The 246,868-nt window shown below is 43.5% G+C and overlaps 3 protein-coding genes and 1 long non-coding RNA gene across 16 annotated transcripts; 1 reads left to right on the top strand and 3 right to left on the bottom strand.

The window, feature by feature from the left end:
- Positions 1–36,169: 36,169 nt before the first annotated feature.
- On the bottom strand, positions 36,170–39,805 carry LOC149747633 (uncharacterized). The gene is made up of 2 exons (XR_016387634.1): positions 39,413–39,805; positions 36,170–37,914 (listed from the first exon to the last, which is right to left on the bottom strand). It is a non-coding gene; the product is annotated as an uncharacterized LOC149747633 (long non-coding RNA).
- Positions 39,806–101,905: 62,100 nt separating this feature from the next.
- ARK2N (arkadia (RNF111) N-terminal like PKA signaling regulator 2N) lies at positions 101,906–179,446 on the bottom strand. Of its 9 annotated transcripts, none has more exons than XM_089895129.1 (6): positions 179,187–179,446; positions 178,746–178,992; positions 142,795–143,579; positions 122,778–122,960; positions 111,466–111,592; positions 101,906–102,473 (listed from the first exon to the last, which is right to left on the bottom strand). In XM_089895129.1, the coding sequence occupies exons 3-6, from the start codon at positions 143,507–143,509 to the stop codon at positions 102,284–102,286; spliced, it is 1,215 nt and encodes a 404-aa protein (XP_089751255.1). In that variant the 5' UTR covers positions 143,510–143,579; positions 178,746–178,992; positions 179,187–179,446; the 3' UTR covers positions 101,906–102,283. The 9 variants fall into 9 exon arrangements, with proteins under 9 accessions (XP_089751255.1, XP_089751256.1, XP_030616365.1 ...); XM_089895130.1 differs by having other exon boundaries at positions 179,199–179,446; XM_089895132.1 differs by lacking the exons at positions 178,746–178,992; positions 179,187–179,446 and adding exons at positions 107,678–107,745; positions 175,547–175,686 and having other exon boundaries at positions 102,387–102,473.
- An 11,348-nt stretch (positions 179,447–190,794) lies between these two features.
- HAUS1 (HAUS augmin like complex subunit 1) lies at positions 190,795–225,192 on the bottom strand. Of its 5 annotated transcripts, none has more exons than XR_016387632.1 (9): positions 224,772–224,870; positions 223,808–223,982; positions 214,474–214,609; positions 212,964–213,098; positions 212,000–212,123; positions 211,539–211,604; positions 210,676–210,747; positions 210,174–210,263; positions 190,795–209,174 (listed from the first exon to the last, which is right to left on the bottom strand). XR_016387632.1 is itself a non-coding variant. In XM_022561806.3 (9 exons), exons 1-9 carry the CDS (start codon positions 224,799–224,801, stop codon positions 209,124–209,126), a joined length of 837 nt encoding a protein of 278 aa, XP_022417514.1. In that variant the 5' UTR covers positions 224,802–224,870; the 3' UTR covers positions 190,795–209,123. The 5 variants fall into 5 exon arrangements, 4 of the variants coding, with proteins under 4 accessions (XP_022417514.1, XP_089751254.1, XP_089751251.1 ...); XM_022561806.3 differs by having other exon boundaries at positions 210,174–210,221; XM_089895128.1 differs by lacking the exon at positions 190,795–209,174 and having other exon boundaries at positions 209,183–210,263.
- Positions 225,193–227,411: 2,219 nt separating this feature from the next.
- On the top strand, positions 227,412–236,077 carry ATP5F1A (ATP synthase F1 subunit alpha). Its single transcript, XM_022561807.3, has 12 exons — positions 227,412–227,550; positions 229,057–229,135; positions 230,410–230,579; positions 232,390–232,563; positions 232,651–232,817; positions 233,017–233,165; positions 233,488–233,639; positions 233,748–233,972; positions 234,482–234,589; positions 234,698–234,842; positions 235,577–235,727; positions 235,867–236,077. Exons 1-12 carry the CDS (start codon positions 227,491–227,493, stop codon positions 235,946–235,948), a joined length of 1,662 nt encoding a protein of 553 aa, XP_022417515.1. The 5' UTR covers positions 227,412–227,490; the 3' UTR covers positions 235,949–236,077.
- The last annotated feature ends 10,791 nt before the right edge of the window (positions 236,078–246,868 follow it).

Here is a 246,868-nt window from a genome sequence, read left to right as displayed (position 1 = left end):
AAGACCGTGGGTTTAGGCTGGGTTCGAGTCCCAGCACATGGGTTCAAGTCCCAATCTGAGGTGCATGGTGTCACCTCTACTTGACATATGGTTAGTTTCAGCTGTTTATCCACCTGAGCAGTGCTAGGGGAAGGGGATGGGGAGGGAAGTTAGACACCCGGCAGCAAAGTCACCTCAGAGCTTGCCCCCAGGTTCCCTGAAGCCTTTCCAGTCTGGGTGGTGATTTAGAGAAAGAGGTGCAAAAGGCCACAATTTTCACCCTACCGCTCCCACAGAACGTGTTCAGAGGGACAAATGTTCTACAGGCTGTGCCCCAGGAGTCTGACTGCTAGGCCTGGCGCCGACCCCAACTGCTCTGTGGCCTTCTGCAGACACCCAGCCTCAGTTTTCTCATCTGTAGTATGGGCAAAGGGAGAAGCTATTGTGTGGTACTGTGTAGACTAGAGCTAGGTGGCCCAAGGGAATGTGTGGAGTCCTTATCTCACTTTCAAACACCGCACCCTCAAACTTGCTCCCTCAATACTAATTAATAAATGGCTGGGGGCCCCTTGGAGCATTAATGAAGTCTGCACTGGGATCTGGGAAAGCAGTTAGCTAAAATGAAACCCCAAGGCCATCTTCCACTGGCCTCATCTCTCAACTACTGAGAGACCCACCACCCTCTTCCCAAAAGCCTCTTGAACCCACTCTGCCTCTCCATTCCCGTGCCACCTCCCTAATGCAGCTCACCATCACCTACTAGCTGTCCTCCTGCCCCAGATCTTCCTCACAGAGGCCTGATCATGCCAAGTCGCACCTTCTTGTACCTTTTGCCCTAGACATGGTGTCCTGAACGTCACAACCTAAATATACCATTCATTGTGTGTCTAGCATATAGCAAGTTCCAATAAATACCTGTTGAAGGGAGGGAGGGAGGGAAAGAGAGAGGGAAGGAAAGAGGGAAGGAGGGAGGGAGGGATGACATTAACTATAAGTCAAATTTCCAGTCTCAGTTTTATGCAACATTCTTCTTTTCATTAAAAGTTATCTACTAAAGATGTAATAAAATGTGATACAGTCTATATCTTCTTAAGATCGTCCCTATAAATGTATTCACAGTTTAAAATAATCCATTGTCAGATCACATGCTGACTTGAACTTCGGATGCAATGGCCACACTTGAACTTCTCTTAGTGCATATCCAGTGTCCTGCTGCCTCCTCCCAGTAGCCTAGATGCTCGTAGGGGCAGGAGTAGGTTGCGCATCTTTGAGTCTCTCCCAATCCCTGCACTTAAAAGATTCTTAACTGGTGCTTGCTGAATTACTTCAGATGAACTGGATTGAAGCCTCAAAAGAAATTCCTTTTCAAGTCACAGGGCCATGATTTTGCAACATTCCACAAATTCTGGTCTAATATTCCAGTGCACAGGTGAGGTCCCCCAAATGGGAAGCTTCAAAAGACGCCCCCCCACCAAGGGGCTGCATCTACTGTTTCCTTCATGCCTGTGCTCCTCCTCTTCACCTGCCAGGAACAAAGTTCAATACTGGGCAGGCTGGGCCTGACTGTGGCCTCTACCACGTCCTGACCACGCTGTCCTGGGTATGCTCTGAGCCACCCTGAACCTCAGTATCCTTGTCGCTACAGTCGGCATGCTAATGCTTGCCTCACAGAGATTCTGACAGAGAAGGTACCCAGCTAATATCAGTTCCACCCCTATTGTATGTTCATTTTAGAAAGGACAAAGTGGATAGGAAGCACAGGTGACAGCTTTGCTGTTTGAAGCCAGGGGCCTAACAGCAGTACATACAGGAGCCTGTAGTCCCCTCAGCCACAGGTGAGGGCGATACTCAGAGTGACCATGGCTGTGACAGACTGTGCCCGTCCCTCCAAAGCACTCCACGTGCTGCGTCTCACTTAATCCCCGTACAGCCCTAGGAGAGATTACCACCCCATTTTACAGATAAGGAAACAGAAGCAAAAGGAAATGAAATTACTTGCCCCAAACCACACTCTCATTGAGCGCAGAGTCTAAGCCTGTTTGCTTGTTAGCCCTGCACCCCAGGAACTAGAGTGTAGTAGGTGATCCATACACAGCCGTACGATGTAGCAGAATCACTGGTTGCCGTGATGGATTTCGGGATGTCCAAAATGTATTCATTCTACTCCATGTGCTGCTCCTATCCCAAAATATTGCCCCCACCTTGCCTCTCATGGGGTCTGAAATTCTGTGTGCTCTGGACCTCACATAAAACTGCAGGGAACCAAGAGTCATCTGACAAATGTAGAACTCCCCAGAGCACTTCAACTCACGCAGCAACTAACATTGCAGTTAATACTGCAGCTAATTAATAGTCACAAGATGCTAAGGAAATGGAACTCAGGACACATAATATTTGGGGAAAAGGAAAGGAACTGTCTAGAGCCAATATATAGATGAGACCAGTGGGAGCAGAACAGAATGGGGCCGCGGCAGCCTGGAAGGAGCTCGAAGACTCTGAGGGCAGGGAGAAATGGGAAGATACGAGAGGTGAGTGGGGGTCGGAGGGGAGGGGAGGCAGGGGGCTTCCACCAGGTCCCGGAAGAGACTCAGACGAACAGATGCAGATAAACCCAGCCTGGGGAGGTTTGCAAGAAGAAACTCCAAATCCCCCAGGCAAACGAGGTCTTTAACTTTCTCTGGTTCTTCACTTGTGTTGGAAGAGTCCTGGGGTCCTGGCTGGGGCCCAGAGACATGAAGAGGCAGCTAGGAGGAAAGCAGAGGAGGCAGGAGGGAGCCCAGGTCCCCAGTGCCAGCATGCGGGCCCACCGTCAATCAAATTATCACCCCCTGTCTGGGACATGCAGGTCCAGCAGGGGCAGAAGCCCTGTGGTGTGCCCGGGAGCTCCTGGAAAGGATCTCCAGGGATGCCAAGGTCAGGCTGTAGGGTCCCCTGTTCTCTCCCTTGTTCAGCCAGAGCACCTCTGCTTTGTGTACCTTATTTACTAGGTCTCCAGGTAAGATTTTATTTGGGAAAGAAAATAGCTGGAGGAAGATTCCATTGCTTTGTTTCTTTGTTTGTTTAAAAACCAAAGAATTAGAGCAAAAGAAAAGGCATAAAACTTCCTTTTCCTGTCTGGGAAAGGAAATTCTGACACATGGTAAAACCTGGAAGAAACTTGAAGACATTAAGTGAAAGAAGCCAGTCACAAAAAGACGAATACTGTATGATTCCACTTATGCGGGGTTCCTCGGTAGACAGACTCATAGAGACAGAAAGTAGAACAGAGGTAGCTAGGGCTGGGGGAGAAGGGGCTGGGAATTACTGTTTATTGGGAACAGTTTCGGTTTGGGAAGATGAAAAACTTCTGGAGACAGATGTGGTGATGGTTGCACAGCAACATGAATACTTAATGCCACTGAACTGTGCACTTAAAATGGTTAAGATGGTAAATTTTATATTATGTGTATTTTGCCACAATAAAAATTAATTAGCTAATTAATTAATTAAAATACAACATTTTTTTTTCTTTTTTTGCGGTACGCGGGCCTCTCACCGCTGTGGCCTCTCCCGTTGCGGAGCACAGGCTCCGGACGCGCAGGCTCAGCGGCCATGGCTCACGGGCGCAGCCGCTCCGTGGCATGTGTGATCCTCCCAGACCGGGGCACGAACCTGTGTCCCCTGCATCGGCAGGCAGACTCTCAACCACTGTGCCACCAGGGAAGCCCTAAAATACGACAATTTTTTAAAAGCTGCCTGGCTGGTGCACAAGCTGCCTGGGCCCCAGTTTTCTTGTTCGTGAGAAGGGCTCCATCCGGGGACACTTGGTGGGGAGGGGAGGAGGGGGACCAGGATGGCAAGAGTGCCCCAGCCTGGCCACGCTCACGCGGAGGGGAGAAAAGCACACCAGGAGTAATTAGAAACATGAGGGGCCTGAGTTTGCCATGGGAAACGCAGCATGGGCACCACACATCCCTTTTGTGGGAGCAACTGCCCGTCTGCTTCAGGAAAGCAGGAGCTGCCAGGGGCGCTCAAGGCCACAGGGCTGGGGGCTGAGGCCGCTCTGGGCCCAGCTTCCCACATGCGCGATGCAGATAACAGCTCCTCCTACGGCCCGGATCCCGAGGAGGGTCGAGTCCGGGGAACAACCCAGAGGGCTGGGTACACAGGTGGCTGCTTGGGCAGTCACTGCAGGCGGTCCTGGAGCCCCTGAGCCACTGCAGCAGTGGTTTATTAAACCCTCCGTGCCCCGGGCACTGTGCTCTCTTTTGTCACGTCACTGTCAGCTGAGTCATCAACAGAAAGAAACAACACTGCTATGACAAGCTCTGTGGCATGCAACCAGTTCGGCCCGTCCTCCCAGCCATGACAGGATGGGCCGCTGGGGAGTCAGGAGGCCTGGACAGAGCCCTCCACTGGCCACTCCCCACGGTCCCTCAGCCCCCCTGGGCCTCACGTTCCTCACCTGCCTAGTGGGCCAGCCGTCTTCACAGGTGCTTGTCAGGATGAAAGTAATAATGGAAGCTTAGAAAGCTCCGTTGAAGCTCTGCGGAAATGTGAGCTGTTATTATCCCCAGGCTCTGGCTGGCTTCCCCATCCCCCAAGACTGAGCACGAGCCACACCAGACCCAGAGCCTTGGCATCAAGCTCATGGCCCCGGAGGCCCCTAGAGGAGACCACAGCCTTGCAGGGCCCAAGGGAGTGGCAGAGGGCTCTTCTGCTCAGTCTAGTGTTTGTGATGAGAAGGCATATCCTCCTACACACACACACACACACACACACACAGGAGAGCCGGTGGTGCAGTTGGGAGGCTATGGGAAAAGAAGGGAGAGGTGGAGGGTGCAGAGGTGAGAAATCTCCTTTTCTCTGTGCCCCAAGGCTTCCTGGACACCACGCAGTCCTTACATAACAGCACTGCAGTGTGGTTAGAATAAAGGAAACACACAGATTTTGTCCCTTTCAGGTTTTAACAAGTATGGATAAAACAGCTCAGCCAGAGGCAGCAGAGCCCTTGGTTCCTATAGCCAGAGCAAGAGATGGCTTGCTCCCCAGCCCTGTCTCCCCTCCACCAAGTCCTAACAGGAGACCCCTAACCCCTCAAGCCGGCCCCTCCCAAGGCTCTGTCTTCCTGTTGCCATGGTGACATGGGCTAGTTCAATAGCTGGTGGCCCTCTCCTCCAGGACAAAACAAGCTAGAATGTGGAATGAGTGAGCGCGAGCTCACACAAGTGGCCCACACAGGGATGGTGGAGATGACAACGATACTCTCGATGTCAAAGAGCATGCTTTCTAGTATAGTGTCCTGTGCACTATTTTTCTGGGTCCCCACATGGGCTTCTGGGAGGGACAGTGGCAGGCTTATGGCTCCCAGCACTGAGGCATGAAGAAATGAAGTGACTTGCCTAGGGATACACAGCAAGTGAGTAGTGGGGTCAGCATTAAACTTAGCTCCCCATTCTCCAGCCAGGCTCCCTCCAGAAAACTATGCTGTCACCCTGATCAGCGTGCTCTGAAGGACCCCATGCAAGACCTGGTGGGTTCTAGAGTACCCCTGGACATGGCAGACAGTCCAGCCCACCAGCACTGCCCCCATGGCGCACTCCTGTGTAGACACTCCCTTGTTCTGCCCTAAAAAAACTCTATCTATTCCCCAGGACACCTCCTGACATGGCCTGTCCAGGGCTCTGTATCCAGTTCTCAGAAATGACATGTGGCCAAGTCCAGCTCACTGTGAGTAGGTATTTAATAAACAGCTATTGGCTGAATGGATATGAGTAAACAAACATGAGGACATGGAGATTCAAAGAGGTTCAGTGACTTGCCCAAGGTCATTCGGCTGGTGAACGGCAGAGCTGGGGTTTGAACCCAAGCATTCTCTCTCCAGACTGTACTAGACTCTCAGCAGAGGCTGACTGCTTCTTTATTCATAGCCAGGCCTTGGTCCATGATTAGCGCTTCATGACCCCTGTGTGCCTGAAAAGACTCAGCTCCGTGGAGTTGCCCTGAAGGGAACAGGACTGCAGACCCAAGTCACCTCAGAAGAAGGTCAGCTGTCTTCTCCTGGACAGCCGAAGGCACCAGGGACAAAGCTCGCGCCAAACTGTGACTAAGGTGACCCGGGTCCCCCTGGCCCCCAAGGAAGCTGGGGACACTCATGGGCTTCTCCCTGCTCCTCTATCCCATGACTAGGTCCTGTCACAAAAGTCTCACTTTCCCACCCAGTGGCCCTGGGGTTTAGGTGGTGATTTGGGCAGGATATGGGGGAGAAAGGAGGCAGATTGGGGAGAGTGAATGATCTAACCAACATTATCTATTCTCTGTTCAGGACCTCATGCCCCAAATCAGTCTCAGCCAACACCAGACAGGCATAACCTACATCTCCAGGGATGAACCCTCAGTGAACTTCCAATAAACTTCAACTGGGAAGGATTTCTTTGCACCAGCACAAGGGTGTGTAGAGGTCCAGGGGAGAAGACAAGGCCTGGCACAGTGGTTCTCCACCATTTGTGTGCATCCGAATTACCATGTAGATTCTCGTTCAGTAGCTCTGGGGAGGGGGCCCAGGAACCTGCATGTTCAACGTGCTCCCCTGGTGAGATCACTGCTGAGGGGACCACAATTGGAGACTTGCTGGCCGCAAGTTCTCAACCCGGGCATCAAAATCAAGCAGGGAGTTGGTTAAAATATACAGATGCCTGCCCTGCCCAGACCAGCTGCAATAGATACCAAGAGAGCCCAGCAGTCTGCTTTGTTTAAAGCACTGAAGACAAGCTGATGCTCAAGAAGGCTTGAGAAGTCTACCTCTAATCTGCTATTCAGTGGAGCTGGGGTCTGGTAATGACTGAAGCACAAAGTCACAGGCTGCTGGTGGGGGAAAAACCAAGCCCAGTTGGGTAGAGTGTGCTGCCAAAGGTTGTACAAACACATCTTGCTCCATGCTGGAAGGTTTATGCAATGTAAGTTTTAAGGCCCACATTTTCATTGAAATTGCCGAATTATGGGTCCAGTAGACCCATCTGTCATTCAAGAACCAAGTCTACCCTGCCTCAGAAAGGATCAGCATAAGGCTTTGGCTCAGGTGCATGGAACAGAGAGCCACTTTTCTTCCAAGCAGGAGCCCACTTCCTTTCCAGGTCCTACTCTGGACAAGTTGTTCCCCACCACCCAAGCTGAACATTAATACAATCCTCCAATTTGAGCTCAGATCCTGAAAATCCCCGAACTGCTGAATTTTAAAGCAGATGGAGACGTCAGGGGTCATCTGGCCTACCGTACATCTGGAGAGGGTTGAATCAGTTGAATAGGAAGCTAAATCCCAAAAGGTCCTTGGAAAATCCCCAAAACTCGGCATCTGTAAGGAGAGATTCTTCATCCCCCAGCAGGGCAGCCTGGAAGGAGTCTTTCATCCACCCAACCCCAGTGTCTTCCTGTTGTGTTTGCTTTATAAGGCCCACAGTGTTGTTTTGCTTGGTGATTTATTTCCTTTTTCTTGGAAATTAAGTATATGATGAATTTCCTCTTGGTGTGAATCCCAGAAGCCCAACAGGAGGACTGGGCCCTAAGCCAGTTCCAGCAAATCCATTCTCTCCAGCAGGACACAGAAAGCCTTCTGCTAGACTTGCATTTTCACTCTCCAAGACGGCTTTGTTTGCTCTTGTTTCCCTAGCCCTTAGCACAGCGCCTGACAGATAGTGGACAATCCATGTGTGTGTAAGTAAATGAATACATGAGTGAATGAATGAATTTGACCTAATCTCAGGACAAGGAAAGGTAGAGAACGGTCTCAAGGCAGAGGTGCACTTTAGCCCTTGCGGAAAGAAATACCGTCCTCCCAGTCTAGAAGCTTTTCAGAAATCTGACGCTTCTTCTCAGTCAGGACTCCAGGGTTTAATAACCATTGTGCTGTCAACATATCATTGATATCAATGATATCACTGTGCTATCAAGTTCTCCCCCAGAAGGCATTGCTGGGTAGTCCATTTACTCAGAACGTAAGGAAACCAGGGAGCGACTCTCCATCACCCTCACCAAGCTCTCAGGGGCTTCCCATAAAATGAACTACAGCGTCTGAGGGGCACTTGGGAAGAACCAGATGTCCTCCGGGCTGGGCTGGGCCTGGGGAGCAAGGAGGTGGCAACACTGTCAGTTGTTCCCAGCTCATCCCCGCTAATCTTCCAGAGGGCTTAAGTCTTTGTCACAAGAGTTATCTCTTAGTTAGACCCCAGTGTGTACTGATCCCCCTTTGTTTGGTCACAAGGTATGACATTTCCTTTGCAAATAATTTTGACTTCCTTCAGGGCGACCCCCTTGCTTTATACCTCTTTGGCCATTGTTTCTATCCCTTGCCCACACCCTGCACTCTCAGGACAATCTAGCCACGGAGTTAGACCTCCCCATTACTGAATGAGGTTGTGGAAGCCCAGGGTGAAGTGAGATGTCCGAGGTCACAAAAGAGAAGTTATCCAGACAGATTTTAAGCTTGGAGCCCTGCATATCAAGGGCACACATCCTTGTGAAGAGACAACTACATGTGTTCACTTAGCATAGAAAAGTCTCCTCCAGAGACTTCTGGAGACAGACGTCGGTCATCCCAAAACAGAACTCCTGGACCCTTGACCCTACGTGACCCTGAGTCAGGGGTACGGGGTGGGTAACACAGACAGGAGACGGGTTCTGGAAGAGTCCACATTGGAGCCTCAAGGCCTAGGCTCAGCCCACCTGTTATCCAAGCCCCTTCCGCTCTCACCCAGGTCTGGTTGCAAAGAGAAATTCCCCTCCCTCTCCTCTGACGAGAAGGCAGGAAACTGCCTGGAGAGAACATGGCAGGAGAAGCAGGGGAAGGTGATAAAGCAGGAGTACCTGGAAGAACTAGAGACTTGCAGGGCATTAGAAGCAAGGGGAGCCCCAGAGACCCTCAACCCAACCACTTTTCTCTTGTCAGAGACAGAAACAGACCCCCAAGAGCCTGGGAGGGATGTAGCAGGGACCAGAGAGCCCAGCTCTCCCGAATCCTGGACCAGCGCTCTTTCTCACCTCCTGAAGCACCCCGAACGCCCAGGACACCAATGAGCCTCCTGAGTCTCCAGCCTGCAGCCCAATGAGGAGGTGCAAAGAGGGATCCACTGGCCTTTGTTCTTCTGGTGTTTCTATGCTCTGGGGACCCCCCAGCCAGCTCAGGTTGTCAGAGGCAGCCAAGTGCAACCTTTTGAAACCACCAAAGGAGACTCCATGGTACCTCCAGCCTCTCCTTTGGCCTGTTCTGAAGAAAACAAAATCCAATTGTAAACCAATCCTAAAATCTAGGCACCTAGCAGTAGATGGAGGAGGACATCTTACAATGAGGGGTGGAGATGACCTGAAATCACAGGCCTGGGTGGTCACCTCACCTATGTGTGAGGGGGCATCCCCGAGGGCCCTCTAGGGACCCCAAAAAGTGAGCTTCCCTGAGGTCGCGTTAGAGTGTGTATTCTATGTCCTCACAGCTTTTTCTCTGAAGCTTTGCTAGACCACGCCAAAACACACTTTCAGTAATCCTTGAGGATTTTTGACCAAACAAACTTCTGGTTGGGGAAGAAGTTCATGGGTACAGGGTGGAGAGCACAAGAAGGTCCTGGAAGATCTCTTGTCTTAGGGAAGCAGTTCACGGAGAAGAGCCTGGGCTTCAGGCCCTCTGAGAGGTGAGTCTAGAGGTCACCCTCTCACTGGCGGCCTCAGCTACTTCATGTGACCTCTTCAACTCCGCCCAGAAAGTCCAAGGAGACACAAGACACAGAGGCATGCTCCCTGCCCTCAAGGTCAGCTCACTGCGGCAATGAAAGGCATAACTCCTTGACCCCCCCCCAAAGAGGGCTGGGCTTCAACTTGACCACCTGGTCTCCCCACATGAATCAGGGATCCAGAGAGCAAAGGTGAACCCTGATTCATGGGTGCCTCAAGTCGGGGAGCAGCTAAGGCGCTGAGAGAAGCCAGGCAAAAGTACCACTTCAGGGCTGGCACGGTTCCCGTGAAAACTTTGCAAAGAGACAATCTGGCTGGGGGACTGCAGTGTGTTCCTTTCAATCTTTTTAACACCTAGAAAAGAGCCACCTTTTCTGCTAGGATAGAAGACTTGGCCTTTGCTTCCTCTGTGGCCAAAGGAGATAGAAGAATTAAGTGTTCATCTTCGGGGCCACATTCAAAGCCCAGAGGATGAGGGATTTTCTTGGCTGACAGCACAGCAAAGCCACATCTATTTAAACCCTTCTGATGTAGAATGTTTTGTAATTCCTATTTATTTGGTCAACGAATACTTATTGAGCACTAGCTCTATGTCAGCCCTGGGCCAGGCACTGGGGATACAGTGAACAATTGGGCAAAAAGCCCAGGTCCTCGTGAACCCCATCCTGGGTGCAGGAGAGGCCGACCTCGGTTTAACTCTGTGCTCTTTCTGCAGGTGTGGAAAGATCTCTGTGGGCTCTGCGTAAGAGCCCTGGGGTCTGGCTTGCCCTTTGCTACTTATCTCATCCTGTGATTTTCCCCTTCGAGACTCAACCTCCACCTCTGTGAAACGCAGGAGCTGGGCAAAAACCTCTCTGAAGTCCTTTGGGCTCTGATGTGCTGAGCTTCGGTAATTTAAGGAAAAGGACCAGAGGGGGACTATCGGAAAGAAGAACTTGTCAAGCACTTCGAACACACCGACTTACGTACCATTGAACTTGGTGTGGTTATCACAGATCCCTCTTATTTGTTCACCGAAGCAAGTTCCCAAAGTTTCATTGGCCAAGGCCACGTGACCCTGTGTCTGTAAGTCGCAAAGCTTTGAGGCTCTCCCTGGTTCACGTGAGTGAGGCGTGGCTGTACCACCACTACTTGGGCTGCTTCTGGGCTGCGTTCAGTGTTTTCAAGAACAGGACACGAGTCACAAGGAAGAGACAGAGGACGGAGCCGCAGGCAGTCCTAGTGAGTGGGCCAAGCCCCTGGAGCCAGAGCAACCCTCCACTCGCACCAGCCCCCACCCACTCCTGGAAGGCAAGCTTCGTGGGAAAATTCTCTTATTCCTTTTAGGAGCGCCCTAAGGGACTCGCCCAACTGGCTCTAAGTTAAGAAAACCCAGGCCTAAAAAATTGTGGGTAGAAACCCACAAATTTTGTGAAATTTTTTCACAAAAACTTGATGGGAAAACCTGGCCTCCTCAAGAATCCATCCCAAGGGCTTACAGGGTGCACTGCACAGCCTGGTGGAGAAAAGAATGGCCTTGGAGGCAAAGCCACTGCCCCCTGACCCCCCTGTCACCTTGGACCGAGAGCCTGGGGCCTCCCCTCCACACCCCCATTTCCAAGCGGGGAGAGGGTGGGAGCAGGGCCGAGGGCAGGCCAACCACAGCTGAACTTGAGCGGCATTTTGTTCGCACACTGTAAACCCCTTTGAAATCCTTCGGGGCCATAAATGAGCTATTATCTTCAATGCTGCCCTATTTCTTAATTTCTTTAAGTGGGGAAACGGGGCATGAAGTAGATAATAGGATCGTGGAAATTTGAGCTAAAAAGGATCTTCAAGAGCATCTCACCCAACCCCCTCATTCACCGGTGCACAAGACTGAGGTCTGGGGAAGGTCAGAAATTGGTTCCCCCACGAGCCAGCTGGGGCGGAGGACAGCGGCCTCCAAAGCCTCCCAGCTCGCACCTGCAGAGGCTCAGGCCTGGCACCCAGGCCGCCGCTCTACCGTGGGGCATCAGCGAGTGACGTGGATCTCAGGCGAGTCTCTGTCCTCTTCCTGCCCTGTTCCCATCCGCTGCTCACTGCGCAGCCGGCCAGGGTCCAACGTTCTCTAGTTACAGAGACCTTCCTTCAAACGAAATGTCTGGGGGAGCCCACTTTGAAAGCTGATGGGAAGTCTCCTGCTGCGGGGCCGAAGCCCAGCCCCTGAGCTCCTCCACAGCCCTCCTCTACAGCTCCACAGACCCCAGGGGTCCCCAAGCGCAGCTTGAACACCCCAAGGCCGGACAGCATTCAGCTCCCTCCCAGCCTGAGCGCTCCCATGCCTGACCCTGCCTGGCCCCACCCCATGCGGAATTCCACACCCCCCCTCGTGTGTCTGGGAGAGGCAGCCCAGCGGGCAAGACGGTCTTCTCCCACCACACCCCCGCCTCCTGTCCCCCAGGGGAGCCCTGACAACTGTCCTAACGCAGGGACCTTTCGCCTGCTGCTGCCTGGCACTTTGGTCCCAAAAGAGAGAAGAGGAAGGCCAGGCTGGAAAGCAGGGATTGTCATGGAAATGTCTTCGAGAAAAGGACGCAAGCCACCTGGTCTCAAGAGTTTGTAAACAAGTTGTTTGGAACTCCACCTGTATTTTCCCAAGGAACCCTGGGCTCCCACCGAAGCAGGAAGACCATTTTTCCAGTTGGGCCTGACCACCAACCTAGTCCACTGTCTGTAGAACAGCCTCTGTTCCTCCAGGGCTAGTCATAAACACACGATCCCTCCTCCTCCCATTCTTGCAGCAGTGAAGACTGCCCACAGCCTCAGCATCCACGGTGGAGAGCGCGGCCCATGGAGGAGAGAAGGATGGCTCTGATGAACCATGTTGGTGGGAGGGAGGAAGGCTCTATGTGGACGAGTGAGGTGGAAGCCCCTCAGTGGAGCCAGCACATGGATTCATGACGTATCTTGTGACATTCTGGACCTAGAGTGCCCTCATCAACTGAAATACTAAACATGGTGACTATGGTGGAGGCCATGAGTTATCCCCAATATCCAACTTCCTCTCTTTCCGTAACAACAGAGCCCCTCATTCTTAGCTGGCCCACGTCTGTCTGGAATAAAGACACTTCCCCAGTTTCCCTTGAGGCTAAGTGTGACTACGTGACTAAAATCTGTCCAATAGGATTTAAATGGAAATGGCGTGTGCAACTTCTAGGAAGTGTCTTAATTTGGGAAGCATCCCCATCCCTTCCTCCTTAGTATTTGCTGGAATGCAGACACAAAGGCTGGAGCTTTAGCAGCTGTCTTGGGCTATGAGTGACTTTGGGAATGGAAGTCAAGAATGGCAGAGGAATTAGTAAGAACCTGGGTCCCTGACACTATGGGGCACCACACCAGCCCTGGATTATTCCTGCCAGACTTCTTCTAGACAAGTGAGAGAAATAAACTGTATATACTAAACCAAATAGAATGCTAACTAATACAATGGCCCTTCCACTGGAGTCCATCTGGTCTCTCTGGCCTCAGTTCTCACATACCCTTTGCTCTCTTTGTTCCAACCACACCAGATTGCTCTCTATTTCTAGGACAGGCCGTGAGCTCTGGCTTCCAAGACGCTATTCCCTCTGCTGAGAATTCTTCTCCCACTCTCTGCCTGGCTAACTCCTCTTCATAGACCACCTCCTCAGCAGGACTCCACTGACCCTGGAGCCGACTGAAATCCTAGCCATGCCTTCTCAGAGCTCCCTGCACCACACCCCCTTGTAGTGTTTCTCATTTTGTGAACTCCTTACACATGATCCATCCCCTCCTCAGGCAGGGTGCAGCCTGCCTGGTCCACTCTGCGTTACCCAGCCTGGCGTAGGGCTCAGATTACAAAGCAGGAGTGCAGATGGTTGGGCTGAAATAATTCGCTCAATTCTAGCTTCGTGACAGCTATTCACATGTAAGCCCTGCGAAGTGGGTACTACCACCTCCATGCTACAAGGAGGGTTACTGAGGCCCAGGAAGGGGAGGTGCCTCTCTCAAGCATCAACTCAGCTCAGTGGCAGTGGTAGAACCTGGGTGCAGTCCTCCTGACACAGCAGTGTGTGTGAAGGGCTGGGGGAGATGGGTCTCTGCAGGGACAAGATCTAAGCGTGTGACTATCAGGATGCTCTCATCTCATTGTGGCTTTTCTTTAAGTCAAAGAATATCTCTTTGCATATGTGCTCCGAGCAGACCCTCTCTAGACACTGGGGCTACAATGACAACAGGGTGGGGGTCATCCCACACACAGGTTTCTCCCTCAGTGTGAGAATAAAAAGGATGGAGGACTTCCCTCATGGCGCAGTGGCTAAGAATCCACCTGCCAAAGCAGGGGACACGGGTTCGATCCCTGATCTGGGAAAATCCCACATGCCATGAAGCAACTAAGCCCGTGTGCCACAACTACTGAGCCTGTGTGCCACAGCTACTGAATCGTGCGCGCCTAGAGCCCGTGCTCCGCAGCAAGAGAAGCCACCACAATGAGAAGCCCACGCACTGCAACAAAGAGTAACCCCCGCTCGCCGCAACTAGAGAAAGCCCGCACACAGCAACGAAGACCCAATGCAGCCAAAAATAAATAAATAAATAAAATTAATTTAAAAGGAAAAAGAAAAGGGATGGAAAAAGAAGCTGGTTGGTGTGGGCATAAGAATAGGAGGAATGGACAGTCTTGGGTGTTTGGAGTATGTCATCAAGAGCCAGAGGCTATGAGCTTTGCGGACATGTGTTAGCTCATCCCAGGAGACCAGGTGGCAGTCACTCCTCTTTCTGCAGCCACCACACCTGAAAGCCAGAGCCAGGGGGAAGGAAGGTCACAGGCGAAGGCTGAGGACACCCAGGGCCCCCATCACTTCCTGTAGGGGAGAAACAAATGGGTTCCCTTTAGGATGCGCTGAAGCCTCATTTTACTGAACTCACAGTTCTAGAAGGCAGCTCTGAGCAGATCCTGGGAGCCTCTTCCCTATGGCTGTGTGTGCTTTGTGCATTCCTGCCTCTGCAGTCTTTTACCCATTCACTTGCACATTCTCAGTCCTCCTCCCCATGTACCTGGACCCTCAAACCCTGGAGACCTTCCCTGAATCCTTGCAGCCCTCATAGGCTGTCCCGCTCCCTGGGCCTACATGTCTCATCCTTGTTGTGGATTGAGTTGTGTCCCGCAAAAAAATACGTTGAAGTCCCAACCCCCTGCACCTTATTTGGAAATATGGTCTTTGCAGATGTGACCCAGTTAAGATGAGGTCATCCTGGATTAGTGTGGGTCCTAATCCAATGACTGATGTCCTTATAAAAAGGCCACGTAGAGACAGAGAGACACACAGGAAGAGCACCATGTGATGACAGAGGCAGAGATTGGAGTGATGGGTCTGCAAGGCAAGGATTGCAAGCAACCGCCGGAAGCTGGAAAGGAAAGATCCTTCCCCAGAGCCTTCAGAGGAAGCACGGCCCTGCCAACACCTTGATTTCAGTCTCTCAGCCTCCAGAACTGTGAGGCAATAAATCTCTATTGTTTCAAGCCCCCCACTTATGTGTCACGACCGCCTTAGGAAACCAATACAATCCTTATTATGGGTGATGTCCTGTCTCCCTAACTGGATGGTGACTCCCAAATGTCGGGAGGGGTCTTGCTCCTCTCTGTACCCCAGACATCGAGTGAGAAGTGAGTGGAGAGGGTCCTGAGAGCCTCCCAGCCTCCCCCGGCCCCACCCTGGCCAGCCCCACAGAGGGCTCCTTCAGAATCAGCTGAGATTCTGGACAGGAGATCGGGAAGCCTCATTCCATCCCACCACCTCCTCCAGCACAACCCACCAAAATGAGGTTGCTCCTGCTATTCTGCCCCCAACACCCCATTCTGATCATGCCTGGTCCTTGTCACACTTCATGATTATTTGTGGGTCATTTGTTTATTCCCAGTCGCCTCCACTAGACCATAAAGCTCCATGAAGGCAGGGACATACGGGTTCTGTTCAACACAATACACATGTGCATGTGTGACGTCTAGTGCAGCACTTGCTACTATATCAAAGGTGAGCATTAGAGTCATTGTCTCTGGGGAGGGGCCTGGGGGCAAAGGCGAGGTCGCGGAGAAGGTGTTCAGCGATGAGTCTTCCATGCTGCTTACACTTTCCCATGTAAGTGTACACATGCGCATCTTTCCTCTTTTTTTTTTTTTTTTTTGCGGTACGCGGGCCTCTCACTGTTGTGACCTCTCCCGTTGCGGAGCACAGGCTCCGGACGCGCAGGCTCAGCAGCCATGGCTCACAGGCCCAGCCACTCCGCGGCATGTGGGATCTTCCCGGACCGGGGCACAAACCCGCGTCCCCTGCATCGGCAGGCGAACTCTCAACCACTGCGCCACCAGGGAAGCCCCGCGTCTTTCCTCTTTAATGGCAAAACCACCAGCTTGTATTTAGCTTGTATTTAAAATTCACAAATCCGTATTTTTATAGATGTAGATTCCTATTTCAGAAAGTTAGCTCTGCCTTGAGGTCTGGGAATATGGATCTTTGCAAGCTCCCCAGGTAACCCTAATGACAGATAAGAGAGCTACTCAGAGTCAACACTGCAGCTCAAAGGCAAAGAATGTTGCCTTTCCAACGGGCTCCATCTGACTCTGAAGGAACCCTCTAATCTTTGGGGGTCTCAGTTTTCCCTGAGTGTAAAACCTCGGACACCTGCACCATGACTGGATGTGACCAAGGTGTAGAACAGAGGCAGGGAGTCAGAGGGCGGAGAGCTGACACAGTGAGAAGAGCAGATGGCAATGCCATTGAGTGTGGCAATGCCTGGGGTGCGGCAGAGCCCTGGAAGGGGTTGCTGAGGCCCCGGGTGCCCTCTCAACCCTCAACTTCCCGTGTCTCGGATTTGATTCATGGGAGTCCTTGGTGGAATCTGAATATACACACATGTGCACGCATGTGCACACACCTTCATACACAGAATGTGCACGCACCAATACACACATATGCCCACACATGCACACAAAGACACGTGCATGCACATCCACGCACACACCTGTCCTCAGAGATGGTCCCCAGAATATGGACAGACCCACCGTGCTTCCACCTCTTTCCACCCCCAACCATGGCCCTGCCACGAGCCCTGAAGCTTCCGGGCAAAGATATCAGACAAAGGGAGGAGAACGCGGGAGAGGAGAGTCCTTGAACCTCTTTGGTCATTAATTAGTATATGGTTTGATCAAGTCAGTTCCCCTCTCTGGGCCTCAGTTTCCTCATGTGTAGAGCCACAGCAAGACGTGCACTGAGAAGGGTTTGGAACACCATGCCGGGTGCCACACCCACCAGTCAGCACCCCTGCCGAGGGATGAGGGTGGGGGAGGCAGCCATCTGGCCCCAGAGCTCAGAGAACCACTGGGCCCAGGGGTGGAACACAGACATACAGAGGTCAGTGTAGCAGAGTAGTCATAGCTCAGACTCTGGGGTCCCCTGCCTGGGTCTGAATCCTGGCTCCACCCCTACCAGCTGTGTTACCTTGGGTGACCTCTCTTTGCCTCAGCTTCCCCATCTGTAAAATGGGGGTAATGACAGTCTCTACCTCCCAGGTGTGAGGACTGTGCTGCTAGGGTGCCTGGTAAAGAGCAGGTACCAGCAGTGTGGGCACCCTGTCCTGATCAGGAGGCAGGAAGAAGCCAGCCCCACCCACAACAAGGGAGGCAAGATTCACCCCATTACATCCTCTGGGTTCCCTCTCTCACTGCCCTCAAGTTTCGGGCTCTGGTAAGCATGGCACTGACAACAGGGTTCTTCCTGAGTGTGGACATAAAGTGAGCACCTCCTGCCTCTCCCCCACCCCCGCCCCAACATTACTGGCCCCCTTACCCTGTGCTATTTTGCACCCTAGCCCCTGTCACCTCCTACATGCTGTTTACCTGCTTACGTATTTGCTGTCTGCCGTCGTCCCCCACAAGAATGTAAGCTCCCTAAATCCAGAGGAGGGGTCCTGACTGTCTTGTTCACTGTTGTGTCCTCAGTGCCTGGAACATACCTGGAACAGGGTGGGCCATTCAATCAACATTTGTGGGATGAGTGAATGAATAAACAAACAAATGAAAGGAAGGAAGATAACGCAATTTTTTTCAACTTCGGCACAGATTCTGGGGTCCCCTGCCTGGGTCTGAATCCTGGCTCAACAGTTCCTGGCACAGAGTAGGGTCTTAATAAATATTTAGGTAATAGATAAAGGAGAGAATGAGAGAGGAATGGTAAAGATTTGGACCTGCATTGAGCCAACCTCATCCTGGCCTAGAGCCAAGGGCCATGAAAACGCTGCCAAGGACCAGCCCATGGCCTTGGCTCAGCAGGCGCCATCACCTGGCCATGCCTCCACCAACACAGAGGTCCTTCTGTGTCATCCTCGTCACGTCCTTATCATCCATGGCAGCCAGATACCCCCATGCGGTGGGGCTGTACTGGGCATTTAGGTACAGGGGTCCTGCAGGAAGAGGGGGGCCATGCAAGGCTTTGGATCATGTGTACAAAGCTGGGCTTAGGGAAGGTCTTGAGGGGACAGCTGAGTACACAGGGTGGGGTTGGGGAGGAGAGAGGGAGGGGGGAGCCCAGGCAGGCACCGAATGCAAGGGCGGCAGAGGCCCTAGGAAGGGACATCTCAGGGTACTGGGAGACTGCAGCTGCTGGAGTGGGAGGAGGAGGGGTCAGCATTCCAGAAGGGTCACCTGTGTGTCTAGAAGATTGGTGGTAGGGCTTCCCTGGTGGCGCAGTGGTTGAGAGTCCGCCTGCCGATTCAGGGGACACGGGTTCGTTCCCCGGTCCGGGAAGATTCCACATGCCGTGGAGTGGCTGGGCCCGTGAGCCATGGCCGCTGAGCCTGCGCATCCGGAGCCTGTGCTCCGCAATGGGAGAGGCCACAACAGTGAGAGGCCCGCGTACCGCAAAAAAAAAAAAAAGATTGGTGGTCCTCGGATAGGCATAGGAAGAGGGCTTGGACAGCTGGTTTGGGGAGAGAGGGAAGGTTAAGGAAGTTAGTATTTTTTCTAGAATATTAACTCTAGGGCACGTGTGTCCTTTGCAAAGCTTTTTAGACAGCAAGTTTCCCTAAGGTCCTCACCAGCCCCTGAAGAGTGAAGCAGAAAGGATGCTCTTCCCCTTGGACCAGCAAGGAGCCCAAGGCCCCCAGAGAGCTTAACAAAGCTCAGAGAGGTCCCAGGATTCCTATCTCCAGATTCGCTGCTTTCTGGTCCTCCGGGATGTGTCTTTCCTCCTGAGTCCTTGGATGTGACGGGTCGTGAAATGTTAAAAACAAGATAAAGGGGGGATGTTTGTGGTGAGAAAGAAACCGAGATCTCATGAATCACAAACTTGGCACTGAAGTTTGCCTTTGAGGGTTTTACAGACTTAGCTGTGGCCCCCAAAGCTTTGTGAATGGGAAGCATTAAAAAGAATGCTAAATTTCAATTCTAAGAGGCCATCAATTGCACAGTGCACCATCACTTTATGAACCCCCAAAAGATTTTTAAAAGGCAATTAAACTGGGTCGCACGGGTATCTAGAAAAATCACATCCCAATTTCAGAGACGGGAAATGTACAAATGCACATTAGAGCTTACTGACTGATTGCAGTGGTGTGTTCGGTGAGACCCTGAAGCATCAGGCAAACGCCCTGGAAATAGCATAACCAATTATTGAGATGCTTGTAAAGGTTTCTCCTGTTTGGCCTCTAAGATATAAGCAGACCCTGTATTGTCAATAGCACTGTTGGATTTGGACACCTACACTCCCTCATCAGCCCTTCCTGTCCTGTGCTTTGTGTGTGAGAACCTCATCTTTTCAGCCTGAGTGAACAGAACCTCGCATCTGAATGGCCCCGCATAGTCTACAAACTTATGTGGGTTAATCTCCACCCTAACCTTGGGAGCCGGTCCCATTTGCCTTGGGACTGACATCAGAGACCAAGTCCCATCCCTGACCCTGCGAAGCTCCCTCCACATCGCAGCTGCTCCCTTAAGAGGTCGTCCCTGGCCCCTGAAGGTGCCTCTGCTAACACGCCTGAGCCTCCCTGGCCTCCCACAGACTGGACAGGAGGACTGCACTGGGAAGAAATGACATGATTCATAACTGGGAGCAGAAGGAAGAGAAGAGAAAGAAAGTGGGAAACATGGAGCTTTGCGGCCCCTGCCCTCCTGGTCCAGGAGTGGGGGGTGGGGGGTGGGGCATGGGTCTCCACCCTGGCTGAGTGCCCTTGGCCACGTACCCTCCTCTCTCTGGGTATCTGTTTTTGCAAAATGGGGCTGGTTGAAAGGGGTGGATATCTCTGGGGTCCCTTCCAGCCCTGCCTTTCCAGGCTTCCAGTAAACACCCTGAGAGCTGGGTCTTGGTGGACAAGGTCCAGCCAAGCCCCCAGGGTCTGTGGGCCCTCGACATGGGATATCCATGTCTGGTTGCTGCCTCTGGAGAGCAAACCTCCTTTCCCTCACCCTCCCTCATGGAGGACCTGAGGTAGGAGCCTGGGGCGGTAGGCACCACCCTGGCCTGAGGGGCCAGAGTCCTGGGTCTCTGCCTGCCAGCAGCTCGTGTCTCCTTGGCCGGTCACTTCTGCTCTGATTCTCAGAGTCCTCCCCCTACCTCCACCCACCATCTGGGGAGGGATGGGGTGATACCCCTTGCACATGGCAGCAGGGAAGAGGGCAGGGAGCAAACTAGCATTCACGGAGTGCCCACCCCTTGCCAGGTGCTGTGCTAACGCTGTCCGTACCCCACATAATCCTCACAAAAACAACCTCTCCGGAGAGGACTAAGCCTCACGCGCTCCTGGCAGCCTGACCTGGAGCCTATGCTCTTGACCCCCAGGCCACCCCGCTGCTGTGGCAGCTTCCATTCCTGCTCCAGACATTGCACCAGTGCTGCCTGTGGACTCTTGCTGAATCTCGCCCACAGCAAGGGGTGGGTCATGATTACATCCCCATTTCTCAGATGAGAAAACAAAGTTCCAAGAGGTTACATACCTTGCCTGAGGACACACAGCTTCTGTTGAGGGTCTGTACACCACACCCTGGCTGGGCACTCACAGTTATGATCTCCTCCTTAGCTCACACATTCTACTGTATTCTTGTGGACAAGATGGAAAATGCAACCTAGTCACCAGGACAATGAGGAGAATTTGTAAATAAATGAATGAGCACATCCTATCAACACAGGTCAGTGGTTTGACACCAACCTGGACAGTGGCTTCTCACTTCCTGCCTTGGTGTCTGGTCCTTGCCTGTTAGGTGAAGCCTTGGCGGGCATGTTAGCCCCATGTACCACAACACTAAACTGAGAGGAGTGGACACAGACAGTCTCTTTTTAATTTCCATAGGCAAGGAGTTTGCTTGTGAGACCATAAGTTTCTCATAGGACAGTCTTTAAATAGGATCAATGTAAGGCTTCACCTGTGGGTACTAAGAACCAACTGAGGCAGAGGTGATGAGCTATCTCCCAATATCTGTTTTCTCCTTCTATGGTAATAGAACCCTCAAATTTGGCTGGGCACATGGCCTTCCAGAATAAAAACTACATTTCCCAGCCTCCTTTGCAGCCACGTGTGGTCATGAGACCAAGTTCTGGCCAATGGGATACAAGTGGAGGTGCCAGGCAGCAATATATCATGCTCTTCCTGCCCTTTCTCTTCTTCCTCCATCCTGCTGCTTAGAAAGTGGACATGGGGTGAACTGTCCTGGACACGCAGAAAAGGGCCATACCCCAGGGAGGGTGGAGCAAGAAGAAAAGAGATGCCTGTGTCCCTGACATCAGCACCTGCCCAGGACCACTAACTCCAGGCTGATTGAGATAGTTGGTATCCCCTTTAAGCCACCTTTATTTTGAGTCTCTGGCACCAGAGCCAAACTAAACCCTACCCAATAAACCGACTCCACTAGGTGAAGACATACGTGTCTCCAAACAGATGTTATCAGATGCAAGAGTTCAGGTCTGCATGAATTAAGCTCAATAATAGGGTGACATGTCCTCAAAACATCTGATGCAAACTTAGGCTACGTTAACGGAAGCAGATTTTTCAACGAAGGGAGGGCATCTGATGGAGTCCATACTGGCTTCCTTCTCACTTTATGGACTTTGACCAGCTGGAGTTCGTCAAAGTCAGCATCTGGATGGAACCAAAGGCACTGGAGGAACCAGGGACGCTTGGCCTGAAGGATTCTCAAAAGTGCCTAGCAGAGCCCTGCAAAGGCTGCCAAGAGGAGAGTCAGTGGTGGGAAGGAAAGGCCAAGGCCTGGGAGGCAGAGGACATAGGCTGGCCTCCTGGCACAGGCCGAGGAAATGCAAGGAAAGGCAAGGGGCAAGGTCGCTGCCCATGGGCCACTCACTTCCATCAAGGCCAGTCAGGGGCCATGTGTGTGAGTCAGGCCCTCCTGCCCCACAACCATGTCCCCCACCGACCTGCAGTGACAGGGTCCGCCAGGCCACGAGTGGAGAAAGATCTGTTGCATTGGGCCCAGGGGCCCCAAGGAATGTAGCCCCCATCAGGGAGGAAAACTGCTCAGGAGCGGGGACACCTCTTTAACCCCTCGAGTTCTCATGGACCCTGTCCCCACACACCCCGTAGATTCACTGTCTGCCGAGGGATGCAAAGTCTGGTGTGTGCAGCCCTGCCCCCGGGGTAGGAATACCGCCTTGGGTCATAGAAGGGACCAGGTATCCCAGCTGCACTGAAACCCCAGCCTCAGTTTCTAGGCCATGAAATTTAAAACCACCTCTTACCTTGCCTCGGTTTTCTCATCTCTCAATGGGGTAATAAAAGGTAACCCAAAGATCAACATAAGGAGACAGAGAGATGGTGCCTGTAAGCCCCAGCATGACGATCATGAGCTGATGCTTCTCTCCTGCCCAGCAGGAGGGGCTCACAGCTGAGGCATGACAGTGTTGGGGGCTCCATGGGAGGAAGGAGACAGCCTTTGCCGATATTACCATTCTGCTCAAGACCCAACGTCTTAGCTTTCCACTCAGGGCCTATTTTTTGCCAGCCCTTCTCCTGTGTCTTTCTCTTCAGACACCCAGGGAAGGGAAGCCACGCCTGGAGGAGGGGGAAACTGGAGGGGCCACTTAGCCTGTCCACAGACCAAGGCCTCCCAAGGCAGGACTGTACCAGGCAGGTCTCCTCCGAGAAAACGCCAGACTTGGGGAAGTCAAAAGCCCCACCCCCCAGAGGTGGTGACTCTGTAGGACTGGAAAAATCCGTGTTTTAACAAAGTTCCAGATGATTCTTACTTGGTGTAGACTCTAGAGTTTGAAGGCTCCTTGGCCAGGTGATGCCCCAGATCTCTCTCGCAGCACGGATGGTGTGCATCCCGCCAGGCTCCATGGGTCTACAGACCCGCCCACCTGCCGGGACATCCCTCTCCAGCATGTGGCCGGATCGGACAGCTCCCGGGCCTCTGGGCTCAGCGCTGCTGGTGCCTTCCGTGATTTATGGCTGAGACTCCCACACACACTCCAGGAACAGGAGAACCCAGCACACTATTCACAAATTAAATTCAGCCCTCCTCTCCTCCCAGGTAGTGGGCCCATCTGATGATAGAAGAGCTTATAATCCGCTGTCGTCAAATTAATCTCAATGTCAGAGAAATAATAGCAGCCGTAAATAAGACTGAGTATGCCCGGCTCGCCAGCTTGTTAGGGCACTTTATAAAACAGGGCAGCGCCATTCATACCGCACCGTCTGTTTAATTCCGCCAGCCACACGCGCAGAGGCTGAGCACCGGCTGAGGAGTCTCCCAGGTGTCAGGACCAGCACCCAGGGTGGCGGGTGGAAACCCCAGCCGAGCAGGGCTGCTGGCCGTTTCCTGGCCCCACTGCTTCTTCTTCCACCTCTGCCCAAACTGTCCTCATAACCGCTGCCAGGGTTCTCAGGGTTGAGGGGCCACCAGCCGTGCTCAGCCCTCCCCGCGCCCCTCTTGTGGCCTCCCACCTGGGTGCCCCCCGCTTTCTCACCTCTTACTGACAGGGACCTCAGCCTTCAACACCAGCTCTAGGCCCACCTCCTCCACAAAGCCCGCCAGGCCACATAGCCTCCCAAAGGAGCTGGGCAATGTTTGTCTCATCCATCACCAGGCAGCTATAGCAGAGACCACGGTAAATCAGGGGTACCCCCCTCAGTAGCCCACACAGGCCACTGCCACTCCCAGCCCGCAACAAGGGCTCATGGAGACAGTGGAGCCCTGAGGACGGTGACAACTGGGGGCCACAGGCTCTGCTGGGGCACGTGGCCATGCACAAGCCCAGTGGCGTCATCCTGGCTCAAGACTTGTTGGAATATTAATTGTGTGAATCCAGTGATGGTGACCACCTCATGGGGTTCAGGAGACATGTCAGTGGAAAGAAGGGGAAGCGGACATTTAAGTTGTATCTCCAGAGATAACGTGTGTGGGTATCACAGTGTCGCTGTGTATACTCACGTGTGTGAGTAGCAAGTGGCTGTGTGCATCTGTTGTCACCTGTGCATGTGACTGTGTAATGTTCTGTGTGTACAGATATTTATGAGTGTCGATGAGTGGACTGCTGACGTCACGCAGGTGTGTGGCCTGTGTGCGAGTGTGTAAGTGTGTATGACTCGGGGACTGTGTACAGATGGGCATACGTCAGGCTGAGCATCCAGGTGCACTATTATGGGCACGTCACGTGCTAGATGGGTCATGTGCAGTGTGTCAAACGCAGCTGTGGGTTCAGGGGAACAGGGGCTCACAGGTGGGTAGGGAGAAAGCCCAACCCGAGGAACCTGGGCAAGATCATAAATATAAGAAGGTGGGAGGAAATCCTGAGCAGAGTGGGGTACAAGTCCCTCCAGTGGCCAGGAGTTCCCTCCAGGGCCACCTCGGCTCCCCGGCTGCTGGCAGAGCTTCCCCGGCTAGTCTGCAAGGGTGGCACTGGGAGTGAGTGACCGGCTCCCCACCGACCTTCTGATCTTAGAGAATTCTCTGGAGTAGGTAAGGATGGCACTCCTGGGAGGAAGACTGCGCTGGAGGGGGTGGGTACTCTGAGACAAGCAGTCACCTAATGATGAACCATCTTTTGCAGCCTTTTTCTCAGTCTCCATTTCCCCTCAGTATAAGGAGTGGCTTTTTAGCCAGTCTTGAGCTAGATGACCTGGCTCCCAGGCCGGCATTTGCCAAACTGTGCTCCATGTTCAAGACATATTTCTAGGAGTCACACACACACACACACACACACACACACACACACACACACAGAGTTCTGTGTTCAGGTAGTTTGGGTAAATCCTACTGAAGCAGAACCAAAAGGGGTTTCTTTATTACAGGACTTATCAGAACCTTTAATAAGCTAATAGACATAAGACAGGGGTATAGTGTGTAGCATTTTTTCAAATTCTTGGAATACATAACGCTTTTGCACAAACAGCTTTTAACAGCTCAAGGGGTCCCAGCATTTGGTTGGACAGTGTGTTGGGAAATGCTGCCCCAGACCCCCTGCTTCAAGGGTCAGCTCAATCCCCACATTTTCCAGGTCTCCCAGATACCACATTACCCTCCCCTTCCCCTCCTCTGAACTGCTCCATCTCAGCAGTAGACCATGATAACATTATTATTATTAATGCCCCATTATTATTATTCTGGGGGGTCTGTCAGGATTCCAGCTTGTTTTCTAGACCTTCAAAGGCATCGCCCAGGTCTCACCCTCAGCCCTTATTTCATACCGGACATACCAGAGCTCCACGTAGACTGTGTGCACTTCATTTTTGACAAAGGCCAATCAGCCACCAGCAATGCTGATTAGCGGGCAACGCTGATATGTTGACAATTAGGAGTGACAAGGGCCCAGCTGCCCCCCCACAGGACATTAGCTTCCTCCCACGGACCCTCTGCAGTACTCTGCTCCTCAACCCGCCCTACGCCTGGCAGTCCCTGTGCCCTGCAGCCCCTCTGCCTGCAACACCCTGCCCCCGCCTCTCCTCCTGGTCAGCCCCACGCACCTTTTAAGACTCAGCTCAGCCTGAGCTTCTCCTGAGAGAGCACACAGCATGTACCTTGAACCATACTTTCTTGATTGTTCAAGTGTGTTTCCCATGGGACGACACCCCAGGGCAGTTAAAGTGCTTAGGACAGCGCCTGGCACAGGGCAAGTGCTATGTGAGCATTTGCTGATGCTCATGTTGTTGTTATTTCCTCATGCCTCCAGTGCCTGGCAGGGCACCTGGTCGAATGCCGACACAAGGTACACATCTGTGTGGTCAGCTGAACAAATCCGAGATCAAATCTGAGCCTCATTATAACCCTGTTGCAGCGGTTACTAGGATTGTCCCAATTTTACAGATGAGAACACCGAGGCTCAGAGAAGTTTTTCCCCTATCCTTTGTTCCCCTTACCAAATTCAAAGTGCCTCCTAGGAGCAGTCAGGGGATCATGTACGTGGCAACTACCTAGCAGGTAGCCACGTATAACAATAAGCGTAGCCCCGTGCTCTGTGCCAGGTGTCATGGTGGGTGCTTTCTATCCACCATCTCATTTGACTCTCACTCAGTCTGGCAGGTAAGAATGGTACCCAATTCTGCAGGGAGAAGAACCAGTGCCTGAGAGGGTTGCCCGCTTCAGAGGAGTTCACAAACCCTCAGCTCCTCCCAGGCAGCATCCCACTCTGTGTGGCCATCCCAAGGGGTGGCACGTTGACCCATGGGAGCACTCAGGCAGTCCAGCAAGGCAGAGGGGTGGGAGGAGGCAGGGGATTACAGGGGAAATGGCTGGGGCTGAGGGATAGCAGGGAAGAAGGGGACTAGCGGGGGTGGGATGACAATGAAATGAGAGGGCCCAATGCTCCAGAAAAGAAAAAGAAAAATCAGACAAGGTAACAGCCACAGGACTCTGAACATTCACCTCTTGGATCAGATCTGGGCCTGTGTGGGAGAGGGGCAAGGGGGCAGGCAGACCTGATAGCTCCCCCAGTCAGCAAGCTGCAGATCACTCCCTCCGTGGGGGGCAGCTCCAGTTCTGTCTTCTCCAGGAGGCCCTTCTGACTTACCAGCCCTCAGTGACTTCCCATCCCGGGCACCAATCCTGGCCAGCTGCTCCAGGCTGGGCCACGCTTTCCAGCCAGCATGACCATCGGCCTGGCCCTCAGCGTAGCCCAGTCTGCATTCTCCGCCCCACTCCAGGGGTGCTCGGGGGTCTCCCCAGCTAGGCTGTGGGCCAGACGCTATCTGTGCCTCGGTTGTTCACAGCCCAAAGTAGATTCTCAGTAACTGCTTAGCCAGTGAAGCTGAAACATGCCAGTTCTTGTCTGTTCCCTTTGCACTCCCTTTGGACCCCTTAGACTGTTCCAGGTCCAAACAAACAGGGATGTGTGTTCAGAGGGGATGGGGTGAGTGAGGAGCTGAGAATGACCATCTTTTGCTAAGCACTTCCCAGAGGTTCGTGTGCTTGTACCTTAAATGCATCATAACTCTCTTTCACCCTCACCTCCCCATGACACTAGTATTAATAGCGATTATCTCCATTTTTTTCTGATGAAGAGACTGAGGCTCAGAGAGGTCCAAAGTCACCCAAAGTAGGTGGCAAGACCAGGCTTGAACCCTCCCTGAGGCCAAAACCTGTGCTTTCCTTGCTACCACTTAATCTCCCCCACCGTCCTGGAGGGGTCCCAGCAAGCACAGCTTGGCCCTGCCTGGGAACAGGCCTCAAGGTCAAGGGGGCCCTGAGTTTCTGTTGGGGGTAATGAAAAAGTTTTGGAAGTAGAGAGTGGTAATGGTGGCACAACATGACGGATGTACTCAATGTCACTGAAGTGTACACTATAAAATGGTTAAAATGGCAAATTTTATGCTATGTATATTTTATCACTGTAAAAAAAAAAAAAAAAAAAGAGTCCTTACAGTACCATGGACAGCCCTCTGCTGAGTGCCCCCCACAGGAAGGCCCTCCTCCCACGCCAGTTCATGGGGTTGTCTCGTCTGCTGCCCTCTGCTCTCAGACCGTGGCTTCCAGTCCTGGCCTTGGCTCTGCAGACTAGGAATATATGTGAATCGGCCACCATGTTGAAATGCCACCCTTCTCCCTCTGCCCAGTTAAACCCCATGCTGTCTTCAGCCTTGCCCAGTCCTGTCCCCCACAAAATGCCCCTTGACCATCCTGCTGGAGTTACTGGAGCTTGGGCCACCTCCAGCTGGCCTAGAGTCAAGACCTGAGAAGAGCGCTGGCCCTCGGGGCCAAGCGGCCCCGGTCGCAGTCCTGACCAGGCCCCTTGGGAGCTGGCTTAGCTACTCCAGCCTCTGGACAGGCTTGGGTTCCCACTTCTGCAAAGAGAAAGCCTTGGATTACCCAGGAGCGCCCCTCACACTCTTCCCCAGGAGGGCCCAAATGTCAGAGGGGTGTGAAACGACCCCAGCCCCCCAGTCGTAGGGGTACGGACTGGCCTGGAGTGTGTGAATGAAATATGTCATTAAAGCCCTATGTTTTCACTCAAAAGTCCATGCAAAATTTGTAACTGGTGGCATAAGAGTTCCTTGCTTAGTTTAATATAAAAATCTCCTTTTTTCCAAATTTAGTAAGAAAACTGAAAACCACGATGTGTTTATTCTATGGTGTGGCAAGGCCCTTTTTTTGACCCAAGTCAAGGGTTCTGCCCTTTGTCTGTTGCACACCTGTCCAGCCTCCCATCTAGTCTGGTAGGCAAGCCAGGCCAGGCCCACCCACCCAGGCGAACACAAGGCAGGCACCGGCACAGACTTAGTAAGTACCCAAGAGATGGGTGCTTCCTGCTGAGAAATGAGGCTCAGTGATGAAACAGTGCGTCTCTAACTTCCTCCTCCTACACTCTAACCTTCTCACTCCTTTCCTCCACCTCTCTCCTACGGGAAGCTTGGGCTGGTGGGGACCCTTCAGGATGGGATGGGGATGGGCTGGGCAAACACTGTCCCACGTTCATGTCTGGGTTCCTCCTCGGCCTACGTCATCACACTCCCAGCTCACCTGCTCAGGTGGGGGCTGATGGCTGTTGCTCTCTTTACGCCCACGTGGCCTCTCTTCCCCTCACGCCTCCTGCAGCCCCATTCCTCCTGGTGGGGAGAAGGCTGCATTCCTCAGGTGCCAGAGGGCCCAAGCTCCCTCTCGGGGCCTCTTACTACCTCCCTTCCCCTCCCCCTCCAACTCCGGCTGTGGCTCTGTGGCCACCCTGCTTCCTGGCACCACTGCCTGGGAGCCTCAGTTTCTCCTCGCCCAAAAGCAGTCAGGCAGGAGCCGCCTCCAAGGCCCAGCTTCCCTGTGGACCAGCTGACTGAACTCCTCTTCATGCCTGACTCCCTCCTATGCCCCGAGGGACATGAGTCCACCAAAGGTGAAGCCAAGGTTGGGCCTACTCACCCTGGTGTCCGAGAGGGGCTCTGGCCACCACCAACACCAGGGCCAAAGCCCCGTGCAGCTACCTCTTCTGGCTCCCTCCCTCAGTACCAAGTGAGGCACACATACCGCTGGGCCAGGGGTGACCAGCAGTTCAGGGAGCCTCGAAGGAGGGAACCGGCCCATGGACCCAGGTCTTTCCATCACCGCCTCACCATCCCCAGAATTGGACCCCTCAGCGCTGGTCGGCAGGGCCGTGTTGGCGGAGCAGTAGGCCTGCCCAGGCCAGCTGCCCTTCCAGGGAGTGCCAGGGAGACTGAGGGCCCCGCGGGAAGGGCCACCCCTTGGCTTAGGGAAGCCCGGTGCCCCCAGCCCTGGGTGGCTGGACGCATTCACCCATGAGCACCCTCAGAGTAAGTGTTCTAGGAGGCAGCACGATGGTGCTGGGGGCAGGCAGCATGGTGGGGCCCCTGAGCAATGGGGAGGGGGTGGCCTGGAAGCCCTGGCAGACGCGGGGAGGAGCGCTGGGGCCGAGCAAACAGGCTGTGGGGGGAGGGGGAGCCTTGAGCGGGCCTCCACCCCCTTCTCTCCCACTCGCAGCCCCACAGAAGGAGCAGCAGCTGTTCCAAAGCTTCCTGCCCTTCCTTGAGACAGGTGTTGGCTGAATCCTCACTTCCTCCCAGCCTCAGAGAGCTCCTCCACCCCCCTCCACCCGCAGGCTGGTGCTGAGTCAGCAGCCACCACTTCCTCTCCTCCACCCCACTGCATCCCCACCCCCAGGAGGAGCAGCTGAGCCCTTCCACGTGGGTGACTTCCTGGAGGGCCGACTCCCCTGCTGCCCTGAAGTGGCACACCTCAGGGGGAGGTTTAAAGGAAAGGACGGCAAGAGGGAGCAATGATGCCCCAGGGAAGTTCTTGCTCAGAGGCCAAACCAGAGTGGCAGCAGCAGGAAGCAGGAGGGACCCCAGGCTCAGGACTCCCAGGGGGAGCGCTCACCGCGTGGCAGAGCCGCCAGGAGTCACTGCTGCCCCCCCCCACCCCCGTCCCTCCGAGGGCAGGGCGGCCGGTGGAAGAGCAGGTGCCTATGTACTGAGCACCAAAGTGTATGGCTGCTGCCCAGTGAAAAGGCCAAAAGACAATGGAAATGTAAGTTATTCTCATCAAGAGGAAATCACAGTTTTCTAGAGCAGGAAGGGGCAATGAGGGGCAATTATCTCCTTTGACAGATAGGAGGTACAGACCCAGAGCAGGGGTGTTATTGGCAGAGCAGCCTCAAAGCAGGGCTGCGCCCACCGTCCTGCACAGCCTGTCTGAGCACTACCTCCTGAATAATGGGCCATTATTGTTACTGTTTTCTCTGGCTGGCTTTTTACTTCTTTTCATGTGTATTACTTCACGTGACAAGTCCTGTAAGGCAGAAACAATGGACCCATCGTCCCCATTTGACCGATGGGGTAACTGAGACCCCATGAAGGAAGCTGACTTGCTTAAGATCACAGTGGAGGTTTGTAGCAGAACAAAGACCAGAACCCAGATCTCAGGAGGATTTATCCAAATCTTCCTTCCCCACACCCACCTTCCTGCCCTTCCTTCCCCCTCTTTGGGCCCATTGATGGAAGGGGCTGATGGTGAGCAGAGAGGCCTGGAAGCTGTCAGATTCCACTAACCCCCTACCCTCCAGTGGCCAAACAGCAGCCCGCGGGAGGTCACAGGTAGGCCAGCAGGAGTGGCCCGTGACCCACGGCCGTTGGGTGCCTCATAAACCACCAAGCCCGAATGCAGAGCCACCATTCAAGTGGAATATGGTGAAGCCATTCAAAGTGACGCTGGTGAACACAGCTTAGCAAAACATGAAAAGGCTTTCGATATGTTAAATTTGAAAAACTGGAGAACGCAGAAGTGCCTATCACTGTTTACAGCTCTACAAAAAAGACATATATGAGCATGAACAAAAATGTGGAAGGCCTTTCATTAAAGTGATCACAGAGGGGTGGGCTCCTAAGAGACTTTTCTCCTTTCGGTCTATTTTCTAAACTTTCCAAAATGTGATTCTACTACTTGATGATATAACATAGAATCTGCGAAGGCATCACAATGACCTAAGGAAGCTTGGGAAACGTGCTCATGACTTGGGAGCCAAAGTCCTCAAAGGGCGACACCTGGTTATTTAGGTGGCGATCAGAGCAGAGTGTCCCCCAGTTAAGCTGGCCAGGCCTCCTTCGAGCCAGTCTGCAGGCTGAAGGACTCACCATGGGGTTCCAGCCTCTGCTCTTTTCCTACCCAGGGGTCTCTCTGGTCCACTATGCACCTTCCCTGGCTCTCAGCCTCCCCTTCCAGGAGGAGAGCTCGAGGTTGGGGACTTGACCTGCCTCACAGCATGGCTGTCCGCGAGCTGGACAGAGGCCTCTCCCAATGCAGACAAACTGATGCCCCCAGACATGGAGGAAAAGCAGGGATTCCTTTCCAATGCTTGTCTTGGTTTCAAGAGGGCTCCTAACAGTGTACAAGCCATGGAGGCAGTGCAGGGAACCACAGCCGGCCAGCTAGTCACCTGGCATCCACTTCTGGCTCAGCCATTTCCTAGCTGGGGGCGGGCAGGGATGGACTTTCCCCACCATTGGCCTCAGTTGCCTCCTCTGGCCCCCAATTACCTCCTCCCAGGCTGTGTTGGGGAGGAAATAAGATAACAGAAGAGAAAGAGCTTTGAGTTAGGGAAAAGCCACTCTCTGCAGACAGGGCGAATGCTGAAGTCGGAGCCCGGGCCCCCCCTCTCACGCCCCGCCCTCGCCCCCAGCTGCCAAACCCCTGCCCCATCCTTCTCCCCGACTCTGCTATCCTCCTCACGTGGGGAGGGCCGACCTTTTCTGCAAACCTGTGGAGGCAGTGATCCTGCCACCAGCCGGCCTTGGGGTTCTCTCTTCTCAAGAAGGGTGAAGTTTGATAAAAGTTGTTCAAACTGAGATATGCGGGCACAGCTCCCCGAGGGGGTCAGTGTCGGCAGAGAGGTTGCTGAAAGTGTGACCTGCATAACTAAAGATGCATCTGCATAGCCAAGTAAGGCACGGAGGGAGAGTTTTTTGAGGGTGTGTCATGTAAATACGATACATTTTTATCATCAAAATTAATTTTCTACTCCATCCGGGTACTAGAAGTCTCAAATCCCAGGACATTGTCGTGGTCCCCTTCCCTCTGCCACTTTCTACACCTCAAATTCTATTTATCCGCACGCTGAACTAACCTATCCCCCAAATTGACTGTTCCTCCCATCTTCCCTGTTTGTCTTCAGGGTCTTACATTTTCCCAGGCACCCCCAGACCTCCCGCCCCTGAGCCCCTCCCCATTGACTCAGTTCTGCTCACCTCCTCCTATGGGAAGGCCCCTCTTGCAAGCCCTCCTCCCCCGGAGCACTGGTTTGGGCTTCCAACAGCCCTGGATGGCCACCACGGCCTCCTCCCCGGCTCAGCCCCCTGGGCTCACCCCCTGTCATCGGTTGCCAGAATAAGAAGTTGTTGAAGCACCACTCTCCCCAGACAGCCCCCAGGGGCTAAAGGAGCAAGTCCAAACTCTGCCGGAGCTTCCAAAGGTCTTCAGAAACTGACTTCAAAATATCTTCCAGCCTTTTCTCCCTTATTCTCCCAACCTCATGCTGCTTATCCCCTGGAGTTGTGCTCTCAGGAGAACCATTCAAAGACAGGACAATGGTCCCAGTGCCTCCCGAAGATGTGCAAGGCAACAGGTCTGCACACATACCCCGAGACACACCCAGACACACACACACACACACACACACACACCCCTCCTCATAAGCACTCTCCGTTCTTGGCAAATCAGCAGAGCCACTTGTCCTTGGCCAAAGTCTCACTCCATTCGGTCCCCACCTGGAGCTCTCACTTCTCTTCCTCCTGTATACATACCAACCTTTGAGGCACATCTCAACCCCACTTCCTCAGCAAGTCATCCCTGACTTTATTTGATCCCTTGGCCAGTAAATTCCTACAGGTGTGGGGGATGGGGGAAGCCACCTAGCATGCCCGAGGCACCTGCTCTGTGCCAGGTGCCTTTGAAAAGTCTGCACACCACACACCCTATCAGGTAGGTATAATGATAGTCATTGTTTAGATGATGCTCAGAGCAGTGGCCTAAGTTCACCCTTCCCAGTCAAGACTGGAGTAGGACTCAACCACTGGACTGCTCCAAGCTCTTCCCACCTCAAGTCAGGATGTTCTTGCCATCCGTTTGGGTGCTGTGGCACAGAACATCTCAGCGTCTGGTTCCCTAAGCATTCATCTTCCAGCCTCAGCATAAGCCTCAGGAGGGCAGGCACCCAGGTCCTACACTGCTTCACTTGGCCCCAAGTAGGAATTCAATGAACACTCATTAACTAATGAACAAACAAGTGAGTCAGTGAATGAATGAATGACTGAATACATGAAAATACAGGCATTGCAAGTGGTTCGGCTGTGGGGTTCTGAATGTTTGCTTTTAGTTTTTAAATCATCCAGAAAATCTGAACCTCTCTAAGGTAAGTTTCCCCTCTGATTCTCTTAGAAATATATTGGTTCATCTGTGGCCAAACCATACCATACTAATAAAAACTAATTCACTTTCATATTATGTTAAGCCAGGAATTTTTAAAGAGCTATTTAGATTCAAAGAGAAACCAAGGCACAAGTGTCTTGCACATTTGAGCAACCGTGGTCAGCTAGGACTGAGACATCCAAAGTCACTCCCTGAGTTGGAGTCAAGGGCCTGTGTCTCCTGGCCAGGAAAGGGGTTTCACATTGCACTTGGATCCAGCACAGGGCTGTTGCTTCCCTAGCCCAGAAAAGCATTAAGGTTTCCAATGGACACAGCAGGCTGCTTATTTAAAGATGGGAAGGACATAGTGGGTAGGGCAGGAAGTGAGCAAACTACGAAAGGAAGAGAGGTGAGAGGTGGGCCAGTCCCTGTTATCAGCGTATTAGGGCATGGAGACTCTTGGTGGTCTTTTCCCCTAACCTTGAGTGATTAATAGTATTTGCTGATTTACGAGAACTATTATTCAAGTCAGCTCCTCAATTAGGCGGACCTCATCTGATGCTAGTTTCAGGAAAGAAGTTCTCTTATTCAAAAGGAAAAGCCATAAACAAGAACTATGTCCCATCTTGTTACAAAGTTCAGTGTAGGATCTGTGGAGCAGAAGGCTTTTCCAAAATCTTTTAGAGTTAAACTTTATTAAAACAGGTACACATCTGTTGGCTGAGAGAGTAGATATAAAGTACAATGGCTTTGTAATGACTGGATCATCCAGTCAGAGGAAAAGGCTCCTTCAGATAAATGTTTATTCTGACAATCTGGATGAAAACATAGTATGCATTTGATAAATTGCTAAAACATGACTTCCCATTAACCCACTAACTTTCTTTGTTATTACTAGGTTACTAAACCATCCTCAAAACGTATTGACCAAATAATTCCAACATACATAACATTCACTTAAAGAAATAAAATCTTAGAGTTGCTTAATAGCAATCTAATGAACTACTGCTCTCTAGGACAGAAATGACGGCAATCATCTGAGTTGGGGTAGTTTTCCTTATTGTTGAGGTTGGCTGGAAGATGGTTTATTTTGCTTTCTCAAACTAGGAACAAAATTAAACATTTCATGAAAACCAAAATAAAATGAGAAGGAGAGGAGAAGAAGGAGAGGGAGAAACAAAATCCTTGAAGACCTGCATATCCCTTCTTATAAAAACTACAGCATGAGCCTCTGCTGGGAACTTTCATGTGTGTCCATGTGTCACAGTAAATCAGCTCAGCTTTCCCTTCTGGGCTGGAGAGAGCATGAGAACAAAGGGCCAGAGCAGAAAGGGCAGCCATGGGGGGAGAGGAGAGCCGCACCAAGCCACAAAGAAGGCTAGGAAGCGCTGTGGTCAGGCAGGGGTGCGCCTGCCCGGGAAAGGGACGCTGGCAGGGGGCAGAGGCGGGCCAGGAGACAGCCCACAGGAGCGAGGAGGACGCACGTTGGCCCAAGGAAGAGCGGCTCCGGAACGATGACCCTTTGAAGGAACCATGAATTTCTTTAATCAACTAATTTCCGCGGTGACTAAAACGCCTCATTTGTCAAGGCTTGTTCTGGGCTGAAATTGAAGAGGTGTAATTGACAAATGCTTGAATTTGGGTTCCACTCTGGGGAAAAAATACCTCTCCACTGGCTCCTCAAATATAATTATGGGAAAAAGACATATCTTAAGGGCTCTTCTTCCAATTCAATTTGGGGTAAGGTCATGATTTCCTTCCTGATCCCCCCAACACACTCTGACAATGGCAGATCTGGCTTTCTTTCTCAAGAGGGGCGCTACGGCCACAGATGAGGCAGCTGTCAGGAAACTAGGCTGTAATCAGCTTTAAATGGCTCACAGCCTGCAGAGGGCACAGACCCTCTTATTCCTACAGTGACAGGTCAGGCTGCTGGCCCTGGGATGAATGTGGGAGTGGTCTGAGTTGCTTTCTGTTTCAAACATCTTCCTCATGCAGGATCTCAACGCAAAACTTACATCACAGGTCCCAACAATTTAAATATGCACATAGAAGAGGGTACTTTAAAATTCCAGATCATGGCTTCAACTGCATGTAACATGTCACCCCCAACATGACTTATAAGGACAGTAAATCAATAAAACAGTAAAAAGAAAAGTTAAAACACAACTGAAAATGGGTTTTTCAGGCGAGTCTGAAATGCTACAAGATTGCTAGTTAAGAACAGTATCCCTTTTCTCAACCTAAGTGTTACAGCCCCATCTTTTCACCAGCATCATAAACTGAGTGCCCATGTAACTTGGAAACTGAGATGAAATGTGGAGGCTATTGGGTGGGTACACAGGTAGCCAAAGATAGGAGTTCCTTCTATGCAGTAGAGCTATTTTGGTGTGACAGGACAACTGACCCACCCCCCTCATTGCCCCAGATATCTACCTTAGAAAGATATGGACTAGATGAGATTAAAGTCACCATATCTGTACCACAAAACAAAACAAAACAAAAGTTAAAAAAAAAAAAAAAAAAAACCAGAAGGCATTCACTCAAATCTTACAATGGGAGGTGGGAGTGGTGGGTGGGTGGGTGAGGGTGGGGATAGAAAAGCAAGGGGGAAAATCTACAGCAGGATACAACAATAAATGGGAAAACAGCAAGAGAAAAAGCACACTAGGTTAATATAGGAAACTAGTTCTTTATTGAGAGATTGTATATTAGTATTAGTGGATTCTGTGTGTAACAATGTCGTCATGCACACGATACAAAAAAAAAAGGCTGGGCCCACCATGCTTCGGAAGGGCAACAGAACAAAAGCAGCGTACAACGAGCAGATGGCCCGGCTACACGAGCACAGTGCGTTTCAGCAGGGTAACATCTCTACCCGAGCGCTGTACATTGTCAACTGGGGGATGGAAAAAAATACAGATCATGCTTTAGTTTTAGTACAAGAAAAGGTGAAAAAGATACACAACCGAAAGGATATTTGATACAGAAAAAATTACCCACAAAATAAGAACAGGAAGTAATTCAGCACAGCAGAACACGCTATCCCTGTTTAATGGAAAACCATTTTGCTGGGGATCCTTTTTCTTTTCTTTTCTTTTTTCTCTTCTCTTTCTTTTCAGATTGCCAAATGGCAATCTGGGGAGGCCACTTGGGACTTTATTTTGGAAGGGCCCTTGAAGTAGGGGCCTTATTCTTTATTGCTGCTGTTTTGTTTCAGTTTTCAAGCAGGTCTGGCCAGCGAGGCAGCAGAAGGGAGCCGGCTGTTAAAGGGGCAGCTCTGAGGGCCAGGGCGGATGTCCAAAGATGCTCTTGACATTGTACAATTAAACAATTAAGACACCATGGCTATGGCTCCCCATTAAGTCAAGGACCTTGCTACACCAAATTTTCAGAGTAGCAGCAACTGTCATTTCATCAAAAATTTTCATATCTATATTTATTATTTTTTGCCTCTGACTAAATGTAATCTCTTCACTTATGCCTGGGTGCTACCAGGAAGCCAGCTGATGGCCACCCAGATAAGTGGGATATGGGGTGCTACAGCCTCCAAGCCAAGGCAAAAGGAATCCACTTAACAGGGATTTACAGTGCAATGTACTCGGCTAAACAAGATGAGATACAAAAATGGTTATTTCTCTACATCTATTCTGAAATGGCCTACATCCTATACTACTACAATGGAAACTAAAAGGAACAGATTTAAGCTGGCAAGCTATCTAATAGTTTTACAAGAAGATTGTGGTTTAGGACCTTGTTGAGTTAAGCATTAGTATCCTCTATCGGAAGGTCATGAATTCTTATCACATTGTGCTAAATTTTACTCACAGCCCAATTAACCCTCAGCCCTTGAATTTCCTATGGGCGTGTTTGCCATGAAAGTAAACTTTGACTGACTGGCAGAATTTGTTTTCTTGGGTGTTTTTTTTTGGGGGGGGGGCATGTATTAAAAATAAAATTTAAAGGCAGCTGAGCAATTTGAATTTCAAAACATGGAATCAGCATCCTGCAATGGTATTTAGAGATTGGTGGTATTAATGAGGATGATAATGACTTAATCAGGATAATTATACTTTCAGGCTCAACATCCTTCTTAATCATTTTTGAATTTCTGCCTAGTGTAATGTTCCACACCCGTTTTAAGAGGAAATGCCAAGTAATAAGATATAATTGTGTATTGGGGGAGGGGTTGGCATTTCAAGGGAGATCTCACCCAGCCCCCCCATTCCTATTCTTCACACACTCACTCCACCACCGCCCCCCACTGCTAGGCTGGCCTGAGATAGGGGATACTGCCGCTTAAATAGCAATGCCTTCCTCAGATGGAGACAGGAGATGGTTAAGAGGGGTGTCACAATACAGCTAAATGCGGAGGCAGAAGGGTCACAGCGCACACAGCAGCGAGTTGACCATTCACTGAGCTACACAATGAAGAAAAAAAAAGATTTGATAAATGCAGAATGTCATCATTCTATCATCACACGAAAAAACTGTGGTTCAAACAGGCCTAAGGGGGCCAACCTTGCCTTTTAGGTTCTGGGGACAGGCTGGGTCTGGGGACAGCTGGGCTGAAAGAAGGAGGGCTGGGCTTTCATTCTCCTGCCCAGTCGGGCCCCTGGGGCGCACTAAAGCGCCGGCTTGCGACGCCACCCCCCACTCTGACTTGGTGGAGCAGCCGGGCCGCAAAGGGAAGACATCATTCTGAGCTTGAGGGAGGGGGAGTGGGGGAGAGCCTCAGCCAGCAGGGATTTTAGCAGACGTGGAGTGGGAGAGGATAGCAGAAACATTTCCAAGAAGAGAAATGTGAGTCCAGAGGCAGAGTACAAAAAGAAAAAATAATAATAATGAATCTAAATGCATCTCGGATTTGCTTTGGGAGGTGGGAGTTTCTGATTAAAAGAAAATGGAAGAAATGTGAAGAGGAGAAGAGGGGAAAATCAAGCTATTGTTGTAGCAGAATGTAAGGGAAAGGGGATGTGGGGCAGGGGACCGTGCAAACACACCCCATATATCACAGTTAAAAACAAAGCCGGCGCCGGCCTGCTGCTTTGTCAACGCCTGCCCAGGGCAAAGGCCTGGCTTGGGGGCAGCGTCCCACCTCATCCTCACACACAGCGCAACAGCCAAGGGCCGGCACCCCGCTTCGGCCCGGCCCAGGGGTGCACAGCAGTGCACATCTGACTCTCCGAGGCGCGCACACACTTGCACACACTCGCACACACACACACACACACACACACAAGCATCTTGAACCCATAAATGCAACTGTCATACAAAGACCATGGGGTGGGAGGGGTAGCACAAGGGCGATACACAAAAAGGGTTAAAGGGGAGGAAGAGATGGGACGGGAAATCGTGCAAGTGCCCACGAGAATGCGGGGGCTGGGGCATGGCATAGGGCAGATGGGAGATGCAGATGCCAGGTCCCAGCTAACCAGCCATCGGTATCAACGACCAAATGATGGAGAAACACAAACAAAAATGACACGAAACACACACACACCTCAAAAAAAAAAAATCACAGGAAGCCAAGTACGCTTACACACACAAACACACGCGCGCGCGCACACACGCAGTCCTGTATCTCTCTCCGTCCTTCGATCACACAGGGCTAGGTATTGGGGGAAGGGGCTATGATTTGGGGGAACCGCGTCCGCCGCAAAGAATAAATAGTGGGGCTGGGGAGGGAGGGAGGGATGGACTCAAATCGCCAAATCCTAACTTCACTGCAAAAGCTCCCACGAGGGCAGCCACCTCCACACTGGGGGTCCCCCCAAAAGGGAGAGGGGAGAAGCCACCGCTCGCCCCGCGTCCTTGCGGGTGTGCCCTGAGCCCTCCGCCGCCCTCGGCGCCCGCCCCCACCCCGGTGCCCGCGGCGATCCACGCTCCGAAGCGGACCCCGAAAGGAAAAAGCGATACCTCTGTTTCGCACAGAGCCAAACACTGGAAGCACGAAATAGCCGACGTGGACCAGGACCATCCTGGCTCCTCGCGCGGCGGCGGCGGCGGCGGCGGCTGCGCGCGGGCCCTTTGTGGCGCGGCTCCGGGGCGCGGGCGCGGGCGGCGGCGGGGCTGCGGGAGCCGCCGGGGCGGGAGGCGGAGCGCGGGGCGCGGGCGGCGGTGGGGCGGCGGCTGGCGGGGAGACAGATGGCCCATGGAAAGGCTCCCTTCCCGGCCCCTCTCGACATTCAAAGGCGCTGGGGCCGCAGCTGCCGCCACACAAAGGCGCGCGCAGCCAATGGGAGCGGAGCGCAGCGCGGCGCGGCCTCGCCGGAACCGCGGGGGACAGCGGGGACCGCGGGAGCGCGGGTGGCGGGGGGGTGGCGGGGGGGGGGGCGGGAGGGGTGACGGCTGAGAGGGAGCGGGCGACCAATCGCGGTGGCCCGTGGCCGGGCGCGGGAAGGGGGTCAGCCCTGCGGGGCGCGTGGAGCCCCGCGCGGGTCCCTGGTCGCCCGCAGGCCGGAACGCGCGCGCGTGGAGCGCCCAGCACACAGACACGGGCGGTGTGCACACGGACCGTGCACACACCGAGAGCGACGTGCACCCAGACATGTGAAGGTGCCTTCGTGCGTCAGGAGAGACAGGCTCGAGCGCTCCAAGTGCACACGACCCGGAGGTCCTTGCACAGCGCTCCCGGGTCACTCGGGGACGTGCGCATGGAGGCTGGCCCACGTGCAGAGCCCGACTGCGGGCACAAGTGGAGCTGGAAAGAGAGCAAGCGCGGCACACGGGACCCAGCCACTGCCACACAGACCTGCACACACCGAAAGCCTTGTTAACCAAACACGTGCCAAGAACGCATTCCCAGAGACACACAGAGAGGACACACAATGCAGATATGTACGCTCCCAGGCTCCTTGCCTTCGCACCGCTTTGTTGCTTCTGCAGAGCACAAAGCTCACAACATTTATTTGCCAAATTGAAAACCGCTCGTACACTGAGGTGTGTGCACACGTTCTATAGAGGCACGCTCACCCAGAAAACCATTCGACCACCATACTCCCCACTCGGACACAGGCACAACCAGCCATGTGCACAGACACGCCCACTTCCACAGCCCAGAGGCACATATATGACATCAGGGCTAGGAGGCTCCTCAGATTCACACGTGGAGGCACAGCCACAGTGTCTGGCGTGGCCTGTGACTGGCCTGCCAAGCACAAGCAAGACAGAAGCAAAGAGCCTTCACCCCACAGCCTAGTTGTCAGTTGGACTGCTAAGACCCAGTTCCTACGCACTTAGCCCACCTGCTGTGGAAATCCCAGCGCAACCCGCAGACCAGGCTCACAGTCCTCAGCAAGACCAGAGTCTGCTTGGCATCCGCATGCAGAAAGACAGAGGACATTTCCTACACCGAGACTTGTCTTCAGTGGCTCCTTTATTTAATGAGTCTGAGAAAACTAGATGGTAAAATTGCAGTATGTGGAGCTGGAAAAAACCTAATCAACCAAACCTGCCTCCATTTTTGAGATAAGGAAAAGAAGGCCCATTCAGTGAATACACCTTGCGTTGTGTTTGAGGCCCCAACGCTTGCAGCCCAGAGGGGCCTCAGAAATGGAAGACATGGGTATCAGCATAGGGTGCTGGGAAAGGGGACAGCTAGGAGAAGCACCTAGCTGAGTAGGCGGGAGGTAGCGAGGGCAGTAGGAGTTGATTCCAGAAAAGTGACTTTTAAGTGCAACTTGAATGAAGAACGGGAGGAGTGAGGTCAGGGGAAGAAGACAGCAAAGGGAACACAGCAGATTGGCTTTGCCAAGACACCTACCACATTCCCAGTGAGCACAACAGGGCAGGATCCCAGTGCACGCATATCCCTCAGACCTCTTCTCCACCCCGAACACCTCTGCTGCCCTCAGAGAACTCAAGAATGAAGGCAACTGGAGGAACACACCAACAGTTCCAGGCCCCTCTTTTGACAATCCTGTCAACCCACTCCTGCCCAGCTCTTTCCTTTCTTCATTATCTATCGAATAAACATAATGCCACCACTAATGAAAAAATTTTTTAATGAAAAGAACTTAAGAAACACCTAACTACTAGAGTTTTTTCCTGTTCTGTTTCAGGCTTTGCCAGTACGTTTATATATGGGTTTTGTCATCATAACCTGCATATTTTTTACCCTGCTTTTTAAACTTAACGTTTTATCAGAAACGTTTTCCCATCCTTCTACATAATTATCTTCCTAATTTTCATTTTAAATGTTTTCGTAGGGCTTCCCTGGTAGCACAGTGGTTGAGAGTCCGCCTGCCGATGCAGGGGACACGGGTTCGTGCCCCAGTCCAGGAAGATCCCACATGCCGTGGAGCGGGTGGGCCCGTGAGCCATGGCCGCTGAGCCTGCGCGTCCGGAGCCTGTGCTCCGCAACGGGAGAGGCCGCAACAGTGAGAGGTCCGCGTACCGCAAAAAAAAAAAAAAAAAAATGTTTTCATAGTATTCCAGCAAGTGAATGTACTGTGAAATTACTTACTCATACTCTGTTCTTGGGCACTTAATTTGCTCCCAGTTTTCCATTACTGCAAATCATACAATGAACTTTCTCATGCCTCTAGCTTGTTGCTTTTGTTGAACTATAACTTCGAATAAACCTCTAGGATTGGCTGGCATTCTTAAATAGACAAGTATGGGAAACTTTATGTCGCCTGCCACACATTTTAAAAGCTTTATAAAACTCATTGTCAATGCCACCAGCAATATATAGTGTGCCAATTCCTCTGCAACCAGGCTAGCTTTGGGTGGGCATTCTTTTTTTATCAACATTTATCTAATTAATTATTTTTTAAATTTTATTTATTTTTGGCTGCGTCGGGTCTTAGTTGTGACATGCAGGATCTTCATTGTAACACGCAGGATCTTTCCTTGCAGAGCGCAGCCTTCTCTGTCTCTCTAGTTGTGGAGTGCAGGTTTTCTCTCTCTAGTTGATGTGCGTGGGCTTAGTTGCCCTGCGGCGTGTGGGATCTTAGTTCCCTGACCAGGGATTGAACCTGTGTCCCCTGCATTGGAAGGCGGATTCTCTACCACTGGACCGCCAGGGAAGTCCCTGGGTGGACATTCTTTTTTTCTTTTTTTTGAATTTTATTTTATTTATTTTTTATACAGCAGGTCCTTATTAGTTATCTATTTTATACATATTAGCGTATATATGTCAATCCCCATCTCCCTGGGTGGGCATTCTTTAGCTTACTTTATACCAGAGTAGCTCACAAAGGCTATGACTGCCCAATCTGACCTTGACAGCAGAGTAGTTTGGGTACACACTCCAAAATCAGATTGCCTGGCTTCACATTCTGGCTCTGCCAATTACTAGCTTGGATGAGTTATTTAACTTCTCCAGGCCTTAGTTTCAATAGCTGTAAAATGAGCATGAATATAGCAACCTTCCTCATAGGACTGATGTGAGGACCAAGTAAGTTAATGCTTGTAGAGAACATAGAATGGTGCCTAGCTCTTCAGCCCTAGTTCTTTCCCCTTTACTTGTCCATCTCTCCTTGCCCACTACCTCTTGCCCTCCCGTTGTTATTTATGAGTGCCTAGTTAATGTGTTCAGTGGACATTGTACCATAACATGGAACATCCATCAGACGAAAGCAATCATCAAGGAACAGACCATCACTATAACTAGGGAAATCCACCTACTAACCATACCCTTCATACCTGCATATTCACACATCAGAGAAACATAACAGGCAGATGCCGACATTCACCAATATACCAACATTCCCTCACAGGCCTACGCCTCCTGCTAAGAAGGAATCACTGTGAGTCAGGAAGACAAGCTTCATTTGTATGAAACCTACCATCTCTCAGCCTCAATGCACCCATCTGTCTAATATGGGTAATAATAACCTGCATTAAAGGTTTACTGTGAGGATCATATGAGAAGATAGGTATGGATTCTGTAAATAATACAGAGAATTCTAGAAGCATAGATAAAGTAGTATCTCCAAGAATGAAACTTGATTATTGTCTTGCCCATCTCCTTGTTACACAGATGAGGAAACTGAGGCTCAGAAGTGGGCTTATGAACAAGGTCAGAACAATTCAAGGCTGAGTTACAACCAGAATCCATTTTTCCCAGCATACAGCCTAGTACTGTCCTACTTCCCATTTTCTTCCCATTATGCTGGGATGACTGTTTTCACTCCCCCTTCCATTACATAAAGTCCACAGAAATACAATAAAGCAGGTTCCTAAGAATAGAAAGATTTATAGAAATATTTCATTCATCGTGGTTTTTCTTTCTATGTTCTTCCCACCCACTGCCAAAATCAATACCTAGAGCATGTTTGCAGGCTTAGCATGTAAGACTCAAGAAGAAACATTAAAAATGAAAGGTGAAGGTCAGTCTATAATTCCTGATCCAAAATGGAGACACTTGACTCTATAAAGTAGAAATAGCACTGTCACTTTGAACCTTGACCCACACTTTGATTCCTCACTCTCTTGTTTCCACTCTGGCCACCTGCAGAAAGGGTTCTATAGAGCATCATGTTTCTGGAGCCCAGAAGCATCTGTTTCAAGAACTGCTCCTTTGAAGCCCAATATCAGATCTGGGTTATGACCACCACTGCCGTTTAGTCAACAGATGAAAACAAATCCACCTCTTCAGTCACGTAGACATCAGAAATGTTCCAAGACTGATGACCAGATTCCTGCTCTTCTCCAGGTTGTGTTGGCAACAGGTAGACACAGCTTTCAAAATCTGTGCACAACAGCAGTGCCTCAATCAATGCACCCCCATGATTGGTGTCACAACAGCTCCTGTGCTCAACAAGGCAGAGGGGCTTAACCAGGCATGACGGTGAGTCAGATGGAAGTCAGGGTGGGCTTGAGTACTCAAGGAATCCTTCAGGATAGAGCAGGGAAGGAGAGGACCCTAAAGGCTGGGTCCATTTCCAACAGGCTGAGAAAACTGGGGAGGCATTGAGTCAAGGAGGCAAAACAGGAACAAAAGCCAGAAGTAAATGCAGAAGAAGGAGCTGGAGATGGGGGAAGGGGAGGGAAAGAGAAGGGGAGAAAAAGGAGGAGGAGGAGAGGGGGAGGGAAGGAAGAAGAAGAAGAGAGGGAGGGGAAGGAAAGGGAAAGGAACAGCAGCAGCAGGAGAAGCTTGGGATGAGTGAGGCCATAGGAGACGGCTCAGGGCCTGGCTGAATGGAAATAGGGCGGCAGGACTAGCGGGGACTGAACCTGTCACTCCTGTGCTCCTTGCGTACTCACTAAGTGCCAAGAGCAGTCTCAGCCCTCACACAGGTGGAGCCAACAGGAAACACAGCCAGGTACCCAGGGTCCACAACCCCCCCTCTCCATTGTAATAGGGAAATTTTCTGAGCGCCTGGCTGTCCAGGTTAAATGCTGAAGATCCCAGACCACCTGGCAGGGAGGTGGGGTCCTGTGACTCTACCTGGGGAAAGGGATAGAAGCAGGGATAGCTTTCTTAGAAAACAGAGCTGATTTTGAGGATGCTAGGAAACCATTAAAATAAATAAATAAATAACTGATAAATAGAAAGAATCAAGCATCTATCCTACCTTTTCTTCTATGAACTCCATTTCAGGATAATGAAAAATTGGATGAGGCAAGCTTCTCTTTATAGAAGTATTGACTAATAAATGAAGAAGTGATATAATGAGAGTACCATCTTAATGAAACAATAGTTCTAAACAATGACCATCAACAGCTGTTAAAATCACCAAAAGAGAGACATGGGACATGATTTGCCTCCTGATAAAAGAACAGACCACCACTCATAAAGTAGTCCTTCCAGAAAATGGAACCTGAGCCTAACCAAACCTCTAGGTCTAATTTCCAATTGATATGAAGCACCGGAAACAGAGAAACATATTAAAAGATACTATAAGTGTGCACTTAGCAAAATCCAGATCATGGAAACTTTATGGGACAAACATTGTGTTCAAAAAAAATTATAAAGGGAAAAAAGGAGATGGAGGGGGTCCTATAGAGGCATAAGGGATATATCAACCAAATGCAACATTTAGACTTTCATGAGATGTGATGAACAAATAAGCTATAAAAATAATTGGGGAAATGCAAACACTAGATACTAATGATATTAGGGAATTATTGGGTTTTTAGATGGAATAATGGTATTGTGGTTGTGTTTACACAACGAATCCTTATTTTCAGATGCTCTACAGATATATTAAATGATATATCCCAGGGAGAGGGGTATAGATGAAACTAGATTGGCATTGAGTTGATAATTGTTGGAATTAGATGAAGGATACATAAGGGTTCATTATATTATTCTCTCTACTTTTGTTTATGTGATGGTTAATTTTATGTGACATCTTGACTGGGCTAAGGGATGTCCAGATAGCTGGACATTATTTCTGGATGTATCTGTGAGGGTGTCTCTGGAAGAGATTAGCATTTGAATGGGTACACTGAGTAAAGGAGATCACCCTCACCAATGTAGGTGGGCATCACCCAATCCCCAGAGGGCCTCCATAGAACAAGAAGACAGATGAAGGGCGAATTTGCTCTCTGCTTAGCTGGGACATTCATCTTCTCCTGTCCTGGGACATCAGACATCGTGCTCCTGTTTCTCCGGCCTGTGGACTCAGGCTGGGAGCCACACCACTGGCTCCCCTGGTCCTCAGGCCTTGGGGTTTGGACAGGAACTACATCCACTGGCTTTCCTGGGCCTCCAGCTTGCGGACAGCAGACTCTGGGACTTTTCAGTCTCCATGATGTGTGAGCCAATCCCTTATTGAAAAATCTCCTTCTATATATCTACATCCTATTTGTTCCGTTTCTCTGGAGAACCCTGACTAATACAGTTTATACTTGAATTTTTTTTAAGTAAGAAATACACAAAAAGACAGCAGGCACACATCCTTCACTCTGCAGGCACACAAACAGATGTTTCTTCAGGTTGGGCAAAGTAGAAAGCGGTGCTTCTTCCTCATATGCCTCACGGCCCTAGGCCAGGAGCTCGGGCTGAATTGCAGTTCACACACCTATGGCAGCTGTGGACAGTTTACGTACTTCACAACCATCGTACGAGAGAGAAATAAACTCCTGTCTTGTTTAAACCACTGTTTCTCTGGGTTGTGTTCACATCCAAACCTAATTCTTGCTGAAGGTAGAAGTGATTCATACAAGAGGCATCGAAAATACTGCAGGGGTTCTGATGAGGAGAGAGGTATCTAGTCAGGTGGATGGGCTAGCTATTGCTACGATAATATTACATGATAAATACTTATAAAATTGCAGTGGCGGACAACAATAAGCATTTATTCTCACATACGTGCGGGCTGGCTGGGGATGGGCCTCACTGGCCAGCTCTGCCTTTGCGACGAGGCAGCTGCGGTGATGCTGCTAGTCTGTGGGTTGCTGGGAGCTTCTGCTCCACGTGTGTCTCATCCTGCCTCAGCCAGCCAGGACCTGGTCTTCTGCTGCAGTGGCAGAGGCAAACACAAAGCCTCTTAAGGTATACCAGCTATGAGAGCAGCTTACATGGAGGCCAGAGAAGCCAAGACACTGGGTTAGTTAAGGAAACAGCCAGAGGGTTTATTTGATGGGAATAAAATCACGGAGTGGTGGAGGGGGTGTGTGTGTGTGCACATCTGGTGAAGAAATTAGGAGTTTATTTGGTAGGCAGTGGGGAACACTGGAGGTTTCTGAGCAGAGGTGTGAGCTAATCAGGAAGAGTAATCTGTGCACAAAATGAAGAGGTGTGGGTAGACTGGGACTGGGAAATCAGTTAGGGAGATAAATCATGGGGTGGGGTCGAAAGTCAGACTTCAGAATGGCACATTGATCCAGAAGTGTAAAGGAGGAACAGGGGACACGCCTGAAATTTTTAACCAGGAAAAAGAATGTTCTATAGGCACTCCCTCCTTTATGAGGATGTAAGATTCCAAAGGTGGTTCCCAAGCCCAATTGTTCCTAAATCCAAAGTGATGCCATTCAAGGAATCTCATATACTCATCTCTGAAAAGTTCTGCTTTACTCTCATTCCCTTTGTAATTATCTGATTCTAACTCTTACTAACTGTTCCACATTTTCTCCAGGTTTGCTCTTATTTGCATGAGGCAGTCATATATATTCATAAATCAACTCAAATGTAAGGACGACCACAGCAAACATGCCTCAGATTGAGGACTACAATGGTGCTGCAGAGTGCTAGGTGCCCCCATTGTCTGTGTGACTATGTTCTGACCAGTGAGATATAAGCAGAAGTTCATGTATGATTTCCAGAAAGTGTTAAGGCGAGGAGGTGTGCCTTTCTCCTCTCCTTTATTATTTGCACTAACTGGAAGATGATGTAAGGGCAGGAGCTGGAGCAGCCATGTAAGACCATAAAGTGGAAAGTACATAGTGAATCTCATGCAGATGGTGTAGAAGTAAGTTTGAAAGAGGCTGGACACTAGATGCTTTCATAAAACCAGTCCCAGATGGCCTCTCTGTGACTTCTTTAAAATAGGAAAGAATTAAATTTCTATATCATTGAAGCCATTGTTATTTTGCAACTTTCCCTCACTTTCTCCCACTTGCAGCCAGGTGTAAAATCACCACGTGACCAGTGATTCCTGTCTACATGGGTACAGACAGAGGTGAGATGTTTCTCCTGGGATGCAAGAATCTGTTCAGGCTTCTGGACACGTGTAAGCTCTAAGTTGCTAAGTAGAGGCACTACTTCCATGCATGTCAAGATGCAGAGAAGAAGGGAAGGAAATATCCAACGTAGTCAATGAACGTTAGGGCAGATGGAACAAATTGAGTGTGAGGGGATGAAAGAGTTAGCCTGACCTTGAGGCAACGGGGGTGTTAGGACTTTTCTTAGTTCCTTGGTTTCCTCATTCTCCCTCCGCAGTGTCCACCTTGGTTGGTGGGGTGGGCGAAGGGTGGAGATCCATGTAGGGGGTGGAGGCCAGTCCCTAGAGTCGCCATCCATAGGGGCTGCCTCTTACACTTCAGTGTGAGTAAGAATCATATGGAGATGTCTTACAAGGTAGATACCCAGGTCCCAGTCCCTGAGATTCTCAGGAGGCCCCAGGGCCAGGCCCAGGAAACTGCATTTTAGCCAGCCCTACCCGCCTTCCCTGGTGAATCTCCTGCAGATGGTGAGGGGGCATGTGGGAAAAATCCATATGCGACACGTAGACCACCCTCCCCCGAGGGCTGGCCTGCGCTGTGTCTGTTTTGCTCTCCTCCGTGCGCCCAGCAACAAGCGCTCTGCTGGCACTAGGGGCAGCTCCATGCTGTTGACAATGGGGAACCACGAAGTGATCTTGGGCAAGAGAGTGACTTTAAAATCACTTCCACTTCTCCTGACTCTGCCTCTCTGAGCCTGCTTCGGGGGAACAAAAGAAATGTTTAATCCAACCGGAATTGAGGATTTTCTTTTTTAAAAGAATCAGACTCTCAGGCCAACATTTTGATCTTCAACCTACTTTCTGACTTTGCAGCCGTTGTGTGATCGGCCCACGAGGAACTCTGGTTGGAATGAGGTGATCCAGCCTTTGAGAGACTGGAAGCAGGCCTGCGGAGGCGAGGCGGAGCTTGGGGCCTGAGGCCTCCCACTTGCACAGCCTGCCTTCTCTGTCCTCACAACTTCTCACACTCGCTCCTCTTCCCTCCCTGCAAAGGATGGGGTGGCTCAGCTTGTCCTCATTTCATGGCTGAGGACACAGGCTCCCAGAGGCCAGGTCGCTTTATCCAGGTCAAGGGCGCAGTATTCACACCCAGGTGTGCCGCCTACCCCTGGCGCTCCCCTCCACCATGGGATTCTGCTCTAGTTGTCATCATGTCACTCTTGGTCCCAACCCCAAGAAGCCAGGCTGGCCCTACACCTCATTAGAGGTATTGGCCTCACTTTTCAGAGGGACTTGAGAAGCCCAGAATTCCCACCCATCCCCTCAACACTTCTCCCCACATCTGGCACAGAGCCTTAAAATGCCACCGTCCCTCATTGCTTTGGCTTAAGGCATCATCCCTGCTGAAAACCTTTCCTGCCTTGGAAAAAAGCAGTAAATGTTCAAATAAATATATGCACCAGCCCCCTCTGACCTTCAGCCTTCTAGAAGTTGAGTCTTCCCACGGCTCAGGAAGCACTGCTCAACCCTCCTCAGCATATCTACCATGGGAGCTGAATTTCCCTCCAGAGGCTTTGCCTCCCTGTCTCCTCTCCTAGGGCTCCTGTCCCTGCTTCTCTAGGTAGTCATACCCTCAGATTCCAAAGATGGACTTTCCTTTTGGCCTGGCAGAGAGGTGGATTTCGAGGCCTTGGAGGCTGATCCTGGGGATGTGGAAGGCGGAGGGAAAGGTTTAGGGCAGGGGCCCAGCCTCTACCCCCTAACTGGGCCTGGAGGGAGGTGGGAAGAGGTCAGAGGCCAGCCAGACCTCCCGGGGCTGTCCTCCTGCAAGGCAGTTGTGGTCCAGGCTTCGCCCCACATGTGTTCAGGTTGCATCATTAGGGCTAAATTGATGGTTGATTACCAATAATAACTGCTCCAAAGCAAAGCCAGATGGGGAGTGTTCAAATTGAATGAACAAGGAAATGAGCTGCCATCTGCAGGGAGAAGGGCTTCGTGGGGGGCCTGGGATCAGGAACTCTCAGAACCAGAAGGGATGGTCTACAAAGTCCAATCCATCCACCAACTCAGAAGGAGACTCCTCATTGTAGCATCACCCACGAGCGGTCACTCAGCCTTTGCAAGAATACTTCTAGTGACAAGAGACTCCCACTTCACATTTCTGTCCTTCTGGGTCCCATCTTCACATCTGTACATCGAGGGGTTCATTCAGATGCTCTGCAGAGTCCCTGCCTCCTCCAGCGCTCTCTGGCCCTCAGATTCTTAACCCCTTTTGGGTTTCTGACCCAAAGGACTTGCCCTTATGCCAGCTTATAGCAGTCGTGGCTGAAGGGAGAATCTGCAGTGTGGAGCCAGGGTCTGCAGCATATTCATCCTAGATGCTTCCGACTGACCGTGAGACACCTGGACACTACCCGAGGCGACAGCACAAGGGACCCTCAGCCATTTCCTGGCAGGTCACAATCTGGCAGCCACACAATGTTCAGGGCAGCAGATGTAGGGGCTTTGGTGGGTGATTGTTTAGCCAGCAGAGCCTTGGCTGTGTTTGGTTTTTATTGCAAACCTCCTCACTCCACCACATAACCTCACTCCCTATGGTCTTACTCCCTACCCAGCCTCACACGTCTCATTTCATTACCTGCCCCCAACGAAGGCACTTGAATTTTCCCTTCCTGGTCCATCTCTGCCAGGATAACCTCCTAGATAAACACCTCCCACAGCTGGCCCTCCCCTGCCCCCAGCATGAGGCTAAGCCCACCTTGGGTTATTATTTTGCATGTGTTCTTGAATCCCTTCCCTGCCCTTCTTCCTCCAGGCCTAGGCCTCTCTGTATCATTTTTATTTCTCTACGTAAATCAGTGCCTGGCACATAGTAGGCACTCAATAAATATTGAATGAATAAATTGCTAGTTTATCTTCAGTCACCATGAGGCATAGCTTTTGTTACAAACTCACAGTTTGTGTCCCCCTAAAATTCATATGTGGAAACCCAACTCCCCCACTTGGTGTGATGGTACTAGGAAGTGGAGCCTTTAAAATGTAATTATGATTAGATGAGGTCATGAAGATGGGGCCCTTGTGAATGGGATTTGTGCCCTTTAGAAGAGTTGCTAGAGAGCTTGCTTTTGCTCTCTACCACCATGAGGATACAAGGAGAAGATGACAGTGTGCAACCTGGAAGAAGGCCTCACCAGAACTTGACTATGCCGGCATCCTGACCTCAGACTTCTAGCTTCTAGGACTCTGAGGAATAAATTTCTGTTGTTTACAAGCCACCTGGTCTATGGTACTATGTTATAGCAGACCAAATTGACTAAGTTTTTTTCCAGGCACCAGAAGAATCTAAGACCAGAAACATAGTCTGTGAGTGTTAATGGTCAGGCTTCTTTTAACAGTAATGAGCAGAAAACCTTGTTTAATGGAGGCTCAAACCATGAGTTCATTTATTGTTTTTGTTTGTTTTTTAAATAAACTTATGTATTTATTTGTGGCTGAGTTTTGTCTTCATTGCTGCCTGCAGGCTTTCTCTAGTTGCGGTGAACGGGGGCTACTCTTAGTTGCAGTGCACGGGCTTCTCATTGCAGTGGCTTCTCTTGTCGCGGAGCACGGGCTCTAGGCTTGCGGGCTCAGTAGCTGTGGCTAGGAGGCTCTAGAGCGCAGGTTCAATAGTTGTGGCACACAGGCTTAGTTGCTCCGCGGCATGTGGGATCTTCCCGGACCAGGGCTCGAACCCATGTCCCCTGGATTGGCAGGCAGGTTCTTAACCACTGTGCCACCAGGAAAGTCCCCATTTATTGCTGACTTGGCAAGTCCCCTGGTGGGAGTAAATATGGTATCAGGATGGGTTCAGAGGCTCAACAATGTAATCAAGTTCCCATACTCTTTCTACCTGTGAGTCCACTAACCACAGTGTACAAGATTTACTTTTCTGGGTTCATTGCCTCATGGTTGTAAAATGGCTGCCTAGCTCAGGCATCATATCCTCACATGATAGAGTTCAAAACAAGAAGGAAAGGAAGGGGAGAAAGGCTTCATCTCTGGGTAACTCTTTTTTATCAAAAAGGAAAATTTTTCTCAGAAATTATACCACACACTACACCATCCCCTAGCCTAGCCCAGACACATACCTCATTGGCCAGAACTGGGTGGCATACCCACCCCTGGAAGTCAAGACACAGGGGAATGGGATTGCATTGACCCCTCATGATCCACCCTTGGCATGACCCCAGCCGTACCAATGAATATTCTGTTAGGCAGGAAGAGAGGCTGCAGCTGTTGGGTGGGCAACAACAGTGTCCCATGAATTACACTGCAGACTCCAGAGCAAGAGCTGCCAATATATGGGAGGCTATCATCACCAGGAAGGAGTTATCCTAACAAGCAAGAGTCGGCCCCAGTTCTGAACAGAAGGAGCCTGGACCCCCAAAATGATCAGGCTTCAGAAGGCAAGCATTTGAATGAAGACCGGAAAGAGCAATGTCAGTGTCTTTCCAGTGTGCGGTCCATCCTCTCTGCCATCCACAGCATCCAGCCATGTGGACCTGAAGGCAACTGTGCTGCCCACCCACGCTATTGGGTTGGGTTGTCTTTGGCCACGCCTGGCTGGACTCTACCCCACTCACAAAAGTAGTCACCAATGGCCAGGGCCTCCCTCCCTCCCAGCTCTCTGTGAAGGAGCTGCTGGTCTGTGGGGCTCTGAGAGGCCTGGACAGGTTGGGGCTCTGTCTCTAGGGAACTTGTCTCCGCCTCCCAGCTGCAGCAATTTGAGAAGCAGCCCATGGGGACCTGACCTAACTGCCAGGTGACAGACAGATGAAGTCAGCAGGACTGAGGCTTCTAAAAGGATCTGATCACTTGGTAGGATAATTAGAACATAGTGAGAGAGAAGGCAAAAAAAGCAGATTGAACACATACCCTGAAATTCACTCCCTTCCAAAATTCACTAAAACTAATAAAAAGATTTGTTTAAAGACATAAACCTACAAGGACAGGGAAGACAGAAAAAGAGATTTCAGCAAAAAATTTGAGAGGCTGGAAAGCAAATGGACAAATGGTAACTGGAATGGGCAGGCCTAAGGGAGCTGAATACGAAACAAATGGGGAAAAAACTGAGAAAGGATCCAATTCCACTGAAGAATTCTCAAAGGGCTCAAGAGCTGACCTCAGTGGTACCCTTGGAATTGGGAATAAGGGACTGACAAAAATTAGGAGATTTGAGAAGTGGCCAAATTCCCCAGGTCCCCTTCCCCACTCTACAGGGCTGGGGATCCACCCCCTTCTCCATCGTAACAGGGGGTCTGGATGTTTATTCTCTGAAGAAGATAAAGCAGAGTCTTTATCTCTGCTTTAGGGGAGTTAATTAATGTTCCCACACCTCCTCCCCCTCAAGTTCTCCTCCCCAAATCAGCATCCACAACACTGGCAGCAGACCATTACCCTCCAGACAGGAGATCAGAAGAGAAGTCTCCGGGCATCCAAGAGGAAAGATCTTCCCCCAACAAAGGGCTAACCAAGATCACCCTACAGTGAAGCTCAAAGTCAAAGAGCCCCATCCACCGCTCAGAGTTTCCAATCAGTATTTTGGTTCCTCCCTGCCCACCACTGCACTTAATCGTAAGCAGGCAACCAAAGGTTACTGAACTTGCCATTAAAACCTCCAGTAAGGAATATAGAGACCAAACAAACTGGAGGCAGCAGAAAGTAAGCAGGAAGAAGAAAAAAAGATTTTTAAAGATCATTAATATCCCCAGAGAAATAAGAGAAGATGCTGCATACCAAGAACAGAATGCTATTTTTTAAAGAATATTTAGAGAACAAAAAATGAGTTCTTGGAAATCAAAAACACGAGAGCAGACACGTGAAACTCAATAGAAAGTTTGGAAGATCAACTTGAGGAAATCTCCCAGAAAGGAGAACAGAGACACAAAAATACCCTGGAACTCCAGCGTCAGTATAATAGTGGAGGGAGAGAGAGAAAGAGATGGAGACAAAGAGACAGAGAACACAGAGAAAATAGAGATAATGAAATCATTCTCAAAATAATTCAAGAGTATTTTCCTGTCCAGAAGAACATGAGTTACAGAGCTATTGTAAAAGTGGGTCCTTCAGGGTCTTCACCTCTGACCTGTGCCAGGCTTCAAGGAGAATTTCACAGCATTTCTCAGTAAGTGGTAAGGAATAGTCTTTACTGGGGAAAGAGAAAGCCACAAGCCCAGGGTCTGTAAGGAGAGACAGGAAGACAAGGGGTGGCAATCCCTGAATCTCCCATTATTTCACAGGGAGGTTTGTTGGGGCCATGGTGCTGCTTGGATGCAGTGTGGGTCTGGTTCCAGTGGAGGGACCCCACCATCCTCACTGTGGGTCTCCCTTGACAAGACTGCTTTCCTAAAGTTGCCTACAAAAGGGAGACCCAAAGTGGAAAAGCTTTTAGGGAAAGGTTTTTTAAAAAAGGGTGATGGAAAGGGTAGTGAGGTGTGTGATCAGCTTGTGGATATTCTTCTGAGTGGTTGGTGGTGAGGTAACCAGGAGTCAACATCATCAACCTTCTGGTTCCATCTTGTCTGGGGTTTATGTGCTTGTGGTCAACACATAGTTAACTTCTTCTACCTGGTGGGGGTTTCAGTATCTACAAAACAGATCAAAGGACGTGGATCAGCATATTAGCTATAGCCTTTGAGGAGGAACTAAAGGTCTTTGACTTTGTCTAATGGCTAAACTATTATTATTTTGTCTTGCCTGACTTTTCCTTTGTTTCTGCATTTTCTCACCTCTCTGATTAAATTTATTCTTTGGAACTTGGGGAAGGCTTAGGATGCTAAAGTTTTTCTACAGACAAGAAGCAGGTGGAAGGCATGGGAGTGGAGTGTGGGTTTCTGTCCCAGGAAGGTCCCTAGGGTCCTGTGTATTTACAGCTATGCTTAGACATAGCTCCTCCTATGAGGAGATAGGGATCCTGGAGCCAAGGTGGCTTACGTCTAGGCAACCCAGAGTAAGTTCCAGGGTCTTTTAAATCATTCTGCACCATGAAGATTGAATAGCCCACTGAGCTGCCAGCATAAGCTGAAAACAGTCCCACTCTAATGCACGACAATAGGAATTTTCAGAACACTGCGGATAAGGAGAAAGTCCAGCAAACTTCCAAGAAGAAAAGCACTGGTCACATAGGAGGGGTCAGTGATCTCAAAGGATTTGAACCTCCCAGCATCCAAACTGGCAGAGAAGACAATGAAGCAAGCCCTTCAACATTCTAAAGGAACATGATTTCCACCCCAGAATTCTATAACTAGACAAATTATTAAGCAGGTGGGAGAGTGACATTTTTCAGCCATGCAGTCTCCAGAAAGCACCACTCCAAACTCTTTCTCAAGAAGCTACTAGAACTTGTTCACCACTAAAACCAAGAAAGAGGGACACAGGAAACAGAAGATCCAACCAAAAGCCAAAGGAATTTCCTGGAGGATAGTGGAGGGAGGCCCTGGAGAGCAGTCAGTCCAGACTGGAGCAGTAGTTATCAAACCCTTTGCTGCTATACCACATAGTTCCCCTGACGATGTGCTTTATGAAAGCAAGGGAGTAAACCAAAGAAGAGAAAGCTGTGAGATGCAGGACATATAAGCACACCCCCCCCCCAACTCAAGAGGAAAGCAAAGGAAATTTTAAGGATGACGGCAAAAGAGAGTCCCAGATGACAACTGGATGACAGGCCTAGAGGACAGCAAGTCTAGCCTGCAGAAAAATGAAAGTCTCCAGGAGGGATAACTCCAGGAAAAAAAAAAAAATGGAAATGATAGATTACCTCCTACGATTGGCCTTATGGAAAAGTGTACATTGGAGGAATATGCAAGGGGTATAAAAAATGTTAAGCAAATAAAAGCAACAAAGCAATTATTAATTTTGGGGGAAAACAAAAGCAAAAAAATAAGAAAGAAACAATAACAGGCATTATAACGCTCAGCTGTGAATAATTTTTACATAGGCATAATAACAGAGTCTCTGAATGTTGTTTCAAGAAAAAATGTAAAATAACCATATTGGGAGGATGGAGAAGGGAAGGAGAGAGGATACTGCTGCAAGAGCACTAACCCTCATCTGTCATGATAAGAAATCAGTTGCATATAGTCAGAAGCAACTGCATAGCAGAGGGAGATCAGCTCAGTGCTTTGTGACCACCTAGAGGAGTGGGATAGGGAGGGTGGGAGGGAGGGAGACGCAAGAGGGAGGAGATATGGGGATATATGTATATGTATAGCTGATTCACTTTGTTATAAAGCAGAAACTAACACACCATTGTAAAGCAATTATACTCCAATAAAGATGTTAAAAAAAAAACAGAAATCAGTTGCATAAATATTTACAAATGTTATATCCTTTTGTTGAATTGAACCTTGTATCATTATATAATGCCCTTCTTTGTCTCTTATTACAATCTTTGTTTTAAAGTTGATTTTGTCTGACATAAGTATAGCTACCTCAGCTTTCTTTCATTTTCCATTTGTATGGAATATTTTTTCCATCCTTTTATGTTCAGTCTGTGTGTGTCTTTATAGCTAAAGTGAGTCTCTTGAGGCATCATATAGGTAGGACTTGTTTTTCATCTACTCTATGTCTTTTGATCAGAGAATTTAATCCATTCACATTTAAAGTAGTTATTGAGGGACTTCCCTGGTGGTGCAGTGGTTAAGAATCCGCCTGCCAATGTAGGGGACACGGGTTCAAGCCCTGATCCGGGAAGATCCCACATGCCGCGGAGCAACTAAGCCTGTGCGCCACAACTACTGAGCCTGTGCTCTAGAGCCCATGAGCCATAACTACTGAGCCCGCATGCCACAACTACTGAAGCCCATGCTCTGCAACAAGAGAAGCCACCGCAATGAGAAGCCCGCACACCACAAAGAAGAGTTATCTCCCGCTTGCCGCAACTAGAGAAAGCCCACACACAGCAATGAAGACCCAATACAGCCAAATAAATAAATAATTTTTTTAAAAAATAAAGTAGTTATTGATAGGTATGTGCTTATTGCCATTTTGTTCATTCTTTTCTGGTTGTTTTTACAAACAAATTGGACTTACAAACGCACTCTCAGAACAGAACTCATTCCTATGTAGGGGACTTACTGTACATGGGCAGAAGATATAAATAGACATTTTTACAAAGAAGACATACAGATGACCAACAGGTACACAAAAATATGCTCAACTTCACTAATCACTGGGAAATGCAAATCAAAACCACAACGAGATATCACCTCACACCTGTTCGAATGGCTATTCTCAAAAAAGACAAAAAAATAACACGCGTTGATGAAGTTGTAAAGAAAAGGGAATCCTCGTGCACTGTTGATGGGAATGTAAACTGGTACAGCCACTATGGAAAACAGTATAGGGAATTCCCTGGGGGTCCAGTGGTTAGGATTCAGAGCTTTCACTGCGGTGGTCCAGGTTCAATCCCTGGTTGGGGAACTAAGATCCCGCAAGCTGTGCATCACGGCCAAAAAAATAAAAAAGAAAATGGTATAGAGGTTCCTCAAAAAATTAAAAATAGAACTATCATATGATCCAGCAATTCCACTCCTGGGTACTCATCCAAAGAAAACAAGAACGCTAGCAAAAGATACATGCACCTCATGTTCATTGAGCATTATTCACAATAGCCAAGATATGGAAATGACCTAAATGTTCATTGATAGATGAATTGATAAAGAAGATGTGGTGTGTGTACACACACACACACACACACACACACACACACACACAAAATGGAATACTACTCAGCCATAAAAAAGAATGAAATCTTGCCATTTGCAAGATTCCACATGGGTGGACCTTGAGGGCATTATGCTAAGTGAAATAAGCCAAGACAGAGAAAGACAAATACCATATGATCTCACTTATATGTAGAATCTAAAAACAAAAACAAAACAAAACAAAAAGCCAAGCTCATAGATATAGAGAACAGATTGGTGGTTGCCAGAGGCGGGGAGTGGAGGGTGGGCAAAATGAGTGAACGGGGTCAAAAGGTACCAACTTCCAATTATAAAATAAATAAGTCAAGGGGCTGTAATGTTCAGAATGGTGACTATAGTTAATAACATTGCATTGTACATTTGAAAGCTATTAAGACAGTAGATCTTAAAGGTACTCATCACAAGAAAAAAAAAGGAATCAATTGATAATGCCTTAATGTGACTTCACCACTCTTCCCATCCAGGGGTGGAGCAATCTGCACCGTGGATCTGACCAGCCTTGGGAGTTGTTTTGACCAATAGAATATGGTAGAAGTGGCATTGAGTGAGTTCCACAGCCTAAGCCTAAAGAAGTCCTGCAGCTCTGCCTGTGCCCTCTGGCAACACTGACTGGAACACCTCACAGGAGTCTGGTTTATCCTACAGGAGGATGAGAGATCACAGGGAGGGAACTGAGGCACCCAGCCAGCTACCGGGCATGTGAGTGAGGCTGTCTTAGACCTTCTATCCTGACGAGCGCCCAGCTGAATGCAGCTGCAGGAGGGAACCTAGGTGAGACCAGCAGACCACCAGCCAACCCACAGAATCATGAGAAATAAAGAACCATTATTGTTTTACACCATGCAGTTTTAGGATGGTCTATTTCACAGCAATAGATAACTCTTACATCAAGCCAGTTACCACTAAGGGCAACTGGAGCTCAACCCTGCTGGGGAGCCTGGGAGACAGTATGGAACATGCCTCAGAGTCATCTCAATCGAGGGAAGGGGTAGATGGGATATTTATTTGCCAGCTTCCCATCTGTCATCGGTTGAAAGCTGCTTCCAAGGGCACGAACTCTCCAGCACTTTCCTTTGCCCTGCAAACAGGCCAAGCATGTTCCCTGTGGCCAGAGATCTGTCCGCTGTGGCACTAAGCAGTCTTCAGTGTGTGGGGGGGTCTGGGAAGGGCACTGACAGAGCTCGCTACAGCGTGTAAACCAGCGTGCTTTTCAGAAACTTCTTTTCTGTTTGATCGACTAGAGTCTATGCCTGTTGCCCGCATCCTGGGCCCCTGACTGATGAGTGTGTGCCTCTAGTCCAGTCCTTCCCGCTGCCAGCTGACCTGCTCCCTCTCTATTCCACAGTCCAAATTCTGGAGGCAGCCAAGTGGATCAACTCTGCACACCTCCATCACCCCAAACGAGCAGAACTCTTCCCTCCTCGTGGTCACCAAGTGGCCTGAACATGGGCTGCCTGCAATCAGGGGCCTACCTAGACCAGCCAGGGGTCAGTTACTTCTTTGAGCAGGGCCACTGAGTGTGTGCAGACACCATGACTGATCTGCTGCAACAAGGTGGGAGAGGCATTTGTGTCTGAATTCCTGTCCCTGTCCAATCTCACCGTGGGAACTTGGCCCATTGTTTCCTGATTCAGAACCTCTGGGGCATGGAGCCCTCTGTCCACTATAGGACAGAAGTAAGGAGTTTCTGGTACCCAAAATACTCACCCCATCCCTCAGTCTCCCTAAGGAGACCCCAGCCCCCTGATGCCACCTAGAAGTGAGATGCACGCCTGCACTCCAAGTTGGAAACTAAAATGCATTTTCTCACATAAACCACACTATAAATGGTGACCAAGTTCAGTTAACACTGCACTGTTAATAATAAACTTTAGGAACATTATGAATTAAATAGAAATTTGTGGACTGGCCTGAAAAACCAACCACCATTTATAACTTGGTTTCTATGGGAAAATGCATTCTGAGTTCCAAACAACTGGCTCACACAGAGATTTCTGGAACACAGCCTCGTCACAACGTTGGGAACTGTAGGTGGCTTCTCAGTATACCCAGTTAACATGGTCACTGTGGGTAGTTAATAGTGGGCTCTTGCTCCAGGCTCAGAGAGCCCTGAAGAAAGGTGTGGGATACTCTGGGCAACCTTGTGGGGCAGCTCATCCCTTCCTTCTGGAAGCTGATGGGGACCACAGATCTGATGGGGAGAGCACAGGACACCTAGTCTGGCACGCTGCCCAGGGTAACACTCCTGACAGCCTTTGCTTATATGCTCGCAAGAGCAAGGAGCTCATTGCTTCACAGAGATTTTATAGGGCCAACTGTCACTGCTCAACAATTCTTTCCTATATTGAGCTGAAATCTGCCCTCCACTTCCTCCCACCCTGATTCCACCCCTGCAATTTCTACTCATCCTTCAAACCTTGCTTGAGTTTTAACTTCTCTATGAAACCTTCCCTAACCCCACCCACCTCCATGTTAGAGTAATACTAGCTGCTGTAACAAATAAACCTCAAACGTTTCAGAATATATCTCTACTTATCAAAAAGTGGGTGTCTTAGCTCAGGCTGCTATAACAAAATACCATAGATTGGCAGCTTAAACAACAAACATTTCTCTCTCACAGTTCTGGAGGTTAGTTCGTGGAAGTCCAATGATCTAGTGCTGGCAGATTTGGTGGCTGCTGAGAACCTGCTTCCTGGTTCATACACAGCTGTCTTCCCACTGTCTGCTCATATGGTAGAGAGAGATTGCCTCTCTGATGCCTCTTCTAGTAAGGGCACTAATCCCACTTGTGAGGGTTCCAACCTCACAACCTAATTAACTTCCAAAGGCCCCATCTTCACATACTATCACATTGGAGATTAGGGCTTCAACATATGAACTTGGGGGGGGCAGGTGGAGGCATAGACATTCAATCCATAGCAGTGGGTGTTCCTGGCTGGCAGGCAGGCAGAATTTCCCATTTGGTGATTTAGGGTCCCAGGCTCCTACCAACCTGCCAACTTCCCCTCAGTAGGTGGGAAGGAAAGCAGGGAGAAGGCACACCTGCTTTCTAACTTCACTTCTTGCCTTGGAAGTGAGCCATCATTTCTACTCAGTGCCATTGGCAAGAGTTCATCACATGGCTCCACCCAGATGAAGGCAGTGTCCTCCATAGCTAGACAGGCATTTCTAGTGAGAAATGCAGACCAAGGAAGCAGATCTGCAAAGTTTTGATGGACATCAGCTTGTCTTTTACCTAGTACACACACACACACACACACACACACACACACACACACTCTCACACACACAATGCAAGTCATCTCCTGGCAGGTAGATTCCTGGCCAATCTGCAGGTATTAAGCTGTACGCTGAGCTTGGTCTTACTGAGGCAAAAGTCCAGGCCAATCCCCCTGCTCTAAATTGATCCATGTGTCCCAAGGGTCACAGGATAACAGGAGGGGAAAAAACTTAATGCTCCAGGAAACACTTGCTCTAGTTGGAGGCACAATGGGAACAAAAGACTAGAGCTGGATCTACCTGCAAATGCACAAGTTTGAGAGAGGCCCTGAGAATTCCTTGTCCCTAAAATATTCCCTATTGGCAGAACATCAGCAATTCCACCATTAGAGCAGCGAGGCTGAGGCTTAAGGCACTGCACATGGATAATGGGCAAACTGTAATAACCTTTCCCATTTACTGAGCACTTACTATGTGCCAGCATTGTTCTGAGAGCTTGATGCTATTAACTCAGTTAACCCTCTTCCACCTTATGACTGAGTTCTATTATGCTGTACTTTACAGAGAGGGATGCTGAGGCACTGAGGTTAAGTCACTTGCCCAAGGTCACAGAACCAGGTCGTGGTAGAGCTAGGCTACATCCCAAACCCTGGTGTAGAGCCAGGAGTTAATCACTGGGCCATACTGCCCAGCTGGACAACAGGAGGCCCTCAGTCCTTGGCACTTCTTTCTTTGTAGAGCCATCCCAGCCCCTTATATTCAGGGGGAAGGCAGAGAGGGGAAGGAGCATGAAGACTCAAGCTCCTGACTCCACCGGGGTGCCCCCCTTCAGGGCGGGGAGAGAGCAGCATTCATGTGGATCAGGGGCTCTGAGCCCTCCTCACCCCAGTCCCCTGCCGAGGCTCCCCAGTCAGCCACCTGTCGCCTAAGCATCTCTGAGCAGCTGTGCCTGAAGGCCCCTCTGGCCCCTCGCAGTGAAGAGGCCCTGAGGCAGGGGAGGGGAGGCCAACCAGCCCTAATGGGCTTTTCTGTTGGGCTTGCAGCAAATCCTCCAGCCCAAGTTCACCAGGAGGTCGAGAGGTACTCCTTCCACCCCCATTGCCCCACCCCTAATCCCCACAGCCTGGATGAGACCCACAGCTCCCATGGCGGAGAGACCAGAGAGTGTGGGTCCCACTGTCCCAGGATGGGAGGTACCCTAAGCCACAGCCTGAGGATCAGAGATGGAGACCCCCAGGGGAGCTGCCTCCCAGAAAGGACTCCTCACACAGGTGGTAGTGGAGAAGCTCAGAACACTTGGATTCCAAACTCCTCTGTCAATGACTGAAAAACAGCTTAGAAGGCACACTAGCATTTGGGGGTCTCGTTTTTCTCATCTACTAAATGGGCTTCCTTCCCTCAGTCTAAGTCTCCTGGGATTTCACACGATGTCAGATTCTTACTGACCTGGCGGCCCCACAACACCCACCCTTAAACCCTTTGTCACTGTAGCAAAAGAGCAGAGATTTTTGTGCATGACATTCTGCAGCCAAGAAAAACACTCCATATTATGCAGAAACGGATACTGTATATTGTTGAATGAAAATGACAGGTTACAAGGCAGTAGGTTCATATGATCCAAGTTTCATTAATCTAGATATGACATATAAACAAATATAAAACTTGGAGATAACTACATACAGATATATAGATATATAAACTTGGAGAGATATATATACCATAATGCTAACAGGGTGGAATAATTATCGGGAAGTTTTAATTTTCTCTTTTGTGCTTTTCAGCTTTTTAAAGTGAATTTTCTACAGGTGTTCGTTACCAGATTGAAAAAAAAAATTCAGGTACCTAAAACTTTAATTTTGCCGTGTTCACTCCCCTGCTCCCCAAAACACCAAAGGCTCCTTCCAGTCCACATAATTAAGTTAGTGAGAGACCTTCCTTGCTGGAAGCATCTGAGACTGTGATATTTAACTCTTTGGGATCCACCCACCTCTTAGAGAATCAGATGGAAGTTATGGGCCTCTCTCCACAAAAATACACATAGATGCAAACCTTATGTGATTTGGCAGGAGATTCTTGGACTCCATGAAGTCTGTCCGTGAACTTCAGGTTAAAAGCTTCTGACCTGAGACTTCCCTGGTGGCTCAGTGGTTAAGAATCCGCCTGCCAATGCAGGACACACGAGTTCAATCTCTGGTCTGGGAAGATCCCACATGCCGCGGAGCAACTAAGCCCACGCGCCGCAACTACTGGGCCTGCGTGCTCCAACTACTGAAGCCTGCGTGCCTAGAGCCCGTGCTCCGCAGCAAGAGAAGCTACCACAATGAGAAGCCCATGCACCGCAATGAAGAGTAGCCCCCGCTCGCCGCAACTAGAGAAAGCTGGCGCGTAGCAACAAAGACCCAATGCAGCCAAATTAATTAATTAATTATTTTTTTTAAAAAGCTTCTGATCCAAGTAAATTTCAAGCCAGGAGACAGAAAGCAGCTTACTGAATGTTGCCAGCAGGCTAGTGGCATTCAGATTCCTTTAAGGTTGTCTACAGTCTGACCCCCACTAACCTTCCCAGGTTTATCTCCCATTTTTGGCCTCCACTCAGCACACTTGGCCTTCTCCAGGCTTTTCTCAGCCATTGCTCTCCACCCTTCTGTTCAATGCCCTTTCTGCTCCCTACCTTCCAAATCCTCTTCATCAGTATCAAGGTTGGCTTCAGCTGCATGTAAGTGACCCCCATCCTCCCCCAATAAGAGTGGCTCAAACACTCAAGGGTATATTCTATCTGGGTAAAGTCTAGAGGTGAGCGATCCAGGGCTGGTAGGGTAATTCCATAAAGTTGTCAGGAAGCCAGGCTCCTTCTGCCTTTTTTGATCTGCCATCCTCAGTGTGCACAATCAATACGCAATGTTGCCTCAGGGACCAAGACATCTATCTGAAAGCAGAAAGAAGGAAGGCAGGAAGAACAATAAAGGCACACCTCCCTCAAGTTTTCCTTGAGAAGATTTCCCAGAAGTCCCAGGCACCACAGCGGCTGTATCTCACTGATAGAAGCTAGGCTCCTGGCCACGTCTAACCACAAGGGAGGCTGAGAAGTGTAGTCTTTCCCACTGGGCACTGCGCTAGGGTTCTGTCACTAGGGAAGAAGGGTGGGATGGATATGGGCCAGGCAGTCTTCAGCCTCTGCCGTGTCATGTATAAAGCACGCTTCATTTGTGCAGCCTTGCCCACCCACTCCAACTGCCAGTGGTCTCAGCTTCCTGTGCGACCTTCTAGTCTGTGTCTAAGCCTTTTATTTTCCAATTCCCATCTCCAGCTATTATTTAAATATTTTATTGCTACCAAATTTGGAGGACTTGATACATTGTAAACACTATTTACATTTGTAACATGAATGCAATGCTTTTTTTATCTAAAATCTATGTTCCAATTTTGTAAATTGCCCCAGTGCTCTTTTTTTTTAAACATCTTTATTGGAGTATAATTGCTTTACATTAATGTGTTAGTTTCTGTTTTATAACAAAGTGAATCAGCTATACGTATACATATATCCCCATATCTCCTCCCTCTTGCGTCTCCCTCCCACCCTCCCTATCCCACCCCTCTAGGTGGTCACAAAGCACGGAGCTGATCTCCCTGTGCTATGTGGCTGCTTCCCACTAGCTATCTATTTTACGTTTGGTAGTGTATATATGTCCATGCCACTCTCTCACTTTGTCCCAGCTTACCCTTCCCACTCCTCGTGTCCTCAAGTCCATTCTCTACATCTACATCTTTATTCCTGTCCTGCCCCTAGGTTCTTCAGAACCTTTTTTTTTTTTAGAGTCCATATATATGTGTTAGCACATGGTATTTGTTTCTCTCTTTCTGACTTACTTCACTCTGTATGACAGACTCTAAGTCCATCCACCTCACTACAAATAACTCAATTTTGTTTCTTTTTATGGCTAATATTCCATTGTATATATGTGTCACATCTTTATCCATTCATCTGTTGATGGACACTTAGGTTGCTTCCATGTCCTGGCTATTGTAAATAGAGCTGCCATGAACATTGTGGTACATGACTCTTTTTTTTTCTTTTTTAACATCTTTATTGGATATAATTGCTTTACAATGGTGTGTTAGTTTCTGCTGTATAACAAAGTGAATCAGTTATAGATATACATATGTTCCCATATCTCTTTCCTCTTGCATCTCCCTCCCTCCCACCCTCCCTATCCCACTCCTCTAGGTGGTCACAAAGCACCGAGCTGATCTCCCTGTGCTATGCAGCTGCTTCCCACTAGCTATCTATTTTACGTTTGGTAGTGTATATACGTCCATGCCACTCTCTCACTGTGTCACAGCTTACCCTTCCCCCTTCCCATATCCTCAAGTCCATGCTCTAGTAGGTCTGTGTCTTTATTCCCGTCTTTCCCCTATGTTCTTCATGACCCTTTTTTTTTCTTATATTCCATATATATGTGTTAGCATACGGTATTTGTTTTTCTCTTTCTGACTTACTTCACTCTGTATGACAGACTCTAGGTCCATCCACCTCACTACAAATAACTCAATTTCGTTTCTTTTTATGGCTGAGTAATATTCCATTGTATATATGTGCTACATCTTCTTTATCCATTCATCTGTTGATGGACACTTAGGTTGCTTCCATGTCCTGGCTATTGTAAACAGAGCTGCAATGAACATTTTGGTACATGACTCTTTTTGAATTATGGGTTTCTCAGGGTATATGCCCAGTAGTGGGATTGCTGGGTCATATGGTAGTTCTGTTTGTAGTTTTTTAAGGAACCTCCATACTGTTCTCCATAGTGGCTGTATCAACTTACATTCCCACCAACAGTGCAAGAGGGTTCCCTTTCCTCCACACCCTCTCCAGCATTTATTGTTCGTAGATTTGTTGATAATGGCCATTCTGACTGGTGTGACGTGATACCTCATTGTAGTTTTGATTTGCATTTCTCTAATGATTAGTGATGTTGAGCATCCTTTCCTGTGTTTGTTGGCAATCTGTATAGCTTCTTTGGAGAAATGTCTATTTAGGTCTTCTGCCCATTTTTGGACTGGGTTGTTTGTTTTTTGATATTGAGCTGCATGAGCTGTTTGTAAACTTTGGAGATTAATCCTTTGTCAGTTGCTTCATTTGCAAATATTTTCTCCCATGCTGAGGGTTGTCTTTTCATCTTGTTTATGTTTTTCTTTGTTGTGCAAAAACTTTTAAGTTTCATTAGGTTCCATTCATTTATTTTTGTTTTTATTTCCATTTCTCTAGGAGGTGGGTCAAAAAGGATCTTGCTGTGATTTATGTCATAAAGTGTTCTGCCTATGTTTTCCTTTAAGAGTTTTATAGTGTCTGGCCTTACATTTAGGTATTTAATCCATTTTGAGTTTATTTTTGTGTGTGGTATTAGGAAGTGTTCTAATTTCATTCTTTTACATGTATCTGTCCAGTTTTCCCAGCACCACTTATTGAAGAGGCTGATTTTTCTCCATTGTATATTCTTGCCTCCTTTATCAAAAATAAGTTTACCCTATGTGCGTGGGTATATCCCTGGGCTTTCTATCCTGTTCCATTGATCTATGTTTCTGTTTTTGTGCCAGTACCATACTGTCTTTATTACTGTAGCTTCGTAGTATAGTCTGAAGTCCAGGAGCATGATTCCTCCAGCTCCGTTTTTCTTTCTCAAGATTGCTTTGGCTATTCAGGGTCTTTTGTGTTTCCATACAAATTGTGAAATTTTTTGTTCCAGTTCTGTGAAAAATGTCATTGGTAGTTTGATAGGGATTGCATTGAATCTGTAGATTGCTTTGGGTAGTATAGTCATTTTCACAATGTTGATTCTTCCAATCCAAGAACATTGTATATCTCTCCATCTATTTGTATCATCTTTAATTTCTTTCATCAGCATCTTATAGTTTTCTGCATACAGGTCTTTTGTCTCCTTAGGTAGGTTTATTCCCAGGTATTTTATTCTTTTTGTTGCAGTAGTAAATGGGAGTGTTTCCTTAATTTCTCTTTCAGATTTTTCATCATTAGTGTATAGGAATGCAAGAGATTTCTGCACATTAATTTTGTATCCTGCTACTTTACCAAATTCATTAATTAGCTCTAGTAGCTTTCTGGTAGCATCTTTAGGATTCTCTATGTATAGTATCATGTCATCTGCAAACAGTGACAGCTTTACTTCTTTTCCGATTTGGATTTCTTTTATCTCTTTTTCTTCTCTGATTGCTGTAGCTAAAACTTCCAAAACTATGTTGAATAATAGTGGTGAGAGTGGACAGTCTTGTCTTGTTCCTGATCTTAGAGGAAATGGTTTCAGTTTTTCGCTATTGAGAATGATGTTGCCTGTGGGTTTGTCATATATGTCCTTTATTATGTTGAGGTAAGTTCCCTCTATGCCTACTTTCTGGAGGGTTTGTATCATAAATGCGTGTTGAATTTTGTCAAAAGCTTTTCCTGCATCTATTGGGATTATTATATGGTTTTTATCCTTCAATTTGTTAATATGGTATATCACATTGATTGATTTGCATATATTGAAGAATCCTTGCATTCCTGGAATAAACCCCACTTGATCATGGTGTATGACCTTTTAATGTGCTGTTGGATTCTGTTTGCTATTATTTTGTTGAGGATTTTTGCATCTATGTTCATCAGTGATATTGGCCTGTAGCTTTCTTTCTTTGTGACATCTTTGTCTGATTTTGGTATCAGGGTGATGGTGGCCTTGTAGAATGAGTTTGGGAGTGTTCCTCCCTCTGCTATATTTTGAAAGAGTTTGAGAAGGATAGGTGTTAGCTCTTCTCTAAATGTTTGATAGAATTCCCCTGTGAAGCCAACGAGTCCTGGGCTTTTGTTTGTTGGAGGATTTTTAATCACAGTCTCACTTTTAGTGCTTGTGACTGGTCTATTTATATTTTCTATTTCTTCCTGGTTCAGTCTAAGAATTTGTCCATTTCTTCCAGGTTGTCCATTTTATTGGCCTGTAGTTGCTTGTAGTAGTCTCTCATGATCCTTTGTATTCCCGCAGTGTCAGTTGTTACTTCTCCTTTTTCATTTCTAATTCTATTGATTTGAGTCTTCTCTCTTTTTTTCTTGATGAGTCTGGCTCATCAAGAAAATTGATAAAATGGTTTATCAATTTTGTTTATCTTCTCAAAGAACCAACTTTTAGTTTCATTGATCTTTGCTATTATTTCCTCCATCTCTTTTTCACTTATTTCTGATCTGATCTGTATGATTTCTTTCCTTCTGCTAACTTTTTTTGTTCTTCTTTTTCTAATTGCCTTAGGTGTAAGGTCAGGTTGTTTATTTGAGATGTTTCTTGATTCTTGAGGTAGGATTGTATTGCTATAAACTTCCCTCTTTGAACTGCTTTTGCTGCTTCCCATAGGTTTTGGGTAATCGTGTTTTTATTGCCATTTGTTTCTAGGTATTTTTTGATTTCCTCTTTGATTTCTTCAGTGATCTCTTGGTTATTTAGTAGTGTATTGGTTAGCCTCCATGTGTTCGTATTTTTTACAGATTTTTTCCTGTAACTGATATCTAGTCTAATAGTGTTGTGGTTGGAAGAGATACTTGATATGATTTCAATTTTCTTAAATTTACCAAGGCTTGAGTTGTGACTCAAGATATGGTCTATCCTGGAGAATGTTCCATGAGCACTTGAGAAGAAAGTGCATTCTGTTGTTTTTGGATGCAATGTCCTATAAATATCCATTAAGTCCATCTTGTTTAATGTATCATTTAAAGCTTGTGTTTCCTTATTTATTTTCATTTTGGATGATCTGTCCATTGGTGAAAGTGGGGTGTTAAAGTCCCCTACTATGATTGTGTTACTGTCAATTTCCCCTTTTATGGCTGTTAGCATTTGCCTTATGTATTGAGGTGCTCCTATGTTGGGTGCATAAATATTTACAATTGTTATGTCTTCTTCTTGGATCGATCCTTTGATCATTATGTAGTGTTCTTCTTTGTCTCTTGTAATGGACTTTATTTTAAAGTCTATTTTCTCTGATATGAGAATTGCTACTCCAGCTTTCTTTTGATTTCCATTTGCATGAAATATCTTTTTCCATCCCCTCACTTTCAGTCTGTATGTGTCCCTAGATCTGAAGTGGGTCTCTTGTAGACAGCATATCTACAGGTCTTGTTTTTGTATCCATTCAGCCAGTCTATGTCTTTTGGTTGGAGCATTTAATCCATTTACATTTAAGGTAGCTATCGATATGTATGTTCATATTACCATTTTCTTAATTGATTTGGGTTTGTTATTGTGGGTTTTTTCCTTCTCTTGTGTTTCCTGCCTAGAGAAGTTCCTTTAGCATTTGTTGTAAAGCTGGTTTGGTGGTGCTGAATTCTCTTAGCTTTTGCTTGTCTGTAAAGGTTTAAATTTCTCTGTTGAATCTATATGAGATCCTTGCTGGGTAGAGTAATCTTGGTTGTAGGTTTTTCCCTTTCATCACTTTAAATATGTCCTGCCACTCCCTTCTGGCTTGCAGAGTTTCTGCTGAAACATCAGCTGTTAACCTTATGGGGATTCCCTTGTATGTTATTGGTTGTTTTTCCCTTGCTGCTTTTAATATTTTTTCTTTGTATTTAATTTTTGATAGTTTGATTAATATGTGTCTTGGTGTGTTTCTCCTTGGATTTATCTTGTATGGGACTCCCTGTGCTTCCTGGACTCAGTTGACGGTTTCCTTTCCCATATTAGGGAAGTTTTCAACTATAATCTCTTCAAACATTTTTTCAGTCCCTTTCTTTTTCTCTTCTTCTTCTGGGACCTCTATAATTCGAATGTTGGTGCATTTAATGTTGTCCAAGAGGTCTCTGAGACTGTCCTCAAGTCTTTTCATTCTTTTTTCTTCATTCTGCTCTGCGGTAGTTATTTCCACTATTTTATCTTCCAGGTCACTTATCCATTCTTCTCCCTCAGTTATTCTGCTGTTGATTCTTTCTAGAGAATTTTTAATTTTATTTATTGTGTTGTTCATCAAAATAAATGATGCTCTTTAGTTGCTCTTTTGTTCTTCTAGGTCCTTGCTAAACGTTTCTTGTATTTTCTCCATTCTATTTCCAAGATTGTGGATCATCTTTACTATCATTACTCTGAATTCTTTTTCAGGTAGGCTGCCTAGTTCCTCTTCATTTGTTTGGTCTGGTGGGTTTTTTCCTTGCTCCTTCATCTGCTGTGTGTTTCTCTGTCTTCTCATTTTGCTTAACTTACTGTTTTTGGGGTCTCCTTTTCATAGGCTGCAAGTTCGTAGTTCCCATTGTTTTTGGTGTCTGCCCCCAGTTGCTAAGATTGGTTCAGTGGGCTGTGTAGGCTTCCTGGTGGAGGGGACTGGTGCCTGTGTTCTGGAGGATGAGGCTGGATCTTGTCTTTCTGGTGGGCAGAACTGCGTCCGGTGTGTTTTGGGGTGTCTGTGACCTTATTATGATTTTACGCAGCCTTTCTGCTAATGAGTGGGGTTGTGTTCCTATCTTGCTAGTTGTTTGGCATAGCATGTCTAGAACTGTAGCTTGCTGGTTGTTGAGTGGAGCTGGGTCCTAGCGTTGAGATGGGGATCTCTGGGAGAGCTTTCGCCTTTTGATATTATGTGGACCCAGGAGGTCTCTGGTGGACCAATGTCCTGAACTCGGCTCTCCCACCTCAGAGGCACAGGCCGACACCAGCCAAAGCACCAAGACCCTGTCAGCCACACGGCTCAGAAGAAAAGGGAGAAAAAAAAAAAAGAAAGAAAAAAATAATAAAATAAAGTTATTAAAATAAAAAATATATTATTAAAAATTTAAAAATTCATAAACAAAGAAGAGAGCAACCAAACCAATAAACAAATCCACCAATGATAACAAGCGTTAAAAACTATACTAAAGGGCTTCCCTGGTGGCACAGCGGTTGAGAGTCCACCTGCTGATGCAGGGGACACAGGTTTGTGCCCCAGTCTGGGAGGATCCCATGTGCCACAGAGCGGCTGGGCCCGTGAGCCATGGCCGCTGAGCCTGTGCGTCCGGAGCCTGTGCTCCGCAACGGGAGAGGCCACAACAGTGAGAGGCCCATGTACCGCAGGAAAAAAAAAAAAAAACTATACTAAAAAAAAAAGGACAGACAGAGACCTAGGACAAATGGTAAAAGCAAAGCTATAGAGACAAAATCACACAAAGAAGCATACACATACACACTCACAAAAAGAGAAAAAGGAGGGCTTCCCTGGTGGCGCAGTGGTTGAGAATCTGCCTGCTAATGCAGGGGACACGGGTTTGAGCCCTGGTCTGGGAGGATCCCACATGCCGCGGAGCAACTAGGCCCATGAGCCACAACTACTGAGCCTGCACGTCTGGAGCCCGTGCTCTGCACAAAGAGAGGCCGCAATAGTGAGAGTCCCGCACACTGCGATGAAGAGTGGCCCCCGCTTGCCACAACTAGAGAAAGCCCTTGCACAGAAACGAAGACCCAACACAGCCATAAATTAATTAATAAACTCCTACCCCCAACATCTTCTTTTAAAAAAAAAAAGAGAAAAAGGAAAAATATTTATATATCTGAGACAGTCATAGCTGTTTTTAGGATTCGAGACAGATTCAGGGAACAATGCAAAGATGGTGTGCTCCATCCAAGACAATCTCCCCTTTGTCCTGAAGCCATCTGTAGAGAATTACTCCACCCTGGTAACTGATAGCCCTCTGGTGGTCGCCTTGGCATCGGTGTCGTTGCTCTTCCTCTTCTTGGTGCTGGTGTCCTTTGCGGTGCAGCTGGGCAGGCCCCAGTGTTCTTTACACCACTACAAAAAAGTTTAGCAAGAGATTAAGACATTTATGGTTCTTTCTGTCTGTAGATTGAGGGACAAACCACTGTGTTCAAAAATTACATGGATTACTTTTCTTCTTTCAGTGTGTTTATTTATTTGAAATACAGTTGGATTCATTTACTTCCATTTGAACTCAGTTTTACAGCTCCCTCCATTCTGGTTGATTTAATACTAGGTTTTTTTTTTTAAATATATAGAATATTAACATAATTCCCAAAGTCAAACGACATAAAAGGTACACTCAGCGAGGCATCACTCTCCTAAACTTCCCTCTGGCCTCCCTCCCCCCCCACCCCTTTGTAGATAACCAATTTCAGTAGTTTATCTTTCCTTTGTGTCTTTTGAAAAAAAATAAGCAGATATCGTTATGTTTTCTTTTGCCTCCTTTCTTACATAAAAGGTAGTATACTGTATGCTCTTTTTTGCATTTTGCTTTTGTCACTTAGTGCATCCTGAAAATCACTTCATATCAGTTCAAAGAGATCTTCCTCACTCATTTCACAGTTGCGTGGATGTGGATCCACTGGATGGATGTTTCCCAGTTTATTCAACCAATCTCTCGTGCTTTGACAGCTAGGTACTTTCCTGTATTTTGCATCACAAATCATGCTGCTGTGAACCACGTGTACTTATGTATTTCCATGTGGTTGAGGTGTATGTTCAGGGTCAGCTCCCGCAGTTTGGTTACTGGGTAGAGGGTAAAAGTGTACGTAGTTTTCTTCAGTGTGACAAATTCTCCTTCATGGGGTCTTACATCCTGCAATCCCACCAGCAATGTCTAAGACCACCTATTTCCCCACAGCCTCGCCAACAGAACAGATTATCAAAAGACTGGATTTTTGCCTATCTGATGAATGATAAATGATATCCATATCTCGGTGTAGTTTTAATTCGCCTTTCTCTTCATACTTTCACTTGTTTAAGGGCTATTGTTATATCATTTTGTGTGTTGTGTGTGTGAATTGTCTGTTATATCTTTGGCACATTTTTCTACAAAGAAAAATCTTCAAGAATTCTTTTAAGATTAAAACAAAATTTTAATATTTTTTTCTTTCTGTTTTTATTCTTTATATATTAGGGATATCTCATTTTATTATTGCTGTGTAGCATCTACCTCCTCTGTGCCAGGCACCATACTAGGGACTAGGAATCCTACACCTGGATGGTCATAGTTTAGAATGAGAGAAGAATTTGACACAATGTCCTAAAAGTTATAATAGAGACATGAAAAGGGTAGGAGGAACTTCTGTGCCTGATGGAATCCAGGAAGGCTTCACAGAGGAGGTGAACTTTAGAAAACTATCAAAATTCCAAAACGTAGAAGGGCAAACAGACACAAGTGGGGAAAGACTGGGGGAGAGGAAGGCATGGCCCAGGCTCCAGGGCCCTTTCCAGCACCTTCTTACCCCCTAGGCTTGGAGGGTGAGCTCAGACCCCTCCCACCTAGCCCTCTTCCTGGGCCATCCCAGAGTCCTTCCATGAGTCATAGTTCTGCCAGCTGCCACAGCTACTCTCGTGTACCCAAGATGGTTACACTGGTAGTGGGGAGGAGGGTGGAATTTTGTTCTTTACCTCTTTAGACCCAACTGCTCAGCTGTTTCAGGCACAATTGGGCTTGCTGCCTTGTTTGTGGGCCTGAAGACGTGTGTGTGTGTGTGTGTGTGTGTGTGTGTGTGTGTGTGTGGAGGGGGGGCATATGCCCAAGAACATCCACGAGGAGTGTAATCTATTACCGAGAGGTCATGTTTCCTCCACATGCCTACAACCTGTGGGTTTGTAGCTAAAATTAGGACTCGCCTTCCCTCTGCCACCTGAGACTCCCGCCATCCCAAGCTGGGGAGGTTCACATTCCTGTCTCCCCCGCCTCTCCACCCAGGAAAGGGAGGGGACTCATGGATTCGCTGGGCAGGGAGGGACAGTCTATCAGAGGCTTGACCTGAAATGGTCAGGGAAGGCTTGCAGGCAGACATGGGGTCTGAACTAGACTGTGAAAGTCAAGTGGGATTTAGAGAAGCTGGAGAGGCAGTGGGGAGTGTGAACAACCCGAGGAAAAGACATGGATCCAGCGCTCAGCACAGACTGCACAGTAAGGAAGGTCCGTGGGAGCTGTGGAGATGGAAGGTGAGACAGACACCAGCAGGTGCAAGCTGCTTATGCTGGGAGGGCAGGTGCACTGCGGTTATAAACTGACCTGAGATGTGGAGGGGCTTGAACACAATAGAAATCCATTTCTCCCTCTGTCTCTCATCTCCTCTTGGTCCCACTGCCTTTTCCCTCTGTCTCCTCTGCATAGGGCACCTTTCTAGCCGATTTCGTATTTTTTACACATGTACCTTCTTGTTTGGGCCCCATATAGTTTTAGTGAATGCAAATGGGTTGTGTTACGGATCTCCCTCTCTGACTTCTTTCTCTCGGCTCTGTTTTAAGCTCCTCCATTTGGCTGTCTGTACATCAAATCTGTTACTTGTGACTGCTGCGTGCAGGGAGGCGTCACACACATCTGAGGATAGAACAGGGAGCCTGGTGGCCAGCACACAGGACCTGTGAGCGCCCAGCGGTGGGGTGGGCGCGGTAAGTTATCTGAAAGGGCGCAGCCCGGAGGCCCTTGGACATTAGATTTGTCTCATCTCCAGGAGGGTGCAGCTCCTTAGCCGCATTACCAAATGGCTGCTGTGGCTGCCATGTGTCCCAGTCCATCTAATTAAGCTTGGATTAATTTCAGAGGTGTTGGCCTTCTGACCCCAGAGTGTGGGGCAGAGAAGGCCTGGCGCTGGGTCCATGTCCAAGCATCCAGGAGGGCCTCACAGGCCAGGAGCTGCCTGGCAGGGTGGGTATTGAAGAAGGCCATGCCTCAGTCCCTACTGCCCACCTGCCAAGGGCCCAACAGGAGTAGAAAACAGAGTACTGATCAAGTGCTGACTCTGCCCTGACTGGCTTCAGGAGGGGAGGGCGCCGAGTGGGCCTCATGGCTGAGGAGACCTTCCCTTGTAGAACTCGCTTCCTCAGCCCTAGGGGCCCCCAGAGGCACCACGGGGAGGGTGCCAATCCCCCAGTCCCTCCCCAGTCTGAGCACTTGAGTGAGAGCATTTGGAGAAAGGGTTCTGCTGCCATTTGAAAATCACTCCAAGGCATCGCCTGGTCTTAGATGAACTGCATCTGGTCCTTGACACCTTCATGAAATGAGTTTAAGCCCCTCTCCTCCTGAGCGGGCACTTTGGTAGTGTGCAGACCTGAGCACCTGGGGGGTCAGGGCTGCCAGACAAGAGGGAAAAGGGGAGAAGGGGACGCCTGTGAAGAACTGCCTCCTTCACCGTTCCCACCGCCCCTCACCCCACAGCCCAAGTCCCTCCTCTGGTTCCAGTCTTCCCACCTGTTCCAGCTGACAAGGGAAGACTGTCTGTGGGCTCTCCCCACTCCTGGGACAGCCCCCAGCTGCCCACAGAAGGGATGGGAATGGATGACACAGAGACTCATTCCCCCAAACCCGTCTCCCCAGCTTCAGACAAAAGAGGGTGGTCCCAGCAGAGCTGGAAGGAGATTCAAGCTGGACTGGATTTCAGGATGAGCCTCTGGCCTCTGGCGTTCATCTTGCCTCCTGCCTCCTCAATATGAAGGAGCGAGGAAAGCCCGCCACTTACACCTTTCTCTTCACCTGTGGCTGATGTCAACGAAGGAAATTTACGTTAGCGTGGCTAACATTTTTGAGCGGTTCGTGTCTAATTCTTTAGGTGCTAAGTGCATTATGTGCATTATCACATTTAAGGTAAGGTGCTTCGATTGCTTCCATTGTTTAGATAAGTAGGCAGATTCCAAGGTCAAGCGACTTGCCAGGGTCAAATGGCTTGCGAGGAGGTGGGTCAGCCGTTCACCCCAGGTGGCCTGGCTTTCAGCTCTACTCCATGCTCCTCTAGGGGCGGGTGGCTCCATTCAGTGGTGAGCAGGTCTGCCCCCCCCCCCCCCAGAGGCTCCCATTTACTCCCATGAGCCGCTCAGGCCATGGTTCTCATGCGGAAAGTGGGTGGGTATCAGATTTGCCTGAGAACTTTTCCAAAATGTCCCTGTCCTCTCCCTTCTCCGGCTTGTATCAGGATAGGCTTGCGTGAGGTGCACAGCACATAAGTGGCAAAAGCTCCGCCATTGATTCCAGTGCTTTCCCTGCCGGTCCCCAGGCCTGCCACCCGGGGACCTGTGCCCATCAGGCCCCTGGGAGAAGCAGCCTCAATCCCATCTCATGTTTTGAAGGAGCCCCAAGGCTGCTGCGGCTTCTTGCACCTTTCCCATGGACCAGAGGTTCTGCCCATTTCCAAGCCGGGCAGAAGTGTGCAGATGTGACCACATAATCACACACACCCAGCACCAAGAAGCATGGGGCAGGGGGTGCAGAGATAGAGGATTCAGCCTGCAGAGATTTAACTTCTGGCCCCCATGCCTAGCCCAGCGCTCCCCTCACCTCACCAAGCCCAGCCCATAGCATGGACTGGAGTTATTCCACCTACTTGTGCGTAAATGTGAACGTTTCCGTAATTAAAAATTGGGTTTTATTCCGAACGGTTTGCAGTAAGGATCAGATGAAATACTGGATGTCATGTGCTTTGCCTGTGCAGGCGTGAGGCCTGACAGCCGGATTATCTGGCTCATCTCTTAATTCTCCCTGGAAGAGCGTCTGGTGGAAGCTCAGGGCAACAGCGCTTACTGGGAGGAAAGACACGGAGGCCCAACGAGAGTCACAAAGTCATGCATCTGTGGGGCAGGGACAGAGGGGCCTGAAGCTTACACAGGGTGGTTATTTTGTTTGTTTGTACGTTTGTTTTGGTTGAAGGGGGGGCTCTGTAAGAAAAAGAATACAAAATAACAAAAACACAATTAAAATGAGTACAAACCTGAAAATTTATCTAGAATGAGGCAAAAAGCATACTAAATTACAAATATTAAAAAGCCGGGGCTTCCCTGGTGGCACAGTGGTTGAGGGTCCGTCTGCCGATGCAGGGGACGCGGGTTCGTGCCCCAGTCTGGGAAGATCTCACATGCCACGGAGCAGCTGGGCCCGTGAGCTATGGCCACTAGGCCTGCGCGTCCAGAGCCTGTGCTCCTCGACGGGAGAGGCCACAGCAGTGAGAGGCCCGTGTACCGGAAAAAAAAAAAAAAAAAAAGCCAAGAGGGGACTTCCCTGGCGGTCCAGTGGTTAAGACTCCGTGCTTCCACTGCAGGGGACATGGGTTCGATCCCTGGTTGGGGAACTAAGATCCTGCATGCCACATGGTGCAGCCAAAAAAGAAAAAGGGGAAAAAAGCCAAGAAGTACCACAAACATCACAAAATCCAGAAAAATAACATAACATTTTAATTAATTTCCAGCCCAATCTACCTCTATTGTACTTCTTCTTCTTTTTTTTTTTTTTTTTTTATTTATTTGGCTGCGCCGGGTCTTAGTTGCGGCACACGGGATCTTTAGTTGCAGCATGTATGCAGGATCTGGTTCCCTGACCAGGGATCGAACCCGGGCCCCCTGCATTGGGAGCGAAGAGTCTTAACCACTGGACCACCAGGAAAGTCCCTCTACTGTATTTCTATCTTTTTTTGGCTGTATACTCTTTGAATACCTCTTCCTGAGACAATTCTGTAACTGTTTTGTTCTCCACAGAGAAAATGGAAAGATAGCCTAGTCTTTCCTCTAACGTGGCTGATCCAAACTTGTATTTTGATTATGGATAGTTTAGAAAATGTTCACATTCACAAATTATTATGGGTATTGGCATGTAAATGTTTGGGATTGTTGCTAAATTTGGGGAAAACCTCTATCAGTTTCTTTTGTATGTAAACTATAGGAATTCAGGGCATTTCAAGTTTTCTTGTTCAAATCAGCCAAAAAATTAAACACTAAAAATCTGATAAATTCTATTTCATGTGATTCCTATTTTGAAAAAGAGTGTGTATTATATTAAAAAAAATCATTATTCCTGAAACTTGTTAAAGATGGTCAGGAAGACTTTATTCAAGGGGGGCTGGCTACTACAATGGGGTTTGTAGAAGGGAGAGAGATCAGGCTCAACTCTGAATACAGCAAGGAAAGTGGGATTTATAGCCAAGGAACAGGGTGTTGGTCAGTGGATGGAAAATTACTAAGTGGAAGCATCAGGGGGAGGGGTTTCTTGCAGAAGGCAGGACAGGGTGATCAGACATCAGTGGGGGATGCTGGAGGACGAGGGTGATCAGATAAGGAGGGGCGGATTCTGGCTAAACTGACTGATGTAGTAGGATTCTTGTTAAAACTGGGCAATGCAGAGACAAACACAGAAGCCCAATAGTGAGGGCCCAGTTGATAAGGGAATTCAGAGGAGCCTGACTAGGGTTTGGTCAAGGAGAGAATCTTTATCAATTCTAGGATTGCACTTCCATTTTGAATAGGAATTGATAAGAACAAAAGTTTTTGATTTTATGCATTTGAAGATCAGAAGAATGTTCCCCAGACTAGCTTCCGGCTTCATCATTTCAAAGTTTATTCTCCTACAGTGCCCACGTGTTCACAGCCCAGCCTCAGGGGGACACACTTAGTGTGATACAATCTCTGGCCCTGCACCTTTCACAGTGAGCCACAGGAATGTTCCCAGTAGCCATTTCTACACCAGCATGACCAGCAATGAGCTAACGACAGTCAGTCCTCCATATTCTCAGGCTCCACATCCTCAAATTCAACCAACTGCTGATCAAAATATTTGAAAAAAATTTCCAGAAAGTTCCAAAAAGCAAAACTTGAATTTGCCACACACCCAGCAACTATTTAAATATATTTTATTTACAACTATTTACATAGCATTTAAATTGTATTAGGTATTATAAGTGATCTGGAGATGATTTAAAATATATAGGAGGATGTTTGTAGGTTATATGCAATTACTACACCATTTTATGTAAGAGATTTGAGCATCCCCACGGATACAGAGGGATGACTGTATACATGAAGTGACTGCAAGCCCTTCTTCCACCACATTCTGATTTACTTGCCACATGTTTGTTGAGTGCCTGCTGTGCACTCCACCCTGGTCAAAGTGCTGAAAAGGACCCTTAGTGCAACTGCAAGGCAAGCAAAGACTGCCTCTAAGTATCACTAGAATTTCGATTCTCACCACCCCAACTCCTGAGACTCAGAACATCTCACCTAGATTTGCAGGGACCATCTAATAGGACATTTTATCCCCACGTTATCTTCTAGTGTGTCCTGCACTCAGCTCTCAAAGGACCTAATTGCATCAGGCACATAGCACAGTGTCTGGCATACAGATAGGGCTTAATAAATGATACTCGACTGAATGAATGAATCAGCAAATGAGTATCACTCCCTTAAGGACTCCATAAGGCTTCCTACTGTGATAATGCTTTTCTGTGAGTTTTGCAGTTTCAGATACTGTATTCTGTCCTCTCATCCCCACAAATAGGCTGTTATCTGTCCAATTATCAGTCCTAGTTTGGCCCAGCAAATAGTCATTTGCTGACCTTGTCATTGCCATTGTAGTGACCATCAAACCTAAACAGTCTACCTGACTTTCAAGGCCTTCTACAATCAACCCCCCCCTAAATATTTATCTAGACTCTTCCCTCTTACCCCCTCCCTAGTTTACTGTTTCAGCAAAGAAAGTAGCCTCGGAATTCCCTGGCAGTCCAACGGTTATGACTCCGTGCTACCAAAATGAGGGGTACAGGTTTGATCGCTGGTTGGGGAACTAAGATCTCACATGCTGCACGGTGCGGCCAAAAAATTAAGAAAAAGTAGCCTCACACATGTAAGAGACACATTTACTTTACTTTAACATGACGTTGACTGTATTTTAAACAGGTCGATTGTAGAAAAGTTGGGAAAACCAAAACGAACCAAAGCACAGTACAAACATTAATGTTCATTTTCTTGCCATCTCTTTTCAACGAACACACGCTTAACTTTCCGCTTTCAGCGAAGTGGAGAGCACAGCATTTTGCAACACGCTCTCTTCTCTCGGTGATAACACATTGCCTTCTGCCTCCATGTCTTCACCTATAGATACACAAATCTGAGAGGTGAAAGGGACCAGAGCAGGGCAAGGGGTCTTCGTTAACATGCAGAGAAGAGAGTGCCTAAGAACCAGCTTCTGCATTTAAATACCCCTGATGAGTGGGAACCTCTCCCTCCCAAGGCAGCCTGTCCACTGGGGGGCGCTTCTTCGACAGTGCTTTCATTCCTGGTGAGCAGAGAAGGGCCTCTGGAAGGCTCTGTGTTCTAGTTCTGCTCTCTGGAACACTACAGGAGAGCCTACACGTTCCTCCTGTTAGCCTGTCCACTCTTCAAAGACTGATACAGCATGAACCCTTTTCTAGGTTCAACAATCCTGAACTCCCTTCATCTTAGGTATCCCCTGAATTCCCATTCTCACCATCATTCTTCTCAGTCATACTATTAAACTATGCCATTCAGGGAAAATTACAGGTATCTTTTAGGTACATCTTCCTGATCTTCTATAATTTCCAGATTCTCTACCATGAGCTTATATTATCTCACTGGAAAAAAACATTTAACATAAAATATGATTTCTCTGCTGTTCTGTTATTATTTTTTGCTCCTAATTAGCTGAATCCTGAAGTGTCACAATGACTCTACTGTGTCCTCCCTCCCACCACGTGTTCCGCTGGCTGTTCAGTGGCTGGACCAGAGTCCCGTGGCTGCTGCCAGGGACAGAGCTCCAGGTTGACAGCCATCCACTGGTCCAGCTCTTGGGGCAAAACTGTTCATACTGTTACAGACCTCACCTCACTCTGCTTCACCTTGCTCACATGCCTCTCTCATGTCCACACGGACAGCAAGGGAAGCTTCGCTCAGTGCTTGCCAAGATAACCTTTGCTTTTCCTAACATGCTAACAATAAATATGTTGAATGATTGAAAAAAATCCTTTGGTAATGGGGATTTGGGTTTGACATGATTTAATGAATTAATTCTGGAATGAGTATGGTTCTCTGTAAAGTGCTCCCAGACCATCTGTTTAATAATTCTAGAATGCTGTTGAGTGACATTAAGCTTATGTCCCAGGAACCATATTATTCTCCTTTTGAAAATCAGGACATTTTGCTCCCTCTGGCTGGTTAGTCCTTCTTCTCTTCTCTAACCCATCCTACAAGTCCTGTCTCTTCAGGCCAATCAGGATCATTCAGTGGCTTCACCCTTTCCTGAACTCCTGTAATGACTCATAACCAGAAGGAAGCAGCAGCAATAGCAATAGCTACCACTTATTAGAGCTTGTTCCGTGCCATACACTTGGCTAAAAGACTTTACATCCTTTATCATGTGTATCAATTAATCACTGTATCATACTTTTGAATACATATAAACTTTTAATCACCTGAATAACAGGTGCTATTATCACCCCCATTTAGCAGATGAGGAAACTGAGATTTAGAGAAGTTTAGGTTCCTGTGTTGCTCAGTGTCCCTTAGCTGGTGAACAAGCTCAGGTTTGTCTGGGTCCAAAGTCTGAGCTCTCACTTCCTATCCCCCAGGTATTAGCACCTGTGTTACACAATTTAGCCCTTCACGTTGTACCATTCTCTTATTGTTTTCTGGAACTTTGGTCTTAATATTTCTGGCACCTCCTGGGCAGCACCTAACATGGCCTTAGGCACAGTCAGTGGGTCCTTAGCAGCCAACTGGTCTTTCTTGAACACTGCCCCTGGTTCTGTCCCTTGCTGGGAGCTGGCAGCATCCGTCACCTCCATGGCCAGCCGCTGGGAGAAGCTGCCTTGGAGGGGGCTGGGCAGGGAGGCACCAAGGGCCCAGCTGTCTCCACCTCTCACTTCAGGATGAAGAAGGGACCACATCACAGAAACCAGAGGGATGTGCCCAGCCCCCTAAGACCCTAGGAGGATGACACTCTCAAGTTTCCACCTTCTGTTCTCTCCCACTGAGCCTCTAAGGGCCTGAGGCCTCAGCTGACAATTCTGATAATCTAATTCTCAACAAGGCCTTCCTGGCCAGTAATTGAATCCTGTGTTTTCCTCCCAACCCAATCAGGGGGCCTTACCCGCACATCTGCTCAGCAAAACACTGGGCCAGTCTTGGTGGGACAGGCAGAGGCGTGCAGACCCTCCTCAGACTCCAGGTGCTTCTGTTCCAGGTGCCACAGGTGCAGGCCTGACAACAGGACTGAGTGGCACATCTGGGACGCTGTCCTTTGCAGGACAGTCACTGTGCTTAGGAGGGCTTCAAGGACACAAGCCCTGGAGTGTGTCTGTGGAGGAGGATGGACTGAAGGCAGGATTCTGATAGGGAGGAGAGGGAGGCATGGGCCAAGGCCTGGGGGTGGGAACATGCATGACACATTCAGAGACAAGAAGTCAACCCGCCTGGACGGGCCTTCACGGCCTTCAGCCAAGGAATGACTCTAAGATGCCCAAACCGTTATCAGGAAGTATGTGTGTGGTGGGGTGCAGAGGCGGGGCGCCACGGTGTCAAAAGCCCGCTCTGACCATGCCTATCTCCAGCCCTCCGTCTACAGAACAAAGAGGAAACCTACTGGTAGGGCTAGGTGTAGGGGGTTCCCCAACTCTGGACACAGACCACCCAGTTCGTCGAGCCCAGAAATGGGCCATTTCCTCAACTCCAAGTCCTGCCTATTTCACCATCTTGACAGGTCTTCTATCATCCCTCTGGCAGGCGGGCCACCGTCACATATGACCTGTGTGGTGGCGACGGGCCCCCTCCTTGACTACTCTCCTCCAGGCATGTTGTTCTCTAGCACATTCTCCACACACATCTCCACACGCCTCCCCTGCACTGACACTCTCCAGTGGCTTCCCAGGGCCTTCAGGTCAAGAGCATGGTGATAACGCCTTCTGCGGCTTTGTTCCCCCATCTCTCCAGTGTCACGTCTTGTCACACTAAGCTCCCAAGATATGGGGTCGCTGTGAGGATTAAGCACATACAAGAAACCTCACTTCTTACTGTTGGGATGACTTGCCTGAGGTCACACTAGCCAGTAAGTGTGCAGTGTGATTCACACCCAGATGGCTTGTCTCCAGAGCCCAGCTTCTTCAAACTAGATTACGGTCCCTTTGGAAACTTCTATGGGCACCAGGAACCCCCATCAGCCCTCCATCCCAAGTTTACACACAAGCCCCCACTGCATTTAAGGCTTCTGCCTACATGGCACCTCCTCCAGGAAGCTTTCTCAGATGCCCCACCCCATAGGTTTGGCTGGGGGCAGTGGTTGCCCTACTTTGCTACACATTGGAATCACCTGGGAATCTTTTTTCAAACTACTGATGCCTGACTCCCACTCCCAGATGTGATCAGATTGGTTCTGGGTGCCCCCAAGATGACTCTAAGGTGCGGCAGTCGCTCTCGGATTGCATCTCGGATATGCATCAGCATTGGCAGGAGGGCTTATTAAACAGACAGCCAGGCCCGCCCCCAGTTCCTGATTCCATGTACCTGGGTTAAGACCTGAGAGCGTGCATTTCTAACAAGTTCCTGAGCTCTGCTGCTGCCCCGGGATCATGCTTGGAGAGGCCCTAAGCTAAGGAGTCCTCCAGATACCCACGTGTTCCCAGAGTGCTCAGTGATCATCACCACCTCTGCACCCATCGCATCTGTTGTCATCGTCTGTGTGCTTCTTGGCCACCTTGGCCAGGCCAGGAGCTTTCTACTCCATTATCTTCAGTGACAGGTGTCAACACTTGTTAAATCAATGAACCCACGACACACCGGGCAAGCTTTGACTGGCACTCTGCAGCCATCCTTGCTTCTGAGTGGGAAAGGAGCTGTTATTATAACCAGTGCTGTCTTTTACTGAGCACAGAGGGGTGGAGTAAGTCATTCAGGCCACAGACGGAGAAAAGGGCAGAGCTGGTATCACACGTGGCAGCCCCAGGCCCACACTTTCAACGGCTGTACCGAGGGGTCCTTTCCTAGGTGACCCCTAATCTCCCCACCCCCCGCTGTCCCCACTCCCCCATCTTAGATTCCCAGTGAGTTTCGGAGTATAGGTCTCCATCTATTGGTAGGTGTCAGCGGTATTTTTCAAATGATCTAATCCAGGACAGAACTGAACAAACTAGATCAGAATGCACCCAGGTAGTAAGAGTAAGTATTGTTTAGCAAAATACACGTGCGCGCAGACCTATACTGGGTCGTGAGGTAAAATGCATGTCTTACTGTGGATCATGGTCCAAAAAGTCTGCAAATCCCTTTCTTAGAGGCAGAGTCTCCATCAAATCTCCATCTGCGGCTCTCAGCCCGAGAAGAGCTAGGCCGGCCCCTGCTGGGCACTGCCAGTATTGCACCAGGAGCCTCCACCGCCGTGAGCTTGGGGGTGGCCTGGCCCTGACTTGGTGAGTAGGTGTGGAAAGCAGCGCCAATTGCCTCATGGGAGTTCAAAATACAAAAAAAAATTTTCAATAAAAATTGTAATGAAATGTTATCAGTTCCACAGTGTCTTCCCTGTGCTCTGACTGCTCTCATCTCCCCAGGGAGAGCGGAAGCTCTTGGGGGCACGCTGGGACCTTGCGTCCCACCCGAGACACTGGTGAGGTGCGGCGCTCCACTCCCACGTGCTGACTGATCGGCCAGTACTGAAGAAGGAAGTTGTCTAGGGTCACCAAACACTTAGCTAATAATTCTGAGCACCCAGGCAAGAAATGGGTTGCAAAAGCAGAGGGAGACGTGGCATCTAGAACATATTAAGTAGCTACTATGAGGCAGGTATTCATAGATCCTATTTCATCAAGTCTTTGTTCCTCCCTTATTATCCTCACTTTACAGATGAGAACACCGGGGCTTAAGATCACGAGGCTGAAGAGGAACAAGTTCCAGAAGCTGGGCCTGCTGAATTCTAGGCCAGCACACCTGGAGACAGAGGAGGAAGTCGAGGTAATTGGGCCCTTTTCCCAGCCGGGCCTCTTCTTCGCCTCTAGCTTTGCTCCCAGCTTCTCCCTGCACTGTCGCTGGAGGAGCTGATACCTTACAAGGTGACACAATAGTCTTGAAGCATGGGGCTTTCCTGGTTTAGAGTGAGTCACTGTCGTGGGTTTGGGCATAAATTTTAGAGGTCCCCAAAGGCTCTAAGACTGAATTTGCAGTCTTACAGAAAACACATTTTCACAGTTTTAAGCCATAACCATTTTCTGCTGGAGGATGAATCTGCCTAAGAGAAGCATTCTTGTCTACTGTGCACCAGGATGATTTGGGCTACGCCTGTTTGGGAGCTCAGGAGGGCTGAGTATACGGGCGGAGAAGGATTTGGAGATGAGGGCAATTTGCAGGAGACAGATGAGGAGCAGGGAAGGCAAGAGGAGGAGTAAGGCGTTTACCAAATGGCACAGGTGTGGGCACCGCAAGAACCCAGACGCAGCCACACGCCCAAATGCTTGGTGTGGGGTGATTTCTGCAGAATGAGAGAAGGAGTTCATGTTCAAGCTTAAATCCACAGCAGAACAGGGCGTGCACGTACAGACACAGGAACCAAGAGACAGAGGTGACCCCCAAAACCTAAAACCCAAGTCCGTAAACATCTTGAAGGGAACTTGGGATTTCCACAGGCATTCCACAGAGGACGGGCTCAGCTGACATCCTGGGGGGACCTGAGTATCCTCAATAGCCTTGTGCTCACCTCTGAAAACTACCAGGCAAGGAAACAAACTCCCCAAGGAGACTGTTTTTTTTTGGCTGCACCATGCAGCGTACGGGATCTTAGTTCCCTAGCAGGGATCAAACCTGTGCCCCCTGCAGTGGAAGCGCGGAGTCCTAACCACTGGACTGCCAGGGAATTCCCCAAGGAGACTCCTTCGGGAGAGCAGAGCAATACAAATCGCAATGCACTAAACGACCGTATATCATCAATCAACAAGTAGTTATTCATAGCCTGTTACCCCACTACCTCTCCCCTGCAGATGGCCCTTTCCAAATCCCTACTTGTTCTTTACCATCAGCATCTACAGGGTGTTTGTCTTTCCAATATCTTCTTAAGCTCTTCCTCCACTCTATAGCTCCTTGTAGCTCATCCCAACACCCCTTCCTTTTTGTTCATCTCAAAGCTCCTGGAAAGAGTCTGTCCTTGTCTTCACTAACTGCCTTCCAGTCCTCCTTTCCTGACTCCAAACTGACTTCTGCCCCCATATTGCTGATGAAACTACATTAGTAAATGTCCTTGCTGCTAAACTAAATGGACGATTATCAGTTCCTATCTCTCCTGCCCCTCTGTAGCACTGACCTGCTGGCCCTTCTGGCTCTAGGAAACTCTGGCTTTCACAGCACTGCTCTCTCCTGGTTTTCTTCCTACCACAGCTCCTTTGCAATCTTCTCAGAACAGTTTCTTAACCTCAGCACTATTGACATTTGGGGTTGGACAATTCTTTGTTATGGAGATCTGACCTATGCATTGCAGGATGTTTAGCAGCATCCCTGACCTCTACTCACTAGATGCCAGTAGTAGCATCGATCTCCCATCCCCGACCTCGACATTGCAGACAACTAAAAATGACCTCAGGCATTGTCAAATGGCCCCTGGATGAGAACCACTGCCCTAGAAGGGTGCCTTTCTTCCACTGGCCTCTTTTTTTTTTTTGGAGGAGGGGAGGGGTGGCTGTGGTTTTTATCTGCCACCTTATGCTAATATGTAAGTCTACACCTCCAAAAGTCATATGGCCGCTGCCTGATGCCTATTTCCACTGGATGTCTCTACAGCATGTCAAGTTCAGAGTGAACTCAGCCTCTTCCTCCCTGTCTTAGTTTAGATTCTCCCAGAAGCAGAGCCTGAGACAAGCACTCAGGTGCAGGCAGTTTAATTAGGAGGTGGTCTCATGAAACAGGAGGGAGGAATGGAGGAGGGACAGCAAAGGAGGAAAAGCCAGTATCAAAGGTCCAACATCAAAGTCACTGCTGTGAGCAGTGGGGGCTCAGTTCCACTGGGCTCTCCTAAGAAGCATGCAGAATGCCTCCCAGAATTGTCTAACCACCACCACAAAAAATGTGAGGCTGGGCATTTATCCCCCAGCTAGGGCAGGTGAGGCAGGAGCATCCACCCACTGGCTCCCATCCTCCATGACAGAGGGTTGTTCCAGCGCCATTAGCTCCCCCAACTTCTGGCCTGTGTTTGTGCTATGCAAGCCAAACAGACCCCTGTGGCTTTGAAGAAGGCTCTAGAATAGATATCAGAATGGTGCGCACATGTGCTTAAATTCGGGGTGCTGTCAGCATGAGTCTAAGCTCACAAAGAACTATCACGGCTGCAGCTAAAATCAGAGACTGATGAAGGGGATGCAAGGCAGGGCACCCCAAATAGTCTATTCAATCTGCCCTCTGCACCACTCGGATCCACTTATGCCCCCACATTAAGTCTATTCAGTCACTGAGGCCTCAAGGTAGTGGCCAGCCATAATTGTTCCAATGAAAATGCTTTGTACAGGAGAGTTAGCGGGACAAGTTACAACCCAACTCACAGCTGCAGCAGGTCTAGAGGCTGACACTGCTGATCATGGTCTTCCTTCTCCGCTACCTATTCCAGATTTTCCTCATTGTCAGCTGGTCTAGGTTGCTTGCCTGATGGGGTGACTCAGATCTACATCCCTGAGAGGGCTGAGACCTCAATGGACTTGGCCTTGTCAGGCCATAGTTGTTGCAAGGGCCTGTTCTTCTGATGTCACCAGGCATGGAAGCCCTGAGTTCTAGACATATTCCTGAGTGAATCTCCTGAGTTCCAGACATCCTCTCACCTGGTACAAGTGGACCACTGAGAGTGATGGGGAGAGGGACCAATTCTACATCCACCTTTGATTTCTGGACCTGTGTATTCTAGCAACTGGGGACACAGTGCCATAGATCAGCTCTATTCTGGATGACAGCACCTAACCCTAGTGTCATCCTTGAGCTGGGACAATAGCTGAGGTTTTTTGTTGTTGTTGTTGTTTTTATGGAAAACATTAAAAATTTCATTGAAAATTAGCAATAAAGATTTCTTAATGTTAAAAAACACAATTTTCCCCAATAAACTGCTACTTTAATGTGTAACTTTATACCAAAATTGAAGTTTTATGCATAAACTAAATGAGGTTTTTAATTGATGTAAATGTGTTTCAGTGCAGGGTCAATAGATGTCTTCATCTTAGAGATGGTTCCTTTCTCCACTGTTGTAATTAGTGAGGGTTGGTCACCTTCCAAGCTGAATCTTATCTGACATGAAATCTGTACAAACTACTTTCCAAGTTTAACCACAAGGTAGCAAGTTAGCTCTTTCTAGATGTATTTATCTTACTGCACAATGACTTGCATTTTATGGCTTCTAAATGAGGCATTTGTGACCAGGAAATCCAGCTCAGCGACAAGGGAGACAAACTCTTATACCTATCCCTGCTGGTGTTAGGGAGAGTCAAGGTTTATTACACGGGGCTGACATGTCAGAGACTCAGGGCAAACGCAGAGAATCTTCTCAAGCCCTAAGTCTGGATCCACTAATGAATGGGCTGCAGCCTGGTGAGTTGTCGTAACTCCTCACATCTCTTCTTCATGACCTTGTCGCCATCTGTAAAATACAGCCTTTCCCACTGATAGAGAAGTTCCAAAGACACCATAAGATCCTTGGCATCTGGGTGCTCAGGATGTACACAGCATCATGATTTCCTTCCTCAACTGGTTATGAAAAAGGACAGCCTCCAAAACATTAGCTGAGTTTTTTACAAACCATTCCATCATCCTGTTAGGTCCACGGCTTCCAGCGATTTGGTATATACCAGACCTGTGGATTCTGTGATCACATACCCGTTGTCACACTTCCTTTGCTGTCAGATGCGCCTCTTAGTCAGATGTGATGTTATGAGGCAGCATATGTAAATAAATCAGGTACTTTGTGAACCCTCAGATGAACGCTAGAATAGGTATCAATCCCAGGAAGGTGGATTCGCTGCTCTTTCCGAGGTGGAAGGGGCCAAATGTAATGAACTGTCATCAGGTAGCTGGCTGGTCAAGGACTCAGGGCCTGTCTCTGTGCTGACAGACCAGTCAGCAATGGCAGTGACCAGAGCCACCTTGAGAGGGAGCTCACACTGTTGGGCCCATGCCTAGCCTCCATGCCTCACCATGGCTACCCTATTCGTGGGCTCGTCGTGCAAGCCCCGGATGGCTGAGGTCAAGGCTGACCTCCACAGGGCATCATGCTGTTCAGCGCCTCCTCTGTGCTGGGTGCTCTCTGACAAGCATTAGCAGAAACATAATAAAGACCCACACGCTTTGTGCCCACTCCCACAGGATCACTCACATGCCGCTTCCCCAGACCTCCTTGTCTCTCTTCTCTTTTTCCTTTCAGGTCTGACCGACCAACCAAGCCCTTTGTCACTGCTCAAAATACATATCCTTATGGAATACAGACTTCTCCCTCTAGACCACACTGATGGACAGGTATACTTCTAGAAGTTCTGCCCACTGGGAGAGGTTCCATTAACCACTGTCCTTCAGGGCTACCCTGACTGGGGCTTTCGTGAAACCAGCAGCCTGTTTTTGGCTAACACCAACACATTGAACCAGGCCTGGGATCTTTCTTCCTCTAGCAGCTGGTCACAAGAAAATGCTTGGTGTGAACTGTGGGAGAGTCATCTATACAACAGGGGGGTTGCCTTGGAGGTCTGAGGGAGAAGCCTGTGCAGCTAGCCTATTTGTGCAGCTTACTTGTGCCCCTTGGCCTTTTGCCCAGCCCTACATGTACAACTTTCATCTTAGACTGGACTGTCATTGGGCCTGCCTGGATTCATAATGTGAATGGTACAAAACCCAGCTCATGATGGGCAGTTGATGTTTTGGTCACTTGGTGTTGCATGGTCAGGGCCCAAGAGCAAGCTGGGAGCTGCTTTACAAATGGTGAATAGCTCGCTGCTGCAGAAGGCATAGCCTTGCTCCAAAGCCTGTAGGATTCATAACACACCCCTCCTATTGGGGCTTGCCAGAGACTCCACACTGTACTCTAATCCACCAGGAATGCTTCTAGCACCACTGGATTTGCTGTATCATAATGGTCCAAGCAGCAACGCAGCTTGCATTGTAGCCTGGGTTTGCTGCAGAGCCCTTCCTTGCTCTAAGTCGCTCAATGAATGGGCGGGAACGGTACTTCCAAATATGGTATGTATTGTGTCCCAAAGCCAAAGAGGTCCACCAAGTGCTACGTCTCCTTCTTAAGGCAGAGAGTACAAAGTGCAATAACCTGTCCTCGTCTTAGAGGTCTATGACATGGGACACCCAAAAACCTCTGCTACATTCTCCACACCTGATCCCTTTTCTGCATTTCCTACTCAGTGGATGTAATAACCTGGGAGCCTCTCTTCCTGACTCCTCCTTCCTCACTCACATGCTGAGTACCCCCAACACTCCATAACCAAGTCCTCCAGAGTCAATCTCTTAAATTGATTTTTTCATCCTGACCTCTCCCCCCTTTTCTCCTTCCCACCACCTGATACAGCCTTGTTCTCTTATCTGTTCAATTCCTGCAGAAGCTTCCTAATCATATTCCCCACTTCCAACTCCATTCTCCTCTAATTCACTCCCCATTTTACTGCCAGGAGGAGGTGCTCTTATTCCTCCCCTCCATACAATACTTTAGTGTTTCCGTCATTCCAGAGGTACACCTCCACTGCATGTATGTGTTTAGAAGTTCATTTTCCGCCTCAAAGTGCAGGCTTTTAGAGAGTAATATACATGTTCTATTAGTGGAGACCAACAGCTAGAGCATCTGTGAGATGTTAGTGAGGCATTCAAGGCCCTTTGCCTCATGGCTCCCAACTATATCTCCAGCTTACTCCCCACCATTCACCCCCTTTCCCCCAAAATGCAGTTCCTCTATGAGCCATGCTTTCTTTCTCACTTCCATGCTTTGCCTGAGCTTCGGAACAGCACCCACCCACACCCTCCACCTTCTACCTCCTCTGACCTCATAGTTCCTACCCATCCTGCAAACTTAGCTCACCATCACCTTCTGCAGGAGCTCTTCCTCCGTTTGCTCACTCCACCCCAAAGCTGGCTCAGGGAGCCTTCTTTTTGTTCCCACTGCATTGAGCTCTGTCTCAGCACTTGTCAGGCTTTGTGACAATGGTTTGTTACACCAAAGTTACTTGAGGGGGAAGACTGACTTCCAGTCACCTTTATGTCCCTGGAGTCTGGCCCAGTGCCTAGCACATAGCAAGTATTTAGTATTTGCTGAACCAGTGAAATCTGCATCGTACACAGGCAGCAAACTGGCAGCCTGCAGGCTAAATCAGGCCTGCAGACAAGTTTTATTTGGCCCACACAGTCCCTGGCTGAGCTAGATCAAATAGGATTGATTTAGGTTACAGGGCTGGTGAGACTGATGACACGAAATTGGCCTCTATTCTCTTCAGTTGACTGTCTAGCCAACCAGAGAGATGTACTCAGGCAATACACGAGACCAAGGATGGGAAGTGATCGCAGCTCCCTGAGGCATCCTCTGTCCCTTACAACAGAGATGCACCTGGAGCTTGGTAGTCTCAGCAGCCTCTACAAAATAAGGGTCAGTTCACTGGGCCAGCCCGGGCTCGCCGCTTTTTATCCCGTTCCTGAAGGACTGAAGGGAGTACTCCTGTACCAACAGTTCTATGCAAGCTGTATACTCAGGAGGTCCGACCGTGGCCACAGAAGAGTGTCTACGAATCAGAAATTTCACATATACGTTTTTAAAATCCAGATGTCTTTTCTTGAAAAATCCACAGATCTGGCAACATCAAGCCTGTATTCTCTCATGACAAGTCACAGCTCTCCCCTTTGGACAAAGCATATGCGCTCTCCAGTGGGCCACAGTCCCCCACTTGTCTGGCCCAATGTGTTAACTTCCATTACAGCCTTGCTTCCACAGTCAGTTGGGTCTCAAACTTCTAAAGTGCTTTGAATCATCCTATACTATTCTATTACCTTATTTGATTGCCCCACGCCACCACAGTGGTAGGCCCGCAAGTGGCAGGCCCTTCAGAAATGAAGAAGTTGAGATCCAGAGAGGAGGATGACCTTGGTAGGTCACACAGCTTCTCAGCAGTTAAGGCAGACCTTGGGACATTTTATTTTTCACCACCCCATGCCAGTTATCACATAAACAAACTGTTGATTGCTTTCTCTGAAGTATTTCACTTCTGAAAAAAATGCTGTGGGGGTTTAACTTTGCTGCTGTAAGACTGTTAGTAGCCTACAGACAAGTTTAATTTGGTCTACACGCTTCCCGGCTGAGCTAGCCAAACAATGTTGACTGGTGCAAAGCTGGCGAGACTGATGGCGTCGACTGATGGCCCCCATTCATTTACTCCTTATGACAATCCCATAAAGCGGGTACTCTCATCCCCATTTTATGAGTTAGGAACTAGAGGCACAGACAGGTTAGGTGAATGCAAGACTGACTCTCTGACAGTATACACTACTTTGGTTCTATCAGTTGTTAAAATAATGCCACATTTCAATCGCAGTTGGCAAAGAGCCCCTTCCCGGAGCTGCCTGGAGTGCCCTTCCCACCGCCCTGGTCGCTCCCCAGGATCTGCAGTCTAGCAATGAGAGGGTAAATCCCATACCTGCCACAGGAGGTTGTGCCAGCCCTACTTCCAGTGCTAATTCTGATTGGTTGGTGCCTGTGCTGAAGGTTTTGCATATTTCACCGCTGAGTGAAAGGTTCACATTTCTAATGGTATACAGTTTTAATGTCACAACAAACGAATGTACTCTGCCAAGAGCCCAAAGAGCTAATCAGTAGAATCCAGCCGTCTACTTTGGGAAGTGGAAAATGACCAACTGGATGAAAGAGGAGAGGTACTACCCAGCACTGCATAAAACTAAGGTCCTAACGTGTTTTCTGCCTCAGCACCCCTGAAGGACACCACAAACTCTCAACAGTGACACCGACTCTCCGGGGCTGGCAACCGAGAGAGCGTGTGTGAGTAGTTAAAGCAGAATCTCCCAGGCAGCAGGGGCGTAGCTAGCGAGACGCTGCCCCCACTCTAACCCCACGTGACTCACTGCCCAAACGGTGCAGTCAGGGCCACTCTAGCAGGATGTCAGCTATCAGGAATGGTCTCTCAGGGTGGCTGTAAACTTTCTGGGCAAAAACCAGGGGCAGGTCCCAGGAGCTCACAGGAAATGGTCCTGACCTTGCCTTGAGGGCAATCACTTACATTTCAGTGGGGAAGGGCTGGTTTCTTTCTGAAAAATCTTCACCCTCAGCAAGCCACACCTCTCTCCACAGAGGGTAGATCCCCTCCTAAAATTGCATCTCAGGGTCAGGGCAGGCCACACCCAGTGAGAAAGTTGGTCATGCCTGGCTTCAATTACTGTCATGTTGGTCTCCTGAGTCCCTTTTCAAAGCTGGGTTGAAACTTCCTCATTATGCCCCAACTATCTAAATCCATTTTCTGCAGTGTGCCTGCACCCATTCATGCCAAGGTCTTAGCAGCTTAAAGCATGGTACCCTCAGGTAATTGGGAATTTTTTTTAGTAACAGCTTTAGTTAGATGTAATTCACATACCATAAAATTCACCCTTTTAAAATGTGTAATTCAGAGTGCTGCGCCATCACCACTATGGAATTTCAGAATATTTTCTTCACTCCCCCAAGAAGAAACCTCTTACCCATTAGCAATCACTCCCTCCTTTCATCTCCCCCCAGCCCCTGGCAATCATTATTCTTTGTTCCTATAGATTTGTTTATTCTGGACATTTTCTATAAACGAAAGAATATGTGGTGGGGTCTTTTGTAACTGGCTTTTTTCCTATGTTTTCAAGGTTCATCCATGCTGTAGCATAAAGCGTCATCAGCTGATAGACATCTGGGTTGTTGCCTCCTTTTGGTATTATGAATAATGCTGCTATAAACATTTGTGTACAAGTTTTTGTGTGGACATATGTTTTCATTTCTTTTGGGCGTATACCTAGGGATAGAATGGCTGAGTCACATGGAAACTCTATGTTTAACCATTTGAGAAACAAATTGTTTTCTGAAGCGGCTGGACCATTCCCATCAGCAATGTCTGAAGCTTCTGATTTCTCTACTTTCTTACCAACAGTGGCTGTTATTTGACTTTTTGATTCTAGTTATCCCGGTAGGTGTGAAGTGATATCTCATTGTGGTTTGGATTTGCATTTCCCTGATGACTAATGATGTTGAGCATCTTCTCATGTGTTATTGACCAGCTGTATATCTTCCTTGGAGACACGTCTATTCAGATTTTTTTAATTGGGCTTTTTGTCTTTTATTATTGAATTGAAAGAGCTTTTATATATTCTAGATGCAAGTCTCTTATCAGATATAGGATTTACAAATATTTTGTCCCAATTCCACAGGCTGTCATTTTACTTTCTTGATGGTATCCTTTGAAGCACAAAATTAATTTTGTTGAAGCCCAATTTATCAAATTTATTTTTTGTTGTTGCTTATGGTGACATATCCAAAAAGTACTGAGGGCATCTAAAAGGAATCAGCTTCAGATCTTACTCATTTCCACTAATATCATCTGGAACGTCATAAAGAGCTTTTATTCCTTCTGCTTGAGACAGAGAACAATTTTTATTATGAAATATTTAAGATATACATAAAGGTACAAATAATAACATACATCTGTGTCCCCACTACCCAGCTTAAGAAATTTTGCCAGTGAAGTTGAAGTCCCCGTGACCCCTCCTTACCTCCCTCTCCAGAGGCAACCATTAGTCTGAATTTGGTGTTTATTGTTCTCATGCATTTCTTTATACTCTTATTATGTGTGTATCAATTTTTTACCAATATGTAGTATTGTTTTGTCTTTTTGAACTTCATATAAATGGCATCATGTAGTGCAGATTCTGCAACTTGCTTTTTTTCCACTCCAGTGCTGAGGTTTATCCATGTTGATATAACTAATATAAGTGTATAAATATTGCTCTAGTTCATTAATTTTCACAGTGGCTACACCTTCTATAAACACAATGTTTATCCATCCTATAGATGAACATCCATGTTGAAATAGCCAAAAACTGGGGAAAAATGACACTAAACATTTCTGAGCATGTAAACCAGTTTCTCTAGAACCGGGGCTTTCCATATCTTTTTACTGTAACCCACAGTAAAAATAAATAAAATACATTTTATATCTTGACCCTACGTACACATACATGTTTGTGTGTAGATGTTTATCAGTATATAACAAAAGTATCATGTAACAATATTGTCTCCTGTTATTTCTATGTTGTTAATATTTCCTTAAATAAACAAAAGATGGTTTACAGACACTGAACTGATTTCATGACTTCCCTACCTAGGCTACCACAACAATTTAAAAGTTGCTCACGGGTATCATCCCAGATAGTGTAACTACTGGGTCATGGGTGTCTTAGTCAGCTCCGGCTGCCACAACAAAATACTACAGAGTAGGTGGCTTAAACAACAGGCTTTTTTTTTTTTTCCTCACAGTTCTGGAGGCTGCAAGTCCAAGATCAGGGTGCCAGCATGGTCTGATTTGGATGAGAGCCCTCTTTCTGGCTAGCAGACAGCTGCCTTCTTACTGTGTCTTACATGTCTCCTCTTCTTCTAATAAGAGCGCTAATCCCATCATGGGGGCTCTGCCCTTAGGATCTCATATAAACTTAATTACCTCCCAAGGGCCTTACCTCCAAATAACATCACACTGGGGAGTAGAGTTTCAATATATGAATGGGAGGGAGGGGAAACCCAAACCTTCAGTCCATAGCTTGAGGTATGCACATATTCAGCTTACTAGACAATTCCACTGTTTTCCAAAATAATTGTAGCAAATTATGCTCATACAAGAAGACAAGTGAATTGCCAATGTCCTGCCTCCTTACTGGATTTAAATGTATTCTTATCTGATTCTGCCTATGTGAAATGGTGTCCTGTAATGTAAGTTTGTATTTCCATAATTAGTAGTGAGCCTGAGCATCTTTTTTATGTTTACTGACCATCCACATTTTCCTGTTCCATAAACTATGAGACAGGGAATCTATATATGGGAAAAGTTTCCAAGGCCATTCCTGAGCTTGAGTTGAGAGGCATATGCAGGTGTGTGGTTCTGATGTTTAAATCTGTGACCACTTGCCCAAGAAAAAAGGGAACCAATCAAACATTACCTTCTCAGGAAGACTTCTTCCAATTCTTCTCAGGCCAGAACAAAGTAGAATCAGCAGCAACAACAATGAAGGAAAAACCAGGTGGAAAAAAGAGGCTTTGTTTTTCTTAAAGCTAAAAAGTCCTAATTTGGACCACAGAAAAAATCTACTCTTGCTAAGTCGAGCTATGTAAATCTGGATATGTTATTCTTCTGTTATCAGTCTTCCAATCTGCAAAATCAGGATAACAATCTGTACCACTTCTTACCCCCATGTGAAAATTCTGAAATACATATTCTTTTAAAACTTTGAAAGTAAAGAATTTGTAGAAATTCAAGGTTTTGTGGGCGTTAGTCATCCAACGCCTTCCCAAACTTAAGTGAGATGACAGAACTGTAGTCCTTTAAACAGCTTTCTGGAGTAAGCCACTCTCCTCAATTCCTGCCTTAAAAGCGACGGCTCTGCAGAACAATGAATTATTCCCTAAAATAACACAGTCCTGTCTTTCAGTCTCAGAAAATAAATCTTAGAAATTCTCCATTTTAAGGCGTAGAAATCAAATCCCTTAGCGGTCAGACAGTCTTTCTCTGGAGTCTCCTGCTCTCTGGTACAGGCTTTTTAAACATCAGTCCCTCTACCCTCTGGTCTGATTTCCCTCCTGTTGCAGGTGCCAAGATCCATCCTAAAGTCACACTTGCTTGCTTTAGACTCAAGCACAAGAGTGAGGGCTCAATGGTGCACAACACTTCACCCTCCCACTCGTAGGACAGAGCAGCCACGGAAAGGAAACAGAAATGACTCCTTCGAGGTGTCAATTATCAAAGCACAAACGAAAAAACTGGTACCAAATAGTTTCCTTTACCAAAGAGTAAGAAGTTAGATCAACAGAATTTACAACCAAGAGGCGTTCCCACCCTGAAGGCCAGGATCTATGAGCAGATCACACAAGCTGCGGCCACCACCTTCTTTCTGAGGGCTGACTTCACTGCCAGCACTCGCTCTCATCCTTTACTAACATCCACCTACCAAATGAGATCTCAAGGCTTGGCAGAAAGGAAAGAAAGAAATGGTGAATCCTCATCACACAAAGGGATCCTTGCCTAAAGCCATCTCCATCTAGAAGGCATGCTACCCGCAAAGTAGCGCAATGGCAGTTGAATTGAGCCAGCAGTGTTACAACCTCTGTTGGGCTAATGGATGCTCTTGCCACATCACTATCATGTTCATGACCATCACCTGCATCTTTTTCTGAGCGCATTGCTCCTTCCAATATTTGACACTGCCTTCTTTTGCTCCAGGCATATTCTCCCAGCCAAAGCTCCACTGTATAGCCCAGGAACTTCTCTAATTCTGTAAATCACTGCTCTCAAACACGGAGTCAAGAAAGTAAAGAAAATCATACCTACCAGTGACCTAGCAGGATCACTCCATAGATCAGCAAAATGGTTAAAACAAAACCTAAACCTAGAAGAAATTCACCTTACTTCAATTGCAAAATTGGAGCTGAAGAGATGTTTATGTATTTTGTAAAGATTTATGTAATTTTTCTGTTTGGACTAAAGTTATAAATAGCTGTCATCTACTGTGAAAAACATACAAACAAGGGAAGGCAAGGCCAAAAGCCAGCAAAGAATAGAAAGAGGAAGCCAGAATGAGATTAAGTACTAGCCACAGATTATTTTACTTACTCATGCTTTGTCTATTCTTCAAAAGCAGCGTCCAAGGGCAAAAGCGTTCAAAAACAAGACCCTAAGCAAAAAATTTTCTTCTAGAGCCCAAGAAAAGAAGTTTCTCATAGGCACTAACATGTCTAGGTCTCAGATACAAAGTAGTATAAAAGAACCATTTCCCAAAACTAAAAACACTTCCTAACTGTTAACAGTGTACTTCCTAACTGTTAACAGATCTTTTTCCAGTGCAGGTAGGACTAAAAATTTGATGAACATAAAGGAATCCAGGAGTGATTATTTTAATAAACACAGGCTTTACTCTGTCTGGTTCCTCATTCTCCTTTACATGAAGTAAGTTACAAAAGTCATGAGATGTTAACGCAGTAAGTAGTTCCTTTCATTTTGATAACCAAATAAAAACCCTGAAAATAGAACCAAATTAGGAGGAAAGTTCTTTGGGCTATTTTTGAAACACCCTGTATTTGCTTCAACCACGAGCAAAGTGCACACAGTCACAGCATCTTACCCTGGCACGTTGGTCTCTGGGAAGTAACTGTCAGCTGAGTTTTGTTCCCAGGAGCAAAGGGGCCTAGCACTAGGGAGCCTTTCGCCAGCTTTGAAATCTCACTGGTTCTAACTGGAAAGGGAAGTGGGGGCTACAGGAAAGCTAATGCAAAACTATTTTTATCTAAATCTAACACACCAAAGGCCACCTGCAAAACATTCTAGGAGTAGGATACAGCTGTTGCTTGGAAAAAATCAGGCAACTTTAACAATAAGATCTGATAACAAAATATAATTCACTTTCACATCCAAAAGCTAACTTGGGAGCTGCTCCAGGCACCATCTAATTAACTGAAGCAGATGGAAAAAAAAAATCCTCAGAAATTATCTTTGTTTAAATACACTCTATTTTATTTTGTCTTAAAATAGTTTAACCTTTATGCTACAGACTTATTTCAAAAAACAGAAAATCTTATCTTGCACCAAAAAATATATATATAACACTCTGTTTTATTATTTTTTTTCTCCAAAGACCATTAAATACTAAATGGAAACAAAAACTAAATAATGAAAAGAAGAACCAAATTTTGTTTTAAAAACTAGAGTCACACATTTTAAAACATTAATTCTAAGCAATGATTTGTCGTCACTGCATCAAGTCCACGCTCACACTCCAGCAACAGCAGATCTGTTAACCACCAAGTGCATTGGTTCCTAGCCATACAATGGCTAACATTTCATTTTCACGGTAAGAGGAGCAAAAGGCTTCAATGACCTTTGTACTCTTTAAACAACAAAAATATTTCCTAGTTATCCAGTGATTTTTTTTTTAAGATCACTACCCTTTAAAACTTGTTAAAAGAATAAGAAGTACGTAGTGTTTTAAATAAAATGAAAAAATACAACAGCATTGGACTAAAATACGTGATTATTTTAAACAAACAGTGCACAATCTGAGGAAGTTTGGTTAGGGCGCAATCATTTTTATATATACATGGAAGTCGCATCATACACATACTGAAAAACAGGGATGGAGGGGAGCTCTTTGCCTTTAAAAAAAAAAAACCTTTAAACTGAAAGACAATACTGTGTCCCCAGCTTTTTCAAAAACCTTGTGACACAGTATAAAAAGCAGGCAACAAATTCATTTTTAAATTGCCTATGGTGCTAATCTGCTAAAAGTAACAATGAACAATTGACTAAATTAGCAAATCAGATGGTTCATATTCACAATTGATAATAATAAAAGCAGAATTTATGTGATGCTCAATTGTTACGAATAATGGAGTCCATTCAGTCCGGCCCCTTCCATCAAAATGAAGAGACAACTACTGGCGAGCAATAGCTACGTATCAATATTGCTGTACTGATGCAATAGCTAAGTTACCGCTCTGTGGTTTCCAATTGGGGGAAGGGGGGCACTTAACCAAGTTAGTGCCAAAAACCAATCTGCGACCCAAGTATACCATTTTAGTGGAGATATTACTTTGAAGAGACGGTGAAGCATAAAGTGTCTATGGTACCAAATGCAAAACTTTGGTTAAAAAAGACCCCCTTAAAAGAAATTTTAAATGTCAGAATTTTAAATTTACCACAGAATTTTTTTTTTTTTTTTTTGCGGTACGTGGGCCTCTCACTGTTACCACAGAATTTTATCATTAATACCTTGCCAGAAACTACATCCCTACTCTCCTGGATCTGGCAATGAAAGAAGAGTTGAAACATAGTCTCTCTATAGTTAGTTAGTAGGTGGAAAAGTCCCAACCTAGTAGGGAGAAAAGCTATCTCTACCATCCCTTCCCCTCCCCGCTTTTTGCATATTAATTTTTGTTCTGGTGCATCAAGCCAGATAGGGTGCTGGAAAAGGGACAGGTGAGGGCAAAGTGTAACCCAATATAAAAGCAAAAGGCCAGAAAAGAGCTTGGTTACAACTCCGCTCTCCACTCCCAACCCACAGTGCACACAGCACACCCAAAGAATTCTCGTTAGAGGGTGACTGTTAGGGACTAAAGAAAATATGCCCTGGGAAATCCCCTGCTATACGGAATTGGACAAAACATACTGCTAACGTAAGAACAGGTAATGCAAAAATGTTCTTTAAAATGGGGCTCTGCCCTGATAGTGGGGGGAAAATAAGCTGCAAAAACTTCAAGTCATAGAATCCACTCTATTCTTTCCCCAATGATTTTCCTGGAAAATATAGACCAGAAATTGTACATTTCTGCTCTGTCTAGCATTTTAATTCAAGTCAAAAACAACGTGTAACAGTAAAATTCAATAAATTAATTCTAAAGTAAAATGTGAAGGTCCAAAGATACACCAGTAGTGAATCTGCAGAAGGTCCTATTTCGCTCTGGCCTCTGGGTCTTTGGTTTTTGTCTAGAATTGTGGCCACATGAGAGACTTGAGACATGAGGTGCTAAAACTGGAGATTCAAGATCTCTTTAAAAGCCTGATCTATTAAAAGTAGAATGATAGGAAAATAAAAAGTTGATGAAGAACAGAGGCCAGATCAAGTGCGATGTTATCAGAGAAGGTGAAAGAACACATGCTTAAATACACTCCCATGGAAGAGGTGTATGGACGAACTAAAGCAGCAGGAAGAAGGGTAAAGAAATAAGCGAGTCTTTACACACACAGGAGACAAGGCCAGGCAGCTGGAGCCAGGCAGCCGGACGCACGCACATGCGGTGGGTGTCCTGTTCTCCGCAGCAGCCCCACAGCACCACCACAGCGCCTTAGGCAGAACAGGCACTTGGTATAAATGTGTGTCCGCTGAGTGGAAACTGAAAATGGTAGTTCTCATGCTCGTATGATAAGGAAGAGCCACCAAGGCATTTGGGAAGGGAGGCAAAGGGCTAGAGCCCCATTATATGGTAAAAATGGAAACAAAAGCAAACAAAAAAGCAGACAAAAACTGTGGAAAAACAAAAGGTGAGGTCTTCTAAGCCAGCATTACTTCACTCCTCCCTGTGCACAGTACATAGTGTTCTAATTCTAGGTATTGCTTGTAACATAATTCACTAGTAACTACAATGTTATAGTAAAAAACGTAGTAACCAATGCCACAAAGCTCCAACACCGGCATTTCCTGAATTCCCTGATGCTCCTACTACCCTTTGTTATTCCTGTTAGATACTATAAAACCTACAGGGCCATTCATGTGTTTTGCATCTGGTTTCTTATGATGTATTTTGAATTTTCCACTTTTAGAAGGTAGAGGAGAAAAATACTCAAATATAGCAACAGGTCAACTTCAGCTCAAGTATCAAACAGTTGTCATTACATCCTTTACAGAGAGACCAGCTACAGAAGAAGGCACTGCCCTCTCAGATTTTTCAAGTGCCCAAAGCCTTAGAAGTCACACAACTTTTCATATTCTACCTAAGTAACAGGTTCTATGTTTCTCCCATTATTTGAACAAACCAGGGGGAGAAAAGGGATCTCTCAATACTCTCCTCAGATGCCCAAACCTCATGGTGGGGTATCTATCTGAAATGCCTCTGCCTCACAAGGAGATATTTTCCAGGGTTATGAATTATTGCAACAAGGATCAACTAAGTCACCTTAGCAGTATTTATAAACACAAAGGGTCATGTCAATTATTTGTGTTGTGGGAATTCAGCCAGGAGCAAAGTCAGGAAAGAAGGCAGAAGACTTAAGCTAAAAGAAAAGTAACACTTCTGTCTTCTATTTTTAAGGACAGGTTTTCAATGCACATGCCCTACTAGGTGCCAAAAAGGAACTGACTAATATGTGTGCAAATGCCCTAAGGTAGGAGTGCCAATGGGTGGGCTGACAGTGGTCAAGTCTACATATTAATTTTATTACACAGAAAAATAAATACAAGATTCAAAAACTGAAATCCATTTCACCTGGTAATTAAAATATCATTCTAAAAGGAAGGCAGTTTCCTAAGATTGAAAGTCACCAAGTAAAATGAAGTTGTCTAATAAAATTCATCATTCTCAGATTCCTACTGAGGGAAAGAAGAAATTCTTTTCTCTGTGATAAGTTACTTTCCTAAGTGACTTCTTTTAATTTAAAAAAAAAAAAAAAAGGGAAGGGGGCAATTTTCCATGAGTTTCAATTATACAAATGCCACAAACAGCTTCTGAAGCTGAAGCTATGACAATGAACTTCCATGTCACAAAGAGGAGGAGGAGTAAGTGGAAGGGAACAGTGCAGAGGAAACACAGTGACATTGCATTACAGTAGGTATTTACGTCTGCTATCCTCATCCAATGTAAGGTCAACAACTTCTGCAGGTGACGCCCAAGTCTGCTGGGGAGTCACAGCAGTCCATGACTGTGTTTGCCGGGTGCTGACATACTGCGTGCCAGAGCCGTGCTTCCATGAAGAAACACTCTGAATCACACCTCCTCGAGGATGAACACACCTGAAATTGAAATGAAGAGCAAAAGCATGGTTAATCCTACAGAAGGCAAAATGGCTTCAGTTGTACTGACCAATACTTTTACTAAGATAAACCTACTATGCAAGTTCATCAAACCCATAACCAATATCCCTCCCCCTTTTCCTCCTTCCCTCCATGTCTGTCTGTCTCCCCACCTCTCTCAGTTTAGCCTTAAAAATGCCAAGATTTTTGTCTCAGCCACAAAGTCCTGAGTTACATCTAGATCTGTACTGAAAATGGATAAGATGATGCTTCTCTGAATTCATTTAAGCCCCTGGGGTCTTCAGGATAGGGCAGCATATAAATCCTGAGCAAAATTAAGATGCCCAGACAATCTTAGTCTGAGCTAATGAAACAGTAAGAAATACAAGTGAAACTTGTTCTTAAAATAAGTTCTGTGCCATATTTGTTAATAGTACTTACAAAAACAGAAGTAGTAATACCCCTTTTACAGATTAGATGTCTAAACATCTTTAAGTACTAGGTCATGAGTTAAAGATCAATTTCCCTCAACCTGAAGGTAACAAGAGAAACACCTGGCTAGTTCATCACAACCACTTATGCTTCAGTGAAAATAACAAGGCTGAAGTACTCAGTTTAGATTCTCTAAAAGTATCTTATAAGAGGGACAGAACTGCCTTGCTGACAAATCTCATGAGTTCACTGTTCGGGAGAGAACTGTTTCAGAAATACCTACATATTGAATTCCACATTCCAGTCAAATGACAGAACTGTGAACCTCCAGGATGAACCACTGAGTAAGTTTTGATTCATATGAGAGGAAGGCAGGCAGCTCAAGCTATCACTGCTCCTGAGGTCCACACATGTAAATTATAGACCTGTCTCCCTGCAGCATATGTGAGAGGTGACAAGTGGCATGATTCTAATCACACAAACTACTACAATGGATCGTGAGCAGCTGTTCTGACAACATGTATACGATGAGTGATGCTGAATCACTTAAGAACTCCAGCTTCGACCCCACGCTACCTGAACCTATAGGTTCAAAAGAAAACATTAGAGTAACAACAGACAAGGTTTAGCTGCAGAACTGCCCTTAAGGACCCTTAGGCTTATGGAAAGAGGCCCTGCTCCTACAAAGGCTAGCCTGAAAATGACTCCCTTACCAAGAGAGGTGCCGAAAAACAGATCCCTTGAGGCCAGAGTAGGGGTAGACTGCAGATTTGTTACAGTACCAGAGGGCCATCATCTTTTCAGAAATGGGCTAAGAGTAGCTACTAACCCAGAGGCGGCCATATTTTCAAAGATTAGCTAGTAAAAAGCATTAAAATAAGATACACAGGGACTTCCCCGGTGGTGCAGTGGATAAGAATCTGCCTGCCAATGCAAGGGACACGGGTTCGATCCCTGGTCCAGGAAGGTCCCACATGCCACGGAGCAACTAAGCCAGTGCACCACAACTACTGAGCCTGCACTCTAGAGCCTGTGTGCCACGATTACTGCGATGAGAAGCCTGTGCACCACAACGAAGAGTAGCCCCCGCTCGCCTCAACTAAAGAAAGCCCGAGCGCAGCAACAAAGACCCAACGCAGCCAAAAATAAATAAAATTAAACCTTTAAAAAAAAAAGAAAAACAAGTCCAAAGTCTAATCCAAATCTGTCCACCCCTTAAATACACTCAGATTAAATGACCGAGTAGTCACGGAAAAACGTCAGCCAAAGGAGTCCATCCAACATTTTATTTTTTTTATTTTTATTTTTTTTGTGGTACGCGGGCCTCTCACTGTTGTGGCCTCTCCCGTTGCGGAGCACAGGCTCCGGACGCACAGGCTCAGCGGCCATGGCTCACGGGCCTAGCCGCTCTGCGGCAAGTGGGATCTTCCCAGACCGGGGCACGAACCCGTGTCCCCTGCATCGGCAGGCGGACTCTCAACCACTGCGCCACCAGGGAAGCCCCATCCAACATTTTAAAGGAACGGTTCTGATGACTGATGACAACAGAATACTAAGATTATTAAGCAGTTTCTCCTCATCTGACACGCCCGACAGACCTATGAGGTAGATGTGGAAGTTCTTATCCATACTCTGACAGGGAAACTGAGGGTTAAAGAGGTTACATGACTTGCCCAGGGTCATACTGTTTGAAAGTATAGGCAAAGGAACTTCAGGCCAAGTCTGATTTCTGGTCCAATGCTTTCCACATCATGTTGTTGCTTTACAAATGTGTGTATTAAATTCAGTAAGGCAAAACAAGGCAAGAGTCAGCAGAGTGCAAAGACAGGCCCAGGCCACCAATTTAAAAATATAAAGCTCTTCAACAGTTCAAAAGCTCATCTGTCAAGTAGTAATTGAAGTAAAGTTGGTTAGAAACTTAGAAAAATCAGGGAATGAATGACTACCAAAAAAAGTCAATGTAATCATTGACAGAATTCCTAGAAATAACTCTGAAATAAAAGCAGTATTTAGTCCCAATTGTTACTCTGCACTGCTCCTTAAGTAATCATACAATGTAACATCAGGACATCAGGTAGTGGCTTTAAAAGGGATCTAATCCAATCTTCCCATTTTACAGAAGAGAAAACCAAAACCAAAAGACAACTGCCCAGGGTCTTAAGAAAGTAAAGCATGGAACCAGAACAAAATCAGGTCTCCACTGGGGAGTTTATTTCCAACTCTATCTTTCTCAGACTGCTTCCGAAGTACTTACTGTACACTATGTTTGATTGTAAGGGGAACTGCCTAGCCCCTGGGGGTAATACAATAAAGAGCAAAGCAGATTCTAGAAGGTGTCCAGAGTAGGAGAGTAAGAGGTTTAGAGATGGTATTTACTAATGAGGAATGGTTGAAAGAGGTTATAAATAGTTCCAGTTACTGGAAACCAAATTGGGCTACTTTAAGCAAAAAAGAAAATTTACTGGAAAAGCATCTTTACTTGAGTACCTCAAAGAACCTAATGATGCTGGAACAACTTGGCCTCACTCATTTGACTCAAGCCCCAATCCTTAGTTTGTTTCTCTTCAAAATTTTAGATTCTCTGGAGAATGTGATGATCCTATCTTTGGTCAAAAGCTTTCCTGTCTCCTATTAACTGCAACTGGAAGGGCAATTGCCAAAGAAGTGAGAATCATCATGGAAGGCAGCTCCTTCACCAGTACAGAGATCTTGAGAGCAGAATAACAACCATGAATCAGTTTCTAGAAGGCAACTTTTGGATGATCATTACTACACAACAATTACAGCCACTACAAAATAGAAAATCTGCCTTTTAAACATTCAAGCAGTTGCTGGGGCATCTGTCAGGAATGTTAATAAGATTCTGAATACAGGCAAAGCTATCCTGTTAGAAGTCAGGATAGTGGTTACAGAGGGCGAGGTAGAGCCAAGAGGACTTCTGTTTCTTAATCTGAGAGCTGGTTACTTGGGTATGGGTACAAAAGCTAAAGCATACACTTATTACTTTTCTGTGTGTGTTATAAGCCAATAAAACATTCAAAATTTTTTTTATGATTTAATGACTTCAGCCACCTTGAATAAAATGGTAGCTAGGAGATGGATGAGGACAGAACAAGGCTTTTAACACATTTTTTTTTAAGTACAGGGGAAAAAAGGTTGAGCCCTATTTTATAAGATGGTATAACTTATACCAGATGCAGAGGGGGAAAAAATTTCAGGAGGAAATGCGACTACAACAATTGTTACAAGCCCTACAGAGATGCCCTCTAAAGAAGGATGTGAGAGGCTCAAAATTTTGTTAAGGCAACTAACAAAGCACAGTTTCATGTATTATCACATATCCTTTTTCTATTATGAAAGATATGGGGTGGGAACATACTCAGCTGTTTTATAATTGGCCCAATCAGATTCTAGTACAGACACAAGCTTTTTTCTCACAAAGCATTTAATCTGCATATGACTGGCAATAGGTGTGCACAACTAGAGTCCCATTTTGAGTATTATAACCAAGAAAAACTGCTTAGGCCTCACTTCCATAGACCGCCCCCCCAATCCACTATTTATAAACAATAAGTTTTGATAGAATAATTTCCTGCTCTTCATATACTAAAACCAAAAAAAGGAGACTTCAGAGTAGAAAGGAAGAAAAACACAAAAAGAGGGCAGGCTCTGATCAGCTGTTGATACAGTTAACCTACTATTCTAAGAAAACAACATTAAAAATTAATCATTTTTGCTCTCATTTACAGATTCTGAAGGTGACCTCTTAGATAACATTCCTACTTATCTTTCCTAACTGAAGGTAGAGTGAATCCTTGTAGCTTCAGGAAAATGCTAATCTGCCTCCCTTGCTTTTTTTAGGGTTAATGTTAGCAATTGGTTCTAAGCAGCAATCAGTCTTAAACGCTAAAGACTCCCCACAGCAATTCTTCTGCAGAGGGGTGAACCAACATTAACCAATGGACCACAGGACCATGTGAAAGGAGGTAAGGGTCTGATTATTCATAAAAGCTTCAGAGAACAGGTACTGAAAGAACTGTTTCAGCACAGTTCCATAACATAAAGATATATGCATTCATCTTCCTAGGGCAATTACCAATGAAGCTTGCAGAAGAAAAGAAGGAAAATGGAACAAGGATAAAGAAAAATATTAGCAACAGGGTCATAAGTTAAAACTTATGGCAAAATTAAGCGGGCACAGAAGAACTAGAGATGATGGAAAAGTCTCCATCTCACTGGCAAAGAGCATCTTGTGAAACGGACTGTCCAAAAATTAACACCTAGAAATGACATCTAGGTAATGACAGGAGTTCATCACAGCAATCCAAGGCAGCCATAAAAGATGCATTCAACCATTAGTTAGGCAGGCATGCCTTCTAGTCTATGACTAGAAGAAACACAGAAGCTAAGTGAACATATCAAAATCTAAAAGAAAAGAGCAGGGGAAGATGTTAGCATGCAAGAAAAGAAAAACAACTGTTTAACAAAAAAAAAAAAAGAAAAGAAAAAAGAGGCACATCACAACTAGAATTACTGATATAAAGGTCAACAAACCGGAATGCTTCCAATATGGAAAAATGGCACCCAAACTCAAGTAAGAGCAACCACAGTCCCAAAGAGAACAACTCAAGAACCAAGTCTGAGTTTTTTTAAGCTCCCAGAAAGCCCACAAGGTAGAATACCAAAAGGAAAAATAAGAACAGGACAACTAAATCCAAACAAAACATCTATGCATGCAAATCGAATTAGAACAAAAAGATGTGGATCAAAACCTAAAACCTTCTTCCAAGCGATAACCCTGCCAGAAGCCCATCAATACTTCATAACTGCAACCCTAGACCTGTAAAAGAAATAAATTCCAGATGAGATACAGGCAGCTAAAGGGGAAATTCTGAAGCAACCAACAAGAAAGGCTCTCCCCCCCACCTGCTTCTCAGCTTTTTTTTTTTTTTTTATTCTTTGGGTCTTTGCTGCTGTGCGCGGGCCCTCTAGCTGCAGTGAGCAGGGGCTACTCTTTGTTGCGGTGCACTTCTCATTGCAGTGGCCTCTCTTGTTGCGGAGCACGGGCTCTAGGCATGCAGGTCTCAGTAGCTGTGGCACACAGGCTCAATAGTTGTGGCACACGGGCTTAGTTGCTCCGCAGCACGCGGGATCTTCCCAGACCAGGGCTCGAACCCGTGTCCCCTGCATTGGCAGGCGGATTCCCAACCACTGCGCCACCAGGGAAGTCCCACTTCTCAGCTTTTTAATCTCAATGTTTGAAAGATTATCATGCTTCTTCTAAAGAAACTGCTGAAAAATCTTTCAGAAAGATACAGCAGAGTCAGTGAGATCCTACTCAGTCCTAGACCCAAGGGCCAAAATAAAAGATCCCCTCAAAATGATATAAGAGTCCATTCAAAGTACTCCAACAGAATTTGTCAACTCTACATTCCATTTTATGGACAGTTATTAACCACCACTGAGATTTCAAGATAGATCTGTCACCTCCAAGATATGATTTCTCCAGGATTCAAATTAAAGGATCAGAATTTAAAAAACCAAAAAAACACATCTTTATGCTTCAGAACCTGTATGAAAAAGTCCCTGAAAGTAATGCTATAGCATGTTATTTAAAATGTACCCAAAGTCACTTGACTTAGTTAAGAGTGAAACAAAGATGTTTATAGGGTAAAATGACAATCTGGATAAAAGACTTTAACAAGTTCAGAGAAGGGTGTACTAGAGATAATCTGTGTGCATGTGTGTGTGCTGGAGGTGAGAGAAACTTGGAATTTAAATTTCCAAGTTTTAATAGAAATATAGTAATTTCAACTCCAGATAACAAAAATATTTGTAGAAAAAGAAGCTCAAGATATCATTACGGAAGGAAAGTTTAACAAAGAATCTGAAAAGAAGGGTAGCTCACTCTGTAACATTTCTAGGCACAAGGAGACAATAAAGAAGGGAGAGTCAGTAGGAGTTAATAGAGAACTGGACCATATCACTGATATGTCTCAGAACAGAGTAAGAGATTAGACAAGACAGCACAGGTTATAACCTATTCTTTCCTACTTGAGTAGGAACACATGAGTAACACTGAATTAAAATTTGAAAAGTAAGTCAAGAGGAAGTTGGTAACTGAATAATGTGCTCCTGGCACAACTGACGATAATTTACCTACATCAATCTATCAGTCAATATGCAGAATAAGTTTTATAGTACACAGTCTGAAATGAAAAATACTGTAATATTCTACAAAGATCTTCCCATGGGGCTTAAAAATATAATAATGTCTTCTATACTTATATAATGCTGAAATAAAATAATGACTAACATATACTGAAGTAAAGGAAGAAAACAAGAGTTCTATCTTCTTCATCTCATGGATAAGTCAGCTTGAAGGAAACAGATGGGGAAATGAAAGAGAACTTCATAGGAAAAAGTTTTTGACTAAGGCAGAAAAAAGGAGAAAAAAGAATGAGGTAAAGGAAAGATTAAAGAATGAAAATTCTTTCCCACCAGAATAGGGGAAATAACCGTTTAGAAAGAAAAAAGGAAGCAGCTATACAGGCATACTTAGAGCATAAATATAGGATAGAGGATGAAGTGCTGGGACAATACTAGTTCTGACAGAGAATTAGCCACTTCTGGGGAGATGGCATGTTAAATTATGACTTAAATCTACATACTTAAAGTCCCAATTGTTTAACTAAAAAATGCTTTCAGAAAGTATAATCAGTTCTCATTAGAAGAAGGATCCTCAATTTATGTGCATGTCTATTTTGCCCCCACTCTCCACTCCTAAATTCACCTTTTAAATAAGTAACAGAAGAATGCTGGTGAATGTTTTATTACCTTCCTAACCAAAGATTAAAATCAGATCTAAAAATAAGGTAAGATACTATGTTATATACCTACTTGAGGAAATCACAACTTAACTCTTGTGGCATAGGAGAAAATTTCTACATAGAATACAGATTTTTCCAAAGACTAGATTTTGTTGTGTATGTATGTGTGTGTGTTAAATGTTCCTCAGGTATACCTCTGAGAGGGCTGCAACTAATTCTTAGGACTGTATCTTAAAGCAAGAGTCAGTAAAGTTTTCCTGCAAAGAGCTAGACAGTAAATATCTTTGGCTCGGCAGGCCCTAGGGTGTCTGATGAAACGTCTCAATTCTGCCACTGGAGTGCAAAACAGCCATAGACAATATGTAAGTGAACAAACATGGCTCTATTCCAACAAAACTTTATTTATGGATAAATAAATTCTATTTGAATTTCATACAATTTTCATGTCACAAAACATGTCTTCTTTCGATTTTTTTCCCCCATTTAAAAATGTAAAAACCATTCTTAGCTTGAGGTCCATATAAAAACAGGCAGCAGGCCAGATCTGGCCCATGGGCTGTAATCTGCTCACCACTACCTTAAAGAATGACAAAACTTATAAAATTATTTCCATAATACTGTACACTAATTTGATGTCTTGTGGCTTTTTTTTTTTAATTCCTAAGAAACAAGATTCCCTAAATCACACAAACATCACTAGAAATACACTATCAGGAACTGACCAAAGTAACTTGCAACCTTTCATGAAAGATAAGGAGAGGTGCTCTACCAGGACATGGAAGCAACCTAAGTGTCCATCGACAGATGAATGGATAAAGAGGATGTGACACATATATACAATGGAATATTACTCAGCCATAAAAAGAAACGAAATTGAGTTATTTGTAGTGAGGTGGATGGACCTAGAGTCTGTCACACAGAGTGAAGTAAGTCAGAAAGAGAAAAACAAATACCGTATGCTAACACATATATATGGAATCTAAAACAGAAAATAGTTCTGTAGAACCTAGGGGCAGAAAGGAATAAAGACGCAGACGTAGAGAATGGACCTGAGGACACAGGGAGGGGGAAGGGTAAGCTGGGAAGAAGTGAGAGTGGCATGGACATATATACACTACCAAATGTAAAATAGCTAGCTAGTGGGAAGCAGCCGCATAGCACAGGGAGATCAGCTCATGCTTTGTGACCACCTAGATGGGTGGGATAGGGAGGGTGGGAGGGAGACGCAAGAGGGAGGGGATATGGGGATATATGTATACATATAGCTGATTCACTTTGTTATACAGCAGAAACTAACACAATAACGTAAAGCAATTATACTCCAATAAAGATGTTAAAAAAAAAAAGAGGTGCTCTAGGAAGAGGTATGATGTCAAATACAGATATCTCAATTATTTGCTTCCAATATATTTCAAGATAAAGTGAAAGGCAAGAAAATATGGATTGGGGGTGGGGGGGAGTACGGTGATACTTATGCCATACCAGAAAACTCAGTCAAGTCACCTAGACATTTGTTAAAAATAAGAGACAAACATTAGTTCTGTTTCACATACATGTGTGACCGAGACGTTCTTGATATAAGACAATATGCAACACATTCTGAAGCTCATACGTGTCTATAATCAAAATGTATTTCTTAAGCCACAGGAATTTGAGAAATAGCCCCACCATTCATGCCAGCCATGCCATGGCATGCCATACCATTTTCTTCTCTCCAATTAATATCCTACCTTGCATGTTCCTGAACTCCCACAATCTCCACTTCACTATCTGAAGAAGCAATATTAATTTCTTCATTGAGTGGTGCATTGCCAGCAGGTGTTTTGTCACTTGCTAGGAATCCTGGATCCAAATGACCTGAGAGAGAAAGGGAAAAAAATAAGCACTACATTTTGACTCCTTATAAGCAGCAGAAACAACTCACTGACAGATTTCTCCTCCCAGTTTAATCACTGAAACAGAATCCCCTCATGAAAGCTTGCCTCAGCGAAATTGTTACCCATGTCAAGGAAACTGGGCAGTGTTCTGTTAAAAAAAAAAATTATTAAACGGAATACATGCACATTGTTAAATGAATGCTGAAAACAACATGGACGTATATAAAAGTAAGAACTTCAAGTCTCTCACTTTCTACTCGCATCCCTTAGGAGAAAAAACTTTGGAGTACTCTGACAAATATGTATATCTAACTATAGGTATATATAAACTGTAATTATACTCTACTTCATTCTATAATGCTTTTTGCATTCAAATCTAGTCTGCTTTTAAATGACCTGCATATGACAGGTTTGTCACCACTTAGAGGTCAATGGGGTTCTCTACTGCTTATCATTTTAATAGAACAAAATTCTAAACCAGAAAAGCTCAAAAGGGGACTTCCCTGGTGGCACAGTGGTTAGGAATCCGCCTGCCAATGCAGGGGATATGGGTTCGAGCCCTGGTCCAGGAAGATCCCACATGCTGCGGAGCAACTAAGCCCATGCGCCACAACTGCTGAGCCTGCGCTCTGGAGCCCGCAAGCCACAACTACTGAGCCCGTGTGCCACAACTACTGAAGCCCGCGTACCTAGAGCCCGTGCTCCGCAACAAGAGAAGCTACTGCAATAAGAAGCCCGTGCACTGCAACGAAGAGTAGCCCCCACTCGCCACAACTAGAGAAAAGCCCACGCGCAGCAACGAAGACCCAATGCAGCAAGCAAGCAAGCAAGCAAGTTCAACGGCACAAATGGAGTAAATAATAGAATCATTAATATCATATTTATACTGGGATGCCTTATGAAAGATTTAACAATCTTATCTCAATTTTAAACAATTTTAACAATTTTCTCCTAAGGAATGTAGATTTGACAAAATCGGACCCAAGGGAGTTCCCTGGCAGTCCAATGGTTAGGACTCCAAGCTTTCACTGCTGAGGGTGTGGGTTCAATCCCCGGTTGGGGCCAAAAAAAAAAAAAGGGTTAAAATTCAACCTATGTACTCAGCTCTTGAATGTTCTGACTTAAAAGGATGAATTTTAGAATATCTAGGAGTTAACATGGAATAAATAGAGTCGCAACAGGTACAAATTTTCATTTACTCTTTAAAGGGTATTTTTAATTGAATATATTGTCATCTGATACAAAATTATTTCTCCCTACTTAAAAAAAAATCCTTTGTGACACATCATAAAAGCTAAACCAATATAAATAAGATTTTATGTACACAGCTTTCTCTTCCCCCTCTCACCTCACTCACTTCAGTGCTTCAAGGTCATTAAGACACCTTGTACTTTCATACTCCTGCCAACTTCTAGTATAACCCTTTTGGAAAATCATGGACAATCCCAAAGCAAAAGGCTTACAATTTTTACACTCTGACCCTATAATCCCATCTCTGAGAATTTAGCCTAACAGCAAAAACTTTAAATAAGCAAAGTGTCATGATGTCAAACGATAGTCACTGGAGTGCTATGTAGAAATTTGGGAAAAGTGTATGTACAGCATACAAAGTTACATATAACAAGATAAAAATATGTATGGGCTAGTTAAAAGCTATGAAAAGTAATCAAATTTGAATATGATTGTGGGTCTCTTTTTACAATTCTCTAATATTATTTTTACTCTTTTTCTTCCATTGAAAATGATGCACATATGAGAAAACAGAAGATTAAAAAGGCTTCTAGATACAACTGGTGATTGAGATTGTATTACAGTCTGCATAGGCTTGTTAACCTTCTGTATTAAAAAATAATCTAGATAGGATTCTACGTGGTGTGGGCAGTGGTACTGAACCCTACAAGCATACAAAAGGTGGCATCCACCAGACAAAACCCAGTTTTGTTAAAGCTAGGGTGGTTACTTAAGTGCAATTGGTTAAGTCTGGATTTGGTATACCTAGATTCTTGCTCTGACCCCAATACTTTGCTTGCGGCCAAGTCTTTTATCCAATTTCTACTTAAATGTTGTAGTTAAGACTGTCGTCATGAACATGGCTCCTACGGCACTGCTACGGAGGAATACAAATTGAGTCTCCCTTTTTCCCAAACCTTCAACTTGCCCATATTCAGTATTTTGAGCAGCCTTGCTTTGCGCAGCTATAACAGTCTACTTTATCTATTTGTTTCTAAAATAAATATTTGTTTATGATATGCTGTGCACTGTGCTCAGTGCCAGGAATACTACAGGGAATAAACAAGGGAGGCAGTTTCCACCCTCAACGAGCTTACAATATAGTCAGGGATAATAAAAAGCAGTCCATTGCATTATGGCTTGAAAACTAGTCTGATAAGGAGGTAAATAATAATGCCCTGGATGCACAGAGAAAAGGAATGTTTCCTGGACTTGAGGATAATCAAGGACACTGAGCTCTCGGGGAAGAGTAGGCACAGGTGAAGGGAAGTACCATAAGGAACACTGTGTGCCCTTGAGGGTATAAAAGTTTGGTGAGATTTGGGATAATGGTAGTAAAAAAAAAAAAGTAATGAGAAATGAGCTGGCAAAGTCAGCAGAGGTCAGATCACAGGTAAGGAGTCTGGACTTGACCTTAAGAAGTAGGAAGCCAATGAAGGATTTCAGCAGAGGAATGACATGATCTGATTTTGTATTTTGAAATTTTTCCTTTTGGAGTATGGAAATGGAACCAGTAGCAGGGCAAGAAATACTAGAGGCAAGGAGACCAGTTAGACTGCTATAGTTTCCTGGGTGAGAAACAACTATGGCTGAACTAGGAAAGAAACAAAAGGAGAAATATTGTGTTTCTCTAAGTACAAAGGGTGAGTAATGTTGGGAATCAGGCAAAGTAAAAACGATGCCTAGGTTTCTGATTTAGGTAACTGGATACAGTGCCATTCAGTGCACCAATGAACATGTGAGGGTGGTTGCTTAGGGTGATAATGTGCTTTTGAGATGTCCAATAGGCAGTTGAAGGTACTACTGTTCTAAAGCTCAGGTCAGAGGTCTAGAGAGGAAATAACAGATTTGATAAGTCCTCCCAGCAGGTGGGGAGATAAAGGTCATCCAGAGGAGTGAAGGGGGCTTAGAAGAGAACCTTGATAAACACCAATAATTAAGGGACGGGCACAGGAAGAGGAGCTCACCAAGGTTCAGCAAGAGACAGAGAAAGAAAACCTGAAGATATGAAGCCAGGGCACCATAAAAAGAGCATTTCTAGGAAGAAGTGCTTAACAATGCCTAATACAGAGGCCCAGTAAGAGGAGGAACTAAGTAGAGGCCACTAGAATTGGTGATAAGGATGACCATACATGACCTTGGCCAGGGGAACCTCAGAGGAATGATGGGGCTGAAGCTAATGTAGCAAAGCAAGTCGAAGAAGAATGGAAGGGAAGGAAAAGCAGACACATTTTAAGAAGTCTGGCTATGGAGGAAAAGGCAATAGACGGTACTGAGAGGAATATGGGTTTGAGGGAGGGGTATGCGTATGTACATGTAGTATTTTTACTGGCCATATTTAGAAAAAAAGGCAGAGAATAGCTTTGATGGCAGAAAGCTGAGGTAATCTTGATCTGTAAAGAATGCAGAAAGGGGCTTCCCTAGTGGTGCAGTGGTTGGGAGTCCGCCTGTCGATGCAGGGGACACGGGTTCGTGCCCCGGTCTGGGAAGATCCCACATGCCACGGAGCGGCTGGGCCCGTGAGCCATGGCCGCTGAGCCTGTGCGTCCAGAGACTGTGCTCCGCAACGGGAGAGGCCACAACAGTGAGAGGCTCACGTACCGCAAAAAGAAAGAAAAAAGAATGCAGAAAGACCATCTGCAGAGCACAGGTGTGGGTAGGGCAGCAGAGGTGGCTTAGAAAAGTGAAGTAGCCACTGTGAAGAAAGAATGCTGCCTAAGGAAAGGGGGAAGGGGCTGGGCAGCACTGAGAGCCAGGATGAGATTGCAGATTAGGAAGTTAATATGACCCACAACTTTCCAACTACATGAAAAATCATCTCCAGTGTGGATAAAGGCTGTGAGTGTGCATCCAGATATCAGACTTGGCCAGCTGGGTACAACAGGAAAGCCAACTATACGAGGAGCTGAGGATATCGGTAAAGGAGAGTTGGGCTTAACATATGCTAGATAGGGAAAGAAATGCAGCTGGGGGAGGTGAAAAAGGACTGGGTGATAGGTTCAATGAGGTAGAGGAATAGTGCAGTGGAAGTAACAGTATGAGTCCAAAAATGCCGCCAGTGCGAAATGAGAAAGCATCAGGAAGAGGTAGGAGGAAAACCAATGGTTATGAGAAGTAAAACGTACTTCCACCCTCCTCGCCACTCATAAAATATACAACCCTCTGGGACCATCCATTTGTCTGTCTTGCCCCCTACTCAGCTGTTATTCTCCTTTGCCCAGCCACCTATTACTCCCCTTCCTACAACTCTTCCACTCCACTGCCCTCTGGAGTGCTAGCTCTATGGAAAACGGCACTGAACCTTCTCTTCACCTCCTTGTGGAAACCTGACTTTCCTGAAAATGCTGCCTCCCCTGCAGGCCTCTGACTCCTACACCTCAGGCTGGGGATCAGGATCACTTACAAACTACTGTCCTCCATCCTCAAGTACCAACACCAGCAGTCCTTATCTTCCAAGTTTTCCTTTCACTCTAGAGGTTTCACTCAATGTGAAACATTATTGGCACTTAGTTTCTTTCTTTCTTCCCCCTCTCTCCTTCCCCTCTCCACTTTAAGTCCTGCTATCACTATTACTCATTACTGTATGAATGCTCATTATTTTTATGGACAGCCACCCACAAGCTCTCCATGCCTACTCACTAAGAAGCAAAGAGTAGAGAGCCCCAAGAGATACTTAAAACCCCCTGTGGGGTTTTCACAGACTCACAGCAAGGGGCTCAGCCCTAACCATACTAAAAATAAAGAAGCTAATTGAATTAAACCAAACTGAAAAGGCAAATTGTAAGAAGTCATGGTTGCTATAACCTAACTCTTCTTCCTTGATTACTCAATGCTTTTAAACAACAGAAATTAAGAAAACACAACAAGAACATGACAGAATTAGTTAATTCTTAGTAGCTCTGTGTCCAGCTCTATTTCCACAGTTCTAATTTATAATTCCAATTTGTGGAATGTTCTGTGAAATGTCACAGTCATCAATATTTCCAAATAATGAGTCTTCATTGATTAGGCCCCTCATCCTGACCCTATCACCTACATAGCCTCAATTCAGATCAGGAAATATCATCACTCTGCCTTTTTCTTTTTTAAAGAGAGACGAAATGAAAAATTACTATGCTAACTTTTGCTCATAGTTTTATATCTTAAGAAAAGCAGGGGCTTCCATGGTGGTGCAGTGGTTAAGAATTTGCCTGCCAATGCAGGGGACACGGGTTCGAGCCCTGGTCCAGGAAGATCCCACATGCCTCGGAGCAACTAAGCCTGTGCACCACAACTACTGAGCCTGTGCTCTAGAGCCCGCGAGCCACAACTACTGAGCCCGCGTGCCACAACTAGTGAAGCCCACGTGCCTAGAGCCTGTGGTCTGCAATAAGAGAAGCCACTGCAATGAGAAGCCTGTGCACCACAATGAAGAGTAGCCCCTGCCCGCGCGCAGCAACGAAGACCCAACACAGCCAAAAAATAAATAATAATAAATAAATATTTTTTAAAAATCTTTAAAAAAAAGCAAGTTAACTATCACCAAAATTTAAGATTCTTCTAACTTTATTCATCCATTATGTATTCAGAAACTAATAATTTACATATTGCTTTTACATTATCAGATCAATCCAAACCATTTTGGCGGTGCACTTATGGCCATAAAATTTATAATCCAAACTTGCTGGCATTTAGTATTGTTAAAGAACCTGTATGATGCTCTAAAACTGATCACTTAAAATCAGGGTCTGCTCTTGTAGCCATTATCTTTATTGCTTGGTCTAAAAGTCAGTACAAGATAAAACAGGGGAGGTGGGCAGGGCGGGGGGTGAGGTGGAGTGGGAGGGTACAAACAAATTTCCTGGTGAGTGTTAACAACTCTAGACTAATGGTGTGAGTGTTCTACCACATTTCCTCTCAGAGCCATTAAATAAAATGTGCCACTCAGGTAACAAGTCAGCTGGGATCCACACCAAAATCTGTGGGATCCCATGCTCTGTAAGAGACACCATGGCATTCTCCAACAGCCAGGAATGCATCCCCTCCTCTATTTCAGAGCCAGGACAATTAGTCCTTTTCTCTCAATGTAACCCTCTTCAGCAAGTCACACATTCTTTTGGAAGCTCTAGTGCAGAGCCCAACACTCTTCTGGCCTTTGGGCCATACGCACACTGCACCAGCCCCCCTTGACCTCAAAGGAATCCAATAGCAAAGCAGTGCCTAAAGCATACACAAAAGTGAGTCAAAGATGTTATAAGGTTCTTCAAATACTGTCAGTGGTAGTAATCTACTCCTATTCTAGAACAAGAATAAGCTCTGTAGAAAAAGTGTAAATACCACAATTACCATATATTAAACTGAAAATAAAGCAGAGGATTTATATTTAGTTATTGTGGCAGCTGGCTGTCTCTGTGTAGGTCTTTCCCTGTGTAGCTCTTTGGAAAGATAACTGCTTTCACTCTATAAGAAAATTCTAAATTTTTGTCCTCCCACTACAGATCTTTTCAACACATAAATAAATCAGAAAGTAGAAAAGGTAGTAATTAAATTATCACGGCAAACATTTTCTTTTTAAATCATATATCTACTAAGAACTAGTCCTAAGACTATTTGAAGTATATAAAATTATTACATACTGGATGACAGTGGCATGCTAGGTATAAAAAAGATTACTATCTTAAATCACTACTCATTTAGCTTTAAAGCAAACAAATTATTACCGTGTGTTAAATCTTTTCAACAAAAATATTAAAAACTTTAAAAAGTGGGAGAAAAGGAGATCAGAAATCTAAAATCTTACAGTCCACATGTACCAGCTGAACAAGAGGAAACTTGATCTCCTTCACAAGACTTGATACAATGATTTTAAAGTGCTAACAATAGAGGGCTTCCCTGGTGGCGCAGTGGTTAAGAATCTGCCTGCCAATGCAGGGGACACAGGTTCGAGCCCTGATCCAGGAAGATCTCACATGCCGCGGAGCAACTAAGCCCGTGCACCACAACTACGAAGTCTGCGCTCTAGAGCCTCCAAGCCACCACTACTGAGCCCCCATGCCACAACTACTGAAACCTGCGCACCTAGAGCCCGTGCTCCGCAGCAAGAGAAGCCACCACAATGAGAAGCCCACGCACAGCAACGAAGAGTAGCCCCCACTCACTGCAACTAGGGAAAGCCTGCGCGCAGCAACGTAGACCTAACACAGCCATAAGTAAATAAACAAACATATTAAAAAATAATAGTGCTAACAATAGAAACATGGTCATTCTGGCCTGATCATAAAAAGCCCTACTCTAAGAACAGGAAACCCAAGATTTTTTTCTCTTCACTACAACTAAGCTTGTATTATGGACAAATCAAGATTACCAGACCTATTTTAAGGATGGGGAAAATGCTCATAGTCTACCTTCTTAATAAGAAGGCTGATGGAAAAAATGAGATCATTTGTTTAGAATTTTTAATTTCCGGGGGCATAAATACATAAATAAATTTAGTGTAATAATTATAAGCCTTCCACACCAAGAGTACTTCAGACTTCTGCTTCTTTTAGCCTCATCTACATTTATGTTTACAGTGAGCTGTTATTAGCAATAAGCAAAAATCAAGCTATTTTCAGATATACTGGTACAGTTTCCTAAACATGTCCGATGCAAAAGTTATTAAAAACAGATTCCCAGACACCATTTCAGATCTATTTACAAGATTTTCAGGGAGAAATCTAGGAGTTTGAATATTTATAAGCACTCCAGGTAATTTCTATGCTCAGGTAAAGTTTAGGAAATACTGCAGCAAGAGCAACTCATTCCAGGGCAGGAGAATAAATTAGAAATCCACTGACTGGGTCCATAAATCACTTCCTTAGTCTACTTCAGCATAAATATATTAACATAATGCCAGTTAGCATTCCTGAGGCCCTGCTGTGTACTTCATCCTATATGAATCACATTATATGTTATTCCACATAACAGTATAATAACCTCTTGGGGTGGATACTAGTTTTATCCAAGTTTTGTAGACAGGGGAAACTGAGGCTTTACATAATTTACCTGAAGTCACACAGTATGCAACTGGCTCTGCTGGTTCAAAATCAGGCTGTTTGCTGGCAGCAGGCTGCCACCCACTATACTGTCCACTTCTAGCATCAAGTAAGAAGGAGTAAACATATGGCAAGAGCTGAAATGGAAAGTTCAGAAAGTTTTCTGGGTCAGAAAGTTTTCTTGACCAATGGCTTTCCTAATTTCAACTCTTTTTCCTTGGTTGAAACTAAAACTAAACAGTAAAAACTACTTTGCATACAAGAACAATATCTAATTGCTTAGAAAAAGAGATAAGCTACTCTATCCCTAATGATTGCTTATGTGATTCTAAATGGAGTGGGACTGCAGACCTGGTCTGAGATGCTGCTATCAGTTAGCCACTGCTGCTATTAATTAATTAGTTCAGTGACTGGGTTTTTATTTTATTGGGAGGGAGAGAAGGAAGACTCAGATTAACCATTACAACATTTATCTTAAACTCCAAACTCAAGAATGACCATCTAATTGATACTAATACTCCCAAGTATCAAAACTATAAACTGGCAATTGAGAATAAATCCTATGAACATTTTGTTATGATATGGTAAGTATATTCAAATTCACAAGATGGGTTCCCACTATGATAATTACATCAAGACTACAGTGTATTATTAAGTTTTATTTATTACTCACAGACCTGCATGTTAGATATTAAAAAAAACCCAAAACTTTGAATGAGACAATAAATGGCTTCATAAGAAAATATCATGGGGATCTCTTGAACAGTGATGTCCATGTCCTACAATATACAAAGATCTACACATGATTTGTAATATATAGAGAAAGCACACACATGTGCTTTCTCTACACATGTACCAAGAGACATGTACAGGAAATGTCAATGGCAGCATCATTTGGAATAGTACCCTAAATGTACAAGAAGACAATGGGTAAGTCTATTATGATATAGTCATACACTGGAATACTAAATAGCAGTGAAAAGTAAATGAACTATAGCAACACATCAACAAGAACAAACTTCACAACATGTTGAACTAAAAAAGCAAGTTGCAAATGATTGCCTTCTATGTAATACTAATTAGTATTAAAACATGCTTGTTTACAGATACAAAACAAATGCAGCAGAAGTATGGAGGAATACACAGGAATACCAGACATTAAATACCAAATTCAGGGGAGCTTTGGAGTAGAGAGGGGCTGTTTCCCTCCTCAAATATTTTTGCCATGTTTTACTTCTTAGAGCTAAGCACCAAAGGCTAGTGGTATTTTTAAATAATCAAGCTAACAATTACTTGAACCTGAAAATGTGATGCTCCCCCCCCCACCCACCCAATGCTAGTGACTTTAATGATACTGTAAGACCCCAAGCCTTGCACTTGTAGGTTAACTCATATTAAACTGCTAAATTTGTTGTAGATGAGAAAGTCAAATATTAACAAATCTATATAGTTCAAACTAATATTAAAATTCTCTGTATGAAAAGCAAAATAACAAAAAGTAATTGTTCATATTTTTCCTAAGAATTTACTATAAAGTGGTCTACATTTCATGGCAAGACTAAGGAAACAGGGTAGTAAAATTGAAGTAGAAAGGATCACTTAACTGTCAATGGATGAAAATTAAGATAAACTACTCCCCTTTGATATAAAGTATTACTACTTAATTCTTTTCAAAGTACTTATACACATTAATAAATACTTAAAAGATCCTTGTTGGGCAAATCAAGCATTTATACATATAAAAACTGAAGTCCAGAGGAGAATCACCTTGTCCAAGGTTAAATAGGCAGTTAGCAGTCACAACACAGTTAAAACTAAATCCAGGTCCTGTTCCAAAATTAGTCACAATAAATTAATCAGAAGCTCAACAAATAAGAGAAAATTTTTTATTCAGTTTCAATCAAAGATTATGAAATGAACAATTAATGACAATGATCTGTGGAGTTCTGTCTCCCCTTTTACTTCCTAACAATTTAAATATAAAAAATTCTAAATTATAACCCACTGTTATTTTTGTAATAAAAACTCATTTCCCATAAAAATAATATTTTAGGTAGTTATTAAGCCAACGCAATTTATAATTTAACTAGAAAACTATAATCCTTCTATGGCACTAAAGAAAATACACACTACATAAGCAGTGTGTCTCTCAATTCCCTCTACCTCTTAAACTTTTCTAAAAGCACTAGTACTTTTAGAAAAAGGTTTAAATTAGAAAGAATGTTGGAAGAAAGAGTTTTGAGGAACATAATGAAGGAAACTTGGAGGCACTGTGCAAGGTTTTCAAAGGTAACAGCAATAGGTTTCTCAGAGAATAAAATATCACTCTTAAGAATCATCACAGAGCCAAGATAAACAATGCAAGACAGGTAGAGAGATTTTCCTGAGATAACAGAGACAGCAACGGAAAGGAGTTGGAAAAGACAAAATGAGAACAACTGTAAAGGAATTAACAGGGACACTGCACACTGAGAGGCAGAAGAAACAGTGCAGCACTGCACTGCAACAGCCCCACAGGACAAATTGTAACAGCTCCCTCCCCAAACTATAAGGTCCATAAGTGAGTGAAACCACTAAGAAGTGGGGATGGGATTGCGGGTGGGGGTGGGAGGTAGTAGTATCAGGTCATCTGGGTAATTTTTACATGTTAGGCATTTTTAACTCAAGAAGTACATATACTGAAATCTACCGATGCCTACAATTACTGTCTTAGATATTCTCATTTTTGCTTTCTTGTAATTAGGAAAGACGAATGACATGCTACCCAAATCTTTTCTGTTATAAAGGGCACCCTGGAAGCCACAATCATCTAATGCCAGATGTCTCTTAGTTGGCCTGCTCTCCTCAGCAAGGAAAATAGCTGCCAGGACACATGCATACTATACCATCAGAGAAAGGGGGGAGCGGGGGAGGGAAACCAACCTGCCTCTGCATTCAGCTCCTCTAGAAGCCCGCTGGTCCTCCAGGTAGCTCCTGTGTCCTGGCCTCCTACAGAATTACTGTGCTCTTGAACTACTGCAGCCGCCAATAAATTGTCCACATTTACCACTTCTGGCTCAGAGCTGGTGTCAGACATATCATAATGAGCTACAACTGGAGGTCCATCTAGGGAGGAAAGAAAATGTATACTTGTATCTAACTTGTGGGGTGAAAAATACTTCTGCAACTAAGAGCCCCCTAAATGCCAGCTGTCTTTATCTTATGATTCTACATGGTCAGAAAAGCTGCACTTTATACAATCTAATATTTTGTACATGATATGAAAGTGAAAGAGATAACCCGAGCTTACAAAGATGAGGGACACATTTGGGAAGGAGGAAAAAGGGTGTTATTATGAAGAACAAAGACAAGAATACACTGAACAAAAGTTACACTGAATTCCTGTCATTCTGCTAAAGAGCAAAAGATTAAGAAAAAGGGTAAGACTCTACAGTGAAAGTGAAACTGGTTTTTTAAAGAAAAACACTGATGCAAACTATTAAGCTCAATTTATGTTTTAAGAGAATGAATCTAGTTTCTTCCTCTTAGTAGCTAATACTAGAAGTCCCTAATAGATTCAGAGAAGAAAATCAAATATATATTTTTCTACTTTAAGAGCTCTACTTGACTGCCATCTATTTCCAGTAAAGCTCTTTTATAATATTAGGGATGTTATGCATCTTACAATATTCTACAAAAAGACAATGCTCATGAAATCCATCTTCAGGATTTTGCTTTGGATGTCTTATGAGGGATATTTCTATTTTATTTTCCCTGAGAAAAACAACCAGCTCACACTCCAAGGAAATGATACACAACCTTATGGGTTGAGAGGAAGATGTTAAAATTCTTAGAAAAAAGAGATCCCTTCTACCTCCAAATCACCCTAACTAGCTGAAAATGGCAGCTGAGCTCTGAAGTAATTATACTGCAGTGACTCATGCTAAAATAATTCAATATTCATGCTTGTAGAATAGATACATGCTTTAAAATGCTACCCTTTTCTAATATAAAAGCAGAAAGCAAAAATAAAGTTTTCAGTCAACTATGAAACACATCCCTTACTACTACTGCCATTTTAAAATAAAATGCTTTTCCTCCCCCAAGAGCTATTTATGAAGTGCAAGCAAATCACTTATTTCCATAAAGATTTCTTAATATAATCCAACAAATTAACATTAAACAGACCTATTTTATGAAACTCTTGACTATGAAGGAATACATATGCCAACGAATCATTAAAATAGAATACAATGAAGGATTACTGTTTTAATACAAACATCCATTGTGTAAACTGTCACTAAACAAAATATGGAACACACTTGGGGTACTTATCCCTTAAGACTAAGTTCCCAAGCCATAGGTTTATGTAGCAACATTTTTAAAATAAAAAATGACCAAACATAAAAGCAAATGAGTTGTTAAGTGCCACCGTATAAGGAACAGACATGTCACAATATGAAATTCTGACGATCATGACAATTTTCAGTTGACTACTTAAGAATAATTTCCAATTCCCAAAAGGGTAAATCATGTTCATAAAATTCAAGAGTGTGGCCTCAGTATCAGTTAGTAATGGATTTTAGATCAAATAGCAAAAAACTGGTTCATGTCTGAGGTTTTTCTTTTCTAAAAAAGAAAAGAAAGCTGTAACATTTATGGAGTTCTCGTCAGAGTTCAAAATGATTATTATGGAATCAAGATACTGTGTGATGTCCAAATAGTTGGTTGCAGAAAATATGAGGGTCAAGTACAATATTGACTATTTGACCAAATGTTCTATTTTTAAAAGGGCTTTATTAAGTGTTTTGTGTTTGAAAAAAAAATAGTGATTTATTTTAAAATTTATATCACAAATACCATTCACAGCCTCTTGCCCTCACATTCCCCCCACCACAACCAAATTGAGGCAACAGGTCAACAGTCAAGTCAAAATTGTACCACTCCTACTACATGTGAAATCATGCAAAAAGTATAAGTGTATATGTACATGCAGAGTAACATCACCTACCCATGGAAATAACTTGTCTGAAAGTCTTCATCAGTAGGATATACAAGCATAAACTTGTTATCTGGCTTCATTCTTGTATCTTCCATATTTCCAAACAGCACACCTTATAGCTTAGCTTAAATTTAGTATTCATCATAAACAAAGACAGTAATATTTTCACATTTTAATTATACTTAAAAATTAAAATAAATTATCACTGTCAATTTTTATATCTAGTATATTCAAACAATGACAAGTCAGTACTATATGAACTTTAATAAAGTAAAGGAAAGGTTGCCTTTCCAACTCTGCCTTCCAACAAGAAACCACAATTAAGGATCTTGTGTTCCAAAGTCATCTTATACTTATTAGCAAACCAAAATTAAATAAGATATGTTTAAAGCACTTAGCCTCAGGGCTTGGACTTTGAACCACTAAGTGCGAATATTAGCTAACTGATGGGGACAACCTGTGATATTCTTTAAAAACACGATTCTTGCTACACAGCAGAATTAAGAGACAGGTAAGATCCTTTTAAAATAAGTACCTCTTGAAGGAAAAAATAAAATCAAACCACTGAGGAGGAGCTAGAAAAACTCAGCATATTAATAACAGAAGCAGCTAGCTACACTTCCAGTTTGACTCCACCAATTCATTACAGGATGGAATAAACATGAAGCTACTGTCCTTCCTCTCGCTGACTGTTAAAACAACTGCACCGCTACTAAGATTATTTTGACTTTCAAAAACATCAAAATAGTCACTTCAAGTAAAATTACACATGGAAACATTTCCAATTTAAAATGTAGTCACTAAGCAGTCCATGTTTACAACATAAAAGGTTATCCAAACCGTACATTCTCCCATTTGGTATCTGTCAATCTTACAACATCAATTTATAATGATGAACTTAACTAGTTTTTCTATAGTCATTAAGAGCATCTCTATAAAGGTAAATTTAACACAATTATTTTATAACTACTTGGTCTGTAGTTAATCCAAGTGCTGTTTCTTCTCCTGATTGAAATATCTTGAAATTTTTGCTGCTCATTACAAGGGAAGAAAAATAAAAGGTCAAGCAATCCACCGACTGTTTTATTTCAGAACATCAACTTGTCTATATTATGCTAGATAGGTTTGTGTCCTCTCTCTGACTTCCTAGTCTATAAACAGGTTCTAACTTTTCAAATACCAAAATACAGATGTATCTGTTCATCACACATTCCTGATACAGTGAAGTTTACCCCTGTGTGACTTTAAACCTTCTGTATTATTATCGACAAATGTTTAATTTTATGAATTAGTTTCCTTTTATTCAAATATGTTCTCTTCTAAATCTCATGGAAAAAATTTGAATCACAGAAACAAAAAACCAAAGCAAAACAAAGCCTAACATCCTCTACTACGTTTATCTCTGACAAATCCCTCTTCAAAGTTAACAACAAAAAGCACAGAATTTTAGAACTACAGAATACATAATTTACCAGGCTCATTTTACAGATGAGAAATTTGAGTCCTCGGTAGGTGAAACCAGAATAGTTTACAGTTGTTATCAGTGATGAGGGAATGGGAAATATACAGAATGAGACTGGGAGCAGCATAGGAAGTACACAGATTTTTGGCAGCAAATACGTAGGTTAAAGTCCTGCCTACTTCTTAACTGTATGACTGTTTGTTCACAGGGTTATGGTTAAGGTTAAAGACATAACACAGAACACAATAGTTCAAACACTGGTCCAATGCCCCACCTTTCCATTATAATTAGCACCTACCCTACTTCATTATTTGCTTGCTTATCTTTGTATGTAAACTCTGCTGTACACAGCCTGCAAGCAAGAAGCTTTGAGAAATCATCACTGACTGGGCTGGTGCCTTCTATTGGTCATAGATTAACCCACTTGTTAAGTAAATGCTTTGCTGGGATTAATGAGGTCATCACACATGTGGCTTTCGTATTTTTATTTTTGTTTGAAGTGAAATGCCAGCTTGGATGTATTCGTATGAAAGTGTTTCAACAATGCCAAATAGAGATCATTTGGGATTATTTCATATTTGGCATCATTCTTGCCTACAGAGAGAGCCCTTGCACTAACACAAGTTTTGTCAGTCTCCCAGTATGAAATCTAATCAAATCTAGGAAACAGGAATTCCTCTTGTATCCCAGAGACATCTGGAAACACCACTCCTTCTTCTCTCTCTATTGCTAAGTCTTAGGCCCAAGAAAAGGTGGGGCAAATGGACAAATACAGTGTTTGCTCATTCAATTCCCACTTCAATGGCTATAGTAATATACAATAAAACCCAGAATAAATCCCTTCTCTCCTCTTTACTACAGCCAATCTCCCCAAACCCCTCACTAGGAGAGAAAAAAAATCCACCTTGCTGCAAAGGACCCCACAGAGGTTCTGTTGCCCCAGTCATTAAAGGGCCTAATAAACCCAGTGCCATTATCCACAACATCTAGAGAGAGTGGGAGGGGGTGGAAATCACACTCAGCCTCAATCCAGATAGTGAGATTCAAAAAGTTACATCTAAAAGAAGAGGTCTTAGAAATTACCTAGGCGAGGAGTCTAAGAAGGAGGAGCATGTGTGTGGTGACTAAGTAAGGAAAAGAAGTGTAGGGGGAATAAGGTGTGGGCCTGAGGGACTGAGAAAAAGGAAAAACCTCAAGAGTTGCAGAAGGGAATGTGCATTTTGGTAGAACCTACCCAATAAGAAAACAGCTTTTTCATTACACATCTAAATATTTACCAAGATGAAAACTGATTATTTTGCAAATGAGAAAAATTACTTGAGAATACATATGCTGTATTTTATTACTATCAATCAATATATATACACACGGAGAGAGAACAATTTGAATAAAAAGAAAACAGTCATTTTCAAAGCATCTCTTGGAAAAGATAACTACATCAACCAGAAAAGACAAAAAATCTATATAGAAAAGGGCCATCTCTAGAAAAACAACTTTAAATACCAAAAACTGTGTATCTTTTCTTTATAATAGTAGCATAAAGCTCTTTTAGAAAAAAGAAAAATAAGATAGTGCTAAATGAAAATGAAATGCAGCAATATGCACTGAAATTTTATGTTTAAGAGTTAAAAAAACATTTTTAAAATAAAGTTGAGTCAATAACTGTTTTGTACTTTTCACATTATACTCATCTCAATTATTAAAAATTTAGATGTTATAGTTTCCAAGGGAGGAATAAAGTTTTAAGGATTACATCTGTTCTTACATCATACTGACAAAAAACAGGTCATTTTGCCCACCCAGAAAAGTTACCTACGATACTGATGAAGAGTTAACTTTGAAAGTATCAAAGAGGAAGTAAAAGGAAATATTCAAGATTAAATACAGAAAACAGGGCACTTGAAGAGGTCACCATCTTTCAATTTATCTTTGTATCTCAGGGACAAATCCACAACCTACTGCTTTGAGGATTCAGATCTATAGAGAACAAAACTAAAATATCTGCACTACATACACGAAGGAAGAAGATGAAAATTAGATATGACTTTAGCTACATCCTCATGTCTATGTACCCTGCAAAAGACACATCCATTCTGGCTTTTTGATTATTCCTCAATGTAGTCTAAATTTTGATATTTTCTAAATATTCCTAAATTTTTAATAGGATAACTTAGAAGGACATATAAAAGAGAAGAATCTCCACCTTTTATGTTAACACTGGTATTTTGTTATTTTCTTTTTTGATATACCAACTACAAAAAAACCTGAAAATTATCCGAAAAACATCGTGTAAAATCTATTATTAGTGATACCTACAAACTAATGCCATTCATTCCATTATGGAAAAGCAGGTTTCCTGACTCAGGAACACCTAATGTGAATTAACTGGCAGGGAATCACTATAACTAATACAATATGATCCTAAATAGAGTAACAAGAAACATTTCTTTTTTAAAATTTTTATTTATCTAGGTTAGTTGATACACTTCAAATGCAGAGTTAGGTAAAAGATATAAAGAAAATGCAATAAAAATTAAAATCACAGTAATTTGATAACATTCTTCCCAAATCTTAAAGTTATAATATGAATTTCTTCATTACCAAAGAATACATTTCCTCATGGATTATTATTCCTTCATTTCTTAGGATGTCTTCTACTTTAAGATGTAGTAATTTAAGATACTATGAAAAGATCTACTCATTACTAGTAAACTAACAGTTTGGTTTCAATCCCCACTAACTTTCCTAAACTTCAGAGAAATTAAAAACAGAAATCAAGAAAAAAATGAAAAGTATAGAACTCGGAAGTCATTCACGTTGATTACAATTAATGTACTCATACAACTGTTCTAGACAAATTAAAAAGACAAGTTTCTTATCTGTACAATGATTAAGGGCACATACACCATTTTTAGAGAAGATTTTGAGAATTATTCTTTGAGAACAATTTTTATTAGAACAAATTTAATAATAAATTAGTAAATTTTCAGTTTAATAAATTTGCTGAAATTGTTTTGATACTGTATTTTCTGACATGTGGAACGCCACAAAATCTTTTTCATTGTGCCCTCACTGTACCATTTAAATAATACCAACAGAAGAGAGGAAATCAATACAAGTTAAACAAAATACAACAGGTAATTATTTTTAAAAGTCACCTTCTGTAAAATAACTTGCCTATAATACGTTACTCTAAACAAATGATGATACATAGCATGAAGTCTATTCACGATCTTTCCTATAATTTTCATATAACTGTACCATCAGGCAAATTTAGCTGTATATTAAAAATGAAAATTATCAGTAATATCAATCTGGGTGCTTTGTTTTGCTCAACAAAAGAAATCACTATAGCATTTCTTTCATTAACAGCAGATTTAATACATTTAAAATGACTTCATTTCTAATATTCTGACTTGCATACAAATTTTAAGTAATAAATCTAATTAAATTGAGCTATACCTTGACCCAGAGACTAGAGTCTCTGCTGTTAAATATACCTAACACTAAGGAATGACAAAAAGCAATGATGCAAAATAAACTAGTTCATGTATATTCTTTTACTCAGTTGGCTAATGAAACAAACAAGTGGTCCAAACCTTTACTTGATAATCTAAGAAATAAATTTTTCCCTTTAACTAATCACCCTAACTAGTATGTGGGCAACTTTTTTTCAACACACATTTAGGAAGCAATAAATGGATATATTAATGACCTGAATCCATTAAAATCCCTGTAGACTATTGCATAGTTATGTCTCCAGCAACCTGCCAACTATAACATTAATAAAAATACAGAATTATTTCAAAATTCTGAAGGTAGGTACACATACACGAGCACGTGCACCAACATACCCCCTTGAGACTAGGCTTATTCCTTTGACTTGGTAACAAAAAACAGGCTTTCTCTTGGAGCCCCAAAATGACAGAAACTTTATTCTAAATTAAAAAAAAAAAAACACTTCATGCAAAATATTAAGTTTTAAGATTTTAATTTTACTGAACTGTGTTCTAAATTAAAATTTTATTTGAGCTCTTATTACACTCAAGTTTTAATAAGCACACAAAGTACACATCAATATAATTAAAAGTTATCATCTAATGAGTGGCTCAAATAACCTGATAATTCTAACCTGCTGATTAAATTCTCTTAAAATGATTAGAAATCTAATGTCCTAGAACACTGAACTAGTATAAACTAGGCAGAAAACAGTCTATAGACAGATTATTAGAAAACATTTATCTTCACTGCCCCCCCTTTTAAATACCAGCAACTAAATTCCATATGTACCCATTAGAGATGACATAATCCAGATACGGGATTATATTCTTAAATAAAAAGCATTTGGACCATGTCTAGATTAATGCTATAACTTGAAAGAAGTTTCTGTCCAGCATTAGCCCTTTATACACTACAAAAAGTCCAAACAGGATATATTTCTTAACCTTCTTAAAATTCTAGGAAAATTAAGGGAAGTTAAGGGAAGACCACTAGGCACTTCTAAAACAATACCTACATAAAAATGCCACCACATAATCCAAAAATAATTCCCACTTCTTTGTATTAGTACATATAAGTACTATAATCTTAGGAATACAGACTTTGCCTCAGTGAAAGAGAATTCAACAATCCACAACAGTAGTCAAGTTTTTTTAAAACTACTTCAAATACTTAATACTTCTTTGTCCATAATACAAAAACAAATTTTTCTGAAAGAAGAGTTTTTAAATTGTGCAATCTGGAAAAGGTATAATCACTTTAAAGCACAACTCATATTAAAAAAAACTACTGTTTTTCAAAACAATACTCTTTAAGACAGCAACACATTTTCAAGGCACTGTGAGCAACTGAAAATCAGGGGGAAATCTGTATATATGTTTCTGCTATAAAATTATTCTTAAGGTTAAACTCTCAAAACCACAAAATGTCAATTTTTACTTCAGAATGAATTTTAATATTTTGGCATATATTCTATGAATTAAATCAATATATTCTGGTGTTCCTTTTCTTTCTATCAAAAGCTCTCTGTCCACATCTTTATCCAAAATTATGTAGAAAAGGCTTCCCAAAATTATTAACACCTTCTCAAATATTCAAAATATTATTTTTACCTTGAATATCAATTATTAAAACCTATGTCTGATAATTCCATTAAATTGACATTTTTCTCTAAAAGGCAAAAAAATATCTGTAGATCTCCTACTCTGTTATCTAGTAACAACAAGAATTAGAATATATCCCAGTCAATGCTAGGAATATGTCTATATGTTATTCTTAAAGGATTCATTAATTATTTTCTATTTTAAAATTAAAAGGCATTCCACTATATGCTTAATATATGAAATATTAAATCATGAAACAAAAAAGAAATCTGTTAAGTGCCTGAAGCAGTTTATACATGCATGGAAAAGCAGTCATGTTAACATGCTGAAATTAAATTAACATTTTCTTATATCTAAGAATCCATGTCTAGTAAAATCTGTGATGCCAGGGAGAATTTGAAGACAGAACAAACTTCCCTGAAAACATCGCAACTACAAGTAAAGATTACAGATTAGTTAAAAACCTGTCAGTCACCCAAAACCAATCTGCTCTTCCTGTTGACATAAAACTCAATTAAAAAAAAAATTGGCTGAAGTAGTTTACAAGTGTTGCACTATCATTTCAGAGAAACTCCCAATTCTCATATATCAAGTTCTAAAAAGAAAAAAACCACAATAGTCATTTTTCACTTCAAAACTAGAAGAGCAAAATAAATTGACTCAGTCTATTACAGTTAATTTACAAGGTATAAATGTCTGAATATAGAGCTAAATAGAAAAAGTGGTGACAATTTTTCTGAGTGGTTACTGGTAAATTACTAAAATAAAACAGAGGTCTTTATTGTTTATACAGTCGACCCTTGAACAACACAAGGGTTGGGGCTCCCACCCGCTGCACAGTTGAAGAAAATCCACATAAAATGTTACAGTCTCTGGTTCTGCATCCACGAACTCAATCAAGCTCAGATCGTATAGAACTACAGCACATATTTAGTGAAAAAAATCTGCATATAAGTGGACCTATGCAGTTCAAACTCCTGTTGTTCTTGTGTTAACTATACATGAAACTCCAAATATGCCACCTATCTTTCCTCTTGCAAAACACAGAATTAGATCTTTTCCAAAGTTGCAACTACATTAAATATTAAAATAATTAACCTTATTCATATTGATAAGTTATTAGGTTATAAATTTGAAGGGAAAGACTACTAAATTTTTATTGTAAGTAAACCCAGTAGAAAGTACAATTTTAAAAAAACAGGTAATGTTAGCAAAGTTATATATTCCTACTGAAAATTTTCTTCCTAATTTAGCTTTTTCTCACAATATTCCTACCAACCCAGAAAAGATAAAATACCAGTATCTCCCAGTCCTAGGCCACACATTAAAAATCTATCATGTTGCAAAACCTTTCAATGCTGTGCTATTTTCTCCCCTTTGACACACTCCATGGGCTCTTTAACATGCCTTTTATTTTCAGTCCAGGGATTGAAAACAAAATTAAATTGGTAGTACATTAGCCAATACACTTAGTCACTAGTAATTTAAAAACCCATTCAATACACACCCTTAATAGAGTGACCATTTCATCTGTATCCTCTAGAGGTACCCTTTACATCAGAGTACCAAACAATTCCTCTGGATGATGTCTGCCAGGTTACTGGCTCAGGCACTGAGCTTTAAGTTAAAGCGCAAAAAAAAAATTTATCTATGTAACAATGAAAACTACTATTTTTCTCATGCATGAAATCAAACTCCTTTCTAATCTGCTTTCCCTACAGTATCTTGCATAGTAGGTACAGAGCATTAATTTGCTCGAAAATAATTCATTCTTCCTGCATACAAAGGCTATTTAATATAATTCATTAAAGACTAGCAACAAATTAGTTCATTAAATGACATACGAAAGAATGACAGAAAAGTGTTCATGCAACATATTCACTCATGACCTCCAGAGCGGGATTAATTACATCATTCCTCCTATTGGAATCAGAAGGGAGTCAACAGTGTTTGTAGAGAATAATGCTAAGAGACTCTCAGGGAATTAACTACTTACCCACCTTGGATTCACTAAGATTCCCTATTTTATATTTTATTTATATTTTTGCATGAAAAAAGCATAAAGATGAGGATCACCCCTACCATCGTATAAATATGGTTCTATGTTCCAACCACATGTAACAAAACTCAAGCTAGAATTTATCAAACTCTGTTCTGAATATCTAATTTTTTAAAAAGAAACTGTTTACTATTATCATTTTTTAAACATCATCAAAAGAAACTTACAATGGGCAAAAGCATATTCTTTCTTACACAATTCAAAAAGCAGATAAAGGTTGTTCTGTAATATTCCCATTTTCAGCAAAGTTAATTGGAAAACTGTAATGTCTTTGAGAACGCTAATGTACTGTCAACATTGTGACAAGTCACAAAGGGCTGCTGTGGCAGTTCTTGGGAATCAGGCATCTGCATGTAAGCACCTGATTGGGCGACAGGGGAAATTCTTTGGCCAACTAGTTGCATTTTAAGTTCCCTGGGTTCCAGTAGCTGCTTGTTCTCTTCACCAGTGTCAAGTAGAGTTAGCTTTTCCATCCACACCAGGAACTTCTCCTCTTTCTGCCTCTGCATCTTGGAAAAACAGCTCATGGCCTCTTCTAGGACACTGCCTATGCAGCACCCTATCACACACAGCACCCCTGTCAAGTAATCCTGGAATTTCCCTGGGCGCTCCTTCAGATACCCCAGCACAACTGAAGTCAGCTTTAAAGACATTGAGGCCATTTGATAAAACATGGTTAAATCAGAAAACTGTATTTTTATTAAGACAAGCTTATTCAGGAAAATGGCATAAGCATTACTAAGAACAGCCATATAGGTATAGCACTCATAAGGGGCACTTTAATTAATTAACCAAACAAAAGTTGGTAATTCTGAGAAACACAACATGGTACTACCATTTTTCATAGCTTCACTGAATCTGTGGAGGATTGTGTATTCTGTTACTATACAACTAACTATTAATCTGTAACAGTGTTTTTCAACCTTTGCTGAACATAAAGACCTGGAATGGTTTAACAAATACCAAAACCTAGGTGGCTCCCAGACATTACAGGTTCTTTTTGTTTTAAGCTCCCTAGGTGATTCTAATGTACAGCCTTGATTGAAAACCACTGCATCCCTGAATATTTTCACACCATAACTTTAAAATTCTAAAAGTTGTTTTGACAGCTGACCCATAATAAATCAGTATACAATAATTGTCAGCTAATTGATTTTTATCAAATGCCCTTGTTTTAAGTTAAAATTTTTTTTTTCCTTATGGAAAAACCACATAGAGGGGACTTCCCTGGTGGTCCAGTGGTTAAGAATCTGCCTTCCAATGCAGGGACATGAGTTCGATCCCTGGTTGGGGAACTAAGATCCCACATGCCGCAGGGCAACTAAGCCTACGCGCTCTAGAGCCCACGTGCCACAAGTAGAGAGCCCACATGCTGCAACTACTGAGGTTGCGCACTCTAGAGCCTGAGTGCCAAAAGGAAAACTCCCACATGCCACAATGAAGATCCCACGTGCCGCAACTAAGACCTGACTTAGCCAAATTTAAAAAAAAAAACAAAAAACCCCACAGAGGATATGCATAATCCATGTATACCTCTGGGTCAGTTTTTTATAAATCCTGGTCTGTGCAAGGTGCTAAAAGGTATGCCTCAAAAAAAAAAAGTTTTGTGGTTAAGTTTGTGATATGCTACAAATCATATCCTCCCCACATTGGAGAGCACATTAATGGCTCCGAGTTGTCCTGCAGTAAAGAAATCTGCTTCCACATGATCCAGCACTTCCCAAACGTGTGAATAGTGTACAGCTATTAATAGCAAGTAGAACAGTGGTTTCATAGGATTCTAGTTTTAGGATATGCTCCTCTACATACAGTGTTTTATCCTTGAACTAGGCCAGATCAACTTTGGTTTGGGTCCCATATACTTTGGGTTTCTAATAAAACTAATTATACTGAACTCTTCATTTCTTCAGGGAGCTATTAAAAATGTTACCTCCTCAGACCACTCTTGACTACAATATCTAAAATAGCTTTTCTGGGCTTCTCTGGTGGCGCAGTGGTTGAGAGTCCGCCTGCCAATGCAGGGGACACGGGTTCGTGCCCCGGTCCGGGCTGATCCCACATGCCGCAGAGCGGCTGGGCCTGTGAGCCACGGCCGCTGAGCCTGCGCGTCCGGAGCCTGTGCTCCGCAACGGGAGAGGCCACAGCAGTGAGAGGCCTATGTACAGAAAAAAAAAAAGCTTTTCTACCCCATCCTTAGTCCATCTTTATCTCATCTCTTATATCCTGCTTTATTATCATAGTGTATATCCCCACCTGATAGCATATGATGAATTCATTTATTATCTGTCTCCTCAGAAAAGATTTAAGTTTCATGAGGGCAAGGACTTTTCATTCACTATTGCATTCCCAATGCCGCATAGTAGGTGCCCAAATATTTGCTGAATGAATGACTGATGGAATCAATCAATCTTGGCCTTATACCATCTACCTATACCAAGAAGTCTTATAAAGAACTACCCTATGAAATGCTCTGTTGCATTTATCTCAGGGTATTTCTGAAAATATGGTTTACTTTATCTCATAGTGATTTTTTATGAATAGACAAAAGAAAAATTTCCCAGGTCTCAGTATCAAGAAAAGAAGTGTTTCTCCTAGAAAATGAGAACTGCTTATGTCATGCCACCTCTTTTCAATGCCTAAAAGGCTATGGGACAAAATTTTAGCCCAATTCTACCTAGCAAACAAAAACCTCATAAAGTTTATTGTTATCAACTTTCCCTCTAACTTCATTTCATTCCTCCTCCCCTGATTACTGCATTCCATCCCCTTTCTTCACATTAAAAAAAAAAAAAAAAGGGCTTCCTTGGTGGCACAGTGGTTACGAATCCGCCTGCCAATGCAGGGGACATGGGTTCAAGCCCTGGTCCGGGAAGATCCCACATGCCACGGAGCAACTAAGCCCATGCGCCACAACTACTGAGCCCGCACTCTAGAGCCCATGAGCCACAACTACTGAAGCCCACGTGCCTAGAGCCCGTGCTCCGCAACAAGAGAAGCCACCGCAGTGAGAAGCTCGTGCACCGCAACAAAGAGTAGCCTCCCCGCTAGCCGCAACTAGAGAGCCTGCCCGCGGCAACGAAGACCCAACGCAGCCAAAAATAAATAAAATAAATTTATTTTTTTTAAAAACACCTTATTTATAAGTAAACTTCCTCAAGAAGGGCATACCTTTCCCCGAAGTGTAACATATTTAGCTTATGGAAAGTCTAAATGGAATTTAAAGAATACTAAACTTTCTTTAAACAGTTTATCCCTATTATAAGTGCTGGGTAAACTGAAGTGTATAGGACAGGAAATGATATGGCTACTTTGATGTTTCAGATTCTGGCACTGCTTATTTTTCAACAAACACTGGAAAATGAGTATTTAAAAGCTGAATTCAAAAAACTGGTGTGAGAATACTTATGCTAAGGACAGTGAGATAAGTTGCAGCCTCATAAAGATGACTACCAGCAATAAATACTGAAAACAAGACATTTTGAAGTCTTAAAAAGAGGACCCAATGATACGTGTCAAACAAAACCCACAGAATGCACAACACCAAGTGTGAACCCTAATGTAAACTGTGGACTCTGAGTGATAATATGTCAATCTACGTTCATCAATTATAAGAAATGTACCATTATGCGGGGGTGTTGATAGCGCAAGAGGCTGTACGCATGTGAGGACAGGAATAAGTGGGAAATCTCTGTACCTTCTGCTTAATTTTGCTGTGAACCTACAACTGCTCTAAAAAATACATTAAAAAAAACAAACAACAACCAGGGACCATATTCTCACCTTAAACACACATATGTCCCTTTATTAACACTAAAATATATCCTACTTTGAGAAAGACATCAAAAGCAAAGCTTATGCTTTTGCATACACAAAGTTTTTAAAGGCACTCACTTTAGGAAATAAACTAGGAAAAGCAGGCTGAAAATAATACCTTGGTGCTTTAACATTAGAGATTGCCAAAGGATACCCACCAGTAAGATTTCAAAGCTTCTAAATTTAAGGTAACATTATCTAGACACTGTAGCATAGAGAAAACCACATTTAAACAATGCATGCTTTTAAAATAATCACTTAAATGGAGTAAAATTTAAAGGTGCTTATGTTTATTAATCACTAATAACATATTTAAAAACTAGATGACACTGTTCAGAACTTAACAGAAGCAGACTACCAGTTTTACAATGATTTTTAGCTATGGGAGACTTAACATATCACTTTGCTTAACTGAGTAGTTCTCACCCTGGCTGCCCACTGTCATCACCTGGGAGCTTAAAAATGCTGGTGCCTTTATGCTAAGTGAAATAAGTCCAAGAAAGACAAACACTGTATGATCTCACTTGCATGTGGAATCTTAAAAAAAACAAATTCAAAAAAACAGAGTAGTTTGGTGGAGAGTACGGGGTGCAGCAAGGATGAGTGAAGGTGATCAAATAGGACAAACTTCCAGTTATAAGATGAGTAAGTTCTGGGGATGTAATACAGCATGGTGGCTATAGTTAACAATACTGTATTGTATATTTGAGAGTTGCTGAGAGAGCAGATCTTAAAACTTCCCAACACACAAATTATAACTACGTGAAGTGAGAGGCGTGTTAACTAACCCTACTGTGCTAATCATTTCGCAGTATATACATTTATCAAATCAACACGTTGTATACCTTACTTAAACTTACACAATGTTATATGTCAACTGTATCTCAAAAAAGCTGGGAGAAAAATGCTGATGCCTGAGTCAGATCCAGAGATTCTGATTTAATTCGTCTGCAGTGGGGTCTGGGCATCATAAGTTTTAAATGCTCCCAACCCCCAACAAGTGATTCTAACATATAGCCAGACTGAAAACTGCACAGATATTACCTGCTTTGTTTGCATTTACTAATCACTTTTCAGGCAGTCTTCAACTGATTACTCAGTCTCGGTGTCTTGTTATCAATGTATTTAGTGAGTCTCCTAAACAGCTACCAAAATACAATCAGATTACAGAGGCTTAAACTGGGGACATGGGGCTTTTAGTCACTTCATATTCAATATAGGAAAAAGGTCATGGAATTCCTAACATGGGTTTGGGGGTCTTATCTTCTACCATGAGTTGCTACTGCTTAAATTAATAATAATATTTTTCAAGTAATTCAATCCCCAGTAGGTTAAGAATCCTCACAAATCAATTAAAATAAAAAAACAAGTGTAGCAAGAGGAAAATGTGCAAAGAACATGAATAGACTGTTTACCAAAAGAATACAAATGGCCAATATGATTTTTCAACTTCATTAGTAATCAAAGAAATGCAAATTAAAGATACAGTTCATCCATCAAACCAGCAACATTTTTATAAACACTCAATAGAAAGAATATAATGCAACAAATACTCAAGCTCCTGGATGGAATAAACTTAATAAAGTATTAAAAAGTAGTTTGGCAGTATGTGTCAAGAGCCTTCAAGTGTTCATACCCTTCCTCATAATAGCAAAAACTAAGAACAGCCCAAAGGGCCAGGAGTAGGGAAGTTATTTTATAGTTAGCTAAATTATTCAAAATCCATACATGGTTTTAGGGAGACAATTGTGTTTTGGTTAAAGGCTCAAAATGCAATGTTAGAGGGAAAGAAAGAAGTATACATAGTATGATAAATTTTGTTACATATTATGGAAGGCAATATACTTAAATGTTAACGAAAGCAGGATTTTAATCTTATAATCACATTTTTCTATTTTCAAAATTTCCTACAAAGGATTTACTAAAGAAATTTTTTTCATTTCCAAGTAAGAGTTAATTGATCAAGCGTAATAAGTCTCTACCTCAGAAAAACTGTAAGGTAAAATGATAGCTTATCATGAGGAATTTCACTGTATAATTGTGTGTGGTGGGTAGTGAGTGCTGAGATCCTAGCTTCAGTAGGACTGAGCTGCGCCTGGCCACATGGATTGAGGATTCAGATGATCTTAAACAGGTGTCCTCAACAGCCTCCCTGACATTCTCCAACAAAGACCGATTAGATTTTCTAAAATGCAAAACAGCCAAGACAACTGACCCTTACCTACCAAGGTGGATACTATTTTTGGAACCTCAGTCTGAGTGGGCACTTGCATGGTGGACTATTAAACCACACAAAAGCAGGTCATTATAGCCAAGACAAGATGAAGCTACCCTGAGGTTTATTCTATACTAAATATTATGAAAAACAACAGTCACTGGAAAAACTCTTCCCTGCTGCCCACCTACAATGATGCATGTAAGCTGGTCTGTTCGGAGAATTTTTGAATTGAAGTCTGATGTCACAGACTTATTCACATTCACTAAAATCAAAATTCCCTGCAGGGAATTCCCTGGCAGTCCAATTGTTAAGGCTCTGAGTTTTCACTGCTGAGGGCCCAGGTTCAATCCCTGGTCGGGGAACCAAGATCCCACAAGCCGTGTGTCATGGCCAAAAAAAAAAAAAAAAAAATCCCTGCAAGAGCAGACTTTACAGCTCTAGTCTCAAAGTGATTTTACAGAAAAACTGACCCCCCCAACCCCCGCAGAAATAATGCTCTAATAATAAAGTACAAAGATTAATAATACAAAAATATCACCTATAAATGAGACACTCAACAAAAGCCTTGAATACTCAAGACTACCACATAGTATTTTCACATTAATATGCACTACAAAATACTCTATTTTTGCTCATCTCTAAGTCCCCCAAATGAAAGAAGTGCCAGAATTATCTTGATATGATACCTCCAGATTCTTAAAAGAGCAATATAGTTTCAAAAACTTCAAGGAAAGAATGATCTAGTGTGGATACTAAGCTGCCTGTCAGTTAACTGTTAACTAAAGCAACAACAACAAAACCACTTCATAAACATCTACTGTCCAAATATCAAACTCAATTATTAATCATCACCATGCACTATATAAGTCTGCAGCATTAATTATTTCCACTCTTTAAAAGAAAATGCATTAATTGTTCAACTGTTTGGCATAAGTGAATATTTAGCATAATTCCTTCAATGTCTAAGCTGCTGCCAAAAAAAGTTTATAAATACAGCAATTCTGAATTACTAAATTAGTTGTACCTTGATGAAAGCATATAGCAAGAATCTCAGTTTTTACTTTTCCTCTTGGTTTCCATTCTGTATAAACAGCTGGATTCAAATTTCAAATTCCAAGAGATCTGCTGTTAGGTACATCCAGTTTAAGTTCACCTGAATGTCCATGGTGTTGCACTCATCTTATAAGTCAGTTCACAATTTATCCTATCTTTACAATCTATACAACTTTTCAACAACTGCCTTGCTATAAGGTAGAGTGTATCCCCCCTGCCCCAAAGTTATAATCTGATTCAAGAAACTGAGGTATACATAATTATGACATCAGCAATGAAAAATGTCAAAATTTTTCGGGCGTAACAATGTGGATAATTGAAATGAACTTCCTAATATTTAAACTTAGGATGTTCTACCTTTGCTTTGCATAATTCCAGGAAAGACCATTCACAGCTGCTTATGTGTACAGCGCCTTCTGTAACTCTGTGGTGCACAGCCTAGGCAGTCATATACAGTGGCCCTACAGCTTACCTCCCATTTGATTCTCCATGATTACCTTAGAAAACTCTTCATATTTTCAAAATCCACCAACTTATTAAGTGGTGTGCACAACAGAAACTAAATTACAGATTCAGATAATTTGGTGTTTTGGTTAGTATACAATTCAGAATAGACAAGAAACAGAAGACTGATGTTTTAGAAGTTTTAGACACTGGTCAAGGTAGTCAATTAGCAAAGAGGTTTGGAAAATATGAACAAAGCACACCTAACCTATTTAAGCCAAATAGGGAGAATGCCCACGAAGATATTTTTCATGCCACCTCTACAATGGGGTCTATCTTCAAAGAGCACTTTGTTCACCCACCTTCTCCCTTTCCATAAAAAGACAAAGTATTGAGCAGTTACATAAAAATCTATTTAGTGAGTGGAATTAAGTAAGCACTATATCAAGAGATCCATCATGATCCTGATTAATAGCTTAGAACAGGACATAAGAATGCATAAACAATTGTATAGGTGTTAATATAGCTTTCTTTAAAATATTAAATGTAAATCTGAAATACACCTAGAACCTGCCTTAGAACAACCCCAAAGTTTGCTTCTCTCATGCAGTCATCTGATGAGCTTCAATTAAATCCCCTCCCCCAGTAATTTTAACATAAGGAACTACCAAAGGAATTCAATAGATATTAAAACAGTAAGCATTTCCAATGATGGTTAAAAACTCATATTTAATACACTATATGGATGATGCTTTTATTTTAAGTTGAACACCTATAAAATCATTCTTATTACTGAGTTTCTGTAAGTTTGGTTAGCTATAGGTTTAATTAACCAATATGATTTATCTTGAAATATTCTTTGTATAGCAGCAATATGCTGACGTATAGAAACAGAAACATTTCAGAAAACTGGGGGAAAGAACAGTCACCCATAAAACTTTGAAAACCAAAACTTCCCCCTTTAACGTAGCAATAAATAATGCTGTCATGATCTATTAAATGCCATGTACTTTACAGAATGTTCCTAATCGAGTCTCTTCAATAATGAGAATTCACCCAAGAACCATTCAGACCTCACCTTTCCTCCACTATGAAATCTCAAGACTGCCTTTGTAGTACATACACAGTACCAGACGTAGTAATATGGAGAAAGCAGATGTGTCAAACATGTAATAAATTACAGACTCTTATACCAATAAGAGCTGGAACAGCAGATTTTTCTGTACTTTTTAAACTTGGGGGCGTTAAGGGGGAAATTTTGCAAAAAACATTCCTTTCAATGCAAGTGACAACTAGCTAAACATGCACTGAATGGGGGGGACACATAAAACTACTGTTTTAGAAGGAATAGTTATTAGAAACCTTTAACGAAAGGTAGAACATGTTATTTCAGACACCATAAGCTCGAGTGCAGTGGCTATATAATAAAGCAAGGTGCCTATTCCTGAGGAAAACGTACTTAGTAATAATGCTGAACAGTGAGTATTAAATCTAAGTAGTGCTAGAAAGGCAATGATGGGAATTCAGGTAATGTGTTACAGAGAAAGAGACTTGTGAGAAATTCCATTACTTAAAAATAATCCTGTCCCGATCATTAAGTATTTTTTTTGGCTGTTGTGCTAAAGTGCACTGGAAACCTCAGAACAGGTTTTTAAATTGGCCATGTCTTGTTAATACACTGCAGTCTTCAAATTTACACAGAGCTGCAGGTCTCCTGGATTTTTTCAAGTGTCACTCATCTAACTGAGCCTGAGAGCTGAGAAATGCCATCAGGTGCTCTACAGTCAGTTTAAAAAACATCCTCTACCTGGTATCTCTGCAGTGATTGTCTTGCTGCTCCCTGAAACTTCTTCATCATCATCTGATGAGCTCGTGCTTGAGTCACAAGTCAGGTCACTATCACTGGTACTACTGTCCTGCAACAAGTTATATTTCTTTCGTGCAGCAGCCTCCCGTTTCTGCCTCAGTAGCCTGATTCTCTCCTTGTGCTTTTGGCTCCGATGACCTTTAACCTTGGCGACTCGGCCATTCTGTTTATCACTGGATTGCCGGTTTTTCTTGGCAGCCATGGTGGATGTTTCACTTTCAGATCGGGACCGGCGAGACTTGCGCCCAACTGTGGCACCAGACACTCCAGAAGGGTCTCCTTCTACCGCTGTTTCTGCCTGGGAGGGTTCATTCTCCTCTGCAGAAGACAGTGTATCTGAATCGGCGAGGTGACCACTAGAGGAAGGGGAAAGCATGCAGTGGTTAGAGGAGTCACTCTCATAAACTCGACCAGTTGTCGGCTTGTCACTTTCCGTGGATGCCAACTGAGACTCAGAAGAGTCCCTTCTCAGTTCCATCAACAAGCAGGGCATTGAAGAAAGAACTGTAGAATCCACCACACCATCTTTCGGAACTTGAGATTCCAGTTCTACAGATCCATCTTCCTCCTTAGCTGTCTCTTGTTCAGATGTTTTTGGTGGGACTTCAGACTCAATGAGTTCTTCAACTTTTCCCACTGCCTCCTCCATCTTCATTTCAGACTTTCAAGTTAAATCATGGAGCAGAGTCTAGGAAACTATGTCAAAGATGCAACGGGAAAGCAACCTGTACAAAAACACACAAAAATCAATAAACGGAAATGGCAGATTATTTAATCAACACAACATTCCTACCTTTCTAAGTGGGCAGCAAAAGTTACCATCATATAGGCCTTTAAAATACATGTATCTATTATTTGCTTGAACAACAGTCAAATTCAAAGGACTTAATATGACCAAAATACTGGCATACACAGCTACTAAAAATGGCACAATATTAATCTTCTATTACTGAACTTGCAAGACCAGCAAGCAACCAAACAAGGATTTTCAACTTTAAAACTTTATTTAAACTGTTCAAGAAAAGGATCCTCAAAGCTTTGATATAGTTAGCAAGTATGTAAACTTTAAATGAAAAGGAATGTTCCAAAAAAACTGGTCTACAACAAGTGAACTGGAATGATTACTTTTACATTCAAATCCTCAAAGAAAGGAAGCAAGGGAGTGAGTTACAGTGGAGTGACATCAAATGTACACTTATGTTAAAGGGAAAAAAAACCATCAATTAAGTGCATTTGGCAAGTGGGCAACAAAAGTAATTACATGCATCAAAGTTGTCATTCCTCTCAACAGGAGTTGCTCTAGAGGGGCATTAAGATGAAAAACCTGAATCTGCTGTTTCCTCAGTTCTTCCTAGTTCCCACAAACCTCTCCTCATGCTGAATATGATGAGTCTAATGTTTAAACATATGTTTTGTTTCATAAACAATAGCCACTAAATACAGATTAACTACTTTGTGAACCCAAAAAACCTAAAACTCTCTATTCTATGAATGACTTAAGGGGGTTAAAAGAAAACCCCCTACACACATTCTCCACCTCCTATGCTAACTTTAGAACCTAATATCTTTCCACCACTGTGTGCTACAACTCCACTTAATCACAGAGAAACAGGACACAATCTTTAGCCACAAGAGTTGTGACCTATACAGTGCAAACTTCATTAACTAGTGGTTTTTTAAGAGGATGCTAACAATGTGCAAAGCAAGTAAATACCTCACCCTGAACAACTGATGTTAAAGAAGGCAATGATCATGTGCCATAAGTCACAGACAGACACAAACATTAAGCTAGATGGTATGTCAGTGAGGCACAATAAGACATCTCCGTCACTTCATTCCATCAAGTTACTTGATAGTTCACTATATGGTAGACAGCAACTAGAAGATATCTGAAAAATGGAGTTATTTATTGATCTAACATGACAAGCTTACTTTTTTGCTTACTGTAAACATAAATGTTCTATATATCTGAGGTTTTTTTCAGGTCCTGTTCTCAGCTGCTGATAAAACAGGCATTCTGATGAATTTTCCTTAACACATTCATGAAAACCAGAACATTCATGGCCACTGGAAACATTTGTAAGTTAAAAACAATCTCATGGAGCTTCCCTGGTGGCTCAGTGGTTAAGAATCCGCCTGCCAATGCAGGGGACACGGGTTCGAGCCCTGGTCCGGAAAGATCCCACATGCCGCGGAGCAACTAAGCCCGTGTGCCACAACTACTGAGCCTGCGCTCTAGAGCCCGCGAGCCACAACTACTGAAGCCTGTGCACCTAGAGCCCGTGCTCCGCAACAAGAGAAGCCATCGCAGTGAGAAGCCTGTGCACCACAACGAAGAGTAGCCCCCAATCGCCGCAACTAGAGAAAGCCGGCGAGCAGCAATGAAGACCCAAGCAGCAATAAATAAATAAATAAATAAACAAATAAATAAATAAAATTAAGGGAGAAAAAAAACCTAATCCCATGTGTAGTCTATTTCATAAGCGTATTTGTACCATTACTAATTTTTGAGCTGAAAGAAAATAAGCATAAACGTCATTCCAAACACCATTCCAAAAGGAATGCAACACCACTGAAAGCCAACAGACAGAGTAAAAGTTAAACCAACAAACTGCCAGTGTCTTAAATAAAGCATGTTGGCAAAAAAAAAAAAACAGGAAATAAAATATTCATAGATATGCAATACCCCCAGGTATGAGGAATAAAACAGATTTTCTAACTGAATAAACATAAGAGTTGATTCTTTTGTAGAGAATGAAGTTATATTCTGGAATAAAATTTTTCTTAAAGCTGAAATATCTGAGAAATGTACTCAAATGAAAAATTTGTTAAAATGATCCTTAAAACTCATTTCTTCAACTAAATAATGTGGGTAGCACAAACGCATCTAGTCTGTTTTTCCTTTAAGAAAACATGACAATTATCAATGTCTTTCAATATGACACATCAATCAATTATCTTTCAACTTCCTTAAATTTAAGTGTTGAGATTTACAGTGACTTCTGCTGCCTAAAAAAGAAACCAGTATTGCAGTCAAAACCAATTAAATATGCCCATATCAATCACAAACACTGGCATCAACCATAAATAGGACATCAGTTAGCTCATCATGGTATGCCCATACTATGTGGCAAAAAAGAATGAAAAGGTTCTCCATATACTAATATGGAGCAATTTCCAACACATAATGTTAAATGAACAAGAAAGATACATTATACCATTTGTGTAAATAAAGAACAAAATTATATATGAGTTTGTCTATAGATGCACAGAAATCTCTAGGAGGATACTTAAGAAAATGGTAACACCAGCTGCCTTGGCAAGGAAAGAGAGTGAATGAAGGAACAGGAGTCAAAGACTTTTTACTGTATATAGTTTTGTACCTCTTGAATTCTGTATCCCGTATAAGTTATTACCTATTCAAAACTCCATTCTAACATAAAATCTACTGAAAAGTCTTCTGAAGAAAAAAGGAGTTGTACTTTTTTCTGCTCAGGACACCAACTACTATTTGGGTCAAATTTAGTCAGTGAATTCTATTAGAATTTCCCCCCATAGTGGAATTTTGTTGTAATTCATAAAACACAAGAAAAAAAAAAATCACAGGAAATAGAAATACAAGCTCTGACAAAACTCCCTACAACGGAATAAAAATGAAGTACAGATTAATCTTCCCAAACAATCAGATTATTTACTGCATATATTGTTTTTGATCGGGGGAAAAGTGGGATGTTCCTGGTAGAGGTAGTCAAATGTAGTTGGCAGTAGAAAAGATAAAACTATCAAATGGGAGTTGCATCCTTGAGATAAAGTCTCTCAACCCTCTGATTTAATGTTCACAGTAAATTTACATTCAAGTATGAAATATACAAGATAGCATTTATCCTATTAGAACAGCATTTCCTCCCATGCTGTTCTTCCCTCCAATCTAAAGGCAATCCCCTTCTGTGTATATGTATATATGCGTACATGTATATGTTAGTACAACTCATCCCCTCATCTCCCTAGAACCTTACATTATTGATTATTCCTTGGCACTCATCAACCTCTCACATTCATCTAGACCATCCATTCATTCATTCACTCATTCATTAAAAAATTTTTAAAATCCTCCTTCTATCTACTACTTCAACCTCACATCTCCTCCTGCGGGTACTATTCTCTTCTTTCACAGCCAACCTTACTAAGAGAGTTGTCTAACCTCCCTTCCTCTATTTTCTTACCTCTCACACTCCCTCTCCAGCCAAATCCCACCTGATATCTGCTTCTATCAAACCAGTAACACAGTTCTTACCAGGGTCACTGATGACTCCCATATCTCTAAATCCAACAGACAAAAGTCTGGCCTTCATCTTACTGAATGTATAAGCAGCATTCTATGCCTAACCACACTTTTCTCCTCCTTAAACTGTCTTTCTTCGGCTTCCAGGTCACCCTATTCTTCTGGCTGCTCTTTCTCAGCCTACTTTGTAGGCTTAACGCTCTACCAAACCCCTCAGTAGTTTAGTCCTTGGGCAAAGTCTTCTTCCCACCCACCAAAGTGATCTATTCTCCACTCACAGTTTCCACTACCATCCCTATACTAGTGATTTTGTTTCTCCAACTTAGACTTTCTCTGAGTTCTATACCAGTCCACTCAAATATCCACTTGACGTCATTTAGATTCACAAAGACAATCAATTCACTACATCAATCTTTGAACTACCCCACTCTGCTCCTTCTCTAGCTTTCCCTAGCTCAGTTAATAGCACTATTATCTCAGTTGTTCATGCCAAAAACCTGAGGGTTATCCTTGACAATGCTTTCTCCTTTACTCATTGCATCCCACCAATCACTAATTCCTATCAATCCTACATCCTTAGATTTCTAGCTTGTCCACTATTCTCTATCTCCACTGTCAATCACTCTAAACACAACCTCCATCACTTATTTTTCAATGGAATGACTGAGAGTCAACTCCTGTCTCTCTATATTCAGTCTTGCTCCTACCCACCAACCTGTTCTCCACAGAACAGGCAGAACAATACCTTTACAAGGCAAATATGACATGTTTATATGAGAAAGTATTTTTTTTAAGATTTCACATACTTTCTGTAAGTATTTTTTAAATGTCCTATAAGGTTGGGGGTGGGGGTTGACCAAGAGGAAAGAGTAGTTAAAGGCAACTTGAGGGCTTCCCTGGTGGCGCCGTGGTTGAGAATCTGCCTGCCAATGCAGGGTACATGGGTTCAAGCCCTGGTCCGGGAAGATCCCACATGCCGCGGAGCAACCGGGCCCGTGTGCCACAGCTACTGAGTCTGCGCTCTGGATCCCGCGAGCCACAACTACTGAAGCCCATGCACCTAGAGCCTGTGCTCCACAGCAAGAGAAGCCACCTCAGTGAGAAGCCTGCGTGCCACAACAAAGAGTAGTACCCTGCTCGCCATAATTAGAGAAAAGCCCGCGTGCAGTAACTAAGACCCAATGCAGCCAAAAATAAATAAATTTTTAAAAAAAAGGCAACTTGAGCTTTATCTGATGTTTTTCTCTCTCCCTTTAAAAGAATTATATGCAGACTTCCCTGGTGGCGCAGTGGTTATGAATCCGCCTGCCAATGCAGGGAACACGGGTTCGATCCCTGGTCCGGGAAGATCCCACAGGCCGCGGAGCAACTAAGCCCATGTGCCACAACTACTGAGCCTGCTCTCTAGAGCCCGTGAGCCACAACTACTGAGCCTGAGCTCTAGAGCCCACGAGGCACAACTACTGAAGCCTGGGCCCCCCCAAAGTCCATGCACCACAACTACTGAGCCCACGCACCACAACTGCTGAAGCCCACACACTCCAGGGCCCGCTTGCCACAACTACTGAAGACTGCATGACTAGAACCCATGCTCCGCAATGAAGAGTAGCCCCCACTAGCCGCAACTAGAGAAAGCCCGCCACAGCAACGAAGACCCAACACAGGGAAAAAGAGAAAAAAAGAATCATATGCAATAATTTTCAAAACCTGGCTGTCAATTCTGGACAATGAAAATGCACTGTTTTATTAGTCCTGTAATAATTAAGAAAGTAACACAAAAGAATTTGGGGACAGGAAGAAAAGTTAAACCATGGTAAGGAAGCAGTACACTGCCTGCTCTGAGGAGATAAGGAAGTGGTAAGTATAAGAGTAAATTAGGCTACTGGGAAAATCTGGAGGGAGTTTGTATCATATCAGACCTCCTTCTTGGTCAGCAAAGCATAATACAAGGTGAAAAATAAGGCAGGTTTGGGGGTTTGTGAAAAATGGAAAAGGGTTTAACATACGTTACAGAAAATCTGACAAAGAATAAAACTGCTAAATACAATGACTTAAACAGGGTGAAAAAGAATTCACAATACTCAATTTCTAAACTATGTAGAAACCATTAACAGAAACTTGAGGTAAAATGTGATTGTTCTTCCCTGCTCAAAACCTCTGTCCACATCTCTAGTTTCATCTTGGGCCACTCACACCCCAGCTCTCTTTAGCTACAAAAACTGTCACAAAAACAATTTTTTCAGATCTCTGGCCTTTCACACTCATTTTGTGCCGGACCTCTTGCTGGCTACTCTTTGCAGGTTATCAGAATAAACACTGCTTCCTTGGGGGTAGCGTGGGTACCTCACAGACTAATAAGATCCTTGTTATCTACATATTACACACCTATTTTCCTTCAGGACACTTTGCATAACTGTAGTTAAGTAATTGTGTCATTGTTTAATGTCCATCCCCCATACGTAAGGACATACAAAGGTTTAAAGGAAAATAACTGAAAATTATATAACCACTCCCCCCAGCTGATTTATCTGTATGATTAACAGGCAAAAGAGACCTTAACGCAAAAATTATCATCAAAACAAAAGGTGTCATTCTAATCTTGCATGGCCCAAAGATAAACATGCTGGGAATCTGTGGAAGTTTTCTTCTGGCTACAAGTTTCTCAAGAAAGTAGAAAGCAAGGTCATCAGTTAAGAGTGAGGATGAGTAAGATGGTGGTGAGGCTGATCAGAGGACCAGGTGTGAAACAACAGTGAGAAAGTGAAGAAACTAGGCAAGTACAGTATATGATTTCCAGACAATAATAAGGGCCCACTCTAAGGGCTATAGCCATGAATGTAAAGTGAAACTGGTATACATGGATCTGTCTCCTCCTTTCAAGTTCAGCTGTATAAGTCCAAGTGCAGAGGAGGTAGACACTGGATTTAACCTGAACTGTAGTTTCACCAAGCAACTAGAACAAAGCAAGAAAAAGCAAGTGTGTACAAGAATATGATTTAAATGATCACATTAAGAAGGTATGGGGTAGTGAAAATGTGCTAGGACAAACAGAATGGACATCCCAGTGCAGTAAGGGTATACACTGAACTGGAAAGATAGAAGGTGGTAGTCCAAGAGCACTGTGAATGAAACTGAGATTACAGAAGGGTTGCAGTTACTGGTAACTAACAAGATCTAAAATAGCACTCAAAGTGCTGTCCTTGAATGACTGTCTGCAATGAGGGAAGTGTAGAAATTAAGAGTAACTGATTAGAAATTTACAGCAATTTGATATTGTCATGACAACCAAAGAGCATTTTGATTTCCTAGTATCTGATTTTGACTGTATTTTACCCAAAAAATCCACCAATGATGGATTGTAAATAAAAATATAATGGCCCTTTACAACAGACAGTTCAAGAAACATAGGTTAGAGTATGACTATGGAAATACGTGGCTGAGGTAGGGAAGAGAACAAAACCATTACGGGAACTGAGTGAGCAGTGTCAGAGGAAGCATCTATGCGTATATTGAAATGACCAAGAATTAAGACAAAAGTAATAATGGACAAAATGACACTAAGCAAGGAACAAAAATCACAATATAAAGGGGTCAATGGCGGGACTTCCCTGGTGGCACAGTGGTTAAGACTCCACGCTCCAAATGCAGGGGCCCCAGGTTCAATCCCTGGTCAGGGAACTAGACCCCACACGCATGCTGCAACTAAGAAGTCCACGTGCCCAGCTCACATGCCGCCAACTAATGATCCCGCATGCCACAACAAAGACCTGACACAGCCTAAATAAATAAATAAAATATATTTTTTAAAAAACAAAAACAAAGCACAGCCACCCCTTGCAAGGTGAAGCAGTGCCCTCAGGGGAAAGCCAAACTGTTATTAGTATCAGAAGATAAAGGGAAAGTTCAGAGAGGAGGTTGAGAATATTGGTGACTTTGCTGATGATAAACCAAAGTGGAAGGAAGCTGAAGACGGAGGGGAAGAAACAGAACAGGGAATGTGCAGTGCTTTCTGGAGATTAGAGTGCAGGAAACGGGGTGACTAAGGAGTCTGGAGCTTCTTGTGATATTCATGAAACAAAAAACTTATGTAAAGTACTCAGATATTTTCTTTTCCATTCTACATAGTTAAAAAATTTGGTGCTGGTCATGACTCAGTAAAATGATTTCACAACTAATAGTTGGCAACCTGAAGCTTGAAAAACACTGTCTAGAGAAACATATGTGTCATAAAAGCACTATTTTGTGATAGACAAAACAAAAACCAAACATCTATTAACAACAGAACGGTAAAATAAATTGTGGTAAATTCCTACAATGAAGGAGCATATATAGCAGTGAAACAAATAAAAGACCACTACAGGGCTTCCCTGGTGGCGCAGTGGTTGAGAGTCCGCCTGCCGATGCAGGGGACACGGGTTCATGCCCTTGTCCGGGAAGATCCCACATGCCGCGGAGCGGCTAGGCCCGTGAGCCATGGCCGCGGAGCCTGTGCTCCGCAATGGGAGAGGCCACAACAGTGAGAGGCCTGGGTACCGCAAAAAAAAAAAAAAACAACAACAAAAAAGAAAATGGCCTGAACTTTAAAATGCACTCCCCCAACCACATATAGATCCATCAGCAGAGAATAAAAATCCTTCCTGGAATTAGGTGTTTGAGCACAACTCCGCCCAAGCATTAGCTGGCCAATAAGCTATGCTAGAAAGGACAAGAGCAACCACTAGAAGGCCAGGCTTAAAATTTTAAACAGGAAAAAACAAAAAAGCAGAGACATAAGCAACAACACACTGCAGGAGAGACAGATTTCTCAAATTTACCCCAGTTATCTAAACGAAGAAACAGCAACATTTTCAAAGGGAAAAACAATCAGAATCCAAAGTTGCTCCAATATTATCTAAAATGTCCAGTTTTCAACAAAAAATTAAGAGACTTTCAAAGAAACAGGAAATGTGCCCCATACACTGGAGATAAAAAGTCAACAGAGGGAATTCCCTGGCGGTCCAGTGGTTAGGACTCGGTGCTTTCACTGCCGGCCGGATTTGATCCCTGGTTGGGGAACTGAGATCCTGCAAGCCGCGTGGTGCAGCCTTAAAAAACAAACAAACAAAAAAGTCACTAGAAAAATGAGTATCCCCAGATGTTGGACTTAGCAGACAAAGGCTTCAAAAGTTATTTCAAATATGTTCAAAGAACTAAAGAAAAATATGATTTAAAAATTACAGGAAAAAAAAAAATTACAGGGAAGGGGCTTCCCTGGTGGCGCAGTGGTTAAGAATCTACCTGCCAATGCAGGGGACATGGGTTCGAGCCCTGGTCTGGGAAGATCCCACATGCCGCAGAGCAACTGAGCCCGCGTGCCGCAACTACTGAAGCCCATGCTCCTAGAGCCCATGCTCCACAACAAGAGAAACCACCGCAATGAGAAGCCCGCGCACAACAAAAAGTAGCCCCCGTTCGCTGCAACCAGAGAAAGCCCATGCGCAGCAATGAAGACCCAATGCAGCCAAAAATAAATAAATAAAATAAATAAATTTATTAAAAATATTACAGGAAGGTATGATGACAATGATTCCACAGAGAACCTCAATAAGACAAATCATTGAAAGAGAACCAAATGGACATTTTCTCCATTTGAAAGGAAAAATTCACTAGAAAGTTTCAATAGCAGATTCAAGATGGAAGAATAAAGAATCAGTGAGGGGCTTCCCTGGTGGTGCGGTGGTTAAGAATCCAGCTTCCAATGCAGGGGACACGGGTTCGAGCGCTGGTCCAGGAAGATCCCACATGCCACAGAGCAACTAAGCCCCTGCGCCACAACTACTGAGCCTGCGCTCTAGAGCCTGCTCGCCACAACTAGAAAGCCCACACACAGCAACAAAGACCTAATACAACCAAAAATATAAATAAATAAAGTAAATAAATTTTTTAAAAATTCAGTGAATATGATGAGAGCTCAACAGGAATTACACAATCTGAAGAATAAAAAAGATTAAAGAAAAATGAACAGACCTCAGAAACTTATGGGACATCAAGAATGCCGACATCAAGAATGCCAACATGTGTGCAACAGGAATCCCATAAAGAGATTAAGAAAAAGATAGAAAAGATGTATTAAAACATAATAGCTCAAAACCTCTAAATTTGATGAAAAACATTATTCCACACATCAAAGAAGCTCAACGAATCTCAAGTAAAATAAACAGAGGTCCACACAGACACATCATAGTCAAACAAGTGAAAGAGAAAAATACTGAAAGGAGTACAAGAAAAATAACTCATTACATACAAGGAAACCACAATTAGATTAACAGTTGATTTTTCATCCAAAGCTCTGGAGGCCAGAAGGTAGTAGAATAATATTCAAAGGGCTGGGGGGAAGCGGGGGAAGAATTCTATATCCAGCAGAACTGTTCTTTCAGAATGAAGGTGGAGCGGGGGAGGGAGGGAGGGAACAAAGAAAATTCACAGATAAACAGTGACTAAGAGACTTCATTGGTAGCAGACCTGCTTTACAAGAAATAATAAAGGAAAGTCTTTAGGCTGAAAAGAAATGACACCATACTGTGATGACTTAAATCCACAAAAATAAATTCGGACAATGAAAAGCGATAACTATGTAAGTTAACATAAAAGATTCTATTGATATAAATAATTTTTACTTCTCTCTTACCTTCTTTTAAAAAATACAAGATTGTACAAAGCAATGATTATAACACTGTACTGCTACATTTATGATATACACAGATGTTACATGTATAAAAATAATAGCATAAAAAGGAGGGAGGAGATGGAGCTCTCCTATACTGGGGTACGGTTTCTGTATATTGTTGGAATTAAGTATTAATCTGAAGAAGAATACAGTAAATGAAGATACAGATGTAATTCTCAAAGCAACCACTAAGAAAATAACTCCAAAAATACAGTTAAAAAACACCCCCCCCCCAAAAAAAAGCACTGAAAGTGGTACAAAGGAACAACAACACAAAAAGGAGACATTAGAAAATAATAAAATGGCAAAAGTAAATCCAACCATATTAATAGTTACATTAAATATAAATGTCCTAAACACTCCAATCAAAAGGCAGAGATAGGGGCTTCCCCGGTGGCGCAGTGGTTGAGAGTCCGCCTGCTGATGCAGGGGACGTGGGTTCGTGCCCCGGTCCGGGAAGATCCCACATGCCGCTGAGCGGCTAGGCCCGTGAGCCATGGCCACTGAGCCTGCGCGTCCGGAGCCTGTGCTCCGCCAACGGGAGAGGCCACAACAGTGAGAGGCCCGCGTACCGCAAAAAAAAAAATGCAGAGATTGTCAAACTGGATAAAAAATATCTAATTTTATGCAGTTTGCAAAAGACATATCTTAGATTCAAAGATATAATAGGTTGAAAGAAAAGAATGGAAAAAGCTATACTATGCAAAGAGTAAACATAGGAAAGCTAAAACACAACATCATCAGAAAAAACTGACTTTAAGAAATGTTGCTAGAGACAAAGAGGGACATTTCATAACGATACAAAGGAAATGACACCAGGAAAATATAAAAATTATAAATGTATACATTACTTATAAATATATATGCACTTAACAAAGGTCCAAAATACATGAAGCAAAAACTGACAGAATAGAAAGAAGATAATTCAACACTAACAGCTGCAGATTTCAATTCCTCATTCTAAATGTATAAAACTAGGCGGAAAATCAGCAAAAATATAGAAGTTTTGAACATTATTCACAAACTCAACCCATAAGACACATATAATACTCCACTCCTTGGGTGGTTACTGGCATATACAGCTGGGTACAGGGTAACCCCCCAACTAAGATGTGGTCTATAGGAAGAGTAAAAAGAGAAGTAATCAACTTTGATTTGAATTAGATAATGCTCATAGGAATACCGGTCTCAAAGAAAAAAAAAAAACAGAAATACAAACTTGGACATTATCAATATAAGCAGAGGTGATAGCTGAATATATCAGCTCATCCAGGGAGGAAACAGAGTGAACAGAGAAGAGACTTTAACAGTCTTTTTTAAACATTGTGAACCAGGGGCTTCCCTGGTGGCGCAGTGGTTAAGAATCCTCCTGCCAAGGCAGGGTACACGGGTTCAAGCCCTGGTCCGGAAAGATCCCACACGCCGCGGAGCAACTAAGCCCATGTGCCACAGCTACTGAGCCTGCGCTCTAGAGCCTGTGAGCCACAGCTACTGAGCCCGCGTGCCACAACTACTGAAGCCATTGCACCTAGAGCCAGTGCTCAACAAGAGAAGCCACTGCAATGAAGAGTAGCTCCCGCTCGCCGCAATTAAAGAAAGCCCGTGTGCAGCAAAGGCCCAATGCAGCCAAAACTAAAATAAATAAATTTATAATTTAAAAAAACAACAACTGTGAACCAGCTGCTTTAGTCTATAAACTGGGAGGTAAGAAATTATCTTTGGAAGAAGAAAAACCACAAAGACATCCATAAAACACACCCAGAGAAGAAAGTCTTCCTTCTTGTAGTATATTCTTGGATGTTTAACAACTTCCAGTACGCTTAGAGTTGTGAGAAAGGGCCATGATAAGTGAGGTCTTATCTAAGATGAGACCACTATAGGGAACCCTCCTGAGGATTTTGACATAGCTATGTATAAAATCATTAAGCACCTAACATAAGAAAGTCTTGCCGTTCACACTTCTCATTTTAAGCCCTTGAACAACCATCGTTAACCATTCTTTAACACCACTGCATGAAATGACACAAAAATGAATGAATAAACTGACACTGTATTGTCCTTCCTCATGCGGCAAATGCAAACAAGTCATTTGCTGTTACAAGTTTACTGTTACTACAGGCACTTTTTCCGTTGAAACCACAAATTGACACAAGCACAGCCCACTAAGTGAAACTGCTTCTAGGCAAGATTTTGCTCGACAGTCTACAAAATGGGGAACTCCTGCATCTTTATTTCATATCACCATCCTAGAACTGTAAGAAACACAAGCAGGTAATGCCTCAAACATGAGCTAGATGAACCAGTTAACTTACACTGCTTCCTGACATGTACAAGCCATAGCATTAGATAATTCATGAATTCCCACTTTGCTCTCTTGCACAAAACAAACAGCTTTCTATTTAGACAAAAAAGCAACTTTAAAGAGGGTTGTTTAAAGTTTGTCAATGTTTTACTGACAAAATAAGAATTCTTTTCTGCCCGTTTGAGTAGAGGCTATAACATTTTCCCTGTCACAGAAATTTAAGTTTAAAACAAAAAGTCTTATAACTGATCCTGTCTATTCCCTTGCAATGCAGGATTGGTCCAAACAGGTGAACTTCTACTGTTTTATCTAATCTAGCTTCAAGTACCAAGTGATAGGGCTTATACCAACCTCCCTTGAGAGATCACTATGTTCCAAATAGAATTTATAACATGTTTTTTTCCAAGATTTAGTCTACTGCAGCCATTCATTTTATTTAAAATTGATACTAAAAAGCTATCTACATCTGTGACCCAAAACCACCCAACATAAAAACAGTCTACAAGAAACACAATAAAGATCAATCTTCATGTGAGTCTGCTCTTAATTTCAATGTTTAAATTTTTTAGTCACTTCTCTTCCCCCTAAAAAATCTATACCCACAAATTTTCAAAACTAGTACATAGGCATCAGGCCACTAAAAAACAAATTTGGGTACTGGGTTCTCCGCTCTTTAATTCAAAGCAGTCACACTCTCCTCTAAGTTTTGGGGGTTTTTGTTTTGTTTCGTTTTGTTTTTGCAGTACGCGGGCCTCTCACTGTTGTGGCCTCTCCCGTTGCGGAGCACAGGCTCCGGACGCGCAGGCTCAGCGGCCATGGCTCACGGGCCCAGCCGCTCTGCGGCATGTGCGATCTTCCCGGACCGCGGCACGAACCCGTGTCCCCTGCACCGGCAGGCGGACTCCCAACCACTGCGCCACCAGGGAAGCCCTAAAACCATTTTTAAAAGACTAGGACAGACGTTATTTAATTCAGCTAATATGTATTAAGTACTTATTGTGTCAGGCAACATGCTAGCTTTGGGACTACAAAATGAAAAAGTCATGGTACTCACACTCAAGTGTAATCAAAAATAAAGATCTGTTGAAAACTTACTATTCAAATGTTTCAGGGCAATTAAAGACAGTAAGTAGTTCACACAAATGAACTGGTTGAGTACAAGTAGGACAGAATTAGGTAAGTACTACAGGAAAGTGTAAAGAACTCTGGACATTCATAACATCAGAACTAGAAAAAGTGTCTACAAAGAGGATAATAATTTAACTGGGTTGGAAAGATAAGAATGATTTCAATAAATAAAAACAAGAGGGTTTCCCTGGTGGTGCAGTGGTTAAGAATCCGCCTGCCAATGCAGGGGACACGGGTTCGAGCCCTGGTCTGGGAAGATCCCGCATGCCACGGAGCAACTAAACCCGTACGCAACAACTACTGAGCCTGTGCTCTAGGGCCCGCGAGCCACAACTACTAAAGCCCGCGCGCCTAGAGCCCATGCTCTGCAATGAGAGAAGCCACCGCAATGAGAAGCCTGCGCACTGTAACAGAGTAGCCCCCACTCACCGCAACTAGAGAAAGCCCACGCACAGCAATGAAGACCCAACACAGCCAAAAATAAATAAATAAATTTATTAAAAATATAAAAAATAAAAACAAGAGTAACAGAGCTACTACAAAACCTTAACCTATATTCCATAATGAGAGACATGAGGGAAAAAAATCAAAGGAAACAAGAAAGGTCAAAGGTACTTGACTTAAAACCCAAGAAGGAACTTCAAAGTTTCATTTGAGTTACTTTAAAAGTTGATTACATTTAGATGACAGGTCTATTCTGGCAAAGACAATAATCCTACAGAAACAAAACTGCTGCCAGTTTTTATCAATGTCACTCTAAGCACTAACACAATATGGTAATAGCCATGAGATATGGTAATCCAACGTCTTTCAAGTATGAAAATAAAAGTTCATAAAAACACCAGTCATAAGGTGAGAAAAGGGAAATGCTGTGTCCACTGGCAAACTGATGTTCTCTAACATTGGTTTTCCTTGTTTGTAAAACTTCACTTCTTGGTAGGATGAAATAAATGACACTTAACGCACCTAGTACATAACAAGCACAAAGTCAAATTTCAAGAAATAGTGTTTTTTAATATTTTTATTCTCTCTTCTTCCTCTTCACTTCAAGTCCATCACAGAACAAACAAGTCACTTCTCTACAACCAAAGTCATGAGGATTCATTCGGGCTTTCAACACATATTTATTGAGTACCTAGTGTTAGCTACTACGCCAGGCACTGGGAAATATATGGTATATTCCTAATGGAACTTAAGAGTCTAAGGGAGAGACAATCAAATAATCACACAAGTGAATAATCACGCAAATATTAAATTTATTTCTGCAGTAAGTCCAGCAGAGAAAACGTATGTTGGCACCATGAAAGGAGAAAAAGAAGAGGAATGTAACATAATCTGGGAGATCTAGGACGGCTTCCTGAGGAATAAATAGGAACCCACTGTTTCAAATAGGGAAGGCAGACATAGATTTAAGCTGATTTGTACTTTAAAAAGACCATTCTGGGTTAAGAAGCCGCCTGCCAATGCAGGGGACACGGGTTCAAATCCCTGGTCCAGGAAGATCCCACATGCCACGGAGCAACTAAGCCTGTGCACCACAACTACGGAAGCCCACGTGCTGCAACTACTGAAGCCCGTGCACCTAGAGTCGGTGCTCCACAACAAGACAAGTCACCACAATGAGAAGCCCGCACACCACAAAGAAGAGTAGCCCCCGCTCGCCACAATTAGAGAAAGCCCACAAGCAGCAACAAAGACCCAACGCAGCCAAATAAATAAACAAATAAATAAATATAAAAAGACCACTCTGGCTGCACAGTGGAGAATGGATGGAAAAGGAAGGTAAGAGTAAATGTCAGCTGAACAATTCAAAGGCAAGGCTAAAAATTTCAGTAACTCTAGACTGACTGTAGTGGCAACAGAGAGATATGGGTGAATATGAGAGATCATAGAGCAAATACGGGAGGTGAAAAAGGCAGGTATCGGGACTTGCCTGGTGGCACAGTGGTTAAGGATCCGCCTGCTAATGCAGGGGACACGGGTTTGAGCCCTGGTCTGGGAAGATCCCACATGCCGTGGAGCAACTAAGCCCGTGCACCACAAATACTGAGCCTGTGCTCTAGAGCCTGCGAGCCACAGCTACTGAAGCCCACACGCCTAGAGCATGCCGCAGAGCAACTAAGCCCATGTGCCACAACTACCAAGCCTGCGCTCTAGAGCCTGTGAGCCACAGCTACGGAAGCCCACACGCCTAGAGCCTGTGCTCTGCAACAAGAGAAGCCACTGCAATGAGAAGCCCGCGCACCGCAACAAAGAGTAGCCCTCACTTGCCGCAACTAGAGAAAGCCTGCTCACAGCAATGAAGACCCAATACAATCAATCAATCAATAAATCAAGACAGGTATCAACGACAAGTTCTTGGTTTCTAGATTCTGCAACTAGACTGATGGAAGAACCAATCACTAAGGGAACATGAAAGACCTGTGTAGTGAATGGAGAGGGGAAAGGGACATCAAGACTTTAGTATCAGGCATAGGGAGTTTAAAGTTCCTTTGATATGGAGGTTCTTTAAAAAACTAAAAAGAGAGTTACCATATGATCCAGTAATCCCACTCCTGGGCATATATCTGGAGAAAACTAATTCGAAAAGATACATGCGCCCCAATGTTCATTGCAGCACTATTTACAATAGCCAAGACATGAAAGAAACCTAAATGTCCATCGACAGATGAATGGATAAAGAAAACATGGTACACACGCACGCGCGCGCGCACACACACACACACACACACACACACACACACTGGAATATTCCTCAGCCATAAAAAAGAATGAAATAATGCCATTTGCAGCAACATGGATGGACCTAGAGATTATCATACTAAGTGAAGTAAACCAGACAAAGATAAATATCATACGGTATCACTTATATGTGAAATCTGAAAAAAAAAAGATACAAATAAACTTATTTACTAAACAGAAATAGAGCCACAGACACAGAAAACAAACTTATGGTTACCAACAGGGAAGGTGAGGGAAGGGATAAATTAGGAGGATGGGATTAACATATACACACTACTATATATAAAGTAGATAACCAACAAGAACCTGCTGTAGAGCACAGGGAACTATACTCAATATTTTGTAATAACATATAAGGGAAAAGAATCTGAAAAAGAATAGATATGTGTATGTGTGTGTGTGTGTGTGTGTGTGTGTGTGTAAATATATATAAAACTGAATCACTGTGCTGTACACCTGAAACTAACACAAGACATTGTAAATCAACTATACTTCAATTTTTTTTAAAAGTACCTTTGAGACATGTAAAGAAATGTTGAGGAAGCACTAAGATATTTAATATTTAGATCTAATGCTTGGGAGAGGTGAGGATGTATTCTCCTGCCAATAATACTAAAATATCCTTGGCATTCCTAAGAAAACATGAAATAAAATCATGAACTGGAAAAATTCAAATCTTTGAGAATCAGTACCATTTTCTTCTATTTCTCTGCAGCTGACTCTCATCATACTTAAAAGTAATGACAGATGAAAAATAAAGGCAGCAAAGTAGAGAAAAAAAATAATTTAAGAAACTTGAATTCTAATCTTAGGTCTACCATTAACTATATAAATAAGGATGAGTATCTTTTTTCTTTAGTTCCTAATATACAAGCCTTAAAAGAAAAAAAAGAAGAAGTAGGGAGTAAGGATACAGACTCTAATGGTTATTAAGGGCAACAAACATGTACACATGACAATGTTTACAGAATGCTTTAAAAAGTCTAAAGCACTACACAGCTCAGACACCTCTCAATATATATACCCTGTATGGGTGTAGGAAAGCAGAACAGTTGTTTAAGTAGTATTTTAGTACTAACCTTACATTCTTGTAAAAATAACTGCAAATAATTCAGCCTTTGGCATGACTGGATCGATTGTTTGATGGCCAAGGATACAATCTATCTGTGGGGGGTGGGGGGGTGGATGTGTGCATATATGCTCAGTAACTATTAAAATCAAGCACTCTACTCTCTAGAAAATCAGCTAAGCATTTAAATGCATAACCCACCCCCAACCCCAACCCTACTCACAGTCAAAAATCCAGTATAATATAGTCAGCCTTCCCTATACTCCTTTCTTCCATATCCTCGGGATCTCCGTATCCTTGGCTCATGTAGTACTGTAATATTTACTACTGGAAAAAAAAATACCCATAAGTGGACCCACACAGTCCAAACTCATTTTGTTCAAGGATCAACTGTACTATTAACCCATTTTAAAGATAGGTACAAAGTTAGGCAATTTGCACAAACTCACAGAGCCAATACTGGAGTCAGAATTTTAACTAAAGCAACTTCAGAGTCCAAGTTCTTCCCTACTCATCACTCCAAAGTATAACCCACCTAGCACCATACCTTAAAATAATGTGTTCAATAAATATTTACTATTGGTGATAGTAATAATCAAAAAAGAAGTGTGCTTCTGCTATAATTCTACTTTTAACACTGATTTTCAGCCAAAAATGCTTAAGAATATACTGCCAAAAACTGGAAGCAACCAAGAAGACATCCTTTAGTACAGGGGTCCCCAACCCCCAGTACTGGTCCGTGGCCTGTTAGGAACTGGGCCACACAGCAAGCGGTGAGCGGCAGGTGGGCGAGCAAAGCTTCATCTGCCGCTCCCCATCGCTCACATTACTGAACCATCTCCCCCCAACCCCATCAGTGGAAAAACTGTCTTCCACCAACCAGTCCCTGGTGCCAAAAAGGTTGGAGACGGCTGCTTTAGTAGGTGAATGAATAAGTTGTTACATTGGGACAATGGAATATTATTCAGCACTAAAAATAAATGACCTCTCAAGCCATGAAAAGACACTGAAGAAACTTAAATGCATATTACTAAGTGAAAGAAGCCCGTCTGAAAAGGCTACATAGTGTATAATTCCAACTGTATGACATTCTGGAAAGGGCAAAACTATGGAGAGATAGTAAAACCACCAGTGGTTGCCAGGGATTTGGGGTAGGGAGAGATGGATAGGCAGAGCACAGAAGATTTTCAGGGCAGTGAAACTGTAATTGTGGAAACATGTCATTATAAATTTATCCAAATCCATAAACACCACCAAGAGTGATCCCTAAAGTCAACTATGGACTCTGGGTGATAACGTGTTAATGTAGGTTCCTCAGTTATAACAAATGTACCACTGGGGGGGCGCGGGGCGGGGGAGACCGTTGATAATAGAGGAGACTATGCATGTATGGGGCAAGGAGTACATGGGAAATCTCTGAATTTACATTCAATTTTGCTGTGAACCTAAAACTGCTCTTAAAAAATTAAGTCAATTAAAATAAATAAGTAAATAGTCTGTAAAAAAAAAATCAGAAGTTGCCAGAGGGTGGTGAAGAGGGAGGAATTAATAAGATGAGATCTTCAGGGAAGTGAAACTATTGTTAGATACTATAATGATGGATAGGCATTGGTCAAAACCCACAGAACTGTTATTTCACGCTACTCAACAGAGTATCTCTTTTTCAACACAAAGAGTGACCCCTAATATAAACTTGAACTTTAACAATGTATCAATATTAGCTCATCAACTGTAACAAATGTACCAAACTAATGCAAGATGTTAATAACAGGAGAAACTGGGGAGGGGGGTTAAAGTAACTCTCTGTACTTTGTTAAATTTTTCTGCAAACCTAAAACTGATCTAAAAAATAAAGTCTATTAGGTTTTTTTTAATGCTGAGGAAACTTGTTGGCTTGGAGCTGCTGGGGGGCCAACTCTGTCCTCATGAGAGGAAAGCCTGGCTAGAAATTAAGCCCACAAGTAAAAGCAATAAAGAGCCAGTATACAAGAGAGAAAAATAGTGCTCAGATTATATCAAATGAACTCCTAGATCCAGCTAGGCCAGATGCACACTGGAGTTACCACAGTTAAATTAACCTATTAAATCTCATTTTTGCTTTTTAAAAAATGTGTATGATCACACACACGTTTTAGTCATCTCCTGAATAAACAGCTTCATAGGAACTAGGGTCACAGCATATAGAAAACCCTGTAGTTAGCAGCTCTCCTTGTAGACTTCATGGAAAAGGTAACATGAGCGCAATCTGCATTACCCTGGCCTTTACTTCTCAGCATCAGAAAACTAGTGCCTCCAAGTGGCACTACGGGTGCTGCTGGTCAATTTTAGCCACAGCATAAAATACTCAACCATGAATTAGCCAAGACCTCAATGTTTTCAAAAAGTTTCAAGGATTATTTTAAAAAGATAGAGTCAATTACATTTTAAAAACCCACTAAAAGAATGTTTCTTTCAGTCACTAACAATTTTTTAAAAGAAATTGATAAATGTTTTATTGCTTATTTGTAGGCCTTTATAAAAGCTGTAATTTAAAAAGATACACAGAATAAAGTGGTCTACCCACACTGACAACATATCTAAACAATTCTATTTAGGTTTTCAGAGCATTTTAATTATTTTTATTAATTATTGCTCATAGTTAACCTGAAATGTATAATCCTCATTTCTAAGAAAAGAATATGTAGGTCAATGGCCAAGTTATATTTAGATATATTTAGACAGATATATTTAGAACTGTTTCCAAATTTCCAACCTGCTTCTTAACCTAAGACTAGATCATGCTACACAAGTAGCCTCCTGTAACCAAAATAAAAGTTCTGAACACATAGATCTTTACAAAAGATAAAGTAGGTTATATATTTAAAAGATAAGGTTTTAATACAGGTTCCTTTAAAACAAGTTTCTGTAATATATTTGAAGTCTGATATTTAAAATTCATTTTTTGTTGCTAAACCATTTACAGATAACCTGTCCCTGGGCAGCCAGAAAGGCCACCCATCACACACACACATTCGTGGGGAACCTGGTGCTAAAATTTGGTTTTGCCCACAAATATACAAGAATATATCTCCTGTGTAAATCAAGGCACATCTACATTTTACCCTGGAGAGGGTAAACAAGACTGCTCCTTGCTTAGACCCACAGTTTCTTTATATATATTTCCTGACGATTAGAATAAAATTTGAATTTTTTTTTTGAGGCTTACAAGGTATGTCTTGCTCAATCCTCATTTCAGCATCATTTTGTCTCTTTAGGCTCCAAAATCTTCAATTTTTCTGATTCAGGGTATTTTGCACTTGCTGTTCACACTGCCAGGAAAGCACTCCCCTAGCTCTTTTTCAGGCTGGCTCTCATATTTCAGGCATCAATTCAAATTTACATTACAAAGGCCTTCCCTGAATGCATTAAATGCATCCTCTCACCCATACCCCATTATTCTCTTTTTTTAAAGTGTCTAAAATTATCTTGCTTATTTATGTGTCTAGGTTATTGCCTATCTGCTTCATAGAATGTAAGACACAAGAGGGCAAGGATTTTGTCTCCTTGATTACTATACCAGCACCACTAGAAAAATACCCAACACACAGGAGACACTTAATATTTCTTGAACATATACTTTTTTTGGGGGGGGCTGCGCCACATGGCATGCAGGATCTTAGTTCCCTAACCAGGGATCAAACCTGTGCCCCGTGGAGTGGACGCACAGAGTCTTAAGCACTGGACCACCAGTGCAGTCCCGTTCTTGAACATATACTTACAGTCAGAATTTATTAAGCAAAAGACATTTTGCTAGGCCCTGTGGATAAGGCCCATATCACTTAAAAATTAAATGTTTTACTAAAATAGAATCTTAAGGACATCTTGATTTTTTTTTAAGTGGACATTTTAAAATCTCACATATTTGTTAATAACGTCCAAACCATTTAAAAATTTTAAGTACAAACTCTGCTACAGTGCAGTTACTTCAGCACTGACTTTAACTACAAACGCATCATTAGCATAGCATGAGTCCTTTCAGATATGCATAATAATGATACAAGGCTTTAGAAATGATTTATTTTTTCAAAACAGCAGCTACCAGATATGCAAATGCATGCCATATCTTTGCTTAGATCTATGGCTCAATTAGTACAAGCTAGTAATATTTAAATAACAAATACCAGGAATTCCCTGGCAGTCCAGTGGTTAGGACTCTGAGGAACTTCCACTGCAGGGAGCACGAGTTCCATCCCTGGTCAGGGAACTAGGATCCCACATGCCCTGCGGCGTAGCTAAAAAATAAAAAACCCAAGCCACTTCATAATTTGGCTTCGCCCACAAATACACATCTTTTGTGTAAATTAAGGTATATCTACATTTTACACTCAAGAAGGTACACAAGACTGCTCCTTTGATAGTTCTCCCTAAAAACAAAACATCCTTTGTTTTAATTCATCTTATAGAAACCACAAAACCACCATTTCTTCAGTATCTTTATATTTGAAGAAAATGGTATAGTTTTCCATACGCATTGACTTAACGTTATGCCCAATGATGTGAAATGGTTAATCAATGAAAGTAAAAACTATGCCATGTAAGGAGGAAAAAGAGGAATTATTAAGCAAAGGAGCTGCAGTTTAAATAGCCTCACAGCAATCTAGTCTAAACGAATTTTTTATTTATTTTTAAAATTTACTTATTTTCTATTTATTTTTGGCTGCGTTGCGTCTTCATTGCTGAGCGCTGGCTTTCTCTCGTTGCGGAGAGGGGGGGCTACTCTTCATTGCGGTGCACAGGCTACTCACTGCGGTGGCTTCCCTTGTTGCGGAGCACCGGCTTTAGGCACACGGGCTTCAGTGGTTGTGGGGCACGGGCTTAGCTGCTCCACAGTATGTGGGGTCTTCCCGGACCAGGGATCGAACCCGTGTCCCCTGCATTGGCAGGCGGATTCTAAACCACTGCATCACCAGGGAAGTCCCTACATTTATTTTTTAATTTTTATTTGGCCACACCACACAGCTTGCGGGGCCTTAGGTCCCCTACCAGGGACTGAACCCAGGGTCACAGCAGTGAAATCACCAAGTCCTAACCACTGAATCGCCAGGGAAGTCCCTAAACAAGTTTTCTATTTTTTTTTTTTAAATAGGTTTAGCTTCAAAATCTAAAAATTGTTAGCTGCCTTACAGTTCAAATATTCAACTATGCGTGTTTATTACTGAACTTATGATTCAAAAATGATGCACTCTCCCAGCAGTAAAAATCAAATCAATTGGACTGTTTCTATACTTCTGTTAAAATATTTACTTCTTACATGGATGAGACTTAAAAAAAAAAGTCATGAGACCACCAATAAGAATGTAGCTAACTCTAAGATAACAGAAGTTTCTGCTTTCGTGACAGTTATGATATGAAATAGATTATAGCTTGCGTCTACTGCTAACTCATTTTTTTAAACAGTAGTAACTTCCCTAACATGTAACTGGGACCAAGGTTTAAAAAAAAAAATCCATGACAATCAGTCATGGGTTTTTAAAACCACTCTCTTAGGTTTTTGTCAAAATTTGCCTACTCTACACCCAGAAACTTTAAAAAAAGGCCTAAAGAGTTCTGAAGTTTTGCTTGGTTTTGTTTTTCAAATATAAACAAGAACAGGAGACCAGGACCAGAGACAAACTGCAACCCGTGAAGATAAAACTAGAATGAAGCAGGGCTTTCAAAAAGTATTGTGTGCCTACTTCCTGCTGGTGTGGGCAACTGTCACAGAAAGATTATAATATGATTCTACAGTGTTAGACAAGTTCAATATCAAAATAGATACTGTGACAATCTAATTCTAATGGTGGGAGAGAATCACAATACCAGTAATCATCAAAAAAATTAGCACCTAACAATTATTACCTGAATTTTCTACTTGTGGCACACAAATACACTGCTGTAAGAGGGTGATTTTTAAAGCAAACCACACACACACACAAAGCACTGAGAACATTTAACCCCAAGAAATTAAGAGCTAACCTTATACATGAGGGAGAAGGGAAATACCACACCATGAGGAAAGCAATTAAAAAGATACAACTGGGGCTTCTCTGGTGGCGCAGCGGTTGAGAGTTCGCCTGCCGATGCAGGGGACACGGGTTCGTGCCCTGGTCTGGGAGGATCCCACATGCCGCGGAGTGGCTGGGCCCGTGAGCCATGGCCGCTGAGCCTGTGCATCCCGGAGCCTGTGCACCGCAACGGGAGACGCCACAACAGTGAGAGGCCCGCGTACCGAGAAAGAAAAAAAAAACAAAGGGCTTCCCTGGTGGCGCAATGGTTGAGAGTCCGCCTGCCGATGCAGGGGACACGGGTTCGTGCCCCGGTCCGGGAAGATCCCACATGCCACGGAGCGGCTGGGCCCGTGAGCCATGGCCGCTGAGCCTGCGCGTTCGGAGCCTGTGCTCCGCAACGGGAGAGGCCACAACAGTGAGAGACCCACGTAACGCAAAAAAAAACAAAAAACAAAAAACAACAACAACAAAAAAAGATACAACTTATTGGTATAAATGTTTTACTCACCCTCCTCAGCCCCATTATATCACAATCTTCTTTGAAAACAGAGATTACGTTAATCATCTTCGGTTCGCTCTCAGTTCCTAACACATAATATTTAACAAATATTGGTTGATGAACCGAATCATTTCTAAATATCACCAAGACCACTAATGAAATACATACCTTGTTTGCTTAATAGTACTAGTGACTTGTATATAAAAATATATTCTATTACAGAGACTTCTCTGGTGGTCCAATGGTTAAGACTCCGTGCTTCCACTGCAGGGGGCATGGGTTCGATCCCTGGTCAGGGAACTAAAGATCCTGCATGCTACATGGCAGCCAATTAATTAATTAATTAAAATAGGGAAGTTTAAAAAATATATATATTCCATTACATAGAATCAGCATGATTTCTGATAGAGTAACTCCCCTTTTATTTTATCTTTCCAGATAAAAACATAAGACAAGGGCTTCCCTGGTGGCACAGTGGGTGAGAATTCGCCTGTCAATGCAGGGGACATGGGTTCGAGCCCTGGTCCGGGAAGATCCCACATGCCACGAAGCAACTAAGCCCATGCATCACAACTACTGAGCCTGTACTCTAGAGCCCGCGAGCCACAACTACTGAGCCCACGTGCTGCAACTACTGAAGCCCGCGTGCCTAGAGCCCGTGCTCCACAGCAAGAGAAGCCACCACAATGAGAAGCCTGCACACTGCAACAAAGAGTAGCCCCCGCTTGCTACAATTAGAGAAAGCCCGTACACAGCAACAAAGACTCAACACAGCCAAAAATAAATTAAATAAATTTATTTTAAAAAAAAACATAAGACAAAACAGACACAACTGCTAACAGCCTAGTAAAGCTGCCTCCTTACATTGAGAACACTATATAAAGTGATTGTATATTTATAAAGATGCAAAACCAGAAACTATCTTAAGCCACATAACACAAATAATGTAAAAAGCAGTATTGTATCAAAAATCAAAATGAAGCCCCCTCTCCCCAGATATTCAGTTTTAGGAAGAGATTCTATGCATCTTTAACAGTGATGCTCTCAAACTGTTTGAAATAGAAAAATTAACCTCTTTTCTAATTTGTATACATAAATACTAAGATACTTTAATGACAACAGTACTCTTATCTTAAATAAGCACCATCTCAAAACAAATTCTGCTTTCGAAGGTCTTCTTTCAATTATTTGTCAGGATTCAGGGTAAGTTTTTCCACTGAGGAAGTTGTAGCATGGATAATGTGGACAGTACAGGAATCAAAAATTGAAACTGAAATAAAAACATCTACAGGGCTTCTCTGGTGGCACAGTGGTTAAGAATCCGCCTGCCAATGCAGGGGACACGGGTTCAAGCCCTGGTCCGGGAAGATCCCACATGCCACAGAGTAACTAAGCCCGTGCGGAGCAACTAAGCCCGTGGGCCACAATTACTGAGCCCGCGGGCCTACAGCCTGTGTCCCCAGCAAGAGAAGCCACAGCAATGAGAACCCCACGCACCCCAATGAAGAGTAGCTCGCGCTCGCCGCAACTAGAGAAAGACTGCGCGCATCAATGAAGACCCAACGCAGCCAAAAATAAATAAATAAATAATTTTTTTAAAAAAAAGAAAGAAATTGGAGTGCAAAAGGTTTGGAGTACAGAAAGGGAACACTAAAACTTAATGCAGATGAATAGATGTGGCCTACCTGGAACTGAAATATAAATTGCAAGACTGCAACCACGGGAAGGGAGCAGCTTTGCTTGCTTGCCAGCCAACCTTTTCTCCACTGATATAAGCTCTATAAATAGGCCACGAGTGATAATGGCTGCTCAAATCACTTCATGTTGCGGATACTACTACTGACGAGTATCTGGCCTAGCACCAGGGCTGTGAATAAACTAGCATCAAGTAAGAAGCCAAGGAAGTTACCAAATGCAAAGAATGCACCGTTGCTAATGAGAGACTCAAAAGCACCATCAGCGTAAATCAAGAATAATTTAAAACACAGGTTTCTAGATTTCCCTCTGGCCATTTTCTATCTCCCTCAGAAGACAGTACAAATAAAGAGGGGTCACCACATGCTGGGATCTGAGGTCCCCAAAATAAATACTGCCAAAATCCTATCTACTACACATGCCCTCAGGCTCAGAGCAAATTGTTTAGTGGATCGCAGTGGACATAAATAATGGGAAACCCTTGATGATATAATGCTGATTTAAAACTAAACTATGCTTCTATGCTAGGTCAAAACTAAGGCAGACAAGATACTGCTTAAAATTCTAACCACGTGAGGTTTTTGTTCTTAGTACAGAAAGGAAAACAGTCCTGTTTTCCTAGAGTTTTAGTCCATACCCAACTTCCCTATCCCCAAAAATACCTTTCTCTAATTATAAGGCACCTAACAAAATGCTGACTCTGAACATCACAGAAGTTAATTTTTTTAAGCCAGACAACTCAGTAAAAAATAACTTCTACTGATCCCTTTCGTCAGTATCTGGTTTCCCTAATATTAACCATGCTGATGAAAACTTGAATTTTTAGATTATCTAAACACAATCCTAGTTTATCCACATTCTTGGGAATGGCTGCTATAATAAGTTCTAACATTTAATTTTGTTGCTCTTTGGACAACAATCAGAACTAATTTACTAATACATGGACTTGTATTCCAGGCATAGGAAAAAGTTATTTTGTACATGAACTGGCAGTACAAAAATGAGCATTCAAGTCTCCAATCATTTTCTTTTAATCTTAGAGACCCATTTAAGAAAAAAATGCTATTTTCCAATACCTAATTTTAAATTATTTTATAAAGAAAAAAACTAACTCCATACTCTAGTTATTTTGTACAGTACTTTTTGTCCTACAGCCTACTTTTCTTCTCCACATTTCAGAGCCGGAAAGAAACTTAGAAATCATCTGGTTCCCTAGATTTGAGTTCCTTGAGCAGAAATTTCTTTTATCTTTGTACCCATCTCCACCTGGGCACCTGAGTGCTCAGTAAATGGGTTTTTAATTTAACCAGGTATAACTGCCCCCACATACAAATTAAGTTCTTCGAATATATTTCTACTTTTTTTTTTTTTTTTTTTTTTTTGTGGTACGCGGGCCTCTCACTGTTGTGGCCTCTCCTGCTGCGGAGCACAGGCTCCGGACGCGCAGGCCCAGTGGCCATGGCTCACGGGCCCAGCCACTCCGCGGCATGTGGGATCTTCCCGGACCGGCCTGCATCGGTAGGCAGACTCCCAACCACTGCGCCACCAGGGAAGCCCCAATTTCTACTTTTGATTAATCTTAACTAGAAAATACTCATTCAGGTAGTTTTTAAATTAAAGTCAAATTAGTAACTTAGGACTTACACCATCTATTGGCTATTTTAAGTGACAGAATCTGAGCAAAGAGGTATGAGGTATCTATCTGGAATAAAGACATAAAAGAGAATAGAAACAAAACTTAAAACAAACACCGTAACATAGAAAACAGACTTGTGGTTGCCAGGGCAAGGTGGGAGGAGGGGATGGAGTGAGATTGGGGTTATCAGATGCCCACTAGTATTATGTGGAATGGATGGACAATGGGGTCCTGCTGTATAGCACAGGGAACTACATTCAATAACCTGTGATAAGCCACAGTGGAAAAGAACGTAAAAAAGAATGTATATATATGTACAGCTGAATCACTTTGCTGTACAGCAGACATTAACACAACATTGTAAATCAACTATACTTCAATAAAAAACACTCACTGTAAATTAACGCCACAAATTTTAAATAAGACAACCACCAAACCCGAGTCATACTGGTCACTTCACAGTATTTTTAAATCACAGTTACTATTATTGGCTTCTACTAATATGTTATGATAAATATGTACAATATATATAATACACATTTTCTCTCCTAGCAGTTTAGGAATATAAGAGAGTAAAACAAGCAAGATAATTTTAGTTTCACCCTGCTCCTTCCTTTCATCACAAGGGCCGGTAGGCTATGTGTGAAAACTGACTGAACATCAGTCCCACTTCTGCTAAGAGAAGGTGTCCACACAGAAGCAGAAAACATATACTTCCCTAAGTTCAATCATTAGTTCTGAAAGAGTAAGGTAAGTTAGTTTCAATTAAAGATAAAGGCTCGGACTTCCCTGATGGTTCAATGGGTAAGACTCTGAGCTTCCAATGCAGGGGACCCAGGTTCGATCCCTGGTCAAGGAACTAGATCCCACATGCATGCTGCAACTAAGAGTTCACATGCTACAACTAAGAAGTCTGCACGCCGCAACTAAGACCCAGAGCAGCCTAAATAAATAAAGATAAAGGCTAAAACAGGATTGAGAAAAGTTTCATGACACCAATCAAATTTAAACTTAAGACTGGAATTTGACAACTAAAAGAAAAATAACTATCAAATTACTTTAGTCTGGCTGTCAAGAATCAACCCATAATAAAGAAATAATACCAACAAAACTTCTACTCAGTGAACTTAAGGATACAGAAAAATCTTTCAACTAATGTCTACCTCATCCTTCATATTCCCCTTAAAGAAAAAAATTAATAACCCACTAGCAGACTAAAGTACTTTTATAATCCTGGCTCTACCTTCCTCTACCCCACAGAGTTTACATCTATCCCTCTGTAAACTCAAGGCACTGGCCACACCATCCAAGATCACTGATACTCACAACTTTGCTTAGGCTGTTCCCTAGCCTGGAATGCCCACGTGTAAATCCATCTCAAACTCCAGGTTTAAATGTGTAAGTTCCTTCAACCAAGATATGCTTCAGGAGGTGAATAAATAAATAAACAGTGGTAGATCCGGACAATGGAATATTATTCGACCCTATAAAGAAATGATCTACCAGGCCATGAAAAAACACAGAAGCAGCTTAGATATGCATTACTAAGTGAAAGAAGCCAATCTGAAAAGGCTACATACTGTATGATTCCAACTATATGACGTATATTCCAACTATATGACGTCACAGAAAAGGCAAAACAGTGGCAACAATGAAAAGATCAGTGGTTGCCAGGGGCTGTTGGGGGTAGGGTGGGGTGGAGGAGCGAAGGACAGGCAGAGCATTTTTAGGGCAGTGAAAATACTCTGTATGATGCCATAATGATGGATACATGTCATTACACATTTATCCAAACCTACAGAATGTCCAACACAAAGCATAAACAGTAATGTAAACTTAAAATTTTAAAAAAAGTGTAAGCTTCTTTAGCATCAAGACCTGACAGTCATATTCACCACTAGAGCACCAGTAACTAGAGCACTACTGGCACACAGTAAGCAATCAATAAATTAGTGCTGTGAGAATAAAGAAGTTCCACCTGAATGTTTTGTTGTTTCCTCAATAGCTCTTCCCCTCTTCTATAGTCTCATAGCTTTTTACCCAGTTATCAATACATCTATTTCATTTTTAATTCTCAATTACACAAGAAACTTTATTTGGCCCTAAACTCTTTTCTAAAATAATACAGAATACCGAAATCAGTGTGGTTCAAAAGAAAACACATTAATAGTACAACATTTTCCACCTTTTACAGATTTTCTTAAGTATTGTCAATTCAGTAGACAAGAATATACACTGTTTTCATGTTGCTAGTTACCTGGAGGAAAATTAAGATGATTTACCGAAGTTATAAACATACGGTCTCGGTCTCTACTGTGTGTGTGTGACACACACACACACACACACACACACACCAGTTCCAAGCTTTAAAAAGAAAAAACAAAAACATTCTAATCGCCCATATATCAGCTTTATTCATGCACACATTAAAATAAAACCATAAAAAAAAAAAACCATAAGACTGAAGATCCCGGCAAAACAATCCCTTGAATGAGTAACTACACCACCTCCCAGAAATTACTAGTCATACACTAAGGACACTTAAGGTACCAATGTCATATATGAAACAGAAATCTTTGAAGGACAAACATTGAGCACTCAGTCCTCTCAGAACTGCATTAAATTAGAATCTAAAGCTAAACCTATCTTTAATCATGAAGACTATAAAACAAAAAGCATTTATGACACTTTCATAAATGCAATTAAGAGTAATATAAACTGAATTAGTGAGTAATGTAACAACTACACTGTGAACTTAATATGAAGCTAACAGTAGGGAAAGTTTCCAGTTTAGTCCATCTCATTTTTCACAAAATGATTCAGAAAAAAAAATTTTCCATTAGAAAATCATATTTAGCTGATACCTCAAGTATAATTACCTTGAAGTTTCTCCCTTCCTTTCATATTTTATCACCTATTTGGAAACTTTGTTAACATTATGAAAAAGATATGGTTTGAAGTTTTAAGATTACTGAAAAGCACTCTGAAAGAATCTGATTTAGAAATATCTAAAAATATTTTTATTTCTCATTTCATGGAACTGCATGAAATTTCATTAAGGTTCTTCATAAAGTAGCATACAGGTCATCACAGTAAATACCATCTTAGTTTCCTGATTTCAAATTTAATTCATAATTTTATTTATTCAGCACCTACTATGCATAAAGCACTCAATTAGGCATTTTATTAGCCAGATTATTTGGCCAAAATATTACACTTCCTACTAAAAAAGATCAGCATTGTGACTCCTCAGGACATCAGGTAATAATTGTAGGCCTCTAAAAATGCTTGTTAAATCAAAAGGCAATGCTCTTACTGAAGGAATCTTGATTGCTAGAATCAGCAACACCGCATTATAAAGTTAATAGCCTCCATCCTTAAACTATCCCAGGAGAAGAAAAGGAGTAATTCAAACTGTTAACTTGTGCCCAACGACACTACACAATAACAGCCTAAGCAAAACTGCCAGATGTATTTGTAATTAAAAGGTCCAACCTTGACAAAAGCATCATCATCAGTGGGTTTTTCATCCTACTGGGTGGAAGGGTTCAGAAAGCAGAAGCTCAGGCGAGAAACGAAAAGCACATCCAGCACAAACTGTTCAAGCGGTTCAATCTGGAACAAGTACAGACGTTCATTCCTTCAACCTGTGAGCATCTATTCTGTGACAGCGAAGAGGACGATTTAAAAGGGAGAATGAATGACGTGAAGTTCTGTTGGGGGTTGCTGCCCCAACAATACACTGAGATCGGTGCTACAATTAATAAAGTACAAAGTACGAAGTACTACTGCGGAAAAGAGGAAAATTCTCTCTGAAAAGAGTCAGAGAAGACGATGATCTTTAAGCTGAGGCTCGTCAGTTTACATCCTCGCCAGGTTTCTAAATAAAGTTGACAAACCGGCCAGAAGAGATCAATTTTGGAGACTGACACATCCCTCCCATTGACCGGAGGCCGAAGGTAGTGGAAGCACTGCCGAAACGCAGGCGGCGCCACGCCGGAGAAAGCCTTCCTCCCTCCTCCTAGGCCTCGGCAGCCGCGGTGCTGGGGCGGCCGCCCGGGCTCTCGAGAGTCGGGGCAGGTGTCGGCGCCAGATCCCGGCTCGCGGGGCCAGCACAGCTGGCAAAGCCGCCGCCGCCGCCGCCGCTCCCCCAGCGACCTGGGGCCCCAGAAAGTTGCGTGAAGACAACTCCAGTGCGGCGAAGCCGCTCCCCCGCGCGGCCCACGGGCTGCGGCACCTCCAGCCTCCTCTCCGCCGCCTGGTAAAGGAACCCGCCGGGCCAGGGAAGAGGAGGGGGGCTCGGCCCGCCAACTCGGCCGGGCCCGGAGGGCGCGAGGGTTACCAGCGAGCGAGCAAGCCAAGGGTCGGGCTGTTCCGCCCCTCTCGCTGGCCCCCACCCGGGCCGCGCCTCCCGCCACGCCCGGGCTCAAACACCCGGCGTCCGACAGCCCTGCCCGTCACGACCCGGACGCCCAGACGCCGCAGAGCCTCGCCCGCGGCCCGCGGCCCGCACCCCTCCGACTCAACCCGACCCTTCCCGGGAAGCAGCCCGGGTCCCGCGGCTCGACCGGTAGCCGGCCGCGGCCCTGCGCCCCTTCCTACCTCACCTGCGCTCCGCGGCGGCCCCGCACCTCCTCGCTCGCTCCGCGCGCCCCGTCGGGGCACACACCGACCCCCCCGGGCCAGGTCTCTCCGGGCCGCGGCGACTCTGAACGTCACGGCCACCGCCGCCTTCTCTTCCTCGGCACAAGCCCCGGCGGCAAGCAGGGGGTCGCGGTCAGAGCCCCACCGGGGCCAAAGCGAATCTCGCCGCCTCCGCAGCCTCCACCGCCAAGTCCCTTCACTCGTCCGAGCCGCCCGGAGAAAATGTCACCAGAGGCCGTTCCGCTCGGCGCCTCACTTCCGCCCGGAACCACAGAGCCTGAGCCGGTCGGCTAGAGGGGCCGCTGCGGCTGGGACCACTAGGGACTCGAACGGGAGGCCCAGGGAAAGCCAGACAGCGCCATCTGGCTGGGCTGACCCGCGCTCCTACAGCTGCAGAGCGCCCGGCGTGGGAGCACAGGCTTCCTGGGCTTCTTTCCCGCTCTCCCTTCATCTGCTCAGGCAGCTCCCTTCCAGAAATTTCCCAAAGGGCCGGAAAGCCAGTCAATACAAGCCACGGACAATGCCCTAAGAAAAGGACGTCGCTCCATTTTCCGTTCGCTGCTCAGTACTCACCCCTCCTGAAGCCTTCCCGAATGAAACTTGTGGTGTCACTCCAGGAGGGAGTGCGCTCCGTTCTCTCCCCACCTTTTCGCGGATGCCGACAGCTCGGCTCGGCGAGATTTGGCTGTGCTCCTCTCATGCAGTGGCATCAACATCCCGTTCAAGTTTCTGGATGAACCTTGCACGCCTCGCAGACAGATCGCCACCTGCTGGTGAGTCAGGGTCCCGCAGGGAGACCCCGCTCCGCCCCTACGCGCGATGCAGACGCCCCAAATTCCACCTCTGCAGTCACTCCTGATTTGCACCAGCGAGCCCTGAGTTTTCGACGCCCTTCGTTGAGGTCTGAGATCGTGAAGGAAACGTGCTGGACGCTTACCCGGAAGAAAGGTAAGGTGGGCTTAAGGAGAAAGAACAAACCTCACAACTCAAGATCTGGACAAGGCTTTGCGCTCGCTAAAAGCAGGGTTTTGAGAAATAAATGAATACATAAGGGCTTGAAGAGAAAATGTAAAAGGCATTTACCTTTTCAGGAGCCATGCTGGGACCTGGGGTGACACTCCCCTAGAGGAGATTCTGAAAATCACAGCGCCGGCTCCACGCTCCCCTTAACATCAGTCTCCCGTTTAGATCCGGCCCCCCAGCTCCCCCATTTCTCTCATTTATGCTAACTGCCCACAAGCATGGGAATTTTCCATCCCTAAATGAGTAAATTGATAAAATAGTTTTACAATTAATAGCTAACTTCTCTGAATGCCTGTTATGTGCAAGGCACTATACTATGCATCTAAGTGGATTCATTCATTTAATCCTCACAAGTCTATGGGTTTGGTGGTATTCCTGGCCCCAGATGACAAAAGTGGAACCAGACAGAGTGATAAAGTGACCTGCCCAAGGTCACACATCAGTAAGTGTCAGGAGCCTGCATTCTCAACCACCACTACCCACTGCCTCCTTGAAATTCACTGAGAACATACTGTGTGCCAGATAAACATTTTGTCTCTGTATGTTATTTCACTCATTTATTTATTTATTTATTTCCCTGCTTCCTTAGTCCTCAAGGAATTTGAGAATTTGTGGGGTAATGACAAGAGCCCAGTCTCTTTCAGGAGAAAAAGAGAAAAGAAAAGAACTAACTATTAAAATCACAGCTGTCAGTCTGGAAATGAATGAATGAATATGGACAAATACATTCAGTTTTAAAATGGCCCCTCGATGGTCTTATCTCATCAGTGCTGTAGAGATGCTGAGGTAGGCCCCTGACTACTGAAGTACCATCTTGGCTCCTTCTGTTTGATACCAACAAGTCAAGTCCCTACAGTGAATGGACTGCTTTTTTTCAGAGTCTGGGATGTTTGATATACTAATTACTAACATCCCTATTACTGCCATATTTAGATTGCTAAATAGGGCACTTGCTTTCTTCTTCCCCTTCTGTAGGAGCAGGAAGGGCTGGGCAGTTGATCCTACTTCTGCCTTGGAATTGTCTCCTAGAATCTCCTTTGCACTACATACTCAGCTCTCCCAGCCCCTGAAATCCCATCCCCATAAAACCAGCCCAGTCCAAATCACACCATCACCCACCCTCCATCCTGTTGCCTCTATGGAAATTTCTCTCAAGATTCCTCTGCTCACAGACACTGTCCTACCAACATGTCCACCCCTTGGCCTATCTGTAGTATTACTACTGGGTCATATCAGTGGTTCTATGCTCAATTTCTTTTATAAACCCTGGAGGCCAAGGCCAAGCCCATCTGAATCACCCTTCAGCTTCATTGCTTGCACCTGATGCACCACTGGGACTGGGGCTGGGCTTGCAGCAGGTGCCTGTTAGAAACCGTGGCCTAAGCAGTAGCATCACAATGTGGCTGGCCTTGCTTTGACTATAGTCTGTTCTCTCTGACTGAGCAGGCGGCTTCCAAAATTTGCCCCTGTAAGGTGGATGCTGTTTTTAGAACCACTCGTTAGATAAGGAAAACGGGAGATCCAAGGGATGGAACCCTCACCTCAGCTCTAGGCTACCCCTCCCTCAGTGTAACCACCATTACCTCCCCCCTCCCACCCACAAAACCAGCATCCACTACAATCCCCCAGCACCTGCTATAAGACAGTTGAACAGTTGAATGGGGAGGAGAGGTGATGTTGAACCTCTTGACCCCGGTGGCCACATAATTGCAGACAAGTCACCATGTCCAGAGTTAGCATCACCTGTTCTGCCCCACGGCATTATTCCGCAGAATTAAATTATGCCCTCCATATGGAAGGCCATCCGGAAGCAGCCTGAGAATTCCAAGTAGTGGAAGGTGACATGGTCTCCTGGACCGAGAGCTCTGGAGCCTGACAGATTTGGATTTGGACCGGGTTCTGCCTCCCTCAGCAGAGTGACCTCTGGGCACTTCTGCAACCTCGCTGTGCCTCAGCGTCCTCACCTGTCAAACACGGCGAAACCTGATACTACTTTGCAGGTTCTTGCGAGGGGTGAGGGCGAAATGAGCTTGTGTAAAGCTCTCAGCAGAACTCTTGGCTCAGAGAGAACACTCTCAACAAGGCCGTTGTTCTGATGGCAACACTCCAGGCCAGCACCTCCTACAAGCACAGACTCACACTGGTCAAGTACGGTGTCTAGGGACTCATATTTCCAGAGCAACAAGTTCACGCGGAACCAGAATGAAAGAGGGCAGAGGGATGCCGTGAAGGTGGAGTCACGCGGTGGCCAGGGGTGTCTGGGAGCGGCACCACCCGCAGCCCCCATACAGTTCTCTGGGGTGGATGGTGGAGGTGCCTCTGTCTTGGGCTCCAAGTTCCTCTTTCCAATCAGGTGACACCCCTTCTATATGGAAAGTCTGTAAGTCTATTAAAAAATGGAAATAAATGCAAAGGACAGTATTAAATTTTTCAACAAGTATGTATTGGCCTCTTTTTTAATAAAAGAATAGCTTTGTGGGACCTCTGGGGTGGGAGGGGTGAGGAGTTCCTCTGACACCCCATCTAAACTAGCACCCACCACCCGTCACCACACCTGCTTGTTCCCCTCATAACATTTACCCTCCTTTGCACCTGCCATGCATATTCTTTCTCATCCATCTGACACACCAAAGAGTAGCAAGGGAGCCGGGTCATGTTGTCCTGCTCTGTAGTGGACACACTCAGCACAGGTGTGGATGGAGGAAATCCATCTAAGCATCTAGCTGGGGAGACACAGGAAACTGAAAAGATGTCAAAACAAGGAAGTGGCACCAGATGCCAAGTGGGTGAGAGGCTGTGAGGAGGGTAGGAGGCCTGACAGACAGTTGTTGAAAAGGAAGAAGAGTCAGTGCCTCAAGGGCAAAGCTTAGGCAGTCCTCCCTCACAGCTCCCTTGGTGTCCAGCACAGGGAATGGCAGACAGAGCAAGGAAATAAATGTCTGTGACTGAAGGACAGCTGTGCAGAGAAGCTGACATTTGGGGGAGGAGAAATAGAATCTTTCCTGTAAACAAAGGATGTCACAGTCATCAGCAATTACAGCCACTGCCAGCTGATGAGCTGGTGAGTCCTGAGGGAACTCAGGAAGGAAAAGAATACCTGCCATCTAGCAGCCATCAGACTGCAGCCACTCCCTATGTTGTGCATTTTTTTTAAGTCAACAGGGAAAAGGAACAAGAGGTGGAAAAGCCCCTGGGATGTTTGAAGGACAACAATCCAAGGGCCCGGCTGCCTGTGACTGGACAGCGAGGGATGAAGCGGGAGACGGCTAGCAGGCATGTCTGGGGCTTAATGTGAGTGGAAGGAGTCTGGGCTTCATTTTTAAGCACTAATGGGGCAAGCAGGGTCCGAAGTTCTCAGCAGACTTCTAGGGAATGTTCCGGTCAAAGCCAGCAGAAAACATATTGTCGTGGCCCACTAACAACTTGGAGAGGAAGGAGAGCACTGACCCCAGGCTGACCACCGCAGGGGACGTGTGGACCTCCGGGAGCGGAGGGAGGGGAGAAGCGAGAACTGCCAAGAACTGCAGTCTGCAAGCGAGAAAGAAGGTGTTAGGAAAGAAGGGAAGGGCCTGTAGCCCTAGGGACCTTCCCTGTGGGTGGCAGGTAGGATGCCTTCCAAAGACACAGAATGATCTGGAAGAAAGGACTTGTAAAAGCTTCTGATCAACATCAGCTTTGAGGAGAACATCTCCAGTCCTGCACCTTCCCTGCAGCTCCAAACACTGCAGTATTTAAGTAAGAACAACATCAGGGGATCTGTGTATAATTAAAAACACGTATCTGGTCTTTGTCCCAGGTCTCTGGCACAGAGCTCCTTTAAAATGCTTGGAATTTCCTGGGTGATAGGAGTGCCTTTTGTTATTTGCAAGAGACCTGAGTTTATGCTAAGGAGGTGATTCTTTTTTTTTTTTTTAATTGAAGTATAGTTGATTTGCTAAGGAGGTGATTCTTGATTGGCCCCTGGGGTAGCTTCAGGAGGGGGGCAGCTTCTCAGAGGAACTAACCTTTGAAGAGAGAAAGGGTTGGAACTTTCAGCCCCTCCCCCACCTCTGGGAAGGAGATTGACTTCAATCACCAATGGCTAATGATTTAATTAACAATGCCTACATAATAAAACCTGGATAATAACCCCTACGTGATGGAGTTGAGAGAGCTACCAGGTTGGCAGTCCCACTCCCACATTCCTCTTCCACAGGCTGTTCCTGGCTTGTTTCCTTTATAATAAACCAGCAATAGTAAGGAAAGTGCTTTCCTGAGTTCTGTGAGTCATTCTAGCAAGTTATCAAACTTAAGGAGGAGCCATGGGAACCCCTGAATTTATAGTCTGCAGAATATAAGTGTGGGTAGCCCAGGGCCCCTGCTTGTGGCTGGCGTCTGAAGTGGGACAGTCTCATGGGACCGAGCCCTGAACCTGTGGGATCTGCACTAATTCTGGGCAGTTAGTGTCACAACTGAACTGAATGGTTGGACACCCAGTTGTTGGAGAATTGGTGTCAGAAAAGCAACCACACAGGATCCTAAACTTTGACTTTAAATAAATATGTTACATTTGGCTTCAAATAAACATGTGACATTAAGCAAGACCAGTCCTAGGCCAAATCTCTCTTCAGACTCCTCACCTCCTTTCCCTGTGACCACGTCCAACTCTTTGCTGGCAGTCAGTGCTGCTCACACCCAAGCCTCTGGAAGGCTGAGTAGTTTAATGCTTACCTCGCACAGGGGTATGGAAACATAAAGGAGTGCCTCTGAAGAGGAATTCCTCTTTCCTGGTGACGGTGCAGGAAGCAAATGCTGGGTGGGTCTGATCCTAGCATTCCTCATTTGCACTCGCACACAGTTAAGTGGAACCTCCTCTGCACTCTTAGGAGAGCAGCAAAGTATGCGTGCCATTCAGTCTCGTTCAGAAGACACCCATCAGAGGCCTGCCCACTGAGCACAAGGCACACAGTCAGCAAGGGGAGGGAGGTTTTACAGAAGAGGACACAGAGGCCCAGAGAAGACAGTGCACACCTGGCCAGGGTCACATGAGCTAAAGGGCAGAGCCAGGATTCCTGGAGGAGAACATGTCACCTCCCTCAAGACCATTGGTCAGTGTGGTAACAGGGCTCCATCTAGAAACAAATCGCAGACGCAGAGGAGGGGCATGAGGGAGGGAGAAATTAATTCCTCTTCGAAGAGGAAGTTTTGACCAGGGCCTTGGAGAAAGAGCAGGGCTTCCAAAGACAGAAATGTAGAGAAAGGTATCCCGGGCAAAGTAGGTCCAGCTTGAGGAAAGGCTGGGCTCCAAAAGCGCAAGTACCACCGGACAGCAGAATAGGTGTATTTCTCACACAAGCGATATATCAGGTGTTGCGGTTGGGGCCCTTGTCCCCCACGCTCCAATTTTGTTTTTATCTTTTTGCCGATTAATACTGTCAACGTACTCTTGTTTAGTGTTTACCTTGACCACTTCATAAGTATGACTTCATTAGCTCCTCCAAACTGTCCTGGAAGGTAGTGGGGCGGGTGTTGTTAACATTTTGCAGAGATTATATAGCAGACTGACACAAGGAGATTCTGAATAAATGCTTATTCTGAATGAATGAATGAATGAATGAACGACTTGCCCAAGGTCACCAGCACTAAATGGATGACCATTTAGTGCTGGTGACCTTGCTCCGTTGCCTCCAAATCCCAGACTCTTTCCACTACCGTTCATGTCTGGAGGACTTAGCAGTGTCATTTTGTGTGTGTGTGTGTGTGTGTGTGTGTGTGCGCGTGTGTGTATTGGGGGTGGGGAATTAGACTCATTATTGTGTTTTATAATGTGCTGATCATTTGAAAAAGGCTTGGGGACTGAGAACAATACAGGCATTCATTACAGAACTTCAGTAGACTGACAGCAGCAACAATAACCTAAAATTAAATGAAGCAGAGTATCTCATGTGACTCCTCTCTTGAGGAGTCAGTGCAAAGGAACCAAGCTTTGGGAAAACAGGATAGGGTCCCCGAGGAGAAAGACAAACAGAGATTTACAGAAATTATGGGGGTGTCAGCAGTCTGGGAGAGCCCCACCAGCCAGGCGTACAGGTTCCCGGGAGCACAGGACACCAGACAGCTTCCAAAGGCCTCCCCCATCTCGAGCAACTGTGATTCAATGGGAACCACGAGTAACCACCAGGCCTAAGAAGGAGGCTTAGAGATCACCCTCTTGTTTTGCAGAAAACTAGTATATTTTTACTAATACTTTTTTGAAAAAATGTGTTCCTTAAAGCACTTAGTAGAGCTGTTCTGGCTTTTTAATTCTGCTTGTGGTTTCTGCCACGAGTCCTTCAGAGGCACTAGAAGGGTACGAGTCCAGCTCTGCAGGGAGGCATCTCAAGATCCCTTTCTGGGGCAATAGGGAGGCCTCACTGAGTGAAGTCAGGCCCACCACAAGTCCAGTATGTTTACAAAGTTGGAGAGCAAGTGCAAAGCTGGCTCCATTCTTGTCACCCAAGAGAACATGCACTCATGTACTGTGGATCAGACTGAGGGATGTACACTGGCCATCCCTGCCCTCAGAGAACTAATGGATAAGACAGTGTCTCCTGAATGAGTTACCTCTGCTATACAGGCGGCCTTACAGAAGGCGAAACAATAAAATCAGTTTGTCTTTGGTGTGTGTTACTCGTGTCCAGGACCCTCCCTGACCCAGTCAGTGCCTTTACCTCCCACCACTCAAGGCCTTAGGACTTTAGCCCTCCTTGCCTCTCTCCCCCACCTTCTGACACCCAAAACTTCCTGGTCTAGGACTCAGTCTCTAAGGCTTCTACTCTTTTTGTCTTAAAAAACAATTAATCAAGGAACCTAATTCTTGCTAGAGTGGTAGCTGACTAACATATTACCCCTCCCAGGTGACAGAATACTTTGTCCAAATAAAATAAACACTTCTTGGGCTTCCCTGGTGGCGCAGTGGTTAAGAATCTGCCTGCCAATTCAGGGGACACAGCTTCAAGCCCTGGTCCGGGAAGATCCCGTGTGCCACAGAGCAACTAAGTCCGTTCGCCACAACTACTGAGCCTGCGCTCTAGAGCCTGCGAGCCACAGCTACTGAGCCCACCTGCCACAACTACTGAAGCCCGTGCACCTAGAGCCCGTGCTCTGCAACAAGAGAAGCCACCGCAATGAGAAGGCCGCACACTGCAAAGAAGAGTAGCCCCTGCTCACCGCAACTAGAGAAAGCCCACGCACGGCAATGAAGACCCAATGCAGCCAAAAATAAATAAATAAATTTATTAGAAAAAGGTGAATGTTTAAAAAAAATAAAAATAAAATAAGCATTTCTCTAGAAGCTGTCAGGAAGTGACATAAAAGGAAGGCAGGTCAGTTGGGGAGAGGAAGATATTTTTGGTTCACCAGGTTTTTCAGCATTCTCAAATCACAACACGCTGATGACCTGGGAGAGCCAATCCGACAAACAGTCATCTGTGCGTTCTCACCGAGCCCCAAAGCCAACTGTTTCTGCATTCCCGTTATACCAGGAACCTGGGAAATACCAAGAAGCTCTAGAATTTACAATCCAAAAGGTCAAAAATAACTCAAAGAGAAAGAACAATAGGAGAGCTGAGAACTAAGTCTGTGTTATTGGTTATTAGTGCTCAAATAACTCAGAGAAGGAAAAGATTGATGTTGTGTGGGAAGAGTCCCACTCTATGGTGGGATGAGACTGGGTCTAAAGTGTAGGTAGAATACAAATATGGAATGTTCCAGGCTTTTTAAACTTCAGAAGTTTCAAGAGCCTCTCTCCTCATATCACGCAAACTGGATTTCCCGTTGCCACAAGGACTGCAGGAAGCTTGCTTCCAGGCTAGCTGGCCACATCCTTTTGGATAATCATGTGCCTTCAACTGCCCCTTTGGAGACATGTGTTCTCAGCCAAAACCCTAAATTGACGTTGTTGAACTGCAAAAGCCGGGAACAGCTAGGAGAGAGCTTATCTTCCTGGGAGGCCCAAAAGACATTGCCCCTGTCTACAAGGGTGTGGGATGAACAGTCACTGCCAAGGTGACCCTGTCCCTGCCAGAGGGCCTGCCAGAATATAGGGACAGAAGAGACTGACATAGAGGGCTCACCCCAGCCAGTGCCTGTTCTGCTGCTCTTGCGCTGCCTCTGCCCAGCTCCTATCTCTCCCCGAAACAGGGACTGTTCCTGTTTGTCCTACCCTCCCCTCCCCACCACCAGACGGTATGTCCCCAAGGCCGACCACCAGGGAGCAGGTAGAGATTCCCTCACCACACTGCTCCTGGGGAGCCTGGTCGCTGCATGGAGGGAGGGGAGAGCAGAGGGGACAAGGTGGGGCTAAAGAGAGAAGAGAGGTGCTGGCTGTTTCTAAGGAGTCTTAACTGGGCTGGAGGTGGCTCAGCATGGAGAGAGATCTGTGTGTCTCATGGTCCCCAGCACCGTGCGCCCTGGAGGGATCTTCCCATCCTGCACAGCCTCCCCCTCACCCCCCACCCCACCGGCCTCAGTCCCCCCACACACCCCGGGGGGAGCTTCTCCTCCAGCTGCTCCACTCTCCACCTCATTGAGGGGAAAATAGAAGAACCTTCCCCACTGGGGCCTTTAGTCTCCGGCAGGAAACATCCATTGGCTGAAGGATTCTCCTTCTGGGGCTGCCCCAGGCTACTGTGAGGGCACTTGTACAGTCTCAAGAATGATAACACACTCCCCAAACTGCCACATTCCAGGCAACAGGTAAGGTGACGATGAAGTAAATTATGGGCCAGTTCAGCCCTTAGCAAAATTTCCTGGGAGTTCCCCGGTGGCCTAATGGTTAGGACCCTGGGCTTTCGTTGCCGTGGCCAGGGTTCAATCCCTGGTCACAGAACTGAGATCCCGCAAGCATGCGGTTAGGCCGAAAGAAAAAAAAATTCTGGAGCGGAAGATGGGGAAGGGGAAGCAACATATCAGGACCTAAACAAAGGATCCAGAGTTCATTTCTTTCTTTTTATTTTTTTAAAAAATGTTTATTTACTTATTTATTTATTTATTTTGGCTGCTCCAGGTCTTAGTTGCAGCACACGGGATCTTTAGTTGTGGCATGTATGCGGGATCTAGTTCCCTGACCATGGATCGAAACTGGGCCCCCTGCATTGGGAGCACAGAGTCTTAACTGCTGGACCACCAGGGAACTCCCCCTAGTGGATGATAATCTAAGCCCTCCAACTCAATTTCTTTCCTTTTCTTTTCTTTTTTGAGTCTTTTTTTTTTAATTGAAGTATAGTTGATTTACAATGTTGTGTTAATTTCTGCTGTACAGCAGTGATTTAGGTATACATATATATATATATATATATATATATATATACATTCTTTTTATATTCTTTTCCATTATGGTTTATCACAGGTTATTGAACATAGTTCCCTGTGCTATACAGTAGGACCTTATTGTTTATTCATTCTCTATATAATAGTTTGCATCTGCTAACCCCAAACTCCCACTCCATCCCTCCCCCACCCCTCTCCCCCTAGGCAACCACAAGTCTGTTCTCTATGTCTGTGAGTCTGTTTCTATTTCCTGGATAGGTTCATTTGTATCATATTTTAAATTCTACATATAAGTGATATCATATGGTATTTGTCTTTCTCTTTCTGACTTACTTCACTTAGAATGATAATCTCTAAGTCCATCCATGTTGCTGCAGGTGGCATTATTTCATTTTTATGGCTGAGTAGTATTCCATTGTATATATGTACCACATTTTCTTTATCCATTCATCTGTTGATGGACATTTAGGTTGTTTCCATGTCTTGGCTATTATGAATAGTGCTGCTATGAACATAGGGGTGCATGTATCCTTTTGAATTATAGTTTTGCTATATACTATAATTTTCATAATTTTCATATATCTATAGAAATATAGATATATGCCCAGGAGTGGGATTGCTGGATCATATGGCAACTCTATTTTTAGTTTTTTGAGGAATCTCCATACTGTTTTCCATATTGGCTGCATAAACTTACATTCCCACCAACAGTGAGGGAGGGTTCCCTTTCTCCACACTCTCTCCAGCATTTATTTGTAGCCTTTTTAATGACAGCAGTTCTGACCAGTATGAGGTGATACCTCATTGCAGTTTTGATTTGTATTTCTCTAATAATTAGCAATGTTGAGCATCTTTTCATGGGCCTGTTGGCCATCTGAAGCCAGCGCACTTTCTTTTTTTTTTTTTTTTTTTTTTGCGGTATGCGGGCCTCTGACTGTTGTGGCCTCTCCCATTGTGGAGCACAGGCTCCAGACGCACAGGTTCAGCGGCCATGGCTCACGGGCCTAGCCGCTCCGCAGCATGTGGGATCCTCCCGGACCGGGGCACGAACCCGTGTCCCCTGCATCGGCAGGCAGACTCTCAACCACTGTGCCACCAGGGAAGCCCCCAGCTCACTTTCTTTATGTCCTATAAACCAATTTAATTTCTACTCTAAGTCCCCCTCCTGGCAGGAAAGACCATGTCAGTCATTGCTGAAGCTTCATTTCCCTTCCCCACTCAGGACCCACAAGTGCCTGTAAAGTTAGGATAGGGTCTAGTCTCCCATCCACACAGATCTGTCACTTGCCAAAGCCCAGTGGTGGGCAGTAGCTGGGGTCTCTTTCCATGTTATGCATGGGGAGAAATCTTTGCCAAGGCTGGATCCTCAAAGGCCTCCCACTCCACGAAGGAGGATGGGCCACCTCCATCATGGACGGCTGTGCAGGGATGAGATCACCCACACCTCTCTTACCTTCCAGGCCCCCATGACTCCTTCTCTCTCAAAGGCCGTCTCCCATCCCCCTACAACACACATGAAGCCCAGTGAGCTTAGATTTTTTTCAGAGGACAAGAGTCACTGACCTCAACCTCCTGCTTTGCACCCAACCTGAATCACGGAAACAAGAAATTACCAACCTTGCTGTCTACTTGAAATGGAAGGGGCAGGCAGAATACTATAAGAAACACACAAATTAGTATGTCAAAACAGCATCCTGGGGGCTTCCCTGGTAGCACAGGGGTTGAGAGTCCGCCTGCCGATGCGGGGGGCACAGGTTCGTGCCCCGGTCCGGGAGGATCCCGCGTGCCGCGGGGCGGCTGGGCCCGTGAGCCGTGGCCGCTGGGCCTGCGCGTCCGGAGCCTGTGCTCCGCAACGGGAGAGGCCGCGGCAGTGAGAGGCCCACGTACCGCAAAAAAAAAAAAAAAAAAAACCCAGCATCCTGGGACTTCCCTGGTGACGCAGTGGTTAAGAATCCGTCTGCCAATGCAGGGGACACAGGTTTGACCCCTGGTCTGGGAAGATCCCACATGCCGTGGAGCAACTAACCCCGTGTGCCACAACTACTGAGCCTGCACTCTAGAGCCCACGAGCCACAAAGACTGAGCCCACGTGCCACAACTACTGAAGCCCGTGAGCCTAGAGCCCGTACTCTGCAACAAGAGAAGCCACTGCAATAAGAAGCACGTGCACTGCAACGAAGAGCAGCCCCCGCTCACCGCAACTAGAGAAAGCCTGAAGACCCAGCAAAGCCAAAAATAAATAAATAAATTTATTTTAAAAAAAACATCCTGCCACTCATTCATTCTCCAGCACTTTATGCACACATGCTTTGCAGCCAAGCACCGTGCTAGCACTGAGGACACAAGACACAAAAGCCCTTCCAGGTACAGCCCTTCCAATGTCACCTAACATTAGGAGCATGTGACAACATAATGGGAATGTGCACACAGAGTCATAATAGGAGACCAGGAAGCTGCAAACTTGGCCTGTGCCCAGGAAGGACACACCTGGGAGGAGAACTCTGAACCAAGACTCTGAGAATGAAGAGAATTTGCAGCATAGAAAAGAGGAGGAAAGGCTTCTAGGCAGATGTCACAATGGAATCAAAAAAGCTAAGGGTTTCCCTGGTGGCGCCGTGGTTGAGAGTCCGCCTGCCGATGCAGGGGACACGGGTTCGTGCCCCGGTCCGGGAGGATCTCACATGCCGCAGAGCGGCTGGGCCCGTGAGCCATGGCCGCTGAGCCTGCGCGTCCAGAGCCTGTGCTCCGCATCAGACAGGCCACAACAGTGAGAGGCCTGTGTACCGCAAAAAAAAAAAAAAAGAGCCAAGCCATTCTGGGAATGTGTGGGCCCGGCCGGAGTCAGAATGCTCATTCAGGAGTGATGAGGGCAACAGTGAACAAGGAGTTTAGAAAAAAGAACAAAATCCCCAGGGAAGACTTATCTGTAACATGGTCTGAGATGGTTTTTTTCTTTCCTTTTTTCTTGCTAGGTTCGGGGATGGAGGTGCAATAAATAACCCTCTCTCTCCCTCTCCTCAAGTTTGGAACCAAAAAAACCATAAAAGTTTGGAACCAGTTGAGAAATAAGACACAGGCAACAGGTGAACATTTAAGTGTCAACTTTATGATAAATAAAAGCTAGATTGGAGGACACGGTTTAAATGTGCAGGCCCCACAGACTTCGTGATATGTCACGGCCCCTGTCGACAGACTGGACAACCTCAGCCCTTCTCCCAAGTAGTGGATTTACTGCCTGGTGAGCAGCCCAGAATATACCCTCTCTGCAGTGGGGCAGGCCCTAGAGTGATATGTTAATTCACTGGGACTGCCATAATGAAGTGCCATAGATTGGTGACTTAACAGAAATGTATTTCCTCATAGTTCTAGAGTCTAGAATTCCACGATCAAGGTGTCAGTTGGTTCAGTTTCTTCCGAGGCTTACAGTTGGCCTCCTCCCTGCTGTGTCTTCACATGGTCACCCCTCAGTCAGTATTGTCTGTGTCCTAATCTCCTCTTACAAGGACACCAATCAAAGTACATTAGGGCCCAACCCAACAACCCCGTTTTAACTTAATTATCTCTTTTTCTTTTTTTTTTTTTTTAACTTAATTATCTCTTTAAAGGTCCTATTTCCAAATACAGTCACATTCTGAAGTCCTGGGAGTTAGAGCTTCAACATATGGATTTGGGGGGAACACAATTCAGCCCATAACAGGTACACAGCTGGTTTTAGCAGAGCATGCTCAGGTCCTTCCCTCAAACTTTGCTGTCAGATGTCTTTCTTCCGAAGAGCGACACCGGGACTGTGGCTCAAATGAAGCCCCCTCCATATGGACGCATCGGAGTGAGGAACAGAGTTCCAGGTCACACCCCACATCCCTCTGTGGGTACTCACATTATTATTGTTTTCTGAAATAAAGGACTACATCACATCTATGTAGAAACCAAACTTTTCATAACACTTTCACATCAAAAACAAAGCATAAAACAAAGGTAGGAGTTTTCAGAAATCATCTAACCATACTCCCTCCTTTTACAGATGAAAGAACCCAGGCCTGGTTGGAGTCCAGCCAAGAGCCACACAATTAATTCATGGTCACCTGTCTTCCAGCACTGTCACATGCCATAAGTTCACTTGACTTTAAGGTCCCCAACACAAAACTTTCTTCCCTCTTTATATCCGCTTCTCTGCGGCACCTATCCTAAGGATCAGCACAACTGTTTGAAGAGGGAATTGAAGTAAAAGAGATTCTGAGTCGCTAACTGCTCTGAATGGACTCAAGTCACTTGGCCTAAGAAGTGTGTTTACATTTGCATTGCCCAGTCCTCAGCCTGGGTCCAATCTGGTAAGTACTGAATTCACGTTAGCTGCATGCATGCATGAATGGCTGAAGAGCCAGAAGACTGGAGACAGGAAATGTCGCTTTTTCAGAAGTGGGTGAAGAGAGATTCTTCAAACAATAGAGCCCTGGACTTGGCATTGACCTGAGGTCTCTACTGGGCTTGTACTCTGGCACCTCTCCCCATTCTGCAAGGATCTTTCAAGGTCATCTTGGGTTCTTTCCTCTCCTCCAGCCCTATATCAAATTTGTTTCCAAGTTCTCTCATATCTCCTTCTTTTCCATCTCTGTTGCCATATCCTGGCCTAGGCCCTTATCGTATCACGCTGGTCTGGACTCACGTGTCTGGGCAGGGTTGAGCACGGAGGCCTGCGAGGCAGCTAGGAGGCTATCTCAGCAGATCAGGCTGCAGTGGACGCTTGTTTTGTGTTCCCTCCCTCTCCTCGGCCTGTGTCTTCCTCCTTATCGTTTCCCCTCATATGTACCCCCTGCGTCCTCCTTCCAACCAGCTCCCCACTCCTCACCCTTTCAGGCTTCCTCCACCTCCTCACTCGTGCCCACCCTTCCCCCAACCCCTACTTCAGGTTTCAATTAACTAGATGTCCATAGAAAGATTCCAGGAAATTTATTCTCCCTAAAATAGAAGTGACCCATAACAAGGCTTAATGAGGTCATCCCCCAAGGAATTTAATAAGGGACCATCGCTTCAGCCAGTGAAATGAGAGTGTCAGCTGTGTCTGAGTGAGTCTTTGCAGGAGGGAAGGCTGCTCTACCCCTGGGGCACATTGGTAGTCTGGGGCCCCTGTGACAGGAGGCAGGAGTGTAGAAAGCAGGGACACATGGCCAGTGGGCTCAGTGGGAAAACACAGAAGTAAAAGCTTACCCTCTTCAGAGGTTTGCCAAGAACTCACAGGAAACCTGACGCCCTCCCTGACTCAGCTCCCTGCGAGTTCCCCGTCCTGAGACCACCAGCCCAAGAGCTTTAGGTGTCTTGAGATGAAGATTGCTGGGAATGGACTTTTGCCCTTACTAAACTGATAGAGATGGGGCAGTGTCCAGTGTGTTGGAGCTTCCCTTACAGAGCAGGGAAAAGACGATGTTTGTTTTTCCTGCTTTTGAAAGACGATTGCCTCTGCAGCCAGGAGTGGTGCCAGCTGTGGGCAGTGTCCAGCCTGGGAGGTGGGTCGCCAGGGACTCAGGGGGAGTCCTCAGCTGTCTGCATTTTCTCTGCCTGTGCATTGTTTTGGAACCCACAGCCCCCTGCCTCACATCTGCTCACCCACTAAAGGACCATTATCTCTTCTGCCCAAACCAAAGCACCCAGCATCTCAGAGAGTCTCCAAAAGCTACAGCCAGAAAGACTCCTAGATGTGACCTTAGTCTACCCATTTCCCCAGTTTGCAGATGAGCAGCTGGGGCTCATGGAGGTTAAGGACTGTCTCTGATGTGCTAGTTTTCTGTGTTGCATAACCAACAACCACGATCCAGTGGATGAAGACAACACACATTTACTAGCTCAGTTTCCATAGGTCAGGAGTCTGAGTTTGACTTAGCTGGGTCCTCTGCTTCAGAGTTTTGATATGTTGCAATCAAGGTATCAACTGGGCTGCCATCTCATCAGAGTCTCACGCGGGGAAAGATGTTTCCAAGCTCCCTCAGGCTATTGACAGACTTCCTCTGCCTGCTGCTGCAGAACTGAGGTCTTCTTTTTCTTGCTGGTAGTCAGCCAAGTGCTCTCAGCGACTAAAATCTGCCCACAGTTCTTCGCCAATGGCCTCTCCATAGGCCCTTTCACAGCATGGAAAGTTCTTCAAAGCCAACAAGTGAGAGAGTCTTGGCCCCAGGGAGGGCCCAGTCCCTCTTTTAAAGCTTTTACCTGATTAAGTCAGGCCCACTTAGGATCATTTCCTCTTTGATTAAATAAAAACCAACTGATTTGGGATCTTAATTACATCCTCAAAATCTCTTCACCTTTGTCATATTCTATTAGTTAGAAGCAAGTCACAGGTCCAGCCCACACTCAAAGGGCATGGATCTTACAGGGCAGGAATAAATGCAGGAGATGTGGAGCTTAGGTTCACCACATGACATGTCACATAGCTAGATAAAAGCAGAAATAAGATATAGAACCTAGGTTTCATACAGAAACAGGTTTCAGGGACCAGTTATGTTTCAGGATTCAGATTGTTCCAGATTTTAAAAAGACAATCAGCCACACCTTAGACTCACAACACCCGCGGTGCAGTCTGGGACAGGACTCCAATCAAACACTGTAGATTTCTGCAGTGAAACATGATTACTCACACCAAGTGGTACATGTAGACCAAAATTAGCTGCATGGTGGTTCAGATGCAGTTTTGCCACAAAATAAGTACAGGTCAGATTGGGTTTTGCCAAATGAATTATGAAAGACTTTTAGGTTTTTAGAGCTTTGGGGCTTCGGAAATTCCAGTAAGGGATTGTAGACATCTAATAACTAATACTCATTGAGTTCCTGCTCACACCAGATTTGGGCTAAGATTTGTGCATTCTCACAACCCTGTGGATGGAGAATATTTTTAAGATATTAACTATTTTCCTCCTTTTTCCTTCTTCTCATTCAAGTGGGCTCTGCACTCATTGACTTGGGGGTGTTACCAAATTGGTTGACTGGACCTGCTCTGGGGTCCCAGCCCAGGCTGAGACCCCTTGTCTCAACCAGGGAGGTTCTTTTTCCAATCGAATTTGTGCAGCCGATAACAAAACTGACGCTAAGACTGGAATAGCACAAGCTTTATTCAATGACCAAAGAATGGAGAGGCAGGAACCTAGTTCAGAAATCAACTTCTCAACCCAGTTAGGGCAGAGACACCAAATATACAGTATAGCAGGATCAAGTAAAAGGGAGGGATTTGGAAAGAGTGGGAGGAGTATTAATGAATTATCTGAGAATAAGGGTGTGATTTGGACCTGGTACTGATACAACTCTCCTTTTCAGCCCTGGTATGGGCTTTTCCAGTAGTCGTCATGGCAATTGTCAATTGTCACGGCGCCTGTGGGTGTGTCATTTAGTTGCTAATGCATTACGAAGAGCTATAGTTATTCCGCCATTTTGGGCCTAGTTTGTTCGAACTGTTTTTTTCTCTTCAAAGCTTTTTCCTAAAACTTAGATAAGAGCAATTGGTTTCTATTTGAGGGAGGGGCAGGGCTATGATTCTGGGGCAACAGCCTTGCTAACAGGGGGAGGTTGGGTGGGGAAGCAGCCTGAGAGTCTCTCCTGCTTCTCTGTTCCCAAAGCTGCTCCAGCCCCAGATGGGGAGGGGATGTGGGGCTTTGATAAACCACTTTGGACACAAGCAAAAACCAAAATAAGACAAATCAATACACTGGAAATAGATGCCTCACCCTAGGCTACAGAGAGAACAGAGAAGAGTTGGAGCTCCTGGAAGCACAGCTATGCTGGCAGGACCCCAAGGGTAAGGGCTCATGCTGCCCCTGGAGAAGCTGGGGGCCTGGGTGCTCTGTGTGCTTCTCCGGGGGGCGTGGTGGGGGACTCCTGACTGGACTCTGTTTGGCTCCGGCTGTCCTTACTGCTCTCTCATAATGTTGTGCAAGCGAGGCCTTGCTTTGTAGCCAGAACGTCTGCTTTTCTCCTGCCCGATACAGACCGGGCAGATGAATAGATAGTGCTTAGTAAATGCTCACTCTTCAGGGAGGACTTGAAAGGTGATGGGGGTGGGAGGTGCTCTAGGCCTCTCCCTCCAGGAGTTCCTGTGCAGTTAACTTCCTCTGACGTGTTTGGTTTGGGAGACCCTCTGATCTACTTCATTACAACCTGGGTCAGGTTTCATTACATCATCCTCCACTCAAGGCGCCAGGGCCTCATGACGAATTGGTGCAATCTGCAGGCCTGAAGTGGGATAGTGCTGTGCTGTGTCCCCGTTGGAGTAAATCCCACCATGTGATTTTTGACTCTGGCCCCAGAACCCCAGGGCTAGCCTTTCAAGGAATGGGTTTGTCCGTTTTCTTCGCCTTTGAACGTATTTTTAAAATATGACTGCCCCCTGGTGGCCAAAATTATATATGTAAATACCCAATGTCCTTCAAACACAATCCAGACAAGGGATTCCTGTCACAGGAAGGAGAGAATTGCTGATCCGGTTACTGAGTTTGTTTGGGATTAGGGTAGGAGAGCAGAAGGGGACAACTTTTTCTGTGCTTGCTGGCACAAAAACCAGATCAGGCAGTTAATTGGATCTGGATCGTTTCGGCTATAAACTTCATGAGGGCTGGGAACCACTTCTGTTTGAGTTCAGTGTTTCATCCTAGTGTCTAGCAAAGTGTCTGGCACACAGTAAGTGCTCAGAAACATACTGAATGAATGGATGAACTGCAGACCTGCCTCAAACGGAGCAACCACAACCTCACTCATTTTTACCTTATTTCACTGCCTCTTCATAGATGCTGAAAAAGCATTTGAAAAAATTCACCATCTATTATTTATTTTTTAAAAACTCAATAATTTCAGAATAGAGGGACTTCCTTGACATGTTAATAAATAAATCTGAACCCAGGCTTAAAGGTAAAGCCCCTTTAGTAGAAGAATCTCCACTCAACTCAGCAACACAGCAAAGCTGTTCCTTTTAGCAGGTTGTATTTTCCAAAGACAACCACAGTGATATCTTCCATCCCACATGCTCCTCTTAGAATGTAATCCTGACAATCCACCCACTGGCTAGGGAGTCTATGTCCCTTTCTCTTGACTCTGTGGGTGGACTTTGATACAGTAATGATGGAAGTGAGGCTTTGTGACATTCAAAGTTGATCATAAGAATGCTATTACACTTCTGCTTGCTCTGTTAAAATGTTCACTCTTTTTTTTTTTTGGCTGCGTTGGGTCTTCATTGCTGCACATGGGCTTTCTCTAGCTGTGGTAGCGGGGGCTACTCTTCGTTACGGTGCGCGGGCTTCTCATTGCGGTGGCTTCTCTTGCTGTGGAGCACAGGCTGTAGGCACGCGGGCTTCAGTGGTTGTGGCTCGCAGGCTCTAGAGCTCAGGCTTAGTTGCTCCACAGCATGTGGGATCTTCCCAGACCAGGGATCGAACCCGTGTCCCCTGCATTGGCAGGCGGATTCCCAACCACTGCACCACCAGGGAAGCCCAAAATGTTCTCTTAAAAGCCAGCTATCATATTAGAAAGAAGCCCAAACCAGCCATCATGAAGAGACCACACAGAGAGGTCATGTGTAAGTGTTTTAGCCAGAGGCTGACAGCTTGAGACCCAGCCCAAAGCCAGCAAAAACTGCCAGGCCAGTGACTGAAGACACCTCTGGTGATTCTGCCCCTCAGCTCTTTAACCATCCCCAGCCTTTAAATCTGCCCAACTTGAGGCTCCACATAGTAAGGAGCAAAGATGAAAAATGCTCACGGTGCCTCGCCCAGATTTCTCACCCACAGAATCCATGATTGTTTTATGCCATTTGGGAGAGTTCATTACACATTAACAATTACTAAAACTTTTGCTGTTACTACCGTTAGCACGTTGGTATGATAGTACTGCCTGAGAAAAAAATTAGAAGAACCAAAATTGATAAGGAGGAAGTAAATTTATCATTATTTGCATGTGAAATAATTACATATCTGGAAAAGCCAAGAGATTCAACTGAAAAAGTATTAGAACAATGAGAGAATTCAATAAGGGACTAGGTTCAAAACTTGATTTCTTTCTTTTTTTTTTTTTTTTGGCCTCACCACACGGCATGCAGAACTTCCCCAGCCAGGCACTGAACCCATGCCCCCTGCAGTGGAAGGCTGGAGTCTTAACCACTGGACAACCAGGGAAGTCCAAAACCTAATTTCTTTCTACTTTTACTTGCATAAATGACCAAAGTTGGCTACTCACAATTGGAATTGGCTACTTCCATTGGCTACTCACAATTGGAATTTTAATTTAGAGACATTATCAGTGGAGAATACACACTGGTTGCCAGTTTAGCAAATAAAACAAAATACAAGACACCCCGTTAACTTTGAATATCAGCTAAACAACAAAGAAAGTTTTAGCATAACTGTGCCTCATGGGTCCTATTTGTTAGAATGAAGTCACTAAGCTCAGCCCACACTCAAAGGGAGGGGTGTAGACAACACAGAGGATCCCAGAAGGCAGGGGTCGTTGGGGACATCCAGAGGCCGCTGTCATACTCTCATTCATAAATTTTCCTAAGAAATCCATTTTATTCCAAATAGACACTGTTGCTCAGAGAGCAAGCCTGGGTACCTCCCCTCCAGAATTTCTTCCCTGGGCAATGATTTTATTAGATGAACCAAGGGCTTAGAGGTTTTCCCACTAGGTTTTCATCTAGCCAGTGTTGAAGTGAATGGGTGTGTTATCACTGGCGTCCTATGTGAATAATAAAATGGAAGATGAAAGATGAATTACAGTGTTTGCACTTTATATGTTCAAAGTGTTGCTGAGGTCTGTAAGTTATAAATATATGTACTGATGGATGTATTACCTCACAGCCCAATTGATATCAGGATTGTGAGATGATGTTTGCTTCCTATAAAAGGATTTGAACTGAGGTGGTAAATGTGACTGATGTGTTCAAGAAAAGACAAGATGGAGAGCTTCACCAGAGAACTGGAAGTTACATGTTTTTTAAAAAGAACAAAATGGAAATTATAAACTGAAAAATACAATAACTGAACTTAATGAAATAGATGTGTCTAACAGCAGATTAAGAACAAGACTAGTAATATGTAAGATCGGTTAGTAAAAATATCCATACTGAAGGAGAGAAAAAAGATGGAAAAAAATTGAAAGAAAAAAAAGAATGGAAAATACAGAAAAGCATGTAAGATATATGAGCTACAGTGAGACAGTCTAACATCTAGGTAATTGGGAGTACCAGAAAGGGGAGAGAAAATGAAGCAGAAGCAGTACTTGAAGACACAATGGCTGAATTTTCCCAAATAGATGAAAAATATTAAGCCACTAGTACAAGAAGTTCTATGATCCTTAATTAAGAGAAGTTCAAAGAAAAACACACTTAGAACATCATAGGATTGCTGAGAACCAAAAGCAGTCACAGAAAAAATACACACATTACTTTCAAATGAACCATGTTAACACAGGTGACTTCTTAGCAGAAATGTGTGTATAGACTCAGGGGGTCCCCCATGATCCTTGCCTCCTGGTGTTCACATCCTTGTCTCATCCACCCTTGAGCATGGGCAGGGCCTGTGACTTGCTTCTAACCAACAGAATAAGGCAAAGGTGACAAGATGTACATGATTACGTGTGTGAGGACATTATGTTAACTATGAGGTTGCATGATTATATTACATTAGATCATGGTGCCCCTCTTACTGAGGTCTTATCACCCTTGCTGGCTTTGAGAAGTAAGTGGCCATGTTGGGGAATCTCATTTGGCAAGGGACTTCGGGTGGCCTCAGCTAGTAGCTAGCAAGAAACTGCTGCCTGTATGCCTACAACCTCAAGAGCTGAATTCGGCTAACAGACTAAATGAGCAGAGAAGTGGATCCTTTTCCTAGTCAAGCCCCAGAAGAGAACCAGTCCTGACCAACATCTTAATTGTAGCGCTGTCGAGGACCCAAATAAGCTGTGTCCAGATGCCTGACCCCCAGAAACTATGAGATAATAAATGTTTTTTGTTTTAAGATGCTAAGTTAGCTGTAATATTGTTACACAGCAATAGAAAACTAATACATGATGGAAGTAAGGAAATACTTGAATTATATATTTAAAGAGTTAAGGGACTTCCCTGGTGGTCCAGTGGTTAAGAATCTGCCTTCCAATGCAGGGGATGAGGGTTCGATCTCTGGTTGGGGAACTAAGATCCCACATGCCTCGGGGCAACGAAGCGGCTTAGTGAGCTAACTACAGAGCCCACGCGCCCTGGAGCCTGTGTGCTACAGCTAGAGAGAAACCCGTGTGCCACAACAAAGAGCCCATGCGCCGCAACGAAAGATCCCTCGATGCAGCCAAAAATAAATAAATATTTTTAAAAAAACAAACAAAAAATAAAGTGTTAAAAGAAAATAACTGCCAACCTATAACTATAAACCCAGTGAAAACAGGTTTTAAAATGAAGGTGAAAAGCACTAATGAAAAGAGAAAGATTGATAAATTGGATATTAACATTAATTCTGTTCATCAAAAGCTGCTATTAAACGAGTAAAGCGACAAGTCCCAGAATGAGAGGAGATATTTGCAATACTTATAGCTGATTAAAAAACTCATATCCAGAAGATATAAATAACTCTTACATACCAATAAGAAAAAGGCAAACAGCCTAACAGAAAAATGGGCAAAAGACTAAACAGGCAATTCACAAAATAAAGTACCCAAATAGCCAACAAGCACGTGAAAACGTTCCACCCTCATTAGTCACCAAGAAATTGCAAATTAACACTACAAGGGGGATAATACCACCCAAAAAATGGTTTAAATTTTTTTAATGATAATACCAAGGATTTATGAAGATGTGGAACAACTGGAACTCACACACAGCTGGTGAGAATGCAAATTAATACACTCATTTTGGGATTGTTTTCGCGGTATTTTCTAAATTTGAACATATTCTTCACATGTTCAAGGTGTATTCTTCACATACATGCAAACATATGTGCACCAAAAGACATGTATGAGAACATACATAGCAACTTTATTCATAATAACCCCAAATGGAAGCAACACAAACGTCCATCCACAGTAGAATGGATCAATAAAACAATGAAGTATTCTAAAGTAGGGCACGGATAATTCTTTTGGACCAGATAATTCTTTGTTGTGAAGACTGTAGTATATTTAACAGCACCCCTGGCCTTTGCCCACTAGATGACAGTAGCACTCTCCTAGTTGTGACAACCAAAAATGTCTACAACTATTGCCAAATGTCTCCTGGGGGGATTATTACCACCCCCCCGATTGAGAATCACTGCTCTAAAGCAATCAAAATAGGCAAACTTCTGCAATATGCGACATTGTAGACAAAGGTCAAATATATAATGTGTGAAAACAGCTAGACACAAGAGTACATGCGGTATGATTTCACTTAAAGTTCTAAGACAGAGTGAATTAATCTGCCTGACAGAAGTTGGGATTTTCATTACCTTTGTGAGAGTAATGACTGGAACGGGGCATATGGAAGTGGCCCCTTGGTGATATTCTATACACAACCTAATCTGGGTGATGTGCACATGAGTGTGTTCACCTTGTGAAAATTCATCAAGCTATATACCCTTATGATTTTGCTATATGTACTCTGCTTCGAAAAAAGTTACTTAGGGTTTCCCTGGTGGCGCAGAGGTTAAGAATCTGCCTGCCAATGCAGGGAACACGGGTTCGAGCCCTGGTCCGGGAAGATCCCGCATGCCGCGGATCAACTAAGCCCGTGCGTCACAACTACTGAGCCTGCGATCTAGAGCCCGTGAGCCTCAACTACTGAAGCCTGCACGCCTAGAGCCCGTACTCCACAACAAGAGAAGCCACCTCAATGAGAAGCCCGCGCACTACAACGAAGAGTAGCCCCCACTCGCTGAAACTAGAGAAAGCCTGCGCGCAGCAACAAAGACCCAACTCAGCGAAAAATAAATAAATTAATTAACTCTAAAAACTAGTTGCTTAAGAATAATACATATTTGTAAACCTAGAGTTGAAGAGAGAAATTATTCTTTAAAAGAGTTACTTTACTTACATACTTATTTATTTTTAGGTCACATGTAATGCCCAAATTTATTGTTCACCCAGTATTCTAGATTATATCGCACCAAAAACTTTGAATTAAATTTACATGAGTTTGTATCTACTATTATCTATGGTCTATACCTTTCATTAATGATGTTTTCACATTTACAAAATTCCAAACTTACGTGCTTTTTTTCTTATAATCTCCCCTCTAATAATTTCATCATTACTAATCATCCACAGTTCTGTGACTTGCTTACTCATCCATTTCACATTTATCTCTAAAAGATTTACTTTAAAAATACAAACAGGGGCTTCCCTGGTGGCACAGTGGTTAAGAATCCACCCGCCAATACAAGGGACATGGGTTTGAGGCCTGGTCCGGGAAGATCCCACATGCTGTAGAGCAACTAAGCCCGTGCACCACAACTACTGAGCCTGTACTCTAGAGCCTGCGAGCCACAAATACTGAGCCTGCGTGCCACAACTACTGAGCCCACAAATACTGAAGCCCACATGCCTAGAGCCCGTGCTCCACAACAAGAGAAGCCACAGCAATGAGAAACCCACGCACCGCAACGAAGACCCAATGCAGCCATAAATACATACATACATACATACATACATACAAACAGAAGGGAGCTCAATGTCTCAAATTGGAAGAGAAAGAATAATTGAGCTTTGTTAGAACAAAAAATGGCAGAAAGAGAAGTGACAAAGCTGAATAAAAAGAAAGGAAATCTTATTTCCACAAAGAAGAGAATGGAAGCTAAAAGAAAATTCAACCCAGGACTGGTAGGTAAAAGAATTTTGTCTGTAATTAGGGTGGGGAACTAGAAGTCCCTACTTGTTAATCCTCATTCTCACTCTTTCTTAACTAATAGAAACCCAAATTTATTCTGTGCAACAATGTGCCCATAAAAATACTACATTTTTCAGCCCCCTACCCTTTGCAGGTAGGATTGTCCAAAGTGATGTAGACATGAAAGTTGGTGCTACAGCAGCCATCATATGACTGTGAGGTGACCTTGAGGATAGAAACCAGTGCTAAAACCATGTGAACCACAAAGAAGGAGCCGATTTCCCTGATGACTAGAGAAGTCCCCATCTCTACCTTGAACTGCCTGCTTCTGGCATTTTACAAGAAAGAGACAAGCATTTCTTTGCATTTTTTGTTATATGCAGCTAAATGCAATTCAAAACCGACACAATGACTCAGAGGGACCTGCTGGCCAATAGAGAGCATTTGGTACTACAGTATAAACTTGTGCTAATGATCCTTGGCAGCATTAGAGCAGTGGCCCCTAACAAAGGAACAGGGGATGGGACAGGGGCAACAAAGTTATCAAAAGGGCCCAGAATCTATACATACACACAGAAAAACCTTCAGGCTGAATATATACCATATCTCACACACATATATGACAACTATTTTTCAAATATCTAGGGCTGCTGTTTGATGAATAAGTTCAAATTGATATAAAGTCTTAATTTCTGAATAATATTAGCTTTTTGTTATTGTATACTTTCTCAATCATTGGTTACTAATTTTACAACCCTAAAGGGGGAGGGAATATCTGATAATTTTTGATGTTTATAAAGTATTTTGAATTGGAGCTATCTGAAAGTCATAAAGTATAATATATCTGTACGTTGAAATACTACAGTGTTACAAAGAATATAAAAATATGTGGGGACTTCCCTCGTGGTCCAGTGGCTAAGACTCTGTGCTCCCAATGCTGGGGGCCCGGGTTCAATCCCTGGCCAGGGAATTAGATCCTACATGCTGCAACTAAGAGTTTGCATGCCACAAATAAATATCCCACATGCCCCAACTAAGACCCGACGCAGCCAAATAAATAAATAAATATTTAAAAAATATATATGTGTACATGTTGGATTTGCATAGATAAGTCTAGAATGATTCACTCTAATGATAGTAGAGAATAAGTGGTCAGTTACTCTTGGGAAGTAGAATTGGGGCTAGGAGTAGGAAGGAGCTTAGACTTCAAATTTTATATACTTTTGAATTGTTGGAATTATTTGTAATAAACAGATATTACTTTTGTGGTTACAAGTAGTTTGGAGTTTTTTGTTATTTTCTTAAGGAAATTTTTTTTTCTAACATTTGAGGAGCTTGGGCATCCCCAGTCTACATTTCTAAAGTAGTTAAAAGCTAAGCAGGGAGGGCTTCGCTGGTGGCGCAGTGGTTAAGAATCTGCCTGCCATTGCCAATGCCAATGCAACATGGGTTCGAGCCCTGGTCCGGGAAGATCCCACATGCTGTGGAGCAACTAAGCCCGTGCACCACAACTACTGAGCCTGCGTGCCACAACTACTGAAACCCGTGTACCCAATGAAGAATAGCCCCTGCTTGATGCAACTAAAGAAAATCTGCGTGCAGCAATGAATAAATTAATTTTTTTAAAAAAGCTAAGCAAGGATATTGAGACTTATTACAGTTTAGCCAAAAGTAGGTGATACAGAAGAAAGATCTTTGGGTTGGGAAATAAGCAATCTGGGTTCCCATCCCAACTTGGTCAGTGACTGGGTGTGACAACTGGGCAGTCATTTTATTTCTTTGGGCCTCAATATCCTTGTCTGTAAGACTAAAATTTGGACTGAACAATCACTTCCAGTCTGATATTCTGTAAATGTATAAGCTGTCTCTCTGAGATTGAGGGGAAATTCTTATTTATCTTTGTGGCCTCAGTACCCAACACATAGTATTTAATAAAATTTGTTAATAAATAAGTGAAAGAACAAATAACAGGGCAGGTAGGGCGACTATTATATCCATTCGATACCTAAGTTTACATGATGTCTTTAAGGTCACATTGCTAGGTAGTATAAGAGCCAGGTTTTATGCTCAGTGTCTGAACATGCTGTGGAAAATACAGCAATTCTCCCTCCCAACGCAGTGGAGGCAGGCTGTCAGCCCACAACTGTTGCTGCAGAACTGAAAGAAAACTGTAAATATGAGATCTGAGCACTGTAAGATAAACCTGAAAACATAAACCTGCACAGTGTGAGAGGAAGCTGTGCTAATAAGAGGACATCCATGCATCATAGTACTAAATAAAGCTGGCAGAGCAGCCTTTTTGAGTGGTGTGTCATCAAAGCCCGGGCATCAGCTGTCCTGGAACAGGGTCAGAGCCAGACTATGGTGAGCCAGCTGTCACGTGCTCCTGTGATAACTCACAAGTAAAAGTTCCCCTGGCAACCAAACAGGCTCCAAGGACATCCACACACAATCCTCAGTCTTCTCTTAAAATAGCTTCAGACACATTTGATGAGGAGCATCTTTTCATTCAAGCTGCACTTCTTACTCAATATTCAGTTCCACATGCTTCCCAAGGAGCAGAAGCTGTAATAGCTAATCCCATTCTGCTGGTAACTCAAGCCCCTGCCAAGGTCATGAGTTCTTTTTTTTTTTCTTTTTCTTTGCTGTACGCGCGTCTCTCACTGTTGTGGCCTCTCCCGTTGCGGAGCACAGGCTCCGGACGTGCAGGCTCTGCGGGCCATGGCTCACGGGCCCAGTCGCTCCTCTGCATGTGGGATCTTCCCGGACCGGGGCACGAACCCGTGTCCCCTCCATCGGCAGGTGGACTCTCAACCACTGCGCCACCAGGGAAGCCCAATGAGTTTTTAATTTAGTATAGATAAAGGCAAATCTATTGACAGTACAGCACCTCCCCCTCCCTCGCCCACAGGGCAGAACTTTGGGCAAAGGATAGTGACTCTGCAGGGCTTGGACCTATATATGCAATAGTCTCTAGGTATGTGCCACCCTGACTGGACTCGCTCAGACAGCTGAATTGGAGTGGGGGGAGTTTCATAGACCTAGAAATGCGGGTCTAATGAAACAGTAAAGGCAAAATGGTCAGAATCAGATATGAAAAACTGGATTAAGACAGACACAACTACATACAATGTATGATCTTGGATTGGAAAAACAATTGTTATGAAGCACATTGAGACAATTAGAGGAATTTGAGTATGGACTATATATTAGATAATACAATTTTATCAATGTTAAATTTCCTAAATTTGATCATTTTGCTGTGATTATCCAAGAGTGTCTTTGTTCATTGGAATAAATGCAGAAGTATGTAGGGGTAGGGGTGTGGTTCTCATAGACAAACATGCAGTCAGAACTAGAGACAAAAGAACAGAGGTCCCTTTCACACACACACACCCATACATATGGGTATATTTGATATTTCCAAGAAATATGCAGGTTAGAGACCTAGAAATGGAATTAGAGCAAGAAGGTTTAATTAGGGGCTGCTTTAGATGCTTGCTTGCCCACACCTCACATCCCTCCTGGCACATCTACAAATGGGCGGACTGTCAGCCTGAGCCATGCCCCTGACTCCTCCATGACCTAGTCTATTTCTCTTTGCCCTCTGTATCCAGGTTTCCTGGCTTCCTAGACCAGCTCTTTTTTAAAACCCCCAATCCTACTGGAACAAGTAACCAAAGGGGATTCACTTCAGATAATGGAAATAGAGGATATAAACAACAATGCTATATCTATACACTTAAAAATTTAGACGAGTGACTTCCCTAGTGGTCCAGTGGTTAAGACTCTAATGCAGGGGATGCGGGTTTGATCCCTGTTCGGGGAACTAAGATCCCACATTCTCTGTGGTGCGGCCAAAAAAAAAAAAAAAAAATGTAGATGACGCGGCAGATTTCTAGTTTATTTTTTTTACAGAACCAACTCTTCGCTTTGTTGATCCTCTCTATTGTATTTCTTTTGTTTTATTAATTTTTGCTCATATCTTCATTATTTCCTGCTAGTTTCTTTGGGTTTATTTTGCTCTTATTTTCCTACCTTTCTGGCATGGATGCTCACTTTACTAACTCCATTTGTGAATAAAAATGGTTTTACTTCTTCCTTTTTAATCTGTATACCTTCTCTTCAGCAGCTTTATTGAGATATAATTCACTTACCCTACAATTCACCCACTTAAAGTGTATATAGAACTTCCCTGGTGGCACAGTGGTTAAGAATCCGCCTGCCAATGCAGGGGACACGGGTTCGAGCCCTGGTCTGGGAAGATCCCACATGCCACGGAGCAACTAAGCCTGTATGCCACAACTACTGAAGCCTGCGTACCCTAGAGCCTGCGTGCCGCAACTACTGAAGCCCATGCACCCTAGAGCCCGTGAGCCACAACTACTGAGCCCGTGTGCTGCAACTACTGAAGCCCACGCGCCTAGAGCCCGTGCTCCACAAGAGAAGCCACTGCAATAAGAAACCCGTGCACTGCAACGAACAGTAGCCCCTGCTTGCTGCAACTAGAGAAAGTCCCCGCACAGCAACAAAGACCAAATGCAGCCAATAATAATAGCTATCTTTAAAAAAATTAAGTGTATATAATTCAATGGTTTTCAATGTATTCACAGACATTTGCAACCATTACTTCAAAAGGAACTCTGTACCCTTTAGCTATTACCTCCTATCCCTCATCCTTCAGTCATCAATTTGCTTTCTATCTCTATATATTTCAGGACATTTCATATGAATGGAATCCTACAATATGTGATTTTTTGTGACTGGCTTCTTTCCCTTAGCATATGGTTTCAAGTTTCATCCATGTTGTATCATGTCTGGGTACTTCATTCCTTTTTATGACTAAATAATATTCCATTGTATGGCTATACCACATTGTTTGCCCATTGATGGGCATTCGCATTGTTATGAATAATGCTGCTGCAAACATTCATGCATAAATTTTTGTATGTACATGTGTTTTCACTTCTCTTGGGAATACAGCTGGGAGTTGAGTTGCTGGGTCAGAAGGTAACTCGATATTTAGTAATTTGAGACCCTTCCAAACTGTTTTCCGAAATGACTGTACCATATTACCATCCTACCATTAGTGTATGAGGGTTCCAATTTGTCCACATCCTCACCAACACTTGTCATTATGTCTCTTTTATTCTATCCATCTTAGTGGGTATGAGATGGTGTCTCACTGAGTTTTTGATTTTTATTTCCCTGATAATTAATGTCAAGCATCTCTTCATGTGCTAATTAAGCATTCATATATATCTAGACTGGAGAAATGTCTATTCAAATCCCTTACCCATTTTTAATTGGGTTATTTGTCTTTTATTATTGAGTTGTGAGTTTTTATAGATTCTGGTACAAGTCCCTTATCAGACATATGATTTGCAAATATTTCCCCACATTCTGTAGATTGCCTACTCACTTTCTTAATGGTGTCCTCTGAAACACAAACGTTTTCAATTTTCATAAAGTCCAATTTAACTATTTTTTTCTTTTGTTGGTTGCGCTTTTGGCTTCATATCTAAGAATCCTTTGTCATATCCAAGATCGTGACCTGTCTCTAACTTTTCTTCTAAGAGTTTTATAGTTTGAGCTCATATTGAAGGTTTTGATTCATTTTTAGTTTCTATATACACTGTGAGCTAAGGGTCTAACCTTATTTTTTGCATTTGGACATCTAATTGTCCCAGCACCATAAGACTATTCTTTCCCCATTGGATGATTTTGGCTTCTTTATCACTATGAAATGTACAACTTTATTTCCTGTTCTAACATCTATTTTGACATTACTGTAAACTTTTAGTTACTATTTACATTGTATATATTTTCCACGATTTTACTTTTAATCTACCTGTATTTTTTTTTTTTTTTTTTTGTGGTACACGGGCCTCTCACTGTTGTGGCCTCTCCCGTTGCGGAGCACAGGCTCTGGACGCGCAGGCTCAGCTGCCATGACTCATGGGCCCAGCCGCTCCGCGGCATATGGGATCTTCCCGGACCGGGGCACGAAACCGTGTCCCCTGCATCGGCAGGCAGACTCTCAACCACTGCGCCACCAGGGAAGCCCAGTCTACCTGTATCTTTAAAGTGGGTTGCTTGGGGACAGCATTTAACTGTCTTGATATTTTTATTCAAGCTGACAATCTCTGCTTAATTGGAGTATTTAAATCATTTGCAGTTAATGCGATTATTGATATGGTTGTGTGTAAATCTACCATCTTGTTTTCTATTTGTCTCATCTTTTCCTTTTTTTTCATTTCCTGACTTCTTTTGGACTGAGCATTTTTTATGATTCCATGCTAACTCCACAATTGATGTATTAGCTATACCTCTTTGTTTTCATTTTATAGCTATTGTTGTAGGGCAGGAGTTGACAAATACAGTCTGTGAGCCAAATCTGGCTTGCCTCTGTCTTTGATTATTTATTTATTTATTTATTTAAGCTGTGCCGGGTCTTAGTTGCAGCATGTAGACTTCTTACTTGTGGCAAGCAGACTCTTAGTTGCGGCACGCATGCAGGATCTAGTTCGCCAACCAGGGATCAAACCCAGACCCCCTGCACTGGCAAGGAGCCTTACCTATTGGACCACCAGAGAAGTCCCTCTTTTTTGATTCTTATATTGTACATTTTTTGCTCTCCTTTTTCTTTGAACATAAGTTTCAAAAGCTATTTTATCAACTAGCTACTGCAGCTAACAACCAGCCCCAAACTTAAAATAAGCTTCAAACAACAATCATTTCTTATTTCTCATGATTCTAAGGGTTGACTCTGTTGGCTTCTAGCCTGCATCAGTGTGGTTGATCTCTGCAGTCTGCTAGTGGCTCAAGTGGGGCTGGACAGTATAAGAAGGACTCATTCACATATTTGGCAGTTGGCAGCCTGTCTGGTCTTGGGGTGGGAACAGGGCTCAGCTGGAATTACTTGTCTCAGCTCATCCTCCAATAGTCCAGGCTTCTTCACATGATAGTCTCAGAATTCTAGAGCAGTAAAAGAGGGCAAGATCCAATGCAAAACCAGTTTTGTTTTGTTTTTTATTTTATTTATTTGGCTGCATCGGGTCATAGTTGTGGTGCACAGGCTCTTTGTTGTGGTGTGTGGGTTCCTCTCTAGTTGTGGTGCACAGGCTTAATTGCCCTATGGCATGTGGGATCTTAGTTCCCCGACCAGGGTCCAAATCCGCATCCCCTAATTTGGAAGGTGGTTCTTAAACACTGGACTACCAGGGAAGTCCCACACAACCAGTTTTTAATCCTCTGTTTTTCTAATATTTGCTAGATATAGACTCCACCTCTCAACGGGAGAAGTAGCAAGGTCACAATACAAAGGGTGAGTGCACAGGCATGGGAAGAATTATGGTGGTTATTTCTACAGTCAACCTACCAAGTTACCTTACCAAAAGCACTGCAATTAAGTTAAAAGACAAACGACAAACTTGGAAAATATTTACAATTCAAATATAGCTAACACATCAGGAGCTGTCTTAAACTGTTAAGAAAAAGATCAAACCACCATACCTAAATGGCTAAAGGAAATGGACAGTCTCCAAAAAAGGAAATACAAATGTCTTTAGCCATATATTTGTGGAAAAGGAAAGGAGGGAAATTTTTAAGGTCAATTAGATAATCTTTAAAAAACTAATTGCTTCTTGATTCCATGGTACAAAATTTTTTGAAGTCCAAAAAGCTACATAGTGAAAAATCTCTCTTCTTCTCTACACTACACTTGTCATGGTTTGATTTTATTTATGAAAGATTTTGCCATACAGGAAGTTTTGGTATTTCAAAATTTTCAAACATTTCAATCGTTTTTTTAAGGCTCCTGGATTTGTCATAAGTTTCTGACTCTGTGATTATTTAAAAATCAAAACATTAAAACTCCTCCATGATTTCTTTTACTAACTTTTTAAAAAAATATTTAAATCTTTGATCCCTTGAAATTACCCTGATATAAGGAGTGAAGTACAGATCTAGCACCATGTGTTGAATTACCTATCTCTCTACTACTGATTTAAAAGGTCATCTTTTTCATAAACCAAATTCCTGCATATATTAACATTTGGAGGTAGGCAGGTAAGCTGATCGGGGGTGTGGGAGAAACATAACTGAAGCTGCAGAACCTTTCCCCTTCACTTAGCTGACCTAGTGAGCGACTGCAGGACAACAGTCACAGTTCACCTAAGAGAACTACTGAAGGACATTTAACCACCAACAGCATAGAAAACCAATGTTTTTTCATATGAAAACTGTATTTGAGCATAAAAATTTAATACACAATCAGAAACCACTATTCTATCAATAATGACATTATTATCTCATCTAAGAACACAGAAATTAAGGTGTAAGGAATGCCATGAGGAAATAATTCTTTAAAGTCCTATTCAGTTTACTTTGTTAAGATGAAATTTATCTGGCTCTGGTCACAGTTCCATCATGTTTACTTTCTTTGTAAGTTCAGCTTCAACAGTATCCTAAAGGAAGAAAGAAACAGCATAAATATTATAAATAAGGACATAAAGAAGGTGCTCTAACTTGTAATGTTATTTAAAATACGGGAAGCAAAAAGGAAAAACATTGAAACAGAAATTTTTTAAAATACCATTACAAAATATTAAATATTCTTTGAGATATTCCCCTTGCTTTTATATCTCCCCACTTCCCACACCCCAAAAGTTTTCAGACTCCTGATGCTATTAAACATTAAAAGGTGGGGGGGGACCTTTAGAGAGGTGAATGACTGCAGTGATACTTGAATAGATTTTTCTGACTTTTACTCCTTAAGCAACATGCTTCTGCAATGTCTCTCACATCACTCTTTTCCAATCTCATTGCCACTGTTCTCATTACTTCTCATCTGGCCTAAACAGGACAACTAGTTTCTGCAATTTTCCTTTTCCCTCCTCCAATCCACCCTATACACTGATTCCAGAAAAATCTTCTTAAACAACTGGCCTGATCAAAAAGCATAACCTTCATCACATTTTCTTTAGCTTAAAAAACAAGGTAACACAGAACAACTTTCAGTGGTCCCCTACAGCCTCCAAGAACAACCTTCTTTATATTTAAGGTCCTTCATCTCATAAACCAATTGACCTCCTTCAGCCCTATCTTCCACTGCATACTCCTAAGCAGCTGGACTGCTTCACTGGCCGAAGCTTGAAAAAGTCCTCCATTTTTCAGCTCTTATGCTTTTGTTAATTCCTTCTGCCTAGAATATTCTATGTCTCTCAACCCTCCTTTTCCATACAGGAAAATCTATACAAAATTTTAAAAGACCACTATGTATTTTTTATGAAAAAAAAGATACGTATATGCCAAAAAAGTATTAAAAGGTGCATGGTAATGATACACAGCAAGTCTGGGACTGTGGCTCACCTCTGAGTAGAAAGGAAAGAAGGAGGAGAAAGGGAGCTTTAGCTATGTCAGCATTTATTTTTTAAAAATCGGAAGGAAAAAATGGAACTACTTACTAATTCTCGCTTTGCTTCTTCAATTTTCACCTGAGCAAGAGATGGATTCTTTTAAAGGAAAATAGAATAAGGAAGGTTATGTTGCCTCAGCTAGGATGCAAGGGGAAAAAGAATGTAACAATCCTTTTCAAAAGGCAAAAAATGTTGTAGAAAGTATATCCAATGTACATACAATACTAAAATTCAGCACAGACTTTATTTACTTTTTTAAAAAATATTTATTTGGCTGCACCGGGTCTTAGTTGTGGCATGTGGGATCTTTAGTTGCAGAATGCGAACTCTTAGCTGAGGCTTGTGGGATCTAGTTCTCTGACCAGGGATTGAACCCGGGCCCCCTGCATTGGGAGCATGGAGTCTTAGCCACTGGACCACCAGGGAAGTCCCTCAGCACAGATTTTAAATCCTTAAACATGGACCCAGTATTTTCATGATCATTTAGTGCCCTTGGGGAAAGGTGGAAAAGAGGAACATTTTTTTTTGTTTGTTTCATAAAAATAATTACCGGCATTAAATCTAAATAGGACTCCAATTTTTTCTTCAAAGGTATAGTCTGTCGTTTTAGTTCTGCCAATTTCTGGGGGTGAAAAAAACACAGAGTAATAGAGATATTCACAATGCAACTAACCACTGTCTATTTCTGAAATAAAACATGACAAAGCATTAACATTAGGATAGTTTAAATAACGTTATCAAATAAAGAGCTTCAAAGATAAATGGATAACAAATGGAAACAATCCTTAGAAGATGCTATAATAGGAAAGTTATACTCCCATTTATTAAGAATAAGATTTAAGTATGCTGCCTAGGAATACAAAACAATGTAATTAAGAGGAATCAGAACATCAGGGAATAATTAAGAGTCTCAAATACATACTTATGAATTGCCAATTTTAAATTCCAAAAATCAAACTACAAAAAAATCTTAAGAAAAAAAAGTAGAACAAAACCTTTCATTTCTCCCTCTTCCCATGAAAGATAAAACCCTTACACAATCTAAAACCCCAGAATTGCATTCTACAGGAGTATGGGACCTGTGTTTTACTGAAAGAGAATAAAGAGGAGGACCTAGGTGGTTAGCACATAGTCCCTCGATACATTCATTCAATAAATAAATCAACAACATATAAATGACTCCAGCAAAGAGTTTCTAGCATATAGTAATAAATAAAGGAAACCAAACGAATGGAAGAAGATATATAGATAAACAAGTAATAAAGATATAAATACTGGTGAACATAAAGTACAGCGGTAAAGGAAAATAAATCAGGTCAATAGTGAATAAAGCTCTATAAAAAGAAACAAATGGAAAAGTAGATTGTGCACTAACATTTTAAAGAAAGTTAAATCGGGTTAAAGTAAGCGTACCTCTGAAAGTGCTACCAGTGACTGATGAGACAGAGAAGCATCCATTCCTCTGGCTGAAAGTTGCTCCTACAATTACAAAAAAAGGGAGTTCAGTTTAAAAAATTATTTTGCAAGTGACCCTCATGAAATATTTTCAATATATAACACAGTAAAGAGAAGCTATAAATCATATATGAAGGACTATACCTGCTCCTAAGCACTTTTATGTTGCATGAGAGTCATTTCAGACAGAGATTTGTGACAAGATGGGGGCAGTGCTTAAGAGCCTGAGCTTCCGGGCCTGGCAGCCTGCATTTGAATTGGGATCTGCTGTTAAGTAGCTGTGTAACCTTGGGCAAGTTACCCGCCTTCAACACAGTTCCCTGGTCGTAAAAAGGGAATAACAATACTGCCTATTTCTAAGGATGAAAGTTGAAAATAAGTCTGAAGCGAGCTAAATATATTCAGTCCTTCATACAAACCTCTGCAGCTCTAATTCCAGACCTGAACTCCTCTGACTTGGCTTTTAGGAAGTCCATGTTCTGAAGACGATTGTCAACTTTGGCCCTTTCTGTAGACAGATGCAACTCTGCCTTCTTGAGATCCCTTTAAAAAATGAAGTTGAGAACATTTTCTTCTCAGTGAAATTATTATAAAAAGGAAGCTCTACCACTTTTTCGATTCAACTCTGGATTAGTCAAGAGTATCAAGAGGAGATAACACACTTGCTGGATTTTCTACCATAAATTTTATATCCCAGACTGGCTACCAAGCACCCTTCTAGGTCATCTTTCCCTCCATGTTGCCATCTGGGATTTTCCTCAAGGAATACTAAATAATTTTAAGATTAATTTATGCCAATTATTCTTGGAGAAAGTAGATCTGCTGCTCAAAAAAGTGACTTAACAGATCCTAAAGTCAATTTGAATTATGGAGGTCCCAAAGGCCTCTCTCCTAAATGTGACATGACACAGTGCTTTGCATATACATAGTCAATATTTGTTGGATAAATTTACACACCAGTAAATTACTTGTGCATACACATACTCCTGATCCCCAGCATCTAATCTCTGGGGCTACAGGGACCTAAAGAAGGTCCAAAGCATTAAGAGGGATACCAGAGCTCTAGTAAGAAAGGGCAACAAAATATAACATGACTTTAAGTTGCACCATAGTTTATAAGTAAAAAAAAAAAATTCACATACATTTTGAAAATTATTAACAGGTTATTTGTAAAACAGAGAGAAAAAAGAAACTGTATAAAGTAAAAGGTAAAAATATGTACTCAACCACTCCTACCTTCACCCAAGTCATTTTCTACTTAAAAAAACATTTTATCTTCCCATTTCCTAATGTGTTGTTTTAAATCATAACTATGGCCCAAACTAATGTCCTGTTACTGCCTTTATAATAAAAATTGTCACCACTTCCAACTCAATTACTTACTCTTGTAGACATTTTTCTAATACTAAAGTTGCAGTTAGATTTTTCTCAAGTTTTGCCAATTCAAGCTTGATTTCTTCGTTTTTGGATTTGGTGCAAAAAAGATCAGAGGTCAAGTCATTCACTGCAGGGATAAAACTAAAAGAAGAATCCAGTCACGTAAATGGACATTAAGAACAATAATTACAATTATTCCTCATTTCTAAACCTGATTTTATTTCTATGTGGATTCTTCTTTAACCATGCTGTTTCATACCTCTGTACTATTTTACACGCTGTTCTCACTGTCTGGAATAACCTTCTTCAGCTGGCAAATTCCCATTTGTCCTTCAAAGCTCAAATAAGATTTACTCCCATTCTGGAATTCACTCCTCCTTCCTCTGTGCTTCCTAGCTACAGCTTTACACTACTGCAGTATTGCAGCTGTCATACTCTGTTATAATTTTACATGTCCATCTCCGTTAATTTACCATGAGCAGAGACTGTACTTGCTGGCACTCATTATTCTATTCATTTCTGCTTCCCCAGTGCCTATATGTATAGCTATACATATATATATATACACACACACACACACACAAACATATATATATATATATATATATATATATACACACACACACATATATATATAGGGAGGGAGGAAGGGAGAGGGAGACAGGTAGTTACATAAAGAGTTATATAGATTATATGCCTAGGATATAATTAGTATTTGGTGAATTGACTTAATTGACTGCTGAATTGACTTAATTCAAGTCTAGATTTCTGCTGCCATACGGCCCACATGATCTTATATCTAAAACTCTACTATTTAAGTGTGTGTATATATATATTTATTTATATATTTATATATATATATATATTTGTATATATTCCAAGCTCTTGTATTAGCAGTTAAGCAGAATGGCCATACAATTCTCTGATTATAAGTTGTAGTAGTAGTCCTAGCTAAGATGCAGCCAACAGTGATAGTCCTATGGACTTTTGAGTCAGACCGGGTTTGAATCCCAACCCTGCCATTTACTAGCTCAGAGAAATTATTTAACTCACCTCTCCTGAGCTTCAGTTTCCTCTTAAGGTAGTTAGAAGGATAATGTCATTATATAGGTGAAATGCCTGTCACAAAGAACTGAAGGTCTTTAACCTACTCTATCCAATAGGGTAGGGACATAACCAAAAATCGCTACTCTATGCTCAACAGATGATTTAGCCTACTGCTCTCTGTACTGTTTATAGGGAATGATGTGATACCTAATCCCTTTTCAAATATACAAGAGAACCAGCCTTCACAAACCTAATCCTGAAAGAAGAAAACACTAAAATTTAACCAATACCAAGTTTATCTGAAGTAATTATACATACTCACTAGCAATGATAAGGAGTTAACTAAATTCAGTATTTCTGCATACACTGCTAATTTCCTATACAGAATTACCCTGAGAAACAAAAGCTCCTTAGGTCAAGACCTTACAGTGTATATGACTGCAGAAATTAAATATGTCACAAGAGTTACCTAGCTAGTGAGGTATCCTTTGTTTCAAGGGCCACAGCACTGTCAACCAAAGCATTCAGATACCTGGAACCAGTGCTAGAGAGATTGGCAGGGGAAAAATTCACACTCTCCAGAAGAAGGTCTTGAAGATGCTTAGCTGAAAAGATGTAAGAGTTTTATGGTGACTAAGATCTTTGTTTTGCTTTAATTTTTAACAGCTTTATTGTAATCTTTCACATAACATATAATCCACTCACCTAAAGTATTTTAGAACATTTTCATCACCCCAAAAAGAAATCCCACAATCCTCAGTCATTATTTTCCAGCTACCCAACCCATGAAGCCCTAGCAACCACTAACCTACATTCTGTCTCTATTCATTTGCCTAATTTGGACATATCATATAAATGGTATCATATAATATGTGATCCTCTGTGACTGGTTTCTCTCACTTAGCATAACGGCTTCAAGGTTCATCCGTTCTGTATCAGGTATCAGTCAGTACTTCATCCCTTTTTATGGAAGAATAATATTCCATTGTATAGATTTACCATGTTTTATTTATCCATTTATCCATTGATGAACATTTGGATTGCTCCCACATTTTGGCTATTATGAATAATGCTGCTATAAACACTCACGTACGGGTTTTTACATAAACATATGTTTCCATTTCTCTTGGGTATATAACCAGGAGTGGAACTGCTGGTCATATGGTAACTCTATGTTTAACTATTTGAAGAACTACTAGACTGTTTTCCAAAGCTACTGATTTTTACATTCCTGCCAGAAATGTATGAAGGTTCCAATTTCTCCACAATGTCATCTTCACCAACAGCTGTATTATTTATTTTTTTTGCACAGTGATCATTCATAGAACTGAATAATGATCGATAAAATGATAATCCAAGACCTTGTCTTTTTGATTATAGCCATCCTTGTAGGTGTGAAGTGGAATGTGGTTTTGATTTGCATTTCCCTGATGGCTAATGATGCTGTGCTTTCTGGCCATTTGTATATCTTCTTGGGAGAAATGTATATTCATGTCCCTTAACCATTCTTTTTGGCCGCAGCTTATGGGATCCTAGTTCCTTGACCAGGGATAGAACCTGGGCCCCTGCAGTGGAAGCGTGGGGTCCTAACCACTGGACTGCCAGGGAATTCCCTCCCTTATCCATTTTTAACTGGGTTGGTTCTTTATTATTCAGTTGTAAGAATTCTTCATTTATTGTAGATATAAGTCCCTTATCAGATATACAATTTGCAAATATTTGCAGCCCACTCTGTGGGCTGTCTTTTCATCTACTTGACGGTATCCTTTGAGGACAAAAGTTTTTAATTCTGATGATGTCCAATTTACCTACTTTTCTTTTGTTGCTTGTGTTTTTGGTATCATAGCTAAGAAACCATTGCCAAATCCAAAGTTATGAAGATATACACATATGCTGTCTTCTGAGTTTTAGATTCAGCTCTTACTTTTAGGTTTTTCATTCATTTTGAGTTAATTCTTATATATGTTATGAGGCAGGGTCCAATTTCATTCTTGTACATGTGGATATCCACCTATCCCAGCACTGTTCACTGAAAAGGCTATTCTTTCCTCCATTAAATTGTCTTGTCATCTTTGCCAAAAATCAATCCACCAGGAGTCTGACTTCCAACATAACAGTGTGAGGAGCTCTGCTCACCTACCCTGCAGTGAAACTGGTGAAAATTGTAAACAAAAACCCAAAAAGCAAAACAAAGATGCCCCCCAAAACAAAACACAACCATTTAAAGCTTCTGGAAATGCTCCTAAGGACAAACAGCAAATGAAGAAACATCTGTTCAAGAAAATCTATTAAAATTCAGTGAGGGGGCTTCCCTGGTAGCATAGTGGTTAAGAATTTGCCTGCAAATGCAGGGGACACGGGTTCGAGCCCTGGTCCGGGAAGATCCCACATGCCACGGAGCAACTAAGCTCGTGTGCCACAACTACTGAGCCTGCACTCTAGAGCCTGCGAGCCACAACTACTGAGCCCGTGTGCCACAACTACTGAAGCCTGCACACGTAGTGCCCATGCTCCGCAACAAGAGAAGCCACCGCAATGAGAAGCCCATGCACTGCAATGAAGACTAGCCCCTGCTCACCGCAACTAGAGAAAGTCTGTGAGCAGCAACAAAGACCCAACACAGCCAAAAATAAATAAATAAATAAATTTATTTAAAAAAAAAAAGACAAGGAGAAAATCTTGAAAACAGCAAAAGAAAAATGACATACTAGGAAACTTCAGTAAGATTAACAGTCAACTTCTTGACAGAAACAACGGAGACTAAACGGCAACAGGATAACATATTCAAAGTGCTCAAAGAGCAAACTGTCAAGCAAGAATCCTACACGTAGCAAAGCTTTCTTTCAAAAATAAATGTAAAATGAAGACTCCCAGATAGACAAAAACTGAGAGAATTTCATTGTCACCAGACCCAACTTATAAGAAATATTAAAGGAAGTTCTGCAGGCTTAAAGCAAGTGACCCCAAACAGTAATTCAAATGCGCACAAAAATCAATGAATTATCAGTAAAGGTAAATGCAGAATTATAAAGAGCATAAATGCATTTTTTTCTTCGTTTTTCTCTTAACTGACTTAAAAAGCAATTGGATAAAATAATATTTATATAAGGTATTGTTGGGTTATAGAAATGTATCGGCACAAAGGACGTGGTGGTAGTAAAGGTGTAAAGGGCTAAGGAAATGACTACAGATGGTTAAGTAATAATGTAACAGTACACTGTTGAGTCCATAATATTATTAGATGTAATATGTGTAACAATAATACCACAAAAGCGGGGAAAAGAGGAACAGAGCTACATAGGAGCAACATTTCTCTATCTCACTGGAATTAAGCTAGTACAAATATGAAGCTGAGCTGGTAAGGTTTATTTGCAAACCTCAGAACAACACTAAAAAGAACTGAAAAAAAAAAAAAGAACTAAAAAATCACTTTAGAAATTTAAATGTTACATTAGAAAATATTTACTTAATGCAAAAGAAAGCGATAAGGGAAAAACAGCAAAACAAAAAAAGATGTAATATATAGAAAATGAAAAGTAAATTGGCAGATATAAATACAACTATATCAATAATAACATTAAATGGGAATGCATTAAACAATCCAACCCAAAGGCAGAGATTATAAGACTGAAAAAAACAACAGGATCCCACTACATGCTGTCTATAGGAGACACACTTCACATTCAAAGACACAAATTCAGGCATAACTCAGAGATACTGGGGTTCCAGAACACTGCAATAAAGCAAATATTGCAATAAAGAGGGTCATGTGAATTTTTTGGTTTCCCAGAACATATAAAAGTTATGTTCATATTATACTGTAGTCTATTAAGTGAGCAATAGCATTATACCTAAAAAAACAATGTACATACCTTAATTTAAAAATACCTTATTGCTAAAAAATGATAACCACATCTGAATCTTCAGTGAGTCATAATCTTTTTGCTGGTGGAGGGTCTTGCCTCGATGTTGATGGCTGCTGACTGATTAAGGTGATGGTTGCTGAAGGCTGGGCAATTCTGTGGCAATTTCTTAAAATAGGACAACAGAGTTTGCCACATTGATTTGACTTTTCCTTTCACAGATGATTTCCCTGTAGCATGCAATGCTGTTTGACAGCATTCTACCCAAGAACTTCTTTCAAAACTGGACTCAATCCTCTGAAACCCTGCCACTGCTTTAATCAAGTAAGTTATGTAATATACTAAATCCTTTGTTGTCATTTCAACGATCGTCACAGCATCTTCACCAGAGTAGATTCCTTCTCAAGAAACCACTTTCTTAGCTCATCCATCAGAAGCAACTCCTCACCCATGAAAGTCTTATCATGAGATGGCAGCAACTCAGTCACATCTTTAGGCTGCACTTCTAAGTCTAGTTCTCTTGCTATTTCTACCACACCTGCAGTTACTTCCTCCACTGGAGTCTTGAGCCCCTCAAAGTCATCCACGAGGGCTGGAATCAACTTCTTCCAAACTCCTGCTAATGCTGATATTTTCACCTCTTCTCACGAATCACGAATGTTTTCAGTGGCATCTAGAACGGTGAATTCTTTCCAGAGGTTTTCAATTTACTTTGTCCAGATCCATTAGAGGAATCACTATCTATGCCAGCTATAGCCTTATGAAATGTATTTATTAAAGAATGACTTGAAAGTGGAAATGACTCACTGGAGTAGCACTTTTAATATCCTTCAAGAACTTTTCTTTTGCATTCACAACTTGGCTAACTGTCTGGCATAAGAGCCCTAGCTTTCAGCCTTGTCTTGGTTTCCAACATGCCTTCCTCACTAAGCTTCATCATTTCTAGCTTTTGATTTAAAGTAGAGGCATGTGACTTCCTTTCACCTGAACACTTAGAGGCCACTGTAGGGTTATTAATAGGACTATTTTCAATTTGTTATATTTCAGGGAATATGGAGGCCCAAGGAGAGGGAGAGAGAAATGAAAAAGTCTGAAATATTCTGAGAATTACCAAAATGTAAGAGATACGAAGTGAGCAACTGCTATTGGAAAAATGATAGATTTGCTCAACACAGGGTTGCCACAAAACTTCAATTTGTAAAAAAAGACCCCTCAATATCTGTGAAGTGCAATAGAGCAACGTGCAATGAAAATAAAGGATGGAAAAAGATATATAATGCGAACAGCAACCACAAGAAAGCTGAAGTGGCTATACTAATATCAGATAAAATAGACTTTTTAACAAAAAATGTTACTAGAGATAAACAGGGACATTTTATAATGATAATACCGTCATATAATACAAAGTATTCCCCCATTACAATGGAATGAAATTAGAAATGAGAAAGAAATTTGGGAAACTCATAAATATGTGGAATTAAACAACATACTCCCAATAACCAATGGGTCAAAAAGAAATCAAATCCTTTGAGGTGAATGAAAATGAAGACATAACATACCAAAACTTAGGGGATGCACCTAAACCAATGCTTAGAGGGAAATTTATACTTGTAAATTCCTATGTTAAAAAAGAAGAAAGATCTCAAATCAATAGCCTAAGCTTAAAACATTTAAAAAAGAAGAGCAGACTAAACCTAAAGCAAGCCAAATGAAAGAAATAATAAAGAACAGAGTGAAAGTTAATAAAATAGATTAAAAAAGAAGAAAAAAATCATTAAAACCAAAGGCTAGTTCTTTGAAAAGCTCAACATAATTGAAAAACCTTCACCTAGATTTAAAAACAAAAATTTTTTTTGTATTGGAATATAGTTGATTAACAATGTTGTGTTAGTTTCAGATGTACAGCAAAGTGATTCAGTTATATATGTAGAGTACCTATTCTTTTTCAAATTCTTTTCCCATTTAGGTTATTACAGAATATTGAGCAGAGGGACTTCCCTGATGGCACAGTGGTTAAGACTCCATGCTCCCAATGAGGGGGCCCGGGTTCGATCCCTGACTGGGGAACTAGATCCTACATGCATGCTGCAACTAAGAGTTTGCATGCCACAACTAAGGAGCCGGCAAGTCGCAACTAAGGAGCCCACAAGCCGCAACTAAGGAGCCCACCTGCTGCAACTAAGACTCAACATGACCAAATAAATAAATATTAAAAAAATTAAAACAATGGCAATAAAATAAACTATAAAGCACACCACTATGAATATCAGGTGACTGTCATTTCCTTAAATATATATATATATTGAGCAGACTTTCCTGTGCTATGACCTTCACCTAGATTGACTAAGAAGAAAAAAGACTCAAATTACTAGCATCAGAAGACAGTACATTCCACTGATCTACCTACTTAATAAAAAGGATTATAAAGGAATACTATGAACAACTGTACCCTGAAATTTAGATAACTTAGATGAAATGGACAAATTCCAAAAAGGACACTAACTACTGAATCTAATTCAAGAACAAGTAGATAATCTAATAGACCTACAGTAAGCAGAGACTGAATTAGTAATCAAAATCTACCCACAAAGAAAAGCTCAGGTCCAGATGGTTTTACCACTGAGTTCTATAGATTACATAAAGAATTAATACCAATTCTTCATCAACTATTCCAAAAAATAGGAAGGAGGGAATACTTCTCAACTGTTTCTCTGAGGCCAATATTATCCTGACACTAAAACCAGAAAAAGACATATTAAAAGGAAAGAAAACTACGGACCACTATCTCTTATAAATATGGATGCAAAAATTCTCAACAAAATACTAGCAATTGAATCCAGCAACCTATTAAAACATTATACACCATGAGGACGTGGATTTATCTTATGGATAAATGTTGGATTAACGTCTGAAAGCCAATTCATGTAACACATCATATCGACAGAATAAAAAACTAAAGTCATATGATCATCTCAATAGACAGAAAAAGCATCTGACAAAATCCAGCACCCTTTCATGATATGGACACTCAACAAAGTAGGAATAGAAAGAAACTTCCTCAACCGGAAAAAGGGCATCTACAAAAAACCCACAACTCACATTGCGCTCAACAGTAAAGACTAGATGCTTTCCCTCTAAGATGAGGAACAAGATAAGGATGTCTACTCTAATAGATGTCTACATCTATTCAACATTTTATTGGAGGTTCTAGCTAGGGAAATTTCTTTTAATTTTCCTCCTCAACTGAAGAATTGGCAGTACAAAGAATTAATGTTTTCAATAGTTTCATCTGTATTTGTCACGATTAAAAAGTCTTCATACAGGGCTTCCCTGGTGGCGCAGTGGTTGAGAGTCCGCCTGCCGATGCAGGGGACACGGGTTTGTGACCCGGTCCGGGAAGATCCCACATGCCTCGGAGTGGCTGGGCCCGTGAGCCATGGCCGCTGAGCCTGTGCGTCCGGAGCCTCGCAACGGGAGAGGCCACAACAGTGAGAGGCCCGCGTAACGGGAAAAAAAAAAAAAAAGTCTTCATACAAAACTTTTACATTCTTTCCCAATTCCTGGAAATATTTCCAAAATGTTCCAATCTTACGTGCTGCAAAGAACTGTACTGTGCGGAAATAAAAACTAAGTCAAAGAAATGATCTTTTGCTCAAAAGTCATTCAAGTCCTGGGGGCTATATAGTATCACTACTCAAAATTTAGAAACTCTGGAAGCAGGAGTTCCTTAACAGTGTATATGAATCTATATTTGTTACAAGGTTCCATAAATTTTCTGTTCTCTGCTTGACAGCTTTCCTGTCTAAAAGGAGGAAAAACTTAGAAAAGAGGAGTAACAATTAAAGTACGTGGTGGGGGATACTTCCCTGGTGGCGCAGTGGTTAAGAATCCGCCTGCCAATGCAGGGAACACGGGTTCAATCCCTGGTCCAGGAAGGTCCCACATGCCTCAGAGCAACTAAGCCCGTGCGCCACAACTACTGAGCCTGTGCTCCGTGAGCCACAACTACTGAAGCCTGCATGCCACAACTACTGAAGCCCGTGTGCCTAGAGGCCGTGCTCCTCAACAAGAGAAGTCACCGCAATGAGAGGCCCACACACCGCAACGAAGAGTAGTCCCCGCTCGCCGCAACTAGAGAAAGCCAGCACTCAGCAACAAAGACCCAACGCAGCCAAAAATAAAAAAATTTTTTTTAAATAATAAAAATAATCTTAATATCTTTAAAAAAATGAAAAAATAAAGTACATGGGGGGTTGGACTTCCCTGGTGGCACAGTGGTTAAGAATCCTCCCACCAATGCAGGGGACACAGGTTTGAGCCCTGGCCCAGGAAGATCAACATACCGCGGAGCAACTAAGCCCGCCAGCCACAACTACTGAGGCTGCGCTCTAGAGCCCGCCAGCCACAACTACTGAGCCTGCGCTCGGAGCCGCTTGTTGCTCCGCAATAAGAGAAACCACAGCAATGAGAAGCCCACACACTGCAACGAAGAATAGCCCCCGCTCGACGCAACTAGAGAAAGCCTACCCGCAGCAACGAAGACCCAACGCAGCCAAAAATAAGTAAATTAATTAATTAAAAAAAAATAAAGTACATGGGGACTTCTCTAGTGGTCCAGTGGGTAAGAATCTGCGCTCCCAATGCAGGGGGCCCAGATTCGATCCCTGGTCAAGGAACTAGATCCCACATGCGTGCGACAACTAAGAATATGTCGCAACTAAGAAGTCCGCATTCCGCAACTAAGAGCCCACATGCCACAACTAAGACCCATCGCAGCCTAAATAAATAAATATTTTAAGAAAAAAATAAAGTACATGAAGTGTAGAGTTAAGATATCAATGGTGGCAGGGCTCTTCTGGATACTTTAGTACAGAAAATTGTGTCAAAATTTTGTATGTATTACTAGAAACATTTGCTACTTAATATATGCCACCCTAAAAAGTACTCAAGGAAAAAAAAAAGTACTCAAGGACAGCCATGAATAATCTTACTTTTAAAATCATTCGAATTTTCATTACATAATAGTATAGACAAAAAGAAAGCTCTTGCAAAATAAGATTTTTCTGGACTCAAAGCCCCTTTCTCCATACTTTATTTTAATAACTACTAAAATAAAATCATTTAAAATTTAAACAAGTTTAAAGGCATACGGGAGAGTATGACTACAAAGGAGCATCACAGGGGAGGTGTTCGGGGGTGACAGAACTGTTCTGCACCTTAGCCGTGGGGGTGGTTCTCAGAATCCATGTGTGTTAAAACAGTACACCAAACAAAAAGTCACTTTACTGCATATTAATGTTTTAAAAGAAAACTGGAAAAAAGCACATATGCAATAGATTTACAATATAAATTGCTCTACATTCAAAACAACATATGTAACATATGCCATACACCTGCTTAAGTGTAGGCAAACGTAGATCTCACTTCTTTCCTCTTTTGTATATTCCCAATCTTTATTTTTGTGGTTTGTGTTATAAAGACAATGGATGTGTTGAATACACTTTTTTAAACTACATATGCACAGCAGAAAATTCTCATGCAGTCCCATGAATACATGGCAACAGAGTGATTTGTTCAAGTCACAGTTCATGGCTGCCACCTCAGGTGTCATGATGGCTCATTATAACTAAAGCATGGAGACTGGAAAGAGACCAAAAGATATGTAAGTGAAAAACCACAGGTATCGTATATGTCAGGCTAATAAGTTTAGACTCTTATCTTTTAGGGGTTACTGTTTCACCATCAGAGTATCAATAAAATATATACTATAATGAAATTTATGATAGTTACTATAACAACACAGTGTACGACAAATCTGGATAAAATAAAGAAGCAAAACTGGCAAGTAGTCTACACTAAATCAATCTTGTATACTTCAGTGTTAAACAATTTGGTTACCTCTAGTTATTATCTCATTCAACACTCTGGAATTAATCTCACCTTCTGATTCATATTCTCTTGCTTTTTGTTTCAAGTCCTCTATTACCAGGTAGACATCCCTGTCCCGGACCCTGTTGCGTTCTGAAAGGTGATGCAAAATCTGCGTTGTCCGCGGATTCACCTCATATTGTGGAATGGGATGATCTCCAAATATTTTTTTCAACCAGGCAGCAACCTAACCATTACAAGGGATACAAATTTTGTAAGCCTTGTTTTTTGCAATAGCACGAAGAAAATATGGCCAAGAAGTGATGAGTAGCAAAGGAAATGTTTTCCATGAATATTCTGGCATCCTACTTACTTCACATCCTAATTTGTCTTTAGGGAGAGAGATATCAGATGTCAGGAAATAAAAAGTGAGCAAGCACAATAAATAAAACTACCAGAAAACAATCCATCCTTTCCCAAAGCTACGAAAGCAGTATAGGCTAATATTTTACATCACTCGAATAACTTTAAAGCTCAATATGCAGGTGCTAAGGCATTATTACAGTTGCAAAGTCTGAAAAAAGGGTTGTCCTCAACACACCACAAGACTCGCAATGCCAGGAAACTCCTAGAGCTGGGATGCGAGACACTGATGCAGGTCTGGTGTGAAAATTCTGGTAGGAAGCAGCAGTGAACGGCTAGGCTTGGCTGGAAGTTGACTTTGGGTTCAGAAGTCCCCCTCCAGTCTCCAGGGGTAGGTTTCGTACCAGGGGGCTCTCCTCAAACCCTCTCCAAGCCCGAATCCTGGCAGGGAAGGCCGGGAAGGAAGGGAAACTCCCTTTCCAAGGGTGGGGGTGGGGGGCGATGGTCTAAGGAGGGTGAGGCGGGGAGGCTCACAGATCTTGAAGGCGGGGCTAGATATGGACCAGCAGAGGAACAAAGTAAAAGTGGCGTGCCCAGGAGATCCGCCAGCAGGGTGGGTGTATCAAAGACGCGGTTTCCGGGATGCCGCAAACCCCCGCTCCCGCGCCATCACCTGCGCCTCTTTCTCCTCCAGCGCTTCCATAGCCGCCACTCCCGCCACTTCTCGAGCAGCTTCTCGCGGGACAAGCGCCCCGCTTGCTCTGACAACCCCGCCCGCACACCGTTGGGCACGCCCCCTTTGGGGCCCAGGATTTCTGGGAGTTGTAGTTTTTACTAGGACTCCAGGCGCTGAGCCCTTGGACTAGGCTGGTCCAAGGCTTCAGCACTGCAAGGCTCTCCACCGTTACCACCTCGCAGCTCTCTGCGCTCTCCATGGTATCACCTCCAGGACGAGAACTAAAGCTGCCTAGAGCCAGGCTGTTTTTTCTTTCTAAATGTGCTGGAGACTGTTTTAAAACGGCATACAACTGCTGGCACTGGCACTGCCACTCAGCCATTCTTGCATTCATTTCTTGCGTTTCCTAAAGTTCTCTCCTTCCATCACTCTGTAGTTAACGCCATGAGAGGTTCTTTATATTTCTACGGGAATGTATAGTTTTCTGTGTTTTCCTATTTTTGTTTCATTCTCACAGGAATCCTGTAAAATAAATGGACACACATTATTTTACCTATTTTCACGTTAAAACCACACGCTCGGAGTATATGACTTGACCAAGATGAGGTGGTAGAGCTGGAATCTGACCACAGTGTTCTAACTCCTATTGGGTGTTTCAGTCTCCTCAGGTTATACCATGCTGCTGTCCACAACCTCCTGTAGTATACTGTTACATTAGGAAACGTAGACCATGTACTTAACTTTCTGTGATATGTAGTTTAACATCAAATTGTGGATAACTTAGCACCAAATATCTTTTTCCTAAGTCATATGCCTATTTTAAATGATTAAACTTTTCAACGAAATTCAACTAACTAGCCAGCACCATACTGTATGGCTTTCTTATTCTTTTTTTGTTTGTTTTGGTTAAATATGTATCTGCTCATTAACTAAATTCCAGATAAGTGGTGGGGAAAGTTATCTTTTTGCCCTTTGTCCACTTTCATCACTACAAGTTTTACAAAATATTCCCGAACTTTGTTTTTACAAACCAAAATTGTACCTGTTCCTACACCTAATTTCCAGGAGGACTGTCGTATGTATCCATGGCTCATCTTGAAAAGAAAGTAGAATATTGGAGAAAGGGATTGATGGCCATATAGTATTTGCAAGCTGTTTTAGGAGATGACTGTTATAACCCATATTCATATGCCCCACCCAAATTAAGGTTTTGTGTAAACCAGGATTTGGTGGATGAAGCTGAAATATCCTTCTTAGTATAGCCGCAAGTGAAGGCAACGTTAATAGTCTCCACTATCACAAAATACCCAACATCCCCCCACCCCCGCCAAATTCTCTACATATCACAAAAATCTCAATATCACCAAAAAATCTGTAGGAGGAACAAAAGTTCCGCCCTGATTTCTTTGGGTTGGTATAGAAAGTTATTTTCATCATTTCCCTTTTACTTCAAATGAAAAAGTGAAGTCCCTACTGTCATGAAACTAGTTGCTTGTAGAGGAAAAATTGAGCCCTAGCCCACTCTCGAATGAGACTTTTGATTCTGGACCATTCTTCTCAGGATTGGCAACCACTCTATTCGAATTTGTGCTTGTTATACTTTTTTTTTTAAACCTATTTCCTTTTATTTATTTATATTAATTAATTTTTGGCTGCGTTGGATCATCGTTGCTGCAGGCGGGCTTTCTTTGGTTCAGGTGAGTGGGGGCTACTCTATTTGTTTTTTGGGGGGCTACTCTTTATTGTCGTGCGCGGGTTTCTCACTGCAGTAGTTTCTGTTGTTGCAGAGCACGGGCTCTAGGCACGTGGGCTTCAGTATTTGCTGCACGCCGGCTCAGTAGTTGTGGCTTGTGGGCTGTACAGCGCAGGCTCGGTAGTCATGGTGCAGGGGCTTAGTTGCTCCGTGGCATGTGGGATTTTCCCAGACCAGGGCTGGAATCCATGTCTCCTGCATTGGCAGGCAGATTCTTAACCACTGCGCCACCAGGGAGGTCCCCATGCTCGTTATACTTTTTTTTTTTTTTAAAAACAATTTGCTCTAATTCGCAAACAGGATTCTTTTAGATCGAATCTAAAAGAACTGCGATTCTCCAATTTGAGTGCTTATCAGATCATCTAGAATGGTGTGGATGCTTTTCAAAGATTCAGATTGCCCCCAGTTTTTGACTCAGAGGGTCTGGAGTGTTAGCCAGCGATCTGCGGAAATCCGCGTTAATTCTCCCAGCAGGAAACGCTCTGCTGCCAAACCGCCCATTTGAAATTACTGTTTACTGCACCTACATCACCAAGGTTTTATAGCTGTAGCTTCGGACCCGCCACAATCAACCCCCCTGACCGTCAAGCTAGCCGCGCCCCAGGACGGGGTGACGCCAGCATCATTTCCCTGCCAGGATGCGGTCTGGTAACTGCTTCTTGGCCGGTTCCGCTACCCATGTGGTCGCCCAGGGCAACCATAAGGTCGACGCGAAAGATCAAAGTAAATGGGTAACCAATGCCTGGGCCGAGGCTGGCAAAGGTCTAATTAATCATTTGGAGGTTCAAATCTAAAAACGATACTTAAAAAAAGTAATTACCGGCAGATTCGCGTCCGGGGGAGGGGCGGTACTTCCGGGTCACGTATGCTGGCGCCTTGACCTTCCTCGCAGCTCGGCCATTTTGTCCCAGTCAGTCCAGAGGCTGCGGCTGCAGAGAAAGCACTTGAGGAAGAGCAGCGAAGATGCTATCCGTGCGCGTCGCCGCGGCCGTGGCCCGCGCCCTCCCTCGGCGGGCCGGGCTGGTGAGCGCGGGGTCCCGGCGGCAGGGAGGGGGCTCGGCGGCAGTAGGTGGTGATGCACGGGCTCGGCCGCTCTTTCTGCGCGGAGGCTGAGGGGCTGTGGCGGGCCTCGCCATCTTGCTCCGCTGGCCACTCGGGCTGTCCTGGGCTGGCGGCGGAAGGGCCCTTTGGTCGCCCCGTGCGGGAGGGTTCCGAGTGCTGCAGGGGAGGCAGTGACCTTCGTGTTATCCAGAGATGGCGCCTCCGGAGGATTCCAGTCTTTGTCTGAGAGAGGCCTTGAGTGAAGGTCAGGACTGGGGCGCTAGTTTTCCGAGGCCTGCTGCGAAACGGTGAGGTTCGGTCCCGCTACTTCTCCGGGACTTCCTCGTTGAAGGTCAGAGCACTGTTGTCAGGCCTGGTTGAAGCGAGCTTGAGGAGCCTGACATTGTATTGAAGGTCAGCAGGCCCCAGGCTTCCACCTTTTCCCCGAGGTCGGTTCAGAGGACATCAATAAATGAAGGTGGCTTTCTGAATGCTTCAGTAGGCGGTCTCTTAGTGCTGAATTGTGAAACGATCATGAAAACACCGTACAGGTGCAAATATGCATTTCACTGCGGCCGATACCTTGACAGCAGAGGAGCTGGCTTCTAAATTGTCCTAGTCAGGCAGATTTTCCTTTGTGGTGCTTTGACGTGTTTTAAGATTCCTTGAGGAATCGTTAGTGTTTGAGAAATCAAGTAAAATAAAATAGAACATAGGTTGGAAAAAACCTGTGGAGGTCAGTGCCCTTCATTACTAATATCACTTGGAGTTACGGAAATAACTTTTAGGTCCTGTGTAAACACTTTTACTTGTTCTTTCATTTTAAGAGTAATCTCAGTTTGGGAGGTGAAATAAATATATTGGTCATTTTACTACCCTAACAACCTTTGGTACCGTTTTGGATTTCTGTTAGCAAAAAAAAAGCATTTTTAATGATTTTTATCCAGGTCCTATAGAAGGGAGTGTCTTCGGAATTGACATTGACCAACCACAGTGTTTCAACTTGAAGGAGGAGGGGTCCAGATTACTGCAAGCTTTGTTGACATTTGTTGGCATTTTTTTTTTAAAAAGTGCATGTGCCATATCTCTTAGTTTCTAATCAAACTCTAACATTTACAGGCTTTTTATTTTTAAGGTTGAAATAGAAAATCTATTGAGATTTGCCCCTTTTAGGAAGCAGTTTATCAAATTGAGAATTTCCACAACTCAATTGAAATATATCTAAAGTCAAAATAATATTATCTGATGCCTTTAAAAAGAAAGATATTTTGTTAGCTGTTGCTTTTTAAAATATGCTCTGCTTTTTTTAGCATATTTATTGTGTACCAGGAGCTGCATAATAAATTTTCACATAGATCAAAAGTGCTTTCTCAGGTGGTTAATATTTACGCTGATAATTTGATCAGGCCAAGCCTGCGTTTGTTTAAGCTTGCTAGTTTTATAAAGGCTTTTTTAAAAATTAAATTTAAAAAAAAATCTTTGCACTAGGTCTCCAAAAATGCTTTGGGGTCATCCTTCATTGCTGTAAGGAACCTCCATGCCTCTAACTCTCGTCTTCAGAAGACTGGTAAGTTGTTAATTCTGTGTCTACACCACACTTACTACCTTGCGATTGAGTGAAAAATGAAGTTACGTAGGTTACATACCTATTGTGGATGTTTTCGGTTTTTTCCATTAGTTAGTGTTTTCTTTCAATTTTAGTTACTATGGAATCTCAGATTCTTAACCCATAATGAGCCATTTAGCCCTGTCTTGGTAGGTTCTCTTGTTCTAGTGAAATGAACTATAATTATGTATTTCTCTTTTGATGTTAGTACAGGTTCTTTTTTTTCTCATAATGAATGCTCCTTTGGTGGAAACAAAGTATATGTCAGGTGGTGGGCACCGTTTCTGATCTATGAGTCTTTTCCTCTCCTAAAAAACACTGAAAAAAAGCAGGTAATTTTTACCTCTATGTTTTTCAAAGACAATAATTGGTAAGCTATACCTGGCAGTCTGAATTTGCACATTGTAAATGCAATAGAGAGGTGAGGAGGTAAGCTTAGGAAGATGCTGTAGGTTGGGGAATTTCTTTTGAGATGTGCATTAGGGCTTTTGAAATAAAGTTAGGTATCTCCCACATGCTGAGATGAAGAATAGTACCTGCATCCTTTTAAAGGAAAAGTTACAGGTTTTCCTCACTATTTGAAAGTGGAACATTCTAATGAAACCGTTCCTTAGCTGAAATGGCTAAAGTGTGAAGAAGCGATTACCCTTTTTTGTAAAAGTGAAATGGCATAAATGGAACTTTCAAAAAGAGGGGGATACCTGTACTTACACTTTGTTAAACAGTTGCCTTTTTTTTTTGGCTGCGAGGCGGGAACTTAGTTCCAAGACCAGGGATTGAGCCTGCGCCTTCAGCAGTGAAAGCACAGAGTCCTAACCACTGGATCACCAGAGAACTCCCAAAGAGTTGCTTTTTAAAATACACTGCATTTTAAAAATATGCTTTTTATAGAGTTTAGTTTGAGTTATATTCAAATATTAACATAAATACAGATTTCCTAGAGATTAAACCAAAGAATTACAAGATAGGAAATGTTTATTTTAAGGGTATTGCTTAATTTGATTAGCTCCTCATCTGGTTTACATTTGTCTCGTGAAGTTTTCTCTTAGTCACTTGGATTCATTTTCATAGTGGTAGGTATCAGGCTTTTTTGAATAGAATGTTGGACATTATGTTTTAGAATGCAATTTGATTATTATGATCAAAACTCTAGTTTATATATTGTTAGGGAAATGAGTTTTGAAAAGGTCTTTGGCCCAGGCTCTTTTTGTAATGGAATTGTCCTCTCTTAATAGGCACTGCTGAGGTGTCCTCTATTCTTGAAGAGCGTATTCTTGGAGCTGATACCTCTGTTGACCTTGAAGAGACTGGGCGTGTTTTAAGTATTGGTGATGGTATTGCCCGTGTACATGGGCTGAGAAATGTTCAAGCAGAAGAAATGGTAGAGTTTTCTTCAGGTTTAAAGGTGAATTATAAAATGAGATTTTGATGTTTTAACATTGGTGTCTCCTCAGTTATTCATTTAGTAATTCAGAGATTGTGTAAGTTTTTTTTTTAACTTTGAATCTGAATCTGCTTCAGTTTGTGTTTGTCATTATTATAGATCGTGAAAAAAATAAATTTTTTGTTAATCAAACTTTTTACCCTAGGGACTGATTTACACATAAGTTGTAAACATTAGCATTGAAATATAAAACTGAGTAAATCTTCACCCAGATTTTGAGAAGTTCAAGTCTGTTTGTAGCTGTTAAGATCATCCTATACGAAAGCATTTGATAATTTTAATTAAATTCATTTCCGGTGAAAAGTTGAAAGCCACTGACTTTGTATTTCTAGTAAGAGTGGATCTATTGTTGAAAAGTGAGCTAGTGATGTAGCTATCAAGCTCTCTAATGATACAAGTCTACTTTTTTCTATTAGATTGAGCCTAGTTGGGCAGTAAGGTGAGAAAAGTTGTAGGAGTCACGGGTTCTCTGATGAAAGCAGAGCATGATATCCAGGTGGACCAGGGGCAGTAGAATTATCCACTAATCACACAGGGGGAAAGATCTTGGTCTGCTTTGTAGTGTCCAGTGTGGAAAAAGAGCCTGTTGGTATGGAAGACTAATTATGGAGCCGAAAGTTTTATCAGTAGCTCTCAGACCTTGGCTAAGAATTTAACCTCTCATCTATAGTGTATATAACTTTGAGAGGTTAGGCTGAAATAGATGAACTGAATTTCCTTTTAGCTTTTTTTTGGCTGTGTTGGGTCTTCGTTGCTGCACATCACATGGGCTTTCTCTAGTTGTGGTGAGCAGGGGCTACTCTTCATTGCGGTGCAATGGCTTCTCTTGTTGCAGAGCACAGGCTCTAGCTGCGTGGGCTCAGTAGTTGTGACTCGCAGGCTCAGCAGTTATGGCGCACAGGCTTAGTTGCTCCGCGGCATGTGGGATCTTCCCGGACCAGGGCTCAAACCCGTGTCCCCTGCACTGGCAGACGGATTCCTAACCACTGCGCCATCAGGGAAGTCCCAACAGGGCAATTATTAATTTAAATTTTAAAGAGTCACATGTGATTAGTGACTACTCTGTTGAACATCAGATATTCAGACTAAAGATTTTGTACCTGTGATGATATTCCATGATATTCCTCTGTATTTAGTGTAAGTAATTCTCCAGAGCTTCATTTATTGACCAGAGTCAGTTCCTGGACTAGCCTTTTTGCTTTCGTTGTGATTTAGGGACCTAAAGTCTTACCATTTTGAAATATGATTGTAATGATGAGAGATGACCCAGCACTGTCATATTATATAGATTTGTTCTTGATTAAGTAGCTTTTAATTTAACTTTTTACTAACCTGATGGGTACAGGTTCTGACTAGATAGTTTTTTAAAATTGTTCATGGAGTTCCCACAGATGTGAATCAAGCATGTCTTAAAATTCCCAGTTGACCTTGATCGCTTTATTTCATACTGGCACCCAGTTCAAAAACCATAGTCAAAGGAAATGCAGTAGAAAAAGCTTAAACTGTTCAATTTCTTTGCTTCTTTTAGTTCTTAGAGGATGTGATAAGGTGCTTCTTAGGCTTATAATTCTAACCTATAATTATTCAATGGAACATGTTGCTGTTTTAGAAGTCTTAACTAAGGAAGATTTTTCGTTGGAAAAATACTCACGAGTAAACCAGATCTGAAAAGTCAATATTACTCTTTCCCTCTATTTTCATATGTAGTGTAGGTATATGGGAAGAAGTGCCACTCAAGCTTCATGGGTATTCAATTGTGTCTTTTGTATAGGGTATGTCTCTGAACTTGGAACCTGACAATGTTGGTGTTGTTGTGTTTGGAAATGATAAACTAATTAAGGAAGGAGATATTGTGAAGAGAACTGGGGCTATTGTGGATGTTCCAGTCGGCGAGGAGCTGTTGGGTCGTGTAGTAGATGCCCTTGGTAATGCCATTGATGGAAAGGTAGGTTTAACATTTATTAGATGTCGTTGTAGCTTCTAACAAAGAGCCAAACTGATTGGTCTGGGGTTTCTTTTTATCGTTTAACAGGGTCCAATTGGTTCCAAGACCCGAAGGCGAGTTGGTCTGAAAGCCCCTGGGATCATTCCTCGAATCTCTGTGCGGGAACCAATGCAGACTGGCATTAAGGCTGTGGACAGCTTAGTGCCGATTGGTCGTGGTCAACGTGAGCTGATTATTGGTGACCGACAGACTGGGTAAAGACTTGATAGCTTGTTGAAAAGTTCTAACTAAAATTTGCTCTGTGGAAAGATTACTTTTAGGCTTGGAATGGTAAATACTTTGGATATCCAGGAGAGAGTAGAATGTGATGTGAGGAGGAAGAGGAGTGAAATTTAAGTTGGGGGATCCTTTGAAGTGTTTAGTAATATTTATGTTTATTTTCTCTTTTTAAAGCAAAACGTCAATTGCTATTGACACAATCATTAACCAGAAACGATTCAATGATGGAACTGATGAAAAGAAGAAGCTATACTGTATCTACGTTGCTATTGGTCAGAAGAGATCCACTGTTGCCCAGTTAGTGAAGAGACTTACAGATGCAGGTATTAAGGAACTGTAGTCTCGTTGTTATCTGGGATGCTGCTAATCTTAGGATAGCTTATGCTTAATGTAGGCTGATTTTAATTACTCCTTAATGAGCTGAAGTTTCTAATATAAATCAATACAAAAGTAATATGTAAAAAACTAGTATAAAACAGCAGCTAACTTTTAAGGTTCTGTCAGTTTCTTTAAAGTAGAAACTATTTGGATAATTTTAATAGTAAGTCACAGTAGTAAAGCACTTAGATAATTTTTATTCTAGTCTCTAATCTAAAATCACAGTATTGATAACCATATAAAACTTAAAATTTATTTTCTTCTCAGATGCCATGAAGTACACCATTGTGGTTTCAGCTACTGCTTCGGATGCTGCCCCACTTCAGTACCTGGCTCCTTATTCCGGATGTTCTATGGGAGAATATTTTAGGGATAATGGCAAACATGCTTTGATCATTTATGACGACTTATCCAAACAGGTCAAATGAAATGTATTTTTCGACTCTGTATGTTGGTGCCCCAGTGGTAGTTGACAAATGTAGCTTCTGTCTAATAGGTGAACTTCACAACCCTTTTCTATACCATAGGCTGTTGCTTACCGTCAGATGTCTCTGCTGCTCCGCCGACCCCCTGGTCGTGAGGCCTATCCTGGTGATGTGTTCTACCTACACTCCCGTCTGCTAGAGAGAGCAGCCAAAATGAACGATGCTTTTGGTGGGGGCTCCTTGACTGCTTTACCAGTCATAGAAACACAAGCTGGTGATGTGTCTGCTTACATTCCAACGAATGTCATTTCCATCACTGACGGACAGGTATTGATTTTATGATTAAATAAGTGTGAAAGCTTTGGATGATTTGAAGGCATTGGTTGAGATTAGTAGTTCTGAACTAATTTGTTAAATGCTTTTTAGTTTTCATTATGGAAAATCTCAAACGTAAAGAGAATAGTATAATGAAACCCCACATATCCCACCCATTTATCAATTCGTGGTATAGTGTACTTCATTCTTGCTTTCTTTTTACCCACTATTCTCTTCCCTGTATAATTTTGAAGCAAATCCTGGAGAAATCACACCACTTCACCTGTATAAGATTCAATATAGATACGATACCTGTTCTTTTCTCATCTCACTCACATTTCCTAATCTCAGCAATAGAATATTCAGGTTGATTGGGTTGTGAAAGATTTGAGGAGCTCTTTACCATAAGAAGACATTTAGCATTTTTCCTGGCCTCAGCATTTGCTACAATGACTTAATTTTGAAAATAGTTGATTTCTTTAGGCCTGCTAATAAGCGTGAGTATTTTCCTTACATTGTAGATTTTCTTGGAAACAGAATTGTTCTACAAAGGTATCCGTCCTGCCATTAATGTTGGTTTGTCTGTATCCCGTGTTGGATCTGCTGCCCAAACCAGGGCCATGAAACAGGTAATTTGCATCACTTTGTCATTAGGTTAAAAATCAAAGTGTATGGTGGTCTGTGTCATTGAGGTAAGTATTTTTGTATTGTGTGAATTAACCATTTCTGTATTTCAGGTGGCAGGTACCATGAAACTGGAATTGGCTCAGTATCGTGAGGTTGCTGCTTTTGCCCAGTTTGGTTCTGACCTCGATGCTGCCACTCAACAACTCTTGAGTCGTGGTGTGCGTTTGACTGAGTTGCTGAAGCAAGGACAGTATTGTGAGTTGTACTTTTCCATTTGGTCAAGTTCCTACTGTGTGTTAGGACCTGGGAATATCACATAGCTCCTTATAAGAATATGTGCTGTTAATCTTTGATCAGAGATATTGTCTTTTGAATGTGATTGATACCTGTGTTACTTAATTAAAGTACAGTCCTTATCATTTGAATGTAAATGTGAGGAAAGGTGTACTAATACCCTTCTTTTGGGAGTTAAGACATAGTAGATTCCATTCCTCCCCACCATCGCCCTCTTGGCTATATGATTGTGGAATTTGGCAGATTTAAAAGAATGTTAGTGTCGGGAATTCCCTGGCAGTCCAGTGGTTAGGACTCTGCCAAGGGCCTGGGTTCGATCCCTGATCAGGGAACTAAGGTCCTGCAAGCTTTGTGGGTGCGGCCTAAAAAAAAAAAATGAAAAAAAAAAAGAATGTTAGTGTGTACTACCTTGCTATAAAATTTCAGCAAGTTATTTATACCCAGAAGAATATAAATGCTGCTGGATGATATACAGTGCTCATGGAATATGCTCAGAGGTTACACTTCAAGGCTTACCATTATGAGGAAAAAACTGATTCAGGGCGGGGAGGTGGGAAGGAGTACTGATGTGGAGTTTCCACTTGTGAAAGTAGGCGATCTGTAGACACGTGTTAATAATTCGTGGAAAAAGTAAGTTTCTCTGACTTTGGAAACATGGCATTTATTTGTTGAGCAACTCACTTATTTCTTTTCAGCTCCCATGGCTATTGAAGAGCAAGTGGCTGTTATCTACGCTGGTGTCAGGGGGTATCTTGATAAGCTGGAGCCCAGCAAGATCACAAAGTTTGAGAATGCTTTCTTGTCTCATGTTATCAGCCAACATCAAACCCTGTTGGGCAAAATCAGGTATGAACACAACTGATGTCTTCTTTTTTGTAAGCTTTAAAATGTAAAGCCTTGTTAAAATTCTTTTGAATTCTGTAATTAAGCTAGTCATTGAATTTTTATCCAGGTCAGAACTGATCTGCTTTTGTTTTCAAAATAGGGCTGATGGAAAGATCTCAGAAGAGTCAGATGCAAAGATGAAAGAGGTTGTAACAAACTTCTTGGCTGGGTTTGAAGCTTAAACTCCTATGGATTCACGTCAAATGCCAGATTTGGTTTTGTCATTGTTTCTTCTTGTTGCATTTATAAAAGGATTATTCCAATACTTCAGATGTACAGTAATCACATTAAAATAAAGGTTCCATATTGGCTTGGTGGCTTTCTATAGATTCTTTTTGCGGTACGCGGGCCTCTCACTGCTGTGGCCTCTCCCGTTGTGGAGCACAGGCTCCGGACGCGCAGGCCCAGCGGCCACGGCTCACGGGCCCAGCCGCTCTGCAGCATGTGGGATCCTCCCGGACCGGGGCATGAACCCATGTCCCCTGCATCGGCAGGCGGACTCAACCACTGCGCCACCAGGGAAGCCCTATAGATTCTTTAAAAAGAATGGAGATTATACTTTGAGGAATTGGTAAACATGTTTCTTAGCTTTTTTTACTTGATTATTATAAAGTTAGCAGGCCCACATAATATTTGAGACTGAGTTCTTTGTAAGATTCTAGAGTGCTTTGTGATTGATTAAAGAGAAATTCACTAACTGGATATATGTGGCAAAGTTCATATTTGATAATGTTGAAAAGTCTGATTGACTTCTCTTCCCAGAAGACTAATTTGCATAAAGAGGTACTGTAGGCAGGAAAAGAACAGGGCAACTAAAATTGTCAAGGAAATAAAAAGCTAAGTGAAGAGTGAAAGATCAGGACAAAAATTGAGAAAGGAGGTATCAGAGTAAAATTGTGAACATGTCAATATTTTCTCATTGTGTGCTTTAATGTACCTTTTATAAGCTGCAGTTCTTAAGTGATCAAGTTTTCATGGTTAGTATTTTTGGTCTTATTTAGGAAATTTTTACAGTCAGAAAGATAAATATATTTTCTACTAAGAGTTCTAAAGATTTGCTTTGTCATCTGAGCTTAATTCAGTATTAGAGTTCTCCAGAGAAATAAAACATAAACATAGCTGTATGGAGAGATTATGGGATTGGCAAGTTTGAAAGGGTAGATGGGCAGGTTGAAGACCCAGGGAACAGTTGCACCTGGGGGTAGAATTCCTTCTTCCATGGTGGACCTCAGGTTTTTCAACTGGATGAGACCCACCCACGTGGAGAGTAATCTGCTTTACTCAAAGTCTATTGTTTTTTAAGTGTTAATCATCTAAAAAATTACCTTCACATGGGACTTCTCTGGCGGTCCAGTGGTTAAGATTCTGTGCTTCCAATGCAGGAGGAGCAGGTTCGATCCCTGGTTGGGGGGGGGAACTGAGATCCCATGTGCTGAGTGGCACGTGGCCAAAAAAGAAAACCTTCACGGCAATGTCTAAACTGGTGCTTGACCAAAAACTGGATACCATAGTCCAGCCGAGTTGACATAAAAGATTGACCATCATCATCCATTTGGAGTTGTATTTTTGTGTAGAGGTCAGAAGTCGTTTTTTTTTTTCTTTTCCATATGTATATCCAGTTTTTTCAGCTCCATTTATTAAATGGTTCTTCCCCACTTAAACTGCCATATGTGTGTTGTATTTAAATTTCACCCATGCCTGTGACTTTCTGGGCTCTATTCATTTTTAAATTAACACAGGCATATAATTTAATGAATCAAAAACTCAAGACAGGGCTGTTGATGAAAAATGGCAATCTCTTGCTTGTCTACCCCCAACTTTCTGCTCTCTTAAAGCAACTAACTTCATTTATTTCTTTTGTCAGTTACCTCCATATTGCAGTTTCTATTATGCCGCTTTTATATTATATGTGTGATCTATTGATCTCACCAAATAGATAAGAATTTTTCATGTGGACACTCACATTACCCACCCTACCATAATCCTCTGTCATTACAATATAAACAGATTATGATTTGAGATAAAGAAATTTTGCTTATGTGACTTATTTATGAGCTGATGAAAGCCAAAATGTTTATGTTCTTAGTCTCGGTAGGCTCTCTGTATAAATAGAAGTACTAGTTTAATTTGTCTAATGATAGACAGGTGATACTGATACTAAAAGAGCAGATGTGCCCTATGAAAAGTTTGGTGAGTCTGGTCATTTAGATTTTAGTTTCTACTGTCAAGCTGTATGAACTTGGTAAGTCATTTAAGTTTTTGTTCATGTAAATAAAGAGTTGTGCTAGAACATGTCAAGAATTCTAAGCTGTATGGCCCTTTCCCTGATTTTACTGAGCTAAAGCCTAGCCCATTCTATTGCAGCAGTGAACCAGGAGCAACAAATTCTAAGATTCAAATGTATTTTTTTTTAACCACTCAGAGACTAATGTGATGGGGCACTTCACCTGGCTGTTCTGAACAGGCAGGCCTGAATACTCTGATTAATGGCCTTCCTGTGCGGCAGCCAAATGGCCTATCATAAAATGGTTTTTGTACAGCTTATAGAGGAATGGTGAACGTCTGAAAAGGTACTTGAGCTTTGAAATTTGAGGTTTTATGGCTTTCAGATATGTATTTCAAGGTCTCTTGATAATAAAGTCTGTAATTCTAGAAATATTAAGATAGGCATATTTTTTATAAATTTTAAAATTTTGTTTTTGGTTGCGTTGGGTCTTCGTTGTGGTGTGCAGGCTTCTCATTGCGGTGGCTTCTCTTGTGGAGCAGGGGCTCTAGGTGCATGGACTTCAGTAGTTGGTGCGCGGGCTCAGTAGCTGTGACTTGCGGGCTTTAGAGCGCAGGCTCAGTAGTTGTGGTACAGGGGTGCTTAGTTGCTCCGTGGCATGTGGGATCTTCCTGGACCAGGGCTCAAACCCATGTCATCTGCATTGGCAGGCGGATTCTTAACTGCTGCACCACCAGGGAAGCCCAAGATAGGCATATTTTAAATAGTGCTTAGTTTATTGAGCATCAGCTATGAGATGAACACTAAAGAAAGGTACAAAGTGAGCAAGGCAGAAGGATCCTTTCAGTAACTTATCTAGGGTTAGGGAGTGGGACAAAAGACATTTAATATAATGATGACTTTGTAAACACTGTGCAGCTACTACCTAGAAATACAAATAACATGCAGTAAGTAACCAGTACAAAATGCCATTTGAATTAAAAATGACTACCTACTGGTAGAGCTGGAAAAGAGCTTGTACTGGCATTTGGCCAGAGGAAGACTTTTAAATTTTATCTATTTATTTTTGGCTGCATTGGGTCTTCATTGCTGTGTGCGGGCTTTCTCTAGTTGTGGTGAGTGGGGGCTACTCTTCGTCGTGGTGCATGGACTTCTTGCGGTGGCTTCTGTTGTGGAGCACGGGCTGTAGGCATGCGGGTCAGCAATTGTGGTTTGTGGGCCTAGAGTGTAGGCTCAGTAGTTGTGGTGCATGGGCCCAGTTGCTCCACGGCATGTGGGATCTTCCCAGACCAGGGATCCAACCCGTGTCCCCTGCATTGGCAGGTGGATTCTTAACCACTATGCCACCAGGGAAGCCCACGTTTTTTAGTGGGTTGAAGTATAGTTGATACAATATTGTGTTAGTTTCAGGTATACAGCAGAGTGATTCAGTTTTTTTTTTTCAGATTTTTCCATTATAGGTTTTTAAAAGATACTGAATATAGTTTCCTATGCTATACAGTAAATCCTTGTTTATATACAGTAGTATATATCTATTAATCCCATACTCCTAATTAATTCTCCTCCCTTTCCCCTTTGGTAGCCATAAGTTTGTTCTGTGAGTCTGTTTTGTAAATAAATTGATTTGTGTTATTTTTTAGATTCCACATATAAGTGATGATCATATAATATTTGTCTTTCTCTGACTATTTTTTTAAAATTTATTTTATTTTTTATTTTTGGCTGTGTTGGGTCTTTGTTGCTGCGTGCACGCCTTCTCTAGTTGCGGCGAGCCGGGGCTACTCTGTGGTGGTGCACGGGCTTCTCATTGCAGTGGCTTCTCGTTGCGGAGCAGGGGCTCTAGGTGCCTGGGCTTCAGTAGCAGCACGCGGGCGCAATAGTTGTGGCTCACGGGCTCTAGAGCGCAGGCTCAGTAGTTGGTGGTGCACGGGCTTAGTTGTTCCTCGGCATGTGGGACCTTCCTGGACCAGGGCTTGAACCTGTGTCCCCTGATTGGCAGGTGGATTCTTAACCACTGTGCCACCAGGGAAGTCCCCTCTTTACTTTCTTTTTAAATTATGAAGACCTAAGAAAAGTTGAAAAAATAGTACAATTAACACCCATTTACTCTTTATCCATATACACCAGTTGTTAATATTTTGATGCATTTGCTTTATTCATTCATTACTTCGTTTATTCATTTTTCTGGTGAACCATTTGAGAGTAAGTTGCAGGCATCCTGACAGTTTGGACGCTTGAGCTAAAACATTTCAGCATCTATATCCTAAGAATAAAGATATTCATCTTTATAACCACAATACCACTATTACACCTAAGAAAACAAACATTGATTCACTAATATGCAGTCCTTAATAAAATTTCCCTAATTATCTCCCCAGCATCTTTCACTGAATGGTTTTGGGATCTGTTGATTCTTGCCTGAAATAGTTACAACATTGGGAGTTGTAAAGTGGTGGTTTTGTAATTCTTTTCTACATTGACTAGCTGGCATTTTCTCAAGGAAAGCATTCCATCTCATATCAGTATGAACCAGAGATTGCAAAATCAGCAATGGGAAGATGCTCCTGGAGTAATGTATGGAGGAAACCAGGTGTAAGCAAGCTTTCTAGTCCTCTCCCCGTCCAAGGGTTTTATTGGGGCTAGTCACATGGGTACCTTCTGCCTAGCATGTACTAAAATTCCAGACTCCTGGAAGGAAACAGGTATTCAGCATAAGTCACATTGTACAAACAGTTTAGGCACAAAATTTTTATATCTGTGTTGGAACTGAATACCAGTCAGGTTCCTAGATGTTAGTCAAGGGCTAATCTTGCAAGCAGGCTTTTCTCAGGATAGCAGCAGTCCCAGGCCTGCCTCTTCCGTACAGGCATCTTTAAAACAATAATTATCAGCAAGACCAACCTGCAATATTGACCTCACTTGTGCTCTCCAGGGGTCCTGCATTTAGCCAGTTAAAACAAATCCTGTTAACCATAAAGATGTATTTTAGAAAGGTGGTTTATACAAGTTTCTGTCTGAACCTATTTTATTTGGCCAAGGTATCAACTCGAGCCCAGCACAGCTCTGGCCCCTGAACTGGAGCTGACCTGAATGCCTTTCTGAGCTGAGGCAGCATCATGATAGTACAGGAGTATGGTGTATTGTCACAACTAATGAACCAATATTGATACATCGTAATTGACTAAAGTTCATCCTTTATTCAGATTTCCTTAGGTGTTTTGTTTTTTACTCCCCCCCCCGCCCACACCATGAATTTCTTTAGTTTTTACTTAATGTCCTTTTTCTGTTCCAGTTTCACATCCAGGATACTACATTGGTCATCATGCCTCCTTAGGTTCCTCTGGGCTGTGAGTTTCTTAGATTTCCTTGTTTGTAATGACCTTGAAAGTCTTGAGGGATAGTAATTAGGTATTTTATAGAATGTCTTTCACTTTGATATTTTCCTCATGATTAGACTAGGGTTATAGGTTTTTAGGTGAAAGACCACAGAGGTAGATTACCAGTCTTATCACCTGATGTCAAGGGTACATACTGTCAATGTGAGTTATGACTGTTCATGTTAATCTTGATCTCCTGCCTGAGGTTTTGTTTATCAGGCTTCTCCACTGTAAGGTTACTCTCCCCCCACCTCCTTCCATATTGTATTCTTTGGGAGGAAGTGACTATTCATCGCTTCCACTGAAGGGATGGGAAGTTTTACTCACCTCCTTGAAGGTGGAGCATCAACATAAATTATTTGGAATTATGCACAGAAGATTTATATATCCTTTATGTATTCAGTCACCTATTTATATCAGTACGAATTCCTGGTTAATTATTTTATACTTTGGGTTATAATGCAGTATTACATTACTTTTGTTCAAATTGTTCCAGCTTTGGCCATTGTGGCCTCTTTCAGTTGGCTCCGGTGCCCCTTTGTAATGCCCTCAATTGTGTATGTGTACGTGTGGGCTTTCTGGTACTGCAAAATGCTCCATGCTTACCTTATATTGTATATTTCCTACCCCAGCCCTGGAAACAGTCCTGGTATTTTGGTTTTAGTTTTACAAGTTTTATATATATATGTATATACATACACATATATATAAAAGCACACACACATATACATGTATATATACACATACTGGATATGAGTTCATTGTAGGATAAATGTATTAGAAATTTCATCTCCTATTCTTTAGCTTGCTTTTCACTCTTAAATGGTGGCTTTTGATGAAAAAGCCCCACATGCAGTAGGTTGTCTTTTGTGACAGTGAATATCAAAGTTTTTCCATCTTTACTTGGACCAGGAACAGATCCTCTGAGTTCCTTACCTCACTCACTTATGAAAATTCCAATCTTAAAAGGTGTTGAGGAGGGGGAATTTTCCCCTCCCCCACTTTGACTGGCCTACTAATAAAATTGACACCTGACAGATTAACAAGAGAAAAAGTAACAAATTTTAATTCGTGCACATGGAAGTCTCAGAAATGGGATATAAGAAGTGGCTAAAGCAGGCAACTTTTATACTTTTTATTTTAAAATATATTTATTTTTATATTTGGCTGCATTGGGTCTTTGTTGCTGCGCGCGGGCTTTCTCAAGCTGCAGTGAGTGGGGGCTACTCTTCATTGCAGTATGCGGACTTCTTGTAGTAGCTTCTCCTGTTGCGGAGCACGGGCTCTAGGCATGGGGGCTTCAGTAGTTGTGGCACACAGGCTCAGCAGTTGTGGCTCATGGGCTCTAGAGCGCAGGCTCAGTATTTGTGGCACACGGGCTTAGTTGCTCTACGGCATGTGGGATCTTCCTCGACCAGGGCTCGAACCCGTGTCCCCGCATTGGCAGGTGGATTCTTAACCACTGCACCACCAGGGGTGGTGTCTGTACTTTTTAGACAAAGAATAAATTTGATAGGAATTGTCAGGACAAAGAAACTTAGGCTTTGGGTGCTTAATAAGTGAGTCTAAACAGAGTTTGGGCTTGGGGTAGTAGATGAAAGAATTACAGTAACAAGTTTTGTTTATACAGGCTTCTTGGCCCTGAATTCCATATCTCTGGTGATAAGGATGTATTTCAACCTCCTAGTACAGGGAGGGCACCTTTCAAATGGGAGATTTATTTCCTGCTTTCAGGGAGACAGGATGGTCAAGTGTCCCTCTTCCATTTGCAATTTAAATAACTTTAACTCAAAATCAGTATGCCACTGAGGCATATTTTGCGGGTGGTCTGCCTTGGGCCCCAACAATGGTATTCACCCTAACCCTTGCTTTGATCCATGCAGCTAGTAGCCCTTGGGCACTGAAGCCTCCTCCTGGAAGTTTTCCCTTTGTATTCTACTCCTGTCCTGTTCTGACCCTCTGTTCCATTCCTCAATCTACTCAGCTTCTAATCCTGGTGACGAATTCCATCCTCTCTGCTTTTGACATTGACTTGGCAGACCTAATAACACAGCTTACTCCTGCCCTCTGTTGCTTTTGTACCATGGCCTCTGCTTGGCCAGGTCCTGGTCCTCAGATCCTGGCTTTACCTCCTTGGCCAGGTTTGCTCCCGTCTCCTGGAAGGAAGGGATCGGACTATGGGAACTGAAGTAAAAATTGGTTCTGCTGTTGCTGATCAGAAAGAGCTTATTGAATTCGCTGGCTGGCTCCATCATTGTCTAATCCATGAGAGTACTTGAGAAAATATCCTTATCTTGAAGTGCTTTTCAGTGTTCTTGGGGAGGTAAGCTATCCAAGAGGAACAGAAATTAGAGAAGAACATAGGATATAAATTATATTTCATTAAGGGCTAGTTTGTGTGACAAGGATGACAATTTCTAGAAATGCAAGAAGTGAGAAGACACTGAGGGCTGGAGAATGTGGGGAAGTGGTGCTGAGATGGAACTTGAGCAGAAAGAGGAGCAGCACCCAGGCAGCCTGCAAAAGAGGAGCAAAGTTGGGACGGCAGAAAAGCCTGACTGGCCTGGGGTGAGGAGAGTGGAGGAAGCCGGGGAGTGAAGTGGGAAAGATCAGGGTAGGGAGGGTCTTGACCACACAGGGGCATTTGGGACTTAATTGTGATAGGGAAATGTGGCTTTGTGAGGAGAGCAGAGACGAGAAGAAAGCAGTGTTTCAAGAAGGAACAGCTAAGAGGAATTGGTGGAGGGGAGGAAGAGGAGGAAGAGGAATGCAGACCGGTTTTTTTAAAGTGTGAAGGAAAATTGGTGATTTTAGTGGGCTTTTGTTATTTTTGCTGCTCACCATCCATTTATCCTATTTCAGGGAAAAGACCCCTATTTCCTTCTGGGGAAGCCTCCTTTTTCTCCATAACTTCTGGAAAACAATTTGACAGTTTTATTTCAAAACCTTAAAAATGTTTATATTATTTAACCTGTAATGCAACTATGAGGAATTTTTTTGAGTTATAGTTGATTTTCAGTGCTACTTTCTGCTGTACAGCAAAGTGATTCAGTTATACGTATATATACATTCTTTTTTAAAATATTCTTTTCCATTATGGTTTATCATAGGATATTGAATATAGTTCCCTGTGCTACACAGTAGGACCTTGTTGTTTATCCATTCCATATATAACAGCTTACATCCACTAGCCCCAGCCTCCCACTCCATCCCTCCCCCAAACCCCTCCCCCTTGGCAACCACAAGTCTGTTCTCTATGTCCATGAGTCTGTTTCTGTTTCGTAGATAGGTTCATTTGTGTCATTTAGATTCCACATATAAGTGATATCATATATTTGTCTTTTTCTGACGTATTTCACTTAGTATGATAATCTCTAGTTAGATCCACGTTGCCGAAAATGGCATTTATTTCATTCTTTTTTATGGCTGAGTCATATTCCATTGTATATGTGTACCACATCTTCTTTATCCATTCATCTGTCCATGGACATTTAGGTTGTTTCCATATCTTGGCTATTGTGAACAGTGCTGCTATGAACATTCCATTATGAAGAATTTTAACAAAAATTTATATGAAAGGTATTTATCACAGTAATATTTCTAAAAGCATTAAGAAAATGCTAAGGAAGTATTGATATATCCACTTGACAGGAAATTACGCAAAAGTTAAAAAATGACACTGAAGATTTTTCTTTTTAATTTTGGGGGGATTTGAAATAAACTCACCTTGTATAAATTCAGAGGTCCAGAGGGCATGAAGAAAAGTAGGTCTTCCCGCCTATGCCCCTCTGCCCCATCCCCCTATCAAAGAAACCCATTTAAAACGTGTGTCTATTCTTTTTCCTCCTCACCCAATGGCAGTTTGTTTTGCCTTTTTTTTCCCACTTAATAGCTATTGATTGTCCCATATCAAAACACAGCTTCCTCACTTTTTTAATGCTTGAATATGATTTCATTGTATAGCAGTATCACAATCTATTGAGCTAGTTCTCCACTGATGACGTTTAGTTCTTTAAAATCTTTGGCAGAATAAACCATGCTGTTATAAATAACTGTACATACTTCACTTGGCACACATAAGGATATTTGGAGGGTAAATTCTTCAACATGGAATTGTTGGGTCAAAACACAGGAGCATTTAGGGAATTCCCTGGCACTCCAGTGGTTAGGACTCTGCTTTCACTGCTGAGGGTGTAGGTTCAATTCCTGGTCAGGAACAATCCCACAAGATCCTGCAAGCCTCGCGGCCCAAAAATATACATACATACATACATACATACATACATACATACATACATTTAAAAATTTGATCACATGGCCAAATTTCTCTTCACAGAGACTTTCAATTTTTACATGAAAGAGTATGTTTGGCCCGCACCAGGTGCTATCAAACTTTTTGTTAGGAAAAGTGTGTTAAAGGACTTTAGAAAATACTAATGAAATGTTGTTAAGTTACAAAAGCAAAACTCAAAATTTTATGTACAGTAAGAGCTCAATCATGGAAATGTATATTATTGGAAGAGATGCCAAAACATTAATAGTGGTTTTTCTTAAATGTATTGATCATTAAAGTTCATCATTCCATTGTTGCTGTAGTAGTGTTATTTAATTTCATTAGTAAAATGTCCCCAAGTTGTTATAGACCCTTGGATATAGTACAGATATTACTTGTCTTTTTACTCCCAACACCTGTCCAGGTGATGAGGTTATTAATAAATGAGGAATGAATGAGGAATATTTTCTGGCAGCGCGGACAACCATTTGCAATTTGCAATCTTGCCACCGGGTGGTGGAAGAGAGTTAAAATCCAGGGGACTGGGTTTGAGCCATGAAAATCAAGTACAATGTTCTGTGAGATGTTTAAAAAAATGTTAAAAATGAAAACTTAGACAATTAGAATTGTATTTAAAATATTTGTTGCAAAATATTCAAAACTCCCAGGAAAAAGCTTTGATGCTGCCTGTGGCACTGCAGCGTCTTTCATTTCCCTAGTTGTCACTATTTCTTACCCCTCCTGCTGTTTAGCCTGTCCCCCTGGTGCCCTCTGTGGCCTCTGCTGCCCTTTATGATGCTGTCAGGCTTCCCTTTCTTCCTTCTAACCTAACTGCTTTACAAAGAGATGAATGAATGCATGTCCTCGGAGTGACCCAGGGTTGGAGGCTACCTCTCTATCCTTGTTGCGATGACTCTACTGGTGGGATTTCATCACAGGGGAGGGGGCTAGGTATTACCAGGCAGAATCTTCCAGCTGTCCTTCATATCACCCCAGCAATTGTCCTTTCGTTCTGGACCAAGCTAGAACCTGCTCAGAGGCAAAGCTTGCCTCTCCAGGCGTGAGGTTCTGGGCTGGCACTCTTGACCTTCATCCTCCCCTCCTTGAATGGATCTGTCCCAGAAATGGCCTCTATCCTGGGCTCTGATTCTGTTTGGAAGAGCTGTAACCGAGCTCTTCATACCTTAAATACGCTGTGATCTTGGTCAAGTCAATCAGCCTCTGGGCT

Source organism: Delphinapterus leucas, chromosome 14 (genome assembly GCF_059928025.1).
Source record: "Delphinapterus leucas isolate spDelLeu-1000000601 "Yukka" chromosome 14, BTC_Dleu_Yukka2, whole genome shotgun sequence".
NCBI lineage: Eukaryota > Metazoa > Chordata > Mammalia > Artiodactyla > Monodontidae > Delphinapterus > Delphinapterus leucas.
Note: the sequence above shows the minus strand (reverse complement) of the source record. Positions and strands in the feature narration are given on the sequence as shown.

Coding starts and splice junctions, on each gene's coding strand:
- ARK2N (XM_089895129.1), bottom strand. CDS start 143,509: ATGAAGATGGAGGAGGCAGTGGGAAAAGTTGAAGAACTCATTGAGTCT. Junction 122,961..142,794: donor AATCACTGCAGAGATACCAG/GTAGAGGATGTT, acceptor TTTCCTCCCTAG/ATGGACCTCCAGTTGTAGCT. Junction 111,593..122,777: donor GGAGCTGAATGCAGAGGCAG/GTTGGTTTCCCT, acceptor TTTCTCTCTCAG/GTCATTTGGATCCAGGATTC.
- HAUS1 (XM_089895125.1), bottom strand. CDS start 224,801: ATGGAAGCGCTGGAGGAGAAAGAGGCGCAG. Junction 223,983..224,771: donor TGGAGGAGAAAGAGGCGCAG/GTGATGGCGCGG, acceptor TGTAATGGTTAG/GTTGCTGCCTGGTTGAAAAA. Junction 213,099..214,473: donor AAGGATACCTCACTAGCTAG/GTAACTCTTGTG, acceptor TTCTTCTTTTAG/TTTTATCCCTGCAGTGAATG.
- ATP5F1A (XM_022561807.3), top strand. CDS start 227,491: ATGCTATCCGTGCGCGTCGCCGCGGCCGTGGCCCGCGCCCTCCCTCGG. Junction 232,564..232,650: donor GTAATGCCATTGATGGAAAG/GTAGGTTTAACA, acceptor ATCGTTTAACAG/GGTCCAATTGGTTCCAAGAC. Junction 232,818..233,016: donor ATTGGTGACCGACAGACTGG/GTAAAGACTTGA, acceptor CTCTTTTTAAAG/CAAAACGTCAATTGCTATTG.